Source organism: Ornithorhynchus anatinus, chromosome 5 (assembly GCF_004115215.2).
Source record: "Ornithorhynchus anatinus isolate Pmale09 chromosome 5, mOrnAna1.pri.v4, whole genome shotgun sequence".
NCBI classification, from domain to species: domain Eukaryota; kingdom Metazoa; phylum Chordata; class Mammalia; order Monotremata; family Ornithorhynchidae; genus Ornithorhynchus; species Ornithorhynchus anatinus.
The window spans coordinates 88,935,483-89,223,840 of record NC_041732.1 but is presented as its reverse complement, the minus strand read 5'-3'; the positions used below and the strand labels follow the sequence as shown (position 1 = coordinate 89,223,840).

Below are 288,358 nucleotides of genomic sequence, written 5' to 3'. Positions count from 1 at the left end.
CACAATGATCAGGTTGGACACCATTCTTGTCCTCTATTGGAATCACAGTTTATGTAGGAGGGAGAACAGGTATTTCATCCCCATTTTTCAGATGAGGAAGCTGAAGCACAGAGAATTTGTGGCCTACCCACGTTCACCCACCAGGCAACTGGCAGGGCTGAAATTAGAACCTAGGTCCTCTGACTCCCAGGTCTGGACTCTCTCCACTGGGACCTCCTGTTTTCTGCACATTATACCATTTGTATTGTGCTAAAACAGCTTTCCTTCAGGTGAGGTGGGGTAGTTAAGGAAGTGGGGTCCATTTTCACTGACCCTTTTCAGCCATGATATATCCCCAACTTTCATCCCTTAGTTATTAGGTAAACTTCAAAATAAAGTTTTATGAAGAAAAGTCTTCCCAGACGTTGCTTGGCTACTAGGCAAAAGTCTGAACAAAATGTTTCATTGACACACTTTTCAAATTCAGCTCATGAGACATGAGGAAAAAGACCAGCTAAAATGAGACAGTTTTATCTAATTAAGTTAATCATGTTTCATTTAACAAAAAAAATCCTGATGTTATGGTTGACAGTCCATTCATTTCATAACCACAGCAAAGTTGTAATTGTCATGAGTTATTCATACCCCTGACTGTTGTCAGGAAAAAACTCAAAGTAGATGATCCTTTGCATCAGCAATTGGTCTGCTTTGAAACTGAAACTACTTCATTTGAAAATCTGTAGTTGAAAATGATACATGGTGGCACCACTATATGCCCTGACCAGAACCTGTAATTAACTCAAAGTAACCAATAGCCAAAAATAGCCCAAGGCCTTCATAAATGATTTAGGGGGGTTCTGATGAAAGCCAAAGGGCATCATGAATGTTCATCTATGGGGAACCCAAGGGGTTTATCATAAATAATGAACCTGATTCTGTCTCATTTGAGAGAGGAGGCTATATCAATCAATCAGTCATATTTATTGAACGCTTGTTATGTGCAGAGCACTGTACTGTTTGGGAGAGTTCAATGCAATGAAATTAGCAAACATGTTCCTTGTCCCTTAGGAGCTTACAGTCTAGAGGGGGAGACAGATATTAATATGAATAAATAAGTAATTTATAATATATAATATTTTAATATATAATATAATTATACTATATAATTTCAAGATAAGTACATTAATGCTGTAGGGTTGCGGTGGGGTGAATATCAAGTGTCCAGAGGTAACAGATTGAATTGCATAGAGGAGGGTGGAGTAATTCCACAGAAAAACAGAATTATGACCTGCTGTTGCTTTATACCATGAAGTGATTACCCACCCCCATGCCCTCCCCCACAACTACATTATACTGCCGCAGAGAGGTTACAGTCACCAAATTGAGTGGGAGAAACCAGGAAGAATCAGAGATATTCTATCAGTTGCCAAGCTTCCACAACTACTGATCCTATAAATGGTTCTTTGAGAAGTTTATATTTATCTTTCTGACTGGTGAGTCTCTGTTTGAAGAAAATGTTGGTACAATTTGATGGTTAGTTCTGGACTAAGTTTCTGAATGGCTCAGGAAGTCAAAGGGCTCACCATCTAAATGGTAGAAGACCGACATATACAGTATTGAAAATACATTCTAATAATAAGGTGATCATCCAGTCTGCAGGAAATGCAGGATCAGATTCAACAATCACTAATACCAATGTTATTAGATAAGTGAAACATGACTTGAGCAGACTCTATTTGCACACCTCATTTTAGGAACATGGATTCAACTTGGTCATCATAGTAATCCAAAAGGATTTTTATATCCAGGAAGGCAAGCTTCATGTAAGAACTTAACTCTAAAGGCTGAAAAAGTTTCTCTTTCCACAGAATAAACTCATTTATATAGGTTAATCTTGGGGAGTCTTTAGAAGCTTTATTTAAAAGATTGCACATATTCAATACCACATATGGGGTTCTTGTTTATTGCACAAACCGTGTAACTAACCCATAAGATTAAAAATATAAAAACAGGTTGAAATGAAAGTAACATGCCATTATAAATGTCCCTATATAAACCTGAACATCTCTCACACTGCCAATAAGTGCTAAGCATGAAATCATTAAACAGGTGGTGAGGTCTCTGGGAACAAAAGTTATTTATTTCTGGATGTATGGTGTGCAGCTCACCTAGTATATGTTTAGAGAGTATTTATTTAATAGGTGTCTTAAAGCAAAAGCCTTATAAAATCAACAGCACAGACCAACTTCTGATTTTAGGTTTAAAACATTCATTTCCATCACCCCAGGGTGATGAAGAGGTGCTGAGATGCTGGAAGAAGGATGAGAAATGTTTCAGGCAGATGCGTATAATGAATGGGGATCCCTGTTAAGAGGTTTTTATGCACAGAAGATTGACTCTTTAAAATCTGACATTTACCAATGACATAATGGTTTTCCTCTTAGTGGCTTTAAAATCGAAAGTCTCAGATTTCTAGGGCAGAAAATTCTCATTGGCTCTACTGAATATTACTCAGCCTTCAGGGTTTTTTCTGCTTCTTAATTACACCTAATGAGCTTAATTCAGGCTGCTGATAAATGGGTGCCTATGGAAAAGTTTTATAGTATTTTTGTTTGTGGGTTTTTTGGTTTTTTTTAAAGAAAAAAATTTTCAGGTATTCCATAAAAGTAGGGAGGAAGGATTTTTCTTTCAAACGTATATCCAGGTCTGTACAATGAGGCTCATGGGTGCAGCTACAACTCAAATTTTATACCTAATGAGCCATATGTAGGATGCTAAGAAATGGTAGTCTCTGAAGAAAGGAAAAAAATAAAAAAGATTTGTTGTCTATTCTCTGCTTGAATCACAATGTGGTTTCAACCCAAATGCAGCACAACAAATGGGATCTTTGTAACATAACAGATACATAACTGCACTGAGGAATGTCAAAACACTATATTCACATCTTTTAGAGAATTTGATCCCATCTATAATGTGGCAGCCTTCTCCTAATCCCTGGTGTTATGGCACATCATCAGTACTAATTTGTGTTCGCTTCTGAACATAAAATGTTTGCAGACACTTCACACTGTGCTGTACCCCTGACCACTGACTTGCTCGTTGCACCGAGTGCCCCAGTGGGAACATGACTGGCAGAGTTGGAAGGGCATGAATCCTTTTGGAGAAAACACTAGCAATAGAATCTATTTTTCGATCCAGGAACTCAGTGTCTAAGTCACTGAGGTGGTACTGAGGTTCATCTTTCATATACAATGGGATATTCCATCGTCCATCATCACCCATCATCTTCATCTAGCAAAATCATCCATCAATACTATCAACCATCCTTTCTTCCTAAACCAACCTCCCTTCCTTACTCCATCATTTCCCAAATACTAAGCAAACTAGACTGACCTGAGACATTCACCAAGAACACTGAACCTGTGAGAGTTGACAGGACAATTGCTTCTGAAATCTGGGAGACAATATAGACAGGATCACTATTTATATCTAAAACCAAAGGAAAATAGTGGTGGGGGATGAAAATGCAAGAATAAGAAAATTTTCAGCAATTATAGTGAGATTGTGAGAGAAAAAGTATAAAACCTTTGCAGTGACAAGGGAATGTGCAATCTAAATCATGTGTTGAAAATGTCACAGATGCTCTACACTAGAAGTGAAGTAGTTGTTCATGCAGATTTTTTAGCTAAAGTTTCACCACAAAAGCTAAGCAGAAAGACCAGCTGATCTCCTAATGCTGGTTTGGAAGAAAGGAAAGTTTTGACCATTCACTTCTAGTACATTTCCCTCTCCTTGGAGACTTAGGAAATTTACATCAAAGATAGAATAATGATTGTGCTTCTCCTAGACCTCAAACAAGCTTTGATCTTCTCTAGAGTATAAGCTCATTGTGGGCAGGAAACTTGTCTACCAATTCTGTTATACTGTACCTTTAGTCCAGTGCCCTGCACACAGTACGTGCTTAGTAAATGCAAACTGATTGAATATCTGTGTGGATATAATTGACATAAAATTGAGGCTTCTGGTAGCTATTATTCTTTAACATAAATGTGGAATTCTAGTGTTCTCATTTCTATAATAGGGGTTTTACATAAATTATTGTTATTTGCTATTTTCTTTATAGTTCCGCAGAAGTCTCAAGCAGAAACACCTTACTATCAGCTTTGAAGCACTCATTCCCCTTGCCCCCTCCTACCTTACCTCATTGTTTTCCTACTGCAACCCAGCCTGCACACTCCACTCCTCTAAAGACAGCCTACTCACTGTACCTGCCTCATCTGTCTCTCCACTGACCTCTTGACCACATCCTCTCTCTGGCCTGGAATTCCCCTCCTCTGTATATTCATCAGGCAATCACTCTCCCCACCTTCAAAGCCTTACTGAAGGCACATCTCTTCCAAGAGGATTTCCCTGACTAGGCCCCATTTCCACTTCTCCCAGTATAGACAGTAAACTCATTGTGGGCAGGGAATGTCTCTGTTATATTGTTATATTCTACTTTTCCATGCTCTTAATACATTCATTCAATCATATTTATTGTGCCCTTACTGTATGCAGAGCACTGTGTTAAGCATTGCTCTGCACAGAGTAAGCACTCAGTAAATACGACTGACTGACTCTTCACCCACTCTCTTCTGAGTCACCCTTACACTTCACCCCTCCTTCAGTCCCACAGCACTTAGGTGCATATCAATTTTTTTTTTATTAGTGTCTGTCTGTCTTCCCTCTCAGGGTCGCACCTGGAGAGTTTCCAGTACTCTACCAGTCTTGACTATGGGAGGGAGAATCAAGCAGAGGCATACCTCTTCCATTCCTAGTTTGGGTAGTGGCTAGTGTGCCAATCTGCTACAAGTCAAAACTCACCTTTACTGGGCAGCAGTGGCATGAGAGAGAGTCGAGGGCTGAGACTCAAGTTTATTCATTCATTCATTCGTTTTTATTGAGCAATTACTATGTGCAGAGCACTGTACTAAGGGCTTGGAATGTACAATTCGGCAACAGATAGAGATAATCCCTGCCAAATGATGGGCTCACAATCTAAACTGGGGAGACAGCAAAGCTAAAGAGAACAAAACAAAAACAAGACAACATCATCAAGATAAATAGAATCAAGGGTATGTACACCTCATTAACAAAATAAATAAGGTAATAAATAATATATACAAATGAGCACAGTGCTGAGGGGAGGGGAAGGGGGAAGAGCAGAAGGTGGGGAGGAGGAGAGGGGGAGCGGAGGCAAGGGGGGGCTCAGACTGGGAAGGCCTCAGTCTGGGAAGGCCTCCTATAGGAAATGAGCTCTCAGTAGGGCTTTGAAGACTGGAAGAGAGTTAGTTTGGTGGATGTGAGGAGGGAGGGCATTTCAGGACAGTGGTAGGACATGGGCCAGGGGGAGAAGAGGGGATAGGCATGAACGGGGGACTGTGAGGAGGTGAGCGGCGGCAGAGCAGTGGAGTGTATGAGGCGGGATGTAGAAGGAGAGAAGGGAGGTAAGGTAGGAGGGGCAAGGTGATGGAGAGCTTTGAAGCCAAGAGTGTTTACTCTGCCGAAGGAGGCAATGGTAAACCATTTCTGTATTTTGACTAAGAAAACTCTATGGATGCACTACCAGATCAGATTGACTGCAGTTGGAGGTGGGGCGTTCTGGGAGAGATGTGTCCATGCAGTTTTTATGGGTCAGAGACGACTTGACAGCATAAGACAAGACAAGACAGTCTGTCTGTCTCCCATTCTAGATTGTTAGCTCATTGTGGAAGTGAACTTGTCTTTCAATTTTGTTCTATTATACTCTCCCAAGTACTTAGTACAGTACTTTGTATAGAGTAAGAACTCAATAAATATGATTGATTGATTGATTGATTGATTGATTAGGTTTTAGTTATAGTTGGTAAGGCTTGTTTCCACAAGTTCTCTCAATTTGTTTTGCCCCTCTGGTCCTAAAGAACCTGTGCTTTTTCCTCAGCAACCAAAGTATTCTTATAATTTATATTTTATATCCTTCACAGTCTTTCTTCCCTGTGTCATGACCTTGCGAGCTCAGTGATAATGCTCAATGAACTGCTTTTTAAATCATCCTAAGGCTCTTTTTGTTTTTCCTCAGGCCTTTAGCTTTGTAATGTGATTTCTTCCAAGAATCTGTTCAGAAGGCAATTATTTGCATAGAGCGTTTCCTGAATGATTGTCTCAAAGACACTTGAAGACGTTTGTAGCCTGTTGAACCAGGAGAGTTTCCCAGTGGATGAGAACTGGCAGATCCTGCAGTGAATTTTCAAACACGGCAACGAGGAATAAATTGAACATGACTAGCTTCTCACATTCATATAGGAAGGACATTCATCCTATTTTGATTGATTGATTGACAGTCTGATTTTCAGCTTCTCCATCCCACTGCTCTGTGGCATCAGACATCTGTAACCTTTATGTCCAGTAGCTTCAACTTCAAACAGTCCGTAAATCGACATCCCAAATAATATATCTGACAGCATAAAGTAGGGGAGTAACACATACAATTAACACAATATTTTGAAGAGAATTGGTCCCTTATTTAAAGTCTTCTTATGTTAAATATGTACAGAAGCAATGTGGCTGGGAATCAGTGAACATAGGTTTGCCATTGTCTATGTGACCTTGAGCAAGTCATTTCACTTCTCTGTGCCTTAGTTAGCATCCGAAAAATTTGGGATTAAATTGTACTCCCTCCTACTTAGTGTCCAATCTGATTAACTTGTATCTACCCCAGCTGTTAGAACAATTCTTGCCTCAAATAATAGTATTATTATTATCATTATTATCTGCATTCTTTGAACATTTTTTCAGAGAGTATTACAGAGTTTTAGGGAGACCTGTTAATTTACAGACATGGTTGGTTGAAAGAACGTTGAAATAGCAGAGGGAGAAATAATCTGGAAATTAGAGGTCAGGTTCTAATATGGCAGTTCTGCCATTTGCCTGCTGGGTGATCTTGGGTAAGACACATGATTTCTCCAAGCTTCAATTTCCTCATCTGTAAGTTGGGGATAATAATACTTTCCTTTCCTTGTCTAACAGGGTTGTTATGAGGATATACATGAACTAATTGATGAGAAAGTACTTTGGGAATAAAAGCTCTACATAAAATAAAATACATCAACGAAAAAGATTATGGTGAAAGAGAAAGGGCATCAACAAGAGACCATGTCCTAGTTGAAAGAGCATGGGCCTGGGAGTCATAGGAACTGGTTCTAATCCTGACTTTGATACTTGTCTGCTTTGTGACCTTGGGCAAATCACTAATCTTCTCTGTGCCTTAGTTGCCTCCTCTATAAAATGGCCATTAAGACCGTGAGGCCTATGTGTCCAATTCAGTTATCTGTATCTATCCCAGTGCTCAGCACAGTGCCTGGCACATTGTAAGTGTTTAACAAATACCATTGAATTTTTAAAAAAAATAATAATAATTATATTATTTATTAAGCCCTTACTATGTGCTATGCATTGGGATAGATGTAAAATAATTATATGGGAGCAGGTCTCTTCCCCACACAGCGCTACCAATCCACTAAGAAGAGCCAGATTACTTGTTTTGTTTTGTTCTGTTTTGCTTTGCTGTCTATCTCCCCCTTTTAGACTGTGAGCCCGTTTTTGGGCAGGGATTGTCTCTATCTGTTGCTGGATTATACAGTCCAAGGGCTTAGTACAGTGCCCTGCACATAGTAAGTGCTCAATAAATATGACTGAATGAATGAGTGCATACCAACCTAAACGAGAAGGAGAAGAAAAGGACCTGGGTTCTAACCCCAGCTCTGCCGTTTGTCATCTGTGTGACCTTTGGCAAATCACTTACCTTCTCTGTGCCTCGGTTACCTTACCTTTAAAATGGGGATTAAGGCTCTGAGTCCCATGTGTGCTTTGGACTATATCCAACCTGATCATCTTGTATCTGCCCTGGTGCTTAGTACAATGTCTGGCACATAGTAAGCCCTTAAGAAATATGGTTAAAGAAAAAAGGTATCTCTTTCCATTTTACAGGTAAAAGAACTGAGGCACCAAGAGGCTAAGTGACTTATCCAAGGTCTCACCACAGGGTTAGACTAATTTTCAGATCCATGCTTCTTACATTAGGCCATCCTAGATTAAGATGTCTGCAAGCTAGGAATTGCACTGATTCCTCTAGTCCACTCATTACAATTTAGCTTTTTGTCTACAATCCTAAACTCCAGAGACAATGTCTCATTAAAAGAGTGGGGAAATAGGGGTCAAGCTTTCTAGAACCACAGCTCTGACTCAAGTCCCCTCACCCCTGAACCAAAATATATGCCTCCTGAATAAACACTTTCCCAAATGAATGTTCATATCAAGTCACTCAGAACAAGAGTTCACAAATACGCACCAATGTTTACTTAAAGAACAATGAGGAAAAGCAAAGCTGCATAGCAGTATTCCATGGTAACAGCATACAAGTTTGATATAGTATAATTGGTACTATAGAAAAACACTGTAAAAAAAATTGACAATAGTAAGGGGAAGAAAGAAGAAAAAAGAATAAAGGAGAGTGGAAAAAATGAGTCGCATACAAGATGTACACTTTGTTAAGCAGTGACTAAAATTAATTATAGTTCTTTTGACATCTAATGTGTTCAGCCCAAATGGATTCAGTGCTGACAGCTCATAATATCCAACAGTGTTCTCATTTCATAAGTGAAGGTGTATTATTACAGTTCTTAGGAAGATGAAAAATATCATTCCATGTAACCTAGCATCTATTCTCACCACTTTATATTGTCTAATTCTTCCTCAGTAAGGTCTCATAAAACAAAAAGCCAGTTACACCCATAACCCCTTAAAATTACCATGTAATTTTGACATTTTAGCACAAAAACGGGTCCATTTCCCCAATTACTCAATATTCCCCCTGTTTTAAAGTATGGTTTCAAATTATAATTTAGTATTTAGAATCCAAATAATCTAAACTAATCATAATTCCAAGTTATTGCCACTTGTCCTTTTACCTTTGGGGCATAATAAAACAATTTGGTGTTAGTCAATTAGTATTTACCTTTACTACATAGCCCCAACTACCATTTTAGTCCTTCTGAGCCATGGAAGGACATAAATACTCACAACTCTATTACTTCTTCCTAGTTGTGATTTATTTTCATTCCTATCTCCCCCACTATATTATAAATGTCTTGAAAGCAGGGGTCAGGTATATTAATTCTATTGAACCCTTCCAAATGCCCTGCACCCAGTAGGCAATCTAAGTCTCTAGATTGATTTCATACTACATACTCCTGGGGTGACTGTATCATCAACCAATTGTAATTTAGAGTACGCCTGTACTGGGGGGACAGACAGAAGAAATACATGTTATGATCTCTTCCCTAAAACCCAAGAGAGAAAATAAAACAGGTGTATAGTTGAATCAACCATGGCGGAAGCTGAATAGATGAACTGGAAATCTCACAGACACTATTTTTGCCTCTGTCATTGACAGTAACTGTATTTTGAATCTGTCATTTGACTGGTTCCCCAAGCAAAAATACTTTCCACCCATCTCCCAGAGGTGTGATGTGGCTCAGTGAAATAATGGGTGAGAAAAGCAGGAGTCAACAGCCTGATTTTCTGAGAAATTGAATGCCAATTGAATAAGGAGTCCTTTTAAGAAATAGTCGCTTCTCGTTCATAGGTTGGCATTGCTTTCTTATGACAGGTAGGCCTTGTAGAGGGCGAGGGTCGAGTTCATTTATTATGCACAGTATGTCACCTGTGGTGACTTGAGAGGGAAGATTCTTGGTAACTGTCTTTTGTTGACTAAGATTCTCTGGAGTCCTGTTAGGTGAGCATTTTAGCTTACTCCATAGCTGTAGGGTCAGGATGTGAAATCTCCAAGCTTTTCTGAAGAAAAGCATTGCATCAATCCAAAATGCAATACTGCATTGATGAAGGCAAAAAAAAGTCAGCCCAATTTACAAATTTGTAGTTATTCCCTTCTAATAGTTTTTTTGGTTTTTTTTGGTCCTAGTTCTTGCTTGGAATTAAGCAGACCAAGTCAACCGTGCTGCTTTGGGAATCATGGAATGGGTGTAGGGGCTTAAGGGAAATGATGTACATAATAAATTAAATCTCTAGATGAAACAGGGAATACTAATGAGTTTAAACAATATCAGATTAGGGGCTGTGGATTCAGCAGAATTACTGAGCCACAGCCAGCAACTTAGTTTTTTTCTTTTTTTTTTTCCCCTGTACAGCTTGAACGGATTAATTACCAGTTCAGAGCAAGGTTAATAATCACTATCAACTGTCAGATACACTTAAGACTTTTCAGAAGTGATATTAACAACACAGAGACATTGCAGAGTTCGGGACTTCTGTCAAGTTGAGCTCTGCCTGGAAATGAGGAAGATGTGTGACTCAATGAATACTTTATCCAGACAAACACAGAACTGCCACAGCAGTTTAGCTAGTATGAATAATTAAAAAAACTCATAAAAAATCTATTACAATATCTAACACTTTCTTCCTCCTAATGAGACTTAGGATGAGAGAAAGAAAACTGGGATAAGGACGAATACCACTCTTGCAAGCCATAATCTAATACCACAGAGAGATTTCCAATTTAGGTTAGAACTTTGTTCTAAGGTATTTAAAGCAAAGATGAATTTAGCTAGTTTCCTGAAACATCTTTTATATAAAACTTTGGTTGAAATGCTAGAGAAAAAGAAAGAAAATGCTATAGGTAAATTAGGAGAACTATTTCAGTATTTGACATTTTATCTGGGAAATGCCCATAGAAACCATGTCTCAGTGAAGGCAGAGCTGAACTATACTTTTTTATGGGAAGAAATTTTTGTTTTAAGTGTTGCAAGTACTTACTAAATAAATAATCAGAGACTGACAATTCCTAGAATAATACCCTTCAGTGACTGACTAAAAGAAACCCTGGTGTCCTTCTGACACACTCAGGGGAATTTGCGCATACTGATTTTTTTTTCAAGTTTTGAATATCCCAGCCCTGCTGTATTTCTGTTTACTGTAACTACTGCTATGGAAATGCATTTGGATGTGTTGTGGAATATAAGAAATTGTTCTGCCAGATTAGAGGATGCTGAAGAAGAGACTAGAGTTCACTTGATGGGAAAATCTAAAATCATCAGTGGTATTTATTGAGCGCTTACTATATGCAGAGCACTATACTGAGCACTTGGGAGAATACAGAGTTAATTCATTCATTCATTCATTCAATAGTATTTATTGAGCGCTTACTATGTGCAGAGCACTGTACTAAGCGCTTGGGATGAACAAGTCGGCAACAGATAGAGACAGTCCCTGCCATTTGACGGGCTTACAGTCTAATCGGGGGAGACGGACAGACAAGAACAATGGCACTAAACAGTGTCAAGGGGAAGAACATCTCGTAAAAACAATGGCAACTAAATAGAATCAAGGCGATGTACAATTCATTAACAAAATAAATAGGGTAACGAAAATATATACAGTTGAGCGGACGGGTACAGTGCTGTGGGGATGGGAAGGGAGAGGTGGAGGAGCAGAGGGAAAAGGGGAAAATGAGGCTTTAGCTGCGGAGAGGTAAAGGGGGGATGGCAGAGGGAGTAGAGGGGGAAGAAGAGCTCAGTCTGGGAATGCCTCTAGTTATTACTAACGCCAGAGTTATTAGTCACACTCCCTGTCCACAATAAATCTATGATCTCTGGTTCTTCGAAGTAGAGAAATAACAGTTATTCCTTCTAGACAAATCATTACATCCCTTTCTGTCAAATGATGGGTATATTAGGATAAAAGGACAAGTACTGAAATAGTTCAGCTTCTAATTTTCCTATAGAATAGTCTTTCTTATTTCCCCCCAGCACTTCAGTCAATGTTACTCTCCCCTGCTTCAAGGACTTACTGAAGGCACATCTCCTCCAAAAGGCCTTCCCAGACTTGTCTTATTCTATCGAGTCATTTTGACCCATAGAAACCCTCTGGACACATCTCTCCCAGAATGCCCCACTCTCCACCTGCAATTGTGCTGGTAGTGTATCCATAGAGTTTTCTTGGTAGAAAAATGAAAGTGGTTTATCAATGCTTCTTTCCATGCAGGATACTTGAGTCTCCACCCTTGACTCTTTCCCATGCTGCTGCTGCCCAGCATAACTAAACCCCACTTTTTCTCATCTCCCATTCCTTTCTGTGTCACCCTGACTTGCTCCCTTTGCTCTTCCCCCTCTCTCTGCTCCACAGCACTTATGTCTATATCTATAATTTTAGTTATTTATATTGATGTCTGTTTACTTTATTGACTTGCCCATATTCATTTGTATTTTAATTATATTGACTTGTATTTACTTGTCCGTCACCCCCCCCCACCCCAGAGTGTGAGCTTGCTGTAGGGCAGGGGTTGTCTTTATTGTTGTATTGCATGTTCCCAAGTGCTTAGTATAGTACAGAGTTAGCACTCAATATATATGATTGAATGAATGAATGAATTTATGTAAGTTGTGGTTCAGATTACTAATTAAAATCATCTGTGCCTTAATTTCCTTTGGAAAAAAAGTGGAATTGAACCCTTGCAATGAGGAAAGTAATGCTCAAAAATCTTCACTATAGGGCAGTTAAGAGCTGTATTGAGATGTTCATCTTTCCAATACAAACTTGGATTCCTTTTTTTTTTAAGTAAACATTTCACTATGATTACTTCTGCATTCCAGCTTGTGAAGTCTACCACTTGTCAGTTCGGTATAAAACTTTGAATAGCTACACTGTAAGATCAGTATGGGCAGGGAACGTTTCTGTTAATTCTCTTGTATTATCCTAACACAAGAGCTTAGAACAGTGATCTGCATGTAGTAGACAATGAATACCATAGATTTATTAGACAACTCCTTAGATTTTGATCTTCGAGGGACAAACACATTTCAGAGGGACTACAACACCAGGAATGGGTGCTATAGATTCAGTAAAATGTTTTGAAATGGTAAAGATGCTAGAATGAAAGCATAATCTGAGCATGTTCCTGTTCTTCAAAAATATCCTAATTCCCAGAAAGAAACTGTGAAACTGAGACTTTTTTCATCCATATTTCTGGCAATAAGTGGTCACTGAGGTGCTACAGGATACAGAGCACATTCCTAATTGCCTGAGGTACAAAATGAATCCTACTCTTGGTCACTGCCTTTCATTAATTTTCCTCTGAAATAGGCAATGTTCCTTGTAAACGAGGAATGTATTTTGGCTCTGCTAGAGTTTCCCAAGCACTTCATATCCAGTGTCTAGTGTGCTGCACTGTCTAGTGTGTTGAGCTAGTTGTTCAATAAATATAGTATAATCTAGCCTCTAGAAATGTTTATCCTTCAAAACTGTTATAAATTTGCCACCAATTTACTGATGCCTGTCCTTACCTGAAAAAGTCATGACTCCTTTTACCTTCTTTCTCTTGCGCATTCAGAAAGATGACCTTTTTTTATCCTCCTTATCCTTGCTCTTCTTCCACCGCACTCAGCTCATTCACTTCATTCCTCTCCAGCTGACCTATTCAGTGTGCCCAGTTTTTGACTCTCTAAAAAATAACAGTTATGGTATTTGTTCAGCAGTCATTATGTGTCAAGCACTGAACTATTCACTGGGATAGAAATGATTTAAGCAGACTGGACACAATCTCTGTATGCCACGTGAGGTACATTCTTACCCACATCTACACTTCTACCTAAAGCTCCTTCCCCTTTCTCATAGACCAGAGCTCTCCACATCGTCAGAACGTTTCTGAAATTATATCTCCTCCAGGATGCTTTCCATGATTAATCATTCATCTCACCACCTTATTTCCCACTTCAACACCATCTAAACACTTGGGAATTCAACCCCATGCCACCATAGTACTGATGGACTTCATATTCCATCCCTTCCTCCTTAATATACTTTATTCTACTGCCTGTCTCTCCTCTAGATTATAGGCTCCCTGAAGGATAGGAACCAATTTTACCATCAATATTGTATTCTCCAAAGCATACAGAAAAGTGCTCAGCATAGAGTATATGCTCAATAAATGTGATTGAATTGAATGAATTAAATATAACATCCCTAAAGCTCCTCGCACTTCTTAAAGATTGGTGCATGAATGCAAGGCTTCAGATATATGTGACATAAATTCAATAGCTAATACAGTCAGGGATATATCTGAAGTGGGATATTAATATATCGTAGCTGTAATAAAAAGCATTAATAAAATTGTTGCCATCTTTAAGACATTAGCAGCCTTTGTTCTACCCTCATTTTACAAAATTTTCTTTTCCTTGTTTTTGCTGCTTAGTGATTTAAGGATTTAATGATATATTTTACTAGGCTGTTCAGAAGGCCTCTGGTTAGAACCTTGCCAACAAAGGAAGAGTGAGATTGAGGGTAGTTTTCAGACCTACTCTGTTCTGTCTGCTTGAAGACAGTAGAGTGGCATTTTTGAATTTTCATGGTATTTACTCAGTATTCCATGTACTGAAGAAAAGGCTGTGTAGATATCTAAGCATTAAGTACCTATTTGCTTATCAATTTCAACAAGACTAGCATGAGGTAATGGAGATTTACTGTTCTTCATGACTTAGGATGCACTTGTGACTTTCTGGAAAGTTGAAATTAATGTTAGACTTTAATTCACATGTTGGCCAAATCTCTGTGTTCCCTAGAACATCTTCATCAAGGAGGATGTGTGTTTAGAATATTAAGGAAGTATTCTTGCCTCTCTGAGATTTTCTCCTTGTTCATGATAAGGCTAGAGGGAGGATACTCATCAATCAATCAACCAATCAATCAATCAATCAATGTTAAATATTGAGCACGTCCCATGTGTAAGACAGTATACTCAGTATAATACAGTATAATAATACAATAATATAATACAATAGAGTTAGTAGACATGACTCCTGACTGCAAGGAGTTTATAGTCTAGTGGGTAGATGGGCAGGGAATGTGTCTGTTCATTGTTATACTGTACACCCCCAAGCACTTAGTACAGTGTTCAGTATATGATAAACACTCAACAAATGTGAAAGACTGACTCTCTGACAGACTGACTGACAGACATTAAAATAAATTAATAGCTAGGATAGCAGTAGAATGGCATAGTGGATAGAGTCAGAGGTCATGGATTCTAATCCCAGCCTTGCCACTTGCCTGCTGTGTGACCTTGGTCAAGTCACTTCACTTCTCTGGGCCTCAGTTACCCGATATTTAAAATGGGGATTGAGACTGTGAGCCCCACATGGGACAGGGACTGGGTCCAACCCAATTTGCTTGTATCCATCCCAGCGATTAGTAAAGTGCCTGGCACAAAATAAATGCTTAATAAATACCATAACTATTATTATCAGAATGTAAGGATCTGTACATAAGTGCTTTAGGGTTGGTTGGGGGGAGTAAAAAAGTGAAGCAGTGTCGCCTCCTGGCTATAGCATGGGCCTGGGATCCAGAAGGACCTGGGTTCTAATACAGGATGAATCTGTCACTTATCTACTGTGAAACCTTGATCAAGTCACTTAATTAAAACTTTTAGACTTATATGGATCCAACACTGTGTCCAATGCAAATATCTTGTATCTACCCCAGCACTTAGAACAGTGCCTGGCACAAGTGCTTAATATCCCAAATATCATTATTAAAGTGCTTAAGCAGTAAAGATCCAAGAGCATAGAAGACACAAGAGGGAGCAAGAACAGGGTGGAGAGATGAGAGGTTAGTCAGGGAAGACTTCCTGGAGGAGTAGTGATTTTTACTAGGACTTTGAAGGTGGGGAGAGTGGTGCTCTGTTGGCTATGAAGGGGAAGGCAGGAGGAAGAACACAAACAAGAGGGTGATGGTGAGAGAGAGGAGATCGAGTTCTGTCCCATTACAAAATAAAAGAAACAACCTCTGTTCCAAGATCAGAAAAGTAAAGACTTTTTACAAATTAGTTCATTCATTCATTCATTCAACAGTATTTACTGAGTGCTTACTGTGTGCAGAGCACTGTACTAAGCACTTGGAATGTTCAATTTGGCAACAGATAGAGACAATCCCTTCCCATTGATGGGCTTACAGTCTAATCGGGGGAGACAGACAAAAACAATAGCAATAAATAGAATCAAGAGGATGTACATCTCATTAACAAAACAAATAGGGTAATAAAAATATATACAAATGAGCAAATGAGCTCAGTGCTGAGGGGAGGGGAAGGGAGAGGGGTAGAAGCAGAGGGAAAGGGGGGGAAGGGGGCTTAGCTGAGGGGAGGTGAAGGGGGAGCAGAGAAGGAGCAGAGGGAGAAGAGGGAAAAGGGGAAGCTCAGTCTGGGAAGGTCTCTTGGAGGAGGTGAGCTCTCAGTAGGGCTTTAAAGAGGGGAAGAGAGTTAGTTTGGCAGAGGTGAGGAGGGAGGGCATTCCAGGACAGCGGGAGGACGTGGGCCAGGGGTCTGTCTCTGAAGTGGGCAAGCTATGCCTTCATAGATTCCAAGAAAAGGAATTGTCCACTGGTACAGCACTGCCCTAGTCCTATTCTCAGGGAGGTTTCTGTGTAGAGTCACTGATGCAATATTTTTACAGACATGTTGAGAAAAATACGAATTTGGCTAAAATTGAAAGGATTTCATTTAAGCATTTGTAGTACACAAATATGTGGCTTTAGTGACTAGGGAAAGTGTTATCTGGGTAGTTTAAATTATCACGGCTGACTTTTTTTAATGGCATTTGTGAAGTGATTACTATGTGTCAGGACCTGTACTAAGCACTGGGAGTAGATACAAAGCAATCAGCTTTGACATGGTCCCGGTCCCAAATAGAGTTCACAGTCTTAATCTCTATTTTAGATTAAGATGAGGTAACTGGAGCACCCCCATCTCAGGGTCCCACCCCAAATGTTTCCAGTACTCTACCAGTCTTGATTATAGGATGGAGAGTCAAGCAGAGTCCTGGCCATTCCATTCCTAGCTTGGCCGGTGGCTAGCAAGTGGAGGGCAATTTGCTACAGGTCAAAACTCCCCTATGTTGGGCAGCAGCGACATGGGAGAGAGTCGAGGGCGAAGACTCAAGTTTACTGCGTGGAAGGAGGCAGTGGAAAACACTTCCATATTTTTACCAAGAAAACTCTATTATTACACTACCAGAATGATTGCGGTTGGAGATGGGGCATTTTGTTAAAGATGTGTCCATGACGTCGCTATGGGGCGAAGTTGACTCGACAGCTTAAGACAAGAACTGGAACACAGAGAAGGAGCACAGCCTGGAAATCAGCATTGCATAGCGGATAGAGCATGGGTCTAGGAATTAGAAGGATGTGTGTTCTAATCCCAGCTCTTGGGCAAGTCATTTCACTTCTCTGGGCCTCAGTACCTTATCTGTAAAATGGAGATTAAGATTGTGAGTCCCATGTGGGACATGGATTATGTCCAACCTGATTAGTTTGTATCTATGCTAGTGCTGAGAATACTGCCGTGCACGTAGTAAACCCTTAACAAATACTATTTAAAAAAAAAAAAGAATTGTTAAATGACTTGCCCAAAGTCACAGAGCAGATAATGGTGGAGCAGGATTAGAACCCAGGTCATCTGGCTCCCAGGTCCATATTCTTTCCACTGTGTCATGCTGCTTCTCACACAATTTCTCCTTTCTAGAGGAGTGTTTGAAAGTGATGGACGAAGGTCTAAAACTCCCGTCCACATTTTTGAATTATAAGGATAGATTTTTGCTGCAGTAATGGAGTTATTCCATCAGTAAATCAATCATATTTATTGAATTCTTAGTGTTTGCAGAGCACTGTACTAAGCATTTGGGAGCATCCAATAAAGACAACATAACAGTATGCAAAGGCGGCGGGGTCCAATCTGGAACGAGAAGGCTTCGGGGCCAGTCCTGGAAGACAAAGGCGGTGGGCCAAACCTGGAATGAGAAGGGTTTGGGGCAAGTCCTGGAACGAAGAAGGGGGGAGGTCCAACCTTGAAGGCAAGGTTGGGAGGCCCAACGAGAAGGGTTTAAGGTCAGGCCGGGAAGGCAAAGGCGGGGGTCACCCAACCTGGCAGGCAAATGCCATGGGGGGCCAAACCTGGAAGGCAAAGGCGAGGGGGGGTGGTCCAACCTATGATGTAGTGGATAGAGCACGGGCCGGAGAGTCAGAGGACATGGGTTCTAATCCCAGCTTCATCACTTGCTTTCTTTGTAACCTTGGGCAAGTCACTTCAGATCTCTGTGCCTCAGTAACCTCATTTGCAAAATGGAGATTGAGACTAAGAGCCCCAAATGGGACAGTGACTGTGTCCAGCTCTATTTGTTTGTATCCACCCCAGAACTTAATACAGTTCCTGGCACATAGTAAGTGCTTAACAAATATCAATATATTATTATCTATTGCCCGCAATCAGCTTAGGGTCTAGAGAATGCGACCCATTTCCGTTTTTGAGGCTATCTCTTAGTATACCATATAAGAACAGTGCTTGACACATAGTAAGCCCTTAACAAATACCATTAAAAGAAAGTAATAATAATAATAATGTTGGTATTTGTTAGGGGCTTACTATATGCCGAGCACTGTTCTAAGTGCTGGGGTAGACAGGGGAATCAGGTTGTCCCACGTGGGGCTCACAGTCTTAATCCCCATTTTACAGATGAGGGAACTGAGGCACCGAGAAGTTAAGTGACTTGCCCAAAGTCATGCAGCTGGCAAGTGGCCGAGATGGGATTCGAACCCATGACCTCTGACTCCAAAGCCCGTGCTCTTTCCACTGAGCCACACTGCTTATCTAAGTATATATCTTTGTCCAGCCTTTGTTTGAGGAGAGCAACCAATCCCCAACTGCTGCCCACCAAACAGATCTGCCTGCTGATGGTCTCCAGCCATCAATTGCTAGGTTACTTTCCTTGGAAGTATACTTGAGTGGATATTTAAAGCACTTGTTCTGCCCTCCCAATTTGCATGTGCCCCATTTTAGTTCACCAAAGCAGTGTGGCCTTGTGGAAAGAGCAAAGGGCTGGAAGAAAGAGGACTGTGGGGCTAATCCTAGATCTGCAATGTCCCCTGACTCCCAAACCCATGCTCTTTCCTCTAAGCCACGCTGTTAGCTCTTCCATGCAGCCATGCTGTTTAATAAATATAATAATAATAATAATAATAATAATAATAACCAAACACCAGATGCTTGAACACCCTGCTGTCACCCATTCTTTTATGTCCTGTCCGAGGGACTTGTGCTGTGAGTATTTTCTCAATGCTAGTAAGCTGACTGTTCCTGAGACCTCACTGTGAGTAATCCTGTTCTGTAATTTGATGTTGCATTTGGTTCAAAGATTGTGCTGGTGAATCCATTATATAAACTGGTTGGGAATTTTGGACTGAGTAAAACAGATGAGCTACACTGAAAAGAGGAAGACTTGAAAACCAAGGTAAATAGCCAGTGTAAATTTCTGGGCAATTCAGTCTTTCAAACTCAAGCTCAGGTGGAGGCTTTGTCTTCTTGGCTGCATTAAATTCCTGTATTATTTCTATTACTTTGAGCAAGTTAGCTGGGGACAGGAAGGTGGGATTGATGAGATAGGCAGTACCGGTACTAACACTGGGAAAACGGTGCAAATTGACTCAACTGTATTTCCCCTGGTATCATCCTCAATCTAGTTTTGAGGCCGGCTTGCACTATCGAAACAAAATGCTTGCTACTAAACTTGCTCCTTGGCCAACTATGTTACAAATAAGAAATCTTCCTGGTAGGAACAGCTTTCTGGAGCTGATGGCATCCCTAAACTTTTGCAATTTAAGCAGCTCCTTGTCCACCACTCTTCTTATCACTGGCTCCTTCAAGCTTAATCCCATTTGGTGGCATCCCGTTTAATAGCCCAAACACCCTCTCAGACAAAGCTTGTATCTTGTTGGCTTGTATCTACCCCAGTGCTCAATACAGTGCCTGACACATAGTGAGTGCTTAACAAGTACTTTGAAAAAAAGACGGTCCTCCCTCTGCACTTAGTTTAACCATGTGCAGGGATTTTCTCAATCCCCTAACAGACTCTGCAGGCAGTTTAGCTTCCAAGTGCCTAATTTATACAGGGAATAATTTATTCTCTCCCTTCCAACCCTCCACTCTTTTTCTTTATTCCTCTTTCTCTCTTTCTCTCCCGATTTCTCTCTCCCATTCCCATCCCCACACAGCTTGATAGGCAGGCTAAGGTTCTGCCACATGCAGAAAGAATGTTCCTTGCCACTGAGGGATCGAGGGAGTGGTTGCTAAGGCAAAGGGCACATCATGGCCTGTGTTGAACATGATTGTGGATGACATCAAGCTCCTGATGGGCTCTGTGGAGGATGAATTATTTAGAAGTGAACTCCATTTAGTGGGCTACAGTAATAATTTCCAAATGGAACACCATAGTTCTGAAACCATGCCATTTCCTAAGGGACTAACTTTCACTTCCAGGACCTGGCCCTCTCTGCTCTTTGTCTAAAAGTTTTAATCCCTTGAACAGGTGATTTTTTCAATAGAAAAGAAAAGGTTAAAGCTAAATGAACCTAACTAACTGTGGAGCAGAATGGTGATAGAAATATTGAATCTCTTGTCACTCACTTCTAAATAATTCATTGTTGACATTGAATCTCGATGTCATCCACAATCATGTTAAACACAAGCATTGATGGACCCCATGTCTTACCACAACTCCCCAGATCCCACAGTGGCAAAGACCAACTTTCTACCTTGTGGGAAAAACTTGCTAAGTGGATTCACATCCATATAGAAAAAATAAGAGGCAAGCCTCATTACAGAGCATCTTCAAAGCATCTTCATTTGAGAAAAATTTTCCTCTGCCTGATGGAAACACGAGAGATACTGACAGTGCCATTTGGGAACTTCAGGATTTCTTGAGGCCACTATTAGTCCTTCATGGCCATGTCCTGAAAAGAAAAAAGAAAGGAGTTTATGGAACGGATTTTGTAAGGCCTGGAGTAGACAACGTCTTCTTTTTGGAATGCTCATATACTTCTGAAGTGTTAGGGATGACTCATTCCAAGTGAAAAGTTACTTTTGCCATATGGACATCTGAAAGCAATAAATAATGAAACATAGTCACTATCCCCCAGAAGCAGGTTTGTTTTTTTTTGATAAGTATAGCACACTGTAATATCTCATTAAAATTAATGATTAGCAAATGTAATTCAATTAGGAACCAAACCAATATTGAAAATGTCCTTAAATGTTTAGCCAATAAAAAATTATTTTATATGAAAATATTTTAGTGCAGCACGACACAGAAAGAACATGAGCCTGAGAGTCAGAGGATCTGGGTTCTAATCCTGCTGCTGCCATCTTCCTGCTCTGTGACCTTGGGTAGTCCCTTAATTTTGCTGTGCCTCAGTTTCTTCAACTGTAAAATGGGGGTTCAATACCTGTTCTCCCTCCTACTTAGACTGGAAGCTTCATGTGGAACAGAGAGTGTCTGACCAATTTATCCTATATCTCCGTAGTACTAAGTACAAAGATTGGCACATAGTAAGTGCTTTATAAATATTAGTATTATTGTTATCATAATTATCACTATCATTATCCATATGTAAATTCATTTGTTTTCAGTCAGCGAGCCCTGTAGTAGGAATATCATAATAAATAGCACATAATGGTAATACTATTGAAGTTTATTGAGAACTTTTACATTTGGTCATATGTGTTGGGGTATTAATATAGTTCATTATTTTATGTTATGAACATTTGATTTGTTCATCAAATTCTTACCATTATCCTTTCAATCTATTAAATCTATGCCCGGGAACTAAGGAGAAGGAACTGATTGCTCCAACATTAATTATTGAAAGGAAGATGTCACAAAATTAATGAGTGCTGGAGAATCTTTTGTCTAGGAAAAAAGTTTGCAAAACATTAGCCAAGCCCCAACCTGTTCAACTTCCCCAAATCTTTATAGTGCTTCTGGGTGCTACTGCTTAAAGAGGCAGAGATTGTAATGCAGCCAAAAAATTCCCCCTACAGATTAAATGACATGTATCTTCCAGAAGTCTGCGAAATCAAATCGCCTCTTTCAGCCGAGCTTTTACAGCAATGTTAGCCTGATTTGGGCCATAACAAGGATAGTGAAATGTACCTCATAAGGGTATTCTAGAGCTGGAGGTGGGGTTAGGACTTTTGAAATACACATATCAGCTGAGTAAATTCTTCTACATGACATGATATTTCTATCTAGGGACATAAGACATCAAATGACTTCCTAAACCCATTTTCTTTCATTCTCCAGCTGTTGTAGAGGGGAAGCCTATTTTCTCATTTTCAAAGAGGAATCTTGGTTCTGTGGTCTATTTCCTTCCTGAAAGGTAGGTGTATAAGAACATAGCAAGGACTTTGAGAGGCCAAGTATCTTGAGAGGACACACATACATGTATGTATACGGATCTACGTGTGGTTTAATGGATAGAGCACAGGCCTGGAAGTCGGAAGGACCTGGGCTCTAATCCTGGCTCTGACACTTGTTTGCTGTGTGACCTTGGGAAAGTCACTTAATTTCTCTGTGCCTCAGTTACCTTATCTGTAAAATGGAGGTTAAATGTGTGAGCCCCATGTGGGATGGGGACTGTGTTCAACCTGTTCAACTTGTATCTACCACAGTGCTTAGAACAGTGTTTGGCCTATAGTAAGTACTTAACAAGTACCATAATTATTATTAAATATCTGCAATACATGTATATAATAATAATGATAATAATAGTGGCATTTCTTGAGGGTTACTATGTGCCAGGCACTGTACTAAGCACTGGGTTAGATACAAGTAAATCGAGTTGGACACAGACCCTGTCCCATGTGGAGCTCACATTCTCAATCCCCATTTTATAGATGAGGTAACTGAGGCACAGAGAAGTGAAGTGACTTTCCCAAGGTCACACAGCAGATAAGTGGTGGAGGTAGGATTAGAACGCATGACCTTCTGACTCCCAGGCTCACGCTCTATCCACTACGCCATGCTGCTTCTACAATATGTAACTTGATACATACATATATACATATATTCTGTGTGTATCTGTGTTTATGTGTGTGTATGTATGTATGTATATGTGTATATATTATATCTATTCAGATGGGAGCAGAAGCAGCATCACCTAATAGAAAAAGCATGGGCCTGGGAGTCAGAGGACCTGGGTTCTAATTCCAGCTCTTCCCCTTGTTTGCTGCGTGACCTTGGGCAAATCACTTAATTTATCTGCACCTCAGTTTCCTCACCTGCAAGACTGGGAATTCAAAACCTGTTTTTTACTCCTACTTGGTTTGTGAACTCCATGTGGGACCTGGTTATTTTGTATCTACCCCAGTGCTTAGAACAGTGCCTGGTACATAGTAAGGGCTAAATAAATACCCATTCATAATAATAATAATGTTGGTATTTGTTAAGCGCTTACTATGTGCAGAGCACTGTTCTAAGCGCTGGGGTAGACACAGGGGAATCAGGTTGTCCCACGTGGGGCTCACAGTCTTAATCCCCATTTTACAGATGAGGGAACTGAGGCACAGAGAAGTTAAGTGACTTGCCCACAGTCACTATTGTTATAATTATTATCATTATGAAATGGCGCACAAAGTCTAAGTCCCATATGATCAGTGGAAACCATGCTGTGAAAGACATCTGCCCCACCAAGATTAAAGAATGCAAGCAACTCCAAAATACACTTTTTTTAATCAGCACCCAAGTTTCATTAAATCACTTTATCATGGAGTTCCAATATGCAATACAGAGATTTCCCTTTCCCTCCCTTTAAAAATAGGCACAACACTTAATCCTTTCTAATACCTAGGAACTTCTACCATCTTCCATAAATTTTCAGTATAGTACCTAGTGATTCTGAAATAGCTAGCATCAAATAATTCTTTAACTTTTCAAGTCTTTGGATCCTGCTCATTTAAATATGTCTTTTGAAAAATACCCTTTACTCTCTTCTAATTTAGCTTCCCAAACTTCATCTCAAGTGACACTTAGCTACTTGACATTATTTTCCCCGAAAATAAAGAAGACAATGCTATCCACTTTCTCCTCCTGTCTACCAGGTGGTGACTGTCTTGTGGCTAATATAATTAAAGAATGGATTTCCATTTTCTTTGTGTTTGAGCTAGTTTCATTTTCTTTCTAGTTTTCATTTTTCTAATCTTGTCCCTGGACAATCAGGCCATTTATTTGTACTCCCCTTGAGAGATTTGGCCTAATTTCCACTTTTTTGTAGTTTGTCCACTTGTCCTTCAGGACCCTTGATAATTTTTAGTCAACTTGTGATCTAATTAGCCATCTTGTTATTTTCAGAGCACTGGTACAGTTTCTTCCATGAGCATACAGTAGAGGAGGAGGAGAAGCAATAGTATTTATTAAGCAATCACTCTGCATGCAGGACCTTCACAGGTAAATAGACATCCCTTTCAATAATAGTATTTATTGAGCACTTACTATGTGCAGAGCACTGTACTAAGTGCTTGGAATGAACAAGTTAGCAACAGATAGAGACAGTCCCTGCCGTTTGATGGGCTTACAGTCTAATCGGGGGAATGAGAAGCAGCATGGCCTCATAGGACAAACATGGGCATGAGAGTCAGAGGAGCTAGGTTCTAATTTCAGTTCCACCACTTGTCTGTTGTGTGACTTTTGACAGGTCAGTTAGCTTCTGTGTGTCTCAGTTCCCTCATCTCAAAATGCAGAATCAATGTCTGTTCTTCTCCTACTTACACTGTAAGCTCCATGTGGGACCTAGTGGGACCTAATTATCTTGTTATTCCTTTGTACTTTGTACAGTGCTTGACATATACTAAATGCTTAGCAAATACCATTATTGATGAGGATAATAATAACCAGTGTGGGCTAGGGGATAGAGCTTGGGCCTTGGAGTTAGAAGGACCTAGGTTCTAATCCCTGCTCTGCCACTTGTCTACTGTGTTATTGGGTAAGTCACTTCTCTGTGCCTCAGTTACCTCTTCTGTAAACTAGGAATTGACTGTGAGCCCCATGTAGGCCAAGGGATGTGTCTAACACAATTTGCTTGCATCTACCCAGCTTTTAGTAGAATGTGCGACACATAATAAGCACTTAACAAATACCACAACTAGGATTACTGTTATCATTATCATTATTATTGTTATCCTTATTTTTATTACCATATTTAGTGTTTCAGTGAAGTTCAAAACAGCAGTAAATTACCTCAGCTATCCAAAATAATAATTACACAAACCCACTTATTGGGAGTATGAATCCCACCTTTCCAAGGTTCCAGGCACAGTCTTCAATTAAAAACCTCTGAAGTTTCTCTGGTGTTGGATCAGATCTGAAGATTTTTTGTGCAGTTCTGGAGTTTCTGTCTGACCATTCAGTCTGGCAGAAGACGGCAACGTCACAGAAGTGTTTTCTTGAAGAACAGCAAGGTGTCTTGGACTATTTTTCCTCTTTCCATTAGATCTTTCCCAGTAGTAGCTAAAGTCAGTTAGACTCGGCTTTTCTAAGCTCATTTTAGTTGATTGGTTGACTTCTTGCTTCTTGAGAAGCAACATGGCTTAGTAGAACAAGTCCGGGCTTGGGAGTTAGAGGTCATGGGTTCTAATGCCGGCTTTGCCACTTGTCAGCTTTGTGACTTTGGACAAAACACTTAACTTCTCTCTGCCTCAGTTGCCTCATCTGTAAAATGGGGATTAAGACCATGAGCACCACATGGGACAACCTGATTACCCCATATCTACCCCAGAGCTTAGAACAGTGCTTGAAACTTAATGAGAGCTTAACAAATACCATCATCATTATTGCTACTAATATTATAACAAGATCTTGAAATAATTACCCATTACTTTAATCTCTGCAGTTAATTCTTTCCTAATACACCCTCTATCTCCACTCTCCTCTCCTCCGATTCTCTCCTAGATCACCTGCAATATGGCTTCTATCCCCTTCACTCCACAGAAACTGCCCTCTCTATGATTAACACTGATATTTTTATCTCCATATCTGATGACCTCTCCACTATTCTAATCGTTCTAGACATCTCAGCTGCCTTCGACATTGTGAACCATGCTCATCTCCTTGAAACTTTATCTAACCTTAGCTTCACTGACACTATCGTCTCCTGGTTCTCCTCCTAAATCTGACCCTTACTTCTCAGTTTCTTTTCCTGCATCTTCCTCTGCCTCCCACCTTCTGACAATGGGGTCCTTCATGGCTCAGTTTCTAGGTCCCCTTCTATTCTCCATCTACACCCACTCCCTTGGAGAATTTATTTGCTCCTATGGTTTTGATTACCATCCTCATGCAGAGATTACCAAATCCACATCCAGCCCTGACCTCTCTTTTTTCCTGCTATCTTGACTCCTACTTTCTGAACATCTCTACTTGAATGTCCCACTGACACCTCAAACAAAGTATATCCTAAACTGAGCTCCTTATCTTCCTACCCTGTCCTTCCCTTGTCTTTCTTATCACTGTAGTCAATACCACTCTCTCACACAGTTCTCTCTCACAGGCCCACAACCTTGGCATTGTCCTTGATTCATCTCTCTCATTCCACCCACATATTCAATCTGTCACAAAATCCTGTCAGTTCTATCTTCACAACTTTGCTAAAATCCGCCCTTTCCTCTTCATCCAAACTGCTATCATGCTGATCCAAGCACTTATCCTACCCTGCCTTGACTACTAAAGCACAGATCATTTTTCAATAAAAGCGTTCAGTCCATGTTTCCCCACTGCTTAAGAACCTACAATGGCTGCCAATCCACATCAAACAGAAACTCCTTACCAATAGCTTCAAAGCACTCAATTTCTTTCCCAATTCTACTTCTTCTCACGGATTTCCTACTACATTCCAGCCTGCACACTCAGTTCCTCTTGCACCAGCTTCCTCACTGAGCCCCAATCTCGTCTATCTTGCAGCCGACCCTTTTCCCACATCTTCTCCTAGCCTGGAACTCCCTCTCCATCCAGACCACCAGATCATCACTTTCCCCACCTTCAAAGCATTTTTAAGGTCATATCTTAAAGAAGCAGCATGGCTTAGTGGAAAGAACACGGGCTGGGGAGTCAGAGGTCATGGGTTTTAATCCCATCTCTGCCACTGGTCTGCTGTGTGACCTTGGGCAAGTCACACCTTCTCTGCGCCCCAGTTACCTCATCTGTAAAAATGGGGATTAAAAAATGTGAGCCCCACGTGGGACAATCCAATTACCCTGTATCTGGCCCAGCACTTAGAACAGTACTCAGCACATAGTAAGTGCTCAACAAATACCATAATCATTAATTATTATTATTATATCTCCTCTGAGAGTTCTTCCCCAATGAAGGCCTCTCTACTCCAGCTCACTCTCCCTTCTTCATTGTTTATGTACTTAAATTTGTGACTTTTGGGCATCTGATATTCACCCCACCCCCAACATCACGGCACTTATATACATATATTTATATTATATATTTAAATTATTTATTTATGTAAATATCTGTAAGCTCACGATAGGCAGAGAATGTGTCTGCTAATTCTTTTGCATTGTACTCTCCCAAGTGCTTAGTACAATATATCCTACCTGTCTTACACACCATAACCTTGATGCTATTTTTGACTCCATTTTCTCTTTCAACCCACACATTCAATCCATCACTAAATCCTGTCAATCCCACCTTCAAAGCATCGCTAAAATCTGCCCTTTCCTCTCCAGCCAAACTGCTACCACGTTTAAGCAATCATTCCTCCTTCCCATATGGATTAATGCATCGGTCTCCTTGCTGACCACCCAGCCGCCTGTCTCTCCCTAACTCCAGTCCATGCTTCACTCTGCTGCCCAGATCATTTTTCTACAGAAATGTTCAGGGCATGTCATCCTGCTCCTCAAAAAACTCCAGTGGTTGCCATCTACTTCTGCATCAAACAAAAACTCCTCCCCATTTTCTTTAAAGCAGTCCACCACCTTGCCACCTCCTACTTCACCTTGTTATTCTCCTTCTACAACCCAGCCCACACACTTTACTCCTCTAATGCTTACCTTCTCATGGTGCCTCAGTCTCACCTATCTCACTGCCAACCCCTTAACCCATGTCCTGCCTCTGGCCTGGAACACCCTCCCTCTTCAAATCCAACAGACAATTACTCTTCCAACTTCAAAGCCTAATTGAAGGCACATCTCCTCCAAGGGTCCTTCCCAAACTAAACCCCCCTTTCCTCTCTTCTCACTCCGTTACTCATGGCCCTGACTTGCTCCCTTTGTTCTTCCTCCATCCCAGCCCCAAAGCACTTATGTACATATCTGTAATTTATTTGTATGGGTTGGTGTCCGTCTCCCCTGCTCCGGACTGTAAGATCACTGGGGGCAGGAAATGTGTCTGTTATTGTTGTGTTGTACTGTCTCAAGTGCTTAGTACAGTGCTCTGCACACAGTAAGCGTTCAATACATATGATTGAATGAATAAATGAATGAATGCATATAGTAAGCACTCAATAACTACCACTGATTGGTTGGATTGATTGATTGGTGCCAGGGGTTAAGTGGGGAATGTATATCCTACAGCTAGCTTTAATGGCTTTTAGCGTTTAATGGCTGAGTGGTAATAGTTTGGCTGAGCCATCCACACTCTCACCTAGTCCCCCTGGCCCCAGGGCACACACAGTGGAATGGGTGGGAGAGAGAATAGGTGCATTCTGCAAATATGGAGAATGAGCATGCCCTGGTGGAAAGACCCCAGGCCTGGGAGTCAGAGGACCTGGGTTCTAATCCCTTTCTACTTTATGTCTGATGTGTGATCTTGAGCAAGTCACTTAAATTATCTGCACCTCATCTGTTAAACGGGATTAAATCCTACTCCTACTTAGACTGTGAGTCCCATGTGGGACAGAGACTGTGTCTGACATGATTAACTTGGATCTACCCTAGCACTTAGAATGGTGCTTTGCCATAGTAAGAATTTAACAAGTATGACAATTATTATTACTATGGAACAGAAATGTCTCTTAGCAGAAGCAGTGTCACCAGATGGAAAGAGCACAGGCCAGGGAGATCTGGGTTCTAATCGCATTTCTGCCACTTGTCTGTTCTGCAACCTTAGGCAAATCACTGAACTTCTTTTTTCCTCTGTTTCCTAGTCTATAAGTGGGAATTACATATCTGTTCTCCATTCTTCTTTGACAGTAAGCCACATCTAGAACAACGCCTGTGCCCGACCTGATTATATTATACCTCCCCCACCAGGACTTAGTACAGTTCTTGTCATAAGTAAAGGCTTAACAAACACCACTACATTTTAGGCATAGGGAGCAGAGGAACCCCTGTCCTCAGAAACCCCCCTTTTCTGGGATGTCAGGGGAAGATGTGGAGACATGTCTAGCGTACGACTAAACACACGCAAATTCATAGGATATATGCATCTCTTAGTTTTTGCAAAGAGTCATTTGAGTTGAAAAGATTTCCTTCAAATCTGTAAACATACATTTTTAATGCCTTTTAGATACTGAACATCTTTTAGTATCATTAAAGTGCTCCTCACATGTAAAATTTAGAAGTGTGCATCTTATTAGAATTAGAAATGACATACTCTAAATCTGCAGCTACCGACGATGTGTGGTTTTTGTTAATTTATTGTCAGAAATGAAAGAGTTCCCACCTATGCCCCACAAATCGTATAATACCTCCTAACTTTATTTATTACTGTACATATGCTAAAATACCCATCACAGAGAAGCAGGTGGATCTTATGCTTGATTCTGAAGACAAGCAAACTGCAACTCATCAAGACCACCAGGGGGTGCAAATTTCCTTCTATTATCAACATCTGGTAAAATAATTAGTAATTTAAGAGTTGGGAAAAATACTGTAAATATGTTAATCCATTTTAAAAGAATAGCAAGGGGTTTAAATAGTTTTGGGGTTTTTTTTTACTTTATCCTCTTCTCCATTTCTGACTGTGTCAATTTTCTAAATTCATTACTCCTCAATTTACCCCTATTTTGGGGTTTTTCCATGACATCATTTCACTAACGACATTATCTGTTCTGAAGGTGATAAATTGCCACAGTATCCTCCAAAAAGCTGTTTCAGCAAACTGTTGGATTTATGTTTTCTTCAAAAGCACTAAAGGTCGCTATTAGCCTCATCATAGACATAACAGGGAGTCTTCCCTTACTAGCTGTAGTCAGAGCTGTCAGGGTCTAGACCTATGCTGTTGGGGAGAGATTAATTCAAGGCAAGCATGGAGGTGCTTTGAAGAGCATTTTAAACCAGGCTATGGAGGAGTCTTTTGATATGCATTAGGAGCTCCTGCAGGTAAAGGAAAGGGGTTGTGGACATGGACGTGTGCTGGATATTTTCTCTCTTTATTTGTGATCTGGAAGTACCTCAGTGGCTTCAATTTTATTTTCCACTTCCTCACTTGGTGCAGATGAAGTTACTGGCCAAATGACATCCTGGGGGAGTCACAACTTCTAGTGGATGTTAATCCAGATGTCTAACAAGGGCTGGGGCAGTGTTCTTTGTTCTGGAGCATGTAGTAGTGAAGGGAGAACATTTTTCCTGCTTCCAACAAGATCATGATCCTCATTCTCCCTTGCAAAACTTGTATGTATGTTCCAGTTTCAGACATGGAATTGCTGGCCCAGAGAACCATAAACCCTCCTGGCCACAGAGACAAATATTGCTCTTCCCTAGCAACAGACTCTTTGGGCCCATGGCAGATTGGGATGCCCTGGGACTCTTACTTGGTGCCTCAGTGCAGCCTCTAGAGGGACTGTTTTTTTTAAAAAGATATTTGTTTTACTATTTGCCAGGCACTTTACTAAGCGCAGGGGTAGATTCAAGCTAATTAGTTTGGACACAGTCCATGTCCCACATGAGGTTCACAGGCTTAAACCCCGCTTTACAGATGAGGGACCTGAGACTCAGAGAAGTGAAGTGAGTTGCCCAAGATCTCACAGAGGGCAAGTGGTGGAGGCAGGATTAGGATCCAGATCTCTGACTTTCGGGATCAGACTTTTCCACTAGGCTGCACTGGTTCTCTTGCCTGCTAGAACCTGCTAAAACACTCAGGAAGGACTTAGCATGAAGACATCCATTTCTCAATCTCAGGAGAGAGAGTGAACACTAGATAGTTCTGGGATGTCATCCTGTTCCAGAGATATGACGTCCTTGAACAGAAAGACCTTAGGGAGCCAGGACAGTTTCCCAGACTCATCTTAACCCCACAGAAGAAATTTCTGAAAAATAGAATTATCTGGAGCCCCAGTTATCCCTGGAACAGCACAAGCTGCTATGACCTTGGGAAATGCACTGCATGTCCATGAGAGGTGACTGTATAGAACGGATTATCCCAGCTGCCGCTAAAGTTCTGAGAGCTTCTCCACTCTCGGCCTGTCCCAACCCTCCCTTAAGACACGTATACCATGAATGTCTGCATACCATTCCTTCATTCCTACATTCATTTATTCAATCATATTTATTAAGCACTTACTGTGTGCAGAGCACTGTACTAAATTCTTGGGAGAGTGCAATATAACAATAAGCAGACACAATCCCTGCCTATGATCAGCTTACAGTCTAGAAGGGGAGACAGACATCAATATGAATAAATTACAGATATGTGCGTATGTACTGTGGGGCTGGGAGAAGAGAAAAAAAGAGATCAAGTCACAGTGACACAGAAAAGAGTGGGAGAAGAGGCATCTCTTTCTTTTAATGTCTTTTAAGTACTGGACTCTTATCTAAACCCCATATACACTGCCCAACTGGGAGACTGTCACAGGAGCAGACTTTCTCTTCAGTGTTTGGGAGCTACAAATTTCAAGAGGAATTATAATATGTTGAATATTAATTTTTATCATAAAATCTCTAGACTGTAAGCTCTTTGTGTGCAAGGAATGTGTGTCTTTATTGTTATATTGTACTCTTCCAAGCACTTAGTACAGTGCTCTGCATTCAGTATGTGCTCAATAAATATGACTGACAAAATCATCCATCCTTTAAAATCTTCCCTTATACCCTCTGCTTCATGTTCAATCAATCGATCAGAAATGTTCATTGAGTACTTACTTTATGTAGTGCACTAGTCTGAGCATTTGGAGAGCATAATAGAGTTGGTAGATATGACCCCTACCATCAATGCAGTTACAGTCTACTTGGGGAGGCACACAATAAAATAAATTGCAGGTAGGGAGAGCAACAGAGTAGAAGGGTATGTGCAAACACAGTGAAACAAAAGCCAGTGGCAGACCCTCTCCATTTCCGGAGTGCCAAGGTGTTGCTACAAAATAATTAAAATTTCCTTCCATGTCATTTATAGCTTCTTTAAAAATTTTACTAATATGGGGCACCTATTTTTCATGTGCTGCTTAGCCTCTGATCATAATGAAGGAAACAAAGAAAGTGCCTTGAATTGATATTTTATAAAATTGAAGTGTCATTTAATGGCATTGATTTTTGGAGATTGTTGGAAAAGAAAAAGGAACAGACAGCATCTGTTGAGCGGTTTCACTTTTGAGAACAGCTAATATTTTTTTCTCCAAGATGAATAACCATGGTACACTTTTGTTTTTAATATGAAGGTTATTATGATGATCAATGAAGGTACATTTAATAGCATTTTTATTATATTCAAATCTCTGACAGAGGTACCTATTTAAAAAGTAAATTAAGTGCAGTCCTGCAGAGAATCACTTCACTGTGAATTCACACAAAGCAAGCAGAGGTCATGATTTCAAATGTATGCATTCATTCACTCAATCTATCAATTCCATTTATTAGGTGGTTACTGTATGAAGAACGCTGCACTGAGGATTTGGGAGAGTACAATACAACAGAGTTGGAGGACATGTTCCCTGCCTACAAGGAGCTTACAGTCTAGAAGGGGAGAAAGCCATTTTTAAAATATTAGAGTTATCAATTTTTTGAGTGATTACTTTATGCAGAGAACTGTACTAAGTGCTTGGGAGAGTACAATATAAAAGAGTTGAGTAGACACACATCCTGTGTACATAAGTGTTGTGGGACTGAGTGTGGTGTGACTAAAGGGTAGAAATCCAAGAGCAAGAGTAATGCAAAGGGAGAGGAAGCAGGGGAAATGAGGGCTTAGTTGGGAAAGGCCATTTGAAGGAGATGTGACTTCAATAAGGCTTTGAAATTGGAGAGTATGTTGCTCTGTCAGATATAAAAGGAGAGACAATTTCAGGCCAGAGGCAAGATGTTGGTGAGGGGATCGGTGTTGATATAGACAAGATCAAGGTACAGTGAGTAGGTTAGCATTATAGGAACAGAACGAGCATGTTGGGTTGAGGTAGGAAATCAATGAGGTGAAATAGGAGGGGACAAGATGATGAGTGCTTTAAAGGCAATGGTATGGAGTTTCAGTTTGATGTGGAGTTGGATGGGCAACCAATGGATGTTCTAGAGGAGTGGGACAAATGGACTGGTTTTTTTTTAAAAAAAGATCTGGCCCAAGAGTGAAGTATAGACTGGAGTAGGGAGAGACGGGAGGAAAGTCAGCAAGGAGGCTGATGCAGTAATCAAGATGTGCTAGGATAAGTGCTTGAATCAGCAACATAGCAGTTTGAATGGAATGGATAGGGCAGGGTTTAGTGATACCGTGCAGGTAGAATCAACAGGATTTAGAGGCTGATTGAATATATGGGTTGAATGAGAGAGATGAGTAGAGGATAATGCCAAGGTTATGGATCTGTGAGACGGAGAATGGTGGTGCTGCTGTCAGTGAGGACAGGGTTTGTTTGGGAAGATGGGGGAACTCTGGGACATGTAAAGTTTGAGGGGTCACTGGGACATCCATGTAGAGATGTCCTGTAGGCAAGAGGAAATACAAGACTGCAGAAAAGGAGAAAGATGAGATTTAGGAATCATTCTCATGGAGATGGTTGTTGAAACCATGGAGCAAATGCATTCTCCAAGGGAGTAGGTGTAGAGGAAAAAGAAAAGCAGACCCAGAACTGAGCCTTGAAGTATTCCCACAGTTCTAGGGTGGGAAGTAAGGGCGGAATCTGTGAAAGAGACCAAGAATAAGTAGCCAGAGAGATAGGAAGTGAACAAAGAGAGGACAGTGTCAGTAAATCCAAGACGAGATCATCTTTCCAGGAGAAGCGGAAGGTCCACAGTGTCAAAAGCAGCTGAGAGGTCGAGTATGATTAGGATGGAATAGAGGCAGCTGGATTTGGCAAGAAAATTATTGATGATCTGTGAGAGGGTAGTTTCAGGGAGTGAAGGGGGTGGAAATCAGATTGGAGGGAGTCAAAGAGAGAATTGGAAGAGAGGAAGTGGGTGTAGATGTAGACAACTCACTTGAGGAGTTAGGAGAGAAATGGTAAGGAGAGAGCTGAGGCTAACTGGAGGGCTACAATTTACTGGAAAGATTAAAATTTATATACCTGGGTCAGACTGGGTGAATCCTGCCAGGTGAGGATTCTGTCTGTAAGAAGGCACTAAGGGGCAGTTGGAAAAGTAGAGTGAAGGCTGCCTTCCTTAAAGTCTAAACTCAAAGGACAGGTACATCATCTATTATTCATGGTTTTGGATGCATTGATTCATCCAATCCTTTCTTCTTCTAACATCCCTATCTTTCCCACTAATACCCCAAACCTGTCCACCTAGTAACCTACTAGAGATAGCACATCCACCATGTACAGCACTGTATTAAGCACGTGGGAGAGGAGAATATATACATAAGTCGGTCTAAACATTGATATTTTTAGCCTCTTCCAGTTTTTTGTGGCAGCAAATTCCATATGCTGGCCATCTGCTATGTGAAACAGTTATCTTCCGACTGGCATTAATTTACCACCTTCTGCTGATGTCCCATAATCCTGGTCAAGTCACATTGGTGGACAACAATTCTGTGTTTGCCCTGCCCATATCCTGCAGGATTTTGTAAGCTTCATTTATGCACTAGCCTTCACTTTCTGGGCAAAAGATACAAAAACTAATGAGTTTTTCTATCCTGCTGATCAACCTTGTTGTCCCTTTCAGTGCTTTCTCCAGTTCTGTTACACCTGTTCTAATATGTGGTAGCACCGTAGCATGTCATGTTCTCAAAACAGGCAGATCTAATTTTATACAACGTCTAAAACATGAGTTTTGTTTCTCTATCCTCACAACTCCCAGCTTCTTGCTGGCCTTTCTGAATGTTGCTACACATTGGACAGATGATGGGAGGGAATGGGAAGATTGATACTCTCTTTCCCAAGTTTCTTTTTACAGAAAAGATAAGGAGATTTAGAGAGTTATCATGAATGATAGCAGTTAGAAATGGGAAAGAGCTAACGTGCCATTCAGCTTTATGACGCCCCCAGACACTATCTATCCATCCAGTAACCCTCTATTGTTTATTTCCCATTTTGATTTTACATCCTGAATAATGATATTTCTGTCTCTTCCCATGGGTGACAAGACCATAACATAGTTCTTACTGGTGTATGGAATAACTTTTTTGCAGCTACCTAAAAGACTGCTCTTCATCATTTCAAATCTTCGCCTTTAATGGATGTCCCATTACTTCATTCATCTCAGCTATAGAAAAAGGAGGAGGGAAATCTTTCTTTGCTAACTCTTCTTCTTTTGTGAAATGGGGATTCTAATCTCTACCTCTCCCTTACAGGGTCATGTCAGGGCAGTCCCAGAAAACCAGGTTTAAGGATTGGGGAAGAAAGGAATCATGCAGTTGTTGTTGCTGTTGCCTTATGTTGTTGAGTCGTGTTCGAACCATAGTGATGCCATGGTCCCATCTCTCCCAGACCGCCCCACCTCCAACTGCAATCGTTCTAGTAGTGTATCCATAGAGTTTTCTTGGTAAAAGTATAGAAACAGTTTAGCATTGCCTCCTTCTGCTCAGTAAACCTGAGTCTCCGCCCTCGAATCTCGCCCATGCCACTGCTGCCCAGCACAGGGGACCTTTGACTTTCATTCATTCAATCATGTTTATTGAGAGTTTACTTTGTGCAGAGCACTGTACTAAGTTGGAGAGTAAAACTTGTCAACAGAGACAATACTTACCCAACAACAGACTCACAGTCTAGAAGCGAGGAGACAGACAACAAAAGAAAGCAAAACAAGTAGATAGCCATCTATAACATCAATATAAATCAATGGAATTATAGATATATACACATCATTAATAAAATTAATAGGATAATAAATAAGTACATGCATACACAAGTGCTGTGGGGCGAGAGGACAGGGTAGAGTAGAGGGAGGGAGTAGGGGCGATGGGAAGAGGAGGGGGAGCAGAGGAAATAGGGGGCTCAGTCTGGGAGGGCCTCTTGGAGGAGTTGAGCTTTCAGTAGGGCTTTAAAGCAAGGAGTGTGCTTGTTTGGTGGATGTGAGGAGGGAGGGTATTCCAGGTCCGAGGTAGAACATGGGCCAAGGATCGACAGAGGGACAGGTGAGAACGAGGCACAGTGAGGAGGTTAACAGCGGAGGAGCAGAGTGTGCAGTCTCTGATATAGAAGGAGAGAAGGGAGGTAAGGGAACAGGGGGCAAGGTGATGGAGAGCCTTGAAGCCAACTGTAAGGAGTTTTTGCTTGATACAACGGTTAATAGGCAACCACTGCAGATTTTTGAGGAGGTGGGTGTCATGCCCAGAGTGTTTCCATAGAAAGATAGTCCAGGCAGCAGAGCGAAGTATAGACTGAAGTGAGTAGAGACAGGAGGTTGGGAGATCAGAAAGATGCTGATGCAGTAATCCAGTCGGTATATGATGAGTGAATGTACTAACAAGGTAACGGTTTGGATGGAGAAGAAAGGGAAGATCTTGGTGATGTTGTGAAGGTGAGACCAGCAGGTTTTGATGACAGATTGGATATGTGGGGTAAATGAGAGAGCAGAGTCAAGGATAACACCAAGGTTGCTGGCTTGTGAGACGGTAAGGATGGTACTGCCATACACAGTGACAGAGTTTGGGAGAGAAAATAAGGAGCTCAGTCTTGGACATGTTGAGTTTTAGGTGGTGGGAGGATATCCAAGTGGAGATTTCCTGAAGGCAGAAGGAGATGTAAGCCTGGAGGGAGGGAGAGAAAAGAGGGGAGGAGATGTAGATTTGGGTATCATATGCATAGAGATGATAGTTGAAGCCATGGTAGTGAACGAGTTCAGCAAGAGAGTGAGTGAAGGTGGAGAACCAAAGGGGGACCAAGAACTGACCCTTGAGGAACCCCTACAGTTAGGGGATGGGAGGGGGGAGAGGAGCCCATGAAGGAGACTGAGAATGAATGGTCAGAGAGATGAGGAGAACCAGGAAAGGACGAAGTCCATGAAGCCAAGGTTAGATAATGTGTTGAGGAGAAGGGGGTGGTCAACAGTGCCAGCAGATTGCCTTCCACTTGCTAGCTACTGCCCAAGCCAGGAATGGAATGGGTAAGCCTCTGCTTGACTCTCTTTCCCCTAGTCTTGACTGGTAGAGTACTAGAAATGCTCCAGGTGTGACCCTGAGAGGTGAATCATGTAGTAGAAGATCATAACTTTCCAACCCAATAATAGGTTGTAAATTTTTGTAGATTTTCAATTTATGGGCCACAGATTGTGGTCTGAAAACATTCTAGGATTAATAGAGTGTTTCTAAAAGGTAAATGTTAATTGTTTGCAAATGTGACTAGGAAAGGAGTTCCATAGCAAGAACTCCCCTAATCTGGTAACTCTTACTATTCTTCTTATTACTATCATTATTTGTTATGAGATCACTGTGTTCCAAGTTTGTTGCTAACTTCTGAGAAAAGGTCCAAGAATGATACTTCTGATCTTCTAGATTGTTAGCTTGTCATGGGAAGGGAATGTTTCTGCCAACTCTGTTGTACAGTACTCGCCCAAGTGTTTAGTACAGTGCTCTGCACACAGTAGGCTCTCAATAAATACCATTGATTTATTGATTGATGTGATCAATCAATTGATTGATTGACCAATTATATACCTACCTATACTGGGCTGACTGTAATAAATGCGGAACATATCAAATACATATGGAAAGAAATCATGGGGAATATCCAGCAAGAGTAGTAGCCAACAAAGGCAAAAGCAGGTAAGTTTTAGCATGCAAGCACACAACCAGAGCAAAATGTTATTAGATGGCTGGCAGGAGGGTTGGAGGGAAGAGACTATGGACCACTAATCCCAGTATTCAAAGGGCCTGGTTTCACTTATATTTCCCAGATCCTATTTGGGCACTCTGGAAAGAGACTGTCTCTGCTAACAGTAGTGGGAAAGCCTGGCTGCTTTGGAGGCAGAGCTAGGGAAGGGCAGTTTGTTTGGATCTTGCTGTGGTGTAATGTGGCTACTTGTCTACATTCTTGAGACTTAACCAGAGAGTTCTTCATATAATAAAGTATGTCTCCAGGCCTAAGCTTGCCCTAGGGTAAAAGAGAGAGTAAGACAACTTCATCTGGGGATTGTTTTAGACTGAAAAGTGTTTTCAGCCACTTCCTTAAGCAAATCTTTTGGCCATCACATAGCTAAAACACGTGGTAATTGACTTTTGCTAATATGTCTGATGAGACCGATAGATTCATGCTGTGCTAATGCATTTGGACCACCTTGGGTCTCTCTCCATTTTAGAAGTTATTGCTCTGATGTCCTCATTTTTCACAAAACCTGTAATTAGAGACAGCAAGTCCTCACCAACTGCCATTCACTGGGCTGGGCTATCTTGATGGAGTCTCTGCTGTGTCATATTGTTTGAGAAAGTATTTCAGTCTATAAAATGTTCATTCTATTTATCATGAAGATGTTGTCTTGTTTTTATTTTGTTCTGTTTTGCTTTGCTGTATGTCTCCCCCATTTAGACTGTGAGCCCGTCACTGGGCAGGGATTGTTTCTATCTGCTGTTGAATTGTACATTCCAAGCACTCATTTAGCCCAGCCCAGACTGGGTTGCTGGGAGCATGGCTTCATTGCTGGTGAACTGACTTCATTCCTGGTGAACTGACTTTATTCCAGAAACTCCTTGGTGACAATCTTGTCCTGCCATTAGACTTTGAGTTTGTTGCAGATATGGCACTGATGAAACTGCTCCAAGCATCATCATAATTAATGACATCCTTTTTATATGGTATTTGTTAAGCACTTTCTATGTGCCATGCACTGTCTAAGTGCCGGGGAAGAAACAAGCTAATCAGGTTGGATACAGCCCCTGTCCCACGTGGAGCTCACACTCTTATCCCCATTTTACAAATGAGTTAACAGAGATACAAAAAAGTTAAATGATGTGCCCAAGGTCACACAATGTTTATGTGGCAGGGATGGGATTAGAACCCAGCCCCTTCCGACTACCAGGCCTGAACTCTATCCTTTAGTCTACACTGAAGCTTTGTTTTCCTGAATCTCTAAAGCGTTTGTGCTGTCTTCCATGCTTTCGACTTCGCCAATCCAGTTTGTTGTGCAGCTACTCCTTAGGTATCCTGCTATCATCCATTCTCTTCACATTTCCCATTCAGAACAGCTGTATTAACGGGAGCAGAGCTTCACCATCTAGAGACTGGATGGATTTAGAACTTGCCTGTTCATTGTCATGTTTTACCATTTGATGTTAATTATAGCCTGTAAATGATGCTAATGGACCTGCTCCAGGAATCATATGTGATGCCTGGGTGGAGTCCAGGCGGGACTCACTGAATTAAAGGTATTTGTTGAGCACCTACTTGTTACAGAGAATTAGACTAAATGAATGGTGAGTGCAATACAGTAAATAGACACAATCTCTACCTTTAAGAACCTCACAGTCTAGTGAAAGACTGTGGAACAGATAGGCCAGGTTTACAGCTCTGTAGAACTTTAATTGGGTCTGGAGCCTAATGCCACACACCTACAATCTCTGAATTTTGTGTTGAAGGCCACATCTTGTCCAGTGATGTAAGGACAGATTCAATGACAGAAACAAGAAGGCGAGAATGTCCTCTGGGAGGCTCAAGGTGTGTAACACCAGCCCAAAATCAAGATTCAGAAGGTAAACTGTAGTTGTACAGGGTAAATGACGTGCCCAATCTTTTATATAATTGCAAGATGTGGACCTATCAGGGATGTCACAGTCAACTTCTAGAGCAATTGTCCCCACACCAAATATGAACACCTTTCTTCATAGAGTAGAACACCTTCAAGCCATCAGTGGTATTTACTGAGTGTTTACTGTGGGCAGAGCACCATACTATGTGCTAAGGAAGTTATAATACAATAGCATGAGAAGACACAATCCCTCTCAAGGAGCTTGCAATCTAGTGGATTATGTGTCACTGTCCAGCCATCATCACATCACACTTTTTCTGGGCAGGGAGATCTCTGAAGATTCAAGGAAGGATTTGAACTCCCCATATGAAAATAGCAAGCAAAGCCCTGAAAACTGAGCAATCATGTTGCATAGTCCAATATGGCTATTTATCTATCTATCTATCATCTATCTATCTATCTATCTATCTATCTATCTATCTATATAATTAGATAGATTATTAGATAGATTATACCTGGAACCTGAAATTAATAGTTAATAAAATAATTATGGTATTTGTTAAGCTCTTACTATGTGCCAAGGACTGTTCTAAGTGCTGGAGTAGATACAAGGTAATCATATTGTCTCACATGGGGCTCACAATCTTAGCCTCCATTTTACAGATGAGTTAACTGAGGCACAGAGAAGTTAAGTAGCTTGTCCAAGGTCAAACAGCAGACAAGTGGCTAAATTGGGATTAGAGCCCATGTCCTCTGACTCCTAAACCCATATTCTTGCCACTAAGTCATACTGCTTTGTGGAAAAACTCAATAAGGAAACACCCTCTGCTGGATATCAGCTCAACGTTTGTCATGCTCAAGATGGTTTCCCTGAGTACATCACTACATCATTGCATGAGTGCATTATCTTTTGGGTCACTGAGTGCTGTCGTAATGGGCTGAGTGACCACCTAGCGACCTGAAAAATATATTTTTCCTCCTAAACAGGGCTCAACTATAGGGAGTAATTCTCACACTAGGAAAATTGAGGTGATTAAGATTTGTCAAATCGTTTTCTGGAGCTATGCCTCTTTATTTTTCATAAAGGTTTGGAAAACAGAGGGCAGATTTTAATGTGTGGAAATCTATGTATCCAGCACTATACATCTGTTCCTCCTTTTATGCTGAACCCTGCGGGGCTGAATTGAATTTGAAGGCCAATTTAATTTCAGTAAGAGTCAATGAGAACTTCACATGGAAAATCTTCACATTGGTATAGTGCATAGACCAGCCAATTAACCCTGAAGGAAAAATAAAAAAAATGTTTTCCAATTGGAAGTCATTTGAGTCCAAGCGGTGGTTTGGGTACTGTTCAAAAATCTTTATTTTTATTCTTTCACACTTTGTTCCCTGGTACAGATACTGAAGACAGAGCCTATACTGCCCTACATCCTTCAGCAGTGTCATCAGTGCCACTTATGAACCTTACTCAGCTTCTAACGGCAGGCTACGATTCCTGACTAACAGGTCCTGGAACTCTGTCAGCTCCCAGAATTGAAGCAGTATTCTCTGCAGGACAGATCCACCGGCTGAGGCATGTGAAAGAATGAAAAGTAGCATGATACACAAGCAGCTGTTTTATGGTGAACTGAGGGGACCCATGCAAGCTGGAGGCAGAAAGAATGATTTGAAGTAAGTCATTTAAACTTTTTCCTCCTGGGTTTCTTTGTCTTAAAATAGGGGTGTGAAGTATGAATGATACTAGTGTATCTCTAGGAGGCCTTCCCTGACTGAGCCCCACTTCCCCTCTGCTCCTCCTCCCCTTTCCTCCCCCAACCCCCTCACCCTCGGCTCTTCCCCCTTCCCCTACCCTCAGCACTGTGCTTATTTGTATATATTACTTACTACCCTATTAATTTTGTTAATGAGGTGTATATCTCCATGATTCTATTTATCTTGATAATGTTGTCTTGTTTTGTTTTGTTCTATTTTTTTTTGCTATCTGTCTCCCCCTTTTAGACTGTGAGCCCGTCATTGGGCAGGGATTGTCTCTATCTGTTGCCGAATTGTGCATTCCAAGCGATTAGTACAGTGCTCTGCACATAGTAAGCACTCAATAAATACTATTGAATAAATGAATAGTAGTGGTGGTGGTGATAGCAACAGGAGTGATAAGCATGTACTCTCTGGAAAGCATTGTCTTTAGCACAGGGAAAAAAAAAAAAACACAGGTGAGAATTAGACATTGTCCCTGGACCTCAAGAAGCTCAATACCTAAGACTTAGGGTACCTAGCGACAGACACATGAGGAAAACTAAAACAATAAGAACCCAGAAACAATATGAACAATGAGGATAAGGATTCATATGCAATAAAAGCAACTAAAACAATAGAGAACCATGGTTAGAAGAGCAGAATTTTGAGCTTCTCTCAGCTCAGAATCCAACTGTCACAGCCACAAGCAGAGTAACTGGTGTGGCTAGCTGCCTCCAGGACGTCTCCACCTGGATGTCGGCCCACCACCTAAAACTCAACATGAGCAAGACTGAGCTCCTCATCTTCCCTCCCAAACCCGGTCCTCTCCCCGACTTCTCTATCACTGTGGATGGCACGACCATCCTTTCCGTCTCTCAGGCCCGCAATCTCGGTGTCATCCTTGACTCATCTCTCTCGTTCACCCCACACATCCTATCCGCTACCAAGACCTGCCGGTTTCACCTATACAATATCACCAAGATCCGCCCTTTCCTCTCCACCCAAACGGCTACCTTACTGCTACTGGCTCTCGTTATATCCCGGCTAGACTACTGTGTCAGCCTTCTCTCTGACCTCCCTTCCTCCTCTCTCGCCCCGCTCCAGTCTATTCTTCACTCCGCTGCCCGGCTCATCTTCCTGCAGAAACGATCTGGGCATGTCACTCCCCTTCTTAAACAACTCCAGTGGTTGCCTATCAACCTCTGCTCCAAACAAAAACTCCTCACTCTAGGCTTCAAGGCTCTCCTCTGCTGCCCACCTCCTCACTGTCCCTCGGTCTCGCCTATCCCGCCGTCGACCCCGGGTCACGTCCTCCCGCGGTCCTGGAACGCCCTCCCTCCTCACCTCCGCCAAACTGATTCTCTTCCCCTATTCAAAACCCTACTTAAAACTCACCTCCTCCAAGAGGCCTTCCCAGACTGAGCTCCCTTCTCCCTCTACTCCCTCTACCACCCCCCCTTCACCTCTCCGCAGCTAAACCCTCTTTTCCTCCTTTCCCTCTGCTCCTCCACCTCTCCCTTCCCCTCCCCACAGCACTGTACTTGTCCGCTCAACTGTATATATTTCCATTACCCTATTTATTTTGTTAATGAATTGTACATCGCCTTGATTCTATTTAGTTGCCATTGTTTTTACGAGATGTTCTTCCCCTTGACTCTATTTATTGCCATTGTTCTTGTCTGTCCATCTCCCCTGATTAGACTGTAAGCCCGTCAAACGGCAGGGACTGTCTCTATCTGTTGCCGACTTGTTCATCCCAAGCGCTTAGTACAGTGCTCTGCACATAGTAAGCGCTCAATAAATACTATTGAATGAATGAATGAATGAATAGTTGTTTCCCAGTGCTCTACATTTTGTGGAAATAAAATGCTGCTGTTGCTTCTATTGGGGTGGAGCAAGGCAGGTGGAGATTGAGGTCTGAGAATAACATGGTGTATGAGTTGCCAACAAAGTAGAGAAGCAGCATGGCTTAGTGGATAGAGCCTGGCCCTTGGAGACTAATCCCAGTTCTTCCACTTGTCTGCTGTGTGATTTTGGGCATCACCTCACTTCTCTGAACCTCATTTACCTCCACTGTAAAATGAGGATTGAGACGGTGAGCCCCATGTGAGACAGGGACTATGGCCAACCTGAATAATTTGTATCTATGCCAGCACTTAGAATAATTCTTGGCCCACAGTAAACACTTAACAAATACCGTAATTATTGATTATTATTATTATTTTTATCCAGAGAGTTGGGAAATAGAGGGCATGTAGGATAGCCAAACAACTGTCTGGAAAACAACTCAAATTTGGAAACTGAGAGCAATGGTACAGGTGAAACATTTTAAAGACATGGCAAACAGCCTCAGATAATGCTATATCCACCAGTTATCTGGGAGTCGCTTGCAGAGGATAGGCCAGTTTGGAGGACTGCTATCAAGAAAGGGGCAGCTCTGCTTAATCAAAAGCTTTATGATGAATGAGCGACAAAAAGCCAAAAACAAAAGCAACATCAGGAGCTGCAAACATCAAACATGGGAACACCTCAAGGAACAGCTTATCTGTGTGCACAGTGTGACTCACATTGTGAGTCGCAGCCATAATGGACTCTTCATCACACAAGCACACACTTGTGGATGAGTTTCACCATCAGTGTTGTCTTCAAAAATTAAGGAACTATATATATATATATATATCTGGGTTAATCAACTATAATCATCATTGTGACATTGCTTGAGAAAAAGTTGAAGCACTGTAAAAACTCCAGAAATGTACAATGTATGTTGTTCACATGTTTCCATATGCCATATTTTTCCCAAGCAACACCAACCTTCCATATTTATGCACTTTTAAAACAAAGTAGCAATTGGGTTTAAACATAAAATCACAAAAACATAATTATTTCAAAGCACTTCCATCTCAAGACTTTTTATGGGTCATATTGCCAGGGAAATCATTTAGAAGAAATAAAACATAATTCTCAAAATCTCAAACTCAATCTGTAGACAATCACAAGTGAGTTATAAAATGTATTTTTCTTCTTCCAATATGTTTTTAACATAACCAAAATTGAAAAAAAAATTCCAAAGAAATCAACAGATTCTTGATTTTATCATTGAATCTTAATTTGCCAGATTTACAAAGTGATTTTAAAGGGGAAAAAAAAACCATCACACATTAAGTCCTTAGTCATCAAATTCCAACTTGGCCAGCATTCATAAGAAATAAATGTTCAAAAAGCAGTGTAAATGTGACACTAAGCTTCGACTCAGAGGTGTTGACAGGCGCTGGTAGACTAGCAGTACACAGCAAAAACTGTGGCTTATGATTATTATTCAATATTGGTTATGACTATATTACAAGCACATAGCAGATTATAGGCTATAGCATAACAGCTGTGTGAGATCAGTAATGTTCAAGTACACAGCGTAGATGCAAACAGACAAACATTAAAAAGATTAAATGAATGTCCCTCAGAGATTTTCTACTAAAAAGATGTTTCTGGGGACGTTCTTGAAACAAGTTTCCAACCTCATTTGCCATGATCGGGTATTTAAGAAAGCACTAATAGTAAAGGGCAAACAAAGTGCATTTTCTCTTCTAACTAAATATTAAGTTAACTCAACTCCACTGTTGCTTGAACTGAGGCTCTGGATTACAGAACACAGAGCTAATTGCTTTAGTGTTTCAGCCCTCCAAGCAGTGCAGATGTTATGCAAATAGTTTAGTGCTCGTTTTCAGAAAGCAAACAATCGGGGTAAATTTTGAGAAGATTCGTTTTTTGCATTAGCATTAAACTTTCCAAAATGGTTTGCTCGCTGCAGAGTTGGGCGTTTAAATGAAATGAAAATTTTCCAATCAACTTCTTTGGTGTGTTATCAGATTTAATGACCCAGTGGACAAAGATCAAGTGTAAACTTATTTTATGTACACCGATACAAGGTATTTGGTGGAGAAATTAGTACCCAGGCCTATGACAGTCTGCCAAAAGAAATAGTATTTGAGTCTTTCAGATAGCTAATACAAGCAGATGGGACTTGGGTTCAAGTGAATTCCTGGCCCACTCCTCTAAATTCGTGGGGAAAACTTTACTTCAAAGTTGTTGAATGTGCTCATTCCTCGTGCCCTGTAAATAAGCAAGTGGTCAGCTAGTTTCATTCCAGAACGATATTGCAATCTAAACAAGTGGATGAAAACTATTTTTTTCTTTTCTTTTTTTTTGCAATAAAAAAACAGTAAAACAAAATGTAGCCTTCATGAGAAGTATTTCCAAAGAATACCATTCTTTTATTATTTTCTTATTTTTCTGAAATAAATTGTAGTTTAGAATGATGATGATGGTATTTGTTAAGCACTTACTATGTGCCAAGCACTGTTCTAAGTGCCGGGGAAGATACAAAGTAATCAGGTGGTCCCAGGTGGGGCTCACAGTCTTAATCACCAATTTACAGATGAGGTAACTGAGGCACAAAGAAGTTAAGCAACTTGCCCAAAATCATACAGCTGCCAAGTGGCAGAGCAGGGATTAGAATCCACCAGCTCTGACTCCCAAGCCCATGCTCTTTCCACTAAGCCATCCTGCTTTTCCAGGGTTAATTTTTCAATTTAAACCAATTGCTTTCTCATTCAGAAATGGGCCCCAACAACATATTTGTGGGAAATGTTCTTCAACCAATACACAGTAATAAATCTCCCTCTATTAGCTTCTGCAAACTTGAAGATTCAACTAAATATGGATTCCTCATTGCCTCTGAAGGGAGATGTCAGTTCAGATGAGCAGAAGATAGGAAACTACTTGTTAATCCCAGCACAAAGCTAATCAGTATAGAGTCATGATTTCAGTCAAAAGGCATTTTAGCCATTAGCTTCACTGAAGGGATAATGGGATACTTCCACAGTGCCATAGGATCAAAGATGGATGTTTCTTTACTAACACCTATGCTCCAGGAGAGTTATATGCAAAATGCTAAGAAATGGTACTTTCAACCTCTTTTATGGGTAGTGGTTCAGACTTGGGGATTCTTTTGCAAAAAAAGACCTAACAATATCCTTTTGAGGGATGCCTGAAACTTCTTGCTGAAAAAAGTACTTTTTTATGAAGGTCACCAAGTGTAAGTGGATTTTAATTAGAAGCAGCATGTGCTCAGAGTTTGAATACAAAGAAAGAGCAATACTCTGAAGTGTCTCTTTTTGTTGTCATCAATCACAACTAGTTTTCCTTTCCAGTGGGCCTTAGGAATGATGCCTCTAAAATTGCGGGTCACAATTCACACAAAATGTCAATCACAAGTCACCGAATGTCTGATTCATTGTGCTTTGGTTATTGAAGCATGACACAGACCAGCCCATGATCTTTCCTCTGCAGATTTAAACCCAGCTAAGCGGAAAGAGAGATTTGACTTGCTTTAGGACATTCTCGCATGTCACAAGAATGATGGGGGAAAAGTAAGATTTGAAATTATCAAAATTAAATTTCTTTGAACATATTTGAAGTTAAATTGTCACACATTTCCAACATAATAGCAGGAGAGGTAGGCAAATAAGTCGTATCACTTTATCAAAAGCCCAAATATCTGCTTTACAATTAAGGTACAACTAGATATTAGTCCATTTTTTTCCAAATTAACTCTGAGGAATTAGCCTGTATTTCTCAAATTTAACCTTGATATAATAGCCCTGTAATTTCCTTCACTTATTTCATTTTCCTATGATCTGTTTCAAAGGTTTCAAAGGTTTCAAACATCGACAGGTTTATCAATGTTGATTAAATGAGTAGATTTACTTCTTAAAATAACGCTCATTTGTTTGAATTCTGGAGTCTATAAAAATTACTTCTCACTGGGCAAATCCTTTTAGTTCCTTTACTAAGAGTATGATTTGCTAAATTACCAAAGAATAGTACTACAGTTGCTTTTATGCTTGTTAAACAGAAATCTTTTGTTTTTTGCAATAAAAAAACAATAAAACAAAGTATATCCTTTGTGGGAAGTATTTCCAAAGAATACCATTCTTTTAATACAGGTGCTTCCATTTTAATTAGCTGTCTTGTTCACAACTACCTAACAGATCTTTGTTGTTTTAAAGATATGCTAATTGCCTCAAATTTAGTTCCTGTTATGCCAGGGGGCAAAAAGAAATATGTTGATAACATGTATACATAATCACGCTTGAACAATTAAATCCAATTTCTACAATGGTACATCTCAAACTTCAAAATACAATAATAGGACAATTTTAGGTATTTCTGGGAGATCCTTTTCCAGAACACTTCTGTAAAAACATGGAATGGAGTTTCTTCTAAATGTCCACAGGAACCAACAGTTGAACTTCAGTTCAGGAAACAAGAGATCACAATTTCAGATTTTATTTGTACTAAGAGATTTGAGGGTTTTTCATGGGCATCTTTTGATTGTGGACAATAAGATTCCATAGAGTTGCTTCATCCTGTCAAAGTGTTGCTTCCATATGAGATGGTATATCTGAAGCTGTGGGGTGTGGCACCATTCTCCTGCTCTACACCTTGGCTCTCAATACATATCTTTGGGCTTGTTTTGCTGAGTTGAGTCCCATTGTCTACAGAGAGGAGGGATGATCTCTGTACCAACTGGAGCCAGTCCTGATGTATGCAGATGGCACGGTAGAAGAGCAGTCAGTCAATTGTATTTATTGGGTGCTTACTGTGTGCAGAGCACTATACTAAGTGGTTGGGAAAGTACGCTATAAAAACAGAACAGGCACATTCCCTGTGCAAGAGTAGGAAGTGGACCATAGTTTCAAAGCAGCTGAAGCTCATCCCTCTAGACTGTAAGTTCACTGTAGGCAGGAAATGTGTCTGTTTATTTCTGTACTGTACTCTCCCAAGTGCTTAGTACAGTAAATATTAAATAAATATGACTAAATGACTACACAAGGATCTAAGGAGCCAGATAAATGATGGAAGTGCTGAGGATAAAATGGGGACAGGTAGGCACTGTGAGAATGATCAGTGGCTTTATTGAGGAGGGAAAGAGTTACTGTTGATACTTCTATTTTTGTGGGGTGAGGGACAGGGGAGATTCCCATTTTTAGGGAAACTGACTCCCCAAGATAAACATTACCACTGTGTGTGAAAAGTTGAGGATGCCCAGGGCAATTCTGAGAGACAATAGCGGGCACTAATTAGAAATTGACGAATAGTAATATTGTGGTATTTGTTAAGCACTTACTATGTGCCAATCACTGTCTAAGGCATTAGGGTAAGCTGGACACAATCATTTTCCCATAAGGGACTCACAGACTAAGTAGGACGGAATACAGTTTAATCCCCATTTTGCAGACGAGGAAAATGAAGGTAAATGTTTTGCCCAAGGTCACACAGCAAGGGAATGGCAGAGTCAGAAGGAGAACCTAAGTCCTCTGATCCCGAGGCCCCTGCTCTTTCCAGTAGGCCATGTTACTGACTGGGCACCCTGCCAGAATTTGGATGGAGTTTACTACTTGGGTGTTGACCTTACCACTGTCATAACAACCAGACATGCATACTTGTGAAGATGACGATATTTCTTGGTGAGAGACTCTTTCGAATAGTTAAGTAATTCCAAATCTATAAACCCATCAGAGCATACATGAGAAGCAGCGTGGCTCAGTGGAAAGAGCATGGGCTTGGGAGTCAGAGGTCATGAGTTCGAATCCCAGCTCTGCCACTTTTCAGCTGTGTGACTGTGGGCAAGTCACTTAACTTCTCTGTTCCTCAGTTACCTCATCTGTAAAATGGGGATTAACTGTGAGCCTCACATGGGACAACCTGATTACCCTGTATCTACCCCAGCGCTTAGAACAGTGCTTGGCACATAGTAAGCGCTTAAAAAATACCAACATTATTATTATCATACTACTCATTCATTCATTCATTCATTCATTCATTCAAATGTACTTATTGAGTGCTTACTGTGTGCAGAGCACTGTACTAATTGCTTGGGAAAGTGCAATAAAGAGAGACAATCTTTGCCCACAGCAAGCTCACAGTCTAGAAGAGGGGAGACAGACATTAATACAGGTAAAAAGGCATCAATAGAAATAAATGAAATTACAGAGCTCCTAGGCGGTGGATGGTATAAGCAGAGAAGGCTATGATTGTCATGGCTCCACCCTCTGGATGATGCTCACATTAACTAAGGGAATAACATGTGAGTCAGAGGTGCAGGACAGGCCCTCTTGCACCTGGAGACTGGACACTGGACTCGGCATGTCGGTCATCCATTCATTCATTGTAGGATTTATTGAGTGCTTATTGTGCGCAAAGCACTGTACAAAGTGCTTGTGAAAGTACAGCATAACAATGAACAACCACATTCCCTGTTCACAAAATTCCCTCGGTTCTTTGGGTCTTGGAATCTGTGGGCAGAGAGGGGAGTGGTGCCAACAGAGGGCAGTGGTCTGAAAGTAACACAGTCAATCATAGTCAATCATATTGATTGAGTGCTTACTGTGTGTAGAGCACTGTTCTAAGTGCTCCTTGTCTCTGTCCATCCCTGTCCCCTTTCTGTTTCACTGGTTCTGTGACTGTACTTTTCTCCACGTCTCTGGCTTCTTCACCGTGTGTACGTGTTCCTCTTTCTGTCTCTCTCACCTTTTGTCTCTGTCCCTCGCTGCTCCCTGACTGTTTCATTTGGTCTCTGGCTGTACTCCTCTCGGTGTCTCTAGCTCCTTCACCATGTGTCTCTTTTTATCCCATCTTGTCTCTAACCATTTCTCTGGGTCCCTGACTTGTTTTGATGCCAGTCTCCCCACTCCTACACTGTGAGCCCATTGTGGGCAGGGATTGTCTCTGTTTCTGAACTATACTTTCCAAGCACTTAGTACAGTACTCTGCACACAGTAAGTGCTCAGTAAATACGGCTGAATGAACGAATACAATATAACAATAAATAGACACATTCCCTGACGACAGTGACCTTACAGTCTAGAGGGTGAGAGAGACAGTACTATAAATAAATAAAATTACAGATATGTTCATAGGTTCTGTGGGGTTGGGCTGGAGGGGAAGATACGTAAAGGGAGTAAAGTCAAACCCAGGCAACAAGCGCATGTCTAGTCACATAATGGCTGTCATTTTCTGTCAGATAACCCAGAGCTACTCCAGGCCAGTAACAGAATCCCTCCTGCACTGCCTGCTAATGGGGATTGGGGAGGAGTCACATGGGGTCCTGGCTAGCAAGTTTCATGACTGTAAAAAGGCTGGTCACGGTTTTATGATTCATGTTTGGCTGGCAGGATGGTATAAGTGAGAAATGGGGAAGAAAGTTGGCATAAGCCCAAGAGAGGTCAAAGCCTTTGAAGTTGCAGATGCTATCCATCGACAAAAGAGTCTCATTGCTCAAACAATTCTTTTGTCCTGATTTCTTCACATCTGGATGGTACCTGGAACTCTTCTTACAGCTTTTTGAGACCTTCTTCCATGCTCTTTGGGATAGGTATAAGCAAATCAGGTATGTGGTAGATGGGACATTGGGGGTGTTAAAAGTTTTCATTTAACTTCACAACACAATAAACACTGACAGTCTTCGTTTTGGACAGGCAACATTGCATATGAAAAAAGGAAATAAATGAAATAGCCTATTGGTGCTATTATAAAGAGTGAATCATTTTGGAGTAAGAACTGTTTGAAATAGTAAAAGAAACTTAAAAAAAGATGAGGATGAGGGTGTTAATTGGACCGTCGACATTTATCACGTTCCATTTACGGTTCACGTGGATTTGTGAAGAAAAGTAATACGAAGTCTGCACAGATGTAAAGGGAGCTTAAAGCTCCCCAAGAAGTGTTAGATTTCTCAGAAAGTAGTTACTTCATATAAATGGTTTCAATGAGGATGTTAATATTTGCTTGGGGAGGGAAGATCTGTCCCCTCTTGTCCTCACAGGGAAGTAAGCTCAGGGATGAGGGAGGAGAAGATTGTGACTTTCCAACAACCATGTCTGAGGAGAAACTGAATTCTTGAGGACTTGGCTTGAGGAACTGTGGCCTTTGGGGAAAACTACATGAGAATTAAGACAACTTAGACTGTAAGCTCCTCCTCTAGACTGAAAGCTGGTTGTGTGCATGGAATGTGCCTACCAAATCTTTTATATTGTACTCTCCTGAGTGCTTAGTACAGTGCTCGGCACACAGTAAGCACTCAGTAAATGCAATTGATTGATTGTAGAATAAACTGTAGTTCTGCTGTACCATTTACCATTTGGAGAGATAGGATACAACTGGTCACACTCCCTAGGGGAAAACCTGTAGGACTCCACACCAGGAACAGTCTTATCTGCCATTTTTCAAATATGTTTAGAAATGACATCACCCCTGGGCTCGTTGGGTTGAGCATTATGGGCCTTTGACACTGACTTCTATTTGTTAGTAGCATTGTTGAATCATTGAGCTGTCAGTCCAAGTCATGGCCAGGTGCTGTTTGTCAGAGTCTGTACATCAACCGTGAATGTTAGGAACCTGCTTCTTTTACTAATTCTTACATCCTACTGATTCTTCACTTCATCAAGAGTCATGGTCTTGCTTTTAACTCCTTCCTGGTCCTAGAAACCACAACAGACTACCTGTTGTTGTGCTCATGGCCTTGTGTGAAACTTGAAATATGATTAAACTAATTACAATCTAAACAGATACAACACAGAAGAGATGCAAACCTAGTCGAATGAAAACTGTATTAGCAGACTAATTGCAGTCAAGGAATACCTGCCTGAAAGGTCACATTTTCTGAAACCTAATTGTAGTTTGGATTTGGAGGAAGCAGAGAGAGGAAAAATAAGGAAAATAGGATACTCGAGGCCCAGGAGAAGTACAAAAAAGGGCAAAGCAGCAAAGTAGCACAGATTAGTGGAAAGAACAAGGGACTGGGAATCCAGTGACCTGGGTTCTGATCCCAGCTCTACCACTTGTCTGCAGGTTGTGACTTCAGGCAAGATGCTTAATTTCTCCACTGAACTCCTTGAGGGCAGGAATCATGTCTACAACTCAGTTGTACTGTATTCTCCTACACACTAAATGCAATGTTGCACTGAGTAAATGTTCAACATTTACATTGGAGAAGCAGCATGATGTACTGGATAGAGCATGGGCCTGGGAGTCAGAGGTCATGGGTTCTAATGTTGGCTCTGCCACTTGCCTGCTGTGTGGCTTTGGCCAAGTCACTTCACTTCTCTGGAACTCAGTTACCTCATCTATAAAATGGGGATTGAGATTGCGAGCCCAAAATGGGACAGGAACTGTGTCCACCTGATTTGCTTGTATCCACCCCACAGCTTAGAACAGTGCCTGGCACATAGTAAGTCCTTAACAGATTCATTCAGTCTTATTTACTGAGCACTTACTGTGTGCACAGCACTGTAGTAAGCACTTGGAAAGTGCAATTTGGCAACAAAGACAATCCCTACCCAACAACATGCTCTCAGTCTAAAATACCATTATTATTATTATTTGATTGATAGATTGATTGATTGATTAGTCTCAGGCCAGGAATCATGCTTTACTAAGGAAAAAAGTCTAGTTATCCAAACGCTCTCAGCGATATGGCGATCAGGAGGGAGGCTCCTTTATTTGAGCAGAGACTTCTGGAAGATAAAAGGACTAAAGAGGAGATTGGAACACAGTAGCTTGTGCATCCCCCCTTTCTTACAAGACAACAAACCTGTCATTAATTTAGACTCATCTACTCATCTCTCTCTTTCAACCTGCATCTTCAGTCTATCACCTAGTCCTGTTGGTTCTACCTCTACAAGATCTCCAGAAAGCTCTCCTTCCCCTCCAGCCAAACTGTTATCATGCTGATTCAAGCACTTGTCATAATCCACCCCAATCTACTGCATCTGACTCCTCACTGGCCTCTCTTTCTCTCCCCAGTCCAGATCATAATTTACTGTCTGGATATTTTTTATAGAAAAATCAAATCATTCTCTTCACATCCCCCCATTCCTCAAAATCCTTCAATGGTTGCCTTTCCAGCTCTACTTTAAGCTGAAATGTCATACCATCGGCTTTAAGAAACTTAATTGGATCTCCCCAACCTTCCCAACCTTGCTCATCTCCCACTATAATTCAGCTCACTAACTTCATTTATCCAGCAACAACCTACTCACTGTGCCTCAATATCATCTCTCATGCGCTCAATCCCTTGCTCACATCATCTCTCTTGTCTGGAACTCCCTTTCTCTTGCCCCACTTTCACAGCCCTACCAAAATCATATTTCCTCCAGGAAGATTTTTCCTGATTACACCTTCTCCCCACCGATTCTCCCTCCCTTCTGCATTGCCTACGTACTTAGGTCCATAACCCCTAAGTACTTTGATTTACCTCACCCTCACAGCACTTAGAGAAGCAATGTTGCTTAGTGGAAAGAGCACCTGCCTGGGAGTCAGAGGACCAGTGTTTTAATCTCAGCTCTGCCACTTACTTGTTGCGTGACCTTAAGCAAATCACTTCACTTCTCTGTGCCTCAATTCCCTCATCTGCAAAATGGAGATTCCATACATGGTCTCCTTCCTATTTAGATTGTGAACCCCAAGTGGAACCTGATTATTTTGTATCTACCCCAATATTTAGTACAGTACTTGGCACATAGTAGATGCTTAACAAATATAATTACAATAATGTATGTATTTTTATACTTTGTTGTTTCCTATATAAGTAACATTTTAATGTCTCTCCCCCGAGTTATATTGTAAGATTGACAGGAATCATGCCTAGCAAATTTACTGTACTCTCCAAAGTGTGTAGTAAAGTGTTTTGCCCAAGATAAGCACTCAATGATCGATTGATTTATTGAGTGATTAATGTTATTGATTAATTTTACATATGTTCTAAAAGTAGAAGACAAAGCCCCTGCCCTTGAGGAGTTACACTTTAAAGGAGAAAATAGGCAAAAACAAATTGTGTATTCATTCATTCAATCATATTTATTGAGCACTTCCTGTGTGCAGAGAACTGAACTAAACACTTGGAAAATAAATATGGCAATAAAGAGAGACAATTCCTGCCCACAGCGGGCTTACAGTCTCGGGGATTGTCAGAGAGACAGACATCAAAACAAGTAAACGGGCATCAATATACATAAATAGAATTATAGATATATATATATATACATAAGTGCTGTGGGACAGGAGGGGAAGAGCAATGGGAGAGAGTTGAGGTGATGTGGAAGGGAGCAGGAGCAGAGGAAAAGGGGTCTTAGTCTGTGAAGGTCTCTTGGAGAAGGTGCATCTTCAGTAGGACTTTGAAAGGGGGAAGAGTGAGGGATTCTAATCCTAGCTGTGGCACTTGTCTTCTGTGGGACCTTGGGTAAGTCACTTCACTTCCGTGGGCCTTGGTTTGCTCATCTGTAAAACGGATATTGCAACTATGAGCCCCTGGTGGTTAGACTGTGTTCCAGTCTTTGCTTGTTTCCATCTCCATTCCATTCCATTCAGTATTCATTCATTCATTCATTCATTCATTCATTCAATAGTATTTATTGAGCGCTTACTATGTGCAGAGCACTGTACTAAGTGCTTGGAATGTACAAATCAGCAACAGATAGAGACAGTCCCTGCCCTTTGATGGGCTTACAGTCTAATCGGGGGAGACAGACAGACAAGAACAATGGCAATAAATAGAATCAAGGGGAAGAACATCTCATTAAAACAATATCAAATAAATAGAATCAAGGTGATGTACATCTCATTAACAAAATAAACAGGGTAATGAAGATACATACAGTTGAGCGGCGAGTACAGTGCTGAGGGGATGGGACGGGAGAGGAGGAGGAGCACAGGGAAAGGGGAGAGAAGAGGGTTTAGCTGCGGAGAGGTGAAGGGGGGGTAGAGGGAGCAGAGGGAAAAGGGGAGCTCAGTCTGGGAAGGCCTCTTGGAGGAGGTGAGCTTTAAGTAGGGTTTTGAAGAGGGAAAGAGAATTAGTTTGGCGGAGGTGAGGAGGGAGGGCATTCCAGGATTGCGGGAGGACGTGGCCCAGGGGTCGACGGCGGGATAGGCGAGAATGGGGGATGGTGAGGAGATGGGCAGCAGAGGAGCAGAGCGTGTGGGTGGGCAATAGAAAGAGAGAAGGGAGGAGAGGTAGGAAGGGGCAAGGTGATGGAGAGCCTTAAAGCCTAGAGTGAGAAGTTTTTGTTTTGTGCGGAGGTTGATAGGCAACCACTGTTGGTTTTTAAGAAGGGGAGTGACATGCCCAGAGTGTTCCTGCAGGAAGATGAGCCGGACAGCAGAGTGAAGAATAAACTGGAGCAGGGAGAGAGAGGAGGAAGGGAGATCAGAGAGAAAGGTGACAGAGTAATCTAGCAAGAATATTACGAGAGCCTGTAGCAGTAAGCTAGCCATTTGGGTGGAGAGGAAAGGGCGGATCTTGGCGATATTATAAAGGTGAGACCGGCAGGTTTTAGTACAGTGCCTGACATAATAAGCACTTAACAAATACCATCAATACTATTATTATCTTGGAAACGCCAGATGGTGGGAAAGGCAGGGGGTACAGGCCAGTGCGGGGTGCGGACAGATGCAGGGGAGCAAGAACATGAAGGGGTTGAGGTGGATTTAGGCAGGTGGAAGGTGTGGGCAAGTAGTAGAAATAAGATAAAAGACATAGAGATAGCTGATAAAAATGAGCATAAATGAATCAATAGATGAATACACAAACCTACATACACATAATTACTTGATGGAATAGCACGATCAGAAAGATTGTGATTAATGGTGTAATTGTCCTGGAGGTAGTATCTTCTCTAGAGGGTTCTGAAAGGGGACAGGGTATGATTTAGCAACTGTGAGGGAGAAAAGGGGTCTAAGTGGATAGGACAGTGCTCTACACACAGTAAGCACTCAATAAATAATATTGATTGATGTGTTTATCATATAATAGTAATAATTGTGGTATTTGTTAGGTGCTTACTATATGTCAGGTATTTTTCTAAGCATTGGGAAGTGCTTAGTACAGTGCTCTGTACACAGTAAGCACTCAATAAATAAGATTGAATAAATGAATGACAAGATAAACAGGTTGAATATAGTCCCTGTCCCATATAAGGCTCAGTCTTAATCTCCATTTACAGATGAGAGAGCTGAGGCACACAGAAGTCACAGAGCAGATAAGTGGCAGAGCTGGGATTGGAACGCAGGTCCTTCTGACTCCCAGGCCCAGGCTCTATCCGGTAAGCCATACTGCTTCTGCCTTCTTCTTAAAGGATTTTGCCTAATGAAAGTACAGTAGAGCAAAATCCACCAATTCATCATGGAACCCATGCCTGCTCTCTGATTTTAAGAGATTCAGTAAAATGAGGATCGAAGACCTGTTTACATCCCTGCTTAGACCATGAGCCTCATATGGAACAGGAACTGTGGTCAAATGGATTCTCTTGTACCTACTCCAGTGATTACCACAGTACTTCATGTAGTAAATGCTTAACAAATGCCACCTTTAATATTTTTATGAGGAGACCTAGATTAAAGTCCCAGATTGAGAAGTAGAGGAATGTCTACTGGGGCTTCATCAGCAGCAGCGAAACTCTCTGACCAGTGACCCACCTAAAACATTCCCGCAAGCTGGAAAGGCCCAGCAGAAATCCTGGAAAATTAGCCAGCTAGTCAATCCCACCAAAAGCTGCAGCATTCACTAAGGTAACCCCTTGCTGGGTTATGGATCAATGGCACAACACTGGCCCTGGAATACTAGCCACAAATGAGTTTTATATGGCAAAATACTCTGTGTGTACTTCTCATTGTGTTTTCTTGCCTCATGCTCATTATTACATGTTCGATATACTTCATCCCCTATCAGGATTATGACTGGCAAGGACAAGACAGCAGAAGAGGCACCGTCCAAACCTCTATCAAAGAATCAATTCCTCCTCAAAAGATCTCAGTCCTGGTATTCCAAGACGGAGGCCCATTCATCATTCTCTGCTGGAAACTCCATCGTCATCAATCCTGAGAGGGATAATGCTACACTAACTACCTGCTTGGATCCTGGAAAAGTCATATAAGATTAGCAGTGAGCATAGCGTTTATTGAATGCTCTGCTCATTCCTTAGGAACATAGTCTACTGACTCAATGCTAGGTTTCCAGAGCAATCATTCTGATTGCTACTCCTCATTCTGCTTCAGTCACTGAATCCTTTTGAGGCTCCATTGATGAAATTGGACTAATACAACTTGCTACTTCTCTCTTGGTACCAGACTTTGGGGAGGATTATAGAGGTACTCTAAATCTCCTTGTGATCCTCCAAAAAAAGGGGTGTCATGAATTCAGAGAGTCTTTACCAATACCCCTCAAGCTTGTTTTGGAAGCTTAATTAATTTTTCTCCAAGGTTTGGGGATCTCTGGGTGAAAGGTGCAATTTGTCAAAGAAAAAACATTTCTATTTGTTTACCCGCAAATCTGAGTAATGAGTTGAGTTTATATATAATCGAACAGACAGGTGTTTATTGTGCTGTGATCTGTGGCCCATATTGTGCTCCCTTTTAATTAAAAAGCAATTAGCCAAAAAATTTACCAATCTTGTGGAGGAGCAGAGTCCTCAAAGCTAGCCAGGTTAAGCAAGCTTCTTTGAGAGTCTAAGGGGCAAGCAAAAACGGAGAGGGAGTTGTCTTTGAAATGGAAGGGGCTATGAAGATTAGTATGGTGCCCATTTTCCAAAGCAGCTTTGATTTAAATGTATTGAATTAATGAATAGATCTCTTGGGCCTGAGATTCAGGAGGATTTTTATTTGATCATTCCGTCTCCTGTAATAAACCGTGGTTCATTCGAACAGAAAGAACCAGTTCGTCTCTGTCTCTAAAGCTGAGTTAGGCAGCATTTTCAAAGTGAGTGAAATCAGCGAGATTGTATCAAAGCTGCTCTGCCTCCAATGGTGGGTAAAATTGACGCCAGTGCATGACTTGGATTAGCATGAGCTGACTGACTTGTGTAAATGATGGGTTCTTTCTCCTTTGCCTTAAAACTCTTTCACATCCACTGATCTTCCCTGGATATTCCGAGCAGAGAACAGATCCTACTTCTGGTTGTTGATTTTTCATATATTTAAAGATCATTCTACTAAGACATGGTAAATACAGCAGAATTGTTTCCCTAGTGACTAGGGGAGTTTGGAGAAACAACGCTTCAGCTGTGACCTCTTGCCCGCTTTGCTCTTCTGCGAGAATGTCTCCCACCCTGGGTAGTGAACAGTGATGTCCTGACTGGGACTGAATTAATGTTGGCAGAAGTGATGCCAGAATTACCAATGTGCTACCTTTCCCCTATTAGTCTCAGTGATTAGGTACCTCCTCCCTCATGCTTAATTGTGTTGTGTCACTAATTCATCAGGCAGGGAAGGGCATGATGAAAAGTCCTTTTTATTTTGGGGCTTTGAATAAATTCCCACAACTGAGCTGATATATATTTGGAAGGACGCATGGTGCATCCATAAATCACCCTCGAAAGTTGCAATAGGAAGTGATAGGACACATGCCTAAAGAAAGGTTATTTAAATGGGTTAATGGTAGATAAGAAGAGATGGGTTGTAGATCAATTGAGGGAAAGCCAAATCCTTACCTGTAAGAAGGTCTTGGAACATCAAGCATAGATAGTGATAAGGGATATCTTCATCTCCTTCATCCTGCCCCCTTCTTCCCACAGGGGAATGAGAACAAATGATCAGATCTGGTCTGTCTTTGAACCCAACAGGACTCCACCCAACTCATCCCCTGCTACTAGGTGTTTGTTCTCTTCTCAAAAATTATCTTATCTTGGTTTCCATGGGTACAGTTGGGGGGATTGCCCCCATTACTTTCCATTTGTGATGGTGAGGCCATTGTTTTTCCTCCCTAATTTTTTAGGACTGGAGTCATAGCTTTGCTCTTGAAACTCTGCCAACAACTGAAAAGAGTTTCTGAATGTAGCCCAAAATGTCCAAAATTGGACTTTTCTGACTGGTAATCCTAAAGAACCTCCCAGTTTTCTTTTTTCACCAGGATCTTAGCCTCCTTTAAGCCTTATGCTGAAAGTGACAAGCTTTCATCCATGCCTCTATACTGAAATCATCTGCTTTGTGTATGTCTGCCTTATTGACAATGGCAACCCGGGGCATAATGAAGAAGCAACCTGGATTAGTGGGAAGAGCAGAGGGCTGGGAGTTAGAAAACCCAGGTACAAATCCTGGATCTGCTAAATGCCTACTGTGGGACCATGAGCAAGTCACTTAAGGTGTCTGTGCCTCAATCTCCTCATCTGAAAAATGACGATTAAATATTTGTTCTTCCACCTCCTTTGAATGAGAGCCCCAAGTGGACTCCATCTAATCTGATTTTACTATTTCTACCCCAATCTCAGTAATTTGTTTGGCACAAAACATTTAGGATAAGCATGCAATAAATATGATCGATCGATTTAAGAAATATAATTATTACTATATAGCAGGTCAAGCAGGTAAACACCAGAAGTGGCCCCTGGTTCTGAGAACAGATTTCTTTATGGATTTTGATCGACCCTTGAAGGAGGCTGAAAGGAAAGCATCCTCTTCTAGGAAAACTGCCAATACAGAAGCCAGGCTAGAAACGGGGCTACAATCTCACTGCATCTCCTCCAGGAAAATGATTATTCCTATTAGTTTTGCTGCCCATTCCCTGTTCTGTTCATTTCCTATTCTCTAACGACTGTAAACTCGTTATGGGCAAGGAATCTGTCTGTTTATTCTTGTATAGTACCCTCCCACGCTCTTAGTGGCCTTGAGAAGCAGCGTGGCTCACTGGAAAGAGCACGGGCTTTGGAGTCAGAGGTCATGGGCTCAAACCCCGGCTCTGCCACTTGCCAGCTGTGTGACTTTGGGCAAGTCACTTAACTTCTCGGTGCCTCAGTTCCCTCATCTGTAAAATGGGGATTAAGACTGTGAGCCCCACGTGGGACAACCTGATTCCCCTGTGTCTACCCCAGCGCTTAGAACAGTGCTCGGCACATAGTAAGCGCTTAACAAATACCAACATTATTATTATTAGTGGAAAGAGCACAGGCCTGGAAGTCAGAGGTCATGGGTTTTAATCCTGGCTCTGCCATATGTCTGCTATGTGACCATTGGCAAGTCACTGAACTTCTCTTTGACTCAGTAACCTCATTTGTAAAAGGGGATTAAGACTAAGAGTCTCCTGTAAGATAGGCACTATGTCCAGCCTGATTACCTTTTATCTACCTTTGTGCTTAGAACAGTGTTTGGCACATAGAAAGTGCTTAACAAACACCACAATTATCATTATTATTACAATGCTCTGCACACAGTAAGCCCTCAATAAATATGATTGACTGACTTTTTGTACTGCCTTTACACACTTATTCACAGATTATTATATTTTTCTTAACACCAAAACATCTCACAATTCATTAAAATTTCTAGAATTTTAATTTTCCTCTGGTACCCTGATAACTTAAATATAAGGGGATGCATGAACTCTTTCAAACCATGTGGGGCAATTCAGGGTAATGTGTTGTTCCTGATGTAACTATCATTTGTGTCCCCTACCACAGTACATGTGTCCCTTAACCTATGTGTCCCGTACCGTGAAAGAGAAAGAAAAATGTTCAAGTCATCTGGACTGACTCATTGCAGTAGCACCCATGACAGACAAGGTAATCAACAAGGGAATTCAGTGCATGTATTAACAGCAAAGTTGAAGCACAGAGAAGAGCAATCAGACCACATGTGATGAGAAACTTAAACAATGAAAGTTCCATGCATCTGCTTACAATCACCAACGCTGCCTTTCACCTCCTGAATAAGAGACAGACATTATGGAAGCCTCTGTGGCCTAACTAATAACATCTTAATGTTTTAGGGCAGGGGAACCTGAAAGATGTTTCAGCTACCACAGATCTGTGAAGTACAAGTGCTGGTTGGATTGCCACTTGATAGTCTTCAAGCTCCCATTATCAATATCCACAATGTACTCTCTAGCCACTCATTTGGAAAGTTTGTGGAGAATGATGACACCCACAGGGTGTTCAGAATGATGGCAAAGAACTCCAATCCAACCTTCAGAAGACTCGCTGGAAATGAGGTCAAGAGAACAAGGCAGCAGCAACCAGAGCAAGTGAAAAGAGAAAACTGTTCCAGCTCATGAATGCACTGCCAACATCCTGGAGTACATCCTGAGGTGGCTTCTGGTGGTTCTCCTGGCTCCTAGGGAATCAGCAGAGATGGGTCCTCTTTTATGGTATTTGTTGAGCACTTACTGTGTGCCAGGGGTAGATTCAAGTTAATGAAGTGTCCCAAATGGGGCTCACCATCTTAATCCCCAATTTACAGATGATGGAATTGAGGCACAGAGAAGTTAAGTGACTTGGCCGAGGTCACACAGCAGACAAGTTGCAGAGCTGGGATTAGAGCCCAGGTCCTTCTGACTTCCAGGACCGTGCTCTAACCACTTGGCCACACTGTTTGTCACATCCTCCAGATGCTGGAGCTCAAAGTAATAATAATAATAATAATGTTGGTATCTGTTAAGTGCTTTCTAAGTGCAGAGCACTGTTCTAAGTGCTGGGGTAGATACAGGGTAATCAAGTTGTCCCACGTGAGGCTCACAGCCTTAATCCCCATTTTCCAAATGAGATAACTGAGGCACAGAGAAGTTAAGTGACTTGTCCACAGTCACACAGCTGACAAGTGGCAGAACAGGGATTCAAACCCATGACCTCTGACTCCCAAACCTGTGCTCTTTCCACTGAGTCACGCTGCTTCCAGTGATAATTCTGATAATAGTAATAATGACAATGGTATTTGTTAAATGTTGAGTAAGAGCCAAGTACTGTATTAAGCCCTGGGGTCGATATAAGATACAATCAGGCCTGACACAGTCTCTCTCCCACATGGGGATCACAGTCTGAACTCTTCTTCTTGCTAAGCTCCTTCCATTTCTTGCCTCACTGAGATACCAGCAAGAAGCACTTCAAAACCAGCTGGCACTGCTCCTGCCTAAATAGTTATGACTTCTGGTGCCCTTTGCAGTTTCACAGTGGGATTGGTACCACTGGTAATCAATTGCCTTCATTTGAATGACATCCATTTGGAACAACATGAATTTCTCGCTCCCTTGGGTGTTACTTTATCTGAATAGGACTGTGCACACATTATGTACAAACTTTAGTGCAAATGTTTTTGGGTTCTTTTTTTTCTGTAATGGAAATACCTTGTCAGAATATAGTGGCAAGTCAGACTTGGGGGGAGAGAACAAAATCTGACTTTCAGCTAGTCAGGGATGGCTTCTCACTTTCTCCAGCTGATCAAACTGGATCTTTTCAGTGGCAGCATTCCAGGATTTTGAAACTCATGGATTCCTCCTTCCAAATCTCTGAATGATGCATGTTGTGTATTTTTTCCTTCTGGCATTAGTATTCCTGGAACATTTTTACATCTTTGTAACTCTAGGAGGTTGATTTGTTTTCTCTGCTCTTCTCTCTGCCCAATCTTTGTGAGTGGACACTTAGGAAAGAGGCATGGATGAAATGACCCTCCTGGTTCTCTCGTCTGACCTGGATGTGCCCAATCTGCCTAATCCTGGGCACCTGGAGTGAGGCACCAAGGAGATCACAGACGGGAGAAAGGACAGATCTCCATCACTCTTTACACTGTCCCACTACCAGGAGGGTTGGTGGGATTATTTTGGTTGTATTGTGAGCAACAAGACCTATATAGTGACTCCAACAACTCTAGATAAGCAGTGAAGAAGACTAGCAAGGGAAAAAGCCACTACACTTGTTAATCAGGTTATCCCCCGGCACCTACGCTTTATCTCCAAGGCCACTCCCACAACTGAAAATGGCAACACTCATGGAAATGGCAGCATGGCCTAATGGAAGGAGCACCGATCTGGGATCAGAGGACTTGAGTTCTAATCCCAGTTCCATCACGTGTTTTTCATGTAACCTTGGGTAAGTCATTTAACTTTTCTGTGCCTCAGTTTCCTCAAATTTAAAATGGGGATTCAATGTCTGTTCTCCTTCCCACAAAGACTGTGAGCCCCATATGGGACAGAGACTGTGTCCTAGCTAATGCTCTTGTATCTACCTCAGTACATAGTACAATGGTTAGCATGTAGTAAGTGCTATGGGTGAGAGGTTGGCAGTGATTTAAATAAAATCAAGGAACAGTGAGGTTAGCATTAGAGGAACAAAGTGTGTGGAATGGGCTGTAGTAGAGTAATAAGGTGAGTTGGGAGGAGGCAAGCAGCATGGTGTAGTGGATAGAGCACGGGCCTGGGAATCAGAGGGTAAGGGGTTCTAATCTCGGCTCTACCATTCATTCAATAGTATTTATTGAGTGCTTACTATGTGCAGAGCACTGTACTAAGCGCTTGGAATGAACAAGTCGGCAACAGATAGAGACAGTCCCTGCCGTTTGACGGGCTTACAGTCTAATCGACTTGTTTGCTGTGTGACCTTGGGCTAGTCACTTCCCTTTTCTGTGGAAAAATTAATTCAGTGGGTAAAATGGGGATTAAGATTGGAGCCCCAGGTGGGACAACCTGACTACCTTGTATCTACCCCAGTGCTTAGAACAGTGCTTGGCACATGGTAAGCACTTAAATACCATTATTATTATAAAATAATAAATAACACATTTATGACTCTGGAATGTTTTTCCTGACTCTCCCCTAGGTCACTGTCTCCCCTGATGTTACTCTTCTCCTCAGGAGGAGATGAGGTGGTGGGGCTCTTATTTAGTTCCTATTTTAGCCTGCCAATGGCTAGTCAAATTAATTTTATAGCCCCAACTTCAATGCTTAAAAAACAAAAATAAAGCAAAACAAACAAAGCAAAAAACCCGATTTCTGGTCTGAGAGAAGACCCCTTCTGAAATGGATTATCAATCACTTTCTCAATCACTTACCCATATACACTACATCTTCACTCCATCCCCATATTTGATAAACAAACACTACCTTTATCTGCTAGTTGGACATTCAGGGTAAAGGAAGGGGTGAGAAGGAGGATGTTATTGTAACTAAATGTACCTGATGTAAAGAGGTCCTGACTCCAAACATGTGTCAGGAATGAGATGTTGGAATTATGAATTTGATTTGGAGATGACCATAGCTCACTTGAACAAATGAGGCTCTAAAGATGCATGATACTGGTGGGATCCAACATCCTCTTCTCGATTGTTTACCTGCTTAGATTTGATTGTTGACATAGCTAGCTATTAATCATTGGTATTTATTGAGTGCTTACCTTGTGCAGACCACTGTACTTAGTAGAGTACAACACAGTTGGTAGACATGATCCCTTTCAATCAATGGGGAAGACAGTCAAAATAAATTACAGGAAAGAGAAGCAATTAAATTTAAGGATATGCACACAAGTGCAGTGTGCATGTGGGAATAAGAGCATGAATGAGACAGTAGAGAAGGAAAATAAATTGACAGAATGACAGCTTAATCCAGGAAGGCTTCCTGAAGAGTTATGCTTTTAGTAGGATTTTGAAGATGGGGAAAGTGCTGGTCTATCAGATATATAAGGGGGACGAAGTACCAGGGAGGAGTGAAAGTGAGAACAAGGCCTAAGAAAGTGAGAACAAGGTGGGTGAAATCAGCATGAGGAACAGTGAGTAGATTAAAGTACTCAATCACCCCGCCCCCCTTACTTATCTTTGCTTGTTTCCCACTATAACTGAGCCTGTACATTTCACTCTTCACCCTCCCACCTCATATCTGACAGTTATTCTCCACACTTTCAAAGCCTTATTTACGGCACATCCCCTCAGAGAGTCCTTACCTAAATCCTCCTTTCCTCATCTGCCACTCCCTTCTGTGCCACCTGACTTGTTCAGTCGATTTATCCCCTCTCCCAGCCCCTCAGCACTTATGTATAGATCCATAATTTATTTATTTATATTAATGTCTATCTCCCCCTCTAGACTGTAAGGTCATTGTGGGCAAGGATTGTGTATGTTTATTGTTACACTGAACTCTCCCAAGTGCTTAATAGAGAGCTCAGCAAAGAGTAAAGCACTAAATTAGTATGATTGAATGAATGAATGCAATTTCTCCTTGATACAGAAATTGATGAGCAATGATTGGCAGCATTGAGCAGGGAGATTGGTCCAAAAAGTGTTGGTTTTGTTTGTTTTGTTTTTGTTGTTTTTAACAATCTGGGCAGCAGAGAGAAGTGTTGACTGGAGAGGGGAGAGGCTGGAGCAGGGAAGTTAGTGAAGAGACTGATGCAGTAGTAGAGAAGGGATATGTAAAGTTTCTTGAACCCATGTGGTTGCACTCTGGATGGAGAGGAAGGAGTGAATTCTGGAGATTTGTGAAGATTGAACTGACAAGATTTAGTGACAGACTGAATATATGAGATGGACAGAGAGAACTCTAGTATGATGCCAAGATTTCAGGCTTGAGACAGGAAGGATGGTATATACAATAATGGGAAAGTTGAAGAGAGGAGAGAGTTTGAGAGGGAAGAAAAGTCCCATTTTGGGCACGTTGAGTTTGAGGGGAGGATGGAAAATGTAGGTATTGATGTCCCAAAGATAGGTGAAAATGCAAAATTGCAGATATGGGAAGATATCAGGGCTGGGGATGTAGATTTGGGAGTCATTGGTATAAAGAAAGTAGTTGAATAATAATAATGATGATGGTTCACACTCTTAATCTCCATTTTATAAATGAAGGAACTGAGAACAAATTTCCAGTTCTCAGCAGCTTTGGCTGAGGCTTTGTTTTAAGTCCAAGCTCCTGGCTTTTGCTTTTGCCATTTTTGCACACTGCCTTCAGTATTTGAGTCTCCTGCTGTTATTCATTCTCCTCACATGTCCCATCCAAGTAGTTGTTTTGAAGTAAGCAGAGCTTTGATGATGGGAGATTGATTACCTTCCAGAACTTTATTGTTAATGATCTTGTCCTGCCATTTGTTATTGAGTATGGCCTGTAAATATAATTGATGGAACTCCTCAAGGAGCCAGCTGTGATATCTGTAACGCATCCAGATCTTACAGCTGAAGAAAGGTTGTGCAGCCCTTCAACTCTATCCGCCTTCAGTTTGGTCTTGAACCTGAAACCAAGCTGCTACCCAACTCTCACAAATGATGGACTGGCCTACATGTGTCTGTTATACTGTTGTGTTATACTCTTCCAAGCCCTAGTACAGTGCCCTGCACAAGGTCAGTGCTCAATAAATTTGACTGATTGGTTGATTACTTCTTCATCTATCAATGGGTCATTGACATTATGCTACCTAGATTACATAATTCTGTAACCACATTTAGTTCTGTACTGTCAGTATACACTTTTGTTTGCATGCATGGTTTCCCTGATATCGGCTGGATTTTCTTGAGACTTGTCATCAATCCCTGACTGATTAGTGAAGAGTATTACAGTCAAGTGCATGTCTCCTTGGATGTGTGCCCCTAAAATGAATGAAAGGGGAAATAAGAGGGGGAGAAATAAGCTGCATAGGCAATCTTCCCGAGCATTTTCTGATTCACAACTGATATTATTTGATAGCCAATCATATCACCCAGTTTGTTACCTTAATATGATTTTTTGGTGATTCTGTCAACAAGATGCTCAATTTTCAGACTGGATTGGAAAAGGATAACATAATCCAAACTCCCACATCTGGGTAAGTCCAACTGCAGCTTGAGTAGAGAACGTGAGAGTGTTGGATGGCACAAAATACAATGAGAGGACATCCACCCAAGGTGTAGGAGCACCATCTGCTCTGGAGGAAGATGCTTTTTTTTTCTTCCATCAGTTAAACACTTGAAGGCACTGAAAAATCTTCTAAAGCGTGCCACAGCTTCTAACAGTAGATTCCATTCATGAAGATAAATGAAAATGTTCATAGACGGCATGTGTAGATGTAAACTATTGGAATCTTTTCCTTTTGAGTAAGACCTTCACAGAAATGCATCATTGTCAGCCCAACATAGTTAAATGCGGAGGAAAGACATAGAACACTGTCCATTATGTGAAGGCTCTGAAAGGAAGGTTATCCTAATTTGAAATAAATCTTTCTTGGGTCGAGACCTCAGGATTCTTTCAGTCAATAAATTATGAATAAACAAGCTCCTGAGTCTTAAAAAGGATTCAGGAAAAGGTTTTACTCCATCTGCCTACTGACCTCAACAAAAATGCCTTCCTTTTCTCTTCGAGGAGAAGGAGGTTATTTGTGATTGAGCTGTTCTGGACATTTTCTCAGTCCATAAAATATGTCTTTTGGAATGAAAACACACATTCAGCCTTTCATGAAAACAAAGCAGCAGTATGCGGAAAGGACCCATGGATTTAGTCATGAAAACTCTTGAGCTTGATTTCTTTCCTGGGCATATTGTATCTGTGGGATGGGCTCTGTGTGTGTGTGTGTGTGTGTGTGTGTATGCACGCGTCAGGGTGGAGCGTGGGGGAAGAGGATGTGGAGGGGAAGTGGAGCTCTCTAATGCAGAACGCCTTCTCCCAATTGATTCTTTCAGATTTTTCATTTATTAATCAATCTTGAAACTCACAGTATTGTGCTGTTTTACATTAATGGGTATTTACTGCTCCCCGAGTCATTTATTCCTTTCTGAAATATGGTATTCTGAAAAGATGCCATTATAAATTCATATTAGAAAGACAGCTGTCTTCTGAAGAATGGCTCCTTTTCAGCAGTTCATGCCTCCACTGAACTTTTATTGAAATTCATTACATAAGATAGTGCTCATTTTAGAAAAAAATATTTTGAATAAAAGAACAATTGATAACATATGTCCATCTGCCCTATTTAAAATGTTCCCTAAAATCAAAATCCACTGCAGTGATCAAAAAGGAAGAGCAGGGAGATTTACATCTGCACTAGTGGTCAGCTTTCAGCCTGAGTTCAGAAACAAAAATGATCCGATCTTTGGTAAATCATCTGGAAAATAGAAATCAAAATCTTAAAAAGCCCATCTGTCCCACTCTAACAAGAGTTTACTTTGATATGGAAAGAGAAACATGTATTATCTATTTCCTAGGTCTGTACTGAAAGTTACATCCCTATGAAGTTATATAAACCCAACTCTAGGTTTATTAGTGAAGAACCACCCAATTTATATATAGTGCTAGATGGGCCTCACTTCCTAATGGCATAGAAATGGGTGAGGGCATAACGGTTGACTGCTGCTAAGAAAAGCACTATGAGCTAGGACCCTGCCCCTACCAGCCATCTTGTAGATTATAGTTTGTCATCCAAACCAAGTTCTTTAAAAGACCAGGAGAAGTGGGCTAATTTTCCCACTGCAAAATCAGAGAGAAAATGAAAATAAAGACAGGGAAAAGCACTGTGTAGTTATGAGGCATAAAGATGCATTGAGCCGGTGATAGCAGTGGTCACAGAAATGAATTTAAGAATAGCAATTGCCACGTGCAAACAGACTGTGGCTGAATGTCTTCAAATCTAAAGTCAAGTCCAATCTTTCCTATGCCTATGAGATCCGAATCAAATACAAACATCACTTCAGTCTCTTGAACAGTTTTATCAGTCACCTTAAAGTTATAGTTAAAAATGAATGACAAGAAAAGATCAAAAAACAATGTGATCCTGGAGTGCACTGAATTAATCAGCATTGAGTCCGTGCCTGCCACACAACAGACTTGCTAGGCAGGAAATCTGAGGAGAATGGATTAGAGCAGGAAACCCAAGCAGTTGTTCTGTGGGCTCCTGCAAGGAGGGTTCCCAGTAGAAACATTCTGAAGGCACAGTAAAGTACAACTTTAAAAAATTAGGTGTAACAGTTGACTCAGCGACAAAGAGCGGCTCATATTGAGCAATGTGTGTAGAGTAGCCATGAAAAGAGTGGTTCTCTTTGAGCAACGACTTCAAAAAGATTGTGTCTGGCTCTGTAAATTGCAAATAGCACAGCATAGAGCAAGGTTTATGTGAGCACATTTAGAAGGAACTGTTTGTAGCTCACACATAATAAAGATCAAGACAGTGGAGTCATCTTTGAAGCCAAAGGGCAATTACATTTGAATACAGAAAGACTTTGGAGAAATGCCAAGTATTCTGGAAATGAACAATATACAAAGACTTGTTAGGCTAAATATAAGGCCAGGTCCTTTAACTCTATAAAAGAGAAGCAGCGTGGCCTAGTGGAAAGAACAAGGGCCTGGGAGTCATAGAACCTAGGTTCTAATCTTGACTCTGCCATTTGCCTACTGTGTGACCTTAGTCAAGTCACTTATCTGTCCCTCACCAGCAGAATGGAGATCCAATACCTGTTCTGCCTCCTACTTAGAATGGGAGCTCCATATGGGATCTGATGATCTTGTATCTACAGCAGAGCTTAATGCAGTGCTTAGCACATAGGAAACAATTTCTATGATTATTATAAAACATGAGTACCATTTTTCACATTTATGAATCAATTTATTAAGCACCTACTGGATATTGACCATACTATTAAGCACTCAGGAGAGTGCAACAGTAGACATCCTTCCTGCCATTCTGGAGCTTATGATAATAATAATGGCATTTGTTAAGTGCTTACTATGTGATGAGCACTGTTATATGTGCTGGGGGAGATACAAGGTAATCAGCTTGTTCCACTTGGGGCTCACAGTCTTAATCCCCATTTTACAGATGGGGTAACTGAGGCACAGAGAAGTTAAGTGACTTGCCCAAAGTCACACAGCTTGCAAGTGGCAGAGCCGGGATTAGAATCCATGACCTTTGACTCCCCAGCCTGTGCTCTTTCCACTGAGCCAAGCTGCTTCTCTTATAATATATATAAGCACCTATTTGAAATCTCTAAAGCAGTATGATCTAGGAAAACATGAATGAACTTGATGCTATGATATGCATATCAGAGGGAGTGTATGTAATGATGAGATTTGGTGTGGTATTTTTAGGAGAAAACAGTCCTACCATCCTGGGTATAGTATGCTACAATATGAATGTCCATCTGTGGGGCAATTCTTTCCTTCCTTCAAGAAAAGATCTCTTTTTATTTTGTTCAACATTACAAATCTGACTTCAATGGATGTGACATTCTAAAGTGAGAATAAGCCATGCTAAAGGAAAGGGAATATTATGATTCAGACATAAATGTAGGTAGCTGCAAAAATAAACCAAGATGCATCTTCAGAGGCCATGATATTTCATTCAGATAGGTTTTGGGATCAGATTGAATTCTCAGAAATTTACTGGAGATTTTCAGGCTTTGAAGTAAATAAGACAATTGTATTCTGACCTAATAATAATAATTATGTCAAGTGCTCACTAAACACTAGCATAGATGCAATATAATCAGGTTGAATAAAGTCCCTGTCCCACAGGGAGTAAGAGTCTAAGATCTTAGCCCCATTTTACAGAGGAGGAAACTGAAGCACAAGCAAGTTAAATGACTTGCCCAAGGTCATACAAGGCCCACTCTATTCAGAGAGCAACTATCATGTCATTCCTGCTGCCATAGAGATGAGATCTTGATTGGATGAACCGGTAGTCTGAACTAGTAAGGAACTGGTTCAGATTTAGATGGCTCATTGGAAAGACCGCAGGCTTGGGTGTCAGAGGTCATTGGTTCTAATCCCGGCTCCACCACTTGTCAGCTGTGTGCCTTTGGGCTAGTCACTTAACTTCTCTGGGCCTGGGTTACCTCATCTGTAAAATGGGGATAAAGACAGTGAGCCCCATGAGGGCCCACCTGATCACCTTGTATCCCCCCCAACGCTTAGAACAGTGCTTTGCATATAGTAAGTGCTTAATAAATACCAACACTATTATTTGGATGCTGAAGTAGCCTTGGGTAATTTATCAGGTCCCTCTAAGAATCGACCTGACATGTGAAATCCCAATACCATGCCATTGCAGCATAATCCAGTGAAAGGAACACTGTTTATTTTTGTCTGTTTATTGTTGTATTGTATTCTCCCAAGCACTTAGTACAGTGCTCTGCACATAGGAAGTTCTCAATAAAATGATTGAATGAATGAATGAATCCCAGCTCTGCTACTTGTCTTTTGTGTGAATTTGAGCAACTCACTTCACTTCTCTGTGTTTCAGTTACCTCATCTGTAAAATGGGGATTAATACTGTCAGCAATATGTTGGACAGAACTGTAGCCAATCTGATTAGCTTGTACAGGACTTGGCACAGAGTAAGCACATAACAAATATCATAAAAAAAATCTACAAACTCCTAACAACTGCTCTGGATTGATGATGACATGAATTTGTTTGGAAAGGTGTTTTTTTTTTTCTTACAAAAACGATTTTACAAGGAAATAGTAATGTCAAATGGGTCATACTGAATGAAATCCATAGCAAAGAAGAAAATAAATTGTACTGTTCTAATATTTCTTGAAAAAATGCTCAGGTGTCCCTCCTGTGGGGGCCTATTACTCACACAAACAACTTGCTAAAGACCTTTAGAGTTCACATTACTGCAGAGGTAGAATTGACAAATAGGCTGAAGAGCTCTACTATTGTTCGCCAGGGATAGAAATATGCAAAGCTGAAACATAATAGTCATTATAAAAGTTCCTACTATTAGGTGATGCCACATTAAAAATTATCCTGGTAGTTACTACTGTTGTTATGATTTTCATCCATGTTGGTAACCAATACTGGACAGTCAATATCCATTTTTCCTGAAAACAGTGGTTCTAATTTGTATAAATTTAAATTTAAATACCCATTCTCACACCCACAGTCTCACAGAGTGGCAGGAGGAATCTCCTATCAAGAATAAATAGGTAATAAACTACAGGAAGTATTTAAACAGGCATACTTAACAGTGTACTGTTTTGCTGTAATCCATGAAGCCACTCCAGTGCTTAGTACAGTGTCTGATACATAGTAAGCACTTAATAAATACCACAGTTATTATTATCATCATTATTATTATTTGAATGTCAGATTGAAGCAAGGCTATTTGGAAGGTCTGGTACTGTTCAACCTACTCTATGTTGCCAAGACATCTAGAAGGTGGAGTCAGAATACACTTTCAAGTCAATGAAAACTCTTCCCAATCATCATGTTTAGTACAGCATTTAGCAATCCTTTGTGCAGATGACAGTATATTTGAGCAGTACTCTGCACACAGTAAGCACTCAGTAAATATGATTAAGTGATTGAGTCACACAAGAAGATATGCAAATGATGGTGAATCACTTTGCAGATTCAGCACAGGGCTGTGGACTATCATGATAATAAAACATGGGTAATAGTAATCATTAAATGACTACTATATGTCTACAGACAATAAGACGAAAGACAATCAAAGCAGATCCAGTCCCTGTCCCACAGAATGTTCATCATCTAAGAGGAAGGGAGAAAAAGTATTTTATCCCCATTTTATAGAAGAGGAAACTGAGGCATTAACTGAAGTTAAGTGACTTGCTCAAATGCATCCAGAAAGCATGTGGAGAAACCACAACTCAAATCCCAGTCTCCTGATTCCTAGTCCTATTCTCTTTCCACTAGGTCATGTTTCCTCTCTGAAATCTTGTATTTCCTCCTCCCTTCAGGACATCTTGACATGATTATCTCACCAGCACCTTGAACTCAGTATGAACAAAACTGAATTCTTCATCTTCCTTCCTAAATCTTCTCTTCCACTTTTCAGGTTCGCAATTGACAACACCTGTCAACTGCATGGCTTAATGGAAAGAGCATGGGTTTGGGAGTCAGAGGTCTTGGGTTCTAAACCCAGCTCTGTAGTTATCAGCTGTGTGACTTTGGGCAAGTCACTTAACTTCTCTGTGTCTCAGTTATCTCATCTGTAAAATGAGGATGAATTTATCCTCATCAGCATGGTATGACCTGATTACCTTATATCTATCCCAGTGCTTAGAATGTGCTTGGCACATGGTTAGTGCTTAATAATAATGTTGGTATTTGTTAAGCGCTTACTATGTGCCGAGCACTGTTCTAAGCGCTGGGGTAGGCACACGAGATTCAGGTTGTCCCACGTGGGGCTCACAGTCTTAATCCCCATTTTACAGATGAGGTAACTGAGGCACAGAGAAGTTAAGTAACTTGCCCAGAGTCACACAGCTGACAAGTGGCCAAGCTGGGATTCGAACCCATGACCTCTGACTCCAAAGCCCGTGCTCTTTCCACTGAGCCACGCTGCTCTCAGAGAAGCTTAACAAATTCCATTATTATTATTATCATTATTAATTCTCACCTACTCAAATCTATAAACTTGACTTTTCCCTCTCTTTCAGTCCCCTTTTTCATTCTATTCCCAAATTTGATTGGTTCTTCCCTTACAATACTTACAGAATCTGGCCCTTCCTCACCATTTGTTCAGGCACTTATCATATTTCAGTTTGCATGCTGCAACAGCCTCCTCATTGATATCCCTCCCTTGAGCCTCTCCTGTCTCCAGTCCACATAGATCATTCCTAAAAAAATCTTCTGCATGTGTATTTTCTCTCCTCAAAAACGTATAATGGTTGCTTATTCCTCTTAGCATGGAACAGATGCAGACCATTGGCTTTAAACCACTCAATCATCTCTCTCTCTCTCTCTCCTTATCCACTCTCTACTCTGAGCCCACCCCAGCTCATACTCGTAATTTCTCTCAAGCTAACCTGCTCACTGTGCCTCATTCTCTTCCTTATGACTTTCCTCCTGCCTGGAACTCACTCCCTTTCACATCTGATGGAATATTGCTCTTTCAATCTTCAAAGTCCTTCTGAAATCTTATCTCCTCCAAGAGGCCTTTCTCAATTGAATTCTATTACCACCATGTTGTAATCTCCAAATGAAACTTCAGCACTTCAGTACCACCTGAGATTTTAAGTGCTCACAATCTCAAGTAGCCCTCATGTATATCTCTTTTTACTCTTACTTTTTCCTATTGTTAAATTTAGTGTGCTTCCCCTGCTAGATTGCAAACTCTTTGAGAGTAGGGATAATGCACACTATACTCTCCCAAGCACTTAATACAGTTATCTGCATAGAGTAAGCATTATAGATTGAATGATCATATTTGACAATAAATGTGAACAAAAACAAAGTTGTAGAGCAGTATGCACCCAGAAAACCCACATACAACCACTTCCATGTAGTGTGACCTTCACCAAGCCATTTCACTTCTCCCCTCCTCCATTTTCTCCTCTTTAAAATGAGGCTGAAATGCCTATTTATCCCCTAGACTCAGAATCCCATCCAGAACAGGGACTATGTCATGCTGGTTATATTATATCTATCCCAGGATTTCATGCAGTATTCTACAAACAATTACTGCTCAATAAATACCACTTATTGATGGGGAGATGTTAAGTGATAAAAATATTATGATTATCATTATTAGTTCTGTTCTTGTTATTATTGTTTACAGAGTGTAGAATGAAGTTCTAGTCCAAAAAAGTTATTTTCAGCTACCCCTACATGCTTAAACTTTCACTATCAATAATCTCACTTTCACAATGAAGAGCCATTCTTTGCATTTTAAAAAAAGGAAATGAGATTTAAACATTCACAAAGACCATCTCTACTAAGATGTTGTTTTCCCCAAGACTGTAAACTTATTGTGGGCAGGGAATGTGTCTACCAAATCTGTGGCACTGTGCTCTCCCAAGCATTTAGTACAGTACTCTGCACACAGATAGCATTCAATAAATACCATTGATTGATTGCTCTATCAGTTAAAATCATCAAAGATATACTTTTTAAAAATATGTTTTCAGTTCACAATGGTTGTAAAGATTTGGACTCATCCTCTTTCAGGCAGTCATCTTTTCTGGCATTGTTTGATTAAACCTGGTCAAACATAGTGATAAATATAATCAAATTTATTCGTTCATTCAATAGTATTATTTGAGCACTTACTGTGTGCAAACTACTGTACTAAGCACTTGGGAGAATACAGTATAACAGCAGACACATTACTGTCCACAATGAGCTCACAGTCTAGAGGGGGAGACAGATATTAATATGAATAGATTAAATAAATAGATAAATAAATTGCAGATAGATACATGTATCTCATAGTCTTGCTCTTAAGAGTAGAGTTTACACAGTGAAATGACCTAGATTTTATTTTGATTGTTGAATATTAGTGCAAGGAAGAACAAATACATGGGGGACTGTAAACACAAACCCTTGGCTTCAGTCAGAAGGCTAAGGAGAAAAGTCATCTTTTTGAAACAACAAAATGAAACAGAAAAGAGACACGGTTCCCTTCTACTAATTTTCCATTGTGATGGCAAAACCTGCCAGTTAAACGACAGAACAATTTACTATTGTTGTAATTAAATTTAATTTAAATTTAATTTAAATTTAAATTTAATTAATCAAGTAAGAGGTATCGTTAGCTCCTTGGGCAAAATAGCCAGAACTGTGTCCAATGCAAATTCTTGTTCTTTTTATATCTGAAATATTGAATAGAACACATGAGTTTATTGTTTAATTCTTTTAGACATGTTTCAGAGATACAATGGACTCTTCATTAGTCAAAATCAACTTCTAGTAGGTGAATATTTTGTTTTTCTGTTTCCTTTCAAAAAAGCATTCCTTTTTCATGCTTTATTCCTCTCTTTGGTGCATTTGATAGCATGAGGCAAGTTACCAAGCAATCTGTAATTCTATGCATTTCAAGAAAATAATTTCCCTTTGCTACTCAATGGAAACTTCTATTCAATTGATCTAGTAGGAAAAAAGGTTGAGAAAGCATTTCAGTGAGGACAAGGAAACTTAAGATCTATTACTTCATTACATGATTGATGTTCAGTCTGACCTTAGTCCATTCTTTGTGACTACAGAAAAGAAAGTACTTATTTCCAACAAAAAAATTAACAGGCACATTGCTGTGGGGACTAGGATCTTAACACAAACCAATTCCACGCAGCAACATTTCTCTAAACCTTTGTTTAAAAACTGTTACCATTGTAGTACTATTCATTAAATTCATTTTTTTTTGACATTCTCCTGCTCTCTTTCCCATATACCCCTCACATCTGTCCTGTTCCCACACAGAGATCTCCATTCTTTTTAATAATAATAATAATGTTGGTATTTGTTAAGCGCTTACTATGTGCCGAGCACTGTTCTAAGCGCTGGGGTAGACATAGGGGAATCAGGTTGTCCCACGTGGGGCTCACAGTCTTGATCCCCATTTTACAGATGAGGGAACTGAGGCACAGAGAAGTTAAGTGATTTGCCCACAGTCACACAGCCGACAAGTGGCAGAGCTGGGATTTGAACTCATGAGCCCTGACTCCAAAGCCCATGCTCTTTTTACCCCCTCCAATATTCTACAGCCATCCTACCCGACTTGGTCTACATACTCAAACTACCTTCTGTTGTCACACAAATTGAGGCACTCAACATCACCCTCTCCTCTGAATTCAACTCCCTTGCCCCCCGGTCCCTTTACGAATCTCGTACCATTAACCCACAACCCTAGATTATTGTCACAGTATGCTTACTCTGCTCATGCACCCAAGCTGTGGAGCACTGTTAGAGGAAATTGAGACATCTCTCCGACACTGTCAACCTTAAATTCATTATCCTATGCCACTGAGTCATCTCCAATTAAAGCGATGCCATGGACACATCTCTCCCAGGACTCCCCCACTCCATCTGCAATCATTCTAGTAGCATATCCATAGAGTTTTCTTGGTAAAAATACGGAAACAGCATGGTGTAGTGGATAGAGTATGGGCCTGACAGTCAGAATGTTGTGGGTTCTAATCCCAGCTCCTCTGCTTGTCTGCTCTGTGACCTTGGGCAAGTCACTTCAATTCTTTGTAATTTTGTAAAATAGGGATTGAGACTGTGAGCCCCATGTGGGACACGGACAGCATCCTACACGATTTGCTTGTATCCACCCCAGCACTTAGAATAGTGCCTGGCATATAGTAAGTGTTTGACAAATACCGGAATTATTATTATTATTTGAATTGGTTTACCATTGCCTCCTTCCACGCAGTAATCTTGAGTCTCCACCCTCAACTCTTTCCTAAGGTGCTACTGCCCAACACAGGTGAGTTTTGACTTGTAGCAGATTGCCTTACACTTGCTAACCACTGCCCAAGTTAGGAATGGAATGGATATGCCTCTGCTTGACTCTTAGAGCTTTCTTAGAGCTGGGAAGTTTTCACTTTTTCCAGTAGAACTTAGCGATTGAAATTAGCATATACACAAAAAAGAAAAAAAAAAAGAAAAAATCAGCAAAAAGAACAGAAATGCAGATAATTCCTTCCAATTCATCTTTTCTTCATTTCTCTCCCTGGGATTACTCCTTGGGGATATTTCATCTGGGTTCAATGCAAATCGGAAAATGTTCTCAGCAAAGTGCAATAGACTAGGACCAAAGGAATGGTCCTAGTGGTCCCTTACCAAGTCTAAGCTGTTTTAGGGGTGGAGAAGAGGAAAGGAGAAGAAAGGTAGAAAATGGAAGGGGGGTTTGAGGAGAAGAGACATTACAAACAATGCTGACTTCCCCCAGCGAGATCCCTCTCCCCGAAGTCTGGCCAATAGTTTTACTTCCAGGTTTACTGGGCTTGCTTCAAAAGCTGAATACATTTCCCTGTGAAACCTCATGAAACACATTAGTTTGAGACCTTGAGTGTATCCAGGGTTTCTGACATCCCAGAATTGATGAACTGTAAACTTGGACCATTGTTTTTCTGCAACCAAGGTAGTCTGAGCCTTTTGACCCTTTGCTGTCGAACATAGGGAAAATTATCTAGGAGGCCTGGTTTGGATTTCCTTTAAGTCAGTCAAATTTTGGCCAGGAGTATATGAATACCGGCTAGTTGAGAGCAAAGAATTTTAACATTCCTCTTTTACATGGGCAAGGAAGATTTGGGTGAGGGATGGCTTGTGTAAAATGTGTAAAATTTATCTCATTATTAAGTCAGTTATTATCATTATTTTTTTATTATTAATCATAATCAGTACATACTGTGTGCAGAGCACTGTACCAAGTACTTGGGATAGTACAGTATAATAATAATGGCATTCGTTAAGCTCTTACTATGTTCCAAGCACTGTTCTAAGGGCAGGGATAGAAACAAAGTAATGAGGTTGTCCCATATGGGACTCACAGTCTTAATCCCCATTTTCCAGATGAGGTAACTGAGGTACAGAGAAGTTAAGTGACTTGCCCAAGTTCACACAGCAAACAAATGGCAGAACCGCGATTGGAACACACATCCTCTGACTCCCAAGCCCATGCTCTTGTCACTAGGCCATGAGGCAGCTACTATGAGTCCAAAAAATGTTGGAGACCCAAGTATTACATTTGCAGAACTTGTTGGCAGGGAAGGGGACACATTTTTCCTTTGTGTTTCCCAAGCACCTAGTAGACTGCAACATACTAATTGGCCCGTCAACAAATGTTATTGCTACTATTACTGAAAAGGGGTTATTCAATCAATCAATGGTATTTATTCAGCACAATCTGTGCAAAGCAACGGTATCAATCAATCAATCAGTGGTATGCATTCAATCAGTCGATCAGTCATTTGTTGAGGGCTAACCATGTGCACAGCCCTGAACCAAGCACTTGGGAGACTATAATATAACAGAGTTGGTAGACATAATCCCTGCCCACAATGAGCACACAGTCTAGAGGGGGAGACAGACATTTATATAAATAAATAAATTATCGATATATCCATAGTGCTGTGGGACTGAGGGAGGGGTGAATAAAGGGAGCATATTGGAGTGCCATATAGAAGGGGTGAGAAAAGAGGAAATGAAGGCTTAGTCAGGGAATACCTCCTGGAGGAGATGTGCCTTCAATAAGGCTTTGAAAGTTGAGAGAGTAACTGTCTGTTGGATATGAGGAGGTAGGTGTTACAGACCTGAGGCAGGACAAGGGTGAGGGGTAGGCAGTGATAGAGAAGATTAAGGGACAGTAAGCAGGTTGTTATTAGAGGGGCAAAGTGTGTGAGCTGCAATGTAATAGCAGAACAGCGAGGCTTGGTAGGAGTTGGCAAGGAGATTGAGTATTTTAAAGTCGAGGGTAAGATGTTTCTATTTAATGCGGAGATGGATGGGCAGCCACTGGAGGTTCTTGAGGAGTGGGGAAACATGAACTGAATGTTTTTGTAGAAAAATAATAAGGGCAAGAGAGTGAAGTATGGACTGGAATTGGGAGAGACAGGAGACGAGGAGATCAACAAGAAGGCTGATAGAATAATCAAGGCGGAATAGGATAAATGCTTGGACTAATGTGTTAGCAGTTTGAATGGAGAGAAAAGGGGAGATATTAGTGCTGTCGTGAAGGTTGAACCAATAGGATTTAGTGATAGATTGAATATGTGGGTTGAGTAAGAGAGACGAGTCAAATATAATGCCAAGATTATGGGCTTGCGAGACAAGAAGGATGGTGGTATTGTCTACAATGATGGGGAAATCAGTAAGAGGACAGGGTTTGGGTGGGAAGATAAGGAGTTCTGTTTTGGATATGTTAAATTTGAGGTGTTAGTGGGACATCCAAGTAGAGATGTTTTGAAGCCAGGAGGAAATGTGAGATGGCAGAGAGAGAAAGGATGGAGATGTAGATTTGGGAATCATCTATATAGTGGTAGTATTTGAAGCCATGGGAGGAGATGTTTGCCAAGGGAAGTGGATGCTGATGGAGAATAGAAGGGGACCCAGAACTGACCCTTGAGGGACACCCAAAGTCAGAGGATGAGAGACTGAGGAGGAGTCCACAAAGGAGACTGAGAATGAGCCACCAGAGAGATAGGAGGAGAACCAGGAGAGGACAGTGTCAATGAAGCAGAGGTTGGATAATGTTTCCAAGAAAAGCGGAGTGGTTGACGGTGTTGAAGGCAGCTGAGAAGTCGAGGAGAATAAGGATGTAGTAGAGGCAAATGGATCTGGCAAGGAGATCATTTGTGACCTTTGAGAGGTTAATTTCTGTGGAGTGAAGGGGATAGAAGCTGAATTGGAGTGGGTCATGGAGTGAATTGGAGCCTTGAGACAGAGGGTGTAGCCAATTTATTCAAGAAATTTGGAGAGGAATGGTAGGAGGGAGCTAGGGCAATAACTGGAGGGAGCCTTGGGGTCAAGAGAGGGTTTTTTTAAAGATAGGGGAGTATTGGGCATGTTTGAAAGGGAAGAAGCTATTGGAGAGCAAAAAATTTGAAGATGGCAATCAGGGAGGGAAGAAGGGAGGGGTCAAGTGCTTTGATAAGGTGTGACAGGATGAGGTCAGATGCACAGGTGGAGGGAGTGGATTTTGAGAGTTTGAGTATCATATATTGAGTATTGAGTAGTGAGTGCTCGCTGGGTATAAAGCACTGTACTAAATGCTTGGGAGAGTACAACTGTGTTGATAAGCAAGGCCCATTCCTTCAGTGAGTTTACAATCTATCAACATTGTTCAATCAATCAATAGTATTTATTGTCTCTCTTGTCCCAGAGACAATTTCCATAATCATCACCTTCCTTTCCTCTAAGTCTGCATGAATTTTTGCAACGGAAATGGGGAAATGGTGTAGATGCTTGGCACAATCTGTCCCCTCACACATGCTTCCACTCCTTTCCAGCATTTTGGCTTCTTGTGTAGCCCGATCTGACTTCATAGATCTTCTTGCATGAGAAGCAGCGTGGCTCAGTGGAAAGAGCACGGGCTTTGGAGTCAGGGCTCATGAGTTCGAATCCCAGCTCTGCCACTTGTCGGCTGTGTGACCGTGGGCAAGTCACTTAACTTCTCTGTGCCTCAGTTCCCTCATCTGTAAAATGGGGATTAAGACTGTGAGCCCCACGTGGGACAACCTGATTCCCCTATGTCTACCCCAGCGCTTAGAACAGTGCTCGGCACATAGTAAGCGCTTAACAAATACCAACATTATTATTATTATTATTATTATTGAGTACTTTGCCTAGTACTACAGTCAGTCAATTATTCAGTGGCATATATTGAATGCTTATTGTGTGCAGAGGGCTATACAAAGTGCTTAGCAAAGTGCAAGAGGGTGAGGAGATACGATTTAAAGGAAAATGATTTAAAGAACTACCGCGACAAAGAAGGGTGGGGAAAAGAAAAAATAGCTCTTCCACCCATCCACCTAGATTTTTATTGTCGCAATAGTCGTCTCTCTTGTCCCAGAGACAATTTCCATAATCATCACCTTCCTTTCCTCTAAGTCTGCATGAATTTTTGCAACGGAAATGGGGAAATGGTGTAGATGCTTGGCACAATCTGTCCCCTCACGCATGCTTCCACTCCTTTCCAGTATTTTGGCTTCTTGTGTAGCCCGATCTGACTTCATAGATCTTCTTGCATGATGAAGCATCTGCCGGTCATCTTAAAGCTGCTGGCACTGAGCGTTTGCCCCAGAGCACAGTACAGATGGCAGTGACACTGATGGTAATGAGACCCTAATGTACTAATGTTAGCCACGGGGGACAGATCCTGTGCCTTTGTTCAGTTTTCAGTATCTTGCCCGTCCAACAGATCAGAGGGAATTATCTTAAAGACAAGGGAAAAGGACAATTTAGGAGGCGGCCACTGGGTGGGGGAAAAGTGCATGCTTTGTAAGGAAGATGGGAGATGGAAGCAAACACCCATACGGCCCAGATCCCGTAAAGTCGGTTTCTCTGCTGTCTAGGTTTTCAAAACTGCTTGCCTTGCATTCGATTCTTACCTAAAGGCCTGACAGGCCTTTATTGGCTGGCATTCTACCTCTGTATCATTTTCACCGATTACATACCACTTTGACTCTTACTTGAAGGACTGCACTTCACAAAGTATATAGACCCAAGGATTTATTGCAATCAATATTATGAAATTTTTAAAAAATGACATTGGTATTTATGGGAAGGGATGATTTTTTTGTGGAGCTGCATGGCTTGGTCGAGAATGACTCTGGGAGTCAGGAGACCGAGGTCCTACACCTGCCTCTGACATTGTCTGCTAGATGACTTGGGGTCAGTCACTTCTCCGTGCCTCAGTTTCCTCATCTATAAAACGGGGATTAAATGCCTGTTCTTTTTCCCCCTTAGACTGTGAGTTCCATGCTGTATTTACTTTTAAATCTACCCCTGTGCTTAGTTACAGTGCTTGGCCTAAAATGAGCTATGGACAAATATCACTATAATTTTTATCATCTACATTGGCTATACTCGCCTTACCAAACCACCTACTGTAATTCCCATTCATAAGATCAATTTTAAATGTAGATTTTAATTCATTCTTTCTTCCATCCCATTGTTTTATAGTTGTTGTAGGTGATGCACCAAGCAGCATATGTACATAAAACAATGTAATTGGGGTGTTTGAGAATCCAGAAAGACCATAAAATACTAAATGGAAATTTGAGATAAGAATCTAAGAGGAGAGACTGAGAAAATTTGAGTGTATTAAAAAAAACAACAACAACTAAACCAAATCCCGACAGAGATTTTTTTTTTATCCAACCTTCCTTAAAGCCAAGTTTAATAATTTTTACATCGAACCATGGTATTCATGTGGACTTATGCTAATTTGCTATACACTAAGTAAGCACCTAGATGATGTAAAAAGGAATGAAAAAGTGGAATTTTTAAGTGTGTAAAACATTGAAATCACAGTCCTATAAGAGAAAGTTGTTTTCTGGATATTGGTATTTTGTTAATAAAATTAAAAAAAAAAATTTGAATGCTTTCTAAAAAACATGGAGTATCTTTTATTAGGTAAATGCATATTGAATGTTGGAAATTCCAGAGCAAGCATTCATTCATTCAATCGTACTTATTGAGTGCTTACTGTTTGCAGAGTACTGTATTAAGCACTTGGAATGTACAATTCGGCAACAGACAGAGACAATCCCTGCCCAACAACAGGGTCACAGTTTAAAAGTGGGAGGCAGACAACAAAACAAAACATTCATAGCATCAAATCAATCCTAGCTGGAAATTCTGAATCCCATTTCTATCAAATGGGAAAAGTATTTACCCCATTTAATTATGGAGAAAATGCAAAATATGAGTAGGCTATGAATGCTCCTGTTGAATTCATTCCTATGCCTTTTAGTTGTCATCATCTATATCATCATCATCATCGTCATCATAATTATAACAATGATAAGAATAATAATAATATTGTGTTACTTAAGTGTTTACTATGTGATTAGAACTATACTAGGCACTGGGGAAAATATAAGATAATCAGGTCCCACATGGGGCCCACAGTCTAAGTAATAATAATTGAGGTTTTTGTTAAGCACTTACTATGTGCCAGGCACTGTACTAAGCACTGGAGTGGATACAAGAAAATCTCGTTGGACATAGTTCCTGTCCGACATGGGGCTCACAATCCAATCCCCATTTTACAGATGAGATAACTGAGGGACAGATAAGTTAAGTGACTTGCCCAAAATCACACAGCACACAACAGACAAGTTAGATTAGAACCCATGACCTCCTGACTTCCAGGCCTTTGCTCTATCCTTTGTTCCACGCGGCTTCTCAAGTAAGTAGGAGGGAGAACAGGTACTGTTGTTTTTGTCTTATCCTGTTAAATATCCATTTTTCAGATGAGGGAACTGAGGCACAGATAAGTTAATAATAATAATGATTATGGTATTTGTTAAGTGCTTACTATGTGCAAAGCACTGTTCTAAGCACTGGGGTTGATACAAGGTAATCAGGTTGTCCCATATGGGGCTCACAGATATTTGGGCAAGTTAAATGACTTGCCCAAGGTCACACAGCGGGGAATGGCAGAGCCGATATTGGGACCCAAGTTCTCGGATTCCCAGGCCTGTGCTCTTTCCATCAGGCCTCACTGATCTTCTCCTTCACTTATTGCTTGGATTTTCAACATTACAGTGTTATCTCACACTCTGGTTCTTTGACTCTTTTTCTTCCCCTTGGTATAGATTTTTGGTAGATGTTAATAACAAAGAGCATAAAAGACATTGAGTTATTCTTAATTGGAACACATACTTTTGCAATAGATATACAAAGTATATGGATAAAATCAGATTTCATCACACACAGAAATGTAGTGACTGATATAAAGGAGTCATTTGTTCTTCAAAAATTGGGAATGTCCAGTGCTGATTCAATATGCTCTACCAGTGCTTTTAACTCTTTCAGTCTGAGTCCCTATGCAAGCCAAAAAGCAATCTTTCTTCATGCCCTCGCTAGCCAACAGTCATTAAGAATTCAAGAAGCAAACTCAAAATAGAATCAATTATAATTAAACTGTACAAAGTTGAGTAAAAATTAAAAAGACGAATCTGCTTCATCTAGAATTTTCCTTTTGCTTTAACAATTCCTTGGACTTCTCTTTAAAACTTAACTAAGTTAAGTGTTAACTTCAGCAACTTTATCACAAACTATGATTAATAGTTCAAAATGCTCCACTGAGACAAAAATCCTAATATCAATATGCCGCAAAGTATAACTGAGCCTTGCAGAGACTGTAGTTTCAAAAATTGGATTGTTTTACTGTCCAAGAGGTGGTAATCACCTTTTGTCATTGGGAACAGTAACATGAGCAAGTATTTACTGAGGACTGGATAGCTTTTATTTGATTTTAAAAACTCATTCAGTGGTATTTATTAGCATTTACTGTGTGCAGAGCACTGTACTAAACATTTAGCACTATATTAAGTTCAAACTCTTGCCTTCAGTGTAACATCTTAGAATTTAAATACTTTTTTCTAGGTTCCTTATCTGCATAATGGCTACCCCGTTTTTTTAAAATTGGTATTTGTTAAGAGCTTACTATGTGCCAGAAGCTCTGCTAAATGCAATACTAAAATTTATATGCTTATCTGAACACTATTTAATATAGGAATGAAGGTAAGTACCAGACATATTGGGATGGAGATCGGTTTGCTTCTGTTCATATGAGATTAAAATGTGAATAGGTCTATTTAGCTGTGGCTAAACTGCTATTTTGTTCATTTGTTTTATGGTATTTGTTAAACTCTTAGAAGCAGCGTGGCCTAGAGGATAGAGCACCAGCTTGGGAATGAAGAGGAACTGGGTTCTAATACTGGCTCTGCCACTTTTCAACTGTGTGACCTTGGGCAAGCCACTGAACATCTGTGTGCATCAATTACCTCATCTGTAAAATGGGAATTAAGATTGCCAGCTCTATTTGGGTCATAGATGTGTCCAAAGTGATTATCTCGTATCTATTCCAGTGCTTAGTACAATGCCTGGAATATAGTAAGTGATTAACAAATATAAAAAAAAAATGAAAACTGAGCCTTTCTCATCCTTTACTTCCAACAGAAAACTGTTCTCCCCATCTTCAGAGTATTTCCAAAATCACATTTCCTCCAGGAGGTTTTTCTTAACTAATTTCTAATCTTATGTTCCCCAACTGCTTTTTCAGTGCATCGGGGCTACCTAAACTCCTAGTTAACCACACACCCACAGTATCGCTTTATACTTTCATATATTTATAGTCTAATGCTTCCTCACATTTAGAACTTATTTTATTAGTAGTAGTAGCATTTTTTGAGGACCCATTTAATGTAGAGCACTGTGTAAGACAATTGCGAAATATAGACTAACAAAGTGACATTTTCCTTGCACACAAGGAGCTTACATTCTAACGGGGGAGGAAAATGCAACATTATAACATAGGTTAAATATATTTAGCAGATATAGGGGTCTAAGGAAGTTGTAAATAAGGTCTTAAGCCGTAGGCAGGACAGAAGGGTTCATATGACTCAGGATACGTGGACATTAAATATTGGAGGAGGTGGGATTTGGGGAGAGCTTTGATTGTTGGAAGAGCTGTGTCTTTCAAATGGGTGAGGGAGAGAGTTTCAAGATGGGGAAAAAGCATGAATGAAGGGATGGAAGTAGGAGAGTCTAGAGCGAAGTACTGTTAGAAGGTTGGCATGGGAGAAATGGTGACAGTGGGGTGAGGGAAGAGACCCTATGGTGGGGTGGGGATGATGATGGTGCTTTAGACTGAGATAGGAAAGTTAGAGAGAAATGGGGGCTTTTGGGTAAAGGAAGAGGTGTTCTATTTTAGACAAGTCAAGTTTGAAGTGCCATCAGTTTATCCAAGTGGAGATGTCCAGGAGTCAAAAAGATCTGTGGGATTGTAGGTAAAATGAGAGGTCAGGGCTAGAGAATTAAATCTGCCAGTCATTGGCAAAGAAATGGATCTTCCTCGCTAGATTGTAATATACTGTTTGTAATATCCAAATGCTTAGTAGAGTGCTTTGCACATAATAAGTGCTTAATAGATACCATTGATGATTGATGACAATCCTTAAGGACAGAGATCACATCTACTGATTCTATCATACTCTCTCAAGACTTTAGTACAGTTCTGTGCAACACAGAGGATATCCAGTAAATGCTTTTGATTGAGATTTGGATCTCTCACAAAGGATATAAACAAGCTTCTTGAGAAGTATCCAAAGAATCCTACCAGTGTCCCCTAGAAACTCTACTCAGTATCAAATACTGTCGATTAGACTGTAAGCCCGTCAAACGGCAGGGACTGTCTCTATCTGTTGCCGACTTGTTCATCCCAAGTGCTTAGTACAGTGCTCTGCACATAGTAAGCGCTCAATAAATACTATTGAATGAATGAATGAATGAAATATCAGGATGATGTAAATCAATATACATGAGATTGCTATCAGGTAGCTGCGAGGGCATAAGTGTGGAGGAATGTGAGATTGCAGAGGAGGTGAGAGCTCAGGGATAGTGTGATATGTATAAGACCCCTGCAGCAGATAGATGAGTTGGTGTCCAGCAATCAGAGAGGGGTTCTTCCCCTTGAACAGAGAATTGAGGAATCTATCAACAAATCAATGGTATTTATTGAGTGCTTATTATGTGCAGAGCACTGTATTAAGCACTTGGGGGAGTGGAAGACGAGACCTATTTGAAAACAGAGACAAGAAATGCAAGCTATCAAGTGCTCTAATATAGCATGGAATTGTTTTCACGTGCACACAGCATGTAATGGAGTATTAGCTTTCCATATGCCTAAACAGCGATGCACGCACCCCATCATCTGCTTCATCTTCAAAAATGAAGTGCAGATATGTATATCTATTTCTCTGTCTTTCTACATAAACAGTATAGAAGAAATAGTATAAATGTGAGAAAGAGGTATCAAGTAGAACAAGGACTTTTAAGATCGCACAAAATCAGGGTCATCCCTTAAACACTGAGCAGCACTATCTCCCACCCCCACTTTGGCAATCTAAGAATACTGTCAATGGGGCAAAGTGAAAATCAAATTTCTCCAAGTGGGCTGGGATCATTTTGTTATGGAAGTAGGAGCCACCATTCTATAACTGAGAGAGGGTACATCTAGTGGCCAGTGCCAGATGTTTCGCAAAGAGGAATAGCCCTCCCATAACACACCTAATTTCACAATACTACACCAGAGGGGGGAATTTCTTCCTGACCCCATCTGGTGAGCAGCTTATGCCCTGAAGCATGAAGATGGATCTCTGTTGTAATTTTATCCTAGCTAGTGTAGTGTAACTGCAGATGCTCCTCTTGCTTGTATGAATGTCTAATTATCTTTGTGATCCTTTTTTCTCAGGAACATCCTGTGGCCCAGAGGTCCCCAGGTGAAAAGCATTTTTAATCCTTCAGTGAATGATGTTCCGAGAACAACCATTAATGCTCAGAGCATGTCTGTATCGAGCAATGCTGGCCAGAGCTTGCTTTTCCTCCGGAAATGGTTCCATATGTATTTTTCTTTCTCAAAGATGTTTCAGATGCCTGTATAACCTCTCTTCCCAGTGCTTCTGTTTTCTCATGCCAAATGGCTTTGGCTGTTTACCTTCCCGTCATGCCAATAATCCCCAGTCAGAAACGCCCCTCCTGACTGCCAATTTCAGTGTAAACTCCATTAATATCACCAGACACCCAAATTACTGGAACAAATCCATTTGCAGAATTCATATTTGGTTTGAAGCCATTAGCACTATCAGGAGTGGGGTAATTACTTCCCAATCAGATTTATCATCTCATTGTCATTACCACTAATATTATTTGTATATTGCAGAGGCAACAGTTTTACAGCGTAAGATAAACGCAAAGAGGAAGTGGCCAATTTTTTTGGAGGGGTTCAAAGAAAAATTTATGCCCCAGATAATCTTGGGATGCTTCCTCAAAAAAATAAGCTTTAGTAGAAATTTGGAGAAAGAAATAACCAAAAAAAAGAATAGGGGGACTATAATAATAATAATAATTGCAGTATTTGTTAAGTGCTTACTATGTGGCAGTCACTGTACTAAGCACTGGGGTAGATACAAGCAAATCAGTATGGACACAGTCCCTCACCCACATGAGGCTCATAGTCTTAATCCCCATTTTACAGATGAGGTTACTGAGGCACAGAGACACGAAGTAACTTGCCCAAGGTCACACAGCAGACAAGTGGTGGAGTTGGCATTAAAACCCAGGTCCTTCCAATTTCCAGGCCCGTTACTCTATCCACTAGGCCATGCTGATTCTCTATTCTATATATAGGGTAAGGTTGAAGAAGACAGTGGAATTTGGCAAAGAGAAATGCATGGCAAAGAGGCTCGATGACAAGGTGTAGCCATTAGAATAGCCCAAGATCCTAGCCCACTTCCACTCCAGCCCAGGCAGATTCAGAGTTTAGAATAGTACAGACTATTTGGTATACACTAAAATGATAATATTAATTGTGGTATCTGGTAAGCATTATGTGCATAGCACTGTACTAAGTGCTGAGGTAGATAAAAGATAATCAGGTCAGACCAAACCTGACCCACATGGGGATCACAGGTTAAGAGGGAGGGAGAAGAGATCTTGAATCTCTATTTTACAGATGAGGAAATTTAGACACTGAGACGTTAAGTGACTTCCTAGGTTACACGGCAGGCAAAAGGCAAAGGCAGAATTAGAACCCAGGTCATATGACCCACAGGCCTCTTGTCTTTTCACTAGGCAACACTGCTTCCACTAGGCTGCCACATTTTAGGAAGGATTCATTCATTCATTCAATAGTACTTATTGAGCACTTACTGTGTGCAGAGCACTGTACTAAGCACTCGAGGAAGAAGAAAGTGTAGAGAAGGACAACCAAGATAAGCAGGAGGATGGAAGAAATAATAATAATAATGTTGGTATTTGTTAAGCGCTTATTATGTGCAGAGCACTGTTCTAAGCACTGGGGTAGACATAGGGGAATCAGGTTGTCCCACATGGGGCTCACAATCTTAATCCCCATTTTACAGATGAGGTAGCTGAGGCCCAGAGAAGTTAAGTGACTTGCCCACAGTCACACAGCCGACAAGTGGCAGAGCTGGGCTAGGCTAGGGGAAAGAGTATAGCCTGGGAGTCAGAGGACATGGGTTCTAATTTTGACTCTGTCACATGTCTGCTATGTGACCTGAGGCAAGTCAATTCACTTCTCTGTCCCTTAGTTATCTCATCTGTAAAATGGGGATTAAGACTATGAGCCACATTTGGGACAGGGGCTATGTCCAATCTGATTACCTGTATCTACCCCAGCACTTAGAATAGTGTTTGGCACATAATAAGTGCTTAACAAATACCACAATTATTATTAGTAGTAGTAGTAGTAATAGTATATGAGAAAACACCTAAAAGCCTAGGACTCCAGTCTGGAAAGGTAAAGACTGAGAGGAGACAATTGTAGTTTACAGTATCATGAAATTTATGGATCCAAAGATCACTGAATCACTCCTCACTAAATCTCACACTAACAGGATGAAGGAGAAAACCACTGAAGTGTTAATATGTCCAGTCAAACCGATCAAATAGAAGACATCGTCAGCATGTGCAGCATGGCATAGAGTATAAAACATGGGCCTGGGAGTTAGAAGGTCATTGGTTCTAATCCCAGCTCTGCCACTTGTTTGCTGTTTGACCTTGGGCAAGTCAGTTCACTTCTCTGTGCCTCAGTTGCCCCATCTGTAAAATGGGGATTGAGACTGTGACCCTCACATGGGACAGGGTCTATCCAACCTGATTTGCTTGAATCTACCCCAACACTTAAAATAGTGCCTGGAACATAGTAAGTACTTAACAAATACTAGAATTATTGTTATTCTTCTTCTTATTATTATTGAGACTTGGAGAGCCCAGAGGGCTGGAGGAGGCACCTGGATAGCAGTGGGAGGCCACTTGAGAAACTGAGGCAGATCATAGTTGAAATTAAGTTCAGTTGCCCAGTCCTATATCCTGAGGTGGTATTCAAGCCTGAGTTTCTGGTGACGCCCACAAGGAGATGTTTAAACTGAGAAAAGAAGCACAGTTGGGCTGAGAGGTGAGAGCAGACATGTTTATTAATAATAATTTTAATAAAGATAATAATAATAGTATTTAAGTGCTTACTATGTACCAAGCACTGTGCTGAGTGATGGATTAGATACAAGTAGTCCAATTGTACACAATCCTTGTCCCACATGAGCCCACATGGGGCTCATAGTGGGAGAGAGAACAAGTATTTAATTACAATTTTACAGATGAAGAAACTGAGGTACAGAGAAGCCAAGTGACTTGCTCAAGTTTACACAACAGGTAAATTGCCGAGCTGGGATTAGATCCCAGGATCTCTCACTCCCAGGCCCATGCTTTGTCCAATAGACCCTCGTGCTTAAAGTTGCAGCAGTCAGCAGAGAACTTGTAATGGAGCTAAAAGTTGGAGGCCCACTATAAAGATAGTGAGCGAATAGTGGAAAAGCTAATTGAAAACCTACAAATTCATGACATTCACGATATCTCCTTAAGACAGCATAGGGGCACTTGGGTCTTAGAAACCATTAGCCATTGAATTGCACAAGAGCTTAAATAATAAGTAAAACTCACCGAAGCAGGAAAAATTGCATTTGCCAAAAGAATTCCTCTGTGATTCAAGGGAACAAAGATCACCTTCCATTCTGTTTTTTTTAAGGCACTAACTATACTTGATGATAACATTTTATTAACGAATGGGAAACTTTCAGTTGCTGATGAATTTTCAGTGTAAGAATTTTTCCAATCAACCACAATCCATAGGCCTAAAATCCTGCAGAATTACCTGACTGCAGCTGGTTAATTGCCAGAATCAAATATATTTGTCAGGGAGGTGCATATTCAACTTTCTGAATGCACTCATTACCTTCAGATTTCCTGGCATTCCTTGATTTTATTTTATTGCAATAAAAACTTCATCAAACCTTTCTCTTGCAATGAGTATTATCCGATCACTTATAAATTTATTTAATGCATGATGAATTGCCTCTTTGGCTACTCAGCATTCAATTAGGTAGCAAAAGCAGCATTTCTCCCATAGCTACTTGAGGGATTTTCTTTGTCTTTTGTTTGTCTCCACTACTCATAAGATTGAGTGTCCAGTTACCTTAAACCTAATTAGCTGTAAAATGGTAAAGTTAGCAAGGATGATGGGTGGTTATAAAGAGAATAAAGAATTCTAACCCTTCAATAACAGGACTACCAATACCTACAGAGAGTGGCAAATTGCCAAGGAGAGACCAGTCCAGGAGAGTTATGGAGAGAATCCGCAGGATCAATGAGAAGTGTCATAGTCAAGTGCAAAAAGCACAGGCCTGAGAGTTGGAGATCTGGAGTTTCAATCACTTGCCTTCACTGTGACCTTGGGCAAGTCACTTGACTTCTCTGTGCCTCAGTTTTCTCATACTTAAAATGGGGATTCAATACCTTTTCTTCCTCATGTGAGCCTCATGTGGGACAGGGACTGTGTCCAGGCTGATAACCTTGTATCTACCTCAGCACTTAGAACAGTGCTTGACACATAGTAAGAGTTTAACAAATACCATAATTACTAGCGTGGCTCAGTGGAAAGAGCATGGGCTTGGGAGTCAGAGGTCATGGGTTCTAATGCCAGCTCCGCCACTTGATAGCTGTGTGACTTTGGGCAAGTCACTTAACTTCTCTGTGTCTTAGTTCCCTCATCTGTAAAATGGGGATTAAGACTGTGAGCCCCACGTGGGACAACCTGATCACCTTGTATCCTCCCCAGTGCTTAGAACAGTGCTTCACACATAGTAAGCACTTAACAAATACCATCATTATTATTAATCATTACCAAACAATCAATAGATCCGGCCATTAGTCAACAGTATTTATTGAGCATTTGTTTGGTTCAGAGCACTGCACTGAATTAGTGGAATTAATAGACACCATCCTAAACTTCAAAAGATTTAAAACCTAAATGAGGAGAAAGATGCTAAAATAAATTTGAGGCATCAATCAATCAATTTATTGAGCACTTACAGTGTGAAACACACTATACTAAGCGCTTGGGAAAGGATGATGCAATGCAATTAGCAGACATGTCCCTGCCCATAATAATAATAAAAATAACTGTGGTACTGGTTAAGAGCTTTCTATGTATCAAACACTGTTCTAAGCACTGGGGAGGTAAAAGGTAAGCAGGTTGAACACAGTCTTTGTCCTTCATGGGACTCATTATCTTGATCTCCATTTTACAGATGAGGTACCTGAGGCACAGAGAGGTTAAGTGACTTGTCCAAGATCACACAGCAGTCATGTGGCAGAGCCAGAATTACAACCCACAAAATCTGACTTCAAGGCCTGTGCTCTTTCCACTAGGCTACACTGTTTACAGTCTGGAGACATGGAAGTTTTAGAGCTTTTAAGTTAAGTTCATAAATATTATGAGGGGTTGTGGAAACCTAAGTACTTTGGTTACTCATAAGTGCTGAAATGACAATCAGAGATTTAAGAAGATCAGAAATCAATCAAGGAAGGCCTTCTGGAGGAGATGTGATTTTCAGAAGGACTCTGAACATGGGAAGAGTAGTGGCATTTCTGATGTAATGGGAGAAGGCAGTTTCAGGCTGGAGGAGAGCATGAGCAAGAGACAGATATCTGGAGAGATGAAAATGAGGCATAATGATTAGGTTAACTTGACAGGAAGGAAGAATGTGAGCTAGGGTGGAGTAACAGAAGAGAGTGGACAAGAAGAAGGAAGAGAGATAATTGAATGCCTTAAAGGCAGTAGTAAGGCATTTTTGCTTTAATGTGGAAAGAAACTGGCAACAGTTGGTTGGGATAAATCTAAATCACACTGCTGAAGCTGGATTTAAATTTATTCATTATGGAGAGAGGAAGCAGGCATCATTGCTGTTAGTTTCAAAAATTGCCCAGGAACTATACTCACGGTTTATGTCTGGTAAATTCTCCATGATATTTTAGGTGAAGAGATGCAAAACAGACTAAAAAAACTTATAGTAAGGCGGAGCTTTGATTCTATGTTAGTAAGAAGACCTAATCTAATCCTGTCTCCACAATTTGCTGTGTGAGATTGGGGAAGTCACTTAACTTCTCTGAGCATCAGTTGCCTCATCTGTAAAATGGGGATTGAGAGTGTGAGCCCTATGTGGGACAGAGACTGTGTCCAACCTGATTGTCTTGTATAGACTCCAGGACTCAGTGTGGTGCCTGGCACATAGTAAGTGCTTAACAATGCTGTTAAAAAAAAATTGGAACTGTGTGAGGCATGGGGATAAGTGGTCAGACCAGCAGAGTAAAGTATGGATTGGAGAGCAAAGAGACTAGGGGCTGCAGTACTAAGTCAGAATATGACAGGTTCTAGAATGTACCCTCATTGTGTGCAGGCAACATGTCTACCAACTCGGTAGTAATGTACTCTTCCAAGCATTTAGTACAGTGCCCTGCACACAGTAAATCCTCAATAAATGCCATTGATGACGATGATGATGATGGTGTGACACGTAAATTCATGAAGCATTCCATATTTTTTGACTCAGCTCTCTCATTTACCCCTCACATCCAATCTGTCACCAACGCCTGCCGGTCTCACCTTTACAATATCGCCAAGATCTGCCCTTTCCTCTCCACCCAAACGGCAATCTGCTGGTACAATCTCTCATAATATCCCGGCTGGATTATTGTGTCAGCCTTCTCTCTGATCTCCCTTCTTCCTGTCTCTCCCCGCTCCAGTCTATTCTTCATTCCGCTGCCCAGATCATCTTCCTATAGAAACGCTCTGAGCATGTCACTCCCCTCCTTAAAAACCTCCAGTGGTTACCTAACAATCCTCCGCCCAAAACAAAAAACTTCTCACCCTGGGCTTCAAGGCTCTCCATCACCTTGCTCCCTTCCTACCTCTCCTCCCTTCTCTCTTTCTACTGCCCACCCCGCACGCTCCGCTCCTCTGCCACTCACCTCCTCACTGTCCCCCATTCATGCCTATCCCGCTGTCGACTTCTGGCCCACGTCCTACCGCTGTTCTGGAACGTTCTCCCTCCTCACCTCCGCCAAACTAATTCTCTTCGCCTCTTCAAAACCCTACTTAAAGCTCACCTCCTCCAAGAGGCCTTCCCAGACTGAGCTACCCCTTTTCCCTCTGCTCCCTCTGCTCCCTCTGCTCCCTCTCTGCTCCCCCTCCACCCTCTGCTCCTCCCCCTTCCCCCTTCCCCCCATTCAGCTAAGCCCCCATTTTCCTCTGCTCCTCCCCCTCTCTCTCCCTCTCCCCTTAGAAATGTGCTCATTTGTATATATTTTTATTACCCTATTTATTTTGCTAATGAAGTGTACATCCCCTTGATTCTATTTATCGTGATGATGTTGTCTGGTTTTTGTCCGTCTCTCTCCCCCGATTAGACTGTGAGCCCGTTACTGGGCAGGGAATGTCTCTATCTGTTGCCGAAATGTACATTCCAAGCCCTTAGTACAGAAATCTGCACATAGTAAGCACTCAATAAATACTACTGAATGAATGAATGATGGTGATGATAAAATGCCTTTATTGGTGTGGCAGCTACTTGGATGGGAGAGGAAGGAATAGATTCTGGAAATGTTGTGGAGGAAAAACTGTCCATCCAGCTGCTTTCATTTATTTATTTTTTCTAATTTAGCTAGTGTATTATCTGGTTTACACACAATGGGCCACATCTTTCTTTGCATTTCTTTCTTAAATATGGTATCTGCCTTATTTCTTTAGAATTAGTTGCTTAGTTGTACACTCTCCCACTTTCTTATTATTGAATTTCAATGTATTCCTTTCCTACAGCCACCATATTTCTCTTATATTCCCTTGTGTTTTCCATAGCTTTAATTTTGGAACAAAGATGCCCTATGATTTATTTATTAACCTGAAAATCACATAAAGATATTTCCAACCTTACCTAAAGCAATCAATCAATCATATTTAGTGGGGGCTTACTGGGTATAGAGCACTGTACTAAGCATTTGGGATAGCCCAAAAGAGGTAGTAAGCACCTGCTGTGCCTTAAATACAAGAGTGAGTACTCAAGTGCTTAGGTATTCTGGTAGTGTTGAAGTGATAGATAGGAGTGTGTATGGGATGGGGAAGTGAGAGACTAATCAGGGAAAGTCTCCTAGAGGAGGTGAGAGTTGAAAAGGACTTTGAAGTTGGGGAGAAGAGACCTTTGGTGGTTGCCCATCTATCTCCACCTCAAACAGAAACTCCTTAGTATAGGCTTTTAAGCACTCAATTACCTTGCTCCCTTCTACCTTACCTTGCTATTCTCTTACTACAACCAAACATTCATTCATTCATTCGTAATTATTGAACACTAACTGTGGGCAGAGCACTGTACTAAGCGTTTGGAAACTACAATTTGGCAACAGATAAAATCCCTACTCAACAATGAGCTCACAGTCTAGAAGGGGGAGACAGACAACAGAACAAAATAAGTAGACAGGCATCAATAACATCAAAATAGATAAATGCACACTTGGCTCCTCTGTACATCAACCTCATCTGTCTCGCTGCTGACCTCCCTTCCACATCCTGCCTCTGGCTTGGAATTCCCTCTCCATTCATATCCAACAGACAATCACTCTTCCCACCTTCAAAACCTTACTGAAGGCACATGTCCTCCAAAAGGTCTTTCCTGTCTAAGCCCTCAATTCATCTTCTTTCACTCCCTTCAATATCACCCTTACATTTGGATGTGAACCCTTCTTTGTCCCAACTCTCAGTTCCACAGCACTTATAATAATAATAAGAAGAATTAATCATTATGATATTTGTTAAGCATTTGCTGAGTGCCAAGCACTGTACTAAGCACTGAGGTGGATACATACAAATCGGGTTGGACACAGTCCCTGTCCCAACATGGGACTCACAGTCTCAATCCCCATCTTGCAAATGAGGTAAGAGAGGCACAGAGAAGTGAAGTGGTTTGCTCAAGGTCACACAACAGACAAGTGGCAGAGCCAGGATCAGATCTCATGATTTATGGGTTTAGCCATAATTTATTAATTTATGTTAATATCTGTATCCCCTTCTAGACTGTAAGTTCATTGTGGGCAGGAAGTGACTCTGTTCTATTGTACTCTCCCAGATGCTTAGTTCAGTGCTCTTGCGCACACTAAGCATTCAATGAATACCACTGATTTGATAAATGCTTAGGTTAATAAAACTTAATAAATGCCTAGATTGATTAAGTTCCACCCAGATGAGAGGGTATGTGTAAGAAGTCAGTAAAAAGAGACATCAAATATAAAGGCTGGGTTATATTAGTGCCTGTTGTAATTCCAAATTTCAAATGTTACTGTATCGGCCACTTTGGTGCTTGTGAATTCTAATCTCTTTGTTGGGGCACTTTTTTTTTTTTAACTGATCTTGTGAAATGATCTATGTGTCAGCACAAGATTCGCTTTTCTTCGAACACCATCAAAGAACTTTCTGCTTTTCAAAGTGATAAGAAGTTGGCATTGTGTGCCTTAATGCATTAATGATCTGTTCTCTCTGCCTCAGCCTCAAAGCATTCCCTGCCTGAACTCTGGCTCAGTAGTAAATGTGGGGATCTGTGAGATTGGGGATTGAAGCTATTAATTTCATGAGCTCAGCCGCCCCAAGAAAGAGGCTATGCCATTATCTGTTCTCTGTGGATGTCTGTTTTGGGTTCTTTGCTCATTTAGAAAATTCGAAGGAATTCTCCCTTTTAAAGGTAAACATTGCCTCTTCGGAGTTTTTTTTTCTGCTATGATTTGTTTCCTTCGCTGTCTCAATAAGATGTGGCTCTCAGGGCCAGATCCATGCTGATGATGTCATCTGAACTAGGAAAAAGCATTTTCCTCCCTGAGATCATTCAAGCACAGACCCATGCTATTTGGAGCATGTTTGGGAAAAAATGAATCTCACCTGGATCATGCACTTTTATCCTAAAAATGGGAGCAAATCAGGAGTTTTCCCAAATGCCCTTGGAACATAGACATTAATTGTGATTTGATAATGGCCTCGTCCCACTTCAAGCAAGGACTGGCTAAGGGTCAGTCCCGGACTCCATGGAAATCCCCCGGCTATGATGGGGAACAGGTTTTATGTCATTGGGTTGTTCCATAATTCAGTGTAACTTAATAAATGCCTAGACACCATTTCCTCTCCCGTTCTCAATCATGTAACCGTCTTGTAGTTTGTTACGGCATTAGCGCCCACTTTTCACCAGGAGCATGTCTTAATTTTGAGTGTATCCAATCTAATCCTACGCTTTATTGTGGGCTGCCCCAGTGGGTCTGTTTCCTCCTTTTTTTCTGCTGAATGGAAGCTACAAGGCTGCCCCGCTGGTGGCCCGAATCACCTCAATGTGTTCTTGGAACCAGAGGCAGCTGCTCCATGTGAAAGGGGAGAGCAGCCCAGCAGCCCAGAGCACTAAGGCTGACCCCGAGCTGATTGTCGAGAGCTCGGCCTTTTCTGCCGGCCCAGCCGAGCATGTGCTAACAGATTGCCGAAGCGCAAAATGGACCGGTGATTTAAAGCAGAGCTTTCGGCTTTTTTTCTCTCCCCATCTCTGCTTCTCTCTTCTTCCCTTTCAGAAATGAGACAGGGGAGAGACAGACTGGGGAGGATCTGAGCAACATCTGTTGCCTTTCACCGGGGTCCCGGCTGGGGACAATATCTTTTCAAAGGGTGCTGACATTCCGCTGGAAGAGAGAAAGGGTTCCAAATAGAGGAGTGTTTGGACATGTTTCCCAACACACACAGTTAGGCCTTTTTTACGACTGCCTGTCAGAATGCCTTAGAAGAAAAAACAACCTCCCTCCCTCCCCTCAGCTCCTCCCCTTCCTATACACCCACCCGTCTCTTTTCTGTGGAAGTGGTCAGAAAACAATTCTTCCCCCAATTACAGTGCTTAATAGACTTAAAGAGGTGGAGAACAGTTACATTTTCCCCTTCCTTGGTTTTATTCTCAATAACTAAAAGGTGTCTGACAGCCTAAAACTCAAAGCACAGTTAATCAGAAGTGTGAAGGAATTTATGCTTTGCATTGTTTCACATCTGTTACTTTCTAATTTTCTCATTAATTTCACTTTTATACTAAGTGCTGCTAGCACCAAAGCGATTCCTGGGATTTAACACTTTTGCATGGATAGGTGGTTTTAAGAAGATTTTTTTTTACACCCCTGAGATTTTATCCAGCTCCTCCCACTCTAACCCCCAAACCAGCCTGCTCCAAGAAACATTCCTTTTAGCTAGTTCTTCCATGGAAGCAGTTACCTGATTTTTTTTTCTTAAGATGCTTTTCACAGGCAATTTTGCTCAGTCCAACCATGACATGTCTTCATAAAAATGACAGATGAAGCAACTGACTAACTGGTGGGTATATTATCTTCCTGCAGGCATCTGCTTCTCAAAAAAGAATCTATGTCTTCAGTGGCCTTAGGACTGAAGATGAATAAAGCATCCTTCACAAATGAAGCTTGCCTCACTTTTCTGCCACACAATTCTGAAACAAGCTTTAGTGCATTTAAATATAAAGCTGATTAAGACAGATTCACTAACATGGAATCAGAAGTAAAAAAAAAAAAAAGGTTTTTTTTTTTTTAAGTGCAGATAGTAAGACAAGGCTTTTGTGATCAGGCAAGACCATGTTCAAGACCAGGCAAGATGTTTGCTGTGTTTTGGAGTTCATATCATTAACAGAGATATCTTAATCATTCAGTTAAACTTTTTTCATGTAAGGCTTTCAAAGGCTATCGATGTTGTTTTCTGTAAACATGATGGAAGTCAAACGATAGGGATCCTTGAAAGGCAGATACATCTTCAAATCTCTTAAATTGATTAGTTGGAATGGATTCACTTATTTCATCCCCAAAATAAAAGTCTAATGTTTCCAATGATTTAGTGTGAAATGAGAATTAATGTTGGTTGGTCACAATTATCATTATGAAACCATTCAAAGGATTCATGAAAATTGAAGGATGAATGTCTGCAATGTAATTATACCTTCTATATTTCTTCATCTCCCATTTCTGGGCTCAAACAAGAAAATAAACACGTGAATGAACAGAAGGCATAGACCATGAATTGTAACTTATTGGAGGAAGTGGCAGCAGGGTTCTTCAGTGAAAGCATCCTAACAAAGACTCTTTAGAAAGTCATATATTCGACAGCCATCATGACATCATGGTACCACAGTGCTCTACTCGTTGAAATTCTTTAGGCTGATTTCCCATTTTGCTTTTTACTTAGATTCATTTAAAAGGAATAGGGAGCACTAGGTTTCAGCAAGCTTTACTGGCAGAATAAGATGAGGATAAGGTGAAGAAACATTTGCCATTCTATGAAAGAGGAAGAGTCAGACAATCAATGATAACATCATTAAGCTATTTGCAGTGATCAAAGCACTCTACTAAGCGCTGTGGAGAAACTACAGACATTTATTCTGAGAAAAGCAGTCTTTGCCTAGTAGAAAGAACACAGGACTTGGGGTCAGGGGACCTTGGTTCTAATCCCAGCCCTTCTACTTTTCTGCTGTTTGACCTTGGGCAAGCCAGTTGTGTTCTCTGTGACTCAGTTTCCCCATATGTAAAATGGGAATTTGTTACCTACTCTCCCTCCTATTTAGACTGTGAGACCAAGGCAGTACCTGATTATCTTGTATCTACCCTAGTCTTAGTACAATGCTTAAACCCTAGTAAGTGCTTAATAAATACCCCAGTTATTATTCAGTCACAGACACAGTCCCTGGCCTATAGAAATTCCGTCTAAAGAGGACGAGAGAGTAGCATTTAGAGGAGAGGAAAATGAAACCAATTACATTTGATCGATCAATACAAAGAGAAGGAAGAGTTGATTGCTAGTGTGGAGGCATTGTCTTTGCCTGTCCAGTTCCTTGCTCTTCCAGGCCCTGATGCCCTGGTCCAAACTACCAAAACCTCCCCAGCTTCTAGAGATTGTAGTCCAGTAATCAGAAATTCTGTGCAGCCATCAGGATTTTCTATCCAAGCAACATCTGTCCTGTTGTTTCTGCCGAGGAATGGCAGAGGGTCCAGAAGAGGGAGATGATTGCAGAAGCCCCAGAGAAATATAGCAGAGAGGCCTGGGGGAGAGCTGGATGTGGAAAACTCCATTATCAAATCCTTCATGACCTCTACTGTCTCTCCTTTCCTATCTTCCCTGAGCTATCTTTCTCTCATTGGTTCTTACCTATTTTTTAAATGGTATTTCTTAAGTGCTTACTATGAGCCAGGCACTGTTCTAAGCACTGGGGTATAGACAAGATAACCAGTTTGGACATAGTCCCTGACCCACTTGAGGCTCACAGTCTTAATCCCCATTTTACAGATGAGGAAACAGAGCCACAGGGAAGTGAAGTGACTTGCCCAAGATCACAGAGTGGACAAGTGGCAGAGGCAAAGCTAGAACCCGGGACCTTCTGACTCCCAGCTCCGTGCTCTATCCACTCTGCTGCCCACTACCATGACTCCTTTTTCTAGAAGCTATGGCCTCCCCGGCCAATTGATGGAGCCCTTGGCTACATAGTCTGAATAGGAGAGAGGTGGCCGCTACCATTTTTCAAGTAGTTGTCTGTGACCCACTACTTCAAGCCTGTAAGCTCCTCCTCCTCCTAATAATAATAATTATGGTATTTGTTAAGTGCTTACTATATGCCAGACGTTGTTCTACATATTGGGGTAGATACAAGATAATCGATAATCAGGTTGGACATGGTCCCTGTCCCATATAGTTCTCGTAGTCTTAATCCCCATTTTACAGAGGGAACTGAGGCACAGAAAAGAAAGGTGGCTTGCCCTAGGTCACACAGCAGACAAGTGGTAGAGGAGGGGGACAAGAACCCAGCTTCTTTTGATTCCCAAGCCTGGGCTGTATTCACTAGGCCATGCTACTACTCATCTCTCCCACCTTGAACCCCTTGCTCACCCTGTTTCCCCAGTCTGTAACGCTCCCCTTCACTCTGCATCCAGATCAATTTCCTAAAAAAGTGTTCTGTAAACATCTCCCCATGCTTGACAAGCCTCCAATGTCGTCCATCTCTCTTGGATTCAAACGGAAACTCCTCACCTTCAGCTTTAAGGCACTCTATCAGCTCTCCCACTACTTCACTCATCTAAGTGTGCTCCTTAGATAGCACACTTCACTCCTCTTATGCCAATCTACTCACTGTACCTTGGTTGCATCTGTCTTGCCACCAACCCTTGCCCACGTCCCCCCTCTGGCCTGAAATCTGTTGCCTCCCCCCACCTCCGCCCCACCCACGAACTCCCTTCATATCTGACAGTCCAACTGCTTTGCACATTTCAAAGCCCTACTAAAATCACATTGCCTCCAAAAGGCCTTCCAATCAATTAACCAATCATTCATATTCAGTGAGTGCTTACTGTGTGTAGAACACCACTCCAAGCACTTTTTGACTATAAATTCCTCTCTAGCCTGTAAGCTCTTTATGGGCAGGGAAAATGCCAACCAACTCTGTTGTACTGTTTTCTCCCAAGTGCTTAGTATAGAGCTCTACACACAGTAACTGCTCAATAAATACCATTGATTGATTGATTGATTGATTGATCGACTGAGGCAAATGTAGTCAACTCCCAGAACACACAGCACACCCTTGACTTCTCTCTCTTTTAGTGAATCTGACAAGACCCCAACAGGAAAGCACTTGAGGATGCAAAGCTATCTGAGCATTCAGTTGGTGGATGGAGTCCCCTGTTTGGGAAATCTGCCAGCTTGGTCATTCTATTAACCTCATGAAACCTCTTGGGACTGTAACTTCAAATGAGCTACTCCATTTCCAAAGTGGCAAGCTAACTTTATCTATCTGTGGCTAGGCTGTCAGCAGTCAATGGGTCTGCCACATGGATGGAAGTTGTGCTTCACAGAACAGCGAAAGCATTTCTTAGATCATATTTCTCTGGTCTCCCCCCATCAGCTGAGTTCAGGGCTTAGGTATTCTGCTGCTGTCCACTCAATGCCTTGACCCATCTCAGGGGATTTGCATTGGAATGAGAAGAGTCGTTTCAGGGCTGATAAAATAAAGTGATGGTTTCCTGCTACCAACTCCTCCTTGAAAATCTTGGCTTGCCAATTGCTCAAAAGCATGGCTCAAAATAGTGCTGATGGTACCAGTTTACATAATAAATGTGATATTTGAGGCAGGTCCATTGCATTCTCAGGCTCATAATAAGTTCAACTTACTTCTCTATAGACTCTATGGTATTTCTAGAATAAAATCCTGATCTGACAATGCTCTCAACCCAGCACTCTGCCAAACCATCTGCTGATTTCCATGATCTGTGTTCTTATTTCTTTGTCTCTTTTGCAATGTTCTGTTGAAGAAGCAGTATTTGGTGGCAGATTTCTGCTTTATATTGCCAGTGCAGATTTTTGGCTCTTTGGAGGAATTTCCTGGTGCAGATGGTAACTTTAGTCATCCTAAATCTATAGAGTCATGCTGATGCTGCAAGCTTTCTGTAATCTCTTTCCTACTTACTTCTAGAGGAGAGTTAACAGCACACCAAAGTTTTTGAATAACCATGTCAAGGACATTCTATTACTCTATTCACAACATTACAGCCTCTGAAAGATGCTGCATTCAAAGGCATGATTATTTATTACATGAAATTGTGGTCCTCACACTTTTATCTTTAGGTGAGTCAATACAGTATAACAATCATTTTCATTTCTATTGCAGTGTATCCCAGAATTCAAACTGAGATGGAAAAAAATAGTTTTAATGTTAAAAGTGGGGTAATGTTTACGTACACCAATTAGGGGTAAACCAGGAAGCATACATTCAACTGGGTAATTTTACAGGATTAAGAAACACAAGTTTATTCTACTCAAGTGCAAACAGGGAGAAAATGTAGGTTTATGTAAGATGAAAATGGAGGATTGAGTATAATAGCATAAAGGTGACAGTAGGTTAGATTGCATTCAAAGATGCAAAGGTTAGATTGCATTCAAGGATGGCTGAATTGTTGAATGGAGAGGGGAGTTAAGAAAAAAGTCTTAAAATTTGAGAATTGCATTTTTGGGGATTAATCCTGAGCAAAGGAGAAATGTAGGTCAGAATCCACTGGGCCCTGAAAAAAAAGGGCACAGTGGAACTTAGTACAGAGCTCTGCACACAGTGAGTGATCAATAAATACCATTGATTGATTGACAAAATGTAACCAATCATAAGCATGTACAACAGGACTGGGAGTGAGCAAGTAGTATAGATCAATTGCTGAATGTCTTCGCCGAACTTGTTCAAAAGTAAATTGGAAGTTATACTTCAATGGGTGTTCAAAAATATGAGCATCCAGTGTTCAAGACGGAGATGCTATGGTTTCAGTTATAATAATTGTTTTATGGTATGTGTTAAGCCCTTTCACAGTGTACTAAATGCTGGGGTAGATACACCATCATCATAGCTTAGTGGAACGAACACAGTCTGAGGAATCATGGGACCTGGATTCTAGTCCTGACTCTGACACTTGCCTGCCATGTGATCTTGAGCAAGTCACTTCACTGTTCTGTGCCTTAGTTTCTCCATTTGTGAAATAGTGACTCAGTAGCTGTTCTCTCTCCTACTAAAAATGTGAGCCTCATATGAGACAGGGATTTTCTGAACTGATTATCTTGTACCTACCTCAGAATTTAGTACAATGCTTAGCCTATTTAGGTGTGCAACAAATACAACAATTATTATTACTATGCAGTTCCTGTCCCACCCAGGACTCAGAATCTCAGGGATAAGGAGAGCATGCATTTTAGCTCCATTTTATAGATGAGGAAACTGGGGCCCAGAGAGGGTAGTGACTTGCCCAAGGTCACACAATAGCAAAGTGATGGAACATAGACTAGAGGGCAGATCTCCTTATTCCTAACCTTGAACCAGGCCATACTGCCTCTCAGAGATGTAATTTAATTTTAAGATGTAATTTGAGCTAGAATTCTTTCACCTTCTTACCATGATATCAAAATAACACAAAGACCTTTAAATCTTGTTTCACCTGGGGAACTCCCCATTAGCCAAAATGCAGAATGTATTCGTAAACAAAGGCAATCATTCCTGAAGTTCTACCTTCTGAATTCTACATTTAAATGTCAAGTCCAACTAAATGAAATGAAATGCAAAATTGCATAAGGAAGATAACAATAAGAATCATCCCAATTGTCCCAATCCCAATTCTAACTTTTACACCCAAGAGAATTAAGGGCAATTTTTAATGGCATTTGTTAAGCATTTACCATGTGTTAAACACTGTTCTAAACACTGGGGTAGATACAAATGCATTAGGTTGGACACAGGCTCTGTCCTGTATGGGGCTTACAGTAAGTAGGAAGGAGAAGAGGAGGATTGAAGCACAGAGAAGTTAAGTGACTTGCCCAAAGTCACACAGCAAGCATTTGGCAAAGGTAGAATTAGAATACAGGTCATCTGACTTCCAGGACCATACTCTTTCCACTAGGCCATGCAGCTTTTCTATCCTCATCATGTATGCTCTCCTTAATGGTGTTACCTATCACTGCTAGTAGGGCCACTTCAAAAAGCAGGATAATGAAACTGATGAAGAATCAGAAGTAATCTCCCAGAATGCCTAGAGAATCATTGCTTGTCAGCAGGGCCCCTGGCATCGCAGAAAAAGGCACAACTGGAAAAGCCCTGTGCCAAGAACACCAGAAAAAACACAGCCTGTCTTCTGGAAAGGCTGGAATCCCAGGAAAAGTTCATCTGTTCCACTTGGAGCTCACAGTCTTAATCTCCATTTTACCAATGAGGTAACTGAGACACAGAGCAGTTGAGTGACTTCCCCAAGGTCACACAGCAGACAAATGGTGAGCTAGGATTTGAACCCAGGTCCTCCTGGCTCCCAGGCCTGCACTCTATCCACTAGACCAGGTGCTTCTCCCTTCTACATCATGCTGGTACTAGGATTTTCACCCTTTATTCATCCCTCTCTCAGCCCCACAGTACTTATATACATATTTGTAATTTACTCATTTATGTTGATGTCTGTTTTCCCCTCTAGATTGCAAATTCATTGTGGGTAGGGAACGTATCTATCAACTCTGTTTCACTGTACTCTCCGAAGCACTTAGTACAGTGCTCTGAACATAGTAAGTGCTCAGCAAATACCATTGATTGATTGACTGATGGATGGACCAGAGTAACTCATCCCCACTACTGCAAAAGCATCTCTCGTCCTTGTCCTGCTGGTGTTAAGCTACATCTTTTCCCATTTACTCTTTGGTGCCTGAGCAATTCTCACCTGAATGGCAGTGGGTCATTTTCTTTTTTCTTGGCAAAAGTGTGCAATTCTTTCTAAGACGCACATAAATGGATGCATTCTCACCACCAGCAGCAAACTAAAAGAGAACTCTACACTTGTCAGAAAGAACATAAAACAGAAATTTGTAAATAATTCAGTCTTTCCTTTAGTTAGGGGTTCATTGTGTTTCTTGTGTTTTCCAGCACTGTAGACAACACTTCTATGTTCCCAATCTCAAAAACCCATAACCTTGGCATTATACTTGACTCATCTCTCTCGTTCAACACAAGACATTCAATCAGTCACCGAATCATGTCAATTCTACCTTGCCATTGCTAAAATCTGCCCTTTCTTCTCCATCCAAATTGCTACCATGCTGATCTAAGCACTTATCCTACCCCACCTTGATTACTGTATCAGCCTCCTCACTGATCTCCCAGCCTCCCGTCTCCCTAGTGCATACTTTGCTTCCTGTTTCAGTTTTTCTAAAACAAAGTTCAGTCCACTTTTTCCTGCTCCCGAACCCTCAGTGGCTGCCCCTCCTCCACATCAAACAGAAACTCATCGCCATTGGCTTTAAAACATTAAATTGGCACCCCCGAGGCCCAGCCCCACCTCCCCTTGCTGATTTTCAACTACAGTCCAGTCAGTACACTTCAATCCTCTAATGCCAATTTACTCAGTATATCTCAATCCCATCTAAGTCACCTTTTGCCCATGGACTTCTTGAAGCCTGGAACTCCCTCCCCCTCCTCATTTGATGAACCACCATTCTTCCCACCTTCAAAGCCCTATTAAAATCATATCCCCTCCAAGAGGCCTTCCCCAGTTAAGGTCTCTTCTCCCCACTACCTCTTCCTTCTGGTTCTCCTATGCAACCTGCCAGTCTCACCTTTATAATATCGCCAAGGTCCGCCCTTTCCTCTCCACCCAAACGGCTATCTTACTGCTATAGGCTCTCATAATATCCCGGCTGGATTATTGTGTCAGCCTTCTCTCTGATCTCCCTTCCTCCTGTCTCTCCCCACTCCAGTCTATTCTTCACTCTGCTGCCCGGCTCATCTTCCTGCAGAAATGCTCTGGGTATGTCACTCCCCTTTTTAAAAACCTCCAGTGGTTGCCTATCAACCTCTGCACGAAACAAAACTTCTCACTCTGGGCTTCAAGGCTCTCCATCACCTTGCCCCCTCCTACCTCTCCTCCCTTCTCTTTTTCTACTGCCCACTCCTCTGCCGCTCACCTCCTCACCGTCCCCTGTTCACACCTATCCTGCTGTTGACCTCTGGCCCACGGCCTCCCAAGGTCCTGGAATGCCCTCCCTCCTCACCTCCGCCAAACTAATTCTCTTCCCCTCTTCAAAGTCCTACTTAGAGCTCACCTCCTCCAAGAGGCCTTCCTTTTTCCCTTTGCTCCCTCTGCTGCCTCTCTACCCCCCTTCACCTCCCCTCAGATAAGCCCCCTTTTCCCTCACTTTCCCTCTGCTCCTCCCCCTCTCCCTTCCCCTCACCTCAGCACTGTGCTCGTCTGTTCAATAGCATATATTTTTATTACCCTGTTTATTTTGTTAATGAGATGTACATCACCTTGATTCTATTTATTGCTATTGTTTTAATGAGATGTACATCCCCTTGATTCTATTTATTGCTATTGTTTTTGTCTGTCTCCCCCAATTAGACTGTAAGACCATCAATGGGCAGGGACTGTCTCTATCTGTTGCCAATTTGTACATTCCAAGCGCTTAGTACAGTACTCTGCACATAGTAAGTGCTCAATAAATACTATTGAATGAATGAATGAATTTGTATAATAATAATTATAATAATTCTGGTATTTGTTAAGTGCTTACTGTGTGTTAGGCACTGTACTAAGCGGTGGGGTGGATATAAGCAAATCAGGTTGGACACAGTCCCTGTCTCACACAGTCTTAATATGTACCCACCCTCAGTCCTGCAGCACTTACGCATATAATCGTAATTCATTTATTTATATTAACGCCTGTCTCCCTCTCTAGACAGTAAACTCCTTGTGGGCAGGGAACCTTATCTACCAAATGTGTTGTAATAATAATAATTAGTAATTATGGTATTTGTTAAGTGCTTACTGTGTGCCAGGCACCGTATTAAGTGCAAGGTAATAGGGTGGGACCCAGCCCCTGTCTCACATGGGACTCACAGTCTCGATCTCCATTTTACAGATGAGGTAACTGAGGGAAGTTAAGTGGCTTGCCCAAGGTCACACAGCAACAAGTAGCAGACCCAGATTAGAACCCATAACCTTCTGACTCCCAGGCCTGTGCTCTATCCACTATGTGGATAGTGGATAGGGAAGCAGCGTGGCTCAGTGGAAAGACCCTGGGCTTCGGAGTCAGAGGTCATGAGTTCGACTCCCGGCTCTGCCACTTGTCAGCTGTGTGACTGTGGGCAAGTCACTTCACTTCTCTGTGCCTCAGTTACCTCATCTGTAAAATGAAGATCGAGACTGTGAGTCTCATGTGGGACAACCTGATTACCTTGGATCTACCCCAGCGCTTAGAACAGTGCTCTGCACATAGTAAGCGCTTAACAAATACCAACATTATTATGTCTTGCGGCTTCTACTCTTCCAAGTGTTTAGTACAGTGCTCTGCACACAGTAGGTGCTCAATAAATACCACCGATTGATTTATTTCACTTCCCTCAAGAGTACTTGCTCCAACCCACTGAGATGAAGGTCTCTGCCACTCCCTGGCTCTCTGTGTAGGTCTCCCAGACAAATCCTCCCTGAACTTGCCTGGATTCTGGATAAACAAAATGAGCTCCACGACGGCCATCTTCTCTAACTTTAAGTTAACCCTATCTCTGGTCCTTTACTCAGAACCAGTTCCTGAATGTGCAGCATCTCTGTCTCCTGCTACATCATCTATGTGGGGGAAAACCCTACAGATTTGAGCAGGGTTTCCTGTAGACTTCTTATCTGACTCAAGCAGAAGGTTGAGGCGTACAAAATTATATGTTATTTTTTCATGAAATCCTAAAAATTAACCTCTTGCACACAAACCTTAGCTCCAGGACCATGGACACTCCCAGATCCCTCATTTGATTAGAAACCCAAATCTTACAGTAAATTCCTAGTTCTTTGAGAGAGTCAACTCTAAAAAATGGAAATTCCTCAACAGAGTTTTAAAAGAAGCAGCTTGTCAGGCCTACCGAGGCCTCAGCCCAGAGCTATTACCCTCCAGCAAGGAAAAAGATGTTGCATCTTCCCTGCTCTGTAAATCCACAGTGGCTAAGAGAGAGACCAGGTTGGATCCCTCCATCTTGTCAGCTAGGAGGATGGCCATTGTTGAATTTTACAATAGGCAGTCTGGGTTTTAGTTGGTCGGTCCCAATTGGGGAAGGTTTTTGTTTCAGGAATTTTCATATCTCTAACTAGACCTTTCAGACTCCAGCCTTCTACTGATATGGCTCCCACCACTAAATTCTGAGGCTTGGAAGCATCGGCCAAGTTCTCAAAGACCTGAGAGGAGACCATAACCTCTGAAACCATCAGAGCATCCCAGAACAATGCGCTAGGTATGGGGTGAAATGAATCAAATCCAGTAAGCTTTGACAAAATTATGACTTCACAGTTCTAAATATGTCAGTTCACTTCCTGATGCTTGTAGATTGATGGAAGGATTTTCTTTGTGTGTGTTCAATGTTGCAGGGAAATGCTAATTCTTTTTTAAAGTCTGTTTACATGTAAAGGTTCTGAAAAGTAATTGAGGCCTTTATATTTACTAGAAGATTTGGAACATTTTTGTTTGTTATTCTAATTCTAAATTTGTAGACTAAGCTATTTGACAATAGAATTCCAATTTTGAAGACACTGGAACACAATTTCTGAAGTTACTAACATTGAGCTTCTTACTTAGTGTGTCATTAATCTGTTGCTAATATATAAACCACTCTCCACTTTGCTTCATTACTCCCTCAGAATATTGGATTCAAAATAAAGGCTGAGAATCAGTAGGCTCTTATTTTATGAAGAATTCAGAAAAGTGGGCTGTCTTTCATTCTAACTTGTGAAAGATGTTAAGTGATGATATGCTTTGTTGGGGTTATTGTCTTTCTGATCCTATGTCCCGTTAAAACTCTTTAAGACAATTCACAGCTAATATATACCTTGATGTACAGTAGGTAAACAATTATATTATAATCAGGGGTATCCAAAATATCAAATATGAGAGGAGTCAGGGCCATAATTGAAGTTCTACTTCTTTAGAATGTTAGTGTAAAGACATTCATGTTGCTAAAAATACACTTAGTTAAACACTTTTCCATAGTGTGGCTTTTTAAAAAGAATGATTTAGGAGTTGCTGTGGATGGTAGCCCCTGAATTTCTGGATTGAAATTGTCTATTTGTCATTTGCCTTGTGACTGTCTCTGCTCCTGGGATAGTGTGGATCAGGGAAATTACCCCAGGACCCTTAGCCTAGACACTTTCACCCCTGTATATCTGGTAGTCTATTATTCTTCCCACCTCCAAAACCCAGTCTATTATTCTTCCCACCTCCAAAACCCTTCGAAAGCCTCATCTCCTCCAAGGGTCCTTCCCAGATTAAGTCTTCATTTCATCTAGACTGTATCTGTTGTATCGTTATATTGGACTCTCCCAAGAGCATATGCAGTTCCCTGCGCATAGTAAGCACTCAATAAATATGATTGCCCTCCTCTCTGTGTCATCTATGCATTAGATCTATACCCCTTGAATGCTTGATATTCACCCTACCCTCATCCCCAAAGCACTTATGGAGAGAATTTTATACTCTGCCATTTCTCCTCTCTGCAGATTTTGTAATGTCTGTCTCCTTCTCTAGCCTGTAAGCTCCTTTTGGGCAGGGAGCAAGTCTAGTAAGTCTGCTGCTCTATACTCTCCCAAGCATTTAGGACAAGGCTGTATGCACATTAAGTGCTCAGTGAATGCCACTGATTGCTAGATTAATCCTTTTTTGCTCTTGGAGTAGGACCACCTGCCTGGAAGCCTGATTTTCTAGAGGCTAGTTGTAGAGGTAGAGGGTGAATTTAAGGGCCGAATTTCTGGATCAGAAATAGTTCTATTCAAAACTCTCCTTCCCTCGTCCAGTGACTTGCTCCAAGCCTGTCCCTCCTTAGGGACAACCTTGTTCCTTTTTTTATAGTATTTATTAAGGTCTTTGTATGTGCCAAGCCCTGTACTAATCGCTGCAGTAGATTAGAGATAAGCAGATTGTACACAGACAGGGACTGCAACTGTCCCATGTTGGACTTGCAGTTTAAAATGGAGGGTGAATCAATCAATTCACCCAATTGATATCAATATCAATATCAATCAATGGCATTTCCTGATTGCTTACCTTTTACAGAATACTCTACTAAGAACTTGGTAGAGTATTGAGAATATGAGTACCATGTGGGACAGGAACTGTGTCCAACCTGATTTGTATCTACCCACGTGCTTAATACAGTGCTTGGCACAAAGTAAGTACTTAACACTTACTGGTGCTTAACACTAAAAGAGAAGCAGCATGACTCAGTGTAAATAGCATGGGCTTGGGAGTCAGAGATCATGGGTTCAAATGTCGGCTCAGCTGCCTGTCAGCTGTGGGACTTTGGGCAAATCACTTAACTTCTCTGTGCCTCAGTTACCTCATCTGTAAAATGGAGATTAAGACTGTGAGCCCCATGTGGAACAACCTGATCACCTTGTCTCCTCTCCAGAGCTTAGAACAGTGCTTTGCACATAGTAAGCGCTTAACAAATGTCATCATTATCATTATTATTAACATGCACCACTGTTACTATTATTATTATTACCGTACAATAGAGTTGGTAAACACATACAGAGCTTATTATCTATTAGGAGATGCAGACCATAAAAGAGATTACAGATAAGGGAAGGGCCCGAACATAAGGATATGTACATAAGTGCTGTGGGCCTGGGGATGTTAGGCAGTACCTAAGAATTTAGGGAGTGAAATGCTTGTGAAAAATGACAACAGGGAACAAAAATAGGGTTAGGGGATGAGGGCTGAGTCTGAGAAGGCTCCTGAGAGATTTGAATTCACTAGGGCTTTGAAGATAGTGAAGTGCTGGTCTGAGCACGAGCTTGGGAGTCAGAGGTCATGGATTCTAATTCTGGCTCCACCACTTATCGTCTATGTGACTTTGGGCAAGATACTTAAATTCTCTGTGCCTCAGTTTCCTCATCTGGGACCTCTGACTCCCAAGCTCTCTGAGCTGAGAGACAGGGGTAGTTGATATTATAGGAGTAAAGTGCTTGAACTAGGTTTTAATGGGAGAGAACTGAGAAGTAGGAGGAAGAGAGCTGAATCTGAGGGAGTGGCTTGACTCTGATGGTGAGGTGTTCTTGTTTGATACAGAGATGGATGGACAAGCATTGGAAGCACTTAAGGAGTGGGGAGATGTACAAAGAATGATTTTTTAGAGAACATGGAAGCCTTCAATTTCTACTTCAGAAAGATGGACAAAATCTTTATCCGCTAGCAGGAAAGACTTGTTGAGCCCAAAGCTTCAGTCCATCAGACCAGAGAGCAGAGTATGATGAAAGGTATGACTAAACTCCTTATGGGAAGGGGATGTGTCTACCAACTCTGTTGTATTGGCCTCTTTCAGGCATTTAGTGCAGTGCCTTGCACACAATAAGTAGCCAGTAAGCATCATTGATTGATTGAGGAGGTAATCACTAGGAAAGTAAGAAGCGTTTACTTTCCATGAATAGTCACCATCTTTATTGAGGACAGTCCTTGGGATCGGGGGTAGTCTTCTGATTTTCCCCACTCTAAGCTCACAGTCCATCTTCCCCTTGTCTTCTCTTATGCCGTCGAGCCGTCTCCGACCCAGAGGGACGCCATGGACACATCTCTCCCAGAACATCCCACCTTCCTCTGCAATCATTCAGGGAGTGTATCCATAGAGTTTTCTTGGCAAAAATGCAGAGGTGGTTGACCTTTGCCTCCTTCCATGCAGTAAACTTGAATTTCTGCCCTCAACTCTTTCCCATGCTGCTGCTGCCCAGCACAAGTGAGTTTTGACTTGAAGCAGATTGCCTTCCACTCACTAGCCATTGACCAGAGTAATAATGGAATGGATATGCTTTGGCTTCAAAGTTCTTCATTACCTTGCCCCCTCCTACCTCACATCCCTTCTCTCCTTCTACAGCCCAGCCCTCACACTCTGCTCCTCTGCAGCTAACCTCCTCACTGCACCTCGTTCTCGCCTGTCCCACCATTGGCCCTTGGCCCTTGTCCTACCTCTGGCCTGGAATGCCCTCCTTCCTCACATCTGCCAAATTAACACACTTCCCCCCTTCAAAGCCCTACTGAAACCTCACCTTCTCCAGAAAACCTTCCCAAACTGAACGCCCCCTTTCCTCTGCTCCTCCTTCCCTCCCTAATTGCTCCTATTCCCCCACCTCTGGTCTACTCCCCTCTCCTCCCCACAGCACTTGTGTATATATGTACATATTTATTATTCTATTTATTTTATTAATGACATGTTTATATCAATAATTCTATTAATTGACATTGATACAATTGATGCCGGTCCACTTGCTTTGTTTTGACAAATTGTACTTTCCAAGTGCTTAGTACAGTGCTTTGCACAAAGTAAGCACCCAATAAATACGATTCAATGAATGAACAACTCTCCCTCTCATAGTCAAGAGTGGTAGAGTACTGGAAACTCTCTAGGTGCGACCCTGAAAGGGCCCATCTTCCCCAACATTCCTCAAAGACTCCCCCCACCTCCCAGGTCCCCACAGTTCTTGATTTTTGCTCACCCTTTGGATTCTCGTCATGGCTAGTGGATGAAGGGAAAATGAGGCCCATGTGAAAGCCAGAGTACTGAGCCTGGTGACTCCCATCAATGAACCCTCGAATACTAAGAGTTTGGAGGTGAGAGTAGGTTTGTATGCCTAAAAACCTAGGGTGATTATCTGTTAGTTTCCATCCTTCTGTGAGACCCATGCACATCAATCAGTCAATCAATGATATTTGTTCAGTGCTTACTGTGTGCAGAGCAATGTGCTAAGTACTTGAGAGAGTACAGTAAAATACATTTGGTAGGCATGACTCCTGCCCTCAAGGGGAAGCAGCATAGCCTAGAGGAAAGAGCATCGGCCTGGGAGACAGAAGACCTGGGTTCTAATTCTGGCTCTGCCACTTGTTCTCTGTGCGATCTTGGGCAACTCAGTATCTCTGTGCCTCAGTTGCCACATCTGCAAAATGTGGATTATAAATGTGAGCCCCATATAGGACATGGACTGTGTGCAACCTATTTATCTTGCATCTTTCCCAGCACTTAGAAGAGTGCCTGGCACATAGTAAACATTTAACAAATGCCATGAGAAAAAGAGCTTACAGTTTAGTGGGGAAGATGGGTACTGTAATTTATGGTGGAGTAGAATATGTTCATAAGTGCTTTGGGGCCGGGACAAGGTGAGTATCAATGTAACCAAGTATTTAAAGATGATATAAGGCTGTGGTTGGGAAAGAATCATGAGGTTTGAGTGGTACAGACCAAGTACATAGATAATACCCAAGGGAGGGCAAATAGTAAATGAGAGCTTAGTCAAGGAAGGCTTCTTGGAGGAAGCTTTGAAAATAGGAAGAGTAGTAGTAAGGGGGAGGGAGTTCCAGGCCAAAGGGAGGACATGAGGCTCCTGCTTAGAAAACTGGGTGACTTTGTAATAGGAACTATGAGCTGATAGATCCCTAATAATAATAATAACAATGGTATTTGAGAAGTGCTTACTATGTGCCAAGCGCTGTTCTAAGCACTGGGGTAGATACAAGGTAATCAGGTTGCCCCACATGGGGCTCACAGATTTAATCCCCATTTTCCAGATGAGGAAACTGAGGCACAGAGAATTTAAGTATCTTGCCCAAAGTCACATAGACGATAAGTGGTGGAGCCAGAATTAGAATCCATGACCTCTGACTCCCAAGCTCGTGCTCTTTCCCCGAAGTCACGCTGCTTCACTAGCCATTATAACTCTCCCACTTATCATATCATCTTGATGGAATTCACCTCACTAATGTTTTGCAATGCAAAATGTGCTAACCTGTCATGGAAACCCAAATCTAACTCTCCAACCGTGAGCTCTCCCCTTCTCTGCAGTCTCACATTTCCTCCTGCCTTTAGGACATCTTTTCTTGGATATCCTGTAGACATCACACATGCAAATTTAACATGTTCAAAACAATACTCTTCATATTCTTAAGCCAAATTCTGTACTCTCCTGATTTTCTCACTACTATAGACAACATCACCACCCTCCTTGTTTCACAAGTCCATAACCTGGGCATTATCCTCAACCCATGTCTCCCATTCAACCCACATTTCACTTACGTCTGTGTGTCACTAAATCTTGTCAGTTCTACCTTCACAACACTGTTAAAATCTGCCCTTTCCTCTCCATTCAAACTGCTACTATGCTGATCACATCCTGCCCTGACTAGAGCATCAGCCTCCTTATTTATCTCCCTGCCTCCTGTCTCTCCCTACTCCAGTCCATTCTTCACTGCTACTCAGATCATTTTTATTAAAAGTTTAGTCCACTACTCCCCACTCTTCAGGAACTTCTGGTGGTTGCCCACCCACCTCCACATCAAACAGAAATGAAACTCCTTACAATAGGCTTTAAAGCAGTCAGTCACCTTGCCTTCTCCCACCTTACCTTGCTGATTTTCTACTACAACCCAGCCTGCACCCTTAGCTCCTCTAATGCTAACCTACTCACCAAACTTCAATCTCATCTCTCTTGTCATCAACTCCTTGGCTGTGTACATTTCCTCCTGATGCCCTGGAATTCCTTCCACTTTCATATTCATTTATATTAATGTCTCTCTCCCACTCTAGACTGCAGGTTCGGTGTGGGCAGGGAATGTGTCTGCCAATTCTGTTGTACTCTTCCATATAGTACATCATATAGTACTTCATGCAGTGATAGGTTGATTGATTGATTGATTCGCATACAATAGACCACCCTCTCCCCACTTATAAAGCCTTATTAAAATCCCATCTCTTCCAAGACACCGATTAAGCCCTCATTTTCCTCCCCCCCTCCCTTCTTCATCAACTATGTCCTATAGAGAAGCAGTGTGGCTCAGTGGAAAGAGCCTGGGCTTGGGAGTCAGAGGTCATGGGTTCTAATCCCGGCTCTGCCGCTTGCCAGCTGTGTGACTTTGGGCAAGTCACTTAACTTCTCTGTGCCTCAGTTACCTCATCTGTAAAATGGGGATTAAAACTGTGAGCCCCACGTGGAACAACCTAATCACCTTGTATCCCCCCAGTGCTTAGAACAGTGCTTTGCACATAGTAAGTGCTTAACAAATACTATCATTTTTATTGTTATAATCACCCTTAAAGCACTTGATATTCATGTCACCCTCAGCCCCACAGCATTTATGTAGATAGCCATAATTTATATTACTATCTATTTCCCCTTTCAGACTGTAGCCTTCTTGTGAATAAGAAACGTCTACCAACTCTGTTGTATTGTTCTCTCCCAAGTGCTAAGTACAGTGCTTTGCACTGAGTAAATTCTCAATAGATATGATTAATTGACTTATTCATTGACTGATGTTGACTACAGTGATAGGAAAGTCAGTGGGAATGCATGGCTTGGGAGGGAAAATGAACAATTCTCTTTCAGACATGTTAAGTTGAGATGTCAGCAGGACATCCATATAGAGAGGCCTGAAGGCAGGAGGAAATGTGAGATTGCAGGGCAGGAAAGAGGTTGAGTCTGGAGAGGTAGATTTGGAAATCATCAGCTAAGAGTTGGTAGTTGAAGCTGTCAGAGTGAATGAGTTTCCCAAAGGTACAAGTATAATGCCCACACCACTGCTGATTCGTGATCTGGAAATGGACACACAATCAGGGAAGCTAAAGACAGTGTGGTAGAGTAGAGCTCTCTGGAGAAACTGAAGCAGACAGAGCAGTGGGTGAGAAAATAAATAAAAAAACCTTTATCAGATGGGTCGTTTCAAGTTGCCACTGGGCTGGCACCAAGGCAGAGAGTGGCTGCTGCTCAGAGCCAGGAGTGGGTTGCAGCTATTCATACAGACCCTGAGCCTGGAAGATAGGGCTTTCCTTCCCTTCCCTGGAGCTGGTGCTTCCCTCCCTCCCTTTCTCCCTTTCTCCCTTCCCTGGAGCTTGTGCTTCGGAAGGCCCAGAGACCTGGTGTCTCTTCTTTTCCCTGAAACAGTGAGGGAGTGAAACTGATTTCTTGGACTTGAAAATAATAATAGTAATAATAATGAAATGATATCTGTGGTATTTGTTAAGTGCTTACTATGTGTCAAACACTGTTCTAAACACTGAGGAAGATACAGAATAATCAGGTCAGACACAGTCCCTCTCCTACAAAGGTCTCACAGTCTAAGCAGGAAGGAGAACAGGCACTGAATCTCCATATCTCCATTTCACAATTGAGGTAACTGAGACACAGAGAAGTTAGTGAGTTACCCAAGGCTACCCAGCAGGCACATGGCAGAGTTGGGATTAGAATCCAGGTCCTCTGACTCCCAGGTCCATGCTCTTTCCACAAGGCCTTGCTTAAGTGGAGATGGGGAGGAGAGTTCTAGGTGGCCAGGGTTACCACAGGTCTGAAAATTGCACTATGAAATTGGAGAAAATTGCTCTACTGGCATCAATCCTTAGAAGCTAGAGTCTCTTCCCCTCCCTTCTCTTTTCCTCTGTCTTTCCCTTTCTCTCCCTTCCTTCTTCTCCTCACACTTCCCTTCTTCCTTCCCTCTCTCCCTCCCTCCCTCCCTCCCGTTGCTGAAGCCAGACTGGAATGGTGGCCCAGCCTCCATACTCTCTATCCTTCCCGGTCCAAACTGAGTACTCTGCAGTAGCAGCATGAAAATTAGGCACTGCATGGAGGAGGGTTCTGATCGAGGCTAGGCCACTTGCCTGATGTGTAATCCTGGGCAAGTCACTGAAATTTTCTGTGCTTCAATTTCCTCATCTGTAAAATTATGATCTGATACCTGTTCTCTCTGCCCCTTAGACCATGACCCCACCATGTGGAACATGGTGTATCTGACCTATCTTTTTTTTTTTCTTTAAATCATATTTGTTAATTTTGCTTACGATGTCCAGGAACTGTATTAAGTGCTGGGATAGTTACAAGCTAATCAGGTTGGACACAGTGATGACCGACATGAGGCTCAGAGTCTCAATCCACATTTTACAGATGAGATAATGAGGCTCAGAGGAGTGAAGTGACTTGCTCAAGGTCACAGAGCAGGCAAGTGGCAGAGCCGGGATTAGGACCATGTCCTTCTGAGTCCTAGGACCCTCCTCTATCCTTGGGCCATGGTGCTCTTCTACCTTTCAACTGCCCCTGAGTTTAGTATAGTGCTTGACACATAATAAGTGCTTAAGCAATTCCTCAATTATCATTATGATTTTTGAGTGGAGGAAGGCGAGGCATTTATTACCACCAAAGATAGTGAGCCGGTGTTCTAGGGGAAGGTGGATGAGAGAAACTGAAGAGCTGGAGACGTGGGAGTGTGGACTGGCTTTCTCCTGATGTCTACTCCAGCTACTCCCCCATACCTCCCTTCTTCCCCACCCAACCCTGCCTGAAGCCATGATCGCTCAGCTTGGGAGTTGATGGCACTCCTGGTGGCCACCTGGTTGCCTGAAACACCACAATCTGGCCCTGGGCCCCAGGGAAAGAAAATAAAACTCCCCCTTTACATACTGGAACATCAACAGTGTGACACTTATTGCCTGACCAGTGTGGTGTTCTAGCCAATTTCGGTTTATTTTCACCTCTATGGAGGAAACAGGCAGGGGGCAATCAGGAGATTGTTTTCCTTGAGCAGAGGCTTCAGAAAAGATCTAGATGCTAAGCTAGGGATTCAAAGAGAGCTTCTGCAAGCATAAGTGCATCAGTGGGGCAAAGGACAGTCTTTACGTGCCGACAGTTTGGGGTTGGGCGCTTGTCATGGATAGATCTTTCCTTTCATATCTATCCTCATGGAAGAGATCTCACTATAACCACAGACATCTTCAGATTCTAAGGGTGCATGCCACACACACAAATCCAATGTTTCACAATGTCCTAATCAAATGCTACTTCAAAATGGATACATTCCTTTATTGAAACACAACCTAAAATAATACTTTTTCATACTTTATCATCATCAATAGCAGCATTTATTGAACACACACTGTTTTTGGCTTTCATATAAAAAGGTAAAAAAAATTGAAGTCTTGGTCCCTGAGTTTGAGGAGGTTACAGTCAAAATTACTATGTGGGGAAGGTACTTATAAACCTGACGTAGGTCCTTCCCGATAAAATACTGAAGTCTAGAACTCCAAGTAACAGGAAGTGACATTTTCTCCCCACCTCAGTCTGCAAATGGTTTAAATGACACCAGCTCATTTCATTTTTATCTTCCTCCCCAAAACACATGCCTTAATGCATATAAAATGATAATATTGTATTTATTGTCATGAGATGTTTTGTTTCTAACTTGTTTAGTGTTTGGCCCCATAAGCATAGTGTACTTCTGATTTAAGATCCTAATGAGATGTGTCTGTTTAATTTGCTTTTCAAAAGAATAATAATAATAATAATTGTGCTATTTGTTAAGTGCTTACTATGTGTCAGGCACTGTACTAAGTGCTGGGATCGATACAAGCAAATTGAGTTGGACACAATCCCTGTCCCACATGAGGGCTCACAATCTTAATCCCCATTTGACAGATGAAGGAAGAGGCACAGAGAAGTGAAGTGACTTGCCCAGGGTCACACAGCAGACAAGTAGTGGAGACAGGATCAGGACCCAGGTCCTTCTGACTCCTGGACCCATGTTCTAGCCACTAGGCCAGGCAGCTTCTCTAAATAAAAAAAAAAATAACTTGTACTTGCCCAGGATGAGCACCTGGGACCTCACACACCCAAAGCAAGAATAATACCCCTAGGCCAGCAATCCACCCCTTGTCCATTTTAAGGCTATATTGTGTGGATGCTAAAAAAAAATAATTTTCATAATGATCAGAAGCTGAGCTTTCTATAGTGAAAAACAAGTTAGACAGGAGATAGCTTTCCAACATATTTTCAATGGTGAAACAGAGTTCATATTTTCAATTCTCTTTCACTTGTCATCAACCTACTTAGGACAGCATGCTATTTATTTCTGCTTGAGAAATAGGTATAAAGAAAAAAGATAGCCTTTTGGAATGGAAAGTCAGAACCTAGAAATCAGTCGACCTGGATTCTAAACCCGGCTCAGCCACTTGTCTGCTGTGTGACCTTCAGCAAACTCACTTAACTTCACTGTACCTGTTACCCCATCTGTAAAATGTGGATTAAGACTGCAAGCTCCATGTGGGACATAGACTGTTTTCAACCTGATTATCTTGTAAATACCCCAGCCTGTCAAATAGTAAGTGCTTAATAAATACCATTTTTAAAGCATTAAATCTGCTCTAATTTCCAAAGTTTAAAGTTATTATGTTTACAGATCAGTTTAGGAAGTTGGAGTGATTTGGGGGAAATAGGCTCATCCTCTCAGAAAGTAAACTATGACTTAGGTATAAAGTCACCATCATTTCCTCTGGTGAAGCAGCTAATTTCAGAACCCGTGATAGTAGTCTAAAAAAGTTAATGTAACTTCCAAAGATGTGAAACTTATTTCCAGATATAGATTACACACTGGGGCAATTTGGCTAAATCTGGTTGAAAAAGAACATCATTTATTCCACGATTTTTTTTATCAGTGCTGCCACACTTCACAGTGTGACGTCTATTAGAGAGCAATATTTAATTAGAAATCTGCATTATTGCTTTCCTCTTTGAAGGCTGAAGGAGGCCTTAGTGAAGAGTTATAAATCAAAAGACAGCACTGGCCTAGGTTTATTGTATCTGACAATTTCCTTGATATAAGCTAGGGTTTTAAAAGTAATTCATGTTCAACCTATTCTGAACCGGAGGAAAATATTATCTTAACAGACTGAATATTGGTAATATAAATGTCTTTTAAATAAGAAAGTGGCCCCTCAGTTTGGTGTAACATCGCATCTAAATCAAATGATTTCATTATTCAGAAAGAAAATTTTGAGATTTCTGAAGTGAAGCAGAAAGTGGTACTTCTGCTTAAAACACCGTCTTACTACAATCAGCTAAGGGTCATACATTTTAAGGCTCGAAGAGCCTGTCCCCAAAATGCCTTCTTTATCGGTGGAAAAATGAAAAAAGTCTACAAGGCGTTTGGGGATCCCTTTCTGCTCTTTCAATTCTGTAGTATATCCTGTTAATCATCATAATAATAATAACATTGGTGTTTATTAAGCACTTACTATTTGCAGAGCACCGTTCTAAGTGCTGGGGTAGATACAGGGTAATCAGGTTGTCCCACACGAGGCTCACAGTTAATCCCCATTTTACAGATGAGGTAACTGAGGCACAGATAAGTTAAGGGACTTGCCCACAGTCACACAGCTGACAAGTGGCAGAGCAGGGTTTCGAATACAACCCCTGTGACTTTTGTAAAATGTTTGTTGATTGATTTGTTGGATTGATTGACGGAGTAATCATCCTAGGCTGTGTGGCTGACACAGGCTTTTCTGAAACATAAGCTTTCACTCAGTACCTGTAAAGCAGTCCTTAGCATTTATGGACACATCCATTTATATTCTTTTTGTTTGTTTTTCACTTATGATTATTTTGTATTCATCTTTGTATCCTCTCGCTACCAGCAGTTGTAGCTTTAGCTGTCTCCTCTTGCTTCTTGTACATATTTAGTGTTTTTCTGTCTCCCTCATTTGACCAAAAACTCTTGGAAGACAGGGAAAATGTCTTGTCTGTGTTGTATTCTTCCAAGTGCTTAGTGTTGTAGTCTGCATATAGAAACTGCTCAATGCAGTAGCCACCTAATCCCCTGGAAGGACCTTTCAATGAAATGTCCTTTAAGTATCCATCAGACATCTCGTGAAGGGGGATGGGCTTTTGATGTTGCACCCAAGACAAACTCGAGGTGGACCACTGAAGGATTAGGGCTTCAAGAGGGCATGGTGTCCAGAGAGGATCTTCAAGGAAGTGTGGCTTCCAATGGGAAAAGCTCCCTCCCCTCTGTCAATCCCTGACTTCCTTGGTGGTCCCAGAAAGCCCCTGCCTCCCTTCCAGACCTCTTACTAAAACTGCTAAACCAGACTGTGACTCCCATTCCCTGAGGGGCAAGAGGAAGCCATAGACCACTTCCAGGGCTCATTGAGCAGCTCGTCCACCTTGATCCACTTCCAGCTCCAGCCTCTGAGGGCTAAAACTGAATAACTCTGTTTTACCCCGCCCCTAACCGCAAAGCTGTGAAGGTGAAGCTAATGGCTTTGCAACTGATCATGCTGATTCCAGAGGGGCAGTAGACCCCTCTCCTCCCCCTCCCCACTTACCCACTTTTTAACAGTATTTAAGCGCTTACTCTGTGCCAGGTACTCTTCTAAGCACTGGGGTAAATGCATCCTAATTAGGTTGGACACAGTCCCTGCCCAACATGGGGCTCACAGTCCTTTGAGCTGGTATTCTGGAGCCTGGATCTTCCTAAGCCTCTTCCTTATACTACCAAAATCTAGCCGCACCTCCCTCTCCCCGAGTCCCTGCAACTAGCAGTGCGGAGTTGGGGGAAGCTCTTCAGTGAATAGCTAGTGAAGGACTTGACTACTCTGAAGATTCTATTGTTTCAAAGAAATAGTAGGAAGGCTGAGTGCCAGCCCAGAATGATGAAGTTTGGGTGAAGAAAGAGATGAGGGAGAGGAAGAGGAGAACAGAGATGTCAATGGTATTTGTTCAGCCACTTTTTAGTATTAGGCAATGTGCCGTTCGGGAGAATATTTAAGTGGGAAGATACACTTTCCCTGTTTTCCGGGAGCTTCCAATTAAAATGGAGGAGACAGATCAAAATTATTTTCAGATAATAAAAGTCATGGGAGGAACAAGGATAAAACGGGACTTAGTAGAAAATACAAGTAGGAAAAAAACAGATGACAAATAGCTGAATAAATGACAATACAAACAACATATATAAATAAATTAAAGTGTATGATGATGATGATGGCATTTACTAAGTACTTTACTTCATGCCAAGCACTGCCCTGAGTCGGGGGGTAAAAACAGACACGATGCTCGATCCTCATGGGGCTCACAGCTAAGCGGGAGGAAGAACTGGCAATTTATCCCAATTTTCCAGATGAGGAAATTGAGGCATCACAAAGTTCAAGTGACTTGCTCAAGGTCACAAAGCAGGCAAGTGATGCAACTGAGATTACAATCTGAGTATGCACATGAATACTCATATATAAGTGAGTGACGGAGTTAGGAATAAAGTACACATACAGCCAAGGGTGGGTGTTGGGCAGTCAAGTCTGGGGTGGAATGAATTAATCATTGAAGACATCCTAGAGAAGGTGTAAATTTTTGGGGGGAAGGGATTTAAAATTGGTGAGAGCTGTGGTCCAGCAATGTGTCTTGGGAGGCATTCCAGATGGAGAGAACATCTTGAGGGACGGGTCAGAGGTCAGAAGTTGAGTGAGATAACAGAAAGTGACCTTGAGAGGAGGGAAGGGTGCAAGCTGGGGACCAGCAGGTGATGAGAACTGATACGTAGGATGGGAAGACCTTGCGGATATCTTAAGACTGAGGAGAGGAAGGACTGCCTATGGTTGGGGCAATACAGTTGCCCGTGGCACCCTTAGTTGGGGAAAGGCAGCTATAGCAAACACTCTCTCCAAGGCAGCCGTTTCCCAGGTGGTTTATATGCCGGAGGAAAAACACATTCACTGCATGCCCAACTCTTCTCCCACCTTTCCAGCAAATAACTGGAATTCACTACCCCACCTCTTTGTATTTTGAAAATTATCTAAAAATCCTCAGATGAGAAAGGTGGTTGAAGATCCCCCTCTGAGATTTTAGGAGCATGGGTCAGATTTTAGGAGCTTAATACAGTGCTCTGCATATAAGCACTCAGTAAATACCATCAGTCGATTGTATATGAGCCACAGAAAAACGGGAGCACCAGAGCCATCCTTGATTTTATTTTTTAATGGTATTTGTTAAGCGCTTACTATGTGTCAAGCACTGTTCTAAGTACTGGGGTAGAAACAAGTTAATTGGGTCGGGCACAGTTCCTGTCCCACGTGGGGCTCATAGTCTGAGTAGCTGTAGAATCCCCATTTTACAAATGAGTAAACTGAGGCACAGAGAAGTGTAGTGATTTGCCCAAGGTCACACAGCAAGCAAGTGGCAGAGCTGGGATTAGAATCCGGGTTTTCTGACTTCCAGGCCCGTGCTTTTCCCACTAGACCTCGCTGTTTCCCAGTCCTACCTGCCAGTGTACCAGTACACAAGGCTTAGGGTTTCTGTTTGTGCAGATGCACAAGGATGTGATGAGTAGAAGGAAAAAGGAGAAGGGGAAGGTCCATGGTTCTCTGCCAGAGGTTTGGGAAGATGCTGCGTTGACTGAGATTCATTCAATCATATTTATTGAGCGCTTACTATGTTCAGAGCACTGTAGCTCTGTACTAAGTGCTTGGAATGTACAATTTGGCAACAGATAGAGACAATCACTGCCCAATAATGGGCTCACAGGATGGGAGATATGAGGAAAAGCCCCCTATTTTGGTGAATTAGCTTCCTGACCCCTTATTCTCCCTGCTTCAAAGCCTTACCTAAGGCACATCTCCTCCAAGAGGCCTTCCCTGACTAAGCCGCCCTTTCCTCTTCTGCCACTCCCTTCCGTGTCACCCTGACTTGCTCCCTTTGCTCATCACCCCTCTTCCCGCCCCACAGCACTTATGTATGTCTCATATTCATTTGTATTGATGTCAGTTTATTTGTATTGTTGTCTGTCCCCCTCTAGACTGTGAGTTCGTTGTGGGGACGGATTGCCACTCTTTATTGTTGTAGTGTACTTTCCCAAACATTTAGTACAGTGGTCTGCACACATTAAGGGGTCAAATAAATAAGCTGGAATGAATGACTCCATCCTCCCTGACTGGCACCAGTCCGATGGCTGGGGTGGAAAATGGAGGACTGGGGGAAGCCCAATCTGAAACTGCAAACCCTGAGAGAAAGCAAAAAAAAAACCCCATCGGCCCACCCCATCCCACTACACCACTGCCTCCTTTAGGTTTCCACAGTCACTTGGAGGGAACAGCACATCCCACTGAAGAGTTTGTCCGGAGAGCAGCCTAGGGGAGGAGGTGGTCGGGCTGGGGTGTTCAGTGCATCAAGGAAGTGGAACTAGGGCAGGCCGAGGAGATTGAAAGGGCAAAACTATAAACCCAGAAAACTGTAAGTTCTGATTAGTTTTATGACTTTGCCTTCATGCCTCAGGAGTTCAATTGATCACGGTTTCTATGACAAGCTAAGGGGGGGGGGGGGGGGGGGGGGGGGGGGGGAGAGGGGCAGGCGCGGAGAAAAAAAAAAACCCACAACTTAAACTCTCTCCTCCAGCTTTGGGGCTTTCAAATGCAAATACCTGGCCAGGAGATCCACTGCTGCAGCCCCAGCCCCTTTAAAGCCCCGTCCGGATTTTTATTCAGGGAGCTCCTTCTGCCTGGCCAAAACCCAAACAGGAGGTGGGAAAGAGAGAGGAGCGGGAGGATGGAGAAGAGAGGGGCTTATGTCCTTTTTTTTGGATCGCTTCTCAGCCGGCGCCGGGCTACTAAAGGTATGAAAAGTCTCAATCCTCCTCCCCTGCCCCCAGATCCCTCCTTTGCGGATGGAGCCGAGGATCCGACACCCCGAGCCAGATAATAATTAATAATAATAATGATGGTATTTGTTAAGCGCTTACTATGCGCCAAGCCCTAAGCGCTAAGCGCTGGATACAAGGTATTCGGGTTGTCCCACGTGGGGCTCACCGTCTTCATCCCCATTTTACAGATGAGGGACCCGAGGCCCAGAGAAGCTGAGTGAGTTGCCCCAAGTCCCACAGCTGACCAGCGGCGTGAGGAGATTAGAACCCACGGCTTCTGACTCCCCAGCGGGGGTCTTGCCACTAAGGCACGCCGCTTCTCGATCGAACCGTTGCGGCTCATGGTCTGCCTGCCTCTCTCCTCTCCCTGTCCCTCTCTCTTCCCACTCCGGCAGCCTTCCCTGCTTCCCGCCTGCGCCCCAGCTGGGGCGCGGGGGTCCTGGGTCCCGGGGGTCTTGGGTGCGGGGGTGCTGGGTCAGGGGGTCCTGGGTGCGGAGGGTCCTGGGCCAGGGGGTCCTGGGTGCGGGGGGTCCTGGGCCAGGGGGTCTGAGGTCAGAGGGTGCTGGGTGCGGGGGTCCTGGGTCCTAGGGAGCTGGGATGCGGGGGTCCTGGGTCAGGGGGTCCTGGGTCCAAGGGGCTGGGGTGTGGGGGTTCTGGGTGCGGGGGTCTTGGGTCCGGAGGGGGCTGGGATGCGGGGGTCTTGGGTCAGGGAGTCCTGGGGGCTGGGGTGCGGGGGTCCTGGGTCAGGGGGTCCCGGGACTGGGGTCCGGGGTCCTGGGTCCGGGAGGGGCTGGGATGCGGAGGTCCTGAGTCAGGGGGTCCTGGGGGCTGGGGTGAGGGGACGGTGCGGGGCTCCTGGGTCCGGGGGCTGGGATGCGGAGGTCCTGAGTCAGGGGGTCCTGGGGGCTGGGGTGAGGGGACGGTGCGGGGCTCCTGGGTCCGGGGGCTGGGATGCGGAGGTCCTGAGTCAGGGGGTCCTGGGGGCTGGGGTGAGGGGACGGTGCGGGGCTCCTGGGTCCGGGGGCTGGGATGCGGAGGTCCTGAGTCAGGGGGTCCTGGGGGCTGGGGTGAGGGGACGGTGCGGGGCTCCTGGGTCCGGGGGCTGGGATGCGGGGGTCCTGGGTCCTGGGGTTTGTCCGGGCGGGCCGGGGAGGTGAGAGGAGGGGGTCTGTGTCCTGGCAGGCGTGCGCCCAGCTGCGGGGGCAGCGCCTCCTGCTCCATCTCCTCCCGCTCCTCCCGCTCCCCGCGTGATGCCATGAGAGGGTGGACGCCCCCGGCCCGGGCCCCGCCCCCGGACCCCGCCCCCCGGACCCCGCCCCCCGGACCCCGCCCCCGGCCCCGCTCCGCCCGCCGGGGCCCCCCGGCCTCGCCCCCCGCACGCCTTTGGAGCGGGAGCTGCGCGGCTGCGGGTGCGGGCACCAGGCACCGGGCACCAGGCAGGGCGCGCACCGGCTGCTCCGCCGCAGAAACTTCCCCGGGGCCGGGGGCACCGCCAGCCGGGGGGCTCCGGGGGCACCGCAGCCCGGGCACTGCCAGCCGGGAGCTCCGGGGGCACGGTCGGGTGGCAGGGGATCCAGCGCCCGGGCTCCGCCGCCCTCTCCTCTTCTCTTCTCTCCGCCGCGGACAAGCCGCCCCCGCATCAGGTAAAGCCGGGGCTGGGGCACCGCGGTGGCACCTTGACCCCCCCCATCCCCGTGCCCATCCCCGTGCCCCCGCGGCAGCCTCTGGAGAGGCGGAGGGCGCCGGGGCCGGAGCCGAGGACGGACGCCCAACTTGCCATCCCTCGTCGGGGCGGCGGCTTCTCCGGCCCCCCTCTCCTTCGCATTTACGGGGCGCTCACTGCGCAGAGCGCTGTGCTGGGCGCTTACCCGCCGGCCCGGGGCGATGGGGGTGGCCGGGATGCCCGGGACGGGGCGGGGGACCATCCATCTTCCAGCCGGGTCGGTGCCAACTCAGGGGGAGGGTGCAGAGGACCAGCCCGGGGCTGGACTTGCTGGGTCCAGCTTCTCCTCCTCCTCGGGGGTCTTAAAGCCCACCCCAGGCTGGGGGTGGGGGCTTGGGGGGAGGTCGAGCGTTTTGGAGAGGTGGGACTGGCATGAGTTAGAGCGCCCTGGGTTGGCATTCGACGGGTACGGTTGGCTCTGCGGTGTTTTCTCCCTTTGGTGTTTGACCCCCTGCATCCCCCGTCTTTGATAAAAGGACACATTCATTAGGACCGTGAGCCCTACATGGGACGGGGACCGTGTCCAACCGCATTTGCTTGCATCCACCCCAGCGCTTAGGACAGTGCCTGGCACGCACTAAGCGCCTAACAAAGACCATCATTATTATTCACCCGACCGGTCGTACTCTGCAGCTCTGAATCAACCGTGGCCTCGTTGGGTTGCCCGAGATCCCGGCCTTCAAGTTGGAGGATAAATTGTCTCTTAAAAAGGGGGGGGGGGTGGTTTTAATAATAATAATAACGTAATAACGTTGGTGTTTGTTAAGCGCGTACTATGTGCTGAGCACTGTTCGAAGCGCTGGGGTAGATCCAGGGTAATCAGGTTGTCCCACCTGGGGCTCACAGCCTTCACCCTCATTTTCCAGATGAGGTCACTGAGGCACCAAGAAGTTAAGTGACTTGCCCAAAGTCACATATGACAGGTGGCGGAGTCGGGATTAGAACCCATGACTCCTAAATCCGTCCGCTTTCCACTGAGCCACGCTGCTTTCAATCGGATTTATTGAGCGCTTACTGTGTGCAGAGCACTGTACTAAGCGCTGGGAATTACCACCCCCTTCCCTCTGCCCCTGGGAGGCCGGGGTCCGGGCGATGAGGACGCTTGCGGAAAAGTTTGCAAGAAGACGGTGGAGAGATGAAGGAAGGGAGAGAGAGAGAGGCGAGGACTGAGGTTTAGGGAGCCTTCTTTGAGTCTACAGACTGAAAGGTTTATCTTTTAAATCCGTCCCATTTCACGGAACATCTCTGGCAACTTCTCAGGAGAAAGCGGAGACCGGAGAAACCGGGACCCTTCACCATTCCTCCACCGAGACAAACTTCTCTGCTATTTTTCATTTAGAAGTAGAAAATAACAGAGTTTTGTCCAAATACCTGATTTTCCAGGAGAAGAAAAAAGTGTGAGTAAATTGTGACATGGAAGCACATTTCCTCTTACACTTTTGCGTGGGCAGAGCAGCACAGACAAAATAACTTTCTAAAGACTTTATTATGAATCGTAGTTTTTTTTTTCTTCCTTCTTTAAAGGTTCTTTGGAGATGCAGTAGTGGGCGGAGGGGAGGGAGAAGTAGCCAGGTGTATTGTACTTTTGCAAATCAGATTTACAGCCCAGAACTGCGCTCTGGTGTAAGTTCTTCCAAGAGTCAGGCATTTTGTGGTAGTGAAGAAAAAATACGCACAGATACTAGGGTATGCTGTCAACAATACGAAGGCATTTTAAAAGGCAACGGTGTTGGAATTAAGCCTTAGAGAAATAACTCATCTGCCCTTTTCGAACTAAAGCGTTGTGGTTCTATTACCGTGTTTGAAGATTTCAACTGGGGTCCAAAAACGCTGTTCAAAGGCAGTGTTTTGACTCAGCCCTCTCTGTTGTACTGTCAGTGGCAAGTAGAGCTTGGATTAATATTGGAAAATATAAATTAAGATGAAACCTTCCCGTCTTAAAGGAAGGATGAAACAGAATTATCAACGGACTGACAACTCCCTCAAAGTCTTATTTCTGTTTGTGCCCTGGAGGCGGTCTGCTGAACAATTAGGTTAATAACCCAAGTTCATATTCGGATCCACTATGGCAAGCTAAAAAGCAGGTCGGTGGGAAAATACACTCAGAAGTGTAGCCCATCTTCCTGTGAAAAGCTATTAAGGTTTGCAGTTTTAATCAAAGGGCACTGTGCCCTGACAATGGGAGATATTATTGTAATTAAGGGCCCCTCTAGGTCATTAGAACTGTGTTAAGAATCAGCTGAGGCCTTCACAACTCTTTTTAAGTCTACTTTTATTGATTTAATAGCACCGGGCTTTTACCCTTTCTTATAAAAGGGTAATTGTAAAACATCTGTATAACTGCAATTTACCCTTGAATCGACTGTAGTCTTTAGTATCCAATGAAGAGGAAAGGGCTTGCAGCACAGTAAGCCGACTTCTGTTCATCCCCTTCCGAGCAGACACAGCCACCGTTTATTTTTCTTTAGGGGGCTCTGCTTGGCTCGGTGAGCAGAAGACACTCACCAAAAAAAAACTTCATCGTGAAAATCATGACGATGTAGCAAAGGAGAGGAGCTGCTGAATCAAATCCCCATCGCTGCCGATTTTAGAACACTTGGGGAAAGGTGCTAAATGCCTACGTTCTCCTTTTATAGTAAATATTTACCGCTGATTCTGTTCAATTTTCCAGGACTCTGTGTGATCGTGAGTTAAACACCTTGCCAATGGTAGCTATTGGATGGACAGATCTCAGATCTTGCCATTAGTCTTTGCGGTCAAGAGCATTCTTATTACCCTTTACAGTAGATGATCATGCAAGGTGTGTTCTCGAAAGCCTCCAGACAGGCAGACAGGATACTGAGAACTGCTTTTTTTTTCTTTCTTTTCTGGCTCTTCAGAAGTACCTAGTTCTAGATAAGTGAACCAATGAGCCATGCGATCCCAGAATTGAGGTTTCCTCATTCCCAGGCAGTTTGACAGACATAGGTCTAAGCTGTGATACACGGGTGCCTCCTCTGGGAATTCAGAGGATCTGCAGGGATAGAGGCCCTTCAGAGTTTCTTTCTCCCTCTGAGATGCTTCTTGATGCCTCCCTGGAAAACTAGCAGTGCAGATGAATATGTGAGAAATCTAACCATGCATTCTGCTCGGGGTCTGACTACCTGGGCTTCCTTTGGTGGCAGCTGGGGATACCGTAAACTCGTTTTTTTTAAACCCCATTTTGTGAATGGATCAAGTTAATCAGATGTATTTTAATCGGCACCAGATCAGTCACATCTGACACTTTTTACGGATGACGCTAAAAGTTTTTTTTTTTTTTGTTTTTTGTTTTTACAAGTGAGGACAGGAGCCAAAGAGATTTACCTTCAGAATAAACAAAATAGATTCCTTTTAAAAAAGAGGATTTCAACTAGGGGATATCAACCGATGCCACAGTTGGGAGTCCCGTTCCACCCCCCTCCTTATTGGAGAACCAGCTGAATTAAATAGGGGAAGACTTTGATTACAGAATCTCTGCTCGAATGGTAATCTGCAAGTGGAGGAGGTGGTGGCTCGTTTTTTTTCAAATGGGATCTAGAGTTTCTGGGCTCATTCACATTCTCTGTCCCCACTTAAGGAGTCTCTGCTCATTCGTCAAAATGTAAAGAGCTGACTTTCCAGGAAGATTGTTGGGACCAATTGTATCCATTGCAAAATAAACTGGGTTTGTTCTGTAGCATAATTTTTTAGTAGTCTGAAAAAGCATGGATTTAATGCAGTTGTAATACAGAGGGAAACTAAAATAGGCATATTAAACACAACGTTTGTAAGAAAATTGTTTCCTATTTAGTTCTGCTGTATTTTGCCCAAGAGCTCTCCAAAAAATATTTCTCTTAAGTACTGTTGTTCTGGAACTAACCACCGGATACTAAGGCAATCAGGAGGTCAGGGGTCGGGTTCTGGAGGCAGTAGCCGATTACCACATCATCTCAAAGCATAAGAGATTCTTTTACGGAATAACTGAAGTGTAGTGAAGCAAACAAGGGATAACTTTTCACTATTGATCCAGCACAGGTAGCACTGGCTAGATGACATAATCACTTTCCTAATCATAATTTCACTTTGAGGGAGGCTTTCAGGCACAACACTTTACTACTTTAGTGAATTTAACCAGAGGGCATAGTTGCATTTAAAAGAGACAATCACCCCCCTACCCCCTCCCCAATTTTTTTTAAAAAAACCAAAAAACAAGGAAGCATTTTAAGAATGGAAAATAGAGGGAAAAAAAAGGAGTAAAAAAAGGTATTGTAAGTATGACTGGTCCCTCCTCTCATTCCCATCTCCACATATACACACCCACAAATCCAGTTTCTGTATTCATGGCAATATGGAAGTCCCTGGGGAAGGAAGGATTTTTCTAACTCTTGCCCCCTTGACTTACAGAGCTGGCTTGTAAAGGTGATAAATCAGACTGCTTCACTTACCCAGCGGTCTTTTGAAAAACAGCTCTGCTTCAATCCATATTGAAGTCATTCAACCTTTCCGAAATCTGCATAGCTAAATGTCTCCATTCCCCCTTTGACAGTGCCACCCCAGATGCCATTACCCTCTTTGAATTCCTCTCCTCCCCAGTGTTATCCTCATAATTTGGGCCCGCCCCCTCCACCTCACCCCTCCTCTCCTTTTCCTTCCTTTCCAAACCCAATTCGAGAGTATTCCTGGGGAATTGAGCTCAGAAGGAGGTCGCACCTCTGCTTCTCTCTGCTTTGCCTCCTCCACTCTGTTCCTCCTGGCCCTGCTCGGCCCCAGGAACCCTGTGCTGCAGGAGCAGGTATACTGGAACTTGAGACATGCTACTCTATTTATTTTTCTGTGTGCATTTAGATTTGTAGGATGCATTGAATTGGGCCGTCCTTTAAAAGAAGGCTCCTAGGTGGAGTCCTATGACTTTTTGGAGGGGAAGAATGATTTTCTGCTCAGCTGGGGGTAAATCACAGTGATCAGACCACCTGTGACAGATGGAGGTAGCCCAGAGACAAGTCTGGAGACCAGAGTTGGTCTCCTCAAATAAGGGGTGAGTAGCCTAAACTAGGGCATTTATCAACTCAAGCCTTATGGGATCAGGGGAAATAAGTGGAGAACAAGGCTTCTAGGCCTAGAACAAGGAGAAACGTGGAGATCTTTCAAATATTGTAAATGAAACATGGTTTTAAAGCTCCACAAAATGATCATAATCCTTCTGACAAAACATCGACTGTCCTTTGGCTCCAACATTAAAGGACTGCATTTCAGTATGAAAGCATGTCCTTTGTTTGTAAGTATTCATTAAATGTACTCTGCTAGGATGGATCAAAATGTAGCTCTATTTCCAAACAATTGTAGAAATGACAGTATCTTACCAACAGCAAGAGTTTTTCGGTTCCTTTTTTTCCCTTGCTTTTGTGGTTTCTCCTGCTGTAATGTTTTATAGATCAGCTGGCTAAATGTCTAAGGGAACATAAACAAGATTTGGTAGTTCAGTAGTGAGCCCGTATGCCTTTTTCTGATTATCATGCATGACTCCATCAAGTGTACTTTCAGTCCTGACATTGCATTCCTTCACACTGTGTGAAAACTGAAATATTAAAGGCAGACACTGTAGACTTCACTTCTGAGACATCCCTAATATCCTTTCTGTTGTAACTGACACTGTTCTCTTTGATCAGACAGTGAAATGGAAGGATGTCCTGGCTTTGTTAAAGGCTTACTTGAAAGTTTTATTGTTAAGATAGCCTGGGAAGGGGTTTGTAATGTAAGTTCTGAGTATTCATATTTTAAAAGTCATGAAAATGATACTCTTGGTGATACTCTGTCACAATTCATTACATTTTATATAATACTTAAGGTATTCTTTGGGACTAGATGGTTTATGGTCTTCCTGCTGGGGGGGTGGGAGGTGGGGCGCGGTGTGTGTGTGTGTGTGTATGTGATTTGCATTCCAGGTTGGGCAGGTAAGATATATTTTAGTTCACCTTCAAGTTGCATAAAAACTCAAATGTTGATTAAGTGATCTTACTTTCTCATATGTTTGTAATGATGCACTGAAGATTTACTCATCTATAGAGAGCTCATTTTAGTGCATCTTAAATAATCGTACCATTTTAATATGCAAATTAATCAGCAATGGTCAGGCTAGTAGGTCTTTTTGAGTTGGCATCTACACTCCTCTCTGATGGTATCTTACTGTCTATGAATCCTTTAGTACTTTTGGATTGCATTTTTAACTTTCTTCCTCACTAGGGGTGAAACACTGACCAACCTGTTAATTTAGAAACAAAAGTGAAAATTTTAAGCCATTGAAGAGTATTCATTAGTTTGAAGTATGAACAAAACATCTAGTTACCAGTATGCTGGGTTATTAATCTGTGGTTTGGTTAATGGTTTCATTGAGATGTTAAGCAGACTGGAAAAGCTGAAAAAATTGAAATAATGAATTAGTCCAGATCAAGTAACATCATCTATTCAGGATTAAATGAATAATAAGCTATGCTTTTGGAAATAACATGTTACCACTTAACTGAACAAAAATAATTGCAGCAGTGAGACAGGGCGATAAAGTGATTTCGGCTAAATAAATAATGGTGATTTTTTTTAAAGAGCGTCTTCACGGCTTTCCTTAAATTATTTTTCTCTTTGTCCAGTGGTTCTTCAGTGTTCAACGTATCCGCTTATATCAGCGTAGTTTTTCAACTTGGGGCTGTTGGGTGTGAGGGTGGTGGAGGTGATCATGGCACTCCACATGGCAGCTTTCAATCACTTTCAGGGGTGTAAGGGTACATGGAAGGAAGGCAGCTTGCCATCAACATTGCACAGTGTCAGGCATGGCAAGACATTTTACAGGGTTGATCACAGAGATTGTGTTTCAAACTCTAATTATTAGACCAGTGGCTATTCCCGCAATTTCTTTAAGAAATCTATCGTTCTTCCATGTACTTTTCTTTGTCACAAAGCGACTAATTTTCTCTTAGGAGAAAACGCTATTGATATGATTCTTTTATCCATAAAATCAGGCTCCTACCACTTGCTGTCAGAGACTTATAAACCACTTTCTTGCTGCTGCCTTTATTTCTTTCGGGCAGATGTCTGTAAAATAGGAGTAGGTACACACACTCTTCCTCTACCACTTTAATCGAGGGTGGAGTGAAATAGAGGTAGAGGACTTGGGACCAAGATTTCTTTAATCCCCGATGGGGGTGGGCGGTCATGCTGGACGGATGGCACTGCCCACTCTTTTCATTCCTCACAAGACTATCTCGCCAACACCAGCCCACGAGGAGGAATGGGGCCGGGGGGAAGGGGAGGGGGGGACATGTGGTTAGGAAAGCTGTCAAGAAGGAGGAAGTAAAGGCCAGGGATACAGGGTTATTGTGGAGGAGGCAGGAAGGAAGAACTGTCCAATTTAATTCCAGATTCACCAGCTGCCAATGTCCCGGGGCTTGGTTTCATTTTTATTCCGTTCTGTTTCACGCTGTAAGATTACACTTGAGCGTGGGGCTTGGGGAGCAAAGTACTGTGTGGTGAGTGCAGATTCTTTAGGCTGGGTTTCAGATTGGATGCACGGGCAGCTTAAATAGAGCAGTGTGGCGGCGAGCTAACTGCTCCTGCTCCTGCCAGAGTACAGCAAACCACTATCCTTTTGGCTTTCAGAGAAAATGCTCCACTGAGTGGAGGTGTGGCTGCGAAAGCCAAAGTGTGACTGATAATCTTTTCCTCACAGTGGGCATGCTGTTAATTATGTAATGTTAATTGTACTTGTTAAGCGCTTACTTTGTGCCAAGCACTGTAGTATGGAGGGAGATGCAAGATAATCGGACCCCACATGGGGGTCACAATCTAAGTAGGGGGGAGGACAGGTATCGAATCCCCAGTTTGCAGATGAAGGAACTGAGGCACAGAGAAATGAAATGACTTACCCAAGGTGCAGGTAAGTGGCAGAGATAGGATTAGAACCCAGGTCTTCTGTTTCCCATGTCCATGCTCTTTCCACTAGGCCACGCTGCTTATAATAATAATAATGGTGGTATTTGTTAAGCGCTTACTGTATGCCAAGAACTGTTCTAAGCACTGGAGGAATACAAGGTGATCAGGTTGTCCCACGTGGGAATCACAGTTTTAATCCCCATTTTACAGATGAGGTAACTGAGGCACAGAGAAGTTAAGTGACTTGCCCAAAGTCACACAGCTAAGTGGTGGAGCTGGGATTAGAAACCATGTCATTAGAAACCATGTCCTCTGATTCCCAACCCCGGGTTCTTTCCACTGAGCCACACTGCTTCTCTCGTGCTGCACTGTTGCATTTGATACCCTCGCTGGCAGACCCCAATTTCTTTTCTCTGTCTTTGTTTTGTAATCTTCCTGAAACCTCAGTTCCAAGACTATATCCCTATTTCTAATTGCTATGTTTCATTTTTTTTTTTTTTAAAAAAATCATGTGTATGATTTCCCCATTTCAGTTACTAGGTTATCTTGTTGTTGTCCGTACTCTTCACATGTCCCACCCACTGAAGATATTATTCAGTCAATATGGAGTATTTCTTGAGCACCTCTTGTGTGCAGAGCACTGTATTAACGTATTGGGAAGATACAATGAAATTAGTGGATATGATAATTGTTAATTTGTTAGTATTTAATAAATGCTATGTTCACAATAGAGTTGGTAGAAATGATTATTACCTTCAAGGGGCTTACAGTATGCACTCATGTAGCAAGCACTGTAATGCTGGTATTTGTTAAGCGCTTACTATGTGCCGAGCACTGTTCTAAGTGCTGGGGGGATACAAGGTAATCAGGTTGTCCCATGTGGGGCTCACAGTCTTAATCCCCATTTTACAGATGAGGTAACTGAGGCACAGAGAAGTTAAGTGACTTGCCCACAGTCACACAGCTGACAAGTGGCAGAGCCGGGATTCGAACTCATGACCTCTGACTCCCAAGCCCGTGCTCTTTCCACTGAGCTGCTTCTCTACTAACCATTAGAGTAAATACAAGATAACCAAGTTGGCCCCAGTCCCTGTCCCATATGGGGCTCACGGTGTAAGGGGGAAGGGAGACCAGGCATTCAATTACCATTTTACCGTTGAGGAAATTGAGGCACAGAGAAGTGAAGTTACTTATCCAAGATCATACAGCAGGAAAGTGGTGGAGCTGGGATTAGAACCTAGGTCTCCTGAATCCCAGTCCTCTTTCCACTAGGCCATGTTTCTTCTCCCTGTTCTTAAGGAGTTTACAGTCATCATCTCTGTGATGTACTGAGTTCCTACCCGCATCTCATTGGTTCTGATCGTGTATCATCAATGAACATTAGAGAAGCAGCGTGGCTCAGTGGAAAGAGCACGGGCTTGGGAGTCAGATGTCATGGGTTCAAATCCCAGATCTGCTACTTGTCAGCTGTGTGACTGTGGGCAAGTCACTTAACTTCTCTGTGCCTCAGTTCTCATCTGTAAAATGGGGATTAACTGTGAGCCTCACGTGGGACAACCTGATTACCCTGTATTTACCCCAGCACTTAGAACAGTGCTCTGCACATAGTATGTGCTTAACAAATACCAACATTATTATTAAGCATTGTATGTAGGTGGCAATGGGGGAATTACTCTAAAAGGGGATTTGGCCTCATGGAAATTGAGCTTCCCCCTTTGCTGTACTGACTCTCATTTCAGGGTTAACCCTGCTACCATGTTGGTTGCACACATCTTTCAGTCTTAGAATTCATGTAGCATAAAACTCTTGATGGACTTCCTAGGGGTAGAGTAGAATTTGACCTCATACCTTTTCTATCTGTCAATTCATAATGTTTCTTTAAAATATGCATATCTTATTTTAGTAATGATAGTATTTAAGCACATACTATGTTCCAAGCACTGTACTAAGGGGGAGGGGTGGTGTGTGTGTGTGTGTGTGCATGCGTGCACACTTCAATATTTTCCAATAATAGTTTGTAATGGGTAGGTATTCCTCTGGGCCTGCTCCAAGAACTTTGATGAAGCCTTTTTTCAGAGGATCAGAATCATATTCCAATTTCTAGTTCCAGCTTATTTGTTGCAACCTAGAGCCCTGTTAACTGAAATAGGCTGGAGAAGCAGCATGGTTTAGTGGAAAGGGGGTTGACTTGGGGGTCAGAGGACATGGGTTCTAATCCTGCCTCCGCCACTTATCTGTTGTGTGACCTGGGGGAAGCCACTTATCTTCTCTGAGCCTCAGTTACCTCATCTGTAAAATGGGGATTAAGACTGTGAGCCCCACATGGGACAACCTGATTACCTCGTATCCACCCCCCGCGCTTAGAACAGTGTTTGGCAAATAGTAAGCGATTAACAAATGCCATACCATGCCATAATTATTATTATTCAGGCCTGCTTTACTCAGTAATGGGGAAAGTATCAGGTAGGGTTTACCCAATTCAGATCCAGTCAGTGGTATCATCATGAAGTAATCTTAAGTTTTTGGGAAAGTATTGAAGGCACACAAATGTCTGATGCAGTTTCCAGAGTTAGTATCTGTTGATGGTGTTAACTTCATTTGTTTGGTCTACAGGTCCAGTGGAGAAGCCTCAGTGTTGTTTTCTGTATCTGAACTGCAGCAAAGATCATAAATATCTCCTCTGCCATGCTGTGGTCTGCAGTCTCATTAAGTCAATAATCTTTGATTTGTTATATCAAGCTTTGCCAAAGGCATGGTGTCACTGAGATCTATTGAAGTCCGTAAAATAAAATTTCTCAATTTTCATTCCGATTACCCAAGAAAACAAAAAGTTACAAGGTATTCCTTTTTAACATTTGTTTTATGTCATTTTTTCCCCACTTTGGTCCAGTTGCACAAATGGGCGTTTTCAAAGTCAAGGTTAATAAGCAGCTTGATCAAAGCAACAATATTCAGGTGGTTCTAAAGTCAGTGTGCGGGAGGCTTGGCTTCAGCATCCTTTTTTCCTTTTCCTTTCCTCCCTCCAGGCCTTCTTACCATTTTGTGAGGATCCTTCTGTGGTTAGACAGGGAGCAGCATGGCCTAGTGGAAAGAACACAGGTCTGGGAATGAGGGAACTGTGTTCTAATCCCAGCTCTGACATTTTACTGCTATATGACCTTGGGCAAGCCACTTCACTTCTCTGTGTCTGTTATCTGTAAAATGGGGATTAAATCATCCTCACTCCAACTCAAACATGAGCTCGTGTGGGATGTGGACTGTAGCCATTCTAATGGTTTTCTTTCTATCCAGCACTGAGTTCTGTTCTAGGTATTTAGTAAGTGCTTAATGAGAACCATTTGAAAAATTAAATCCATGTGTTACTTTAAGAGGTTTTTCATCTTGAGTCTTTTTCTTCCATCAAGACTTCCGTTCTTTCTCCTGCATCCTTTGGCCTTTTCCACTGTCATTTATCCTTTTTGCCTTCCCCCATCAAGAAGGCTGGTCGTGTGGAAACACTAATGTTCAGAGACATTAATGGCAGTCATTCTTATTTGGGAATGAATGAAAACCCTTTTTTCTTACATGCAACAGACAATTGTATTTATTAAGTGTTTACTGTGTGCACCAATCAATCAATGATATTGAGTGCTAGCTTTGTGAAGAACTCAGTACTAAATTGGGAGAGTACAATACAGTAGAGTTGGAAGACATGATCCCTGCCCACAAGGAGTTTACAATCTAGAGGTATACAAACCATTTTAGGAAGAAATGCAACTCTCTTTTTAGTAGTTATAATGAATAACCAAAGTCATCTCGTTTTTATATTCAATGATATATGTTTCCTTGACAGCATTTCCCATATCTACATCATTATGTAGATACTACTACTACTTCCAAGTTCCAGCTTTTTCCCTCTTCAGTCTGATCGATTTCATAAAACACTATTCAGAGTGCATGGCTACCCATCTGTCTTTGCATCAAACTACCAGTTAATCTCCTTCTCACCTTTGCTCACTCTTCAGGCATTCACTACACCTTACACTTTTCACTTTTCCCAAGCTCATCATCTAACTACACCACACTCTTAACTCTACCATCTCTGTCACTTTGTGCAAGTTTTTCCCCAGTATGGATCTCCCCCTCTTCTTAAATCCAACAAACCACATCCATTCTCTCCTTCAATGTCCTCCTCAAGTTCCACCTCCTCCAGGAGGCATTCCCTGATTATTGTCTGCCTCATAGGACATGTTATTTCATCATCCACCCTACAGACTCAGTGTTTACTCCTTGCATTTATTTCATTTTTGCTTTGGAATTTTACCAGTTATGACTATGTTTACTCTAGCTTGGAAACTTCATGAGGACAGAACCATTTTTTTTCTGTGTAATTCCCAGGCAGCTTGTTCCATGCTCTGCATTGTAGATGCTCAGTGAATATCATGAATTGAATTAGTCTTGCTTCATTTCCTATTGGGTGTATTTAGTTTATGTCTACCTGTCTTCCCCATTAGCTTAAGGCTCCTGAGGGTAGAGACTGTGTCTTCTAATTGTATTGTATTCTCCTCATGGGTAAATATTGTATATTTTCCTTCTGCTGTACTTTCCCAAATGTTTAGGACATGCAGTGCCCTACATTTAGTATGCATCATAATAACCACTGCCACAACTTCTATACTGTGCACCAGTGAATCCTGATAAAGATTTCATACTGTGAGTTGATGATTTGGCTTTACAATTCTGGTCCAGGAAAAAAAAAAATAATTCCAATTCAGAGTCAGACGACCTGTTTTCAAATCCAGCCTCTGCCATTTGTCTGCTCTGTGTCCATGGGCAAGTCATTTAACTTTCAGGTGTCTCAGTTACCTCATCTATAAAAATGGAGGTTCATTACCTGTTCTCCCTCCTACTTAGACTGTGAACCCCATGTGGGACAAGGATTGTGTCCAGTCTCATCTAAGGGAGGATACTGTAGTCTGTGACTTTCATACTACCGGTGAGAAACAGGGTGGCCTAGTGGGTAGATCATGGGCCTGGGAGTCAGAAAGTTATGGGTTCTAATCCTGGCTCTGCCACTTGCCTGCTGTGTGTGATCTTGGGCAATGCACTTCAATTCTCTGGGCCTCAGTTACTTCATCTGTAAAATGGGGATTGAACTGTGAGCCCCAAGTGAAACAGGGACTGTGTCGCACCCGATTAGCTGTATCCACCCCAGCGCTTAATACTTTATCTGGCATATAGAAAGTGCTTAATAAATGCCACAGTTATTATGTGAAATAGCATAGCCGGGTGGATAGAGCATGGGCCTGGGAGTCAGAAGGTCACGGGTTCTAACCCCAGCTCCTCCACTTGTCTACTGTGTGTCCTTGGGCAAGTCATTTCACTTCTCTGTGCCTCAGTTCCCTCATCTGTAAAATAGGGATTAATAATAATAATAATGTTGGCATTTGTTAAGCGCTTACTATGTGCAGAGCACTGTTCTAAGCGCTGGGGTAGACACAGGGGAATCAGGTTGTCCCACGTGGGGCTCACAGTCTTAATCCCCATTTTACAGATGAGGTAACTGAGGCACAGAGAAGTGAAGTGTCTTGCCCATAGTCACACAGCTGACAAATGGCAGATGCGGGATTTGAACCCATGACCTCTGACTCCAAAGCCCATGCTCTTTCCACTGAGCCACGCTGCTTCTCCGACTGTGAGCCCGGGCCTGTGAATGACCCAATTATCTTGTATCTACCCCAGCACTCAGAACAGGGCCTGGCACATAATAAGCACTTAACAAGTACCATAATTATTCTGTGACATCACCAGTGGTCTCCCAGTGTGGCTCTGGAGGTCCCAGGCCCCCAGAGCTTTGGGACATCCTCAAAAGGAGGCTCAGTTCCCTCAGAGTCATTCCAGTTTTTGCAGGTGTAGAATAGAGTGAAACATGACCCTGCTGAGGTTCAGCGGGGTAGGGTGGGAGTAATACCTACCTAAAAGAAACTCATCTCTTGTATTCTGGGTGGGATTTCAATCATCGATCAATCATATTTACTGAGCACTTACGGTGTGTAGAGCACTGTACTAAGTGCTTGGGAGCGTACAATATAACAGAGATGGTAGACATGTCCCCTACCCACAAGGAACATATAGTTCTGAGGGGGAGACAGACAGTAATATGAATTAACACACTAATGATATGTAATAATAATGATAATTGTGGTATTCGTTAAACAAATACTCTGTGCCAAGCACTGTATTAAGCTCTGGGGGTAGAAATAAAATCATCAGGTCCTACTTGGGGCTCAGTCTAAATAGGAGGGAGAACAAGTATTGAATCCCTATTTTGCAGATGAGAGAATTGAGGCACAGAGAAGAGAACTGGCTTCCCCATGGTCACATAGAAGCAGCGTGGCTCAGTGGAAAGAGCACGGGCTTTGGAGTCAGGGCTCATGAGTTCGAATCCCAGCTCTGCCACTTGTCGGCTGTGTGACTGTGGGCAAGTCACTTAACTTCTCTGGGCCTCAGTTCCCTCATCTGTAAAATGGGGATTAAGACTGTGAGCAATGTTCTCTGACTTCCAGGTCCTTGCTCTTTCCACTAGTCCATGCTGCTTCTCACATAAGTTCTGTGGGACTGAGGGTGGTGTGACTGTAACTTCGTTGTGGGCAGGGAACGTGTCTACCAACTCTATTATATTGTACTCTCCCTAGTGCCTAAGTGACAGCTTAAGACTGCGAGCCCCACGTGGGACAACCTGAACCCACCCCAGCACTTAGAACAATGCTTCGCACATAGTAAGCACTTAACAAAAGCCATCATCATCATTATTATTATGGTGCTCTGCACACAGTAAGTGCTCAATGAATAGGATTGATTGGTTGACAAAGTATTCTCCCTACTCAGTGTTCAGCTTCATATATAAGTTCACATACCTCCTTCCATCCCAGGGTGCCAACTCTTGTTTTTGCTGTTACAGGATTTCAGAATACCAGGTGAGTTGGCAGTATTACACCCTGGCCCCACCCCCGTTGGTCATCACATGACCCAAGATAGTTCACTGGACTGAAATCCTTCTGGCTCGGGTACCCTTTGACTGGTAGGAAGTGCTCACTTGGTTCTTTAATCTCCACCTGGTTGTCTGCCAGGGAATTCTGCACTTTTGAGGGGAGGCTGCAATGTTAAAGAAGCAGCCAGGGCTAATCTGTTCAGTTAGGAAAACACAGGGCAGATGGAAACTCATTTCTTCCAGCCGTTTCTGAATAAGGAGGCTGTGAATGAGCACATTTTGCACTGATTTTTTTTTCTTAATTTCTTCTTCCTTGTCCGGTATTTTTTCCCTTCAATCCCGACCGCTTGATACATCGGTGTGATGAGGATCTTATAATCATATTGCCGGAATGATACACTTTCAGTGTAAATTCCAGTTGATAAAATACGTCTTGGTCTATCTCATGGAACTGTATACTTTGATTCTTTTTTTTTTTTTTTTTGAATAGGAATAAAGGGATGATGAGCTTTCGCCTTAATTACCTTTTGGTTGATTTACTTATAGGAAGTACAATGAATCCAGGAAAAGGCAGGATATTTCAAAGTGATTTAAGGCACTAGTTGATATCAATTCCCTTTGCTCCATGTCTTGTGGCTTGTTTCTGGGCTTCCATTTTATAATCCATTTTCCATGTTTTTGAATAATTGGACTGTGTGCAGCTAAAACAAATAGGGTGTGTTGTAAAGAAAAAATGTTATTTAAGAGCTGCGTGGTCTCCAGCAAATCCTGGGTTGGATTAATGCAATAGTCTTATTTTCTGACCTCTCTAAGATCTATAGAAACTAACATGCTATCCAGAATACCCAGCATTACTTAGTTTGGAATTTGGGCTATGCAGTGCTTTTACCCTAAGCACAATTAAATCAACATACATCCCAGCAGCTGGTGTTCTGCGACTCAAAATCAATCAACCAGTTTTAAGTCACCTTAGACTACTTTATTTGTCTTTACAGTTGCACAGAAGAGATTTAAGCTAACATATGTCTTTTCCATTTGGATAAATCCCTGTTTTTAGTTGCTTTGTTTTCATATTCTATTACCAACAAGTGAAATTGAATGTAACAGACGGGAAAAAGAAACACAAGACCATTCGTTGTAGACATTTAAGAACTCTTCTGTCAATCATATGATTCTAAAATACATTGTTTGATATGTTGGATTTTGAATCTAGAATAACGGTACCAAACTAGTAGTTGCAGGAGCAGAGATAGTAGTCAAAACAACATTAGATTAGAAAAATCCGCCATTAGAAATAACATTAAGTAGCTAAACAGGGTACATTCAGTTCTTCCATAATATAGGTATCCATTTCATGTGTTGGATTGAATCTTGTTAGGGATTTAGGGTATATTCTTTGGAAGACACAAGCCTATCTGGATGCAACATTTGTGCTTTGGAGAAGGATTTCTGAGGCTTAGGTCCAGGGGGGCATAATATAATATGAGTTTTCCTTAATATGCATTACGTCAAAGGCATAACCTCCATGTTATAGAATTGAATATGTGACAATCATGTTTTTGTGTTCATTAAAGCAGCAGCGTGATTTAAAGGAAAGAGCTTGGGCTTGGGAGTCAGAGGATCTGTTTTCAAATCCTGGCTCTTCCATTTGTCTGCTCTGTGACCGTGGGCAAGTCATTTAACTTCTATGTGTCTGTTACCTCATCTATAAAAATGGGGGTTCATTACCTGTTCTCCCTCCTACTTAGACTGTGAACCCCATGTGGGAGAGGGACTGTGTCCAATCTGATTAAGTTGTATCTACCCCAGCATTTAAAATGGTACTTGACACTTACTAAGTGCTAACAGATACAATCATCATCATCATAATAATAGTTATTCTTATGTAATTTGAAAAGGTGTCTTAAGAGCATGCAACTCTGGGCAAAGCAAATATTAAGGTAGGAAGTTTAATGATTTTTATTTTATTTTACATCAACATCAGTTTTTTTCTTTTTTCTTTTTTTGGTCCTGCTAGGTACCTCTTGCAGCATTTCTCTAGAGAAGACAATTCTGCAGCAGTTGTGACCTCTTCCAATCGAACACTCCCCAAATTATCATCTCTGGACTCCCAGCTGCCGCTCAGCCAGAGGCAAGAACGACTAAGCCAACTGGAACTGGGCCCATTCGCTTGTCGAGATTTTTTTTCTCCTTCTTACACAGGGCAAAGGAAGACTGTGATAGAAAGCTACAAAGATGAAGTTGGGCAGAGTGGAGTTCTGCCACCTCCTGCAGATAATCGGGCTTTTCCTCTGTCTTTCTGGGACGAATCAGGTGGAGCTCTCCAGGTCCAAATCAAAGCCCTATTTTCAGTCCGGCAAGTCAAGGACCAAACGCAGCTGGGTGTGGAATCAATTCTTCGTGCTGGAGGAATACATGGGCACAGACCCCCTCTATGTTGGCAAGGTAAGCGATTGCACTGGCATGTGGAAGAAGCAGATGTTTATTATTGCATATGCGTGGTTTGGTGAACTGCAAAATTTATTTTGTCTTGAGGGATTAAGGTCATGGAAAGTTAAAGCCCCGAGAGCGGCAAAAAAAAAAATTCTGTCTTGAAATATGTGATCAGCAGGTGGTCTTTATTCGAACTGCTGGTTGAGCTAGAGTCTTATGCTAGCTGGCTCTCTCAGTGTAAATTAGACTTGTAAACCTCAGTCACCAGTGTTCCATTTAGCTCCGCTTACTTGCATGGTGAACCAAACACACCACTGCAACAATAATTTAAGGAATGGAAGGGGACCGAAAGAGTTAAAGTGGCTTCCCAATGAGCGTTAGTCAAAACTCCGGAGTGGCTAGAGCCTTGTAAAATCTGTCTTCGTATTTCCTAAGATGGCATCTGTTAATATGTAACAAATAGAATAGCACCTCATTAATGTGTTAGTGTTTCATGTGAAGCTTTCATTTATACAGCGTAATTCTCCGCCCCCCTTACAAAAGAATAGATTATTTTCACATCAATAGCTTATTGTGAAATGCAGTTCGTTTTTACTATGAAGTCGGTGTTTTTCCCGGGGCTAGCAGCAGAGTCATGCATTTTTGGAGGCTTAGTGCGGAGCTTACCATCTAGAAATATCCATTCCTTTACTGGTTGGCTAGCTTGCCCAAATATAACTGTGCACCAAACACTCCTCTTTTATGAGCCTTCCTTGCCTAGCAGTGTAGAACTGAAATAAGCATCACTGTCAGCGGACCACGCTCCCCGGCCCACCGCAGCTTCTACAAGAGCTGCAGAGCATCCTCAGGTGCTCCGGACAGGAAACCCCCCTTCCTCTCCTTCCTCGGACAAAGGCTAAAATCCCTGCTTCATCCTAACACACCTTTGTGTTGAGGCAACACTAGGGAGGAAGGAGAGCCGAGCCTCATCTTCAGACCCTTTTGTGTCCAAAAGGTAGGTTGCTTTGTAATTATTTTAAAAGTTAGAGATGCAGGCACAATGAGAAAATGTATTTGAATGCAAATCTTGGCCCATCCAGTCCAACCCTGAGCTGTTTTGCGGTAGGATCTTGGATTAATACAAAAGTGGTTAAAGCAAAGGGTAAAATTGTGGGTTTTCTCAGGCTTATAATAATGACAGTTTGCTGTATATTTTTGGCTAAAATGAAATCTCATGTTTTGCCTCTGTCTTGGGATGGGGTATGATGTGGTGGGACTTGGGAGAGCGAGCAGTAGGTCCGCAAGTGCAGAAATTAGAGGGTCCCCCCACCAGCTAGCCTGAAATGGGGGATCTTTCCCAAAAGCAAAATTAACATTTTTCTTACAATGAACGGACCCCTATCCCCTTAGAAATCTTTCCCATCAAGAGCCCCCCTTGCTCCCACCCCCAATCCAATCAAATCATGCCATTCCCACTGGAAACACTGGAGTGGAATGATTTTGACCTCGTTGGCAATGGAAGTTGTTTCGGGCACAAGGATAGCTAACTTGCCACTGTTATTAGAAAATTCACCTGGGAGATGCTTGAATCTCATCAGAAGGTTTGAAAGACTATTAACTGGTTGCCTAAACTACTTACTTTGACTTAAGAAGCAGCATGGCTTAGTGGGAGCAGCACAGGCTAGGGTGTCATGGCACTTGGATTTTAATCCTGGCTCTGTGACTTGTCTGTGTGACCTTGGGCAAGTCATTTGTATGTGCCTCAGTTTCCTCATAAAATACCTGCTGTCCCTCATAGTTAAACCATGAGCCTTCTGTGGGACAGGGACTATGTCCAGTTTGCAAATCTACTCTAGAGCTTAGTATATTTGGCACACAATAAGCTCTTAACTGCAATTATTATGATTAAGTTCTCATTTTGGCAAGTTAGCTGCACCTTCAGACTGTACCTATGGAACCCAGAAAAGACAGGGCCCCCCTCCCATATCACTAGTCCAGGGGTTAGGACTAGTTATTTGACAAGGGGATGCCCGGTGGCTTGACCATTTTGTGAGTGCTCTCAAGTCTGAAGACAATGCCTCTGAATTATCTCAATTTCCTCATTTGACAATCAATCAGTGGCATTTATTGATTGCCTATTGTGTACTGAGCACTGTGAAAAATATCCCCACACTAGAAGCAAGGGAGAGGTGGGGTTGATCTCAGAAAGTTTTTGGTAAGTAAATCACAAATCTTTGGGGATTTTTCATGATCAGCCTAGCACTTAGTACAGTGCTCTGCACACAATAAGTGCTCATTATATTCACTTGAATGAATGAATGAATGAAGTATCCTCCTTTTGTAGAAGCATTCCTTCTTTCAGGTCATAGGGAACCTTTATGGTGGAGTGGACTGAAGGCGGGGATTAGTCGTCACATCATAAGTAGTTGAGGGCAATTTTCTCTATTGATTTCAATCAATGGTATTTATTGAGTGCTTACTGTGTGCAGAGCACTGTACTAAGTATTTGGGAGAGTACAAAATAACAGAGTTGTTAGATACCATGTTCCCTGCCCACAGTTCTCTATCACCTTGTGGCCTCCTACCTCATCTCCATTCTCTCCTTCTACACCCCAGCCTGCACACGTATCTCCTCTGCTGCTCACCTCCTCACTATGCCTCATTCTCTCCTGTCCCGTCGTCGACCCCTGGCCCATGTCCCACCTCTGGCCTGGAATGCCCTCCCTCTTCACCTCCGCCAAATTAGCTGACTTCCCCCCTTCAAAGTCATACGGAACACCCACCTCCTCCAGGAGGCCTTCCCAGACTGAGCCCCCCTTTTCCTCTGCTTTTTCTCCTCATTGCCCTGACTCCCTCCCTCTGGTTTACCCCCCTTCCTGCCCACAGCACTTGTGTATATTTGTATGTATTTATTATTCTATTCATTTTATTAATGATGCACATATATCTATAATTCTATTTATATTGATGCTATTGATGCCTGTCTACTTGTTTTGTTTTGTGTCTGTCGTCTCCCTTCTAGACTGAGAGCCCATTGTTGGGCAGGGATTATCTCTATCTATTGACAAATTGTACTTTCCAAGCGCTTACTACAAGTGCTCTGCACACAGTAAGAGCTCAATAAATGCAACTGAATGAACAAATGAATGAACAAGGAGCTCCAATCTAGGGGGGAAGACAGATTTGATTTCATACTGCATCATCATGCCTGTGGCCCCAATCTAATGGAGGATTGTCCTACCCTGACAAGCCTTAATCAAGTCACATGAACAGCTCTCCCCCAAGTCTGGCTGGGCAGACTACATGCCAGGATTTTCTACTCCTTCCCTCACCTCCATTCCCTACGCCACCTTGCCCTGGGGGACTTCATGGAGGGTCCTGGAGTCTACTCAGGTTGTTTGCATTTGGAGATGTTGGGGTGGAGTCAGGGACAACATGGTCCCCTAGGATCAGAGTTGGGGAGGTGAGGCAGGAGCGGAGACCATCACACTCTGGTGCTGCTGCTGCCGTTTCTTTGGGGGCACAAAATAGAGCCACTCTGAGGACAAAACAAGCCCCCCTCAACCATGGACTTCTGTTTCCATATGGGCTCTGGCTCTTTGAGGTTCAAAATTTAGGTTCTCGCTAAACCTTACAAAATGAGAGAAATAATGTCAGTTGCCTAGGGTAGCATTTCTCTAACAAGGAAGAGGCACACAGCTAAGGAAGGTCATATCTCATTTTAGGAAGTGATTTTTGCTCCCTTTTCCATTTGGGGATTTTCCTGCCAGATAAGGATGATAATAATAATAATGATAATAATAATAATAATGAGGCTATTTCTTTAGTGCTTACTCTGTGCCCGCCACCAGGTATGTTCCTCCTCCTCCTCTCTCTGCGAACCTCAGCCCCACCCCACACTGCTTTTAGAGTTGCCAACCACCTGTCTCTTCTGCCTCTTTTGCCCATATTCTAAACTCCCCCATCACCATCTGTGTGGTAGAGTGGACACCAACCACATATGGGAAGGTGGACATTGAGACATATGAGTCTTCATGTGACATTGGCCTCGCACTGTAAAGTGACAGGGTCAAAAGAATCAATTGTATTGAGCACTTACTGTGTGCAGAGCACTGTACTAACTGCTTGAGAGAATATAACAATATCACAGACACATTCCCTGCCCACAATCAGCTTACTGTTTTCAGAAATACACCAACCTCTTCTAACATTAGAACATTTCTCTGGGGGACCACTGAACTCTGCCCTTGCTTTTGAGCCATCACATGCCCTTTGTAGGGACCTTGTGATCACAGATCACAGGTTCCCGGAACTGAGGTGGAGGGATGCTGGGTGCTGAAGACATAAAGGTGTCTGGTAGTGGATCTGTATTGAGCAAGCGACGGACTAGTTGAAAAGCAGGCTGTCTGATAAAAAACCAGGCGAAGGGTCATTTTACCCTGTGCCCCCACCAAGTTCTCTTTCTGCCCTCCCGGTGGACTGTCCTCATCCTCATTTATGGCTTGCCTTTACTTTTTAAATTTAATGGTTGCCACAGCCTCTCTCTCCTGGCCCCAGTCAGAGCTGAAAATACGGAGTCAATTTGAGTTGGGGGAAGAAGAGGGTAAGTGGTGGTCATGATGGAGGAGGCCTAGGAGGGAGTCACCCTGCTTCTCCTCTCCCCATCCATTAAGGAGGGGGCAAATGTAAATGCTGGGGAGGGGCCCAAAGGGATTCACGGAGCAGAGAAGGCTTGCTTACCCTGACAGGAAGCACCTTTTGGTACACTGTCGGGTATTTTCTAGAGCCTACTGATACAGCAACAGACCCCTGCGTGCATGACTCAGACTTATTGTAATGTTTTTCCCAAGTTTCCAGTTGAATTCTGACTGACAGTAGTAGCACAACATCCATTCTCTGTTCTATTGAAAATGAGCTGCCCACAGGCAGGTCACTAGGAACCGTAAATTTGGGGATTTGCTTTCATGGATTTTTGCCTTGGACTGACTCAGCTAGTGGCTCTTCCAGAGTGTGGAGATTGTCATCAGGAAGTGACTTAAGGCCCACATTTGGGCTCGGTATACAAAGGTGACAAAGACGAGTCATACACAGAAGAAAATTGTTCCTCCCCTGTCAGTGTTAGAAAAGCCCACTGAATTAATTCCCTTCTCATTTTTCTTTTTCACCTTCAGTAAACCCTGCTTGAATGGGGTGAAATTCAGCAACAATATATAAACCAGCCCATGTTTCCTTAATGTATTCTCTCTCTGTACAGAGCCAAGCAGGACATAAAGACAAGGAACACTAAAGAGTTAGGAGGGGCTGGCAACCTGCCACCCATTTAATAATACTGATAATAGTGGTATTTGTTAAGCGCTTACTATGTGCCTAGCATGGTACTAAGCCCTGAGGGGATACAATAAATTGAGTTGAACACAGTCCCTGTTCCACGTGGGACTCAGTCTCAATCCCCATTTTACAGATGAGGTAACTAAGGCACGGAGAAGTGAAGTGACTGGCCCAAGGTCATACAGCAGACAAGTGGCAGAGCAGGGATTAAAACGCATGACCTTCTGACCCACAGGCTTGTGCTGTACCCACTACACCATGCTGCTTTCCCATTTCATTTACAGTTTCAGCTGAGAGCCGGCCTGATTGAATTGGGCTTCCTGGACACCTAGGGGTTTGGCCTGTCTGCTCTCATCTCACTGCCAGCCAGCCCAGACCCTGGGTGCTACCCGGAGCAACTTTTCCTGGAGGAGCGAGCAGGGTATAGAAGAGGCAGAACTGGTAATTACAGTATTTGTTGAGGGCTTCCTATGTGCCAAGCACTTTTTTAAACAGTGGGGTAAAATACAAGGTTATTGCGTTGGGCACAATCCCTGTCCCACATAGGATCACAGCCTAAGTAGGAGAGAGGAGTATTTCATCCCCATTTTATGATGAGGAAACCAAGGCACAGAGAAGTTAAGTGACTTGTCCAAGGTCACACAGCAGACAAAGTAGATGCAGGATTGGAACCCAGGTCTTTTGACTCCCAGGTCTGTTCTCTTTCCATTAGGCCATGCTGCTTGCTGGTAGGGCAAATTGGCCAATAATTCTCTGAGGGACTTGAGGAGAGGAGCTTCACAGACCTGCCCTGTTGCATTTGTGCAGGACTGACTGGTGGATTTTCCTTGAGCAGATTACCAAAAACCCCCTTCTCCCCAAAATGCAACTGCTCATTTGTGTGCGTTGTATAAGTTTGCTGTCAGTATCTGTTGCTACAGGTAGAAGTGTTAAACTTCACCACAGGCGTTTTAAATGAGGGAAAAAAGTGTCATGCCTTGATGGCCTCTAGACTGTAAGCTCCATATAGGCAGGGAATATATAGTGCTAATTCTGTTGTGTTATCCTCTCCCAAGCCCCTAGTACAGTACTGTGGACATAGTAAGCACTCAATAAATACCATTGATTGATTGAGCTGCTTGACCAGCTGACCGTTTAGGGAAGTAAAAAGACTGGGCAATTATAGGACTTGCTCCATGCCAACAGCCAACTGGGTAATTCAGACTCCAGGAAAAAAATATCAACTTTCAGGATTTATTTATATAGTCAGCCCCAAGCCTCAAGCCTCGAAGGGCCATCTGCACATCACTTTTGTAAGTAATTGAATGAGAGGGCCCTTGAGGAGTGTTTACTTTAATGTAGACTAGATTCGCAGACACAGGTTGTTAACACCTTAAATGCTTCCTGGTAAGTACTGGATTATTAATCGGACTTTGGCGATGTGTATTTTGTTTCTCTCTTCTATTTAATCAGTCAAGACAACTTGGAGCTGGTGGTAGGCTTTGAGGAGGGAGCTACTTGGAGCTGGGGACTTGAGAGGTTGTTCTAAGCAAAGAGCACTAGCAAGGTGAGTGAGGGAGAGGGCCGGGAGTGGAGGATTAGGCAGGAGAGAAGCAGCAGAAAGAGGAAACGAAAAAGAGGAGTCAAATGAAGGGTCATGAAGCTGAAAGGGAATAATTTAGATGACTAAGAAGAGTGAGAGTCAGTTACGCAGCACTGAAAGGAGAGAGAACATGAACAGAGCTATGTATTTGGCTGCAATATTCAAAAGGTGAGCTTCGGTGAGAGCTGAAGCAGCATGGCCCAGTGGAAAGAGCACAGGCTTGGGAGTCAGAGGGCATGGGTTCTAATGCCGACACTGCCACTTGTCAGTTATGTGACTTTGGGCAAGTCACTTAACTTCTCTGTGTGTCAGATCCCTCATCTGTAAAATGGGGATTACGACTCTGAGCCCCACGTGGGAGTACCTGATTACTTGTATCCCCCCAATGCTTAGAACAGGGCTTGGCACATAGTCAACGCTTAACAAATACCATAAAAAGACTGCTGATCAATATATATTTTTTTCATTTATGATATTTATTTTCCACCTGCTATGTATCAAGCACTGTTCTAAGTGGTGGGGTAGATACAAGTTAATTAGGTCCAATGCAGTCCCTGCCTCACATACGGCTCATAGTCGAAGTAGGAGGGAGAACAGGTATTGAATCCCCATTTGATAGTAGAGGAAACCAGGGCACAGAGAAGTGAAATAACTTGGCCAAAGTCACACAAGCAGGCAAGTGACAGAGTCATTCATTCAGTAGTATTTATTGAGCACTTACTATGTGCAGAGCACTGTACTAAGCGCTTGGAATGAACAAGTCGGCAACAGATATAGTCCCTGCCGTTTGACGGGCTTACAGTCTAATCGGGGGAGACAGACAGACAAGAACAATGGCAATAAATAGAGTCAAGGGGAAGAACATCTCATAAAAACAATGGCAACTAAATAGAATCAAGGTGATGTACAATTCATTAACAAAATAAATAGGGTAATGAAAATATATACAGTTGAGCAGACGTGTACAGTGCTGAGGGGATGGGAAGGGAGGGGGGAGGAGCAGAGGGAGATGGGGGGAAAAGAGGGTTAAGAGGGCCAAGAACTGACCCTTGAGGAACTCCAACAGTTAAAGGATGGGAGGGGGAGGAGGCGCCAGCGAAGGAGACCGAGAATGACCGGCCAGAGAGATAAGAGGAGAACCAGGAGAGGACGGAGTCCGTGAAGTCAAGGTGAGATAAGGTATGGAGGAGGAGGGGATGGTCGACAGTGGAAAGGCAGCAGAGAGGTCAAGGAGGATTAGAATGGAGTAGGAGCCATTGGATTTGGCAAGAAGGAGGTCATGAGTGACCTTAGAGAGAGCAGTCTCGGTAGAGTGGAGGGGACGGAAGCCAGATTGGAGGGGGTCCAGGAGAGAATGGGAGTTAAGCAATTCTAAGCAGCGAGTGTAAACTACTCGTTCTAAGATTTTGGAAAGGAAGGGTAGTACGGAGATAGGGCGATAACTGGAGGGGGAAGTGGGGTCGAGAGCGGGTTTTTTTAGGATGGGGGAGATGTGGGCATGTTTGAAGGCAGAGGGGAAGGAGCCATTGGAGATTGAGTGGTTAAAAATAGAAGTTAAGGAAGGGAGGAGGGCAGGGACGATGGTTTTAATAAGGTGAGAGGGAATGGGGTCCGAGGCGCAGGTGGAGGGGGTGGCACTTGCGAGGAGGAGATCTCCTCTGAGGATACTGCAGGGAAGGATGGAAAAGTAGGGGAGAGGGTTGGTGGGGGGGAGGGGAGAGGTGGAGGAGTGACTTTGGGGAGCTCAGACCTGATTGTGTTGATTTTTGTGATGAAATAGGTGGCCAGATCATTGGGGGTGAGAGATGGGGGGAGGGGGAGGAACAGGGGGCCTAAGGAGAGAGTTAAAGGTCCGGAACAATCGGCGGGGGTGACGGGCATGGGTGTCGATGAGGGAGGAGAAGAAGTTTTGCCTGGCGGAGGAGAGGGCAGAGTTAAGGCAGGAAAGGATAAATTTGAAGTGTGTGAGGTCGGCTTGGTGCTTGGACTTTCGCCAGCAGCGCTCAGCAGCTCGAGCATAGGAGCGTAGGAGGCGGACAGAGATGGTGATCCAGGGCTGTGGGTTAGTGGAGTGAGAGTGGCGGAGGGAGAGAAAGGGGGGCGAGAGAGTTGAGATGAGTAGAGAGTAGAGTCGACATTAGAACCCAGATCCTCTGGTTTCCAGGCCTGCGCTCTATCCCCTAGGGCACAATGCTTTCATTCATTCATTCAGTCATATTTATTGTACATTTACTTTCATTCATTCAATCATATTTATTGAATGTTTACTGTACTAGGTGCTTGGAAAGTATAATTTGGCCACAGATAGAGACAATCCTTACCCAACAACGGGCTCCCAGTCTAGAAGGGGGAGACAGACAACAAAACAAGTAGACAGGCTTCAGTAGCATTAAAAGAGATAAAAAAGAATTATAGATATATACACATCATTAATGAAATAAGTAGAATAATATATACAAATATGCACTAGTGCTGTGGGGTGGGGAGAGGGGTAGAGCAGAGGAAGGGAGTCGGGGCAATAAAGAGGGGAGGGGGAATGGAAAAGAGGGGCTGAGTCTGGGAAGGCCTCCTAGAGGAGATGAGCTCTCAGTAGGGCTTTAATGGGGGGAAGAGATCTAGTTTGGTGGATGTGAGGAGGGAGGGCATTCCAGACCAGAGGTAGGACGTGGACCAGGATTCAATGGCGGGACAGGTGAGAACAAGGCACAGTGAGGAGGTTAGCAGCAGAGGAGCAGAGTGTGTGGGCTGGGCTGGAGAAGGAGACAAGGAAAGTGAGGTAGGAGGGGGCAAGGTGATGGAGAGCTTTAAAGCCAATAGTGAGGAGTTTTTGCTTCATACGAAGGTTGATAGGCAACCACTGGAGATTTTTGAGGAGGGGGGTGACATGCCCAGAGTGTTTCTGTTGAAAGATAATCCAGGCAGCAGAGTAAAGTATAGACTGAAAAGGGGAGAGATAGGAAGTTGGGAGATCAGAAAGGATACTGATGCAGTAATCCAGTTGGGATATGATGAGAGTTTGTACCAACAAAGTAACGGTTTGGATGGAGAGGAAAGGGCAGATATTAGCAATTTTGCAAAGGTGAGACTGGCAGGTTTTGGTGACAGATTGTATATATGGTGTGAATGAGAGAGAGGAGTCAAGGTTGACACCTAGGTTGTGGGCTTGTGAGACAGGAAGGATGGTAGTGCCATCCACAGTGATGGGAAAGTCAGGGAGAAGACAGGGTTTGGGAGGGAAGATAAGGAGCTCAGTCTTGGAGATGTTGAGTTTTAGGTGGTGGGAGGACATCCAAGTGGAGATCTCCTGAAGGCAGGAGGAGATAGCCTGGAGGGAGGGAGAGAGAATGGGGAAGAAATGTAGATTTGGGTGTCATCTATGTAGAGGTGATAGTTGAAGCCGTGGGAGCGAATTAGTTCCCCAAGGGAGTGAGTATAGATCGAGAACAGAAGGGGACCAAAAACTGACCCTTGAGGAACCCCTACAAGAAGAGGAACCTTCCAAGGAGATTGAGAATGAAAGGCCAGAGAGATAAAAGGAGAACTAGGAGAGGATGGAGTCAGTGAAACCAAGGTTGGATAACATGTTGAGGAGAAGGGGAACATCGACAATGTCAACGGCGGCTGAGAGGTTGCAGAGGATTAGGATAGAGTAGGAGCCATTGGATTTGGCAAGAAGGAGGAGGTCATTAATGACCTTTGGGAGAGCAGTTTCGGTGGAGTGAAGGGAGCTGACGCGATTGGAGGGGGTCCAGGAGAGAGTTGGAGTTGAGGAATTCGACTTTCACTGGAATGCTTTCTGTGTGCAAAGCACTGTGCTAAGCACTTGGGAGAGTATACTATAACAATGAACAGACACATTCCCTTCCCCTCAGTCTCACATGGGAAAGACAGAGTCCCCTCAGCCCACTCTAGTTTCTGTGATCCACCCTGCTAATTACTGCACAGATTTTGGTGAGGTGGTGGGTGTAATGTTTAAGCCAATTAATGCATTCCTCAGCACGTTTGATAGTGCTACAGGAGGTGAAACATATCTACATAATCATCTGCATAATCATTTTACTAACGATTGATTAGCTTGTCTGGAAAATATCTGAAGCTAGCACACTAAAGCATGGCAGGTATTATCACCTTTGTGACCAGTATAAGTGGAGCAGATGAATCAGGTTATGTCAACGTTCCTCAGTAGAAGTTCTGTGGCTTCACTGGGTAGGTGCCTTTCTGTCTGCTACAACTTTTTACAGGTTGTGTGCAGACACTACAGGCTGTTCTCAAATAGGGCTCCTGCCTATTCACGTGGCTGTGAGAAAATGCCGCCTTGATGAATCTTGAGATTAAATTTGCATTGCTGCTCATCAAAGAGGCACTCTTAATTAACATGTTGATAATTATTGTGTTTAAACAGTTGCTGAGTTCCAAAAATACACTGAGTTTAGCCTGTTCTGTTTGTAGTTATTTTCTAGAGATTACCCTCTGACGTTCAGAATTGTGCCATATCTTTTTTCTGTTTATCAATCTATTTCTTGTCGGTCCATATGGCCCTGTATAAATAGGAAAATAGTGGGGCCGAGTGAAAAGAGCACAGGCTTGGGAGTCAGAGGACCAGGATTCCGATCCTGGCTCTGCCACTTACCTGCTCTGTAAGTCACTTAACATACCACTGATTGATTACTGCTTGGGCCTATTTTAATGGCCTTTGTTATGCACTTACTTTGTGCCAGGTACTGTACTAAGCGCTGGGGTATATAGAAGGGAATTGAGTTGGTCACAGTCCATTTCCCACATGGAGCTCAAAGTCTTAATCCCCATTTTACTGATAAGGTAACTGAGGGGCAGAGAAGTGAAATGACTTGCTCAAAGTCTCACAGTAGAGAAGTGGACAGCAATTAGAATCCGTCCTTCAGACTCCTAGATCTATCCACTAGGCTATGCTGCTTCTCCTTTGATTCCCCACTGTCTCCAACAGAGCTATCAGTGAACAGATCACCATAGCATTCTGTAAGTTGGGTGGGTGCTTCTGTCTACCTAGGTTGTTGGGGGTAGCTGGGCAGGGGAAGGCAGGACTTGAAAATCTGATGCCTGGGAGTAGGTAGAGGGAGCCTTGGCCCTCACACTTTCCCCCACAGACCCCAGGGATGCCAAGGAGATGGAGGTCTAAAATACCTGGCCCTATGCTTCTGCCTCTCTCCTGTCTTCTGTTGTTTACATCAGAATTTGTGGGAGAGGAAACATAGGGCAAGCGTGAAACTGATTTAACCATGATAATGGTGTCAGAGCCCTTGATGACAGGGATCATATCTACCAACTCTTTTGTATTGTACTCTTCCAAGCCTCAATACAGTGCTCTGGCCACAGTAAGCACTCAGTCAAGTAATGGTTTTTATTGAAGGCTTACTGAATTCAGAGCACTGTACTGAGCATTTGGGAGAGTAAAGCAGAGTTGTTAGACACAATCTGTTCTAAGGAAGAGATAAATCATTCAAAAATGCCATTGATTTTGTTAAGCACACACTGTGTGCTAAACACTGGGGAACAATCAGATTGGTCACAGTCCACATGGGGCTCACAATACAAGCGGAAGGAAGAAGCTGTTTTTAATCCCCATTTTACAGTTGAGGAGATGAGGCACAGAGAAGCTACATAACTTGCCTAAAGTCACACAGCAGACAAACAGTGGGGCTGGAATCAGAGCCCAAGTGTCCTAACCCCCAGTTCTGGCCTCTTTCCACAAGGCCATGCTGTGGAATTCATTCATTCGTTCACTCGTATTTATTGAGTGCTTTCGTGTGCAGAGCACTGTATTAAGAGCTTGGGAGAATATAATACAACAATAAACAGACACAGTCCCTGGCCACAATGGGCTGATAGTTTAGAGATAACGAAGAGTGTATGATTGGTTTCCTCAATGGTGAGTATTGCACATAGTAAGCACTCAATCAATCAGTGATATATACTTAATGCTTACTGTTTTCAGGGCAGCATACTAAACCCTTGGTAGAGTACCATAGAACAGCATTGTTAAACACATTCCCTTGTCCACAAGGAGCTTACAGTCCAGAGGGAGAGATGGATATAGGCCACATTGTTGAATAACATGGAATGTATCATCAGAGCTTCCTTTGGACTGGTACATATTAAAGGCTTTTGGTAGATGTTCTCTTCCTTGACTATTGTTGTCTGTGTCGAATTAGCTACCTCCACGCCACCCAGGGAGTGCCACTCCTCTAAAAGTCTGACAGCAGAGCACTTTCCTCCTGCCAATCCACTTGTCCCATTGGCGGGCTTCACTTCATGCCCTCGTGCCATCCGCCGGAAACTTCTGTCCCCAGAGCCATCCGAGCCCTTGTTCCACAGGGTAGCAGACGTTTTCATCCCTTAGAACTACAGTGTACTACCAACCCTACCATGGCACGATGGGGAAGTTACTTCTGGTGTAATGAGTAGATTGTTGTCAATCGCCATGTCTCCAGCTGTTCACATCCCTGTGACCTCACCGTCGCACCCCGCCTTCCTCCCCTTCCTGCCCTCCTCCAGTAGGAGAATCCCATTACTCACAAAGTGCACATTCCTACAAACGCATCATGGGATTTTCTTTGTTTTTAATTTGAACCCTGCCTGGGAGGATTGCGGAGTATCTTTGATGTATTTAATTACACTCAGCATTTCCTCTCACCGAAGGGGTCTGTCTCCTGATAGCTAGAGATAAATTCAGTGTTCCAGAATAGAAGATCTTCATCTTCGCAACATGCCGCGATCCCAAACTGGATTAGAAAATTAGATCCCTAGCTTTGCGGAAATACACCAAGGCAAAAGTAGTAAATCCAAACTAGTTATCCAGAGTTATTAATGGCAAGATTTTTCTGTTTTAGAAAATCATGCACTGAAGTGGTTTTCTGGTGATAGATGCTAGTGGAAAAACTGAATTAATTTCTGTTTTAATACGTTTTTAAAGAGCCATAAAAGCATATGTTTAGAGTCTTCAGACATTCTGTTGACTGACTTTTATTGTGTATTTGCTCAAACATTAGTAGAAGACATGGCTTCTGTTATTTCCTCTGCATCTGGAGGGGAGGTCGTCTTAATAATGAATTCAGGAGGAATAAAATTCCACAGGCTTGTTTCCTTCATCTTCCCTTTGGGTTGCTAATCGAAGTGTGAAGCTCCTGTGGATTTCAAAAATAATTCAGGCTTGGATCGGCTCTATGGGAGGTAAAGTAATGCAAGAAATGGCCTGGGTTTTTACAGCATACTTTAGCTTTTGGAAGTCTATAGTATCACTGTAAATTATTGAATACATTTTTCTGTGTTCAAAATCACCAATCCATTGCTTTCACATATCGTTTTCTTTTGCTGCATTAAAAGCAATCACCAAAGTTTATGACCAAGTGACTAGACACCTACTATTAATTCCGGTTAATTCTGTGATCTTCTATTGAAAGATGGTTTCAATGGCTTACGGAAAGACCGTACTGCTATGAAAACATAAACTCTACCATGTTTCGAGTAACCCTGGAAAGTATATATGCTATTTTGTACCCTCTGTGGTCCTGGTAGATAAATACAATTCTGCCACCAATATCCCTGTTTTTAGATTCCACTGCTCTTGAAAAGCTAAATAAGAACTGTAAGGAAACTACTTCTACACAAGGCTATGTATCTGTTTTCAATGAGTGAGTTGAACTCCCAGTTCTATTCATCTCTGAATTGTTTATCTAGTAGCATGTGTTATACCTTTGACATTGCCTGAATGTTTCCCTGATGCAGGTAGGCCACGCTTTCTGAGATGCAAACTCCACTTCCACCTGAGGATCTATCAGATCTAGCGAACGGGACCTAATACTATTACTTGTGGTATTTGTTAAGCGCTATGACTGACCAAGCACTCTACTTACCAATGAAGTAAATACAATCAGATTAGACACTGTCCCTGTCTCACATGAGGCTCACAGTCTACAGGTGGGGGGAAGAACAGGGATTGAATCCCCATTATACAGGTGAGAAAACCGAGACCCAGATAATTGACTTCACCAAAGTCGCACAGGAGGCAAGGGACATAGCTGGGACGAGAATCTGGATCTCCTGATTCCCAGTCCTGTGCTCTTTCTGCTAAGCTCTTGTTGCTTCCTGCTTCAAACACAGAAATGAGGGCTTTTTCCCTGCAACAGGACATGGAACCCTTCTGGTAAGGGTTTTTTGCAATGAGGCTTTTAAAGAGCTACCACTGTGGGTAAATACATGGTACTTGTTGATAGCATTAGTAGTACGCTGGACTTGAAAATAGTAGTAATAATACTAGACTGTCTTCTAGACCGTGAACCCGTTGTTGGGTAGGGATTGCTCTATCTGTTGCCGAATTGTACTTTCCAGGTGCTTAGTACAGTGCTCGGCACACAGTAAGCACTCAATAAATGCGATTGAATGAATAATAGTAGTACACTGTTCTTGGCACTTGAGTTGACAGAATAACCAAGTGACAGGTTCCCTGCTCACAAGGAGCTTACATTCTAACGGGACAGACAAAGAAAAATATTTACTAGAGCAGTCTGAACAAGTGGGTTGAGCAGGCATGAAAGCCAAGTAGGATGTAAATAATTTTTTTAAGTGCCAGAGCTCTCTCTAAAGCGTAGGAGAGGACCCTTCCCTCATCCTCTTTTGGAATCCTGTGTCTCAGATTTCCCCAGGTCACCCTGGGGCCAGGGGAGTGCGATGAGCACCTTAAGCGGGCCGCAGCTTGCAGGTCTGTCCGTTGTCCCCTGTCACCCTTGGGTGTTGGCAGCAGTTGACGAGTTCCCGCGCTGCTGCCCCAGTATGCACCAGTCCTGGGTCTGCACAAATCCAGGAGAGAGAAGTCCGAGGTGAAAGATTGGTCCTGCCCTGTCGATGAGCCATTTCAGTGGGGAATCCCTCTCCTCCCCGCTGGCTATGGCAGAACAGATTCCCTCCAAATTTATATTTCTCTGAAATGTCTTGCTGAGTTAACTTGGTTTCGTTAATAAACGACCACTCACCCATTATCTGCCCAATTCCTCCTTCAAATGCATTTTCCCCTCCTATGGCTAAGGACTCATTCTTCCTTCTTAATTCAGATGCAAAAAGCCCAGGTTGGTATTTACAATTTTATTTGTATTAACTCTAATATTGTAATTACTACTAAATGGCAATTTTTATTCATAAGAGAAACATAATGCTCTTGCTTATGAAAGATGCAAAATCATTTTTCACTAATCATTTTTACCACAGGTACTTAGCATTTATGTTTGCAGACAATTATAGAGGCTGACTCATTCTTGAGCTGGGAAATCGCAGCTAGGTTAAGGTGATGCTGTGTTGACAGTTTAAAGTGTAGTGAACGACACAAGTCCCCCACTGCCCCCAAGATCACCAGATAGAGCTTAAAATGATAAAGGACTACACTCAAAGCAGAAAAGAGTGTAAAAAATATATAGCACAATCCTACATAAATCCTCTATTCATAGCCTGAATATTTTTTTCCCTAAAGTCCTCTAATCTTCTATTTCTAAAACCTCTCCTAATCTTGGTTAAAGCACATATGTGCTTCATGAGCACTTCCATATCATTTTTCAACAAAACAGTTTAGTTCGTGTTCTTCCACTCCTCAGGAACTTCCAGTGGTTGCCCATCCACCTCCGCATTAAGCAGAAACTCCTTACTGTTGGCTTTAAAGCTTGCATTCACCTCGCCCCCTCCTTACTTGCTTCCCTGATTTCCTACTACAAACTGGCCTGCACGCTTCGCTGCTCTAATGCCAACCTACGCACGGTACCTTAATCTCGTCTATCTTGCCACTGACCCCTCTCCCGAATCTTGTCTCTAGCCTGGAACTCCTCTCCCTTGGTGTCTGATCACTCTCCCCACCATCAGAATCTTACTAAAATCATAGAGAAGCAGCGTGGCTCAGTGGAAAGAGCACGGGCTTTGGAGTCGGAGGTCATGAGTTCAAATCCCAGCTCTGCCACTTAGCTATGTGACTGTGGGCAAGTCACTTAACTTCTCTGTGCCTCAGTTCCCTCATCTATAAAATGGGGATGAAGACTGTGAGCCCCACGTGGGACAACCTAATTCCCCTGTGTCTACACCAGTGCTTAGAACAGTGCTCTGCACATAGTAAGCACTTAACAAATACCAACATTATTATTATTATATCTTCTCCAAGAGGCCTTCCCCAGCTAAGCCCTCATTTCTTCTTCTCCCACTCCCTTCAACATTGCCCTCACACTTTGATTTGCACCCCTTAATTACCCCACCCCCCTCCCCACAGCATTTACATGTCTACCCATAGTTTATGTTAATGCCTGCCTCTCCCTCTAGATGGGGAAGCAGCGTGGCTCAGTGGAAAGAGCGTGGGCTTTGGAGTCAGAGGTCATGGGTTCAAATCCCGGCTCTGCCACTTGTCAGCTGGGTGACTGTGGGCAAGTCACTTCACTTCTCTGGACCTCAGTTACCTCATCTGTAAAATGGGGATTATCTGTGAGCCTCTCATGGGACAACCTGATTACCCTGTATCTACCCCAGCGCTTAGAACAGTGCTCTGCACATAGTAAGCGCTTAAGAAATACCAACATTATTATTATTATTAGATTGTAAAATCCTTGGGAGAGCTTTAACCTTTAAAGAATCTCAAAGAATCCTTAAGAGCTCTTAAAACAGTGTTCTGCACATAGTAAGTGCCCAAATAAATAGGACTGATTAATTGATACGTACATATACTCTGCCATTTCCCCTATCTGTAATTTACTTTAATGTCTGTCATCCACTAGACTGTGAGCTCCATGTGGGCAGGGATTGTGTTTACCAACTTTGTTGCAGTGAATTCTCCAAAGCTATTGGTACACTTCTCTGCATTCAATAAGTACCCGATAAATACCATTGATTGGAGCAGAAAGGCAGTATTTCTTAGATTTTCAAGATGAGGAAATTAAGATGTTGGGAGTTTGTGATGCTCCATCTGGTACATCTATGATTAGTCCTCCCTGTGACTTGAGTGCCATCGGGTGTTAGACTTCATTCTTTTAGGATGGCATGCCAATCCCTGTCTGCCCCTCGACACTAATATTTATTTCCACAAGTGTGGCATGCCAGGCCTAGCTTGGGTCTCTCAATGATCCTAATTCCATAAATCAGGCCAGCCCACCCCAACGTTAAATCTGATTGAATTTGGATTGACCCCCCCAGATGTCTCCTGTTTAAGGCTGGAAGAATATCCCTGGGCAGCAGCTGGTTACTTTTGGACCCACTCAGCTCTTCGCCCTCGTGTGTACTGCTCCAGAGAGACAACTTCCCAAGTAGGAAAGCATCATCTTGGCTTGGTAGTGATACCGGGGAATGCAACATAAGATTATCAGTAGACTAGTTCCTGCTTCCACAGAGCAAGCTGAAAAATGATTCATTAACTGTAAGCCTGTCAAAGGGCAGGGACTGTCTCTTTCTGTTGCCGATTTGTACATTCCAAGTGCTTAATACAGTGCTCTGTACATAGTAAGCACTCAATAAATACTATTGAATGAATGAATAATAATTGTGGTATTTTTAAGTGCTTCATTCATTCAATAGTATTTATTGAGCGCTTACTATGTGCAGAGCACTGTACTAATCCTGGACCCCCTGCAATCTGGCTCCCGTCCCCTCCACTCTACCAAGACTGTTCTCTCTAAGGTCACCCATGACCTCCTTCTTGCCAAATCCAATGGCTCCTACTCCATTCTATTTCTCCTTGACCTCTCTGCTGCCTTTGACACTGTCAACCATCCCCTCCTCCTCCATACCTTATCTCACCTTGGCTTCACAGTCTCCATCCTCTCCTGGTTCTCCTCTTATCTCTCTGGCCAGTCATTCTCGGTCTCCTTTGCTGGCGCCTCCTCCCTCTCCCATCCTTTAACTGTTGGAGTTCCTCAAGGGTCAGTTCTTGGCCCTCTTCTGTTCTCCATTTACACTCACTCCCTTGGTGAACTCATTCGCTCTCATGGCTTTGACTACCATCTCTACGCAGATGACACGCAGATCTACATCTCTGCCGCTGTCCTCTCCCCTTCCCTTCAGGCTCGCATCTCCTCCTGCCTCCAGGATGTCTCTACCTGGAGGTCGGCCCACCACCTAAAACTCAACATGAGCGAGACTGAGCTCCTCATCTTCCCTCCCAAGCCCGGTCCTCTCCCAGACTTCCCTATCACCGTGGATGGCACGACCATCCTTCCCGTCTCTCAGGCCCGCAATCTTGGTGTCATCCTTGACTCGTCTCTCTCGTTCACCCCACACATCCTGTCCGTTACCAAGACCTGGTTTCACCTTTACAATATCGCCAAGATCCGCCCTTTCCTCTCCACCCAAACGGCTACCTTACTGCTACAGGCTCTCGTTATATCCCGGCTAGACTACTGTGTCAGCCTTCTCTCTGATCTCCCTTCCTCCTCTCTCGCCCCGCTCCAGTCTCTCGCCCCGCTCCAGTTTAACCCTCTTTTCCCCCCATTTCCCTCTGCTCCTCCCTGTCTCCCTTCCCATCCCCTCAGCACTGTACTCGTCTGCTCAACTGTATATATTTTCATTACCCTATTTATTTTGTAATGAAATGTACATCGCCTTGATTCTATTTAGTTGCCATTGTTTTTATGAGATGTTCTTCCCCTTGACTCTATTTATTGCCATTGTTCTTGTCTGTCTGTCTCCCCCGATTAGACTGTAAGCCCGTCAAACGGCAGGGACTATCTCTATCTGTTGCCAACTTGTTCATTCCAAGCTCTTAGTACAGTGCTCTGCACATAGTAAGCGCTCAATAAATACTATTGAATGAATGAATGAATGAGTGTACAGTTCGGCAACAGAGACAATCTCTGCCTATTATGTGCCAGGCACGGTACTAAGCACTGGGGTGGGTACAAGCAAATCGGTTTGGATACAGTCTTTATCCCACGTGGGGCTCACAGTCCCAATCCCTATTTTACAGCTGAGGTAACTAAGGCACAGACAAGTGAAGTGATTTACCCAAGATCACAGAACAAACCAGTGGAAGAGCTGGGACTAGAACCCATGACCTTCTGATTCCCATGCCTATATCTACGATGCCATGCTGCTTATTAATTCATATAATGGGTCTTCATGGTGTCACCAGTTGCCTAACACATTCATCAGCTATTAATAAGCTGTATTTGCTAATTGGAATTTATACTGTGCCCCAGTCTGGGACAGGAAAACCATATTTTAGAGATGTGTAGACTATTTTGTGTAAAGCTGTGTCCTTGTAATGTCCCTTAACCAGTCAGACTACCTATTGACCTTTGCTAACTTCCAGCTGCAGCTAGCCTACAATGAGAATTATGGTATTTGTTAAGTGCTTACTATGTACAAAGCACTGTTCTAAGCGCTGGGGTTGATAGAAGGTAATCAGGTTGTCCCATTTGGGGCTGACAGTCTTAATCCCCGTTTTACAGATGTGGTAACAGACACAGAGAAGTTAAATGACTTGCCCAAAGTCACACAGCTGATAAGTGGCAGAGCAGGGATTAGAACCCATGACGTCTGACTTCCAAGCCCATTCTCTTTCCATTAAGCCACGCTGCTTCTCAACCCTATCCAACCTGCCTATCCAACCCTAACCAGCTGCCAGGTTGATCTGGACTCTAGTGTGAGCCTGGGTGTCTGGTTCGAGTTCTGGCTCCTCAATCTGTCTGAAGGGTGACATTGGATAGGTCATTTCATTTTTCTGGGCCTCAGTTTTCTCATCTCTAAAATGAGGTTTAAATGCCTATTCTCCCTCCTCTTAGAGTGTGATGCCAAATGGGACAGGGGTTCTTTTCGATTTGATTATTTTTTCATTCATTCATTGTTGTATCTATTGAGCACTTGGTGTGGGCAAAGCACTGTACTCTCTGCCCCAGCAATTGCCACAGCAATCAGTGTTTGGCACGTAGTAATTACTTAAAAAATATTACCATTATTTTTGTTATTGTGCAGCACATATGTGGGGCATACCTCAATAATGAAATAACCTGAAATGTTCTGGGCCATTAAGGGAGTATGTCAAGAAACCTAGGGTAACATGGAGACAGCATATCATGATCCTAATGCAAATTGGCACAGCTCAGGAGCTGCTCTTGTTAGACGGGCATATAGAGTACACAGATTCGGTATAGACATGCCCCATATGTTTGTGTCTACCTCAGAATGATTGTCTGCAGTTAAGTTTTCTTCAGACAGAGTGGTAGAGCCCAAGATACATAGCTAGACTGTAAACTCATAGGTTTTTTTCTATGATATTTATTAAGCACTTACTATGTGCCAGTCACTGCTCTAAGCACTAGGGCAGACACAGAATATTTGGGTCAGACACAATCCCTGCCCCACACGTCACTCTGTCTTAATCCCCATTTTACAGATGAGGGTACTGAGGCACAGAAAAATTAAGCCACTTGCCCAAGGTCACACAGTAGACAAGTGGCAGAGCTGGGATTAGAACCCATGACCTTCTGATTCCCAGGCACACTAGGGCATGGTACTTCTCCAGTTCGTTGTGGGTGGGGAATGTGTCTGATTATTGTCATATTGTACTCTCCCGAACACTTAGCACAGTGCTCTGCACACAGTAAGCATTCAATAAAGACATTGGATGGATGAATGCTCTATCTCAAATCTAGCATAGTTCAGGTCTGTGTAGCCTTCTAAGACTCAACCAGTACCTACTAAGTAGTTCCCCACCTCCACGCCCAGTTCTAGACCACTGAGCAATACTGAGTCCCACCTACTATAGCTGTAGTGGAGCAATGGTAAAGATTAAACAGTCGTATTTATTGAGCACTTACAGTGTGTATTAAGCACTTGAGACAGTACATGTGCCAGAGTTGGTAGACACACTCCCTGACTACAGTGAGCTTATAGTAGAGAGGTATTTATTATTTATTATTAGTATTCCTATTTAGTAATAATAATTTTAAACAATTATTTATTTTTGAGTTTAGTGAACACGGACTGTGTGCAGAACTCGGTACTAAGCATTTGGAGGGATATAGTATGATGGAATCAGTAAATGTTATCCCTGCCCACAGCGGAGACAGGGGAAATAGTAGGATGCAAGGATATTTACATAGGTTCTATGGGAGTGAGGTGAGTTGCCAAGTTCTTAAAGATATTTATTGAGCACCCACTGGGTTCAGTGAATTGCACTGAGCCCTGAAGAAAGAACAACAAAAGCACAAGACAAATTCCCGGCCCACAGGGAGTTCACATTCTAATGAGAGAACTGTTTATCAAAGACAGTGCCCTCCCTACTAGAAGAATGGAAACTGTAAAGTCTGCAGAGTGAAATAGAACAATTCAAGATAGTCCAGATTGTCTCCTGAGGGATTGGAATTGTGTTCTGTCAAGTTGAGAAAGGCTTGGACTGTTGGGATCCTGCCATGGTAATATTAACAATAATAATTACGGTACTTAAGTGCTTACTATGTGCTAAGCACTGTTCTAAGCACTAGGGTAGGTACAAGTTATTCAAGTTGGACATGGGCCCTGCCCCACATTGGGTTCACACTCATCCCCATCTTTTACAGATGAGGTAACTGAGGCCCAGAGAAGTTAAATGACTTGCTCAAGGTCACACAGCAGACAAGTTGTGGGGCCGGAATTAGAACCCATGACCTGCTGACTATCAGGCCCTTGCTCTATTCACTATTCCATGCTGCTTTCCAACTAAATGCCAAGAGTAATGTATCTAATAATGAATGGCAGGAGTCCAAGACATTTTCTTTATCTAGGAGAAAGGGAGATCGTGAGCCCTGCTTACATTGAGAGCCCTATACAGGACAGGGATTATGTCCAATCTGATTATATACCCCAGGATTTAGAACAGTGATTGACGTATGATAATAATAGTGTGTCGTTTTTATTAAGCACTTACTATGTGCTAAGCACTGTACTAATCGCTGGAGTAGATACAAGATCATCAGGTCCCACGTGGGACTCATGTAGGGTTCACTGAACCCAGTAGGTTTTGACAACAGGTAGCAACATCTTCCACAGTTCCACAGTTGTGAAGACACCCGCTCCTTCCTGTGATACACTGGTTCCGAACTTTTTACTCATGGTTTAAGTAGGAGGGAGAAGATGAATCCCCATTTTAGAGATGAGGGTACTGAGGCAAAGAGAAGTCAAGTGAATTGCTGGCAAGTGGCAGAGCTGGGATTAGAACTCAGATCCTCTGACTCCCAGGCCTGGGCTCTTTCCACTTAAGCCACACTGGTTCTTCAAATGCCATTTAATAAATGCCATCAAAAACAAAATAGAAAAACAGACAAACAAACGAGAAAAAAAAAACAACTAGGTAGTCTCCAGGATTTATTTTTGAGCCCAAAATACACTTGTTATCAATTCAACATGTAGCAATTCGGCATTTTTTGTAATTGCTTTTGTCATAAAATTACCCAACCGTATGAGGAGGCCAGCTCAAGTCACTGAATCCAGCTATAGCTTTTTAATCTCCACATGATAAATGGATGAGGATAAAGTAGTTTTTGACAACAGGTAGCAACATATTCCACAGTTCCACAGTTGTGAAGACACCCGCTCCTTCCTATGATACACTGGTTCCAAACTTTTTCATCTTAAAACTTGAAAAGTTTTCTCTGGATAAATATAAGACAGTTAAACTATTGAAAAAAAAATGTTTCTTTGGCATGATATCACAGTTTCTCAGGATGTATGATGTAGAATTTCAGAATAGTGGATATGGATCTTGGTTTTTCAAATTCCAGTCAGTGAGTTGATGGTATTTATTGATCCCTTACTATGTGCAGAGCACTGTATTAAGCACTTGGGAGAGTAAAGTACGTCAGATATGAGAGACACAACCCCTGCTCTCCAAAACTTGCCTTCAATGGACACATTACTTTCTCTACTATTTATTAACTCACATACATATCCACTTATGCTTCTTTCTCCTAGCTAAACATTATTTCAATGTCTAGCTCTCTCATTAGATTATCAGCTCCTTGAGGGCTCAGGACATGTGTACACACTCTATTATACTTCCTCAAACTGTCATTTCAGCTCTTTTTAGTATTTCCCTACACAAAACTTCCAAAGCATCTAGGTACATCCCTCAATGCTCTTTTACTTCCTCCTGTCTAATTTATTTTAATGTCTATCTCCTCCACTTGACTGGAAGCTCTTTGAGGGTAAGGATGTCTGTCTGCCCCCCTCTAGACTGTGAGCCTGTTGTGGGCAGGGATTGTCTCTATCTGCTGCTGAATTGTACTCTCCCAAGCTCTTAGTACAGTGTTCTGCACAAAGTAAGCGCTCAATAAATACGATTGAATGAATGAAGGAATGAATCTACCAACTCTGTTGTAGTCTCCCCAATGGTTAGTCCAATGATCTGTGCACAGAATCTCAATAAATGCTATGGAGATTGACCATTGATTCATTGGAAACAGATTATCATGTCCCTATTCCTTGCTTTGGACAAATGGGTTAAGAACATGTAACAAGTAGTCTGGCATCTTTGGATATCAAGTCTAAATAGGGATATGACCAAGATTCCCAGGATTCCAAGTCTCAGTTGCAATTGCTGCCTCTTTCCTGTCCCAACAAATTTCCCACAAAATGGAGTCTATCTTAGGTATTAGCATGACTTTTAGGAATCAAAATTTAAGGAGCAAAATAATTAGCACATAGTACTCAGCTGTAGCTGGATTCGGTGACTTGAGCTGGGGAGGGGATGGCCAGACTTCCTTCAACTGGACTTTTCTAACCAATCGAAAGAGACTGGCAGAGAGGCAGTGGGGTAGGAGAGCTGGGGGCGAGTCGAGGATAGTATCTGAGTGCAGTGTAACATCAATAAATGGTACTGAGGGCTTACTGGGTGAAGAACACTGAACTGTGCACTTGGGAGAGTACAATACAATAGAGTTGGTAGACACGACCTGTGCCCTCAGAGGTCTTATGATGTAGTGGGAAATACAGATGTTGAAATAAATTATGGATAGGGGAAGCAGCAAAGTATAAAGATAGGTACCCCCTTTTCCTCCGCTCCCCCGCCCCTCCCCATCGCCCTGACTCGCACCCTTTTCTCTACCCCTCTCCCGGCCCCACAGCACTTGTGTATATATGTACATTTTTATAATTATAATTCGATTTGTTATTATTATTGATGTGTATATATCTATAATTATCTATTTATAATGATGCTACTGATACCTGTTTACTTGTTTTGATGTCTGTCTCCCCTCTTCTAGACTGTGAGCCCGTTGTGGGCAGGGATTGTCTCTGTTGCTGAATTATACTTCCCAAGCAATAGTATAGTGCTCTACACACAGTAAGTGCTCAATAAATGTGATTGAATGCTTGAATAGAAATGCATAACTTCTGGGGGTGAGAAGAGTAGCAAAATGCATAAGAGGTATGGACCCAACTGGTTAAATGTAGCTGTTTGTGGGCAGGGAATGTGTCTGTTATATTGTATTCTCCCAAGTGCTTAACACAGTGCTTTGCACATAGTAAGTGCTAAGTAAATATGATTGAGTGACTGACTGACACAAGGAGGGCTAACAGGGTGGAGACATGAAAAGTTAGTGAAGGGATCTGTCTGAATTTCCAACCTGCATTAACAATTCTTTGACCTCTGGGGCAGACTTGGCATGTTTCTGCGTCCATTCTCCAGGTTTAGCCGTTTCCAGCCTGTAGCAGATTTGTGTAATCTTTGGGTCCAGGACCCTGGAAGCCTATGACCAGTCTCTCCCACCGACAGCAGGATAGACCTGATGAACCACAAAGCACTGCTTTCAGAACTTCATAGATAAAAGCCATGATGGTTTAAAGCATTAAGGTAACAACCCTAAAACTATGATCTTAAAACAACTACAAATATGACCATGATCAGTGGATGTAAGAGTGAAAGATTTCTCATTTGTAAATTGTACATTGCGATAGCCTTCAATGGCAGTGTGGCCTAACGGAGAGAGCGTGGAACTGAGATTCAGGAAACGTGGATTTTAGTTTGAGCATTTCCACTGGCCTGCCGAGTATCCTTCGGCAAATCACTTTAACCCTTCTTGCCTCATCTTCTGTCTTGGTAAAATAGCATGAGAAATAATACTTGCCCTACCTGCATGGGCCAGATACTGTGCCTGATCTGAGTAAGCTTGTCTCAGCTATAATTGCGGTGATAATCAAAATAGTGATATTCGTTTAGCATTTACTTTTTGCCAAGTTCTGTGCTAAGCAATGGGGAAGATGATAAATAATCAAGTCAGAACACATGGAGACACATGGAGATCACAGGTTAAAGTGGGAGGGAGAATAAGTATATCATCTCCATTAGGAGATGAAGAAACTGAGGCACAGATAAATTGACTTGTCATATGTCACACTGCAGGGAAGTGTCAGCACTGGGATTAGAACCATGTCCCCTGACTCACATGCCTGTGCTCTTATCAGTGCCACGCAGCTTCTGTAGCTCTAGTCATTGGCATACTTGTCAGCTGTGTGGCTGTGGGCAAGTCACTTAACTTCTCTGTGCCTCAGTTACCTCATCTGTAAAATGGGGATGAAGACTGTGAGCCCCACGTGGGACAACCTGATTCCCCTGTGTCTACCCCAGCGCTTAGAACAGTGCTCGGCACATAGTAAGCGCTTAACAAATACCAACATTATTATTATTATTAGTGCGATAATCTTGTATCTACCCCCAGTGTTTAGAACAGTGCTCAGGACATAGTAAACGCTTAACAGATGCCACTCATTTCGTACCCTCATCATCCTTACAATGGGTTCTTTCAAATGTAGGAGTCATTTTAGAGCCCCCACTAGAGCAGAGTTACACAGCAGCCTGAGAGCTAACATATTTAGTCATAAATCAGGAACATCTGCCTCAAACCAAAAGTCAACTCTGCAGTGTATTCAGTACTGCAACAAAAACAAAAAAAATGGATGAGAAACATTTTTTTTTTGTTTGTTTCACCTGGTGAATCCTAGAAATTTCCAGCCCTGAATTTGATATCTCCTTTGTATTCCCCAGGGCTAAGAAGCAGTTTCCTGAACTGTACAATCACTGATTGGTTTCTAAGTGTTCAAGTAAGGTCATTAATTAGCCCCAGAGAGACACTCCTATCACGTCACCTTTAATTATGTGGCAGGAAAAGCTAAAGCCATTAAAACCCTTAGCATCCCTGCTAAAAGAAATAAGTGCGGACGTTATACAATCACCGCAGACAAACTGACTGTAGCTTTAAATTGAAAATCTGGAAGATCGTTAGCACAGGATTTTCCTGAAACACCGCCTCAAACAGCAGCAAGTTAGTGGGTTGTCGATCAGATTTCCGTTCCTGGATAATTACTTCTTCAGATGATTGCTAAGGTATGATGGGAGAATTCTTTATGACGATCATTAAGGTCAGAAATGTCAAGATCATTGGAGAGGAGAGAGTGATTAAGAGTATTAAAAGTTTTCCTCTGGGTTTGATGTTATAACACCTGTAAATAGCCTTTTATCCATGACCAAACAGATATATTCACCAAATTCAAGGAGAGCATTAATGGAAAGTAATGGGGTGAAACCAGACTGTTTTTCCCCATTGATTAGATCTTTCTGTTTCAAATGTGCGTATAATTGGTGATGGAAAATGTTCAGTGTTTGCCTAACTCCAGGAAAGTACAAGATATGCTCTGTGTGTGTCCAGCTGTAATGACCAGTAGGGAGGCATGATAAGAGAAAGAGGCAGATGAGGTTTCATGTCTGATTCATAGCAGAATTGGATTGATGCATTAGATCATTTATGCTATTTCCCATTGCCAGAGATCTTTGACTAACAGGGAAGAAGCATAAGCTATTTTGGTAGATTTTTTTTTGTTGTTTTATTTTTGTTTTTTTGTAGCAGTGTGGCACCCATGAACTGCTGATAATATTTTTCTGGTGAAATTGTACAGCATCTCTGGATTTAAAAAAAAAAAGCAAGTAAAATGTGTGAACTTTTTAATGAAGTGGAAAATAAATGGATTGATTGTTTAGTAGTCAAATTGGACCTAGAAAGCTTTTGAAAACTGTTAAAATGGCAAAGTCCTACCTGGTATTCCTTGATATGATTTTCAGAATTTTTTTTTCAGATTTTATTTGATAATCAGAACATCAGAACAGATCACTATAGTAGTGGTAGCGGTATTTATTAACACAGTTCATGTTCCAAATAGGGACTGTTAGTTTACACAGTTGAGAAAAGTAAAATAGAGAGAGGTTAAGCCAATGGTGAATTTGGGACTAAAATTCAGGGTCTCCTGAATCCATGTCAATGTACTTTCCACTAGTCTAAGATGGTTCTCAGGAAGAACAACAATAAAAGAGACATATCTGAAGTTGTTTTATATTTTCTAAAGAGGGTCTCGGAGGAGGTTGTGGAAGAGATTGACATGAACTCATTCAGTGGTATTTATTGAGTGCTTACTGTGTGCAGAGCACTGTACTAAGCACTTGGAAAGTACAAAACAGCAATAAAGAGAGACAGTCCCTGCCCACAATGGGGTTACAGTCTGGGGGGGAGGGGGAGGAGACAGACATCAAAACAAGTAAACAGGTATCAATATAAATAAATAGAATTATAGATATATACATATAACAATAGTAATGGTATTTGTTAAGGGCTTACTATGTTGCCAAGCACTGTTCTAAGTGCTGAACACTGTCCTAAGCACTGAGCACTGTTCTAATAAGTGCTATGGGGCGGGGCGGGGGTATTGGGGATGGGAAGAGCAAAGGGACTGAGTTGGGGTTATCTGGAAGGGAGGAAGAGCTGAGGAAAAGGGGGCTTAGTCTGGGAAGGCCTCTTGATTTATCCATCAAGTAGCCACTCAGACACACAGAAAATACTATCCCCCAGTCAAAAAAAAAAATCACATTTTTCTTGAAGCTAATGCAAAACATTTGCTTTTGCTCTCACTGCAATAAAGTACCATATTTTCATAACCTATCACCTCACAACCATCTGTTGATTAGGGGAACATGGTTCAGCATACTTATGTACATGTCTATAAATTATATATTATCCATTATTTTTATTTATATTAATGTAATGTCTCCCCTTCTACACTGTAAACTTGCTGTGGTCAGGGAACGTGTCTACCAACTCTGTTGTTTTGTGCTCTCCCAAGGTGTTTAATGCAGTGCTCTGCATATGGTAAGTGCTCAATAAATACCCCCTAAAAAAGTCTTATCTGTTTTTCTAGGATATGATTTTCAACGTGTTTAGCAAATTTTATAAATTAATTAATGGAGGCCTCTCTCCCTTCCAGCCAAAATCTGTTCATATTATTTTGAAGAGAATATGAGAATATCTAGAAGCAGTGTGGACTAGTAGAAAGATTTCTGCCACTTGCCTGCTGCCACAATTATCATTATTATCTAGTCACCACTTCTCTTACCAGATAAATAACCCACAGAAAGACCTGAATCCATAGTTTTAGCATTTGGAACATCCTAGGACTACAAAAAGGATTTCAGGTTTAGCCCTGAGTAAGCACAGAAGGTTTAGGATTAACATCCTTAATTGGGAAGAGGAGGAAGCCTGCCCGTTTATATCATGAGAGTATTGGAGGTTCACCTTAGCCCTTAAATTCACTAGGAGAAAGGGAGAGATATTTAAAAATCAAATTTTCCACCTGAAAACACTTGATTAAAGATCCGCGGTAAACAAGTCCAGAGAGAGATGAACATAAACTGGTGAATTTGCTGCAGAGTCAATTGCATCTATATCCCCAAGCCCTATTGCATTTACAAAACTTTCCTAACTAGGGGGCTGAGAGGGGCAGAGGAGGGAGCGGGACTCTTCACGATTTGTCCCTATCTTTGGAGATCAACTCTAAAGACCATCCCAAAGCTACTAACACTCTATCCCTGCTGTCTTAACTTTTATTATTGTTACTGTGACATTTATTAAGTGCTTATTAATTAAGCTAAGAACTGGGAGAGTTGAAAGTTTATGTGGTCAGACCCTGGTGGGGCTCACAATCTACCTTATCCCCATTTTACAAATGATGAAACTGAGTCCCAGAGTGGTTGTGACTTGCCCAAGATCACACAGTAGGCTAATGGTGGAGCTGGGATTTGAATCCAACTCTCCTAACTTAGTCCCGTGTTGCTTTTTAAAAATTTATATCTATCATTTTTTAAGCACTTACATATATGCAAGAATATAATTTTGGGCACTGTCTTTAGTCTACAGGGGACTCACATTTTAAATGGGAGGTGGGTTATGGAGGAACTGTGCCAATCACAAACAGAAACAGCAGAGTAAATTCAGTAAAATGAACAGTTAATGACATGTGTGATATTTCCTAAGCACCTGCTATGTGGGAGGCACTGCACTTGTGCTGGACTAGATACAAGATAATCGGGTTGGAAACAATCCCTTTTCCACATGGGGCTCACAGTCATAACCTCCATTTTAGAGATGAGGGAACTGTGGCCCAGAGAAGTGAAGTGACTTGCCCAAGATGCCCAGCAGACAAGTGGCGGGGCCAGAGTTAGAATCCAGGTTGTCTTATTCCAAGGTCCGCGTTGTTTCCAGTAGGTCACGCTACAGTTGAAAAACAAAAGACAGCTCCTCTTCACTGCAGGGAGACTGGACTCTGGGTTCTTGCTGACTCCAGCTGGCTGTAATTGTTCCAAACTGCAACAGACTTTACCACGTTTCAAATGTTCCCACTTGGCATCTGCATGGAAACCCCCTGAGTAAATATCTTACACTCTCCTTCTGAAAGAAAGCATCGGCACATCTCCTAACAACTATCTTGGTTTCTAAGACTTGCCCTATTTTTTAAAAAAAAAAATTAATAGTACTTGTTAAGCACTATTCCAGCTTCTGTACTAAATGCTGGGGTAGATACAAGATAATCAGGTTGGACACAGTCCCTGTCCCACATGGGGCTCGGAGTCTCAGCTGGAAGGAGGAGAATTTCATCCCCATTTTACAGACGAGGTAATTGAGGCACAGGGAGGTGAAGTGATTTGCCCAAGGACCCACAGCAGATAAATGGTAGAACTGGGATTAGGACCCAGGTCCTCTGACTCCCACGCCCATACTCTTACCACTAGGCCACACTCCTTCCAACATTCTCTGGGAACAGAGCCGCTCAAGGTATGGGTAGGGCATAGAGCTGCCATTTTCTAGTAAATCTCTGCTAATAATATTGTAGTATTAAGTGCTTACTCTGTGTCAGACACAGAACTGAACTCTTGGGTAGATGCAAGATAACCAGATTGAACACAATCTCTGTCTTACTTGCAACTCACAGTCTAAAGGAGAAGAAAAACAGATATTGGATCCCTATTTTACAGATGAGGAAACTGACACACAGAGAATTTAAGTGACCTTCCCGAGGTTACACTGCAGGCAAGTGGCAGAATGGAATACTTTTTGTCTCCTCCCCCATGTGCTGTTTTAGGGGTTTTCTATACTGTGGGAAGTTGCCCCCTCTCCTCTGCTTCCAGTGCCATACCTCTCTGCCTTGGCCTTGGGAGCAGTGGCTAAAACATGCCATTTTTAATTTTTTTATGGCATTTGTGAAACACTGTGTATCAAACACTGTTCTAACCATTGGGGTAGTTAATTAGGTTGGACACAGTCCCTATCCTGAATGGGGCTCACAGTCTTCAGCAGTCGGAGGAACAGGAACACTAAGGCACAGAGAAGTTAAGTGACTTGCCCAAGATCCCACAACCAGCAATTGGCAGAGCTGGGATTAGAACCCAGGTCCTCTGGCTATACGGCCCATGCTCTTTCCACTAGGCCAGGCTGCTTATCCATTTCAGCACCCTGAGGGAAATGGCAATGAAGTGAAGGAGTTCTTGATAGCTGGAGTGGCTTATTCTTCCAAAAGCCACCTCCAAGTGTTTCCTTCTCCTGAAGTTCCCCTTGTCAGGGCACCTAACAGGTTTGCCTGGTGTGAGAGCTGATACATTGTTCCTTCCCCCCTCTCCCTGTCTCCTGAACTTCCCGGACTCTACAAATCAGCCATGTTATTTAATAATCATGGTAATAATGATGGCATTTATTAAGCCCTTACTATGTGTCAAGCAGTGTTCTAAGCATTGGGGTAGATACCAGCTAATCGGGCTGGACACAGTCCCTGTTCCACATGGGGCTCGCCATCTTAATCTCCATTTTACAGATATAATTGAGGTACAGAGAAGTGAAATGATTTGCCCAAGGCTATACAGCAGACAAGTGGCAGAGTTGGGATTAGAACTCGGGTCCTTCTGAGGTCCAGGCCCATCCTCTATCCATTCGGCCACGTTGCTCCGCTAGGCCACGCTACTTTTCTGTCCCTGCTGCTGAGCTGGGGAGAAGGCAGAAATATAGGGTTTAGAGCCTGTGAATATCTGTCTGCTTTGTTTTAGGGTTTGCATGTTAGACAGTCAGAATTAGAGAGGGGTCTGACCTGGTTCTCAAGCCGACCCAGGCAGACTCAGAAATTCAGAGACTGAGCTGCCTGAACTGTCTGAACCGCAAACATTTGGAAGACTTGCCCATGGTGAGAAGCAGCATGGTTTGAGAAGCAGCATAGCATAGTGGATAGACCATGGGTCTGGTAGTCAGAAGGTCATGGGTCCTAATCCCAGCCCTGCCACTTGACTGCTGTGTGACCTTGGGAAAGTCACTCAGCTTCTCTGTACTTCAGGTACCTCATCTGTAAAATGGGAAGAGAGACTGTGAGCCCCACCTGGGAGAGGGACTGTGTCCAACCCGATTTGCTTGTAGTCATTCATTCATTCATTCATTCATTCAATAATATTTATTGAGCGCTTACTATGTGCAGAGCACTGTACTGAGAGTTTGGAATGTACAAATCAGCAACAGTTAGAGACAGTCCCTGCCCATTGACGGGCTTACAGTCTAGCTGGGGGAGACAGACAAAAACAATAGCAATAAATATCCACCCCAGTGCTTAGTGCAGTGCCTGGCCCATGGTAAGCACTTAATAAAACCATCATTATTATTATTATTACTTATTCAAGATCTGCCCCATTTCAATGGACACTTAATGGCAGTGGTTTCATGCTCTGAGTGATCCTGGATTGGCAGTGACAGTAACAAAAAAACTCATTTTGATGGATAATTCTTTCATTTTGCCTTTATCTCCCTTTGAGCTCAGTTCAGATCTGAGAAAGCAATTAGAACAACAGTAAAAAAAAAAAAAACAGTCTCCTCCTCTTCCGTGCTGATCCTTAGTCAAATAGTGGGACTTGGGGTCAGGGGCCATGGGAGAGGCCTTCCTGGGTCCTACCGATCCTGACTGTGCTGTGGGGACCCACCAGACCAGGCCCTGTGGATTCAGAGCCATCAAAAGAAGATAGCATAGACTGGTTTGGTCTTGGAAGGATGAGGAGATGATGATAATAATTATTAAGGTACTTGTTAAGCACTTACTTTGTGCCAAGCACTTTTCTAAGTGCTGGGGTAAATATAAGGAGATCAGTTTGGACACAGTCCCTGTATCACATGGGGCTCACACTCTTATCCCCATTTTACCAATGAGGTAACTGAGGCACAGATAAGTAATTTGCCCAAGGTCACACAACAGACATGTCGAGGATCTGGGATTAGAACTCAGGTCCTTCGGGCTCCCAGGTCTGTGCTCTATCCACTAAGACACACTGCTTCTAAAGCCTGGGAAATTGTGTAGGGCCAAGAACATCAAGCTAATGAAGAGTTGGGGACAGGACAACAGTTTTACTATTGATTCTTCTTCCACACATTTCCAGAACATTCCCCTTTCATAGCTTAACTACTGCATCAACCTCCTTGCTCATCCCTCTGACTTCAGTTCCTCCACTGCCTTGATCGTTGTTCTAAATATCACTCGGCCCACGTCTTCTCCGATTCCTCCCTGCAACAAGCAGAAATTCCTGACTACTGGCTTTAAGGCACTCAGTCAGCACTCTTCCTCCTACTTATCCATTCTTTGCTCCCACTACACTCCAGCAATTACCCTTCGTTTATTTCAAGCTAATGTACACACTGTACCTCATTCTCAACTCTCCCACTCCCTACCTCTTGCTCACGCCCTCCTTTCTACCCGGAATTCTTTCTCCCTTCGCAGCTGGCTCTCCTTCATCGTCAAAGTCCATCTCCTCCAGGTTGTCTTTTCTGATCATTTCTAATCTCCCCATTTTAGATCCGCACAGCTGTCAGATCAGCATTTCCAGACCACACAAGCTGAAGGCAGAGAATGTGTCTACCAACTCTATTATATTCTTCTTTCCCAAGCAAGTAGTATAGTGCTTTGCACACAATAAACATTCAATAAATACCAATAATTGCTTGATTGACTTAAACGCTTAAGTACTTTGCAACCCGTTACTCCTTTCTGAGCTCTTATGTAATAACTGTGGTTATATTAATAGCTATTCTGTGCGAGGTACTGTACTAAGTACTGGGGTCAGAAACAAGGTTAAGAGATTGGATCCATGTTTATAATTTATTCTTTATTCCTATCTTTAATTTTTTGGAGATTTAGTATCTACTTTTCTCATCATATTAGAGACTCTTTGAGAGCAGGGATTGTGTCTACTAACTCTGTTGTCCTCTGCACAGAGTAAACACTAGATAAAAAGTAATGATTGATAGACTGATGAATGGGCCAGAAACTGACACTAAAAAAAAAAAAAAAATGAGATTCCCGTAGTAGGTGGCAATAGGACAACCAAGGGTTGAGGATAGTGCTAAGGAATTTTTTTTTTTTGACTTGTACATTGAAAAATAGCAAGCATCTTGAAAAAAGACTAGATCCTTGCCTGTACATGCTTAAAATCTTTGGTTGGTCAAGTGAAGACTTTTCCATCTAGATAGTTTTCCAAGTAAGAGAAGCCCTCAACAAGGAAAACACCTTCTTTTGCTGTTCAATATTCTTTACTACTAATAATAATAATAGCAGTGAAAATTGTGAGAGTTGTGTTTTCTGTGTATTAAAGTAGATGCAGTATAATCAGATCAAACACAGTCCCTGTCCTACATGTGGCTCACAGTCTAAGGGGAAAGGAAGACAAATATAATAATAATAATGATGATGATGATATTTGTTAAGTGCTTACTGTGTGCCATGCACTGTTCTAAGCACTGGGATAAATACAAGGTTATCAGGTTGTCTCACGTGCGGCTCACAGTCTTAATCCTCATTTTACAGATGAGGTAACTGAGGCACAGAGAGGTTAAGTGACTGGTCCAAAGTCACACAGCTGACAAGTGGCAGAGTGGGTATTAGAACCCCCAACCTCTGACTCCCAAGCCCGTTCTCTTTCCACTAAGCCTCGCTGCTTCTCATAATGGATATGAGATATGTAATACTCATTTTGTGAATGAGGAAACTGAGGCCTGGAGAAGTTAAGTGACTTGTCCATGGTCACACAGCAGGCTTAAAGGCAGTGTGAGGATTAGAATTTAAGTGGTCTGAGGCTAATCTTGAGCTAATTCCCCTAGGCCAGGCTGCTGTTTTTTGTTTTTTTTCTAAATGGAATTTGTTAAGCACATACTATGTGCCATGCACTGTACTAAGCCCTGGGACAGATTCAAATTCATCAGGTTGGGCACAGTGTCTGTCCCACATGATGATCACGGTCTAAATCCCCATTTTGCAGATGAGGGAATTGAGGCATAGGGAAGTGAAATGACTTGCCTAAGGTCACACAGGAGACAAACGGCAGAACCAAGATTAGAACTTCAGTCCTCCTAACTCCCAGGCCTGGGCCCTGTCCACTAGGCCACACTTTCCTCCCTATAGGGTTTAAGGAATTCACTGAAGGACCCCAAGAGACAAGAGAGGCCATTGCGATATTAGGACTGTGCCCTAGGAAGGGGCTGTTTATTGATATCAGATAAACTGACCTAGTATGTTTCATGCTTTTCTCTCCCTTCTGAGCTTTTCTTGAGTACTCTGAATCATCCAATCTGCCTGGTTGATGCATGACAGCATTCCAGCTCTTCTGATCCTCCCTCTTCGCCTCTGGTTGGCCTTGGGGCAGCACTTTAGTCCAGAGAGACTGGGGACAAAGGGCGTGTTGGGGGGAGGTGGCTGTAAAGGGAAGCCAGAACCTTCAGATAGCTGTCAATCAGACAACTCCTTTACCAATCGGGGGCTTGATTGACGGGACACTCCAACACCCAGATATACTCATCCACTGTTGCAGCATCCTCATCATCACTCTCATCATTATCTTAAAAGAAGAGCATGTATTGATCCCTTACTGAGCGCAGAACATGGGTTTAAGTACTTGGGATCACGCTATAGAGATTAAAGATTCAGTCCAGACCCTTGAGGAACGTACAGGTTAATAGAGGAGATAAGAAGGTCCAGATAACTAAATATACAATGAGGAAAAGACAAAGAGATTAGATGCAAATACTTAATACAACTGATTGAATTTCTAGTATGTAAGTGTATTCAGGTATACACATGTGCCCATGGGCTAAAGGGACTGATTGGGTGGCCTGACCAGGAAGGACATATGCACAATCCATAGGGATCAATTTACCATTGTGGGACGTTACATAGGGTGGGTTACATTAATAATGATAATAATGATAATGATGCTTATTAATTGCTTACTATGTTCCAAGCACTATTCTAAGCAGTAGGGTAGATACAAGGTAATAAGGTTGGAAACAGCCCCTGTCCCACATGAGGCTCACAGTCTTAATCCCCATTTTACAGATGAGGGAACTGAGACACAGAGAAGTGAAGTGACTTGCCCAAGATCACATGGCAGACAAGTGGCAGAAATGGGATTAGAACCCAGGTCTTTCTGTCTCCTCTATTGTACCATTCCCGTGTTCTGCCAATGACAGGATAATTATGGCTGCACTACTTCTGGGAGATAATCAAGCTATACTGTGTTAGTTCTAAATTTCTGAACATTCCAGGTTTATATTTTTCCTGCCGCAAAATTACTTTGACATAAACAGAGTACTAGGAGGAGTTTGCTGACCTCGTGTTTCTTCCTCATTCATTTCCTCTCCTTTTTCTTTTCACTTTAGTCTGAAAAGACTGATCTAGGGAGTGAAATCATTCAGTGTCCTAGGATTGGATACAGCCTTAAGTAAACTTTATCAGTAGTGCCACTGAAACACCATCAAGAGTGCTCATGCATGCAAACACACACACACACACACGTATAACCCCAACAACCCCCATTCTAGCTGGGCCGGCCTCCCAAATTGTTCCCTAGTTGGAAGTCAGGGAACTTGAATATGTGAATATGTCTGGAGTGGGTTCAATGTTGGAAATGAGAGTCCTCACATTACTTGTTTTACTGTGAGCAGCCAATCCCACAGACTAATATGACCCTAAATAATTAGTTTCACCTTGCCAAATTGAATTGGAAAGGTAATAATAATACCAGTGGTATTTGTTAAGCACTTACCATGTGCCAGGCACTGTACTAAGTGCTGGGGTGGATACAAGCAAATTGGGTTGGACACAGTCCCTGTCCCAGCTGGGACTCCCAGTTTCAATACCCTTGGGGTATCCTGTGCAGACATGGGCACTAGGAAAATCTGTCAAAAATTCCGTATTTTTGTTACATAGCAATACATTTAGGCTTGGAAAAAAGTTAGCCCAAGAGGATAACTAGGATGCCTGCTTTCTTAGGGATGGGACATAGTGGCGTAGTGGATAGAGAGCAGTGGGAGTCAGAGGGTCATGGGTTCTAATCCTGGCTCCACCACTTGTCTGCTGTTTGACTTTGGGTGAAGTGTAACTTCACTTCCCTGTGCCTCAGTTCCCTCATCTGTAAAATGGGGATTAAAACTGTGAGCCCTATGCAGGACAGGGACTGTGTCCAACTCGATTAGCTTGTATCTACCCCACCACTTAGAACAGTGCCTGACACACAGTAAGCACAAATACCATCATTATTATTATACCAGACCTTTTAAATTTTGCAAGTGGTCAGACAGTCTGGAGCAGAGATTACACACTTGGACCAAAAAAATCTAGGCAAGGTTAATCATCAATGTTAGGACTGGTGTTTTACTAAAACTAATTGTAAATCCAGGAGAAATGAATTTGTTCATAGGAGTTCATAAGAACATGCTAGAGTGGTATATAAAGATACTTTCATATGCTGAATTTCTATTCATAAAGTGAAATAGGGTATCCTTAAACAGCTTCTACTAATGGTTCATGCAGGGCGCCTGGGACTGCGATGGGGGAAAGGATCCTGCCTCTCCCCACTCCAGTACATATTTCACTCCATAGCCTGGATCGTTTTTCTACAAAAACATTCAGGACATGTCACCCAGCTCCTCAAAAAACTCCAGTGGTTGCCCATCCACCTCTGCATCAAACAAAAACTCCGCATCATTGGCTTTATGGCACTCCATCCCCTTGCCCCCTCCTACTTCACTCATTACTCTCCTACTACAAACCAGCCTACATTCTTTGCTCATCTAATGGTAACTTTCTCACTGTGCCTCAGTCCTGCCCATCTCACTGCTGACCCCTCTCCCGTGCCTTGTCTTTGGCTTGGAACACCCTCCCTTCTCAAATCCAACAAGCAGTTCCTCTCCCCTGCTTCAAAGCCTTATTGAAGGCACACATCTTCCAGGAGACCTTCCCTAAATAAGCTCCCCCTTTCCTCTTTTCCCACTTGCTTTTGTGTCACCCTGACTTCCTCCCTCTGTTCTTCCCCTCTCCCAGTCCCACAGAACTTATGCACATATCTTATGTCTTGCTTTGTTTTCTGTCTCCCCCTTCTAGACTTTGAGCCCGCTGTTGGGTAGGGATTGTCTGTCTGTTGTCAAACTGTACTTTCCAAGTGCTTAGTACAGTGCTCTGCATACAGTAAGTGCTCAGTAAATATGATTGAATGAATATCTGTAATTTATTTTTTTATAGTAGTGCCTGTCTCCCCTCCTCTTGACTGTAATCTCTCTGTGGGCAGGAAATGTGTCTGTTTACTGTTATTGTACTCCCCTAAGTACTTGGTACAGTGGTCTGCACATAGGAAGTACTTAATAAGTATGGTTGAATGAAATGCTACCCCTCACCCTCCAGCCCACACCGGGGGCCTAAGCCTGAGACAAGTTAAAGGGATGCTGATAGCCTTCAGCCTCACCTCCCCCACCATACTAGACCCACTCCACAGCCTGTGGTTGTGCTGAAGGGACAGGACACTGGCAACCCAACCCCTCCTTTTGCTGGGGATTTGAGACCATGGCAAGAGGAAAGGATACCAACTGCTCCAGCTCCCTCCATCACCACACCACACATCATGATACTGAGACCTCCCCAAACCCCCTCAATTCCCTCTCTCTGGTTACCCATGCCAGACTCTCTCACCTTATCTCCGTCCCCCTATGCTGATCCCTCTCAGCTCACTCCCATCCAACACCTTCCCATTCCTGTGCTTCCCTACCACCTCCTCACCCCATCCCTGTCCTTTTTTTCCCAGTGCCACCCTTCATCCACTTCCCCCATCCCTGGTCCCCCTCAAGTCACTCCTATCCAATCCCTCCCCTCTTGTGCCATCTCTCCCCACCACCACCCCCCACAGTCTCAGCCAAGTTCCTTATGGGCCGGGGTCACGTTTGTTAACTCTGTTTTGTTATGCTTTCCCAAGTGCTTAGAACAGTTCTCTGCACAAAATAAATGCTGAATAAATACCGCTGATTATAATAGTTGGAATATCCTCTTGCTGATGTGGGAAGAGAACAGATTTCGGGTTTATTTCCATATAGGCGTGGAGAAAAAAGAGCATGGAAATGATGATTATGCCTGTTTATATTAATTCTATCAGCTTCATTTCATAGAGTTCGTATTTCTTCAGTACACAAAATCTTGTGATAGACAGAAAGTACAATATTGGCATCAATTGGGTTTTTATGTAAATTGAAATTTTAAAACAGAGGAGGATCCTGAGAACTATCTAAAGCAGTGTATTGCTCCAAAACTCTGAAAGTATATGAAAGTTGGATTATGTATAGAAGTAGAACTGGGAGCACTTTTTCAAATATAAATAGCAATTATGTAATCAAGTTGACTCCAGAATGCTGTTGCCTTTTGCCTTCTGAAAGCCTTCTATTTTTGTGGCGATTCTTAGACCAGGAAGCAGCACCGATAATACTGGTCAAAATTAGTCATAGTGTGATTTGTTAGAAACATTGGATTGTAAGTTCCTTGAGGGCAGAGACTGTATGTGTTTTATTTGTGTTGTAAAGCTTGTGCTGGGCAGCAGCGGCATGGGAGAGAATCGAGGGTGGAGACTCAGGTCTACTGGGTAGAAGGAGGCAATGGTAAATCGCTTCCTTATATTTACCAAGAAAACTCTGTGGATCCACTACCAGAACGATTGCAGATGGAGGTGTGATGTTCTGGGAGAGATGTGTCCATGGCATTGCTATGGGTGGGACATGACTCGACAGCATAAGTCAACAATAACAGTGATGACCCAAGCGCCTACTCAATTCTCTGCACAAGGTAGACTTCAGAATGTAATCTGCCATGGTAAATTTGAATGAGGTAAAGGGTGCAAATATAAGGTTTTTTTCTGATTTCTGAGGGAATTAAAAGCTTATACCTAAACACATAAAATGGTGGGTTTCCAATATCAACTAGGATCAATCATTCAATCAATTGCTGGTATTTTGAGCATTTTCTATGTGCAGACTATTTTACTAAGTACTTGGAAGAGTTCAATATTTTGAAGTTGGTAGGCATTTTCCCTGCCCAAAATAGGTGTACAGTCTAGAGGGAATATTACACAGTTGCCCTGTTGTCTGGGGTAGTTAGGTCTAAAAATGGGATGGGGTCTCTGGGAAGCTTCACTCTATCTGTATTTGTTAAGTGGTGCTTTATTGAGAACGTTGAAATCATTGTGTGATCTCCCTAAAATCTCCCCTGCTCCTCTCCAGTTCCTCTTTTCTTCAACTCTCCCATCTTTCCCAGCAGTATCTCGAGAACATCTCCATCTTTTCAGTAACCATTCCACCACCTGCACCTCTGACCTCCATCCCTTTGCTCCTTATCAAAGCACTTACCCCTCTTTTATTCCCTTTATGACCTCCACCTTCAATTGTTCACTGTCCAATGGCTTTCCCCCCATTTGTTTTCAAACATGCTAGTGTCTCCCCTAGTCCTAAAAAAAAACAAAAAAAAAACCCCTCCCTTGACCCAGATGGCTCCCTCTAGTTATCACTCCATCTCCCTCCTACCATTCCTCTCCAAGTTCCTTGAGCAAGTTATATGTAACATCTTTCTCCAGTTTGTCTCCTCCAATTAACTCCTTGATTCCCTCCAATTTGGCTTCCATCCCTACCATTCCACAGAAACCGCTTTATCACAGGTAACCAGTGATCTCATTCTTGCCACATTCAACAGCCTCTACTCCATCTAAACTTCCTCGACCTCTCAGCTGCCTTCAGGACTATCAACTACCCCCTTCTCTTGGAAAGACTATCTAGCTTTGGCTTTACTGACATTGTCTTCTCCTAGTTCTCCTTCTATCTCTTTGGCTACTCATTCTCAGTCTTTTCATAGGCTCCTCCTCTGCCTCTTCCCCCCTAAATGTGGGCATCCCTCAAGCCTCAGTTCTGGGTCCCCTTCTATTCCCTATCTTCCCCAACTCCCTTGGAGAACTCATTCACTCCCATAGCTTAAACTTCAATCTCTATGCATATAATTCCAAAATCTACATCTCCAGCCCTGATCTGTTTTCTTCTATGCTGTTTCACATTTTCTTCTGCCTTTAGGACATCTCCATTTGGATGTCCCACTGACACCTTATGTCCAAAACAGAACTCCTTGTCTTCTCACCCAAAACCTGACCGCCCCCTGACTTTCCTATTACTGTAGTTAGCGGCACCATCCTCCCAGTCTCACAAGCCTGTAAGCTTGGTGTTATCCCTGACTTATGTTTCTCATTTAGCCTACATACTCAGTATCACCACATATTCAGCATCAGATCAGCCTGCAGAACACTGCTAAAATCCACCCTTTCTTGTCTATCTAATCTGTTGCCACATTAATCCAAGCACTTGTCCTAACCCACTCTGATAACAGCATCAACCTTCTTGCTCACCTTCCTGCCTTCTGTCTCTCCCCTCTCCAGTCCATACTTCACTCGGTCAGCCTGATCATTCTTCTGCAGAAATGTTCAGTCCATGTTTCCCCACTCGTCAAGAACCTCCAGTGGTTACCCATCCACCCCCACATCAAAAGGAAACTCCTCACCATAGTCTTTAAAGCACTCAATCACCTTAACCCTCCTACCTTACCTCCCTGATATCCTACTAAAATCCAGCCTGCATACATCACTCCTTTAATCCCAACCTACTCATTGTACCTTGGTCTCATCTATTTAACCCATGGCTTCTTACCCATGTCTTGCCTCTGTCATGGAACGCCCTTCCTCTTCATATCTGACTATCACTGTTCTCATCTTCAAACACTCAATCAATAAATCATTTATTGAATGCTTAGTGAGTGCAGAGCTCTGAATTAAGTTCTTAATAGAACTTATTATAGAAATATAACAGAATTGGTAGACATGATCTTTGCCTGTCTTAAAAGTTTTATTAAAAGCCCATCTCTTCCAAGTGACGTTCCCCAACTAAGCCCTCATTTTATTTTCTCCCACTTCCTCTTGTATCACCCTTGCACATAGATTTCCTTCTCTTTATTCACCCCTTCCTCAGCCCCATGGCATCTATATCCTTATCTATAATATGTTCATTTATATTAGCGCCTGCCACCCCTTCTAGACTGTGAACTCACTGTGGCCAGGGAATGTCTACCAACTCTGCTATATTGTATTCTTCTAAGTGCTTAGTATAGTGCTCTGCACACAGGAAGCACTCAGTAAATATGATTGATTGGTGGCCCATAACTGAGGTGGTCAGTGTTTGATGTTTCTATTGATTAGACTGTAAGCCCGTCAATGGGCAGGGACTGTCTCTGTTGCCGATTTGTGCATTCCAAGCGCTTATTACAGGCTATGCACATAGTAAGTGCTCAATAAATACTAATGACTGTATGATGGGGAAAAGGCCTCCCTCTGTCCAGAGAATGAGAGAATCCCCAGGGAAATTTCATCACATTTGCACTTGTTTCCTACCTTTGTTGGTTTGGAAAGCATGCAGGGAAATTTTATCTGTTCCCGAGTCCTGCAGTTGCCAGTGATAGGCCTTGTTCCTCTCTTTCCAAAAAAGGTTTTCTTCCCTTGAAACTACCTCAGCAAGTGACTTCCAAAGAAGGGATCCCTGCCATAGTGGAGGAGGGGAAGCTGTGAATACCCTACAGTTCCCCTTTCCCACCCTCCAGCTGGGCTCAGAATTGGCCCCAAAATAGCTCCCTGTCTGAATTCAATACTGTCAGATGTTTGTGGTTGGCACGGTGCTTGTAAGGGGGTAGGAGAGAATAAAGATTGTGATCAATTAGCACTGCATGTAGTCAGCAAAACATGAAAAATTCCTGCCTGTGCAATCATCGGATCAGCAAAGCATGAGTCACTGCATGCAGCTAGAAGCTCACTGATCAGGCATGCCGAGCACCATAAGGATCTGGAAGACATTAGGATCTACTGCCGTGCCTCGATTGAGGTTTTTCAGAGCTGAGGAGAAGTAAGATAAGCAGTAATAACTTTGAAACTAATAATGATGACTTGCCATAATACGGTACCTTTCTTCTGAGAAGATCTGAAGGCTTTTAAGTTTTCCAACTGTTAACACTTATAATATCCTTCCTGGCTCTGGCTCCATCTTCTCTAATAAGATCAGGATTAGGAAGAGAGAGTTTAGCTTTTTACCTGTTCTCATATGCTATTATTCATCATAAATTATGTTAGGTATGTATTTTATTTTTATGTTTTAGGCTTCGTAGAGCAGCAGCATGGCCTAGTGGATAGAACACGGGGTTGGAAATCAAAAGAACCTGGGTTCCAAACACAGCTCCACCACTTGTCTGCTGTGTGACTTCGAGCCAGTTACTTAACTTCTCTATGTCTCTGTTACCTCATCTGTGAAATGTATGAGCCTCATGTGGGACATGGATGGTGTCCAACCTAATTACCTTGTATCTATAACAGCGCTTAGTAACAAATGCCATGAAAAAGTTGTGTTATCTTTTATACTATACTGCTAATGTTTTGCTACTTTTCATTATCTTCTTCTATTTACATTTCAGAACAATCAACCAATCCATCAATGATAATGCTGTGGCATTTGTTAAGCACTTCCTAGGATGCAAGTATTGTACTAAGCTTTGGGGTAGATTCAAGTTAATCAAGTCACAGTCCCTGTCCCAAATGGAGCTCAGATTCTAAATAGGGAATAAAGGTATTGAATCACCATTTTACAGAGGAGGAAACTGAGTCACGGCAGAGTGAAATGATTTACCCAGGGCCATACAGCAGATAGGTGACAGAGTACAGTGGCTAGAGCATGGGCCTGGGAGTCCAAAGGTTATGGGTTCTAATCCCGGCTCTGACACTCATCTGTTGTGTGGCCTTGGGTAAATCACTTTACTTCTCTGGGCCTCAGTTCCCTCATCTGTATAATGAGCTTTAAGACTGTGAGCCCCACATGGAGCAACCTTACTTTGTATCTACGCCAGTGCTTGGAACAATGCTTGGCCCATAGTAAGCCCTTAACAATTACCATTATTGCTATTATTATTATTATAAGCCAGGTCTTATGATTCCCTGATCCACACTCTTTCCATTAGGCTATGCTGTTTCACAGTAACATTTATCAAACCCTTCCAGTACGTGAAAGGGTATAAGGGTTTGATAGATGTTATTGAGAAACAGCATACAGCAGCTGGATTCATGGACTTTGAAACATGGTCCTTAGCCCACAAGAGGCTCATAATCAAAAGTGGCGAGAGAACCAACACAGGGAGAGGAAGAGAGAGAGAGAGAGGAGGAGAGGGCCAAAGAAAGCAAGGGGCAGTCAAACAGAAGACTTCTCAAACAGGAGAGGGGCAGAGACACTGGAGGAGAGGAACAGAGACAGCAGAAGGACAGAGAAGAGGGTAAGAGACATAGAAAGGGACAGAGACAGAGAGAAGGAGAGGGACAGAGGCAGAGAGGAGGAGGGAGAGAGGTATAGGCACAGAGAAGAAGAAAGAGATGGCAACAAGCAGAGACATGGGGGGCTGCATAGTGAAAGATAACCAGCTATAGAGAGGAGGGGAGGCAGAAAGGGAATAGTAGTAATAGTGTTTACTGAAATCCCTAGGGTGCAGTATACTGCAGTCAGTGCTTATAAAGTACAGAAATAAGAAGTGAAATGATTCCTGGCCGTAAAGAACTTACACTCCACTGAAGGAGAGAGACATTCAAATATTTACAAATGGAGTTGTCAAAAAAAAGATTGAATGTACAGTTGAATAAACATGCATATGAAAGTTCTAATGATGGGTATAACTAAGGTCATTATTCTGTAGAGGGGCAGGAAGGAAGCCAAAATAAACAAATGCACAGTAACAGTTCATTTTCCCTTCATCTCCTCAGTTCCTCAAGGTTCCATTGTAATAAAGGTTTGGGATGAGTTTGTGCTCATCCTGCAGTGCTGGGGAAGCAGGGAGGACTTGGCTTCTACAATTTCTTGTGGGAAATGGGTGTGGTCCTGACTTTCAGGCTGCCCCACTAAACCGTGGATTTCCTGTGGAAGCGAGTTCTGGATAGTGGGATTTGGGGGCTGTCTACCCTCCTGGAACTCCATATTACATACATATTTATGTGTCTGTGCACACGCAGGCATGCATACACACACACACACACACACAGAGTAGAGAGAGACAGAATACATTTGTGTATTTTAACTGTTAAAAGCAGCACTTCTTTGTGTTGTGCATAGCGACAGCAGTGTATTAATAATGATGGCATTTGTTAAGTGTTTATTAGGTGCCAAGCACTGTTTTAAGTGCTGGGGGGGATACAAGGTAATCAGATTGTCCCACATGGGGTTTACAGTCTTAATCCCCATTTTCCAGATGAGGTAACGGAGGCACAGAGAAGTTAAGTGACTTGCCCAAAGTCACACAGCTGACAAGCAGCAGAGTCTGGATTAGAACCCATGACCTCTGACTACCAGACTCATGCTCTTTCCACTGAGCCACGCTGTTTTACCATTGCCATTGACATGGTCATCGTCCACCATCTAACAAATGCATTACAGTGTGATAGAATATGCAGTACTAGACTGTAAGTGGGGAAGTCAGAGTTCAAGTATATTCATTATGTTTTATTCTCGCAGGTGTTTAGTACAGTGCTCTGAACACAGTAGGTGTTCAGTGCTATAGCCAAGTGCTGAACTAAGTTTTGGGGAAAATAGCATAAAAAAGAACAGACTTGGGCCCTGCCTGTAAGCAGCTCACATTCTTAATGAGAGGGATACACGCACACACACCCATACACATAAAAAATCTAACTCAATATTATCGATAATGCCTCTAATCACTACTCACAAGAAACTCATTTAAATGGCAAGCAAGGAATTTTGGAAATAGCTGCATGCATGTCTCAGGTCCTGCGCAAGCATCAAGTCCTACCTTGACTCTCAGTGCAGATTTAATGTGATAAGAGTTCTTAACTGACAGATAACTTAAAGCTTGGGGCAGATTTGGTTCCACAATACTGATAGAAAACCATTGCTGTGCATAAGTCAATAAATCAAAGGGGTCAGGGATGTCTTACATACAACCATATGTTTTCAGAAGTCCATTTTCTCTCCCAAAAGGTCAAAGCACTTAACAGATGAAATCCATTGCACACAGAGCAATAAAGCGAAAACAGGTTTTCTTTTTTTTCATTTAACTCAAAAAGAAACGAGGGCAGAAAAAGGCTAATGTGTATGGATCCAGGAATAGAATCACTTTCGTCGTCTCTAGGTCCGCATCTCTGCCTATTAGCTTTTCCATAGGGACAATGAAAGGAAGTTTGAACTTTTTCAGTACTTTTTCCTTTAGGCTAGCTTTTAGTCAGTGACTCTGAATCTCAATTTGGTCCATTCAGGCAAAAATGGCAACTCTCAGACTGATCCTGTGAGCTTCTTTTACTTTTTTTTTTTTGGTAATGATATTTAAGAGCTTACTATGTGTCAGGTGCTGTACTGGGGTAGGTCCCACCCAAAACAGGTTACTTTTGCTTTATCTGAGTAACTTTAAGGTTGCTGGATGATTCCATCCCTGTCTTGTGGCCCAATTAAATACTCATTCCCTTTTACTCAATTGTTAACAGAACAATTAAATACCCAATCCTCGTTGTCTGACAACTCACACTATACGTAATTACTAGACATAAAACATCTAAAAGGTTCTGACTTGTGCAAACTTCTGGGTGGTAATTCAAGCTCACGGTCACTGCTTCGGTTGTTAAAATGCAAGTGAATAATGAAGCCTGTTCATTCTCTTCATCCCATACAAAACCCCTCTTAGACAAGCCCAACAATAGCAAGATTTTTTCATGTGTGGTTCTTTTTTGAGGTCATGGACTTCAGCCAACAGTGGGATAGAACTGTTTAACCCTGGGAATGTTTCTCATAACTACTGGAGAACTGATGACTTATTTGATCATCATTAAGGAATTTCAGCCATGATAGGCCGGGGGAATTCAGGAACTGCCTATTTCTGATCTGCCCACCCCCCAATCCTCCCTCCACCTTTTCTCCCCCATCCAGTACCCCCTCCTCAATTTCCATAGTTTGGTAAATCTCAACTGGCCCTTCAGAGTCAGCAGCTTTAAAAGGGTATTCCTTATGTCAGTTATTCAACTGTATCAATTGTACTAATTTCTTGGGAGAGTGCAATATAACAGAAACATTCCCTGCACAAATGAAGTTACAGTTTAGAGTGGAAGACAGACATTGATATAAATAAATAATTTACAGTTATCCTTTGTGATTTGGGTCAAGGCTTGAGATCTACTTTGTTAGAGAATAGTTGGGAAATGAGGAATTTAAAAACCAGAGGGTTTTGCCATTCAGAGCATCACATATGCTGACAAAAATGAAATCGATGATTGAAGTTACCAATGATATTTATTTTGTGGAACGTTTGATACTTTTGGGATTTCATCCATTTTTAATGAGAAAAAGGAATTACAAGGTAGAGGACCAGTGTATTGAACTTTACCTGGGTAGTAGCTCCACTGGTTTGGAAATGATCCAGCACTTTGCATGCATCTTCAGAAAATTAGTCATGGTAATTATTCAGTTTTATGACTGATGTCTTACAACTTTCACCCACCCCATTTAGCTTGATCATTTTGCTCTCACACTGTGTAAAACGGAGGCATTGGTAGATAGATTTCTACAGCAAAGGAAATGTTAGTTAATAGATGCAACATTAAAAAGAAAAAAAAAAACACCCACCTAAAGTCATGCCCTGCAGGAATCTATTTCTCTACCTTAATGTTTCTTAGTGGCAGGGTTCTGCCAGGAAAATCATTATCCACCAATACGTGCTGCAAGCTATTTTGGATAGTTCAAACTGAAATAGAATTATATAGCTAAACTGTGTGTGTGTGTGTGCGCGCGCACATGTGCATATATATAATTTGGAAAAAAAAAACACTGCACAAGAGATACATAATGTCATAGACAGTTATAACACATGAGTTTGGCTTTCATGTTTATTTCAAAGTGATGCTAATGCATTTTATGGATGTGAAATTAGCTAAATTGATGTATATAAATGAGTGTAATCAATACCATACTCTTTTGAACAAGAATACCAACCGCAATATTTATTTGATAGAAATTCATGATCTTTGAACTCTGCTTTTCAGATATTTTCTTTTTCATTCCTAAAAAAAACCACCCATATCCAACACCACCAAAAAATAAATGAATACAAAACAAAGCCTAAAAGATCTTTATCTGGAGTGTTAATTTGAGTTCTAATTGTTTATTTTGAATTAACAGTTCAAATCCTGTGAGTTATCTGAGGAGCAAACTGCAGATTTAGTAGTCTGAAAAATAAATGCAGTTAGCTTTCCAAATGGTATTTACCTGCTCTGCAGGACATTTTAAAACAAAGAGAAGAGAAGAATCTTGTAAAATGACAAAAAGAAAGGAAAATCACTGATTAACCAATATTCAAAATTACTGGGGAAATAATTTTCTTAAATTCAAATCGGTTTCCCTGGATCAGTTTGCTTTTTTTTTTTAAATTGGTATATATTAAGCAGTTACCCTATGTCATGCGTTTTACTAAGCACTGGGGTAGATACACAGTAAGTGGTTGGACACAATCCCTGACCCACTTAGATCTCACAGTCTTAATCCCCATTTTAAAAATGAGATAACTGAGGCATAGAGAAGTTAAGTGATTTACCCAGCACAAAATTGGCAGAGACAGGATTAGAACCCAGGTCCTCTAATTCTCAGGCCCAAACTCTTTTCACTATGCCCTGCTGCTTATATGTCTCCAAATTTTCCAGGCCAGGACAAATTCCAAAAAGAGGGAAAAATATTTAAATTTAGAAATTAATCTGACCAATAGATGACTTGAACTTGATGATTGCATTTATAGTACTTGGTATCTTGTCTCATCAGTTTTCATGCAGATCCTGTAGATCCAACTTGTATGTGCTCAGCTTGGATATTGTGTGGATCAATTGGCAGATCTTTGCTTACTGTATCTTAGCCCACAGGAGTCTCATAATCTAAAGTGGGAAGAGAACCAACACACAGGGAGAGGAAGAGAGAGAGAGAGAGGAGGAGAGGGCCAAAGACACAGAGAGGAAGCAAGGGGCAGTCACACAGAAGAGAAGAGGGACAGAGACACTGGAGGAGAGGAACAGAGACACAAGGAGAAGGACAGAGGAAGAGAGGGTAAGAGACACAGAAAGAGACAGAGCCATAACTAAGAGGAGAGGGACAGAGGGACAGAAATTTTATTGACAACTGCTGCCCAGAAGTGCCAGCAACATCCACTGACCACCTTGGTGTCAAACCCCAATTTGAGCTGACCATTTTTCCATCAGAATAGTAGGATACTGTGCCCTTAATGCTCTTTTTTCAAGAGGATTTCTACTCTCCTAAGCACTTGGTAGAGAGCTCCGCACTTAGTAAACACACAGGTACCTTCGTTTGATATTGTATGATCCCAAATGCTTAGTACGGTGCTCTGCACACACCTAAGTGCTCAGTAAATATGACCGATTGATTGCTGAATCAAGCAGTGGCACCCGGACCCTCCCTGATGGAGTGAAGCCAGGTTGAAAACTGGAGGCAGAGAAAAAGGTTGGGGTTGTGGGCATGAGAGGCTGGTGGGAGAGTCCCTGAGAGGACACTAAGGCAGGGCCAGAGTTACACAGAAGGTACAGTCCATTCATTCTTTGCACTTAGCTATACCTGTGAACAGGTCAGAACTGAGATTAGGGTGCATTTCCTGCTGCTTCAGGGGGAAAGAAATGGAGATTTCTAGTCTCAGATACTTAAAAAAATGCATCTCTCTCCAGGTACTTCTCACAGTTTATGCCAGTTGTGCTATTTTCAACTAAGATGTTTCACCTATGTTCCATTCTCCTAAAGTAGTGACATTTTAGTGATGATTGTTAACTAACACCACTTTAGCCAGAAAGGGCTTCAGGCATTCATTTTCACCTGGGAATATTCTCCAACTGGTTAGAACTATGAGGCTCCGGAAGTGTAAGACAAACATCTCTTAAAGACCAAGATAAAAGAGGAGAAAATTTACAGTCAAGAAAGGTTGAATTCCTCCCTTTGTTTCCCTTAATTCCCTTGCCTTGTTTACCTGTCTGTCTTAGAAAGTGCACTGCCTGCTTTAAAATGGAAATTATCTAAGCTGCAAGATAATGTGTTTGATTTTTAGGCTTAAAAAGGCCACATCTCAGAGGTCCACAGTGAGAGAACCAGTCATGTCATTTACCTGTGCAAATACTTGATATAATCATTCCCAGGTGGAATAATTTCATGCCCAAAAAGGCATGTGTTTGCATTTTCCAACCCCTTATGACCTCATTTGTGAATACAAGTGGTACTAGAAAAATGAAAGTTTAGTTATGCAGTAGCTGGAGACACATTTCTGATTTCAATCATTGAGCTGGCTATTGAAAGACAAAAAATATTCATTACTGATAAAATCCTATTGGCTTCTTCTTTTCCTGGCACCTACATCTTACAGAGGGACAAATTCAGGATTTTATAGTTTTCCCTATTCTTAAATCCTTCCTCTGGTCCTTTCTCTCCAGGTTCACCTCCAGAAAAAAATACCTGGCTTGGAATTCTGCAGTATTTCACTTGAGTTAAGTGTTTCAAGGAATACCTGATGATAGGATTGGTTTGGATCATCCCTTTTGAAACCAGAAATTGCAGGCAGAAAATGCATCTTACCTTGGAGACAGTTTACACAGGCTGGGACACAACTAGTGGACTTGTCCTGCCTATATTTTCAAGGACTTGAGATCCCTCAGAATTTGAAGGTGCTGCTTCATTATTCATGCCAGACAGGGTCCCTCCCTCCCTCCTGACTAGAGCTCCCTTTGTTCATCCCCCCCTCCTAGCCCATAGAACATATGTGCATATCTGTATTTATATTTATTTCTGTCTTCCCCTCTTGTCAGCTTGTAGGCAGGGAATGTGTCTGTTGCATTACGCTATTGTGCTCTCCCAAGCACTCAGTATCACCAAGATCCGACCTTTCCACACTTAGGATCGCCAAGATGTGCCCTTTCCTCTCCACCCAAACTGCTACCTTGCTGGTAAAATTTCTCATAATATCCCGACTGGATTATTACATCAGCGTCCTTTCTGATCTCCCATCCTCCTGTCTCTCCCCGCTTCAGTCTATACTTCATTCCGCTGCCCGGATTCTCTTTCTGCAGAAATGCTCTGGGCATGTCACTCCCCTCCTCAATAAAATCCAGTGGTTGCCTATCAACCTTCACATGAAGCAAAAACTCCGCAGTATTGGCTTTCAAAGCTCTCCATCCCCTTGCCGCCTCCTATCTCACCTCCCTTCTCTACTCTTACAGCCCAGTCTACACACTCTGCTCCTCTGCCACTGAACTCCTCACTGTGCCTCGTTCCTACCTGTCATGCCGTTGACCCCTGGCCCACGTCCTACCGCTGACCTGGAATGCCCTCCTGCCAAACTAACTCTCTTCCCTGCTTCAAAGCCCTGTTGAGAGCTCACCTCCTCCAGGAGGCTTTCCCAGACTGAGCCCTCCCTTTCCCTCTGTCTCTCCTCCCCTCCCCATTGCCCCTACTCCCTCCCTCTGCTCCACTCCCTTCCCCTCCCCACAGAACGTGTATATATCTGTACATAATTATTGCTCTATTTATTTTATTAATGATGTGCATTTTTCTATGGTTCTACTCATTTATTTTAATGGTAGTGATGCCTATTTACTTGTTTTGTTGTTTGTCTCCCCCTTCTAGAATGTGAGCCCATTGTTGGGTAGGGATTATCTCTATTTATTGCCAAATTGTACTTTCCAAGTGCTTAGTATAGTGCTCTGCACACAGTAAGTGCTCAATAAATACGATTGAATGAATGAATAGTACACTGCTCTGCACACAGTAAGCACTTAATAAGTACGATTGACTGACTGTGTGATTGGATGACTAGAGCGCTCCTAGACCTGGGAGAATTTCCAGGAAGTCTTGATGGAGCAAGGACTCAGGGACCTTCTCTAACTCGAGTGAGCCTAGACCGTATTGTTCTTGTGTTTTTCATCACTCTTGTCTCTTACATTGTTCTTGTGTTTTATTGTTTCACCTTTCCTCATGTGTCTGTCAACAGTATCCTCGCCATTCTGCCACCCCCTTATTTTAAATTGTGATACCCTTGAGAGGAGCAAATAATTGGGTCTAATTCTCAGTGGGCTATTTATTTTTTTCAGCACTCATGCAGTGCTTTGCGTACAGCGGGCCCTTAATTGATACTATTTTCACTACTAGAAATGATTGGAAAATCATCTTCTCCCACAACTTTGGACTTTCTTTGTCTTTGTAGCCCACCCAATCCTAGAGTAACTATGGCAACTATATCTCTCCCATGAACCCCCACGATATTCTCTGGGTGCTTGAGCCCACCTTCCCATTCTCCCATGTGGCCTTGAGCTGCCACTTATCAGCTGTGTGACTTTTGGCAAATCACTTAATTTCTCTGCCTCAGTTACCTCACCTGTAAAATGGGGATTAAGTCTGTGAGCCCCAGGTGGGACAACCTGATTACCTTGTATGCACCCCAGCACTTAGAACAGTGTTTGACACATAGTAAATGCTTAACAAATGCCATCATCATCATTGTTATTATTACCAATTTGGGGTTGTAGCAAACCACCTGTTTTATTAACTGTGAGCTTATCCAGGTCAGGGTTTATGTCTTTGACTTTATGGTAGGCCCCAGGCATCTGCTAAAGTACCCTGTACCCATGAGGGCTTCTGTAAATACTGATGAATGGATGGATAATAAACTGTGCCTTACTAATCATGTGATCCTTGATACAGAATATCGTTTGTAAGTTTTTCTTTCCTTGATATTTTAGTATTATGATGGACTTCAATAAGCATTTACTGTGGGTTAAGCATGTCCCACATGGAGCTCACAGTCTAAAAGAGAGGGACAGTAGGTACCTTGTCCTGATTTTACCAATGAAAAAACTGAGATTCCGAGACAATGGGCTAATAATAGTGGCAGAATCAAGTCCCCCGCTCCTTCCACTAGACCACATTACTTCATTATCGATCAGCGGTGCAGTAATCAAGGGGCCCCCCAGTCCTGATTTCAGCTCTTAAATCTCAAAAAGAACTCTTGCCTTGGCTTTAAAATGTATTTACTGTTGTGTTCCTAATTATGCTTTGCTAGATATTAGACCTTAACCTGAAAAAGTAAATTTGGTTTGATGATCATATTTCTCCCTAAATAATATTAGTTTTTAGTAATAGATTTATTGCTGATACTGAGACTTGGCAACCCTGGCCTAATATACCCACTCGTTGCTTATTGTTGCAGTCATGCTTCCAAAAATATGATTTTAGCTGAATCATTCCTTGAATCCAATTCTTCCATAAAAATGATTGTAAACAGGAGGGATGAGATAGAATATGCAATGAAACTTTCAAACAATCTTAAACAGTGGTTTACTGTAACATACCCGTAAGGGTTTCACAGTTGAAGTGGTGAAGGTAGAGGTTGGAAATATGTCTAATTTAGTAGTCCAAGTATTGATTTTCATGCTTTTCTTCTTGTTCAGCACACCACCTTCCTTCCTGGCTATTTTTGACTCAATGGTGCATGATAAAATTCTCAACAGAAGTGGTCAGGGAATGCTCGTTTGTTCTAATTCTAGTAACGATGATGGTCACGGAGCAGTAGAAACATGGTGTGGACTACAGACCAGGCTGGGCAGTGAAACAACATTACAGCATTCCTGACTACCATAAATGAGCCTGGTCTCTAAGAGATGAGGTACATGATAAGTAGAATAGCACACTGACAGCAATGTGGCTACCGGTATTCCAGAGAAAATGAAATGAACCACCCTTTGGCTCCTCTCTTTTATATTAATGTCTCTCTCCTCCTCTGGATTGTAAACTCATTGTGGGCAAGGTATGTGTCTATTATGATGTTATATTGTACCCTTATAAATGCTTAGTACAATGCTCTGCACACAGGAAGTGCTCAATGAATGCAATTGACTGGCTGACTCCCCACTGAACAGCTAGGCTGCCTCTTCAGGAACCCACAATTGCTCCAGTCATCAGTAATTTTTATTGAGTGCTTATTCAATCCAGAATACTATAATAAGCATTTGGTAAAGTCCCCCAAGTTAATAGATATAGTCCCTAACCTGAAAGGAACTAACAATCCAGCATGGACCTGGGCCTCCATCTGAGCTCCTGCAGTAAATTGTAAATGTCTTATTGAAATTTATGTTATTTGTTAAGCACTTACCATATGCCAGACACTGTACTAATTGCTGAGATAGATACAAGCTAATCAGGTTGGGCCCAGTCCCTGTCCCACATGGGACTCACAGGCTTTATCCCCATTTACAGATGAGGTAACTGAGGCAAAGAGAAGTGAAGTGAATTGTCCAAGGTAACACGTCAGACAAGTGGAGGAGCAGGAATTAGAACCTAGGTTTTTCTGTCTCCCAGTCCCATGCTCTATCCTTTAGACAGCACCTCTTCTCAGCCTGAGGGCAGGGATCATGTCAACCAACTCTGTAATATTACAGTCTCCCAAGCACTTAGTACAGAGATTTGCTGAAGGTAAACTCTCCAGTAAATACTGCTGATTGATTGATTGTTTAGTATCACTCAGTCAGAAAAGGGCAGGGACTGTGTCTACCATTTCTACTGTATTATACTCTCTCAACTGTATAGTACAGTGCTCTGCAAACAGCAAATGCTCAATAAGTATGTTTGGTTTATTGAAATAGAAAATCAATTGCTATAGCAGTCACTGTAGCTAGAGTACTGACTCTGGAACTGTGTTCTGTGAGGAGTTGAAATTCTGTTCCTTTAGCACAGTCCCCTACTGCTTTGAGTTTTTGGTCTGTGTATTTGTCCTTATCTTTTATGCCATTTTAGGACTTCATTGTTTCATTTCACCTTATGTTTGTCGCTAATCTCTTATTCCAGCCTTATAGTCTCAGACCGTGAATCCCTTGAAGGCCAGAGATCATATCTGTTTTTCACCAGTGCTTAGTAAAGTGTTCTTCAAATAATAAGTGCTCTGCACACAGTAAGCGCTCAATAAATACCATTGATGATGATGAGGATGATACTATTACTAATCCTGCTTCTACTATTGCTCACATTATTGTACTCACTGAACATTAATGTTTGATTTTTGACTTAGCGGGTGGAGAAGAAAGACTCACAGTTGTCTGGATCTATGACGCTTTCCAAAATTGTGCTGTGAGCATGCATGGCATTGAAGATTGCTAAGAGCAGTGGGATGGTGAGCCTGTAAGGATGATGACACATTCCTGAATTCAGTGTACAGACAAGTTCTGTATCCAGTCCAATTTTGCACTCATGATTTACTCCCTACTACTGTGAAGATTTTCACCCTAACATTCATTCATTCGTTCATTCACTTGTATTTATTGAGCACTTACTGTGTGTGGAACACTGTACTAAGAGCTTGGGGAAGTACAGTACAACAATAAGCAATGACATTCCCTGCCTACAATGAGCTTACAGTCTAGGAAGGGAACACAGACATCAATACAAATAAATAAAATTGCAGATATATACATAAGTGCTGTGGGACTGGAGGGGTGGAAGAGCAAAGGGAGCAAGACAGGGCAATGCAGAAAGGAGTAGGAAATGAGGAAAAGTGTGACTTAGTTTGGGAAGGCCTCTTGGAGGAGATGTGCCTTCAATAAGGCTTTGAAGAGGGGGAAAGTAATTGTCTGTCAGATTTGAGGAGGGAGGGCGTTCCAGGCCGGAGGCAGGATTTGGGCTGGGGTTGGCGGGGAGACAGGTGAGATCGAGGCACAGTGAGAAGGTTAGTACTAATAATAATAATGATAATACTTGTGCTACTTGTTAAGCATTTACTCTGTTTCAGGCACAGTTCTAAGCATTGAGGTAGATATAAGATCATCAGGTTGGATACAGTACCTTTCCCACATAGGGCTTACACTCTTAACCCCTATTTTACAGTTCAGGGAACTGAGGCATAGAGAAGTTAAGTGACTTGCCCAGGGTCACATAGCAGGCAAGTGGCAGAGCAGAGATTAGAACCCATGCTAGACCATGCCGCTGTGCTAGCTGGGTTGCAGAAAGAGAGAAGTGAGGTGAGATAGGAGGGGGCAAGGAAATGGAGTGCTTTAAAACCAATGGTGAGGAGTTTTTGAACCGAGTCCTGGTATCAGAAGTCTGAGAGAGATTTCAGTGTATTTGACCCAGATTTCTGTTTCCTGGCTGCCAGAAATCACACCTCAGTTCTTTGGTATATTTTACACAACAGTTCAGCACTGCCATTTCTCCTTATATCAGTGTGGAAGAGGCAGGTTTTTGGTCACTATAAGCATGAAAGGCTTTGGAGATTTTGAAGGCAGGCTGAACCTGAACAGCTCTCTGCCACTCAAGAAAGTGAACATCTTGAGAGTACCACATGCCGTCTTCCCCTTGAACATCATAGCCTATTGTGGATCATTCTTTTCTGGCACAGAGGGTAGCAGTTTTCCATTAAAAGCATAGACTTCAATCCACCTATTAAGATAGCGATAGTGCCTGTAATTGCACATATTCAATGTCTGAAGGACATAAGGCAGTGCTAGTAATAGGGAGCTATTTATCCATCTTAAAATTTCAAAATTGGTCACCGATTGTAACTGCCGGTCTAACACAGACCTTGCAAAGACATTATGTTCTGACTGAAAGTGATTTTCTGCCTGAGGATTTTGGCTGCAATTACAATTCTAGGGGTCCTCCTAGCCATGAGAAAATTATCCGTGATGGAGAAAATTATGGTAAAGAACAGGACCCCTGATGGAGAGGGGAATGTCTGGATCCCAAAGTTGTAGACGGACAAGCAGTTTGATCATCGTACCACATTGCTTTCTCTAATGATAGATAACTCTGCCTTTGATCAAAATATCAGTTTCCAATTTGGAGCTCACAACTGGCATTTAACTTGTTTCAGATTGGTAATTTCTTGCCCACTGAAGTGATTAGGGCTTAGATATGGGGCTTTGTGGAAGCAGTTTGAAACCATATTTTATGATCTGAAAATGGGTATGTCATAGGCATGAATCAGCACAATGCATTTTAGGAATTATTATGGCAGAGGGGTCCAAGGCCAAGTGGGGAGCGTGTCAACATTTTGCAAACCCAATGGACAATTGCAAGGTTTTCACATATCCCTGACTCAGAAAGAGAGAATCCAGTTTCTAGTCAGCTATTGCTCTGGTAATTTGGGAGAAGAGTTTTTTGTCAAAATCAGATTGGAAGTCTTAGAAAGTGTGAGGTTGAGCTTAGGTGATAAGTAATTTTTCTGTAAAATTGTATCTACATGCAGGCCTGCCAATTGCCTGAGAGACAGCGGCTCGGGAGTTAGTAGCCCCGCTCTCTCATCCTTAGCCCTTGCTCAACTTATGTTAGCTCTAGGGATGTCCTTGATTTGAAGCAGCAGGACAAGAGGACGGGACTTCTGTAATTGAGTGGAAAACCCTAAAATATAGTGTGTCAGTCAACAAGACAAAAGTGCCCCTGAGGTTCCCTCGGAAGTAGGATTCAGGTATGTGTTTCCAAAACCAGTGATTTATCAGTCAATCAATTGAATTTTTTGAGCATTTACTATGTGCAGAGAACTGTACTAAGCACTTGGGAGAGTAAAACAGAATGAGCTGACACATTTCTTGACCATAATGAGCTCACAATATAGATGGAGGGACAGACATTAATATGAATAAGTAATTTATAATATGTAATTTGAAGATATGTACATATGTGCTGTGGGTTTCATCGGATGGGACAAATATCAAGTGTCCAGAAGTCACAGATTGAAGTGCCTAGATGAGGCAGAAGGGAGACTGAGCCAGGAAAAAGAGGCCTTAATCGGAGAAGCCCTCTTGGAGGAGATGTGAGCCTAGTAATGCTTTGAAGAGTGATGGCTTGGCATATATTGAGGGGTATCTTGTCTGCACAGTGAAATGCCTATGAACCTTAGGTGTGTGGAGGTGTTATGGCCAAGTGAAAAGAGAGCACAGGTCCAAGAATCAATTGAACAGGATTCTTGTCCCAGTTCTACCATTGGCCTGTTGTGTGACCTAGGGCAAATCACTTAAGTTCTCTGTGCCTCAGTACTCTCATCTGTAAAATGGATGTAACTACCCTCCCTCCTGCTTATACTGTGAGCTCTGTGTGTTTCAGGGACTGTGCCTAACAAATTCATTTTATCCAATCGAGTACATAGCACACTACTTAGTACATAACCCTTTAGAAATACAAAACTAACTTGTAGATTTTGCCCACTTAATAATTATCTCTCATGTATATCCATGATGAAAACAGTTGTCTACAACAAATGTCCTTCAAAAATTGTGATCTCCCTAGGCAGACATGACATGGACAGTGAGCGAGTTCAGTATGTTGCATGAAGCACAAGCTCATGGGGTTCTGATATGTGTTGGTATTGATGATGGTGGTAATGATATTAATAATTGTGGTATTTAAGTGCTTACTGTGTGCCATGCACTGTATTAAGAGTGGGGGTGGATTCAAGTAAATTCATTCATTCAGTCATATTTATTGAGTGATTACTGTAAATTGGGTTGGACACACTCCCTGTTCTATATGGGGTTCACATTCTTAATCCTCATTTTGCAGATGAAGTAACTGAGGCCTAGAGAAGTGAAGTGACATTGCCCAAGGTCACCCAGCAGACAAGAAGCAGAGGCAGGATTAGAACCCATGATCTTCTGACTTCCAGGCCCAAGCTCAAGCCACTAGGCCATGCAGCTTCTAGTTGTGATGGTAGTGATGGTAATGTTGATGATCTTTAATATGTCACCAAAAGAAATGTTTTTAGAGGAGCAGGAGAGAGATCCATCCACCACTGCATTCTGATGCTGTTTAGAAATCTAGATTATTCAGACAAGAGGTAAAAAGCCTTGGTGGATTATCCCCAAATCATAAACAGTAGTAAGAATGCTCATCCTGAGAATTTGCATCGATTCATGTAATTTATGAAAAACAGTATTTTGATTTCTAGGAAACTGTGCTCATTTGCAAAGTGTAGATCATTCCAGCCCTATGCAGTGAACTACAAACTGAAATAACTGTCCAGGAGTGCACTGGGAAGACTCAAGGCCTCTAGGGCTCTTCTTGGTACTCTCAGTAGTTTAGAAAACAATTCAACTGTGTTCACTTGCAAAGTGTAAACCATTCCAGTCTGTGAAGTGAACTAACAAACTGAAGTAACTGTCCAGTAGGAATTTAGTGGGCAAGCCCCAGGGCCCTTCTTTGTGCCCTGAGTAGTTTAGAAAAAAAACTATTCAGTTAATTTAAAACTAACTCAAAACTGGGAAATCAGCCCTAGAAATAAAGTGGTAGGGACAGTCCTATATATAAAGGAGCTTTGCCCTTGAAGCACCTATGCCCTCATAGGAGAACTTTACCTATGACACAGTTACTGGTGCCTTCTTCACATATGAAGGCAAGCAAGGCAGATAAGGATATGGAAGCATCCTCAAATGAGAACCTAAATCACAAAACAGAGAGTTGAAGCCTAATTCAACATACATTTCACTATTAAAAGTTGTATAGCCCAGCTGCCATTCAAAGGTTGAAAGGCCCCTCCTATAAAGGGACTTCACTTTGACCTCTGGAGATAAAATGTGAAGCCAGGGAAGAGAGTACTCTCCTGAATTCAGTTTGGGGTATGAAATACAGTATCCTGTTAGATGAAAGATTGAGCTGTTTATATCTCAGGAGTTCAGGAAATGTCATTACATCAAGGTGCCTCAAAATTCTTGTTTAACAATCTTTACTTACATATAGCATGGCTGGTTCTAGTCAAGAAATGATGATTTCTATGCTGTGTGGAGTATTCATCATTCAGATCTAATATCATTTTTGCTATTTCAAGAAAAGCTTTTACTGAGGTATCGAGCTTAAATTGATTTACGGCACCCTCCTGCTTGGTGAAGCGGTGTGATTTTATCTGGTTCTGGATTTTAAATGTTGACTTTGTTTCCCCTTATGAGTTGAATTTATTAACTTGCTATTCACCAAGTCTTCATTGGTAATTTAAAGGACCAAGAAAAAACAAAAATGGAAATATAAAGCCATCATTTCTGTGAAGTTTGCTTGGAATAGACTAAAAGATGATGCTTGGGTGAGATTTAAGTTAAGCAGACTGGATCGGGGTTCCTGAATACAAAGGATTTTATCTTTGGGATTGGACTCCCACTTCTAGAAATGTCTTGATTACACCTGTAAAGTGAAATTACTAAGGAAAAGCAGAGTGGGAAATTGCAGTTGTGAAGTGAACCTCAAGGGCATTTGGAAATGAGACTTTACAAAAGGGAATGAAATGATCGTGTTGAAAAAAACAAGCTGGTAGATTCCAATAGTCTTTATTAGCTGTGCAAATGGAACAAGAACATTAAAATTCCATGTAATGCTACCTGACATAAAAATTATTTTTACATACCTCCGTAGTGCTGTCTCTCCGGTACGTTAATCTCATTTCCCATCGATTTTTCACCAGCTTCACTCAGATGTTGATAAAGGAGATGGCTCCATCAAATACATCTTGTCAGGAGAAGGGGCCAGTTCCATTTTCATTATTGATGAGAACACTGGGGATATTCATGCTACAAAGAGGCTGGATCGCGAAGAGCAGGCCTACTACACTCTTCGAGCCCAAGCTCTAGATAGGTTGTCCAATAAACCTGTGGAACCAGAGTCTGAATTCGTCATTAAGATTCAGGATATCAACGACAACGAACCCAAATTTTTGGATGGGCCTTACACGGCGGGAGTTCCTGAAATGTCTCCTGTTGGTAAGTGCAGATCATTTGGCTTCTAGTAGGGTTGTGGGTTTTCTCATTTTGGTCTGTTTCTTTCATTCTCCTCTTTAGAGGCTAATGGAGTTAAGTTCAAGGGTATGATTATGTGCAGTTAGATTTGAAGTATTTTGTAAACAATGCTTGATCCTCCTTCTATGTTTGTACCCAAAACATCATCATCCCCAGTATTTGAAGGAATAAAGTGATATATATGTAGTTTCAGAAAAGTTCTTGGTTTATGCTGTCTTCCTCTCTGACCTGACCTATGATTTTATGACACTGTAATTCCCCATAGCTTTAATATCAAATTTAGGGGCCTGAAGAATAGATATACAATTATTCTTTGGTAGCTCCAAGCAAATACGCTCAGGTACAAACACACATACACAAACACATCCCAAGCCAACAAAAATTCTTGCAATTTTCTTTTTTTCCATCCATGCTGGTAATGGATCAAGGTTATGTATAGAACTCTGTTGTCAAGGCCCCATTTACCCCTAGTGAGTATGACATCAAAGACTATGGAGCTCAGCATTCACAATGGCTGGCCCTCTTTCTCTCTTTTTCTCTCTCCCTCTCTTGCTTTTTGAGTGGAATGTGTGCATTTGAATTCAGCCTCTAATTGAGTTCCAATTTTCCCATAAGCCTAAGTGCACAAAAGTGTATAGTGACTTCTACTAGCAATAAAGCAGCATCCAGCCATAGAGTATAAGTAAAAGCAAAATAAAGGTTTGTGTGCTTTCAAATTGGATGAAATCATATTTTGACCTGGCAAGACCCCAAGTAAAGTATTTCCAAAGCTTTTTTTTCTAGAACATAAGAATACGTGACCTTGCTTTTTCTATAGTCATTTCATTTGTCCAAATAAAGGTGATATATAGCAGTATCACTGGGGTAAAGGCAGAAAAGACTCAAAAATAAAAGATGGAAATCAATGATCTTTAAAAGGATCAAGTGACCTTGTGACTGAAATTTGTTTGAAACTTTATTCTTGAAGAAAGTCATTATTTTTGGTGCAACCTTGATTTGATGATCATTTAAAATTGAAATACAAATATTTTAACTAATGGATTCTCTAAGGGAGAGGTTATTCCAGGTCCAGATGAATTTGGAGAAGATATATTACCAATACAATGTTGGAGACCCTGCATCTTAGATTTCACAGATAGTTCCTTGAGTCTCAGTGAATCCAGGATGTTTGCTGTGTGTATTTCTTTAAATGGCTCTGATAGAGCTAAGTTTTCAGAGAGGTGATTCTAGAGCTGAACAGGGTATCTTTGAGGGTAAAAGGAAGACTCTCATGTCTTCACAGTGTCTCTGATATTTAAGGACTTTAATGCACTCATTTCACCTAATCTTTGGTTAGACAAGATGGCCACATTTTCATTCCTCATTATCTGACTCTGAAAATGTGCAAATTATTCAGTTATTCAGACTCAAGCAACTATTTTGGCTGAATTTTTTGTATACTTTAGGCACATTCCATGGTAGCTTGAAGTCAGACCCAGATGTATTTCAGACCTTAGTTACCTGGGTAATGTGCATGTGTGGGGACAGTCTATGAATGAGTTAGTTAGTTATGAGTTAATGAAGGGGCCATTTGGAAAAATTCGATACCATAGGAAAATAGGTTCTCAGCTTTGGGGTGAAATGGATAACAGGAATAGAGAAGAAACTCTCTGCCCTTAAAGAGCTTACAATCCACTAAGGAGGCAATGGTCACTAAAAAACATTTAGATAGGAAGAGGAATAAAGGCAGGAGGAGTATAAAGATAAGCTAGTATTTAGTACTGAGATGTAGAAGATATGTACTTAAATGCTCCGGGAGCTTGACAGTACTCCTGTACTTTGGTGGTGAGGAAATGCCAAAGATGCAGTAGGAGGGATATAAACTGAAAAGACTAGAAATTAACTGGGGAAGGCTTCCTTCAGGAGATGTAATTTGAGAAGGGCTTTGAAGATGTGATGATCTGTGAGCTAACAGATGTGAAAGGGGAGGGAGTTCCAGGCAGGGAATAAGATGAAAGCAAGATTTTGACCATGGAAAAGAAGCAAAGTGAGAATGTTAGTGTCAATAGGTCAGCCTGAGAGGAAAAAAAGAGTGTGAGCTGGGGTGCAGTGGCAGAAAAGAGAGGATAAGTTGGAAGGAGCAAGCTTATTTAAAACTAGTGTCTTTAAAGCCAATGGTTAGAAGTTATTGTCTGGTGCAGAGAGGAATGGGCAGGGATGTTAGAGCAGAACATTCTCCTCATTCCCTGTCACCAGGCTTCTGCTGCAACAGCAGCTAGAGAGTACCAGAGTTGGGAGAGGACACCATTCACTCTGACACCTCTCTTCATTGACTTTGATCCATGTTAGTGGGTGACAAAAAGGAATAGAAGCCCATATCCAAGCAGCCCAACAGTGATCCTACATGGGGCCCAGTGAACTTGAACTTACCCCTACAGGAGAGAAGAGTGGAGCACCTTGGGATCCCAGCCCTGGAGATTTGGGTTTGGGAATCCTACTTAATTTACAGTCCTTCCTGTTTCATTTAACAGCCCCAGCTTCCACAGTGTATCAAGGGCAATCTAAGATATTTTGGTTTTGTTTGCTGCCATCATATTCAAGAACAATGAATCATTTAAGTTGAACAATAAACCACAGCAAGCATTGGATTAAAAATAAGTTGACCAGCCATGAGCATTATTGCAAATATTTCAGAACAGCATTATCAAAATGAAATATAGAGGCTTTATGTCTGGTTTTTGTGTTTTCTCCAATCAAGATGTTAGAGTTCTTTTATAGTTTTACCATTTCCCTTTTGATTACAATTTTAGGTTCAGTTTCAGTGGCTGTGGTTCCTCAGCAGTTTTTGAAGCTTTTTCTCCTTTAAGAATCAATCAAGCAATCATGCTTTAAGTGTTCAGTAAAATCAAACTATCTTCACTGAAGCATATATACAAAAGGAGAAATCCTTGATATCCTGTGTTGATAAATGCTGATAGTCGAATATTACAAGAATGCAAATCAAGTATTATTGGATTTCTGTCCTCATCGGGCAAGCAGAGGGTGCATCTCCTTTATATTAATCTTCCTCTCTTTGAAAGTAAAAGGAAAGACATGTATCATTTGAGATCTGGCAAAATCCACTTGTTTACAAAGAAAATATGGAGGATGAACTGGTAGGTGAAGGCCCACTGACCAAAAGATGTTAATGTCAAAACATAGGAAATGTCAGCATGGCAGAGAAACAAATCTAAGATCTAGATATATTGCTGGTCAATCTCTTCAGATAAGGGAATGAACCTTTTGTAATTGTAATGTGGAGAAAGAAACAAACACACCCACTCAAGCTAAGGACCTTCAGGCCATAATAAGAGAAAATTAAAGTAGAAAGCCATTGTTAAGTGATTCTTGGTGGAAGAAACTCTGGCTTGAAAGGCTCAAATATTTCATTTCATAAGCAATTTTCAATACCCACTGCAGAAAAAAAATCAGCTCTGGTATTTGTCAGTTGTTGAAGAATCATGTCTTTGCCTAGTATGATTGATCTTTTTTTGACAAAAACAATTTTACTACTTTCTAAATGTTTTTAAAAGCTAAATAGATTTTAAAGGATTTTTAAAAATGTAGTAAGGAGTTAAAACTTTGGAAGTGGAACCATTATATATACACCATTTATATACTGCTATATGTAAGAATCCACTGCCTAGACTATTTTGCTATGCTGATGGAGTTCAGATTCACTAATGGAAATGGTGTTTTATTCATACATAGGCACCTCAGTGGTCCAAGTAACGGCTACGGATGCTGATGATCCCACTTACGGAAACAGCGCCCGGGTGGTTTACAGCATTCTTCAGGGGCAGCCGTACTTTTCTGTAGAACCAAAGACAGGTAAGATCCACAGTGCCTGTGTCACCAAGGAAGATGTGAACTCTGTCTCTGTATTTGGACCCAGCACTGGGATTGTATTTTATGTTATTTTGTACCCATAGGAAATATTTTTACTCCTGTAACAAATGGCCTGCTCTAAATTACATTTTCTGTCATTTTTTGGAAGTGATTTAGATAAGCCTAGAGATATCTCTACCTCCTTTAATTGTTATGGACTCCCATCTTTGTGGTGGCCATTTGAGTCCAGACCTTTATTTCAATGCTTTTCTGACCATTATGGTGCCAGTGAATGCCTGTTGTCACCACCATCATCATCATCACCATCAGCAGGAGCAGTATCATTGATAGCACCATTACTAACATTGATTGAGTCTACTGTTTAGAGAATACTGTATTAGATGCTTGGCGAATATTCAGAAGATGAATAAGATGTGAGTCAGAGGTCATGGGTTCTAAACCCAGCACCTCCACTTGTCAGCTGTGTGACCTTGGGCAAGTCACTTAACTTCTCTGTGCCTCAGTTACATCATTTGTAAAATGAGGATGAAGACTGTGAGCCCTACATGGGACGACCTGATTACCTTGGATCTACCCCAGCGCTTAGAACAGTGTTTGGCACATAGTAAGCACTTAACAAATACTAACATTATTATTATTATCCTTGCCCTCCAGGGGCTTGCTTACCTTAATGGAAAAGGCATAACTGACTAAGAGGGGGATGGTGGCCCTGGGCAGAAGAGAAGCCAACTTTAAAATGCTCGTCTTCTAGCTCTATGAATGGGTTTCCTGCAGGACATTTGTTCCTCAACATCCTTTCATTATATTGAGGAACAATGTGTCTCAGTGTAATTCAAGCAAAGAGGTTGACCCTTGCTGCACAGGAATCTGGATTTTCACCCCGAGATCCACAACTAACTCACTGTGGAACATCGGTCAATCCCCTTATTTTTCTGCCTCAGCTTCCTTCTCATTAAGGTAAGGGTCATTCCTTTTCTTTTCAGACCATTATAGAGTTAGTCAATCAAGTTAGTAAGCAATAGGTCAGTGGAATTGATTGAGTGTTTACTATGAGAGAAGCAGCGTGGCTCAGTGGAAAAAGCCCAGTCTTGGGAGTCAGGGGTCATGGGTTCTAATCCCGGCTCCGCCACTGGTCAGCTGTGTGACTTTGGACCAGTCACTTAACTTCTCTGTGGCTCAGTTCCCTCATCTGTAAAATGGGGATTAAGACTGTGAGCCCCACTTGGGACAACCTGATCACCTTGTATTCCCCCCCCCCAGCGCTTAGAACAGTGCTTTGCACATAGTAAGCACTTAACAAATACCAGTGTCCTTATGTGCAAAACACGGTAGTAAATGCTGAGAAAAGTATAACAGAGTTGCTGGACGCGATTCCTGTCCTTGAGGACTTTGTAATGTAGTGGAGAAGTATACAATCTAGTTAGGAGCCATGATCCCTGGCCTCAAGGAGTTTGCAGTTAAGTGGGAGGAGATAGACTATAGTGTATATAGTTTAGTGTAAATTACAAGTAAGGGAAGCAGCAGAGGTTAATGGTATGTCCTAAGTGCTCTGATGGGAAAAGATGAATTGAGTACTTAATTGCTTATGGAACAAAGAATCAAATGCATAGGTGACCAAAGTAGTCGAGGGAGGAAGGAAGATGGGGAATACGGTGGAGAGATACAATGGGATGCTCTGGAAGGAAATTTTACAGTCAACAGGAGGAATCTGTTCATGAACAAATAATAATAATGAGGGTATTAAGAGCTGGAGAGGATACAAGCAAATCGAGTTGGACACAGTCCTTGTTTCACATGGGGCTCACAGTCTCAATCCCCATTTTACAGATGAGGTAACTGAGGCACAGAGAAGTGACTTGCCAAGATCACACAGCCAATAAGTGGCACAACAGGGATTAGAACTCGTGACCTTCTGACTCGCAGGCCCGAGCTCTATCCACTACTCCATGCTACTTCTCTCAGCATTCCCCCGTGGTCTACCTGATTTTGTCAGTTCACTCAACCTTGCATTTAGGAGATTTCACCATTGTTTGTAAGAAAAGTACAAGAGCCTATGTAAGGAGGAGCTATTACTGTAAAGAAAGACTTGTGGAAGGTGGGGGTTTAGTGAGAGATGATTTCCCAGTACCTATGGCTTCTTCATAGCACAGATGCTTGGAAATGATTTGGATCATTTTCTTAAAACATCACACACTCCTGGATTGTGTAGGCACGGTGAAATGGGTGTAATCTTTTAGTTCTAATAAAGGGTAACTTATGTGTTTCTGCCTCCCATCTAAGGGTCAGTTTTCCATATGACTGAGGGAAATTGCTCCTTAACTCAATTACTTTAAATGGGGAAATAGCAATTTTGTGTGGCAGCTGCACTAAACTTCATTCTCAGAATCTGGAGATTGGAAGAGAGGTAACTGCAAAGTGTGCCCATCCATAGAATTAGGCAGAGGGGAGAGGATAAGTCCCTCCCCTGTTCTTTGAACTTATGGATGCTTCCCTAGTGCGTGGAGGACGTACACCATCCAAGCCCCGGAGCAGCATGAGGCTTCTGGGGTACCGTGTGACTTTCCTAAAGGCAAGTTAGGATCTTCCCCCTGCCACAGCCAGATGAGTTCTTTTCCTTTGTGTCAAGTGCCTCCCAAGGAGCTGAAGCAGCTATGGAGCCATCCACGATTCCAAGTGGACAACCATTATGAATAAGAAACGTGTCTAACAATTCCCTTATTATTGTGTTGTCCCAAACAGTACTGTGCTCAGCACACAGTCAGGGCTCAATAAAGATGATCGTTGATTGATGAATGAATATCCCGTGCCAGACTAGAACTACCCGGGGAATGTACAGAGTCCCCCAGAGGTATTCTGTGAGCGCTAGACACTCCCAGGTAACACCAGGCAGCCTCAAAGTGAGGGACTCTGTGCAAGTTCTCTGCACCTTTATCAGTGCAGTTAATTTAGAGTTACTAGGTCAAGGGGCCTTCCCCACCTAAGTCCTCATTTCCCCTACTCCCTCTCCCTTCTGCCTCATACTTGCACTTGGATTTGTACCCTTTATTCACCCCATCTCAGTCCCACAGCTATTATATACATATCTGGAATTCATTTTCATTCATTCATTTAGTCGTATTTATTGAGTGCTTACTGTGTGCATTGTACAAAGTCATGGGAGAGTACAATACGTCAACAGACACTTTCCCTGCCCACAACGAGCTGTCTTCCAATCAAGACTGTAAGATCCTTGTGCATCGAGAAAATGTCTAACTCTGTTACATTGTACACTCCCAAGTGCTTTGTACAGGGCTCTGCATACGGTAAGCACTCAAAAATATGATTGAGACTGTAAGCTAGACTCTCAACTGTAAGCTCATCGTGGGCAGGGAATGTGTCTGTTTATTGTTGCCTTGTACTTTCCAAAGGGCTTAGTACAGTGTTCTGCACACAGTAAGCACTCAATATATATGATTAAGTGAATGAATGGTTGATAGATTGATTGATTAGACCCAGGAACCAATCAGAGCAATTGAAAGCCATGGCATAATGATTGATTGACTCAAGCCTTTGCCTTACTCACATGCTCAATTGGGCTGGGATCAATCAGAAATCAAGCAGAATCAGAAATCTCTGATTTCTCTGAAACCTCCCCCCTCCAGCTCAGCAGAGACCTCTGAATCAGGTTCATCATTAACATTTCAGCAGTTTCTTAAAGGAAAGATCATGCTGTACTGAAAATAGGAGAGCTTTTTTTCCAACATGCTAGTATGTGGTTGATTGAAATTTGACTTTCTATGGCGTTATACTAATTTCTTATCTATTTGCCATTTTAGAAATTCACACCAAGCGAGAATCACTTCTTACCAGAAAAAGTCATTTTTCCCCTGACTTAAGCAGAAAGTTGAGAATCCCCAAAGAGTCATGGAAGCTGCAAATCAAGTGCTCCTTCATCTTTCTTCTTTACATGGTGTCAGTGTGATTCTGACTTATGCGAGAAACAATGCTGTCTCTTCTGTTGCACATCTAAAGCCTTCAGAGAAAGAGGAAAAGAGATGTGATAGGAAGAAGATAAAGAACCCTAAAGATACCCTCCATAAAAATTACTGAAAAATGTGCTCCAATAATCACTTTTCAGTTACTAGCAGTGTTGCCTAATGGAAAGAGCACAGGCCGGAAAGTCAGAGGACTTGGGTTCTAATCTCAGGTCCTCCAACCGTCTGCTCTGTGGCCTTGGGCAAGTCACTTGTAAACACTTAGTACAGTGCTCTGCACATAGTAAGCTCTCAATAAATTCTATTGAATGAATATGCCTCTGTTTCATCATCTGTAAAATGGAGATTTAATTCTACTTCCTCTTACTTAGACTGTGAACCCCATGTGTGAAACAGACTGTTTCCATCCTGATTATTTTGTCTCTACCCCAGTGCTTAGTACAGTCCTTGGCATATAGTAAAGTCTTAACAATAACTACTATTAGTATCACTATTACTAGTACTAGTATTAGTATTGTTATTAACATTCTTAAATTTCTGGTTTATTTCAGGAGGAATTATATGGCACACTGAGAGATTGAATCCTAGCAGTTTGTATTCTTTTATCCTTCAGGATCAAAGATACCAATTCTGATGGAGAGGTTTTTTGCTTGTTTGTTTTAAGTCTATGAAGGTGTTTTTGTGTATGTTGAATGATTGTGATAGTTGTTTTTACTAGCATAGCATATAGCATTTACTATATATGGGCTTAATAAAATATTTATTATATTTGTGCTATATAGCATAGCACATAGCATTTACTATGTGCCAAACATTGTAATACACACAGGAGTAGATACAAAATAATCAGATCTGACAAAATATGTGTGTTGAGATAATCAATTGGTATGTAAAGATTGTGCCTTGATGCTCAGTTGCATTTGCAACTCCCAGAGCCTGACACTCTGTTTTTTCCTCACAATGATATCATGTTCTTCCTGAAGCCTCTTCTCCAGGGCATTTTGGATTGCTGCATACCAGGCTAACCTGATCTCCCCTTTCTTCTTGAAAGATCATTTAACTTTGGCTTCACTGCTATTGTCCTCTCCTGGTTCTCCTCCTAAATCTCCGTCCATTTATCCTCAGTTTCTTTCACAAGCTCCTCCTCTGCCACCCACTCCTAACTGTGGAAGTACCTTAAGGCTCAGTTCTCTCTCTCCTTTGTTAAGCACTTATTATATGCCGGGCTCTGTACTAAGTGCTTGGGTGGAAACAAGCAAATTGGATTTGACACAGACCCTGTCTCATGTGGGGTCACAGACTCAACCCCCATTTTCCAGGTGAGGTAACTGAGGCCCAGAGAAGTGAAGTAACTTGCCCAGAGTCACACAGCAGGCAGATGGCAGAGCCGGGATTAGAACCCATGTCCTCTGATTCCCAGTCCTGTTTTCTATCCACTGAGCCATGCTGCTTCTATTCCTCCCATTCTAGACTCACTCCTTGGGAGAACTCATTCACTCCCATGGCTTCAACTACCATGTCTTTGTGTATGATTCCATAATCTCTATCTCTAGCTCTGATCTCTCTCCTCTCTGAAGTCTCACACTTCCACCTGCCTTCAAGACATCTACTTGGATGTCCTGCCATCACCTCAAACTTAACATGTCCACAGCAGAACTCCTTATCTTCCCTCATAAACCTTGTCCTCCCTGACTTTGCCATCATTGTAAGAAGCACCATCTTCCTCCCTGCCTCTACTTGCTCTCCTCTAATTTTCTTCTTGATCTGTTGTAGATGTATCTATCAACTCTGTTATATTGCACTGTCCCAAACACCCAGTACAGTGCTCTGCACACAACAGGCATTCAGTAAATATGCTTGATTAATTGATTGTTCCCTTCCAATCGAGCAGCATGGCCTAGTGGAAAGAGCACTGGCCCGGGAGTCAGAGGGTCTAGATTCTAATCCTGGCTCTGCCATGTAACTGCTGTGTGTCCTTGGGCAAGAAATTTAATATCTCTGTGCCTCAATTACCTCATCTATAAAATGGGGATTAAATCCTCCCTCCTACTTAAACTGGGAGCCTCATGTGGGTCAGGGACTGTGTCTGACCTGACTAACTTGTATCTAACCCAGTGCCTAGAACAGGGCTCTCCACATAGTAAGCGCTTAACAAGTACCATAAACAACAACAATCTGACTTTCCCTCTGACAGTGGATCAAGGATCAGTTCTGGGTCGCCTTCTACTGTTCATCTACACCCACTCCCTTGGAGAGCTCATTCCTTCCCGTGGCTTCAACTTTTGTCTCTATGCAGATGATGACCAAGGCTACATCTCCTGCCTTGACCTCTCTCCTTCCTGCAACCTCACAGTCTCACATTTTCTCTCCTGTCTTTAGGAAATTTCTACCTGTGTCCTGCTGACACTTCATTCTAAACATGTCTGAAACTGAACCCATTTTCCCAACCGAACCCTGTCCTCCCCATTACTTTTCCCTCACTGTAGACAGCACCACCATTTTCCCTGTCTCACAACCTGTCACTAAATCCCTTCCATTATACATTCACATCACTACAATCTGCCCTTAACTCTCTATTCATACTGCTTCTATGCTAATCAATCAGTCATAATTATTGAGTGTTTACTATATGCCAAACACTGTACTCTGAATAGAGTGTGCATACTGTACAGTGCTTAGTATTAAGCACTTAAATCCAAACACTTCTCTTGTTCTGCCTTGACAACTGCATCAGCCTCCTTGCTGACCTCCCTGCCACCTGTCTGTCCTCACTCCAGTCGATACTTCACTCTGCTGCCCAGATCATATTTCTAAAATAATGTTCTGTCCATGTTTTCCTACTCCTCAAGAACCTCCAGTGGTTGCCCATCACTCCATAAACTCCTTACCGTTGGCATTAAAACACTCAAATACACTCCCACCTTCTCTCTTACCTAGGTGATTTCCTACAACAACCCAGCACACTATCTTCTCTCCTTTAATGCCAGCCGATTCAATGGAATTCTATCTCATCTACCTCACCACCAACCCCTCACATCATATCCTCTCTCTGGTCTGAAACTCCCTCCTCCTTCATATTAAGGGGCTTACTCTCTAATGTTGCCATTCAAGCTTTTTCTTCCTTAAAATCCCAAATTCCTGATTCCTGCCATTTGTTTTCCATAGTTCCAGTTTTACACACTTTTTAGTCTTTAATAATAATAATGTTGGTATTTGTTAAGCCCTTACTATGTGCTGAGCACTGTTCTAAGCATTGGGGTAGATGCAGGGATATAGGTTGTCCCATGTGAGGCTCCAATCTTAATCCCCATTTTACAGATGAGGTATCTGAGGCACTGAGAAGTTAAGTGACTTGCCCAAAGTCACACAGCTGACAGGTGGAGTAACGGGATTAGAACCCATGACCTCTGACTCCTAAGCCCATGCTCTTTCCACTGAGCCATGCTGCTGCTTCTTTATCATCTCTCCCTCAGGGAAACCTTCTGTATTCTTTTCCTCACTTTTATTTATGGAACCTCCAGCTGGATTTGATATTCTAGGACCTCACCATTTTATTAACTGTTCCTTTTGTAGTCTATTGTGGATTCTAGATCCTTATCAGAAAGACTTTAGTCACTCCACATTCTCATCATCGCCAACATCATCAGAATTTATTCAGTTCCCATTGAGTGTGCAAAACATGGTATTGAGCAGTTGGGAGCTGCATTAAAAGTAGAAGATGTGGTCCCTGTGGTGAAGGAGCTCATGCAATAATAGAAGATTTGTTTGTATTTTTTATGTTATTTTAATTAATTTTCTTTAGTTTTTCTAGCCATTTTCTATATAGTATTTGTTAAGCCCTTACTATGTTTCAAACACTATTCTAAGCCTTGGGTAGGTACAAATTGACTGAATTAGGCACAGTCCCTGTCTCACACAGGGATCACAGTCTAAGTAGGACACTGAGGCATAGAAAAGTTGAGTGATTTGCCCAAGGTCATATAGCAAGCAATCAGTAATATTGGGATTAGAACCCAGGTCCTTCCAACTCCCAGGCTTGTGTTCTTTCCCTTGGGCCACACTGCCACTTTCTTCAATTCATTATGATAAAGTGAACACCTATAGGTACCATGACATTTCTACCTTATGTGTTTAATACTATTTCAGGTTCTGCTAACAGACATGACAGTAAAAGTATTTCATTTGTTTTTTTAATGTAGTTAAAATTAGAAACAATTTTTTAATGTAACAATGCAGGAAAAAGAATGACTTTCATAAAATTCATCAGAATGGATGGATATGTTCGTGGCATGTAAAAGTCTTCTGTGCTCTTTGAAGTTTAGCTTTAAAGCATCATGATTTCTAGGCATAATTCATTTTCTAGGGATATTAAAGTGGACCCATCCATTCCTGGGAATTAGTTATATTTCAGTCCCATATGTTAATGCGGGAATTTGGTATTGGATGCTGGGAGGGATATATTTAATGCTTTTATAAATGGATATCGAGGTCAATGTTGGTTTCCTGATAGAAATTTAACCCAAAGATAAGTTGAACAATAAATACTTATTTAGGGCAGGTTTCCAAGTCTTTCATTAGTCTGCCTATGCAACAATGGACTGGAGAAGCAGCATTGCCTAATGGAAATAGAGCTGCCCTGGAAGTCAGAAGGACCTGGCTTCTAATCCCGCCTCCACCACTTGTCTGCTGAGTGACCTTGGGCAACTCACTTCACTTCTCCGTGCCTCAGTTCCCTCATCTGTAAAATGGGGATTAAGACTGTGAGCCCATGTTGGGACAGGGACTGTGTCCAAATCGATTAGCTTGTATTTACCCCAGTGCTTAGAACAGTGACAGGAACATAGCACACACTTACCAAGTAACATAAAAAAACCATAGCAGAAGAGATGAAGAAATGGGCCTGAAAGACTGAGAAACCAACCCTGTACAGATTTGCAGTGTCATTATTCTCATCTGAGCTTCTCTTGAGCCATTTTCAGGCTGCTATGGGGCATTTTGGGTGCTGCAGCAATTTTACACTAGAGTGGTCCCCAGTGGGAGGAAAGAGTTTCAGAATACTGACATGTCTAATTTAGTATCATTCTGTGGCTTGGGCTTTGAATAGAATCTGGGTCATTATTTAATGCCACTAACAAGCCTAATTTTACCAGTCTCTAAAGTGTATTTCCTGGGAGTAAATCAGTCCCTTCAAACTCTTCCTATGTTCCTCATATTTATTTGATACCACTGGTGGTGAAAATAACTTATAGGTGCCTGAGTAAGGAGAAATGTTCACTCTTCCAGACCATTGGATTGTTCAGTCCACTGTAGCAGAATATGCACAGTGTAGTGAGCAATAGGTTGTATTCTCTCTAAGGAGCCTGAAAGATTTCTTGTTCCTCCCAAAGTGAACTTTCATCCTGTTTGAATTGCCCAAGTAGCAGTGCACATTTGCGGAGCATTTTTCTGCTAAATATAACGGTGAAAGTCTCTGTCTTCTAAATTGCTGTTATGTGTTCTAAGGGAAAGTATACATCTCTGCTTATAGTGAGAACTGAGCTTAGTTAGCTTCATGAAACAATATCTATAGTGGAGTTTTAACTCTGGACTGAAGGGGAGAGTTGGGGAGTAATCACTTTTTATTATTATTATTCGTGTTCATTAAGCACTTGAAGTGGAATGGCAATATTGTTTTTGACTGGGAGGGTAGGCAGGAGAGTCACAAGGAAACTAAAGGTCTTGAACATACCAGCTGCTGTCGTCATCCACTGAACAAGCTCTGTCGCTAACCAGAGTCAGAGGAGATTGTACGTGGCAAGTTACATCATTTAGAGTAATGTCTTGGACCATGGTGTAGAGGATAGAGCACTGGACTGGAAGTCAGAAGCTTATAGGTTCTAATCCTGGCTCTTCCACTTGTCTGCTGTGTGACCTTGGGTAAGTCATTTCACTTAATCTGTGCCTCGGTTACTACATCTGAAAAGTGGGATTGAGACTGTGAGCCCTGCATGGGACAGGGGCTGTGTCCAACTTGATTTGCTTGTATCCATCAAGCGCTTGATACAGGGCTTGGCTCATAGTAAGCACTTAACAACACCAGTACCAGTAGGGATCATGTTTACCAACTCTATTGTCTTGTATTTTCCCAAACACTTAATCCAGTGCTCTGCCCACAGTAAGTGCTCAAGAAATATAACTAATTGGGTGATTGATCAGACTGCCCATGAATCTGCTTAACTCCAGTTTGAGAAGCTTGTTCTTATAGCCAAAGGTAGAAACAGAAACCATGTATTTGCCTTTCATATTCAGCATCCATGAAAAAAGTGATTTTGTTGCTGGACATGTTCTCATTGGGTAGAAGGACTGCTAACTCTCAAAACCAGCAGATCTGGCCCAATAACAATGGTACTAGTCATCTTCTAATTGCTTTTTGCAAACATTAAGGGCTGTTTCTTCTCATTCTTCCAATTGCTACATATTTAACATTGATTTAAATTATATCATTAACTTCAGTGAGCGTTCCATCCACCTACGGGTATGTATGGCTCACATAATTCCTAGATAAAATGCTTATGTTTCGCACATATGTGTATCGAGGATCAAAAATAAATTGATCCTGATACCTTGTTCTTCAAATCCTTGGGGTGCCCCCCCCCGTCCAGATTTAGATTTTCTTTATACTCAAATTCAAGCTTACAGATAAAACATAGCCTTAAATATCAAGTTCTCTTTAACTTTCCTCACCTACCCACCTACCCATTTTCTCCTCTCCATCCTTGTCAAAACTAGTTTACTTTTAATAGTCCAGGTGCTTGTAAATTAACTTTAAGACCTGACCTTTTTCCTGGGAAGATTTTAGAAAATATTCTATTTCAATATTAGTTTCCATGGTGAAGAAGTGAAAGGTTTTGAACCAATTCTGTTAAACCTGCACTCACTTCTTTTCTAATGATGCAGTGTCTCATTGAGGAGAGCACCATAAAATAAAACTTTTAGAGAATGAGTCTGTGGTATTTGCTTTTTGGTTTGATTTCAGTGATATAGTGATCCCTGTCCATGATAATGAGCTTTCAAAGATGACTCATGTGTAGACATTGAAGCTAGTCAAGAAAAATGTTGGAAAATAAATCAATGAAAATTAAAGAATCAGGTTTGACAACGAGGAAGTCTTTCAAATTAGCCATGTTTTGTTTTTTATAAAACTGTATTTGTACCATCAAGATGAAGTATGCTGAACCCTGTCAACTGGCCAAACATTTTAGGATAGGAATACCTACTTCCGGAGAAAGGGGAAATAAATAAAATATCTGCCTAACATTTGACAAATAGAGATGAAGAGATATAGGCCCCAATGTTACTGTCTTTTATGCAGGTTGTTTATATTTCCTATATTTCCTTCTTTTTTTAGTGACAGTGAGAACTGTAGAAGTCAATTTCTGCCTCTCTGAAAATCAGAGTTAGCAGCTAGACTGAGTAGTAGTCATGAAATATTTATAGAGCCATCATGGCTTTGGGAAGAATATTTATTTATCTGATTCTTATCAACAGTACAAAGTAGATGTGTGACCGCTTTACTTTGGGTGTTCATTTGGAATGCTTCAGAGCTTAATTCTAAACAGATGAAAGGGACATGAATGCTGTGCTATGAATATTGTTAACAGTACGTCCATGATTGTAGCCTGAGTTCCCAACTGCAAATAGGAATTTAGGCTGCATGATGACTGACCTTTAAACAACCTTGGCTAACATGGTTTAATGTAGAGCTTACAAACCAGTGTATTTGATGTTGATTTAGTGTCTAAAACAAATAAACAGCAAAACCTTTGTTGTTCATTTGGAAAGTGGACAACTCAAGAGAAGGTGTGCAAGTGTCATTTTGGAAACTTGGAAAGTAATGTCAGGTTTTATGAACTCTTACTCTGTGCATAACATTATGCTTATTACTTGGAAGCCTACATTAGGTTTAAAAGATGCAATTCCTGCCGTCAACGAGTTCGTAGTCTAACAGGAAGAAATATTCTCAAATCAACCTGTCTTACCTCACTGATTTCCCACTGTAACCAGCCCACATACCTCACTTCTCCCAATGCCAACCAAGTCACTGTAACTAGATTTTATCTATCTTCCTGATGATTCCTTACCTATGTCCTCCCTCTGGCCTGAAACCCCCCCCCCCCTTCCTATATAACAGACCCCACTTTCTCTTCCTTATTATTATTAAAAGCAAATCCCCTCCAAGAATCTTCACCTGACTAACCCCTCATTGAGAAGCAGTATGATGTAGTGGATAGAGCACTGTCCTGGGAGTCAGAAGGTCATGGATTCTAATCCTGCCACTGCCACTTGTCTGCTGTGTGAACTTGGGCAAGGCACTTCACTTCTCTGGGCCTCAGTTACCTCATCTGTAAAATGGGGAGTTGAAACTGTGAATCCCATGTGGGACAGGGACTATATCCAACCTGATTACCTTGTATCTACCCCAGTGCTTAGAAAAATGCTTGGCACATAGTAAGTGTTTAACAAATAACATAATAATTATTATTATTATTATTGTTCCCGCCATGCCCTCTCCCTTCAATGTCATCTGTGCACTTGGATCTGTACCCTGTAAGTACTTGATGTTCACTCCACCCTTAGCCACACAGCACTTACATACATAGCTATAGTTTATTATAATGACTGTCTCCACCTTTAGACTGTAAGCTCTTTGTGGACAGGGAGCCTGTCTAGCCATTATGTTGTATTGTACCTTTCTAGGTGCTTATACAACGCTCTGCATACAGTAAGCACGCAATACTCTCATTGATTGATTTATGTAATAAGGTACTATCATAGGAATCCACAGTGATTGTTTCTGCTTGCAGTAGTGAGTTGATCTATGCAATCAATTAATAAATAATATTCATTGAGTGTGTACTGTGTGCAGAATACTGCGCTGAGTGTCTGGGAAACAAAAATATAATGGAGTTGGTAAACATGATCTCTGCCCACAAGGATCTTACAGTCAACAGGGGGAGATAGACATTAAAATAAATGACAGAGGGGGAAATAAAATGTAAGAATATTTGCCTAAGTGCTGTGGAGCTAGGGTGAGTATCAGTTATATGTATTGATCATCTACTGTGTGCAGGGGACTGTACTAAGCTCTTGGGGGAGTACCATATAACAGAATTGGTAGACATATTCCATGCCCATATGGACCTTTCTGTCAAGAGGGGAAACAGTAATATAAATATATACATTTTGGATACGTGCATAAATGCCGTGGGTCTGACAAAACAATTCAAGTGCAGTGGTGATGCAGAAGGGAAAGGGAGTAGAGAAAATGAGTTCTTAGGGAAGGCTTCTTGGATGAGATGGGATTTTCAAAAGATGGGGAGAGTTTTTGTCTGTTAGATATGAAAGGGGAGAGCATTCAAACCAGAGGCAGGATATGGATGAGGAGTCATCAGCAAGATAGACAAGAGCAAGGCACTGTGAGTAGGTTGACATTAGAGGAGTGAAGAGAGTATGCTGGATTGTAGTAGGAAATTTGTGGGGTCAGATAGGAAAGGACAAGGTGATTGAATGTTTTAAAGCCAGTGGTAAAGGAAATTCTGATTGATGTGGTAGTGGATCAGACAGCACTGAAGGTTCTTCAGGAGTGGGAAGATATGGACTGAATTGTTTTGTAGGAAAATAATCCCGGCGACAGAGTGATATGTAGACTGGAGTGAGGAGAGATAGGAGGGAGGAAGGTCAGCAAGGAGGCTGTTGCAGTAACCAAGGCAGAATAAGATAAGTGAAGCGGCATAGTGGGCTTGAGAGTCAGAAGCCATGGGTTCTAATCCTGACTCTGCCACTGTCTGCTGTGTGACTTTGGGTAAGTCACTTAACTTCTCTGTGTCTCAGTTACCTCATCTGGAAAATAGGGATTAAGACTATAAGCCCCATGTGGGTCAACCTAATAACCTTGTATCTACCCCAGCGCTTTGAACAGTGCTTGGCACATAGAGCTTAACGAATACCATCATTATTAAGCACTTAGTACGGTGCTCTGCACACAGTAAGTGCTCAATAGATACTATTGAATGAATAACTAAGTGCTTGGATTAATGTGATAACAGCTAGGACAGATTTTAACAATGTTGTGAAGATTGAAACAACAGGATTTGGTGACAGATTAGCTATGCAAATTGAATGTGCGAGAGATGAGTCAAGGGAATTCCAAGGTTATAGGCTTGTGAGACTGGAAAAATAATGGTGGTGTCTGTAGTAATGGGAAGGTCTCAGGGAGGATGAGGTTTAGGTGGGAAGATGAGGAGTTCTGTTTTGGACATGTTAAGTTTGAGATGTCAGTGGAGCATCTGAATAGAAATGTCCTGAAGGTAGGAGGAAATGTGAAACTGCTGAAGAGTAGAAAGATCAGGGCTAGAGATGTAGATTTGGGAATCTTCCACATAGAGATGATAGTTGAAGTAATGAGAGTGAATTAGTTCTCCAAGTGAGTGGGTGTAAATGGAGACTAGAAGGGGGCTCAGAAATGAGCCTTGAGGGACTCCCACAGTGAGGGGAAATATTAAAGCTCCTAAGGAGTCCACAGTCAAGTGCACAGTTGAGATGGAGACGGAACGATTAAGAGTAATGTGGGCTTCGTCTGAGAAGGCTTCTCTGAGATGTGATTTTTGGGAATGTTGGCCATTCAGTTCTTTTACTAGGGGGTTATATTCTACTGAAATATTCTAGATTACTGTTGATCTAGATCAACTTTCTTCTCAGGATACCTGGCTTTCGTTCCTTTGGTTGCCTTTGTCTATACATGATGGCCAGTGGCCAAGATACATAAGTAAGGATGAAGTAATAAATCACAGAACAACTTGAAAGACAAGGACATGATAAATTAAAAAAAAAAAATAAAAAACAGCCAGAGGATTCTGCGGCCAGAGGAACAGTGTTTCAGGTTCCTTGGGGATAATAAAAGTACAGCCATAGTTGTAAAGCAGCAGGGACTAGTAGAAAGAACATGGGCCTGGGAGGACTGAAGTGCTAATCCTGGATCTGCCATTTGCTTGCTATGTGATCTTGGACAAGTAACTTCTCTATGCCTCAGGATGACCAAGGGGAAAGTGAGCGATGGCGGCTACCCCCAGTGTACTTCAGCGGTCCATAGGGTTGGGAGCTGGAAGCCAAATATTGCCACTACTTCACTTTTTCCAGCCTGTAACCAATCCCTCATGGACCTGGTCAGGTGGTCCTCATTTCCATCTCAGAAACGTCACCATCATTGCCAGAAAGCCAGCCTGGTGGATGCCTCTGGGATGGAGAGTGAATAAGAGAAGGGAATGGATGAGAGAAGCATTTTGCCCCCATCTAGGATGAAGGAAGCGTAGGTCAGATGGAGCCAACTGGATAGAGGGAGGCCCTTACACAGCTGCAGTCCTTGTTCCAGTTAGGGACTCTAAAGGCAACAGATATTGGTGTCCACAGCCAACTTTACACTTCTCCATTTAACCCCTTTCTTAAAAACAGTTGCCTTACTGATTGCAGAGCCCTGTTTTGTAGCAATGTTCCACATACACAGCACATCCTATTTGTCTAAAGTCTATACTGTAGCCTTTTTTCTTCTTGGATAATCAAGTTCTTTGTGAATCATAGACACAAAGCTATGATTAATAGCGTTTATGCTTTTCCAGGTGTCATCAAGACGGCTCTTCCCAACATGGATAGAGAGGCCAAAGACCAGTATCTGCTTGTTATTCAAGCCAAGGACATGGTTGGACAAAATGGAGGACTGTCGGGAACCACGTCAGTTACAGTTACCCTTACTGATGTCAATGATAACCCTCCCCGCTTTCCTCGCAGTAAGACGTTTAACTAAGCATTGCCTCTTTTTGTTTTCATCTAATCTGGAAAGGTGATAGGGTTTCAAAGTGAATTAAATACTTAATAAATCAAAGAATTAATTTTTGCTTGTATCCATCTTAGCACTTAGAACAGTGTCTGGCTCATAGTAAATACCATAACAAATACCATTTTTTAAATAAATTAAATACTTTGGGCATTCCCCCTTAAACAAAACTGCTGTTTTCATAGATTTACTTTCCTTTTTTTTTGCTCAATATAAATCTAGCAGTATTATTTTTCCATTCATAATTTGATTGATTATAAATTACAGGTGTCATAATAATCAATGTTATTTTTTGAGCACCTACTGTGTGCAGAACACTCTGTTAAGGGTTTGGGAGTGTATAATAAAATTCAAAGACACAGGGATAAAAGCATGTTGTGTTATGGTGGGTTCACAATTTTGGGAAAAAAATTGGTATTGCCACGATAAATATTGTATTTTGCTATCATGCTCTTAATCTTATTTTCACATTCTGTAGTGTTTGAGGAATTTTGAATAATTTTTCCAATTAGTGTGAATCAGATTATCTCAGGGCACAATACCTTTCTGAAAATAAGTATTTTTTTCCTGATAAATGGTAAAAATGTATTGATATTTAGCACTCAAATTTGGATTTCACACCTTCTTACCTACATCTTCTTTTAGATGTTCAAACACATTTTTGTTTTACAGTCACTGAGTGCTTCAAAACAAATCAGTCTAAGAACAAAAAAGTCAGCTGCCCTTCAATTTCTCCATTTGACCAGATGGCTTCTGACTGTGACTTAAGGAAAGGAAAGAGATATATAGTCTCAAAATTGAGGTGTCCTGTTGGTTAAAAAAAAAATATATATTTTCTCCCATTTTCTTTTGATTTTTGTTGTTGTTATTTCTTCAAAGGTCTAAGATGTTAGAAAGTTTACAGAATGCAATTTCTTGCAAGTATTCAAAATAAAAGAATTTGAATTCCTGCAAACAGTTAGCTGAGGGTTCTAATACCAAATACTAAACAACTTTGAGAAAATGCATATGCTTTATATATGTGTATATATATATAGGTAACAGTCTGGCTTCTAAGCTCTTTTGACTCCCTTAACTAAGTGATAATAATAGTTTACACTTAAAATACTGATCATTAGTCATATAACCTACCAGAAATAGAGGTAAAAGTAGTCTAGCCTCTAAGTAGAAAGAGATATGGAACAATAAGAGCCACAGTCTTACTGCCATAGTAAAATAAATGTACTATTACTTTCTGGCCATAGTAAAAAGATCTTTATAATACTTCTAATTTATTTTGTGGTGATTGGATCATAATGATTGGATCATAATTGGATCCAATCATAATTGGATCATAATTATCCCAGTAATACTCCTAAGTATTAAAACCAATCAAGAAATCTTATTGCTCTGTATTTTGGCTTGGGTTTTTAAATTTTTTCATATTTATTGCCCATTTCTCTCTGGTTGATGAGAGGTTACTCTAAAAATGTTTCAAGCAACAATCTCAGGTAGAGGAAGTTTACATTAATTACTATGAAAATCAATTAATCAATCTTATGAAAAGTTGTGAAGACTGATATTAAACTGCCTCAAATTGTAAATTCCAAGACTTAGTTTAGCCAATGACCGACTATATTCTTATTATTAATCAATCTTATGAAAGGTTGTGAGGACACATATTAAACTTCATCAAATTGTAAATTCCAAGACTTAGTTTAGCTAATGACTGACTATATTCTTATTAATCCTTTTTATCCTTATGAGCCCCAACACAAAGCTCTCTACTTTCCTCTCGCCTATGGCAATTTAGTAAGAGAGAGAGAGATGCGAGCAAGGGAGTGAAGAATAAAAACTCTTTTTCATACTTATTGTCTTTAATTTTTTTTCTAATGGAGGATGAGTAGAATATGGAGGGAAATGCAGAATAAAATAGGAAGAACTCTGGGCCTGACTTTGGAAGACAGCATTGTCTTCAGCCTGTGTTTTGAATTTCCCAGGATCATATCAGTACAATGTCCCAGAGTCACTGCCCGTGGCATCAGTGGTGGCCAGAATTAAAGCTGCCGATGCAGATGTTGGACCAAACGCGGAGATGGAATACAAGATTGTGGACGGTGATGGCCTGGGGGTGTTCAAAATTTCCGTTGACAAAGAAACACAGGAAGGAATCATTGCTATTCAAAAGGTAAACACAGTTTCGTTAAACCTATGATTAATAGGTGTAAAATGACTTTTCCTAGATAAAAGTGGCAAGAATCGACTTGGCCAGTAGAATGACTTGCATCAAATAATTGAAATTCTTTATGCTACTTCTGCCAATTCACTAGTTGATTTTGTGTTTGCCCTGGACAACTACTATGAACATTTGCAAACATTTCCAGCCTTGTCTTTATGGGTGTGAAAGCTGTGGTTTTTAATGATACACACTGTTTGAGGTTCTTTGCAATATATACATATGTGTGTGCTCAAGATTGCTTTTATTCTGGTAAATTGAAATGTAGCTCAGAAAGTTCATCTTTTGGGGGCTATCCAATGATTATCAAGTTACAGGATGATAGTTCACAGAGTACTAGAATCTAGATTTGGGGGAAGTTCACCTGTAGTTTTCAGTTGTATTGAACAATTTTGAGGTAGTCTTAAGGCTCTTGTAATATCATTCTAAGTCTAAATGTTCATTCTTATGATCAAATTCAGTAATGGATTTGCACATTTCAATCTTTATGGGCCCTTAAAAGTATGGCTTAAGCTATAAGAACTCCATTCTCAACTATGTAGATTATGGAATCATTTGGCCATGATTTTATCAGTGCCATAATCATTTGTGTTTATGGATCTCCACATCTAATGGGACTTGAACCATTGTGAGAATTTCTCCTGAAATGACTTTTATAAAAGTATGCTAAAATTCTGGTTTTGGGACTTGGCTCATTAGATTTCTCCCTTACTAAATGAGTTGAAACTTTTCTTCAGATAAAGAATGGTCACAGTGTTTTTTTTTAATATTTCCATTATACTATTAAGCATGGCAGGTTCTACTTCAAAGACATTCAATATGAGTTTCCATGTTCTCCCCAAAACTGTCAGGATACAAAGGCCCTTTCAACTACACTCTTTTCAGGTGAATAAAACCTCATCAACATAAGTTTTTTTTTGAACCCCAAGGACTGCTTCCTTATGCTTCCCATCCTTCTCTCCTGATTTACCATAGATTTGGGTTTATAGAGCCCCTTTGTCCCAAAGACCTTAAAGTTTAGCTCTTTGATATATCTTATTTATCCTCACAACAACCAGGAAAAAAAAAGCAGCAGTAACTGTTATTTGATAGATGGACATACTGAAGAACTGATAAAATAAGTGGACTTAAGTCACCCTGTCAGGGCAGTAGCATTGAACAAGATGAAAGTGTGAAAGAAGGTAAATTACCTGCCATAGACTTAAAACACAAATGAAATGCTATATGTAGCTGTAGGGTTAAAATGCATTTACCCTACTTCAGTTTCTCCACCTATAATAAAAAAAAATCCCAGGAAATTCCTTTTGAGGTATTCTATATGGTCTAATGATGACATTGGAGTTTTCTGAAATAATATTGCATTTATCACTGTTAAAAGCCTGTTCTAGAAAATTGTTTTTACCCTGGTAGAGATTGAAAAAATGCATTTCAATCAATGCATATCTTCTAGCACTGTGCCTTTTCTTATTTTCCATATTTCCTCCTTTTTTGACATTTAACAGCAAAGTTTATTTGGAGTTACAGACACTGCCTCTGTAACACGAGTTGCTAATTAAAAGAACCCCTTGTTGAGAAAAAAATGTGCTATATTGAACTTCTGAACAACAATAGTAGTCTGTCAGATATGAAAGGGGAGGAAGTCTCCGGATGGAGAAAAGATGTGGGCATGAAGTTGGCAGCAGGATAGATGAGCTCAAGGTACGGAAAGTAGATTGGTGATAGAGGAGCAACATGTGAAACTCAAAAGGGACGTTTCATCTCAACTTCCATTTAATCGATCAATAGTAGAACCCTGGGTAGAACTCTAGACAAGTACTTGGGAGATCACAATAGAGTAGATTTGATCTCTGCCCTCACAGAGTTTACATTCTATGGTGGGAGACAGACACTAAAATAGATTACAGAGAAGGTTAATAAACAGAGCTTAGAAATGTATTTCTATATGTTATGGAGTGGGGAGTGAATAATAATAATAATAATGTTGGTATTTGTTAAGCATTTACTATGTGCAGAGCACTGTTCTAAGCGCTGGGGTAGATACAGGGTAATCAGGTTGTCCCATGTGAGGCTCACAGTTAATCCCCATTTTACTGATGAGGTAAGTGAGGCACAGAGAAGTTAAGTGACTTGCCCACAGTCACACAGCTGACAAGTGGCAGAACTAGGATTTGAACCCATGACCTCTGACTTCCAAGCCCATGCTCTTTCCACTGAGCCACGCTTCTTCTCAATAACCAAGTACTCAGATGAAGATAAAGTGCTGAGTGGCTGTAGAGGAGAGAAATAGGATGGGATGATTAGAGATTAAGCAGGGAAGTCTTCCTGGAGGAGATATGATTAAAAAGGACTTTGAAAAATGTGAAATGTGAGTGAGGAGAGTCTGTCAGGCATAAAGGAGGGTGTAAGATGTTAGCTGTGAGATTTCCCATCTCCTCTCTAACTTTACTCCCTCCACCTGTGCTTCTGACCCCATTCCTTGATACCTTATGAAAACACTCACCACCCCCTTCTTCCCTTCTTGATTGTCATCTTCAACAGTTTACTTTTCAATGGCTTCTTTCCCAATTCTTTCAAATATGCTTATTTAGCCCTACCCCAAAAATGAAAAAAATTCCCTTGACCCACACAACTCCCTCCAGTTATCACCCCCTTCCCTCCTGCTATTCACTCCAAACTCTTTGAGCGAGTTGTTCACACCCACTGACTCCACTTTCTCCTTGATCCCTTCCAATCTAGCTTCTGCCCCCTTTACTCCAGAGAAACAGCCCTCTCTAAGGTAACCAATAACCATCTTTTTGCCAAATCTGATAGTCTTTGCCTTCGAGAGAAGCTGTGTGGCTCAGAGGAAAGAGCCTGGACTTGGGAATCAGAGGTCATGGGTTCTAATCCCAGCTCTGTCACTTGTCAGCTTTGTGACTTTTGGGCAAATCACTTAACTTCTCTGTGCCTTAATTACCTCATCTGTAAAATGGGGATTAAGAATGTGAGCCCCAGGTGGGGCAACCTGGTTGACTTGTATCTACCCCAGCACTTAGAACAGTGCTTGGCACATAGTAAGCACTTTACAAAATCATCATTATTGTTATTATTATTATTCAAACCTGCATATCATCCCTTTCTTCTTGAAACTGTAGCCAAACTTGGCTTCAGTGACACTGTCTTGCCGGTTAAGAATAATAATAACAATCATAATAATAATGATGGTTTATGTTAAGCACTTACTATGTGCCAAGCACTAGTTCTTTCCCTATTACTTATACATTTTAATGTCTGTCTCACCCTCTAGACTATAGGCTTGTGGTGGGCAGGGATCATGGATGCCAATTCTTTTGTATTTTACTCTTCCACATTCTTAATACAGTGCTCTGAACAGACTGAGCACTTAATAAATACTATTGATCTATTTATTGATTGAAGGAGGTGATAAAGAGGCATAATGAGTAACTTGCTTGAGAGGAGCCAAGAGTGCGAGCTAGGGCATAGTAAGTAAAAAGAAAGGAAAGGTAGTGGGAAGAGGAATTTTCTGTTTGGTGTCCAGGGGGATGGGCAACCACTGGAAGTTTTTGAGGAGTGGGGATATCTGTGCTATTTAGAAAAATGATCCAGGCATCAAAGTATAGTATGAACTGGAGGTGGGGAGGCTGGAGCCAAGAAGTTCAGTAAGGGGACAGATGGTGTTTTTCCAGGAGTGGAGAATCAGAGTACAAATTATTTTCCCATATTACATAGTAATGGGACAGACAGAGAAAAATTTTTTATTCTAGAGATGTTAGAGCCTTTCTTCCATACATCAACCAAGGACAATCCAGGCCCAGGCCACCTACATAGAGCTCTGAGACCCCACAATCTGGGCCTTTCACATGCTCGGAAGGGCCAGAAATGGATTTTGGCCACGTGGTATTCCCACAATCGGATTAAGACTGTGAGCCCCACGTGGGACAACCTGATTCCCCTATGTCTACCCCAGCGCTTAGAACAGTGCTCGGCACATAGTAAGCGCTTAACAAATACCAACATTTTTTTTTTTTTTTTAGGAGAGCTGGTTCTGTGGGAAGTGCAAATGTGGCTCTTGTCCCTCACCTGAAGCACTGTAGAACTGTAGAAGTGGGGAATAGAGGGGTCATTTGACTCATCCCCATCTGTAACATAATCTAGTTGGACATCAGTTAGTCATTTATTTAATAATAATGTTGGTATTTGTTAAGCACTTACTATGTGCAGAGCACTGTTCTAAGTGCTGGGGTAGATACAGGGTAGTCAGCTTGTCCCACATGAGGCTCACAGTCTTAATCCCTATTTTCCAGATGAGGTAACTGAGGCACAGAGAAGTGAAGTGACTTGCCTACAGCCACACAGCTGACAAGACAGATCTGGGATTCGAACCCATGACCTCCAACTCCCAAGCCCGGGCTCTTTCCACTGAGCCATGCTGCTTCTCTTTATTTAGCACTTACATTGTGCAGGGCACTGTACTAAACACGTAGGAGAGTATAATATAACAAGATAATTCTTTCATTCATTCAGTCATATTTATTGAGTGCTTACTGTATGCAGAGCATTGTACAAAGCACTTGGGAAGTACAATTTGGCAACAAATGGAGACAATCCCTGCCCAACAATGGACTCACAGTCTAGAAGCGGGGAGACATAACAAAAAAAAAAGGCAGACAGGCATCAATAGCACATTCTCTGCCCACAACAAGCTTACAGTCTAGACAGGGAGACAAATATTAATATAAATAAATTACAGTAATGTATATAAGAACTGTGGGACTGGGAAGGGGATGAATAAAAGGAGCAAGTCAGGGCGACAAAGAAGTAAGTTCATTCTTTCAGTTATTTATTGAGCGCTTACTGTGTGCAGAGCACTGTACTAAGTACACAAGTTGAAGAAAAGGACAAAAGGGCTTAGGGAAGGCCTCTTGGAGGAGGTCTGCCTTCAATAAGGCTTTGAAGGTGAGGTGAGTAATTGTCTGTGGGATATGAGGAGGGAGTGGGTTCCAGGTCAGAGGCAGGACTTGGGTAAGGGGGGTAGTAGTGAGATAGACTGGACTGAGGTACACTGAGAAGGTTAGCATTAGAGGTGTGAAGTGTGCGGGCAGGAGACTAGCGAGGTGAGATAGGCGGGGGCAAGGTGATTGAATGTTTTAAAGCCAATGATGAGGAGTTTCCGTTTGATGTGGCGGTAGTTGGGCAATCACTGGAGGTTCTTGAGGAGTGGTAAAACATGACCTGAATAATTTTTTAGAAAAGCGATTCAGACAGCCGAGTGAAGTATAGACGGGAGTTTAGAGAGACGGGTGACTGGGAGATCAGCAAGGAGGCTGATATAGTAATCAAGATGGGATAGGATAACTCCTTGGATTAACTTGTAGCAGTTTGGTTGTAGAGGAAAGGGCAGATCTTAGTGGTTAGCTATTAAAACCAGGCCCCACTCGAGGAATTGAACCATAGGCCCCCTGTAATGGCTCAGATATATCCATGTAGAACATAGTGGTGACGTGTACAAGCTTCACACAGGAACATCCTGAAGAAAACTTGGCTGCTCCTTTGACAATTTATTGATTGGTCAGTCCCTTGAAAGCAAACTTACTTACTGAACTTAGGCCTAATTAGTAGAGTTTGTTTCCACCACACATGCTACCATATTTCTTTTACGTATATGATTTTCCAACCAATTGTGAAAATGAGAAGTAAGATAGAAATGTATTTGGCAAAGGGATTTTTATAACATAAATTGCTTATTAGGATATTATTAAAAGATTCAATTGCTACTTCTAGGACTCATGCTACAGCTATAAAAATAGCATTTTCATGAACAAGATTTTGTTTGAAAAGACATCTTTCTATTAGTATTATCGTTTCACTTTTTCCAGCCAGAAAATTTCTTTTAAAATCAGAATTCGAGCTTGTAATGAAAGAACTTGAGCCGTCTGTGGTGTCTTTGAGATATAATGTGTCATTGTCTGATGTACTGCACTGCTCAATATAAAACCTCAACTGGGATTAAAATGGGATTTCCACCTCTATAAAATTCATTATTATAAGTTATTGTACAGTTAAAAATGAGCGTTATTAAAATCTGCTTCGTATGAAGGATAGTTGCACATCCAAGTTCAGAGATAGGGAGAGCTTGTTTTGTAATTTCATCCTAACAGGGAAAATATTTAACCTTCCTCAATCCTGGTCCTCCTTCCACTCCCTCTTCACCATCTGATCTTCCCCCTTCTCCCCTCTCTCCCCTCCCAAAAATGATGAATGGAGCAGCCTCATGATCTAATCAGATAGCACTAATGCACAGATATTAATGAAGCTGTCACCCTCCATTCACTGTACTGCAGGAAGAACAGGCACATCCATTGTCCTTTTAACCTTCAGCACTGATGTAGTGATTTAAATGCTGTCGGTTTGATGTTGTGTTATTGAAATGTGTGCTTCTCTTATTACATTCTGTAATGATTGAGTAATTCCAAGACCAGTTAAAGGGCTCTCAGTATCTAATTGGAACGGGAAAAACCAACAACAAAGACCTCCCCAACATATTTTGTGCCTTTCATAAGCTTCTGCTTTCTAGTTTTACCTTTTTTAGGGTCAACTTTTCTGACTTCCAGTTCTTCCAATTGGTGATGTTCTGCGTTGCTTAAGTAAATCAAATAAATTCTTTTCCCTATTTGCTTTGGAAAGAGGGCAGACTGTGGTTTGTTCCCTTCACTCAGATTCTGGTGAAATAAATAGCAGGACTTCCGGGATTGGAAATCAATCGGAAGACCTCATGATGACCTTTCATCTGGCTCTGATCACATCTGCAATTTTTTAAAACCACATTGTTATTTATTATTTATACAGCAATGTTGTCAGCATCTTAGAATCAGAAGAGGGAGACAAACAAAGACCTGAGTCTCTAACCCAAGATCCCTAGGCTTTATCATTTTTCCTCTATCTCACGTACTTTAGGAACATGTGAATAATTCATCTGGCTTCACACTTGTGGCCCTCTGTATCAACTGGTGGTATTCTAAAGATTCAATCAGTTCATGTATTATTTTCAAATCCTACAAGGTCATGTACCTTCAAAATCATTCATATCTTTCAGTTAGTGTCTTGATTATTCAGCAGTGAATTTACAGCCCAAAAAGGGACTTAAATTTGAATGTGGGAATTGTGCTGCAAAAATGATCTCATGATGTTAAGGCCAGTGTGGATATCTCTGGATGCGGATGTATGACTGTTCTGTTGTCCACGAGTTGTCCACTTTGACTAAAAATTCTCAGGTGGTTTCTTCTAATCCATAAATTTCAGATCAAAGCAAATCCATGTGATACATGAGATGTTTTATCTGATGCAGATCTGCTAACAATTTCCAAAGGATCATAATCATATGTTAATAATAATGATAACTGTGGTTTTTGATAAGTGCTTACTATGTGCCAGGCCCTTCTATAGGCACTAGGGCGGATACAAGCAAATTATGTTGGACACCATACCTGTCCCACATGGAGATCACAGTCTCAATCCCCATTTTACAGAGGAGGTAACTGAGGTCCCGAGAAGTGAAGTGACTTGCCCTAGGTCACACAAAAGACAAGTGGCAAAGCTGAGAGTAGAACCCATGACCTTCTGACTCCCAGGCCTGTGCTCTATCCACTACACCATGCTACTTCATGGATAAGCCCATGTGATTGAATTTGTACCCTGAACCCAATTCCTAATATAATAACATTTCAATGTTTCAAATTTTGTTTATCTCTCCCCAAAAGGGTTTCACAGACCAATTGTATTCTTTTGGTGATTTAAAATGCTCTATTTGGAAAGCTAATCTATGATAATTTCATAAAGTAATGGCTCTCTTATATATGTGCTGTGCCAGCAAGAAGACAGGACATTAGTCAAATGGGCAGGCATTGAGAGGTAATTGAATATAGGAAGGGTGTGCCAGATTGAGGAACCTGCAGTGGTCAACAGGCATAAGCCTAGATTGTACTATACACTACATTGCTATACATGGGCAAAACTATACTGTTTTACAATTGTGGCTATTTTTCCAATGATTAGTTCCCTTCGTCCTTAATAGATACGGCTTTAGGGGGAATCTGTATTTCCACAGAGTCTGGAATTTCTTGTAAGTGCTAAATAAAGACATTATAAAAGGTGATGATAAACAGGGTCACTTCTTAACTGCTTTTCAGAAGAGCAGGAATGATAGCTCCAAAGCACAAATTAGTTATGTATCAGGAAAATGATATGATTACAGATCTATCTTCAGCTCAGTATCCCAAAACACCAGGTAAGAGGGAGAGCAAATGACCATTAAATTCTCAGGACTTTGTTGAAGCGTAACTGATCATGAATGTTTGTAGTTAGGAAATAGGGGTATGCCTTCACCTCCCTACTCGCCCTGCCCCCACTATGCCCATTTTTTCCATTTGTTTTGCCTGCACTGGTTTTTGATTTCGCTTTCTGTTAATTTTACCAAGAAAAGAGGAGACATCTGATCTTTGCATAGCTAATAAGACTATCAGACTCAGCTAAGGGCAGTGTTTTTCCTTGGGGAACATGTTTGCATGGGAACAGAGTGCACTTACTACTTCTGTCAACCAGGTTGCATAGTTTGAGCTACATGGGGATTGCGTGAAAAATTGTGACTGGGTTAGTGTGTGCTAGGTAATGTCGCAATAGCATGGGTATGGATATATTTGATCCCCCACTGGAGATAGACATGAAATCAAAGATGACTGAATGGACATTCGGCAATTAATTGAGGTAATTCTGTCTTTCTGGGAACTCCATTCCCAGGACAAATTTCCTAAAAAAACTTCTAGGAGGGCAACAAGTCTAGCAAATCAGTAAGCTGTGCAGAACTTTTACAGTCAGGAGTTGGGAGCTTCAAATCTCTCTTTCTGCAGTTATGTTATTTCATTCTTGAGTGGAACTTCTGAAGTGTTTCATTTGTTTTGACCACATAGGAAATCGTGCAAAATGTGTTCAAGCCCAAGAAAGCAAGTGTATTATTGAATTTTGCCTGATTATTTATGATAGTTTTCTAGTGAGTTTTTGTAACTTTGTGTGTTTATTGAAGTCCATTATAATAATAATAATAATAATAATGTTGGTATTAGCTAAGCGCCTACTATGTGCAGAGCACTGTTCTAAGTGCTGGGGTAGATACAGGGTAATCAGGTTGTCCCACATGAGGCTCACAGTCTTAATCCCCATTTTACAGATGAGGTAACTGAAGCACAGAGAAGTTAAGTGACTTGCCCACAGTCACACAGCTGAAAATGGCAGATCGGGATTCAAACCCATGACCTCTGACTCCCAAGCCCATGCTCGTTCCACTGAGCCACCCCATAAGATTAGTTCATTGTAGGCATTTCAACCTTATCTTTCTGCTCTACTTCTTCCTGGCTAAATTAAAAACTAAGCCCCTGTCTCCATGATTTCTAAAGTGTTTAGGCCTGACAGGAACAACTATGAACTTTTCCTGGTAGATCAGCTTTCGTAAAATGACATAGAGATTGTAATTGAAATCCTCTGCTATGTACAAGACACCTTCAAGAGCTCAGAGCCATTCACCACTACTGGGAAAACACATCAAGCCCCTGTACTCATCCTAGTGCTAACGTAGATTTTTCAGCTTTCCCTCCAAAGCTAAACTAAATTATTATGTAAACGGACAGTCCAATGGTGGGCTCTTGTCGTTTAAGAGGTAGAAATGTCTTGCAGTACCTTTGACATCTGAAGTGCCCTACTTCCATTCCTTTATTCAGTAGTATTTATTGAGCGCTTACTATGCAAAGCACTTTAGGATGAAAACTTTGGGATTGTCCCAATCAAGAAAGACCTTAGTAAAGGTACCCTACTGAATATTCATGAATGCAGTATGGTCAAGGCTGTGGCCTCTCAGTCATATCAGCAGCAGGATATTCAAACACAAGGTATTCATTCTCTCTCTCTCTCTCTCACTAAATAAAAACGTATGTAATATATGTAGCAGTAGAAACTGTCAATATCATGCAGACTTAGCTGGGAAAGACCTGGAATGATAAACTAATCTATCTCCATTGTTCTGATCAATCAATCAATAGTATTTATTGAATACGTATTATGTTCAGACCACTATACTAAGACCTTAGGAGAATGATAGAATTTGTGAATCAATCGGAGGTATTTATTGAGCACTAATTGCTTGCGAGAGTACAGTACAACAGGGATGTAGACTGGTTTCCTGCCCACAACAAGCTTATGGTACGAAGATCATGCAAGGGAAGACAAACACTGAAATGATTTATGTATAGTAAGGAGATAGAAAAACAGAGATACACTTAACGAATAACTAGTAAGGTATATAAATCTATATGTACAGAAGTGCTCTGCATGATTACAGATATCCAAGTGCATAATTGATGCAGAAATACTGAACTGGTGGTTGGGAGGATATGATTTTGAATGAAGAGAAATTAACAAGGGAGATATCTTGGAGGAGATGTGATTTCATCCCTTCTCATCCAGATATTTAATAGATCCCCCTTCCCTCCCTCCTGCCTTCTGTTTCCCAGGCTGAACAAACTCCATTACTTTAGACTTTCTCTCTGAGAAACCACTTCTAAACCTTTAGTGAGTTATGTGGCTAATCATAGGTGACCCTTCCATGAAGAGCATTGTCCCTGCAGTGTTCTGAGCAGGGCTTTCAGATTTGCTTGTCTTGCCTAGGAAAAGGGAGGTTTCCAGTCAGAGCTGAAGTCTAAACTCTCTTGATTTTCATCCTCTTAGCTTCCCTGCCCCACTTCATGCTCCCAAAAAAGTTTGCACCTTTGTGGCTAATCAATTGGCATCTCCAGGCTGCAGCAACAGTTCAGACAGTAAACTCTTCCACTTTTTATTGCTCTAAGTAATTGTAAATTGTCCTGTGCTGGCAGCAGGACCAGCAAAGCAGCAGCAGCAGAGGTAAAGACCTCTACTTAGACAACTCTTTGTAATCATTTTGTCTAGAGACATCCAAGACTTCCATACATCACAGCCAGTCATATTCATATTGTCTAATTCTGCTTCACCACAATTCTAGGATGGAATGTTACACTTTTCTTATTATATATGACTAGTATTAAATATTTGATTTGCTATTTTAATCTGACATTCTCAACTCCTGTAGAACAAATTAGTTTAGAGGCAGTGAAAATATGAGGACAGTAATTCAATGTAAATTATTCTAAATTAAAGGTGCAGTTGGTATTTTAATAAGCCAATTAATTCTGTGGGACTCACTGTAAATCCTGATGTGTGTCTTTTAGTCCTAGAAATCACAAGTACAAATTTATTTTTCTTTCCCCAGCACAGTAGCATGTAACCTCAAGGAACCTGCAGTTTGGGTGTGCAATGTGTTTTGGAAATTTTGCTGATAACAATGTTGGCTACATTTATTATTAATAATAGTAATGATAATAATGATAACAGTGATGGCATTCGTTAAACACTTTATAAGCCCTTTGCCATGCTCTGGGGTGGATACAAAATAGTCTGATATATTAGTAATAATAATAACGTTGGTATTTGTTAAACACTTACTATGTGCACAGCACTGTTCTAAGTGCTGGGGTATACAGGCTAATCAAGTTGTCCCACATGAGGCTCACAATCTTCATCCCCATTTTACAGATGAGGTAATTGAGGCCCAGAGAAGTTAAGTGACTTGCCCACAGTCACACAGCTGACAAGTGGCAGAGCCGGGATTCGAACCCATGACCTCTGACTCCCAAGCGCATGCTCTTTCCATTGAGCCGCGCTGCTTCTCTACATTCCTTTGAGTCCTTTACAGAAATTACAGTCCTTTCCCTAGTGAGACTCAAAGTGTAAAGAGGAGGGTGAATTAGAATTTAATCTCCATTTTACAAATGAGGAAAGTGAGGCACAGATAAATTAAGGTCAAAGACAAGAGAATGATAGAGCTGGTGTGGGAGCTAGGTTTCCTGACTCCCAGTTCTCTGTTTTTCTCAGTAGGCTCTGTTGCTGAGGGCACATTTTTCAATATTTCCACATTACTTCAGGGATTTAAGTTCCAAGAACTAAATTTGGCACCAATATTATTGTACCACTCTACCAAAGCTCATAGAATGATGATTTTGTAAATCTAGCCTTAGCATACTACTCCTTTGAACATTTAATACTAATTTCTGGTTTCTTTCTGAAAACAGATAAGTGAGTGCACTATGGGTTAGTATTTCATTTTAATCTTCACTTTCTTGCTATTTTGGAATAATATGTTGCCATATACTGACATATATAATTTGTCTAAAGACATTTATTTTGCATTTTAAGAACAGTTCATCTGCTCTATGAACAGAATTAACTATGAAGTAGTCTTCAACAAAATCTCTCTGGATAATTGAGAGATAAAAATGCACTTCTACTAGAAATATACAAATAACAGTCCAAAATATATTGAGGAGTGTTTAGTTTTCTGGATTAATTACATTTATACCATTCACTCATTCTTAAGATTTAAAGCTACTTTCATTCCCTCAAAGATAGGTATCGATACATTAGGAAGGAAATAGAAAAAGAGTTTGAAGATGATTTTGTCAAGTTGGCTATAATACAATCAGCAAGCTGATTTTGTCAATAGGAGGAGGAGAATGGAGAGTGAATTACTAAAGCACTGTCTATTTAAAAGAGATATTACTTTTAAAACCAAGATCCAAATCACCAAAATAATGGTGCTTAAAAATCAAGGACTGTGAAAGTGTATCTTGTGGAATAATTGTAGTGTTTTTAAAGGCTTGCTATGTGCCAAGAACTATTCTAAGTGCTGGAGTGGATAGACTCAAATCGAGTTGGTCATTGTCACTGTCCCATGTGGGGCTCACAGTCCCAATTCCCATTTTACAGACGAGGCAAGTTAAATGACTTTCCCATGGTTTCACAGCATACAAGTGGGTGAGCTGGGATTAGAACCCATGACCTTCTGACTCCCAGGACTTTGCTCTATCAATAGTAATTATTAAAGACAGTAAAACACTTAGGTTAATATAAGAAATCAATTCACAAATAGCAAACCCTTAGGTGGTTCTATCTGCAAGGATGAAGGCAATCATTATTACTGTTACTGTATTTGTTAAGCACTTACTACATGCCAAGCATTGTTCTAAGTGCTGTGGTAGGTACAAGTTAGGTAAAGGTTGTATCATATTCTGTAATGCCAGAGGCAACATTGGTCAAAGTAATCTAGAGAAATATGCAGAAACAAGACAATAGTTTTAAAGCTATTGCCAAAAGAAAAAAAAACTGGGGGGAAAGGCACAGCACAATATTACGTGATTCCCAATTTTATAAAATTTAGTTTAATGTAGTTTCCTTACTGAAAGAAACATATTACATATCAAAAGAAGAAACAATAACAAGATATAGAACTGTAATGTAAATTAAGAAGATCTATATATTGTACAATCAAGTGGGATACTTTTTGAGATCTTTTTCTCTAATTCTTCACATTCCAGAAAAAATGAATTCACAGAGATATCGAAGGGTCGTCAGGACCCAGTTCTGTATTCTTTCAGGGCTGAGTTAATACGACACTGAAAGACATAGGAAGATACACTGACCTTTCTATTGTCACAGCGCCCTGAAGCAGTCTAGGTACTTGATCCAAGGAGTGGTTAGACTTGGGGGAAAAAAATATCTGGCTGACAATTTCAGCAGTGAAAGTTCTGGCAAAGTGGCAGTGTCCTCAGGCTCGAGGTGTAGGGAGAGGATAGCTTAAGCATGAAGGCTTTACTAGCCAGCACAGGGCATGCCAGTGAGTGGCTAAGTTACCACCGTCATCATCATCATCACCATCACCATCACCATCCCCATCCCCATCCATCAGGATTAATTACTGAGCACCAACTTTGTGCCCAGAACTGCTCTTGGTGCTGAAATCCAATTCTACAAAGCTTGCCATTCCCTCTCTGGGCTTCAAATTTGTTAGGCTTAAGCCTGTTTATCAAGAATAACTATCTCCTTTTCTACTTCATATTTCTTTCCCTTTTCATGTTTGCTTTATCCCCCAGGATGAATTTTGAGACAAATAGTCCCTACAAATATATTAGCTGTTAATTGGATAATAAGAGGGAGAAGTCTCAAAATGCCGAAGTTAAAAGCAGAAGCTGTTATTTCTTAACAGTTCAGGATTTTATTCAGTTCAGAGATATCACCTTTTCATTTTTGTAAAGACTCACAACCATCTCCTCTTTGGGATCCTGGACTTTGGTTATCTTCCATATATATTCTTTCAGAAAAAATATTGAGAAGGTCAACAGTATGCAGCAAACTCGTTCTGTCTGAAATCCTGACCCAGCACATATCACACCAATCACTTTATTACCCTGATTCTATAATGGCTTTTAGGCCTGCAATCCCTGAGCACTGCTGTACTTCTTTATTCGTTAATGGCTTCCAGATGTGGGTACTTCGGCTTGCATTTCTGATATGAAAAAGAACACTGGCTCAAAATAGCTGCACTCTTCCCAGTATTAAAATTTCAAAATGTCCCTTCATTTATCAAAATGTCTCTAAATTAGAGCCTACTTGATATCCCTCCTGGCACTTCTTAGACACTGTATTGATTTCATATTTACCTGTACATTTAATAATAATAGTAATGGTACTTGGAAAGTGCTAATTATGTGCCAAGCACTGTAGTAAAAACTGGAGTAAATACAAGGTAATCAAGTCAGATAGGGGACCTATCCACATGTCAGTCTAACTACAAGAGAGAACAGGTTCTGCAGATGAGGAAACAGAAGCACAAAGAAAGACTTGTTCGAGGTTACATAGCAGATAAGTGGTAGAGCCAGGGTTAAAACCAGGCCCTCTGACTCTCCACTAGACTCCACTGCTTACAGACTTTTTGAAAGCTTATGCTGACCTGGCAATTAGAGGAAGCTATTTGTTATAGTGTAAACTCCTGTAGCTGTAAAATCTTTGTGGACAGAGCATATCTGATGCTTCCATTCTACTTTCCCCAGCACTTGTACAGGAAACTCCCCTCAGTAGAGAAGCAGCATGGCTCAGTGGAAAGAGCACGGGCTTGGGAGTCAGGGGTCATGGGTTCTTGTCCCACTTTGCCACTTGTCAGCTGTGCAACTTTGGGCAAGTCACTTAACTTCTCTGGGCCTCAATTACCTCATCTGTAAAATGGGAATGAAGACTGTGAGTCCCAAGAGGGACAATCTGATCATCTTGTATCCCCTCAGCGCTTAGAACAGTGCTTTGCAAATAGTAAGGGCTTAACAAGTACCAACATTACTATTATTATTAGACAATCAGTAGTATTTATTGAACTCTTACTGGGTGCAGAGCACTGTACTAAGCACTTGCTGGAGTACTATCAATAAATACTTTTTTTCCACTAATATTAGTACTACTATTGGTTATTTTCAAATCACCTTGTGAACCAGAAAAGCTATTTGATTTTCACAAATTGTCCCTTCAGTATTCACCATGTTAGAGATGTTATTCCTCATATAACATCAAGGCTATTTTAGGTGCTGTCAGTTATAAGTTGCCTAGATCTGTAAAGTGGGGATCAAGACTGTGAGCCCCAGGTGGGGCAACATGATAACCTTGTATCTATCCCAGTGCTTAGAACAGTGCTTGGCTCATAGTAAGTGCTTAACAAATACTAGCATTATTATTATCATTATCAGATGAGTCTTCTCCAAGTGGCTCCCTAAAGGATAATATACAGTCCTCAAGATTATTATTTCGTTTTTGTGATCTTTTTCTTTATCAATTCAAATTGAAAATTCAGGTGAACAGAGATTAGGTTATTGATAGATTTGTTTGTACCTCTTGCAGATCGTAGGCTGATCTGATTTTTTCTTGAAAGGTAGGAATCCAAGATATATCATAAAGCAGGGCGGGGGAGAAGTGTGGAATTACAGTCCACCAGAATTTTGGGCTGTTCATACTACGAGCCCCAAAGTACAATGAGATGTAAGCTGATTGAAGATGAGCATGACCCAGTACAGGCATAGATGTCCCAGCATTTATATTGAGCAAGAGCCACTACCAATCAGCGTGAGATAACCCGACCTGAAAACCCGAGACAGTCCCAATTCTCTAATTTGTGCACATATACCTCAAATCTGTCCAAGGCATTAGACAAAAACTGTGGAATTCCACAGTTAAACGGAGATGCATGGTTCACCTAACTTTAAAATTAGCATATGATTTCATTATATGGTCTACTGTTTAAATGGTGATTGTGTATAGCTGTTTAGCCCTTGTGAAATGTCCGGTTTTCAGTGGTTGGTGGAAAAAACGTTCTCATATGGGAGGATAAGAGTTCCAGTAGTAATTACGGTATTTATCAAGCACTTACATTATGCAGAGCAATATACTAACCACTGGGGAAGAATGCAGAGGTGGGAATTCGACTCTGTTTCCATTCCTTGTGGAGAAAAAGAGTTTCATGGCAACTCTTACCTACCTCACCGTCTGTGGATATATTGCATCCATTGAATCAGTCTGGACAATGAGAGACACTACTGTTTCGCAGATTCTTTCTGCAGAAGGACAGTCACTGATGTAGGCAACATCGAAGTTTTTCTATATGAGTAGATGTGTTGGCAGTGCTGGAATTATGGCTCCTGAATGGGACAGTCTTTAGTGTGTGGCTAGGAAGAGGCTACAGAGCCACAAGATGTAGCCAAGGCTGAGACATTTCACTCAGTTGTATGGCTGCAGCCAAAAATTTCATTGCTGTAAAAAAAAGAATAGGTGAAAATAAGATGCTCACAAAACACATATTTGGGTTCCAAAAATTCAGACAATTCCATATTCAAACATGTTTCTCTTATTCCCAATCCCAAGTGATTAGTCAAGTACATCATAATAATTTTGGTATTTGTTAAGCATTTATTCTATGCCACGTACTGTGCTAAGCATTGGGTAGATACAATATAAATAGATAAGACTTGGTCTTTCTCTCACTTGGGACTCACAGTATAAGGGAAAGAGACAACAGGTATCTTATCCCCATTTGTTACAGAAGAAGAAATGAAAAAACAGAGAAGTTATGTGACTCACACAAGGTCACATAGCAGGTAACTGGCGAGGTCGGGATAAGAACCCTTGTCTCCTGGTTCTGAGGACTGTGGTATTCTACTAGGTGGTTCTCATTTCTTTTTGAGGGCATTTTGTTATAAGTATATTTCTTGTTGAGAGCATATTGGGGTTACTATTATATTACTATTCCAGTGGCGCAACATTCTCTCTAATCTCTTTGAAACTACTTGTGCCTGCCATATGGTATGAGCCAGAGCAGCAGTCAAATTTTCTGAAAATGTAAATGTGCTGTTAATCCTGTACAGTAATCTCTCTCTCTCTCTCTCTCTCTCTCTCTCTCTCTCTCTCACACACACACACACACACACCATGTGGCCCAGAATAAATGCAGCCTAAGCATCTTCCACCCACTCAATTAGCACCTGTCTATATGGGATTTAGTGAATAATTGCCAAATGGGAATGAGTAAGCATCGGAATAACAAAGAGAAAAAAATATGCTCATAAAGTTGGATGAATGAAGTTGACTAGAAGTGTTCAGTTCTGCATCCAGTCTTTGTGCTTGTTTTTTGGTAGTATTTTTTAAATGGTTACTTTGTGTCCCATACTGTACTAAGCACTCGGAGAGATAGGTGAGAAGTTAAGTGACTTGCTCAAGGTCACACAGCAGACAAGTGGTAGAACTGGGATTAGGACAGAGGTCCACCTGACTCTCAGGCCTTCAGTCTATCCACTAGGACACACCACTCCTCAAGTTCAGCTATCAGACATTATGGTATGCTCATTTATTGCAATCATTTGCATCCCATCGAGTGATATGCTAAGCCAGCCTCCAAAATCAATGATCCTGGCCTTTCAAACAAGGGAAGTCTCAAGAAAGTTAAACGTTCCCCTTTTTAAATGTTTAGCTTAGTGCTGGTAAATTATAGGAAAGGAGAAAATTATGTCTTGCCTCAATGGGAAAACAGTTTTATGTTTTATCAGTCACCTTTCATACAATAGTCAAACTGCTTAGACTCTATGAAGTGGGGAGTAGCAGAACAGAAGAATCAGCCAGAAACTGCAGTAGCCATCACCTGTTATTCAGAACACTCCTAGGATACCAATTGGCATCATTGGTGTTTCAGTTGAATTCTGATAAGAGGGTTCTTTGTATGAACATTGAAATTATTATATGAAGAACCCTGCTTTACACGTATTTAATTGGTAATTAAGCACTTCCAATATTACTCTTTGCAGGAGCTCGATTTTGAAAGCAAGACTAGCTATACCCTGAGGATAGAAGCATCCAACAAGCATGTAGATCCCCGCTTCCTGAGCCTGGGGCCTTTCAGCGATATGACCACAGTCAAGATCATCGTGGAAGATGTGGATGAGCCTCCCATATTTTCCTCCCGTTTGTACCGCATGGAAGTGTCAGAATCCACTCAAGTGGGGAATATCATTGGAACTGTGGCAGCTCACGACCCAGATTCTTCCAACAGTCCTGTGAGGTAGGGGAAGCTTATCTTTATCCTCTCCTTAGATTCCTCTTAGCACCCCAGTATCTCTCTTCCAAGCTCAGACCAACTCTGCTTCAGTGATCTGCATTAGTGGTTTTTTTGTGTCTCGTCTGTTGCACCAGGGTGAGGGATGCCGGGTCTCTAAACGTAAATTCAGAGGTAATTTTTTTTTTTTTTAAAAAGCATGATTATCCAAGGTCATTATTTTGTAGCTTTTTTTTGGAAGAATCCATTATCCACAAGCCATAGCTTATGTTCCTATTAAATCAATTATGCTGAACCTATTTCAGAGCAAACTATGTTCAAAAATGAAGTGATGCATCGCCTAGTTGGCAAATGGCTGTGTGTGTGTGTTATAGCAATATGTTAATAAACAGTTGGAATTAAAAATTTGTTTGTGGAACAAATTGCATTATGGGAGTTGATGCTTGAGACAAGGGTGCTTGCTAAGTTTACCAAATGAATTTGGACTTGTTTCTAAAGATGGAGAAATATGCCCCTTTTCTACATTTAAGGGTTTTCTGCTTTTGACTTACCACTTGATCTTTCAGTCTTATCAAAGTCTCTGTTGAAGGAAAGCAGTCCATATCCCAGATTCCTAATGTCCAGGCTGATCTGTCATCTGCAGTTGTGTTGCTATAGTCAGTCATATTTTTTGAGCACTTACTGTGTGCAGAGCACTGTACTAAGCACTTGGAAGAATACATTATAACAATGTAACAGACACAATCTCTGCCCACAGTGAGATTACATTCTAGAAGGGGAGACAGACATTAATATAAATAAATAAATTACAGATAGGCCACTGCCATGCCAGATTTTTTGAGATTGTGCTTCATGTTTTTTTTAATGTTAGTTTTTTCCTCCTGGTTTATGCACGCCCCTCCCAGCTCAATTGTTGTCCAGTCTTTAAAAAAGTCCTATTCATTCATCTTGGCAGATATCTTACAAAGTACTCTATCCACGTCCACCATCTTCTCATCATTGTTACTTTGTTCTCAGCTGTATTAATAATTGGAACTTTAAAAATTTTCATTATTTTTCCTTATTATAGTCAGTTTATATATCATGTATTTCCAGATGTATTCCTATATCAAACACTGGGAAAGAAATACAATGCTGTTCACAATGATAGGCTGTTTAAACTTTAAAGGTGATAGTAAGGGATCAGTCTTTGTGACGGTATATAATTCAGAGTATAGCTGACTTTGTATAAAATGGGTTTAGACTCTTGCTCAGTAGAAATACTACCCCACACAGCATGGATGATGTTGAAAAGGAAGTGTGGTCCATTGTATAGTCACATGACATGTTTTCTGGTGTCAGAAGCAACAGCGTCACTCACAGAAAAGGTAAATACAGCTTTACCCATTCTTCTTGTGGTTTTCTCTCCAGCTCAGTTGGAGACAAAGCCAGGGCAAAGAATGGAAGATAAATGTGCTTTTAGTCTCCATTTATTCCTTCATTACTGCTTAGATCAGCAGAGAGCAGGCAGCAGGAATGGGGATTGTTGAAACTCATGAATCCAACTGTATTAAATATGTCCCAGTCTGAACCCTCACCATTCATTCATTCATTCAATAGTATTTATTGAGCGCTTACTATGTGCAGAGCACTGTACTAAGCGCTTGGGATGAACAAGTCGGCAACAGATAGAGACAGTCCCTGCCGTTTGACGGGCTTACAGTCTAATCGGGGGAGACGGACAGACAAGAACAATGGCACTAAACAGCGTCAAGGGGAAGAACATCTCGTAAAAACAATGGCAACTAAATAGAATCAAGGCGATGTACAATTCATTAACAAAATAAATAGGGTAACGAAAATATATACAGTTGAGCGGACGAGTACAGTGCTGTGGGGATGGGAAGGGAGAGGTGGAGGAGCAGAGGGAAAAGGGGAAAATGAGGCTTTAGCTGCGGAGAGGTAAAGGGGGGATGGCAGAGGGAGTAGAGGGGGAAGAGGAGCTCACCACAGGCTCAGGCCTTCCAAGACCCCTGGGATGGGATACAGTCTCTTTGATCAGCTTGGTGGTAGTAGGAGGTGGAACAAGCAATCCAGAGAATCTTACTTGGATCACACCAATCTCAACCAGATTAATATAGAGAGTTCTCCATTTTGAAGATGATGATGTTGACTGAGATTCAGCTTTCAGATTTCCTGTGGCCTCATCTTCCTCTTTCCTCCTCCCTCCTTCCGCTGCCCTCCTTCCATGTCTTCCCTCCTCCTTCCTACTTCTTCCCACTCCTCTTCTTTTTCTTCCTCCTTTTCTTCCTCTTCCTCCTCTCCCTCTTTCCCCCTCCTCTTTCCTATTCCTTTATTCACCTTCCTCCCGTTCTTCTCTTTCCTCCTTCTTCCTCCTTCTACATTTTCTTCTTTCTCCTCCTCCTCCTTGTTGTTGTTGTTCTCCTCCTCCTCCTCCTTCTTCTTTTTCTTCTCCTTCTTCTTCTTGTTCTCCACCTCCTCCTCCTCCTTCTTTCTTATCCTCCTCCTTCTCCTCCTTTGTCTTCTCCTCCTTCTTCTAATTCTTATCCTTCCTCTTCTTCTTTTTCTCCAAAGTACTGAATACAGTGCAGGCATCTTCGTATAGTAGCTATATGTGGAAAAAGCCTCATTCATTCATTCATTCATTCATTCATTCAATTATATTTATTGAGCACTTACTGTGTGCAGGGCACTGTACTAAGTGCTTGGAAAGTACAATTCGGCAAGAGATAGAGACAGTCCCTACCCAACTACGAGCTCACAGTCTAGAAGGGGGAGAAATCAACCATATTTAGTGAGTGGTTGCTATTTGCAGACCAGTTTTATTCATTCATTCAAACGTATTTATTGAGGGCTTGCTGTGTGCAAAACACTGTACTAAGCACTTGGGAGAGTACAGTACAACAACAAACAGACACATTCCATGCCCATAATGAGCTTACAGTCTAGAGGGGCAGACAAACGTTAAAATGAATAAACAATTTCCAATGTATAATTTAAATTTATGTGTATAAGTACTGTGGGGTTGTGGGTGGGGTGAATATTGTCTAATGGTCACAGATTGAAGTGCAAAGAGGACTGGGACCCATCATACAACCCTGTTTCATTCCACTAATGATGGGGAGAGAGGTAAACAAGACACCTTTAGGTCTGACTCTGACATGACCCAATATCGAGTTATGGAGTAGCCTAAGGTGATTTCACAAGACAGCCAAGTTTACTTAGGAAGTATCAGAGGTCTGGCCTGTTGATGGTGTCACATCTTTTGATAAGATCTTGGAACAAAATATCGAGGTTTAGGTTTTGCTCCCTGTACTTGTCCTGGACAGGTTGTGTTGCAAAGACCATATCTGTTTCTTGCATTGTCGTCTGAAGCCGCACTGAGAATGAGGTAGCTCAAGGTTGACAGTGTTATTCTCTAGGATTTTGAAAGATTTTGTTAGACGACCCAGAGATTCAGTGAGAGTTTCCACCATCGGTTCTCATCCTCCTGCTTTAGGATGGGGATCAAAGTGGCATGTTTGTTGCATTTTTCAGTGTTGCATATGTTGAAGAACTCATTAGGTGTCTGAGGATTAGACCACCGCCTCAATGGTAAATTTCCATTGGAAGGTCATCAATTCCTGGTGTCCATTGAGTATGGATGTTTTCTGCCTATGTAATCACAGAAGTTGTTGCATGAACAGATATAGAGCGGAGGGGAGTTGATGTGTCTGTGAGATGTGTTTATACTGTGCACTTGGCTCACAATCATATCATTTTGTCTTGCCTTTGTGTCAAACCACGGACAAATGACTTAGTTTAGGAATCCAGAATACAATGTTGCAATGTCTTAATTCATTTGCAACTGCTAGAAAAGTCAAAAACTTTCTTTAGTTATTTTCTTGGCACTTTTAGAAGCCCCTCTAGGGGATGTTTGGATGTTTTAGTGAATGATAGCAGTATTAGCTCCCAGGATGGAATCTAATGGAAGTGTGAATTTCTTGACTTTAGGCGGGGATTTTTTATTTATAAAATAGTGATAGCATGGACTTGGAGAGAATAAATGTGGCATTAGGTTATTTTATAAAAGGAGTAAGCTAATTTAGGTTTTATATAACATAATTCTCAGGTTGTTCTAGTGTCACAGGGAAAGGGCATGGGTATAACTCCATGAGTAAAGTCTTGAGAGAAATATATTCAACATTGCACCCTCAAATGGGCATTGAACTTGGAGCCTAGGCAACTGAGGCATGCTCTTGACTTAGGCACAGACGATTGGCTTTGTCTTAGGCAAGTCAAGTCTCTATTGTATTTCAGTGTCTGTGCTAAGGAAGCAGCAAAGATCCACACTGGGATGGAAGGGACCTGGCAACACTAGGGTAATGCCTCAGTTGAGTCACCCTGGTGTCTCGAAATGCCTTAATGTGGGCTTGAGTAGCAGGATTGAGAAGGAGCATGGCATAGTGGGTAGAGCAAGGGCCTGGAAGTCAAAAGGTCATGGGTTCTACTCCCGGCTCTGCCTCTTTCCTGCTCTGTGATCTTGGGTAAGTCACTTGACTTCTCTGTGTCTCAGTTGCCTCATCTGTAAAATGGAGCTTGAAACTGTGAGCCCCATATGGGACAGGGACTGCGTCCAACCCAATTTCATTGTATCCACTGCAGCACTCAATACAATGCCTGGAACATAATAATGATAATAATAATAATTATGGTATTTATTAAGCGCTTACTATGTGCCAAGCACTGTTCTGAGCACTGGGGTAGATGCAGGGAATTAGGTTGTCCCACGTGGGGCTCACAGTCTCCATCCCCATTTTACAGGTGAAGTCATTGAAGCACAGAGAAGTGAAGTGACTTGCCCAAGGTCACACAGCAAACAAGTGGCAGAGCTGGGATTAGAACCCACGTCCTCTGACACCCAAGCCTGTGCGCTTTCCACTAAGTCATGCTGCTTCTCTAGTAAGCACGTAAATAGTTTAGATAAATAGCTCATAGTTTAGACTGTGAGCCCACCATTGGGCAGGGATTGTCTCTAACTGTTCCCGAATTGTACATTCCAAGTGCTTAGTACAGTGCTCTGTACACAGTAAGCGCTCAATAAATACTATTGAATGAAGGAATGAAAATATAATTATTATTATAATTTCAGCATTACCATCCCCAACCTAACCAGGCTCTGTCTTTCTGTGCATGGTGATCCTAACAGGGAGGAAATACTGCTAGGAGTTGGGTTAGAGTGTGCTATCAAAAGGTTGGAGGTGGAGCTTTCAGCAGGCCTTGTCACTCACCTCATCCTTTCAGTATAACAGCCTCCTCCCTGCAAATCTCCCTTCTCACAGTCTCTCTCTACTTGGAGACCAGATGTGCACGACTACAGCAGTGACTTTTTACCTAAATATTCCTGATAATCAAACAAAAGTGAGCCATACAATCTTTTGCTTTGGCGTTGGAGACTCAATTCTAGAAGCTGGATGTTAGGGACTCTGTTAAATCTACAATTCTTTGAGCAACTACTCTGCGCAGAGCAGTAAGCTAAGAACCTAGAGAATCCAGTGAGTTAGTAGACACGATACTTGCCCCTAAAGAGTTTACCATTTATTACCTCATCTGTAAAATGGAGATTAAGACTGTGAGCCCCATGTGGGACAACCTGATTCCCCCATGTCTCCCCCAGCGCTTAGAACAGTGCTCTGCACATAGTAAGCGCTTAACAAATACCAACATTATTATCAAAAGTTCCTGAGGACTGCCAGTGCTCCTATCTCTAAGAGGGCATTTGATCAGCACATAAATACCTTCTTGTTAATGTATTTTGCAGGTTCATATTGTGCGTAGTGAGAATATCCACCATTACTCTACCCTCAGTCCTCTCTGAGTCTAATAAAGAACATTTCAGTCAGTTGTGTGACAGCATTCAAACTGCTAAGATTGAAAATTTTGCCAAGTGATAGGAAGAGTCTCTGAAGGGAGTCAGTGAGCTTCAAAATTCTCCCAGAGCTTTGCTAACTAAAGAGCCAGCACTACTGGGACTCTGTTAAGAGAAGAAGCACTGTGTGTAGACAGAAAGGAAGACCACATGCATTTGAGTGGCAAGGAATACTTGTCAGGAAAGAGGTGCCACAGTTTAAGCAAAGAAGTTGGGATCATGCCCCACTAGTGTTTTCCAGTTCCTTGGAGCCTCTTTTGGGTTGTCAGTAACATGGACCATTTCAAAAATCTATGGTGGTCCCTCATGATAACTAGTATCTTAGGAAAGGAAGCTTTGCCCAGCTAGTTTCTACTTTTGCTGGACCTCTTCACCTCTGCGGCCGAGCAAACCATCTGGCACCCGCATGGTCTTGCCCCCTCAACTGACCAAGGCTGAGTCAACTCTGTGCTCCAGCCGTGCTGCCTTCTGGGGAACTTGTGCTCTCTCCCCTCCACATCATCAAGAGGACCCTATCCCATCCTGCTTTACACCACCCCACTGGGGAAGAGAATAGCTCCTGCGGTATAAAGCCTCAGACCACTTTTCGAAGGCTAGTGGCTATGGAAGTGAGAATGATAATAATGATAATAATTTGTTAGGCACCTACTATGTGCCAAGCACTGTTCTAAGCGCTGGGTTAGATACAAGGTTATCAGGTGGTCCCACGTGGAGCTCATCGTCTTAGTCCCCATTTTACAGATGAGGTTACTGAGACACAGACAAGTTAAGTGGCTTGCCCAGAGTCACAAAGCTGACAAGTGGCAGAGCCAGGATTAGAACCCATGACCTCTGACTCCCAAGCCTGTACTCATTCCACTAAGCCATGCTGCTTCTCTAAATATGGTATTTGTTAAGTGCTCACTACATGCCAAGCACTGTTCTAAGCACTGGGGTAATAATAATAAAAATAATAAAGGTATTTATTAAGTGCTTACAATGTGCCGAGCACTGTTCTAAGCACTGGGGTGGATACAAGGTAATCAGGTTGTCCCACTTGGGGCTCGCAGTTTTAATCCCCATTTTACAGATGAGGTAAGGCACAGAGAAGTTAAGTGACTTGCCCAAGGTCACACAGCAGCCAAGTGGCAGAACCAGGATTAGAACCCATTAACTTCTGACTCCCAGGCCCAGGCTCTAGCCACTGAAGCAGCATGTTGTAGTGGGTAAAGCACAGGCCTGGGAGTCAGGAGGTCATGGGTTCTAATCCCAGCTCCTCTGCTTGTCTGCTGTGTAACCTTGGGCAACTGACTTCACTTCTCTGGGCCTCAGGTAACTCATCTGTAAAATGGGGATTGAGTCTGTGAGCCCCACATGGGACAGGGATTTTGCCCAACCTTATTTGCTTGTATCTACCCCAGCGCTGAGTATATTGCCGGAAAATAATCTCGGTATTCGTTAAGCGCTTAATAGTAAGAGTGTAACAAATACCACAATTAGAATTGTTAATGGTGCCTACTGTCTCTACAGATATGCCAAGGACTCTGTATTATGAGACACTTGGCAATTTTGCTCCTCTAGCCAAAACTCCCCACTGATTTATCATTTTACTTTGTGCATTGTGTATTTGTCCTTGTCTCTTATGCTGTTTCAATCATTCCCTATGTATCTGTCTTCTCCCTCACACATAAATCGTGAGGCCCTTGAGGGACAAGGGTCTGGCCCTGTACATTATTTTCCCAGTGCACAGTATGGTGTTCTGCAAACAGAATGTGTTTAATAAATACCATTATTATTGCTAGTTTAAGTTTTAAACCCCCAATTGTCGCTTGAGCACTTCTGCATTACCTAAGCAGTTGTGTACTCACAACTTCCCTTAATACTAATGTTAATTAACACAATTTCTTATATTTCTTAACAAATACACTTACTACGTTCCAGTTCCTGTACTAAGTGCTAGGGCGGTCACAAGCAATTTGAATTGGACAAAGTCCCTGTCCCACCTGGGGCTCCCAGGCTTGATCCCCATTTACAAACAAGGTAGCTGAGGCATAGAGAACTGAAGTGATTTGCCCAAGGTCACACAACAAACATGTGGAGGACCCTGGATTAGAACTCATGACTTTCTGACTCCCAGGCCCATGCTCTATCCACTATGCCAAAGTTATGTACATCTTCCCTCTCCATTCTGGAGATAATTTATACATCTACTCCTCCTTCCCAGATTGTTAATTATTTGAAGAGAAAATAGCATGTCTATTAACTATGATATTTTCCTAGTGTTCTGCACACAGCACTCAATAAATGCCATTGATGATGATTTGTGTGTGTATATTGCTAGGCAGATCCTTTGCCTACAAAGATTCATTATATGATCTCAATGAAATGCAAAAAAAAAGGTCAATATTAATTCTTGTCTATGATTTCTACGCAGTACTTTAGTGTTTACAGATGTATTTAATGTACATCATTGGTGGAATTGGTATTTTCAAATTATATTTTAATGGCCTAGTGAGAAGCAGTGTAGCTTAGTGGAGAGAGCATAGTCCTGGCAGCCAGAGGACCTGGGTTCTCATCCCAGCTTTGCCACTTGCCTGCTTTGTGACCTTGGGCAAATCACTTAAATATCCTGTGCCTCAGTCCCCTCATTTGTAAAATGGGGATTCAATCCTTGTTCTGTCTCCTACTTCCATGTGGGAACTGATTATTTTATAGAATAAGAATAATGATGGTATTGGTTAAGTACTTACTATGTACCGAGCACTGTTCTTCTAACTCAATGCTTAAGACAATGCATCACATATAGTAAACACTTAGTATATATTACAATTATAGTTCCTCAAGGGTCAGTTCTTGGCCCTCTTCTGTTCTCCATTTACACTCACTCCCTTGGTGAACTCATTCGCTCTCACGGCTTTGACTACCATCTCTATGCAGATGACACGCAGATCTAAATCTCCGCCCCTGTCCTCTCCCCCTCCCTTCAGGCTCGCATCTCCTCCTGCCTCCAGGACGTCTCCACCTGGATGTCGGCCCGCCACCTAAAACTCAACATGAACAACACTGAGCTCCTCATCTTCCCTCCCAAACCCGGTCCTCTCCCAGACTTCCCTATCACCGTGGATGGCACGACCATCCTTCCCGTCTCTCAGGCCCGCAATCTGTGTCATCCTTGACTCGTCTCTCTCGTTCACCCCACACATCCTAACTGTTACCAAGACCTGCCGGTTTCACCTTTACAATATCGCCAAGATCCGCCCTTTCCTCTCCACCCAAACGGCTACCTTACTGCTACGAGTTCTCGTTATATCCCGGCTAGACTACTGTGTCAGCCTTCTCTCTGATCTCCCTTCCTCCTCTCTTGCCCCGCTCCAGTCTATTCTTCACTCCGCTGCCCGGCTCATCTTCCTGCAGAAACGTTCTGGGCATGTCACTCCCCTTCTTAAACACCTCCAGTTTTTAAGGTCAAAACAAAAACTCCTTACTCTAGGCTTCAAGGCTCTCCATCACCTTGCCCCTCCTACCTCTCCTCCCTTCATCTCTTTCTGCCACCCACCTCCTCACCGTCCCTTGGTCTCACCTAACCCACCGTTGACCCCTGGGCCATGTCCTCCCATGGTCCTGGAATCCCCTCCCTCCTCACCTCCGACAATCTAATTATCTTCCCCTCTTCAAATCCCTACTTCAATCTCACCTCCTCCAAGAGGCCTTCCCAGACTGAGCTCCCCCCTTTTTCCCTCTGCTCCATCTACACCCCCCTTCATCTCTCCGCAGCTAAACTCTCTTCTCACCCCTTTCCCTCTCCTCCTCCCCCTCTGCCGTCCCACCCCCTCAGCACTCTACTCGTCCGCTCAACTGTATATATCTTCATCACCCTATTTATTTTGTTTAATGAGATGTACATCACCCTGATTCTGTTTATTTGCCATTGTTTTTATGAGATGTTCTTCCTCTTGACTCTATTTATTGCCATTGTTCTTGTCTGCCTGTCTCCCCCGATTAGACTGTAAGCCCGTCAAAGGGCAGGGACTGTCTCTGTTGCCGATTTGTACATTCCAAGTGCTTTGTACAGTGCTCTGCACATAGTAAGCGCTCAATAAATACTATTGAATGAATGCATTATTAAATTAAGTTGCTGGATTTCAACCCCTTCCAGAGAACTCCATGTTTCCTCCATACAGACATACATTCATGCAGTTACTGATTTTATAGGATGTAGCATAGTATTGGCTTCTGGGAAGTGTGCAATTTGAAGAAAGGAAATCCTGTGTGAAGAAATGAAGTCCTACAAGGTAAAGTGAACCAACAAATACACTTTGGCAAATGCACACACCAAACACTGCATGCTTACCAGTTAGTTCACGCTTCCCCCAAGTTCATCAAGGTACCTTTCTCAGGCAATAGGATCAAAAATGAGATGAATTAGTCCTGCTAATGTAGCTAAACTACCTGATGCAGCCATAACACAAGTTCTTTTTGATTTTTTTTTCCTTTGATGTATTGTATCCTAAAGTGTTTTCATATGACTTCAGTATTTCATGTTAAAAATAAATTTGTCAATAGTCAACCAGCAAAATAGACACCATTTTTTTTTGCAAGGGACTTCTGTTCACCTTTTTTTTTAGTAATGGTACTTGTTAAATTAAGTATTAGCTAATTTTATTATATGTAAAAATTGGAGTAATAATAAAGGCCAGAATGTTCTCTGGCGAACTGACTGTGGTGTCAAATGATATCAGACTTTAGACCAGACTTCATAAAAGGCTATATGTCTATGGGGAAATTGAAATGTCCCATATCTCAACGTCTTTATTGTTGAGGGAATTGAATTTACTGCAGGTGCTATGTCCAGCTTCAATAATAATTAGGTTGTTTGTTAAGCGCTTACTATGTGCCAAACACTCTTTTAAGCGCAGGAGAAAATACAAGGTATATCAATTAAGACAAAGTCCTTGTCCAACACAGAAATCACAGTTTAAGAGGAAGGGAGAACAAGTGTTTGATCCCCATTTTACAGATAAAGAAACATAGGCACCGAGAAGTGGACTGGCATCCCCAAGGTGACACAGCAGGTAGGCGGTGGAGCGGGGATTAGAGGCCAGGCCCTCCAACTCCTAGGCTCTTTCCATTAAAGTGCCCATATAAAATGTGGCATATATAATGAGTAGCAAGATAGAAACTTAAACACTGAGGCTTTGGGACACAGTCAGACTAGCATTGCTGTAAAGCTCTTCATATTTTTCACTATTGCTGGGCAGGATATATGAGAGAATGGACAACAGCAAACTACCTGAACAACTGCTTTATGGTGAGCTGAACTGAGTTAACCCCAGACAAGGAAACATAAGATGAAGATAAGATGAAGCAAAACCAGAGATAACGTGGCACAGCCCTGAACAACTGTTGCAGCAGCAGCAGCAGCAGCAGCAAATATACTCTTGTTTTGTGACCGTTAGAAATGTGATGTCTCCTAGATCAGCACCATCAAGAAAATTAGGGCACTAATAAGCAGATTCCAAAATAGAGCCATCATTAAGGAGCAACTGCAACTACTCAGGAAGAGATAATATTATAATAATTATGGTAGTTGTAAAGCACTCACTATGTATTAAGCAATGGGGAAGATACAAGTTAATCAGGTGGAATACAGTCCCTGAGCTGCGTAGAGCTCACCCTTTTTATCCCCATTTTGCAGATGAGGTAATTGAGGCCCAGAAAAAGGGAGTGATTTTCCCAAGGTCACACATCAGACAAATGGTGGAGCTGGGATTAGAAGCCATGACCTTCTGGCTCCTGGGCCCCTGCTCTACTCACTAAGCCATGCTGCTTCTGGAATGGATGGTGAACCATTTATCAGTCTTGCTAAGTACCCAGATAAAAGCATACAACATGCTTGCAACTTCTTTGAATCCTGAAGGATAACTATATATATATAGATATGCATGCTTAAATATAAACATATGTCACATTGAAATCTTATCCTTTTCTACATTGTTATTGTTTGTCATTGCTTAATAAGCTTCATACTTCATCTTGGACCTGGTTTAGAACCTTCAAAGCAAATCCTTACCCTCCTGAAATTGATAAACTGTATGATTCATATCCACATATACCTACAAATGACACATCTTTATTGCACAAATTATTGATGCTTCAAACTTTGTTTTTGTATCTTTTTGATGATGATTATGGTATTTGTGAAGTGCTTACTACGTGCCAAGCATTGTTGGAGTGATCCTGTTTGAAAGATTTTTGTTTTCCGTTTGGTTGACTTGGGAAGGGCAAATAGTGTGAATTGTGGGAATTGGAAGATAGTCTCGAATTGATAGGCATCTCTTATCTCTCATCTCACTCTTCTCTTTCATTCAACCCACATATTCAATCTGTCACAAAATCCTGTGAGTTCAACCTTCTCAACATTGCTAAAATCTGCACTTTCCTTTTCATCCAATCTACTACCACTTTAATCCAAGCACTGATTTTGTCCCACCTTTATTATTACATCCTCCTCCTCACTTTTCCACCCCGACCCTCGTCTCTCCCCGCTCTAGTCCATACTGAAATGTTTTGGATTCCTTGGAGTGGAAAAAGGTGGGTAGTGAGGAGAAGAAAGGGACGAGTATGTGGCAAGAACTAGTTCCACAGAATTGAGAGTTACAGGTGGATCTCAAATAACCTGTGTTTAAAGATAAATTGAACAAGTTTTCCTTTCTTTTTAACCAGGTACTCAATAGATAGAAACACAGACTTGGAGCGCTATTTCAATATTGATGCCAACAGTGGGGTCATCACAACTGCCAAGTCTTTGGACCGAGAAACAAATGCTGTCCATAACATCACAGTCTTGGCCATGGAAAGTCGTAAGTTGCAATTCAACTCATCATAATTATGGCAACACTGAATGAATAATAATGTTGGTATTTGTTAAGCTCTTACTATGTCCAGAGCACTGTTCTAAGTGCTGGGGTAGATACAGGGTAATCAGGTTGTCCCACATGAGGCTCACAGTCTTAATCCCCATTTTACAGATGAGGTAACTGAGGCACAGAGAAGTTAAGTGACTTGCCCAGAGTCACACAGCTGACAAGTGGCAGAGCAGGGATTTGAACCCATGACCTCTAACTCCCAAGCCTGTGATCTTTCCACTGAGCCATGCTAACAATGAAAAAGATATATTTCCAATCGTATTTAAGTGCTGTGTTTTGTTTTTTTTTTTTTTCCTTTTAATGTATTTCTTAAGTTTTTACTTTGTGCTAGGCACTGTTCTTAGCATTGGAGGAGAAACAGGCTAATCAGGCTGGAGACGGCCCATGTCCCACATGAGGCTATCAGCCTTAATCCCCATTTTACAGATGAAGTAACTGAGGCACAGATAGGTTAAGTGACTTAAGCAGGGCTACACAACAAAAAGGCAGAGCTGGACTTAGAACCCAAAACATCTCATTCCCAGACCCATGACCTATCCATTTGACCATGCTGCTTCTCACTGAGAATGGAGCACCTAGATCATCAGTTACATTTCTGAGCCAAAGTTCCAACTTACCTAATTTTATAAAAAACAAAACAAAACTTAGCCGGGGGTTCAACAAATGAATGTTGTGACAGATAAGTTAGATCCATAGATAGGAAAGTAGACAGTTTTAATTGCGAGATCATTGTATTGATTCCCTTTTCACTTACAGTTAGCACTCACTCTGTGGCTTCAACTACCATGTCTGTGTGGATGACTCCCAAATTTACCTTGCTCACTCCAACCTCTGTCTTCCTCAATCTTATATTTCCTCTTCTTTCCTGTTTGTCAATCAATTGTATTTAATCAATGAGAACTTACTGTGTGCAGTGCACTGTATCAAGTACTTGGAAGAGTGCAACATAACAGAGTTGGTTGACATTCTCCCTAACCAGTACATCTCTAAATGAGATGTCTTCTGGCATCTCATTGTTAATATACACAAAACAGAACTCATCTTTCCTCCCAAATCCTCTCCTCCACATAGCTTTTCCATCACAGTTGACAATGCTCCCATTGTCCATATCTCCGAAGCACATATCTTTGACTCCTCCTCATGCGTTAACCCCCATTTGCAATTTGTTACAAAGTCCTTATGGTCTTTCATCCACAGCATCTCCAGAATCATTCTCTCCATCCAAATGTTCACTACAGTTGTCAGGTAATTGCTATAGCTGGGCTTGATTATGTATCAGGCTCCTCATGGGTTTCCCTGCCTCCATTTTCTGTCCTCTCCCATCTACACTCTAGACCGTTTTTCCAGAATGTTCTGCCTAGACCTCAAAAACAGCAGATGGTCACCCATTCCCCTCCACAATAGGAATAAACATCTAACCATAAGGTACTCTATCAGCTCTCACCCTTTTGCATATCCACTCTCTTCTCCCACCACTCCCCAGCTCATTCTAATCTCTCCCACCACTGATCTCCTGCTCAAACCATGCCCTTTGCCTGCAATTCCCTTCCCCATCAAATCTGACAGGCTACAGCTGTCCCCATCTTAAACCTTTTCCATCACATGTCTTCCAAAGGCCTTCCCCAATTAATTTCAAACTTTCCTCTGCTTATATCTCCTCAGCTGTCATTTCAATACTTCTGGGCAACCCAAGCATTAGTCAGTCAATCAGTCATATTCATTGAGCATTTTCTATGTGCAGAGCATGTCCTAAGCACTTGGGAGAGTACAGTATAACAGAGTTAGTAGGCAGGTTCTCTTCCCCCAACAGGTTTACAGTCTAAAGGGGAGCTAAAGTATACACAAACTCCTCCAACAGCACTTGTTCATGTGTTCACGTCTTGCAAACCTTATTATACAAATGCTGACTCATGTATGTATCTCCTTGCCCTTCATTCTGGATGGAATGTATTTTATTGTCTCTCTCTTTGTCTCCTCCACTGCAATGTAAGCTCCTTTATGAGGAGGGCTATGTCTACTAATTCAATTCTTCCCTCCTAAAGGCTTGGTACAGCATTCTGCACTTGGTAGGAGCTCAAAAAGTACTATTAATTGATTAGCAGTAAAGCTTCTGATCTGTCTGAGATTTTTCTAATTTTATTCCTCAGCCCTGAAATCCTATTAAATAAATCACTTGGACATAAATTGGATTCCAGAATGCTACAGGGTTGTGTCTCCATTAACAGGCCATTTTGTGTTTTATTTGAAAATACAACACTTGATACAATAGCAATATCTCTCCATCACTCCCTTTCTCCCCATTGGTTAGTGCAGTAAAGCATTTCCTACTAGGCTCCTAACCCTCCGGTTTCTAAATGGGTGCAGTGCTTGGATCTCTGGGGTTGGTTTTTCTTACCCTAAAGTACCCTTTTACCTCAACCATACACACTTATGCGTATATACATCATCTCTTATCCAACTTTCGCTTCACCCTTTCCAGACCTCCGCACATACCTTGTACAAATAATAGAATTTATGGATTTTGCTGAGCACTGTCTATGTGCCAAGCACTTTGCTGAAGTGCTGAGATAAATCAACCAATCAAATACATTTCTTTAGTGCTTACTGGATGCGGAACACTGTACTAAGCATGTAGGAGAGTACAATATAACAGAGTTGGTAGACACATTCCCTGCCCATGAGCTTACAGTCTACAGGGGGAGACAGACATTAATGTAAATAAATAAATTGTGGAAATGTACATCAGTGCTTTGGGGACGAGAGAAGGGTGAATAAAGGGTGCAAATCCAAGTGCAAGGGAGAAGCAGAAGGGAGAGGGAAAAAAGGACATGAGAACCTAATCCACCCCCACCATCTGCGCATCTGGCCCCATCCCTTCATACCTGATCTAAGCACTTATCCCCTCCCTTCTTCCCTTCCTGACCATGATCTTCAGTTGTTCATTCTTCAGGGTTTTTTTCCCCACTGCTTTCAGACATGTTCACATCTCCCCTATCCTAAAAAATACCCTCTCTTAACCCCATGGCTCCCTCCAGTTTCCCCATTTCCACTCTTTATTTCTCTCCAAACTCCTTGGTCGAGTTGGCTAAACTGACTATGTCAAGTCCCTCTCCTCCAAGTCTCTCCTTGACCCCCTCTAATCTGGTTTCCATTCCCCTCACACTACAGAAACTGCCCTCTTAAAGGTCACAAATGATCTCCTTTTAGCCAAATCCAATGCCCTCCAATCCATTCTAATCCTCCTTGACCTCTCAGTTGCCTTCGACACTGTCGACCACTCACTTCTCCTGGATACATTATCCAACCTTGGCTTCACTGACACTGTCATCTCCTGCTTCTCCTCCTATTTTTCTGGCTGCTCCTTTTCAGTCTACTTCACGGGCTCCTTCTCTGCCTCCCACCCCCTAACTGTAGGCATTCCTTAAGGTTCAGTTCTAGTCGGTTCTCCATCTACACCTATTCCTTTGGAATACTAATTCTCCCCTATGGCTTCAACTACCACCTCTATGCAGATGATTCCTCAAGGGTCAGTTCTTGGCCCTCTTCTGTTCTCCATTTACACTCACTCCCTCGGTGAACTCATCCGCTCTCACGGCTTTGACTACCATCTCTACGCAGATGACACGCAGATCTACATCTCCGCCCCTGTCCTCTCCCCCTCCCTTCAGGCTCGCATCTCCTCCTGCCTCCGGGACGTCTCCAGCTGGATGTCGGCCCGCCACCTAAAACTCAACATGAGCAAGACTGAGCTCCTCATCTTCCCTCCCAAACCCGGTCCTCTCCCAGACTTCTCTATCACCGTGGATGGCACGACCATCCTTCCCGTCTCTCAGGCCCGCAATCTTGATGTCATCCTTGACTCGTCCCTCTCGTTCACCCCACACATCCTATCCGTTACCAAGACCTGCCGGTTTCACCTCTACAATATCGCCAAGATCCGCCCTTTCCTCTCCACCCAAACGGCTACCTTACTATTACGGGCTCTCGTTATATCCCGGCTAGACTACTGTGTCAGCCTTCTCTCTGACCTCCCTTCCTCCTCTCTCGCCCCGCTCCGGTCTATTCTTCACTCTGCTGCCCGGCTCATCTTCCTGCAGAAACGATCTGGGCATGTCACTCCCCTTCTTAAACAACTCCAGTGGTTGCCTATCGACCTCCGCTCCAAACAAAAACTCCTCACTCTAGGCTTCAAGGCTCTCCATCACCTTGCCCCTTCCTACCTCTCCTCCCTTCTCTCTTTCTACCTCCCACCCCGCACGCTCCGCTCCTCTGCCGCCCACCTCCTCACCGTCCCTCGGTCTCGCCTATCCCGCCGTCGACCCCTGGGTCACGTCCTCCCGTGGTCCTGGAACGCCCTCCCTCCTCACCTCCGCCAAACTGATTCTCTTTCCCTCTTCAAAACCCTACTTAAAAATCACCTCCTCCAAGAGGCATTCCCAGACTGAGCTCCTCTTCCCCCTCTACTCCCTCTGCCATCCCCCCTTTACCTCTCCGCAGCTAAAGCCTCATTTTCCCCTTTTCCCTCTGCTTCTCCACCTCTCCCTTCCCATCCCCACAGCACTGTACTCGTCCGCTCGACTGTATATATTTTTGTTACCCTATTTATTTTGTTAATGAATTGTACATCGCCTTGATTCTAGTTAGTTGCCATTGTTTTTACGAGATGTTCTTCCCCTTGATGCTGTTTATTGCCATTGTTCTTGTCTGTCCGTCTCCCCCGATTAGACTGTAAGCCCGTCAAAAGGCAGGGACTGTCTCTATCTGTTGCCGACTTGTTCATCCCAAGCGCTTAGTACAGTGCTCTGCACATAGTAAGCGCTCAATAAATACTATTGAAAGATGATTCCCAAATCAAGATCACCAGCGCTGTTCTCTCTCCCTCTCTGCAGTCTCGTATTGCTTCTTGCCTTCAAGACATCTCTGCTTGGTTGTCCCGCCGACAGGTCAAATTTGACATGTCCAAAGCAGAACGCATTATCTTTCTCCCCAAATTCTGGCCTCCCCTTGACTTTCCAATCACTGTAGACAATATTGCCACCCTTCCTGGCTCTCAAATCCATAACCTTGGTGCTATCCTTGAGTCCTCTCTCTCATTCAACATGCATATTCAATCTGTCACTAAATCCTGCCAGTTCAGGCTTCACAACATTGCTAAAATTTGCCCTTTCCTCTCAATCCAAACTGCTACCACGTTAATTCAAGCACTTACCCTATTCTACCTTGATTATTAACGTCTTTGCTGACCTCCCTCTTCCTGTCTATCTTATCTCTCCCCAACTCCAGTCCATACTTCCCTCTGCTGCCTGGATCATTTTTCTACAAAAACGTTCAGTCCCAAGCCTCTCCACTCCACAAGGAACTCCATTGCTGGCAATTCCACATACACATCAAACAGTTAACAACTCACCATCAGCTTTAAAGCACTCAATCACCCTCCCCCTCCTACCTCATCTCGCTACTGTCCCACTACATCTCAGCCTGGACACTTTACTCCTCTAATGCCAACCTACTCAGTGTACCTTCGATTTTGTGTATCTCACCGCCAATCTCTCACCCGTATCCTCCCTCTGGCCTGGAATGCCCTCCCTCTTCATATCCAATTACAATTACTCTCCCCACCTTCAAAGTTTTATTGAAAGCACATCTCTTCCAAGACACCTTCCCTGACTAACCTTCATTTCATTTTCTCCTACTCCTTCTGTTTCACTGTGATTTGCTCCTTTTATTTACTCCCCTCAGTCCCACACCACTTATGTATATATCCATAATATATTTATTTATAATAATGTTTATCTCCCTCTTTGGACTGTAAGCTCATTGTGGGCAGGGAATGTGTCTGCTATATTGTTATATTGTACTCTCCCAAATACTCTCTGCACTCAGTAAGCACTCAGTAAATATGATTGATTGATTGATTGGAAGGTTTCTGGGAATGGTCATCTGTCAGTTATGTAGAGGGAGGGCATTTCTGGCCAGAGGTAGGTGGGCGAGTGGTCATTGGCAAGGTAGATGAGATTAGGGATATGAGTAAGTTAGCATTAGCGAAGTGAAGTGTGTGGGCTGGTTGTAGTAAGAAAATGGTAGGTAAGATAGGAGAGAGTAAGGTGACTATTTTAAAGTTGACATGAAGGAGTTTCTGTTTGATGCAAAAGGGTATGGGCAACCACTGGATTTGCTTGAGGAGTGGGGAAAGGTGAACTGAATGTTTCAGTAGAAAAATGATCCAGGCATCAGACTGAAGTATAGACCATAATGAGGAGATAGCAGAGGCAGGGAGGCCAGCAAGGTGGTTGATGCAGTAATCAAGGTGATAGTCATTCAGTCGTATTTATTGCACACTTACTGTGTGCAGAGCACTGTACTAAGCGCTTGAATAGGATAGCATAAGTGGTTGGATTACTGTAGTAGCAGTTTGGATGGAGAGGAAAGGGGATTTTAGCAATATTGTGAAGGTTAAACTGGCAAGATTTAGTGACAGATTGAATATGTGGGTTGAATGAGAGAGATGAGTCATTTTGTCATTTAGAGAAGCAGCGTGGCTCAGTGGAAAGAGCACGGGCTTTGGAGTCAGAGGTCATGGGTTCGAATCCTGCCTCGGCCACTTGTCAGCTGTGTGACTTTGGGCAAGTCACTTAACTTCTCGGTGCCTCAGTTACCTCATCTGTAAAATGGGGATTAAGATTGTGAGCCCCAAGTGGGACAACCTGATTTCCCTGTGGCTACCCCAGCGCTTAGAACAGTGCTCGGCACATAGTAAGCGCTTAACAAATACCAACATTATTATTATTATTATTTTGTACAGTCAGATCACCCATTGTGAGATCAGGACAGACGCCTCTCCTAATCTATCCAAATCATCAATCAGTCAATCAGTAGTATTTATTGGACACTTATCGAGTGCAGTGCGCACACCTAAGTGGTTGGGAGAATACAGTAGTGATAATAGCAGGATCCCTGCCTTTGAGTCTTTAAACACTCTAACTTGAGACCATCTTTGTCTCAGTGCCTGGGCCATTGATCCTGCCTTCCTGCTGACTGGCTCCTGCCTCAACAGCCACTTCATGGAGAACTCTGAAGGTTCCTATTATCTGTCTTTATTGTCTGCCATAATGGGCAAACCAAACATTGCTCTGAAGTACCCACAAGGGTTCAGATAGGCAGACTGGGAATTTGCTGCTTTCAATTGTAAAATGTAAACTTTAGATAATAATAAGATGGGCAATGCTACTTTTGAGCCAAGAGATTGATGATTTTGGAGTAGATGGTGACAATGAATAGTGGATAGAGGACAGGCCTGGGAGTCAGAAGGTCATAGGTTCTAAACTCAGCTGCATCACTTGTTTGCTGTGAGGCCATGGGGAAGTCAGGTCGCTTCTCTGTGGGCAGTTACCTCGTCTATAAAATGAGACTTGAGACCATGAGGCCCATGTGGGACAGAGACTGTGTCCAACTTGATTTGCTTGTATCCACCCCAGTGCTTAGTACAGTGCCTGACACATTGTAAGTGCCTAATGAATACCATAATTTTTACTAATTATTATTATTATTATTATTATTTTCCATTACTAGTTGTTTTAGCTTTACTTTTCTTCTGAATTCCACTCATTATTTCTCTTTTACACCTGGAACATTTTGCATGTAGCCTTTTACTCTGTGTCTTCCCAGTACTAGTACTAGTCCATCTCTCCTGTCTAGATTCTGAGCTCCTTGAGGCAGGGATCTTGTCTACCTACTCTCCCAAGTGCTTGGTATAGTGCTTTACAAATAGGCATGTAATTAATGTCATTAGGATTGACTGATCTTCCAGTCCTCATTTTTTTTTTTTTTTACTAATTGATGATTGCTCTATTCATGCTGGAAGCTCATTTCCTGATCACAGTCACACAACAGAGCCCACCGCTTGAGATATTTTATAGCAATGTGCTGCTGGAAATCATAGGGTGTGAAGTATAATTGATTGAAAAAAGTATGTTTGTTTTTTTCAATTATGCATACAATTTTTCATATTAATAATTGCTACCTAGATCTCCTCCCTACCAAATCGTTAAACTAAGCTGAAGGGTATAGACTCATTCGGGAAATCTGAGACAAGTTTCCGAATTCTGTAGAAATCCTAGGATATAAAGTTGCAGTTCCTGCTTATCTTCACTATCTTGGGGATATGGCATTGATGGTGTTTTCCCTCAAAACTGAAACAAATAAAACATTCTGCTGAGTAAATTCAAAATTAGTGAAAGCTTTTTGTACAAATGTAGTGTATGTCCTTTCTGAATAAGAAGAGAGACACCTAATTGGATTCCAAATCCCTTTGTCTGTAAGGCCCCACACCCTTAGTTGTATTTCAGATTTCTGTGGGAGAGGTTTTAGTTCAGTGTATAAAGAATCATGCTGGCCGAGGGCTGTCAGGGAGCAAATAAAGTCACAGAATGTCTAGTCACTTGCTATTTGGGCAATTAAAAAAAATTGTGGTGTGTATTTAAATAGAATGTGCCAAGAAAGAGTAAGAATAAACACTTACTAACCAAGCTGCTTGCAATTTTGTATATTTTTTCTTTACCCAGAGAACCCTTCGCAAGTAGGAAGAGGCTATGTGGCCATCAGCATCCTGGATGTTAATGACAACGCTCCAGAGTTTGCCATGGACTATGAGACGACAGTCTGTGAAAATGCTCAGCCTGGCCAGGTAAAATGGCTACCTACCAGGGCTCAGAAATACAGTTTTATATTGTTGAGTAGCATTCCTTTGGGAACGTTGCCTGCTGTAAGACGAGATAGAATCAGATCATTGCCATCGAGCTAACACTTTGACATGCAGCATAAACAACTATTAAATGAACCTTCAAACTTTAGTTTACTTGAGCTGTTGAAAAGTCCTTAGGAAAGAAATCAGGCAAGAGAAAACCCTGTTAAATGGCTAAGTACTTCAGCCTCCTTTACCCAGAATGCAGCACATGAAGCATTATTATAGCAGGAAACCCAGCAGACTCTGTCTGCACATACTATTCGGCTCAGCGGGATGTAAGCTTCTCACAGCCCCAGGAATTTAAGACAGCTGATCTCATTTGGATTCGTCCTGTGTGTCTGTGTTGTCCAGATATCTCTGTTGAGGGCTTTAATTTTGTAAATGACACATGAAAAATTGAATCCATACCTACCTCTCAAAATATCTGAAATGACTCATTCGTTAGAATATAATAGGGACTGTGTATTCAGTAATTGACAGTCTACTAGCATCAACATGTTCAATTATCAAAGGATCAATAATCAGCACTTCAATTGTTGAACTTTGACCTTTAATCCTTATTATAAGGCAATCCTAGCCTTAATCAAACTGGCCTCTCATAACTGTTGCTTGACGGTAATCTAAATAAGGCTGATTTTGTCAAGAGGGGAATTTTAATATTTATTCACATTGATAACGATGCATTCTTGTCAATGATTGACTGGTCTTCATGATAAGAACATGCATAGCGATGTGATTCAGCATCCAGTGGATATTGAGATGGTTATAATTCTTAATACTACAGAAATAATAGCAATAATACTAGTAGTATTTCAGTTTAAACTGTGAGCCCATCATTGGCCAAGGATTATCTCTAACTGTTGCCGAATTGTACATTCCAAGTACTTACTACAGTGCTCTGCACATAGTAAGCGCTCTATAAATACTATTGAATGAATGAATGAATGAACAGGCCCTGATTTATGTGCCAAGGACTGTGCTAAGCACTGGGATGAGTACAATACAATCAGATCAAACATAGTCCTGTCTCCAAAGGGGCCACTCCATCCTTATTCCCCTTGACCACTCAGCTGCTTTCAACACTATAGACCAACCCCCTCTCCTGGAAATGCAATCTAATCCTGGCTTCACTGACACTGTCCTCTCCTGGTTCTCCTCCTATCTCTTTGGTCACTCATTCTCAGTCTGCTTTATTGGCTCTCCCTCTGCCTGTAACCCTCTATTTGTGGGAGTCCCTCACAAGACTCTGGATTCCCTTCTATTCCCCATCTCCATTCACTCCCTCAAAGAACTTATTCTCCCACAACTCTATGCAGGCAATTCCTGAATCTACCATTATAGGGTAGACCTGTCTTCATCTGCAATCTCACATTTCTGCCTGTCTTCAGGACACCTCTATTTGGATATCCTAGAGACATCTCAAAACAGAACTCATCATCCCACCCAAATCCTGTCGTTCCCCAAGAATTTCCCATCACAGTAGACATCACAACCATCGTCCCTTTCTCACAAGCCCATAATCTTGGCTTTATCCTTGACTCACCTTTCAGTTATTTAATCCATCAATCAGTTAGTCAATCAAGAGTATTTGAGTCTTAGTGTGTGTTGAGCACTGTACTAAGTTCTCTGGAGAGTACAATACAATAGAGTTGATTGACATGTTCCCTGCCCACAAGGTGCTTACAATTTATGGAGGGAGGCTGACATACAAATACATCCCGAGGGGAAATGTCAATGTATTGACATGATTTGGTGACAATTTGAATATGTGAGTTGAATGAGAGAGATGCAACTGCAATAATGCCAAGGTTCCAAACTTGTGAGGCAGGGATGATGGCATTGTTTCTACAGTGACAGGGAAGTCACGAGGAGGATAAAGTTTGGGTGAGAAGATGAGGCTCTCTTCCATTCAGTCCTCATATTCTTTCTATTACCAAATCTTGTCGGGTTTGACCTTCACAAAATATCTAGAATCCATCACTTCCTCTCCATCGAGATCCAAACATTTCTTGTATCCCACCTATACTAGTGCATCAGTCTCTCCTTGCTAACCTCACTGCCTCCTGTCTCTCCTCTCTCCAGTACATAATTTACTTTGCTACCCAGATCATTTTTCTAAAAAAAAAGTTCAATACATATCTCCCACTCCTCAAAAATCTCTTTCGGCTGACATCCACCAACATATCAAATAGAAACTCCTTATCATCAGCTTTAAGACACTTAATCAGCTCTCCTTCTCCTATTTTTACCTCACTACGTTCCTACTACAACCCAACCTGCATACTTCAGTCCTCTGACACCAACCTAACACCAATCTAATGGTACCTCAGTCTTGGTTATCATATGCCTTGTCGCTCATTCCTTGGTCCATATCCTCACCCTGGCTGTGAAACTCCCTTCACCTTCTTATCCAACAGACCACCTCTCTCTTTCTGTCTATCTTCAAAGCCCACTAAAATCATGCCTCCTCCAGGATGCCTTCCATGACTAACCTTTCTTTTCCTCACCATCTGCACCTTCCCCTCTATGTTATCAATGCACTTAGGTCTGTACATTACTCACCCCTCCCCAGTCCTACAGCAGTTATGTACATAGCTCTGTACTCTGTCATTTCCTCTCCCTGTAAGTCATGTTAATGTCTGTCTCCCCTTCTGGACTGCAAGGACCTTATGGACAGGGAACATGTCTACAGCTCTGTTATGCTATACTCAGTATAGTGTTCTACATACAGTCAGAGCTCAATAAATACCATTAACTTACTGTCAATCATGCAATTTTAAGGTTAACTTTCATTTGTAACTAAAAAAATGGCTGCCCACCACCCATTTCTTGGCACTCAACATTTCTTTCTAGGTGATCCAGAAAATCAGCGCAGTTGATAAGGATGAACCATTGAATGGTCACCAGTTTTACTTCAGCTTGGCAGCAGAGGCAGCAAATAACCACAATTTTTCCTTGAAGGATAACAAAGGTAGGCACTGTGGATTATCCCTCATGAAGAGACCTCTTTTCAAGCCAATCCCATAGGCTGTTACCATCAGAAGTGTCAACTTTGAATTAAGGGAAGAGAGAGTTCTATTTGGTAAATATTCACTGATGAGCCTTTTTTTGTTTAGCAAGGAAATGAAAATGCTTATTCAGGGTGAGGTGGACTTCTTTGCCTGTGTGGACATTAATTACACAGCAGTTAGTCACTCCAGTCATTTTTATCTATGGATTAGCTGCCTTGACAGAGCAGCTGTTAAATCATTTTAAGCCCTTAGCCAAAAAAAAAGGGAGGTCAAACCTTTCCATTTTTCTCCTCTAAGAATTGTGTCTCACTTTCAGTCCATCAATGTTTTAATGCCTAGGAAGCAGCTAAAACCCTTTTCTGAGGTTTACATTTTACCGATATAGTATAGAACAGAAAAGACTCTACAAAACTGAAGTCATACCTAGATTTTGTTCTTCCTTTGCAATCATTTTAGCAGTTATTTACATAGAGACTTAGAAGACACATTTAAAGTTCATTTAATAGATTTTCTTTTTCTTCTGACATAAATGGATAACTACCACACAGGAATTCATGCTCATGCACACATCTTAATCTGGCTAGCACACTTAACACAGACACACTAAGTGCTAAATAAATATGATTGAATGAAAATATGATTGAATTAAAATATGATTGAATTAAAATTTGATTCCATGCTAAGATTTAGTTTAAAAGACTATCGTAAAAGACCTCTTTGATTATCTTATTGTGTCCATATTGCATAGATTGACAGACACTAAAATAGTTTACAGATAGAAGTGAATACCTGTTCAATACCTGTTCTCTCTCATATTTAGACTGGGAGGCCCATGTGAGATGGACATTGTGTCCAACCTAATTAATTTGTACCTACCCCAGCACTTAGAACAGTGTTTGACACATAGAAAGCACTTAACAAATACCATTAACAACAACACCAACAACAAAAAAAGTGAAGGGTAAAGTGTCTAGGAATGAGAATGGTGCTTAGGTTAGAGGTTTGTAAAGATATGTGCATCAGTGCTACAGGAGGTTGTCTTTTCACAACTGCTCACTCCTAGCTCTAACAGATGGCTGCCAAGTGGCAGAACTGGGATATCACCAGTCCTCCTGACTCCCAGCCCCCAACCTTTTGTCCCATGTTCAATCCAACACAGATTCCTGGCTTCAAAGAGGGGGGAAAGAAGTGGGGAGCAATTCCACAAGAAATCAAGTCTCACATGCATCTCTTCCATTACCTAGACAACACGGCGTCAATCCTCACGCGGAGGAATGGATTCCGAAGGCAGGAGCAGTCCGTGTTCTATTTGCCGGTGTTCATTGTGGACAGCGGCTCCCCTTCCCTGAGCAGCACGAACACACTCACCATCCGGGTGTGCGACTGTGATGCAGATGGAGTTGCCCAAACGTGCAATGCCGAGGCCTACATCCTCCCGGCGGGACTGAGCACCGGAGCCCTCATAGCTATCCTGGCCTGCGTCCTGACATTGCTAGGTACGGCCCGGCCTTTCCCTCATGTCTCCAATGCCATTCGTCTGTGTCATTTCTGAAGAAGCCCCTGCAGCCCCATCCATGCAGTTGAAAAGCTCCACGTGTTAATGCCCCTTCTCTTCTGCTTTGGGTAGAGATAACTCCTTGTTGAGCTAATGCTTTCCCCTCATGTAGGGCTTGTGTCTGTTTTTGAGTCTGTCTTTTATTAGGTATTTCTCTGTGAAGGCTTTCCTTCAGCGGAGCAGTTCCTCGGCCAACCCCTTTCGCAACTCTGGGTCATGGGGCCGGTTACCCTGCGGTAGAGGTCTCTCAAGAGTGCACTTCTGTTTTGTTGTTTGAGACTGTGCTTTAGAGGTTCCTGGAATAATTTATTGTACCCTCCTGGCTCCTGGCTTCGCTTTCATTTCACCTGATAGCTGCCTCTTGGTTATCAAATGGTTATCCATTCTCCTCTGCATCTTGTCCAGTGGAGCTGGGCAGATATGAGCATTTCTTCAATGCCTGTATATTGTCAGTGTCCCTGACCTTGTCTTTGGTGATCCTATGGTACCATGTGAAGTTCAGCAGAGAAGCTGAGGCCCTGAGGACATTTGTCCCTATCTTTTCAATTGGCTTTCAGCCTCACTCATGTCCATTCTCAGACAACACTCTTGAGTTTACAGTCTGAGCTGAAGAAAGCCAGAAATGTGGCTTTCTGCCCCTTTTGTTCTTTGAAGGCTTTCTCCTAACATCTTCATTTCTCCTCCTAAAATTCCTAGTCCAAGATGGCCTTCCCAATTAGGCTGGTCCCTATGATGGTTAATGATTGTAGAATTGTAGATTGTAGATTGTAAGTTCATCTCTAGCCTGTAAGCTTGTCTCCAGACTGTAAGCTTGTTGTGGGCAGGGAATGTGTCTGTTGCATCGTACTCTCGCCAGTGCTTAGTACAGTGGTCTGTGCACAGTATGCGCTAAATAAATACGTTTGAATGAATGAATGGATGAATAGAAGAGTAGAGCTGTTCAGGCCTGAAAATGCCAAACCAATTTATACTCAGTCTTAGTATGAGATCAGTCAATCAGTGGTATTTATTGAGTGCTGACTGTGTGCAGAGCACTGTTCTAAGTGCTTGGGAGTATACAATATATCACAGTTGATAGAAGTGTTTCCTGCCCACACAAGCTTATTTTCTATTTACATTATTATGAAGCAGTGTGGCCTAGTGGAAAGAGCATGGGTTGGTGAGTCAGGAGAACTGGGTTTGAATTCCAGCTCTGCCACTCCTCTGCTGGCTAATGTTGGAAAAGTCAATTAACTTCTTGGGCTCTAATCCCAGCTCCACCACTTGTCAGCTGTGTGACTTTGGGCAAGTCACTTAACTTCTCTGTGCTTCAGTTACCTCTTCTGTAAAATGAGGATTAAGACTGTGAGCCCTACGTGGGACAACCTGATTACTTTGTATCTATCCCAGCACTTAGTACAGTGCTTGGCAAATAGTAACTGCTTAAAAAATACCATTATTATTATTGTTATCATTATGAACGACAGGCTGGTATGTAACCATCCTAGCCTGTATCTATCCCAGTTCTTGGACCTAGTAAGTACTTAACAAATATCACAGTTTTTGTTATTATTATTATTATTATTATTATTATTATTCCAAGGTATGGGGGACACGTGCAACAAAAGTCATTTTTACTTTTCAAAATTCAGATAAATATTATCAAAGTTGAGGTATTTTCAAAGCAATATGCAGAGGAGCTTATGATTTCTTGGATAAACAGTTGAAGACAGACTGTTCCTGTTAAGCAAATGTTTGTTTTCAGATTACATGGACAATTCAGGGTAGGATGGGCTCCTGTTAGTTCACTTTTAAAACATTTATAGAACTCAGTGGTGAGAGAGTAGAAATTCCCAGTGTTGTAACCCTGGTGCCATGTTTGCTCCTTCTCTCTCACCTCTAGAACCCAGCCAATTTCTGATTCATATTAAGTCCCAACTCACCATCAGTAGTGATCATTAGGTGCCCGCTTGTGGCCACAGACTAATTAGCTATGGTATCATGAAACTAATCCAAATTTTTGAGTAGAGAGCCACATGTTTGATGAATCCTCCCAACATTGGCTGTTTTGGTGGCTTTACCAAGCAATGATTCCATTTCTCAACTCTACGAAGCCTTGAATTTGGCATTTATTGTGGACAGTGGATAAGACTGGGTGGGGTGGTAGGATGGAACAGTCTCCAGCCTCTTCTGCCACAGAACCACACCTCTTAACCCTCACCTCCCCACAGACCACCCATTTACCTCCAATTTTTCTGGAGTTGGAATCCTGAGGTCTGAGCAGGTGTGTCCCAGCTCATTTTCAATGTTCCCAGTATCCTGTGCATAGAAAACAGTTTAAGTCCTTGAAGAAGGGCTGGATAATACATTCTCCTTTCCCTCCCACTTGTTTGCAGTTTATTATAGGATTTTGTTCATACTTGCTTCCATGAAAGGTATGGAAATTCTGGAAGTCCATTTAGGGGAAGAAAGCACCTCTGTCCACTCCTACCCTAAATGTCAGGAATCAACTCTCGATGGCCTGCTGTGTAACCTTGGACAAGTCATTTGGCTTATCTATGACTCAATTACCTCAACCAGAAAATGGGGATTAAATACCTCTTCTGCTTCCCCCTTAAACAGTGAGCCTCATGTGGGATAGGAACCCTCATTCCGATCAAGAGCTTTGTACAGGGCTCTACATACAACAAGTGCTCAGTAAGTGCATTTCACTGCATTGTATCCACCACAGGGCTTAGTGTTCAGTAACTGCTTAAAAATACCATATAGGAAGAAATAGAGGGGGAAAAGAGAGACAGAGTTGGGAAGCTTGAGAAGGGAATTTTTGAAAACAAGGCCAATATCTAGGAGAATAAAATGACTGATCATGACAGATGGTCAAGAAATATCATCCATTCCTTCGATTCAATTTTTAATTAATATTACTGTATTGGGGATGCCCCTGAAACATATATTTCTTGGTGTAGTAAAGTCAATGTTTCTTGTAGGGGAGACCGAGGTCTTGATGGATAGTAACAGTTAATTCATTCAATCAATGATTGGATCATATTTAGAGCAGAGCATTTCACTAACTGATTTGAGGAGCACAGTAGTATTTAATAGACATGATCTTTGCCTTTGAGGAGCTTACAATTTAGTACTTAATTCATTTGTTATAAACTGTAACCTCATCGTGGGCAGGAAACATGTCTACCAACTCTGTTGTATTTCACTTTCCCAAGTATTTAGTACATTGTTCTGCACACAGTAAGTGCTCAGTGAATATCACTGATTGATCGATTTGCTATGAATATTCTGTACAAGATATAATAATTGCACTGGCTTTAAGATGAAATGAGACTTTTTTCTCCATCTCATTGTCTTCAGTAACCTATAACATTTTTATCTCTTAAAATAATGCAGAGTGCTTCAGTATCTCTGCCGCTTAAGAGTAAATTATATCCTCAGTAGCTGAGAGATACATACACTGTGCCAGTCCTTTTAATCAGGATAAATATTAATTGTCAATTTATGTGGCCATTTCCCAAAAGACTCATAGCGATTTACAGAAACCAATATTAACCGAGTGGAGCTATCCCATCTGCAGCCAATGAGGAAGAGGCTCTTATGGAAGATGATCAAAGAGGAAATGGTTTTTAGCTCCTTTGTTTAAAAATGTATTCAAAAAATGTGCACAGTTCAAATTCCAGGCACCTTTTAATGTGGCTTAGTTCAAAGAGGCTTTTTACTGCACGTTAAAATTGAAGCAGAATTATAGTGAAAGTTTATTTTTTGTTGTTGTTGTTTTTCTCTTTTAAGCCCAGTTAAAAAATCAAGAACCTACAGTGGTCCCTGTGGCCAAAATATTTCTAGTTCAGCTGGGATTAGTTAGACCCTCCCTGTTTTATTATAAATGTAATAAGATTTGCTTAGGAGCAGAGACTCCTCCACATCCAACTCCCTATCTTTCAACCATTCTCATTTATAAGGCAGTGATTTCCTCCCCGTCGACCAGTTGGACATGAAGAGTTGTCGTGTCTTTGGTGTAATTTTTCATTTTTTTGAAATTATCGTTCTGCTGGGACACCTGAGGTAAGGGGCTTGTTAGGAGGTGGGGAAAAAAGATTTACATGTTGAGAAAAATTATGTGTCATAATTCAAGGGTCTGTCCTTGTCATTTCTGGTCCCCCCATGGCGAATTGAAAGGCCTCCACATCTCTTGGATTGACTGACATAATTAACCCTAGTGGCACAAAAGCACCCATCTGAACAGACAGCTCGTGTCAGTTGATATTTTCATCCCTTTCAAATTGTAAGTGTGATTTATAAGGCAGGTCCACCGACATGCTCAGCCTGCAATTGGAGCCGTGCTCATTGGTCGCAAGGCTTGTTCCTGCTAGATTGACTCTGTTTGATTCAGGGGCTCTCTTGACTGGCTTACCTCTTGCCTTTCAGTCAGCTGTCCCCTTCTACTCCCAATCTTCACCCACAATCTGCCATGCCTGGAAGGAGTTAATTTCAAGCAGGGTTTTTTGTGCTTGTGAGACAAGGCAAGTGAAATTTTGGCAGGCTCCCATGCCCGGTAACTTTCTCGTTTGGGATTGGAATTCTGCCTGCCATAGCAGGATAGGAACGGCTTCCTTACAGGTCAGTGAGGTGGAAACACCTGCTCAGGGAATTTGTAAGCTAAGGAAGGACAACCATTTTACTAAATGTTCGGAGCTAGTTGGATTTTAAATATGAAGTATTGACAGAGCACAAGACTAATGTTGAGAAGCAGGATGGAGTTTCTGGATATAACATGAGCCTAGGAGATAGAAGGTCATGGATTCAAATCCTGACTCTGCCACTTATCTGGTGTGTGACCTTGAGCAAGTCATTTCACTTCTCTGTGCCTCAGTGACCTTATCTATAAAATGGGGATTGAGACTCTGAGCCCCGTGTGGGACAGGGTACTGGGTCCAACTGGATTTGCTTGTATCCACCACAGTGCTTAGTGTAATGCCTGGCTCATAGAAAGTGCTTAACAAATGCCATTATTTATTATTATTATTATATTATTGTTTGTTTTACTGTATTTTGGTGGGTATGACTAGATCATAGAGTATACTTATTTCAGTAAATAATTAAAATCAGATGATGACATGAACTGCATGTGGAGGGAGAAGAGCAGAACATGCTTTCCAATTCTGTTCATTCATTCATTCAATCGTATTTATTGAGCTGTGTATAGAGTACTGTACTAAGTGCTTGGGAAATACAATTCAGCAGTAGAGACAATCCCTGCCTACAAAGGGATCACAGTCTAGAAGGGGGGAGACAGACAACAAAACAAGCACTTAGTAGTACAGTGCTTTGCACACAGTACACGCTCAATAAATACAATTGAACGAATGAGTAAATACCATGCAAATAAATACCAGTCTGTCTCTTTGCACCTTTCTGAGGTTCTTCGGGCTAACCAATAGTCCAGGTAAGTGGGTTTCAGTGTTCATTCTGATTTCCTGCTAGTTCTCTATACGTCCTTGAGCTGATACTTTAACTCAGGAAAAATGCAATGGAGTAATCTGCAGATATTGAGGAGATTCGGGTCTGAATAATGCATTGAGGCTGTCTAGGCTGATTAGTCATTGGATAACTGCTCATCTGACCCCTTAATTTTCCCTAAGGTACAGAGATGTTACCCATGCAGATTGCCTCTGAAGGGGGTTTGTTAGAAGTAATTTAGAAAATGATCTTAAAGCACCTAAAGTGTCTTATAAATCTCTAATAGAGGTAATATGTGCTTTCTACCAGTTAATAAGTAGACTTTGCTTGATTTGTATATGTGAAGGTAGAGGAGGACATCAATAAAGCCGTTAAGAGAGAGTGAATGCAAAAAGCAATTAATCACTTTTCAAGGACATCATAATTTGTTTTTTCTTAATACTTTCCTCAAAAGGGCAGAGAATCAAATTTCTGGAAGGAAAATTGGGAGGTCATCTAATCCAGGTCATTTTTTCCATTGAATTTTAAACTCATATTTGTATCCACCTAATAGGTTCACAGTATGAAAACAGGGAACAAATGGAGAACATTTTGATTTATGCATGTAAAAAAACCCATAACCAATGACCACCAAATGTGACTCATATTATACTGTAAACAATGTTTAGAATAAATAATTGAAAGCCTTTAACATAGTCAGCTCTGAAAATTATATGGCAATTTCAGGCAGCATAATTTATTTTTTGTTTCGCACCTCACAGACACAATACTAATTGCTTTTATAATAACTGCTTTGCTGAACAGTATATTATTCGGTATTAAGCCCACATTGGCAGCAGGGGTATATCTTCTTCCTTAGAACTACAACAACCTTTCTGAGTAAAGTCTGTGCTGCTGAACAAACTCTAGATTGTTTTGGCTCCACTTCTAACTCTATTGTGAAGGTTGAAAAATTACAATAATTCAGGGAAAATGCTGGAGAGGAAGAAATTCAGTCCATAGACATATGAGAAGTCACTGGTATTACCCAAGGGTATGTCAGAAATAGCAAGAACATTCAGTGAAAAGAACGGATATTTCAGATCAGTATTTAGAAGAGCTTCTAAATGGATAAAGACAATTACAATGGCTGTGGTAAAGACATTCATAGAAATTTTTAAAATTGATCCAGTAACAATATTTTTGATCTTATGTCCTAAAGGATATAATTCTATAGGGTATATGCAACAGGGATTAATCATCCTCTGAATTTCAACTCTGCCTTTACTGTTCATTCATGAGAAGCAGCATGGCTTAGTGGAAAGAACACGGGCCTGAGAGTCAGAGGACATGGGTTCTAATCCCGCCTCCACCACTCGTCTGCTGTATGACCTTGCACAAGCCAATTATGTTCTCTGAACCTCAGTTACCTCATCTGTAAAATGGGGATTAAGACTGTGAACCCCACATGGGACAACAACCTGCTTACCTTGTATCTATCCCAGTGCTTAGAAAAGTGCTTGGCACTAGTAAACACTTAACAAATACCATTATTATTATTATTATTTTGGTGAAGCAATAATTACACAAGAGATACAAAGATGCCTGCTCTCTAAATAATGGGAAATTAATGGAACCACAAACATCATTTTTCTAAGTTAAAAAATGACATTGTCTTTTTTCCGCATCTCTACTGGGACACATAAGAATATATCTCTTTTTTAATTTTAGTCACTTGATTAATTAGGTGGAAAACATTCCTCTTAATCCAGGAATTATCTCCAGAATCCCTATAGAACAGTGTATTCTTTCTTTATGTAAAGGTTAAAATTTATGCTTCTAGGAGGCTTAAATGATGTGAAATAATATTGTCTAGAAAGATCAAAATTAAAATTATCTATCCTCCTAAAATATTCTATATTTCTCCGAGAAAAAACTGAAATTTACAAGACTAACCCCAAAATAACATGTGTTTTACCTCTATTTGTATTATACCTAGGGGCAGATATAGTTATCTTAACTCAATATTGTTCATTAGTGAGCACTCAACTTCCTAATGGAAATCTCAGCCTGGCTGCAGTGTAAAAATATACTCACATTTGATTAAAGAAAAAATTAGTTGCTTAAAATTAATTTATTTATAATTGTTTCATTTAAATTAATGTTTTTCTTCATTTCTAGACTGTAAGCTCACTAGGGGTAGGGAACATCTCTGTCAACTCCATTATTTTATTCTCCCAATGCTGTGCACACAGTAAGCACTCAATATGTATGATTGATTGATAATCTCGTGGATGTAATAATATCAGACTGACATGAGGGTTTGGAGGAAGGATAAGGAGAAGAAAGACAAAGGACTCATATGACAAATTTATATTCTAAACTAAAAAACATAATTTAATTTTACCTAAAAAAAAAAAAAAGAAACAAAAAAATAACACAAGAACCTACCAGCAACGAAAGCCAATTCTTCAACCCAGTTTTTAATTTTTCAAATTTTTCATCAAGCCTAATTTCTCACAAACTCTTCTAAAAGTCATAATTCAAATTTTTCAAATCTCTTTTGCACACTTTGTCACCAACAATTATCCCTTCAAGTGAACTGTTTCATTTCTTTTAGATGTTTTGCCAAAACATGGGTTGACGTAGTAGTAATTCATATTCTCAGGCCATCTGGTAATGGAACAGTTGTTATATGCCTTATAATTGTTGCACTTTGCACCATTTATTCACCTATTCCCCAGCCCCACAGCTCTTACTTACATATCTGTAATGTATTTATATTAATGTCTTTCACCCCTCCATACTGTAAGCTCAATGTGGGCAGGAAACATACCTTTCAACTCTGTTATATGTACAGTCCCAAGTGCTTAGTACAGTGCTCTACCCATAGTAAGTGTTCAATAAATATGATTGATTAATGGATGAATGAATGAAAAAATTGAATAAATATATTTTTGAAAAGATAAAATTTCCACACCATTTTTCTCCACCTTAATTTTTGCAGACCTTTAAGGTGCCAAGAAATCGGAAGTGTAGGACTGTGTTTTGAAATTCACACTGAATTTTTTTTTCTACTTTCAAGGAACCAAAAGACTCAGATTCTATTCGGTAGTAGTCCTTTCATTTATTTATATGAATCATAGGATCATTTTAACTGATAATGAAAATACAAAATATGTACAACTTGTTTTGAACATTTCTACTATTTCATTCCCCATCAAAAACCAAAAAAAAAATTGATTTTATAGAAGGGAGATTAAAGCAAACAGTCAAATTCCAAGTTGATCATTTTGAGGTTTAGGAAACTTCAGAGCCAAAGATCATAAGAATCAGGTTTAGGACTTTGTACATTAAAGCCAAGTTTAATCTATTATTAAGATGCTTTTAATCCATGAGTATCGACAAGATACGTTGGATTTAACTGAGAGTTTCACAGTCAAGAAACGGCTATTTCATCAAAGAACCTATGGCCAAATCTTGTAATTCTGTCACTTTCCCGTTTGCCATTGTTAAACTACAAACAGCACCTTTGTGAATGGCTTTTACTTCTTGAGCAATTAAGGTGTTCAAAAAAAGGTTCTTTATATTTTATGGCTGTGAGGCTGTAATAGTCATCCTGAATTGGCTGTTAAATTTATGCTATAAGATTCTTTAGGGTGTAACATTAGAGGGAGACATCAATTCAGAATCAATATATAAAAGGAATTCTTGATGTATAAAAATGTTCTGTTTAAAAGCCATTTTAGCATTTTAGAACCATCTAGTAATGTGAAGTCCCCATCGCACAAGGTGGCCAATGGTTTTCCATTTAGAGAGAACTCTTTATGGGTCAATTTTATAGGCCCGATTCCAGGAGCAATAAAGATTAATAGAAAAGCTGCTGAAAAATTCACTTTGGCTAAGTGTCCGCTATTTTGTGTTCTAGTGCTGGTCCTCCTGATCGTTACAATGAGACGGCGGAAAAAGGAACCACTCATTTTTGATGAGGAGAGGGACATCCGAGAAAACATCGTCAGATACGATGATGAGGGAGGTGGTGAGGAAGACACGGAAGCTTTTGACATGGCCGCCTTGAGGAACCTCAACATCATCCGAGATACCAAAAGTCGACGGGACGTGACCCCTGAGATCCAGTTCTTGAGCAGACCGACGTTTAAAAGCATCCCGGATAACGTCATCTTTAGAGAATTTATCTGGGAGAGACTAAAAGAAGCTGACGTGGATCCCTGTGCTCCTCCTTACGATTCTCTGCAGACGTATGCGTTTGAGGGCAATGGCTCAGTCGCCGAATCCCTCAGCTCTTTAGAGTCCATCAGCTCAAACTCTGATCAAAATTACGATTATCTCAGTGACTGGGGCCCCCGTTTTAAACGACTGGCAGACATGTACGGGCCGGGTCAGGACAGCTTGTACTCATAGCCTTGGGTCTCTCCTCTGACATGCACTGAAGAAAGATAAAAACTCCGGTTGAGGACAGCAGGAAGTTGTAAATATTTCTCCATTTTTAACCTTTTAGGTTTTTTGCCTTGGTGAAGCATTTCTTCATTAGACTTGTCCTCGGGACTGCACTGATCAGTGATTCTGAGCATTTGATGGCATTTTGATAAAATGAAATGCTCAACCATATGCGAATAGACAGCAACCCCGTATGTACCTGCAGAGGCACCTGCTCCTGGAGGAAGAAATGTACCGTGAGCTCTGGGAGCCAATGATGTCCAGTAAACCTCTTCACCCTCCAGCTGCATCAATCTCAGCATTGCTAATTAGCTACCAGTAAAGAGAAGAAGATGGAAATCATGGACTGTTTAATGAAGCCTGCTTGGTTCTTTACTGACACCAAGCTGGTTGACCAGATGTGTTTAAAGCGATAGCTGCAGTTAGTTGTGCTTTGACATCCAGCAAAATTTTGTAAAAAGATCCACGTGTCCAGGGGCATCTGTAAATACGTGGATAATTCCCTCCCTCCCTGAAAAATCTAATCCAATGCAGTTTGGTCCCAGAAAGAGAAAGCCTTCAACATTATCTCATCACACTAATTCCTAAAGCCATGGATTGAGGAGGACAATCTGGAAAGAAAAATATGATTCTGTGGTGCCTGTGTAGGTGTGGAAAAAAGTTGCTGTCTATTGGTTGTTTCTTATTATCTCTTCTGATTTGTACAGGAGAATCAATCTTTTTATTTAAATTTTATTTGACACATGGTGTTATATTTATTTTGGAGCGCCAATCTCCTCTAAATTCAGGTCCATTTTACTGCCTCACAGTATTAAACCTGTCAGAACATGCTGATTTTTTTTTTCTCCAGTCTCAGTTACAAGAGGGAAAAGAAGCCTAGAAATAGAGAAATCCCAGTAGACCAATCACACGAATTGCCGTTCAGATCTTAGGAAGGAACACAGCTATGAGGACACCCAGATGTTCTTCCAAACCATTACCACATTGGAAACATTTGAATAAAAGATTGGCGCATTACACATCGGAAAGAAGACTCCAAGGAAGAAAGGAGTGTCTCTGATGCAAGATTTGGATTTCAAGGTCACAAGTTCTACATGCTCCTAAGACTTTAAAAGAGCTTGATTTTTTCCCCCTCTTTTGCTGTTGAAGCACTTCAGTGAAAAACAATTTTAAAATCCTTTCATATGTTAAGCAATGTAATGCTATTAACTTCAGAATCCAACTTTAAATCCTGATGCAAATAAGTAAAAGCCCCAAGGAATTCACTTCACAATGCATAATTTCTATACTGGTTTGGGTGTGCCAAAGGAAGGAAGATTATTACCGTCGGTCAAAATACTGAATAATTTTGAAATAGGATTTCGTAGACTAAGATGACTTTTTTATGACTCAAATAATATTTATACCTATCATCGTCCATGGTTTAATACTAGTTTATGATGCATATATTCAAGTAAGAATGAATTTATTTCTTTTGATATTATTTTTTCTCTCTCTATCTTTTTTTTGTTGTTGTTCAGTTCCTAAGTGAATCTGCAGATAATGGGCACTATGTAGAGAAGTGTGTTCTGAAAGTGCTTCTTTCTGAAAAGAGACCTTTAAATAAAAGTTAAAATATGTTGAATACACATGGGGGAGATGTATCTATGAGAGTCTGTAATTTTTGCAGCCCAATGTTATAAATGAACTATGTGAAAGTGGCCTTTAGCTTTATCAAAATAAATGATTAATTAAATTTGATTACCTGCAAACAGTTCTTTAATTTAGGTAACGTTTTGTAGACAATCATTGTTTCACTGATAGATTTGCTTCTAGTTGTACTAAGAAATCTATATGACCAGTTTTGTAATGGAAATTATGAATATTCCTCCTGACTTTTAGTCACACGTGTAAGGTTTTCAATAAAAAAGTGGAAAAAAAGCAAACACACAAGCTTAGCCCATTTCATAAAAGATGCTTCTAAGCTAATATAGCTGTTACAACAGCAGGGTCTAGAGAGAAGAGCTTCAAAAGAATCTCCTTGTGTACAAGAAGATTAAACATTTCAGTACTTTGGGATTATAATGTCAAAAGTGCCGATAGAAGCATTTCACTAAATTATACTTTGAAGTTCTAGTTTGGACAATAACATTGGTGGCCTTGTTCTTCCACATGCACAAAATACAAGCCCTCTTCTATTCCTTTCATATATGTCAATCTTAGATTTGATATAGCCTTGCTTCAATCTGTCCATGCCTTGGTTGGCCATGTTCAGGTATATACCATCAGGAATAATAATAATAATAATAATGTTGGTATTTATTAAGCGCTTACTATGTGCAGAGCACTGTTCTAAGCGCTGGGGTATACAAGGTTATTAGGTTGTCCCACATGAGGCTCACAGGCTTAATCCCCATTTTACAGATGAGGTAACAGGCACAGAGAAGTTAAGTGACTTGCCCACAGTCACACAGCTGACAAGTGACAGAGCCGGGATTCGAACCCATGACCTCTGACTCCCAATCCCGTGCTCTTTCCACTGAGCCACGCTGCTGCTATACCATATACCATCTCCAGCTAACATTTCTGCTTCCCCCTGCTCCTGATGATTGTGAAAGCAGGGTATAGCCAGAAGAGGTTACAGCTTCTCAGAAGTATTCCATGAAATCTGAGCTACGAGCCTCGTAGTTCTGAGGTGCCCATACTAAGTTTTCACTGAGCATGTTCCATCTTTGTAATGGATTGTCAAGTATTTCAAGCACAAATAAGAGTAGGTTATGAACATGCAGCTCAACAATTTTAGTAGGATAATTCTAATTCTGGGTCATTGGCAAGTTAAGCCAAGGTGACCAGGGACAATTTGGGACTTTCCCAACTAAACTGAGAATCATGGTCAACCTAATAGTTCAGATGCCTTCTTGAACATAACCATTTGCTCTTTCATGATTTCGTGATGATCCTTAAAATTCTATTTTACTGAGAACCCATCCACTGGATATAAAATTACTCTTTTGAAAACTCCTTCAGACTAGATGAAAGGGATCGCTAAACTATATACAGGCTATCTTTGAAGATTTCCTAAAACACATTGGGATTATTCTGCTATAGGATTTTATCTTTTGTTATGAAACCTAATGCCCTAAGTAATATGTAAGATTATCTGGCAGCTTATATTTTATAAAATAGAGGAAACCTTTTCCCTACACCAAGGAAAGAAGAGATTATTCTGAGGTAAAATCTGTGAAAAAGATATTTAAATATTATATGCTTAAATTTCTCAGCAGTCCAATTTCATATCTATATATGTATATATATATATATATAATCTACAAGAAAAAATATCAAACCTCAAAATGACTCTTCCTCCAACACAAACAATAGAAAATTAATGTTATAGGTTTGTGGGCTTTTCTGATTAGTACGTACTTTTATGGCCATGTCTTAATGAGGGCATACTCTGCTTTCATAAGAAACAGAGTGGCTTGGAAATGCACTGGATTCAAAATCATTGGCCCTTATTTAGCACTTAATGGTATTTATTGAGCGCTTATTGTGTGCAGAGCACTACTAAACACTTGGGAAAGTACAGCACAACAATGCAGCAGGCACATTCCCTGCACAAAACTAGTTTACAGTCTAGAGGAAAATGACCTTGATCTATGTGGAACATGATACTAAACACTTGGGATAGAACACCAGAGTAAGTGTAAACACAATTCCTGCTCTCAAGGAGTTTACAATCTAGTTGGAGAGACACAAATGAAAATGAATTATAGGTAAGGGGAACAACAGAGTATAAAGATGTGTACATTATTGTTGTAGGGGTGGAGGTGGGATGAGTATATAAATACCCCTGCTCACCTATAGAGAAGGAGCATGGAATAGTGGTTAGAACAGGGACCTGGGAGTCAGAAGGTCAGGGGTTATAATCCCAGCTCCACCACTTGTCTACTGTGTGACCTTGGGCAAGTCACTTTACTTCTCTGTGCCTCAATGATCTAATCTGCAAAATGGGGATTGAGACTGTGTCCAATCTGATTTGCTTGTAACCAAGCCAATGCTTAGTATGGTGCCCAGCACATAGTAAGCACTTAACAAATACCACAGTTACTTTGGGGTTGGGACTAGTACATGAGTGAAGCGGTAGGGAGGGAAAATAGGGTCTGGGGGAAGAAAGCTTAATCCAGAGAGGCTTCCCAAAGGAGCTGTGATTTCAACAGAGCTGTGAATAATAATAATAATAATAATAATGATGATGGTATTTGTTAATCACTTACTATGTGTAAAGCACTGTTGTAAGCGCTGAGGAAGGTACAAGGTGATCAGGTTGTCTCAAGTAGGTCAAGGAGATTAGAATCCAGTGGGGAAGGTGGACACTGAAATAAACTCTAGGTAGGGGGACCAGCAGGAATAAGGATATATATGTAAGTGCTCTGGGGCCCGGTTGTAATAAATATCATAATGTTTGGGGACTACAGACCGAAGTGCATAGATAATGCAGAAGTTGGTGAGAATAGGGTTGGGAAGTGTGAGGTGAGCCAGGAAAGGCTACTTAGAGGATTATGATTTTAGTAGGGCTTCAAAGAAGGGAAGAGTGGTGGTCTATTAGATATGAAGTGGGAGGAAGTTCCAGGCAGGAGGGAGGGTATGAGCCGTGGTCTTCAATGAGACAAATAAGATTGAGGCACAGGAAGTAATGTGCACAGAATTGAAAGTGGCCGGTCCAGATCCCCATCTGCAACTGGGGCAGGCCCCAAAAAGTCACCCCAACTAGCCCCTCAAAGAGAATGGGAAGGAAAGGGATGGGGCCCAGATGTGGTAATCCTCCAGGTACAGCGAACGCTCTCCAAGAATGGGGACCTTTCAAGATAGGTAGCCAATAGGGAGAGGAGGACAGGAAGGTGGCAGGAGAATGAGAGGTGGGAAACGGGTAGGAGAACTGAGGGGGACACTAAGGACATCATCCGGTACCTCTCCTTCACTGCCACCCACTTCCTTTATCAACAGGCAGTGTATTCTGCACCTCTAATAATAATGTTGGTATTTGTTAAGCGCTTACTATGTGCATAGCACTGTTCTAAGTGCTGGGGTAGACACACGGGAATCAGGTTGTCCCACGTGGGGCTCACAGTCTTAATCCCCATTTTACAAATGAGGTAACTGAGGCACGGAGAAGTTAAGTGACTTGCCCAAAGTCACACAGCTGACAAGTGGCAGAGCCAGGATTTGAACCCATGACCTCTGCCCCTCTCCTCCAATCTCACAATATCCGACAACCCAGCCAAACTTTGCCTGAAGCCATCATACATAATTCACTTGTCAGTAAATCAGATGTAACTGACTAAAGACATCACACATGGATTGGGGATCTAACTATTGTCCATTCTCCTCACATAACACCCAGTGAGGTCTAACCTAGAGTGAGTCAAATTGCCTAGAGGGACAGGCCACCTACTCCGTGAGTAGCTATCTATTATCCAGGCTCCATCTAGGTCAGGGAGCGTTTGCTAACAGTGCCACTTACAACGACCCATACAGTTAGCTGACCAAAGGACGGACTACATGCTGACAAACCTCTAAGGCCAAAGGGGTAAAAAAGGATGGTCAGCTACTTCCCAAGGTACTGATAATGTTCAAAGGAGTAATCACGACCCTGGTTTAGTTCACAACTATTTCTGGTTTTGTTTCCTTTTGAGTCCTTCCCTCTCCCCTCCTCCTTCTATACCAAGATTGAAAGGCATTCTACGCCACTGTTGTTTTTGTCTTATGCTGCCGAGTCGTGTT

The 288,358-nt window shown here is 41.8% G+C and overlaps 1 protein-coding gene across 1 annotated transcript; it reads left to right on the top strand.

Moving 5' to 3' along the window:
• Nucleotides 1–127,121: 127,121 nt before the first annotated feature.
• Nucleotides 127,122–284,520, top strand: LOC100680819 (cadherin-7). Its single transcript, XM_029066732.1, has 12 exons — nucleotides 127,122–127,331; nucleotides 144,319–144,746; nucleotides 205,807–206,101; nucleotides 209,867–209,986; nucleotides 225,630–225,797; nucleotides 227,824–228,011; nucleotides 246,344–246,597; nucleotides 259,202–259,338; nucleotides 267,966–268,087; nucleotides 271,001–271,118; nucleotides 272,403–272,654; nucleotides 282,066–284,520. The coding sequence occupies exons 2-12, from the start codon at nucleotides 144,537–144,539 to the stop codon at nucleotides 282,557–282,559; spliced, it is 2,358 nt and encodes a 785-aa protein (XP_028922565.1). The 5' UTR covers nucleotides 127,122–127,331; nucleotides 144,319–144,536; the 3' UTR covers nucleotides 282,560–284,520.
• Nucleotides 284,521–288,358: the final 3,838 nt, after the last annotated feature.

Bases quoted from the DNA above. Each gene is read 5' to 3' on its own strand.
- LOC100680819 (XM_029066732.1), top strand. From the start codon at position 144,537: ATGAAGTTGGGCAGAGTGGAGTTCTGCCACCTCCTGCAGATAATCGGG. The intron at 206,102-209,866 runs GTAAGTGCAGAT...ATTCATACATAG, and splicing joins TCCTGAAATGTCTCCTGTTG to GCACCTCAGTGGTCCAAGTA. The intron at 272,655-282,065 runs GTACGGCCCGGC...TTTGTGTTCTAG, and splicing joins CTGCGTCCTGACATTGCTAG to TGCTGGTCCTCCTGATCGTT.